At 44.7% G+C, this 218,934-nt stretch overlaps 1 protein-coding gene across 8 annotated transcripts; it reads left to right on the forward strand.

Moving 5' to 3' along the window:
• Positions 1 to 60,699: 60,699 nt before the first annotated feature.
• SLC4A7 (solute carrier family 4 member 7) lies at positions 60,700 to 217,554 on the forward strand. Of its 8 annotated transcripts, XM_075315261.1 has the most exons (28): positions 60,700 to 60,878; positions 121,878 to 121,959; positions 138,165 to 138,308; positions 146,964 to 147,102; positions 150,219 to 150,379; positions 154,083 to 154,271; positions 157,486 to 157,818; positions 161,831 to 161,946; positions 163,846 to 163,908; positions 164,608 to 164,765; positions 167,100 to 167,187; positions 167,327 to 167,473; positions 168,036 to 168,139; positions 173,004 to 173,178; positions 176,083 to 176,216; positions 176,792 to 177,037; positions 180,597 to 180,702; positions 181,917 to 182,078; positions 182,682 to 182,795; positions 190,508 to 190,669; positions 198,081 to 198,332; positions 198,667 to 198,735; positions 199,064 to 199,237; positions 199,320 to 199,451; positions 206,917 to 207,014; positions 210,955 to 211,062; positions 211,518 to 211,546; positions 213,317 to 217,554. In XM_075315261.1, the coding sequence occupies exons 1-28, from the start codon at positions 60,831 to 60,833 to the stop codon at positions 213,337 to 213,339; spliced, it is 3,756 nt and encodes a 1,251-aa protein (XP_075171376.1). In that variant the 5' UTR covers positions 60,700 to 60,830; the 3' UTR covers positions 213,340 to 217,554. The 8 variants fall into 8 exon arrangements, with proteins under 8 accessions (XP_075171376.1, XP_075171374.1, XP_075171377.1 ...); XM_075315259.1 differs by lacking the exon at positions 211,518 to 211,546; XM_075315260.1 differs by lacking the exons at positions 60,700 to 60,878; positions 211,518 to 211,546 and adding an exon at positions 106,026 to 106,139.
• The last annotated feature ends 1,380 nt before the right edge of the window (positions 217,555 to 218,934 follow it).

Genomic DNA, 218,934 nt, shown 5'->3' on the forward strand with positions numbered 1-218,934 from the left:
AGCAGGGACATCCGAAGAAGGGGATATAGGCAACGGGACGGAAGGCTGCAGTCCGTAAACGACATGGAAGGGAGATTTGGAGGACGACTCACTGACGTGGTGGTTATGGGAGAATTCAGCCCAAGGCAGAAGCGTGGACCAGTCGTCGTGATGGGCGTTGACATAGTGACGTAAGAAGGAGGTCAAGATTTGATTGACCCTTTCCACTTGGCCATTAGACTGAGGATGGTAAGCGGAAGAAAAGTCCAGAGTCACTCCCAGATGTTTGCAGAGAGCCCTCCAGAAGCGGGAGGTGAACTGAGTTCCTCTGTCGGACACGATGTGGGAAGGAAAGCCATGCAAGCGGAAGATATGTTGTATATAGGCTTCCGCGAGTTCCTGAGCAGAGGGCAGTCCGGGCATAGGGACGAAGTGAGCCATTTTGGAGAACCGATCCACCACGACCCATATGACTGTGTGTCCGGATGATACTGGCAAGTCCGTAATAAAGTCCATCGCTATGTGTTGCCATGGAACTGAGGGTATCGGCAGAGGCAGAAGACGGCCATAGGGCAGGTGTTTGGGTGTCTTGTTCCTGGCACAAGAGGGGCAGGCAGAGACAAAGGCGGCAACGTCCGTGCGAAGGGATGGCCACCAGTAATGGCGTACAATCGCACCCCATGTTCTCTTCTGGCCTGCATGGCCGGCTGTTTTCGAGGCATGACCCCAGTGTAACACTTTTTGCCTGTCGGTCTCAGAGACATAGGTCTTCCCGGGTGGTATCTGGGCCAGAGTGACAGGAGCCACCGGAACAATCTTGCTAGGAGAGATGATAGGTTGGGTAGTCTCTTCCTCCTGCTCCAGAGGCATGAGAGACCTAGACAAGGCATCAGCGCGTATATTCTTGTCTGCGGGTCGGAAGTGAAGCTGGAAGTCAAACCTGGCAAAGAATAAGGACCACCTGGCTTGTCGTGGGTTCAGTCGCTGAGCGGACCGCAGGTATTCCAGGTTCTTGTGGTCCGTGTAGATAATCACAGGGTACACTGCTCCTTCCAGGAGGTAACGCCACTCCTCCAGAGCCAGTTTGACCGCCAATAGTTCTCGGTCACCGATGGTGTAATTGCGTTCAGGTGCTGAGAAGCTTTTAGAGAAGAAACCGCAAGTCACCATCTTCCCGGAGGAGGATTTTTGCATGAGCACTGCTCCGGCTCCTGAGGAGGAGGCATCCACCTCTAAGGTGAACTGGCGGTTTAACTCCGGTCGGTGGAGTACAGGAGAGGAGGCGAATGCTCGCTTCAGGGAGCAAAACGCGGCGTCGGCCGCAGGTGACCAGTCCTTTGGATTAGCCTCCTTTTTGGTCAGAGCGGAGAGAGGAGCAGTCAGGGCGGAGAAGTGAGGGATAAACTGGCGGTAGTAGTTGGCAAATCCCAGGAACCGTTGGATTGCCTTCAGTCCAGACGGGGGAGGTCAGTGGAGGATGGAGGAGACCTTCTTTGGATCCATCTGCAGCCCAGTACCCGAGATGATGTATCCCAGGAAAGGAAGAGAAGACTGCTCAAAGACGCACTTTTCATATTTGGCGTAGAGACGATTCTCTCTCAGTCTTTGTAGAACCAGCTTTACGTTCTCTCTGTGGGTCTGGAGGTCCGGAGAGAAGACAAGGATGTCATCCAGATACACTACTACACATACGTAGAGGAGGTCCCGGAAAATGTCGTTCACCAGTTCTTGGAATACGGCAGGAGCGTTACACAGACCGAAGGGCATCACGCAGTATTCATAGTGCCCATCGCGAGTATTAAACGCAGTCTTCCATTCGTCTCCAGAGCGGATACGAACTAGGTTGTAGGCACCCCGAAGATCCAGTTTGGTGAACACACGGGCTCCTCTGAGCCGATCGAATAATTCGGGGATGAGCGGTAGGGGGTACTTGTTTTTTATGGTAATCTGATTCAAGCCCCGGTAGTCAATGCATGGGCGTAGGTCACCCTCTTTCTTCTTAACGAAGAAGAAGCCTGCTCCCGCAGGAGAGGAGGATCTCCGGATGAATCCCTTTGCCAGGCTTTCCGTGATGTAGGTGGACATGGCTCTGGTTTCGGCTGGAGACAACGGATATATCCGTCCTCGAGGTGGTGTTGTTCCTGGGAGCAGGTCGATGGCGCAATCGTAGGGACGGTGTGGCGGAAGTACCTCGGACTCCTTCTTGTCAAAAACGTCCGCGAAGGACCAATAGGCCGAGGGCAGACCCGGTAGGTACTCAGGAACCGGAGGTCGTCGGACTGGTTGTATAGACTTTATACATCTTTCATGACAGGCAGAGCCCCAACGGGTGATTTCGCCAGTACCCCAGCTGACTGATGGTTCGTGTGTTCGCAACCAAGGAAGTCCCAGCAGGATTTGATGGGACATGTGTGGAAGGACGTAGAGAGAGATGTTCTCGGTGTGCAGAGCACCGATACGCAGTTCCACCGGCTTGGTGATCCAGGAGATGGTATCAGAGAGGGGTCTCCCATCCACCGAGGCAATCAGTAGGGGCTTCTCGAGTAGAGTAACAGGCAGCTGGTATTTGTCCACCGTGGCCTGCTGGATAAAATTGCCTGCTGCTCCGGAGTCGAGGTATGCCTCAGCCGTGAAGCGCGTCTCTCCTGTTGATACTTGTACCGTCCACATAACTGGGTCTGAGAGAGTCCCAGCACCTAGGGTGGCCTCTCCTACCAACCCTAGGCTTTGGAGTTTCCCGGCCTTTCCGGACAGGAGCGTAGGAGATGTGTGCCCTCTCCGCAGTAAAAGCAGAGGCCCTTGGCGAGCCGCTCTGCTCGACGTTGGTCAGACTGTCGTACTCGGTCAACCTGCATGGGTTCGTGGACAGGAATCCCAGCTGTTGATGACTGTGGCACAGAGGATTTCTGTGGCGGAGAGGAGTGCCGTACCGCACGTCGCTCACGAACCAGCTCTTTGGAGCGCTCCTGAAAACGAATGTCCACTCGAGTGGCTAGGGCAATCAGGGCATCTAGGGTGGAGGGCACGTCACGACCCGCCAACTCATCTTTGATGCGACTCGAAAGTCCTTCCCAGAAGGCGGCTGTCAGGGCCTCATTATTCCACCCGAGTTCAGAAGCCAAAGTGCGGAAACGGATGGCGTATTGGCCCACCGTCAGTGTTCCTTGACGTAGGCGGAGAAGTGATGAAGCAGACGCAGAGGCGCGTCCCGGCTCGTCAAAGGTACTGCGAAAGGCCTGCAGGAACTCTTGAAGATCCTTGGTCATGGGGTCCTCCTTCTCCCACAAGGGGTTCATCCACGCCAGTGCCTCGCCCTCCAGGTGAGACATGATGAAGGCGACCTTGGCTTGGTCGGAGGCAAACAGATGTGGCAGCTGCGTGAAATGAAGGGAACATTGGTTAATGAAGCCCCTGCAGGTCTTGGGATCTCCAGCATAACGAGGTGGTGACGCCAAACGGAGTCGGGAGGCATCCGACGCGGCTGCCACTGGTGCGGGAGCCGTGGATTGCCTAGTGGGGGACCTGGTTGCCGCAGGCGTCATTGATGCTTGTAACGTGTACAGGCGGGTGTCCACGGAGGTCATAAATTGCAGCATGCGGGTCTGGACTTCACGCTGGCGTTGGAGTTCCTCTTGCAGGGCCAATAGTGCTGCAGCGGGATCCATGGCCTGATCTTACTGTCAGGGCCGGGCGGTCGGGCAGACCCAGGAGGTGGATCCACTGGGCCGAACTCTAAGATGGTGGTAGGGAGTCCGGTAGCTGAAGCACTGATGGGCAGCAGAACAGTCCGTGCAAGTGAAGGTAGCGGAGGAGTCCCTGGGACCACGGAGTCACAGATGGCAGTCCGGGTGACGTAGCTCAGGTTCGGAAGCCAAGATGATGTCAGGCGGGGTCCGGAACCTTTGGAGCAAGATGACGGGTCACCGCAGGGATCCGAGATGGTACGGACTGTCAGATGGCAGACGGACAGCGTGCGGGGCTCGGGATTCAGCAGGACTGGATGGCGAGGCGGGATCAGCTCTAGAAGAGAGATACGTAAGTATGGCAGGAAAACACAAGGAGACCTGACTCCTAGCTCAGAAAACACGAAGATCAGGCCCCGCCCCCTTGGACAAGAACCCCCTTTATACCCCGTACCTGTCTAACCTCATTTCCTGTTAATGGGCGCTGGCCCTTTAAGAAAGGGTCAGTGACCGCGCGCGCGCCCTAATGCGCATGCGCGCGGCCCGGGTGCCAGAAGCCAGGGAAGGAGGCTGAGAGGAGGACGCAGGGGAGCCGGCCAGGGCCTGGGAGGCCGTCGGGCGCCGGGATCGGCGGCCAGGGAGCCTAGGAAGGACGGGCACAAGAGACTGGGACGCGGGGAGCGTGGCAGGTGAGCCGGGGAGCGGGACAGGAGACCCGGGAAGGGGAGCCGAGGACCCGGGGAGCGTGACAATATTGTATAGGAGCCACAATTGTGGATATTATACTGTATGGTGGACACGGAGGGGAACATTATACTATATAAGGGCCACTATACAGTATGAGGGTGGAGATTATACTGTATAGAAGCCACAATGAGGAACATTATACTGTAGGGTGGTTACAGAAGGGAACACTAAAAATCCAGAATTGGGAGCATTATTGGTATATGGAGAACAAGATTATGAGACATTATATGGGGGCCATAACTGGGCCTTTAATTACTATATGGGTGCCAAATGGAGAATATTATTAATGTGTGAGTCCAATTGGGGGAAATTATTTCTATATTACAGAAATAATGGGGGACATCATTTCTGTTCCTTATTATGCTGGTTTCTTAAGTGTTCTTATATACTCCTGGTGGTCTCCTAACGTCTTTATTGTTTTTCAACGTGTTACATATAGCTTGATATTAGTTTTTTACTTTTGTACAGTATGTATGTTGTATTGCTATTTCACTATTGTTCACACTAAGTCACCGTCCATAAGTTTACTATATGGTTAGTATTTTACATCAGTATTTGTAAGGCCTCTTTCACACGCCCGTGAAAATCACGCACGTATTTCACGGACGTATCAAAGATGCGTATTGCCATGGTGTGCTGTGTGTATGGGACACATGTGTTCTCCGTGTGTTATCCGTGATAACACACGGAGAACGGGTCGGCAGCAAGTGACAGCAGCAGCAGAGACTGCACGGCTGGAGATTTTTTTTTTTTTTTTAATAGACACATGTCTTTTCTCCGGTGCGTGTCAAACAGAACACATCCGTGTGGTCCGTGTGTGTTACGTGTGACACGTTTGCTTTCCGTTTGACACCCGTGACGCCGGAGAAAAACGGACATGTCGGCATGTGGAGCACACGGGGACACGTAAGTACGGAACGGACACACGTTCCGTGCAAAAACACTTACTTGTGCCCGAAACTATAGGAAAACATATGTCAACGTGTGCCCATGTCTCCGGTACGTGAGAAAACTGTCCATACACGTACCGGAGGCACGGACGTGTGAAAGAGGCCTCAGCCAAATCAGTATTGGAACAATTAGAGGAAAAGGATAATCACATCACGTCTTCTGCATTTTTCACATACACCTGCTTTTGGCTTAAGGCTACTTTACACACTGCGATATCGGTCCCGATATCGCTAGTGTGGGTACCCGCCCCCATCTGTTGCGCGACACGGGCAAATCGCTGCCCGTGCCGCACAACATCGCCCAGACCCGTCACACATACTTACCTGTCCGGCGACGTCGCTGTGACCGGCGAACCACCTCCTTTCTAAGGGGGCGGTCCGTGCGGCGTCACAGCGACGTCACTGAAGCGTCACTGAACCGCCGCCCAATAGCAGCGGAGGGGCGGAGATGAGCGGGACGTAACATCCCGCCCACCTCCTTCCTTCCGCATAGCAGCCGGGAGGCAGGTAAGGAGAGCTTCCTCGTTCCTGCGGTGTCACACGGAGCGATGTGTGCTGCCGCAGGAACGAGGAACAACTTCGTTACTGCTGCAGTAACGATTTTTAAGAATGGACCCCCATGTCGCCGATTAGCGATTTTGCACGTTTTTGCAACGATGCAAAATCGCTTATCGGTGTCACACGCAACGGCATCGCTAATGCGGCCGGATGTGCGTCACAAATTCCGTGACCCCAACGACTCCGCATTAGCGATGTCGCAGCGTGTAAAGCCCCCTTTACAAATACTGAAAGTTTGTTTTGTTCAATTGCATATATATTGTTTTTATTATTCCATATTTACTAGTACTATAGTAACATTATGTAGCTATTATATTTTTATGTGATGAAAACGTACATATTTTGGGGGTCTGATTAGGTATCTAATATGTGCAAATCCTATTGCTACTTCAAGAGTTAATACTTTGTCTGGTATCGACACACGCTTAATGAACTTGCTTGCTTTTTTTGTTGGATGTTCAGATGAATTTCTCAGTTAAGAAAAAGAACTCGGAGACCAGGGTTTAAATGTGTAAAGGGTACTTTACATGCTGCGATATCGCTAATGATTTATCGTCGGGGTCATGGTGTTTGTGACGCACATCCGGCATCGTTAGCGGCATCGCAGCGTGTAACACGTACGAGCAACCTTTAACGATCGCAAAAGAGACAAAAATCGTTGGTTTTGGGGAGGTCGTCCAAACACCAAAAATAGTTGTCTCGTATGTAGCGATGTTGTTCGTCGGTCCTGCGGCATCACACATCGCTTTGTGTGACACCGCAGGAGTGACGAACATCTCCTTACCTACCTCCACCGGCAATGCGGAAGGAAGGAGGTGGGCGGGCTGTTACATCCCGCTCATCTCTGCCCCTCCGCTTCTATTGGCCGGCCGCTTAGTGACGCCGCAGTGATGTCGCTATGACGCCGAACGCACCTCCCGCTTGAGGGAGGGGTTGTTCGGCGGTCACAGCGACGTCACTGACAAGGAATGTGCGTGTGACACTGCCGTAGCGATAATGTTCGCTATGGCAGCGATCACCACATATCGCTGGAACGACAGGGGTGGGTGCTATCGTGCTCGACATCGCTAGTAAAGTACCCCTAACAGTCTGAGCTCATGTTTCTTCTATTATTGCACTGATGGATTTTAATAAAATTGAATATAATCAAGTTTTTAATCTATACTTGAATGAGTGCTGGATACCCCTTTTAATATTTGTTCCAGGACATTATTACTATATGGGGCCACAAGAATGGACTTTATTCATCTGTAGGGCCACAATAGGGGACATGTCCCTCATTGAGGCATCTTACATTACCAATGTCTCTTGTGTGGATTTATACATTATCACAAATTTAAGTAGCCGCAAATTAATAAAAAGTAAGAAAAGTTGGACAATATTATTATATGGGGACAGAACAGGTGTAGGTTTATATTGTATGCATGCCACTGAAGGTGTCATTACTGCTGCAATTGAGCATAAAGACAGACATTACTAGTATATGGGGGCACAAAAAGCAGTTTTACAATGGTATAGGGCTACAAAAAGGGACTTATGCATTAATACTGTACGGGGACTAGAGATGAGCGAACCGGCCGAGTTCGGTTCGTCGAACGGAGGTCTCGTTCGAGTTCAGCTCGGCGAACGTTCGACGAACCGAACTCGAACCAATAGGATATAATGGGAGGCAATCACAAACACATAAAAACGCATTATAAATGTACACATACAGTTAATAAACATTGCCATAACACTTACCGGTCCCCGCGATCCCTCCTGCGCTCTGTCTCCTGCCGCTATTCCATCCGATGATCGCTGAATCCTCCCGGTGACCAGCACTGCCAGCAGTGATGCAGGACCTATCGTGACGTCAAAATAGCCATGTGACCAGTCACATGGCTATTATCTCATTGGCTACAGACTGGTCACATGACTATGATGCGTCATGTAGGACCTGTCATTGCACTCTCCGGTACACGGTGCACATTTGTGTATCGCCGTGTACCGGCGACATGCTCTAGCACACAGTCGACTCCCCGTTCCGTTAGGGACCGGCTGACACAGCCGGTCATTAACGGAGATCACCGTTGCCATAGCAACGCAGTTAGCGGTGACGTCACCGCTAACCGCGGCTCCGGGAGCACCGTTGCTATGGTAACGCGTCTGTCAGCGTTACCGCTGTTACCGCTGACAGCCAGCAGCACTGATCACTCACGGAGTGAAGGCTGCACGCTGCTTCCCGTGCAGCCTTCACGGAGTGAAGGCTGCACGGGAAGCAGCGTCTTCCCCCATGCAGCAGTGATGGAGCAGAGCTGCATTTGTTGAACGAGAAAGACAGAAGACCATGGATCGTGGAGGGCTGACAGGGGGTAATAAAGATGGAGTCTCTAATGTGTCTGTGTGTTTATTTCTATGAAAGTATTTTTTCTCTGTGTGGTGTCTTTTTTTTAACCCTTTATTGGAGATTCTTAATGGCCGGGTCAAACGTGCATGACATTAAGAATCTCTGGCTTAATACTAGCTAGTAAAACAAAGCTAGTATTAACTCATTATTACCCAACAAGCCACCCGGCTTCAGGGCTGTTGGAAGAGTTGGATACAGCGCCATTTTCTGGGGCGGCTGCGGACTGCAATTCGCAGCAGAGGCGCCCAGAAACCTCGGGCTAACCTGTGCTGCGGATTCCAATCCCCAGCTGCCTAGTTGTACCCGGCTGGACACAAAAATGGGGCGAAGCCCACGTCATTTGTTTTTTAATTATTTCATGAAATAAGTGAAATAATTAAAAAAAATGGGCTTCCCTATATTTTTGTTTCCCAGCCGGGTACAAATAGGCAACTGGGGGTTGGAGGCAGCCCGTGGCTGCCTGCTGTACCTGGCTAGCATACAAAAATATGGCAAAGCCCACATAATTTTTTCAGGGGGCAAAAAACTGGTAATCCAATTACGGGGTAATAAATCGGGTTGATACTAGCTGTGAAGTCACCTGAGATCAAGCCCAGCAGTTTGTGATGTCATGGCGTCTATTAGATACCCAACATCATAAACTGTCAGTACTAACAAAAAAAAATCGACAAAAGAAATTTATTTGAAAAAACAGTCCCCAAAACATTTCCTCTTTCACCAATTTATTGAGAGAGTAAGAAAAAAAATAAAGGGCAGCCTCACCTTGGCTGGTAATCCAAAACTGAGGGCACCCCACGCTATTATTTTAAATTAAATAAATAATTAAAAAAAAACACGTAGGGGTCCCCCCAAAATTGGATCACCAGCCAAGGTAAAGCAGACAGCTGGGGTCTGATATTCTCAGACTAGGGAGGTCCATGGTTATTGGACTCTCCCCAGCCTAAAAATAGCAGGCCGCAGCCGCCCCAGAAGTGGCGCATCCATTAGATGTGCCAATCCTGGTGCTTCGCCCCAGCTCATCCCGCGCCCTGGTGCGGTAGCAAATGGGGTAATATATGGGGTTAATACCAGATGTGTAATGTCACCTGGCATAAAGCCCTGGGGTTGGTGAGGTCAGGCGTCTATCAGATACCCGACATCACCAACCCAGTCAGTAATAAAAAAAAATAGACGACAAACACATTTTTATTTGAAAAAACACTCTCCAATACATTCCCTCTTTAACCAATTTATTACAAAGAAAAACAAATCCAGGTCTGGTGTAATCCAAGGGGTTGCCATGACGATCCACACTGTCCCAGTCAATGAAGAGCAGGATGTTCCCCATTGGCTGGGAGAGCAGTGCAGTGACCTGAGCTAACATCAATGGGTTAGCCCAGGTCACTGCAGGGGATGACAAGTGCTGCTGTCAGCGAGGTACATTACCTGCGCTGATCTCCTGCACTGCTGACAGCACCTGTCACTGAGTTCAATGACCGCCACCTTCACAGCCAAGTATCGCGAGCGGCCCGTGACGTCACCGCTAGTCAGTCTCGGGTCGGAAGCGAGAGAAGGTGATGTGACAAGCGGCGGCCATGGAGGACAGTGACAGCGCTGAGGTCGGGACTTCATCACCGCAGGTAAGCCGAGCGGGACCATGTGTGCAGAGTGCAGGTGGGCGGAGCCATGTGTGCTGGCGGTGGAGTGCGAAGTGGGTGGCGCTGAGGACATCAGTGTCGTGGACTGCTTGGCTGGGGACAGGTGAGTGTGAGTGTGTGTGTGTGTGTGTGTACATGCCGCGTGCAGGAGGGGGCGGAGTGAGCTGAGCGGGGAAGTGTGGGCTTCCTGCACGTAACTAGGATAAACATCGGGTTACTAACCAAAGCGCTTTGCTTGGATACCCGATGTTTATCTTGGTTACCAGCTTCTGGCAGGCTGCCAGCGATGGCTCCTGCACACTGTAGCTGTAAAAAGCCCTGCTTTTTGCTGCTAGAACCGTTCTCGAACGTATCTAGAACTATCGAGCTTTAGCAAAAAGCTCGAGTTCTAGTTCGATCTAGAACAGCCCCCAAAATCACTCGAGCCGCGAACTGGAGAACCTCGAACCGCGAACCGCGCTCAACTCTAACGGGGACTATAAAGAGAGACAATTTTACAGTCAGGGACATAACTACTGTTAGGTCCAGAAATATTTGGACTGTGACCGAATCTTCATGATTTGGATTCTGCATGCCACAATTTTTTATTTAAAATGAAACAACTGAGATGCAATTTAAAATTTAGATTTTTAGGTTTAATTAAAGGGTTTGAACAAAAATATCTTGTGAAGCGTTTAGGAATTGCATACTCTACAAAGCCTCCTCATTTCAGGGTCCCAAAAAGTAATTGGGCAAATTAATTTTGCCAATTATACAATGTTCATTTTTAATGCATTAGAGAGAATCCTTTTCAGGCAATGACTCCCGGAAGTCTGGAAGCCATGGCCGTCACCAAATGCTAGGTTTCCTCCTTTTTGATGCTTTTCCATGCCTTTACTGCAGCTGACTTTGGTTGCTGCTTCTTTGTGGGTCTTTCTGCCTTATGTTTTGTCTTAAACATGTGAAATGCATATTCCATGGGGTTGAGATCTGGTGATTGACTCCACCATTGCTGAATATTACATTTCTTTGCCTTTAAAAACTCCTGGATTGTTTTGGCAGTGTGTTTTAATGATGATGTGGTGTGTTTTGGATTTTTAGTCGTTCCAAGCCTTCACCATACCTTCTTCTTCCCATCATTTTGGTACAGGTTAATCTTAGTTTTATCTGTCCAAAGAATGCTTTTACAGAACTGAGCTGCTCTGGCTTCTCTATTTTTAAGGCTGATTAATGGTTTGTATCCTGTGGTGAACCCTCTGTATTTGCTCTCATGAAGTCTTCTCTTTTTAGTAGACCGAATCACCTACTTCATGGGGAGTGTTCTTCACTTGAATTGATGTTGTCAAGCTGGTATTTTTTCACCATGGAAAATATTGTGCAATCATCCACCACTGTTGTCTTCCGTTGATGTCCAGTTCTTTTTGATTTTTCAAGTTCACCAATGTAATTTTTTTTTTTTTGTAGAATTCACAAAATTACTGATTTGGCCACTCCCAAAATTTATGCTGTCTCTCTGATGGATTTCTTCACATTTTTTCAGCCTAGTGATGGTCTGTTTCCCTTCCATTAACAGCTCCTTTGACCACTTGTAGTGTGATCACAGCAATAGCTTTCAGCCATCATGTGCCTCTAACAGCCCCAGGTGGATTAGATATGCCTGCAGTTGTTAACCAGATAAATCTGGCTGTGAGACTCTGACACTGGGTTGAACACGAACTTGCAGGAGGGGGCATCATTCCCTGCTCCCATCTTCACATCCGTTATCTGATCGCTGAGCGCCAAAGGTTTTTCATGACAGCCAGGGGTCAGTTGACTGTGTATGTCATGATGATCCTCCTGTGAACGCCGGCTGCAAGCCGGCATTCATAGGAGATTGTGATTTCTGCTGTACAGAGTTATGGTGATGCCTTGCTCTGTATAGCATAAGCGATCGGACAATTGCAGTTTCAAGTCCTCTAAGGGGACAAATAAATTCAGTAAAATGTAAAAAAAAGTTTAAATCACCCCTTTTTACCCCTTTTTTAATAAAAATTTAAAAAAGTAATAAATTCACATAATCGCTGTTTTCAGAAATCCGATTTATCAAAGTATAAAATAAAATAATCCAATTTGTAAACAGCGTAATGAAGAAAAAAAAACAATAACTCCAGACTACATTTTTTGGTCTCTACAACATTACAATAAAATACAATAAAAGGCAATCAAAAGATTGCATCTACCATCAGTAAAAACGTCAGCTCAGGGTACAAAAAATAGGCCATCATTAACCCCAGATCCCCAAGAATAAAAATATTATGGTTCTTGGAAAATGCTGCCAAAAGCAAAATTTAGTATTTTACAAATTTCAGAATTTTTTTCACCACTTAAAAACCATCTATACATACATGGTATCATACTTGGTATACATACTCATACTGACCTTGTAGAATTTCATGGCACTTGGAATTTTTTCCACATTTTCCACTACACCACAAGGGCTCATGCGCACGTTGCGTAATTGCATGCATTTACGCTGTGTATTGCACTGCAGTGTAAATGCATGCATCCTGCGTCCCCTGCACAATCTATGTAGATTGTGAATGACACGTGCGCACATTGCTTTTATGAACGCAGCGATTTGGGTGCTAAAATTTTGACCCAAATCCGTGCGTTCATAAAAGCAGCATGTCAATTATTTGTGCGTTCTGGAATCAGCTCCCACTCTATCTATGGTGGGAGCAGCATCCCGAGCGCATGAAATCGGCTTTTTTCTACAAAAAAACTGCATCCATTATGCAGTGTTTCTGCAGCGATTTGAAGCGCACATGAGCTGTCAAATCGTTGCAGAATATTCAGCAGTTACGTGCGCATGAGCCCTAAGGTGAAATGAATGGAGTCATTCAAAAGTATAACTTGGTTGGCAAAAAACAAGCTCTCATATAGCTATATTGATAGAAAAATAAAAAAATTATGGCTCTGGGAAGAAGTGGAGGAAAAAACAAAAATGTAAAATGGCCAAGGCATGAAGGAGTTAAATGACTGGGTGAATCCTGGTTACCCATGAGTTTGTGATCAGTTTCTCATAACTGTTTATATTTTGTTAATTTGATGGCAAAATGTCCTTTTTCTGGTTAATCACTAGCTAACATTTTATTTTTTTATTAATATCAGGATGACGAATACGTTGTATTTTTAATATGCATATTATTTCATAAGGGAAATTGGAGCCTTCATTAGGGTTCTGAAAACCCCAGTACGGTCTCAAAACACTATGGCCCATATTCATTAGGACTGGCATTTTCTCCACCAGTCTTAGGCCTAAAACACACATCCGTGAAAACCACATCCGTGTAAAACGGGCCATTTTTCGGGTCCGTTTTCCGTTTTTTAGGTCCGTTTTTATGGTATGTGTGGCCTGCGTATGTTTCCCATATGCTAGCCGTATGTGCGTGTGAAATGTCCGTGTGTGCGTGTGAAACTTAACTGACATCTGTTTGTGTTGTCCGTGAGAAATGTCCGTGTGTGATGCAAAATGTCGTTACTACATGTCGGAAGACAGAGTAGCGGAATGAGAATGAACTCGGGTAAACTTCACCCGACTTCATTGTCATGCCGCGGCTCTGTCTGTGTGCCGTGTACTGATTAGCGGTCACCTGTGAAGGATTCACCGGTGACCGCTAATCCCCCGAGTGACTGAAGTGTCCCCCCCGCTCTCATACTCACCGATCCCCGATCACCGGCGCTGCACGGCGTTCACACTGCTCCGGCGGCTTTTTCTAATTTGAAAAAGCCGGCCGCTCATTAAACAATCTCGTATTCCCTGCTTTCCCCGCCCACCGGTGCCTATGATTGGTTGCAGTGAGATATGCCCCCACGCTGAGTGACAGATGTCTCACTGCACCCAATCACAGCAGCCGGTGGGTGTGTCACTATTGAGTATAGAAATAAATAAATAAATAATTAAAAAAACCAGCGTGCGGTTCCCCCCAAATTTAATACCAGCCAGATAAAGCCATACGGCTCCACGTTATGGGGAGCCCCCCAGCCTAACAATATCAGTCAGCAGCTGCCCAGAATGGCCGCATACATTAGATGCGACTGTTCTGGGACAGTACCCGGCTCTTCCCGATTTGCCCTGGTGCGTTGGCAAATCGGGGTAATAAGGAGTTATTGGCAGCCCATAGCTGCCAATAAATCCTAGATTAATCATGTCAGGCGTCTCCCCGAGATACCTTCCATGATTAATCTGTAAATTACAGTAAATAAACACACACACCTGAAAAATCCTTTATTAGAAATAAAAAACACAAACACGTTCCCTGGTTCACCAATTTAATCAGCCCCAATGTCAGCCCTCTATGTCCGGCGGAATCCAGGATGGTCCAGCATCGCTTCCAGCTCTGCTGCATGAAGGTGACAGGAGCTGCAGAAGACACCGCCGTTCCTGTCAGCTCCACGCAGCAACTGAGGTGAGAAGCGCGATCAGCTGAGCTGTCACTGAGGTTACCTGGATCCAGCGGTGGATGCAGCGGTGGCCGCGAGTAACCTCAGTGACAGCTCAGCTGATCGCGCTATTCCCTTCATTAGCTGCGTGGAGCTGACAGGAGCGGCGGTGAGTAGCGCGATCAGCTGAGCTGTCACTGAGGTTACCCGCGGCCACCGCTGCATCCACCGCTGGTTCCAGGTAACCTCAGTGACAGCTCAGCCAATCACGCGGCTCTCTTCATTTGCTGCGTGGAGGTGACAGGAGCGGCGGTGTCTTCTGCTGCTCCGGTCACCTTCATGCAGCAGAGCTGGAAGCAACGCTGGACCATCCTGGATTCCGCCGGACATGGAGGGCTTTTTGGGGCTGATTAAATTGGTGAACCAGGGAATGTGTTTGTGTTTTTTATTTCTAATAAAGGATTTTTCAGGTGTGTGTGTTTATTTACTGTAATTTACAGATTAATCATGGAAGGTATCTCGGGGAGACGCCTGACATGATTAATCTATGATTTATTGGCAGCTATGGGCTGCCAATAACTCCTTATTACCCCGATTTGCCAACGCACCAGGGCAAATCGGGAAGAGCCGGGTACTGTCCCAGAACAGTCCCATCTAATGTATGCGGCCATTCTGGGCAGCTGCTAACTGATATTGTTAGGCTGGGGGGCTCCCCATAACGTGGAGCTCCCCATCCTGAGAATACCAGCCTTCAGCCGTATGGCTTTATCTGGCTGGTATTAAATTTGGGGGGAACCGCACGCCGTTTTTATTTAATTATTTATTTATTTATTTCTATACTCCATAGTGACACGCCCACCGGCTGCTGTGATTGGGTGCAGTGAGACACCTGTCACTCAGCGTGGGGGTGTGTCTCACTGCAACCAATCATAGGCGCCGGAGGGCGGGGAAAGCAGGGAATACGAGATTGTTTAATGAGCGGCCGGCTTTTTCAAATTAGAAAAAGCCGCCGGAGCAATGTGAACGCCGTGCAGCGCCGGTGATCGGGGATCGGTGAGTATGAGAGCAGGGGCGACACTTTAGTCACTCGGGGGATTAGCGGTCACCGGTGAATCCTTCACAGGTGACCGCTAATCAGTACACGGCACACAGACAAAGCCGCGGCATGACAATGAAGTCGGGTGACGTTCACCCGAGTTCATTCTCATCCCGCTACTCTGTCTTCCGACATGTAGTAACAACATTTTGCATCACACACGGACATTTCTCACGGACAACATAACCACACATCCGTGCAAGGAACGTTTTATTTGGACTCCCATAGGCTAACATTATGTCCGTGTGTGCGTGCTCCGTCCCAAAAACGAACATGCTTCCGTGCCAAACGGAGCAAAAAACGTGGGACGCACACGAACACATGGAAGATCAAATAACACGCACGTGTGTCTTTTACCATAGAACAACATATGTGCACGTTTGGTCGTATCTCTGGTATGTACGGAAACGGACGAAACACGCACGTTTTAAATGGATGTGTGTTGCAGGCCTTAATGATCTACTCCGTTGGAGTAAGATAAACCTAATTCCTCAAGGAACACAAGCCTTTTAATGCCTTCAGTTGACCTTACAACTGGTGTGAGCCTCCGTGCTCCACAGCCAGAAATGTACCCCAGTCATACAATTTTCAAGAATTAGATGGGTGGTCTTCTACTGTAGACTGGTGAAAAAAAAGACAAAAGTTTCAAAATATTCATGTTGCACCCAAATTGTCAATTTTTAAGGTGTTTTACACCAGAATTTGGGAGTTGACACCTTTATAAATTGGGGCCATTGTGTCTAGACCTATAAGTTGTGAACCTTTCTCTTCCAGTTGCTGCTTACCATATATGCCAACTGAATTTTGATATCCGAGAACTACGCAGAGCATTTCTAAATTTTATGAAGTCTGCAAAGGTATTGTGTCTAATATCGATAACATTTTTTATAGTATCAACCTGGTAATCCAGCTGATGCTTGTCTAATCAGATACCCAAAAGAACGAGACACTCTTTGCTGACTCAGTCGAAATTAGAGATGAGCGATCCTGCCAAGGATTGGATCGGTTAAGGTTCGCTAATCCCACATGAGATCGCAATCGGATCAACAATCCAAGCAGATCCGATTGTCAATCCTTGTCGAACCCATTAACTTCAATGGGAGGTAAAAGTAATGTGTGGTAGAATGGTGTAGGGGGGAGGCTGTAAAAGAAAGAAAATAAAAAGAGGTTGAAGCAGTATAAACTTACCACATCCCTGTGGCTGCAGCACTACTTCCGAGTCCAATAATTATCACCAATGCATATTCACTGCTTTCCCCTTCCACTGGCGTCTCTGATTGGCCACCATTGGACCTCGCCCTCACCCTCTGAGACAGCGTCTGTGATTGGTTGGAATCCCACACGCTGTCTGTGTCCCTTATACTGGTGATAAATAAATAAATCAATTGGCATATGGTCCCCCTTTATTGATACCAGCACAGATAAAGCCCATGGTTACAGGCTGCAGCCCCCAGCCTTGTGCTTATCTTGACTATGTATCAAAACAAGAGGAACCGCATGCGGCTTTTTTTTAATTAGTTAAATTAGCTGTGCTCCCTTTGATTAGCAAAATCACTCAGCGTTTCGTTCTTTTTTACAAGAGTTTTATATGAACAAGTCAATATGGAGTATATAGGACTTTAAAAGAGAAAAGCGCTCTTAGGGCAAATATGACAAGAAAATTATGTTTTTATCTACACATCCTTTCCAGACAAGGCTTTAATTGCGAGCTATGACTAGTCTTCATTCATATCTCATTCCAGGAGCGGACACTAGTGCAATCTGTGCAGCCGCACAGGGGCCCGAGAGGTTGGGGGCCCATTTCTACCTCCAAAGAAGGTGCAGTTTTGCATTTTTATGAGCTTTTGAGCTGCAAAGGGCTCATACATTATTTTTGGTCAGGGGCCCATTTCTGTCTGTATCTGCCAGTGCCCCATTCAGATGAGGCCTGGTTTGGCATATGGAGAATGGTGATGGGAACCATCCATATTTAGGAATATTTTGACGTAGTTGGATACCTTTTGTGCTCTCTAATAAAAAAAACAAAGTACCTTATATTTTTCAGGTTTACAGCAATAGTGGAGTTCATATATTCATTAATCGCAATGTACTGAAGCTTAGTGTATGCTTAAGAAAATGATGTTCAACACAGCAAATATACTTTTTTTAATCATTGTACAGTACTTGGATAGGCACAACACAATTGAATGCTTGAAGTGAGCCAGGTTTCTTTGTCATGTTAGCTGATGCGGCTTGATTACTACACTAGATTGGAAAATATGGGTTTATTTTGAAAGGTAAAGAAGGACATCTAAATAGTCGCACTAATACAGACAATGATAGAAGAATAAGCAATCTTTTATTCCTTAAAATTACACATAGTCTAAAACAACGCGTTTTGTAGTTGTCTGCTATTTTCTCAAATGATAAGACTGCATAATGATAGGTCAGAAATGAGGCATTTATTCAAGTAAAAGGCTCGCTTTCAGCACCGGCCATTCCAATAGTAACTATATACAGGTTAAAAGCAATGACACATACTTATAAAACTCTTTTAATTTACATACCAAATATTTCAAAGCTACAAGCCGACAAAAAAAAAAAAGTTTTATCAATGGTATAACATAATTTGTAAATTTGTATTTGATTTGTATGACCTCTGACCACTCACTTTCTTTTCTCCCAATACTCACTACCTCTTCTCTGAATCCCATGTAAGTCAATGGGGACCCCAACTTTTCAGCTCGACTTGAGTGACGAGTATAAAGGAAGTCAATGATTGGGCAGTTTGGCTTTCCACCCACATACATCCAGCAATAAACAGAGCATTAACAGGGGAAAGGAGGGCAGAGTTTTATTTATTTATTTTTTGACGCAACATCTGTAAATGTTGTTTGTACCCCCAGTGAGAGCAATTCAGGGACTGCAAGCGGCTCTCGCTGGGTCAATCACAGAGCATACACGAGCACAGCGACGCTCAATCAAGTGATTAGCATACGAACAGCACCCAAAGTGATATGTATACTGTAAGGCGGGCTTTGCACACTACGACATCGCATGTGCGATGTTGGTGGGGTCAAATTGAAAGTGACGCACATCCGGCATCGCATGCGACATCGTAGTGTGTAAAGCCTAGATGATACGATTAACGAGCGCAAAATCGTCGTAATCGTATCATCGGTGCAGCGTCGGTGTAATCCATAATTACGCTGACGCGACGGTCCGATGTTGTTCCTCGTTCCTGCGGCAGCACACATCGCTGTGTGTGAAGCCGCAGGAGCGAGGAACATCTCCTACCGGCATCACTGCGGCTTCCGTAGGATATGCGGAAGGAAGGAGGTGGGCGGGATGTTTACATCCTGCTCATCTCCGCCCCTCCGCCGCTATTGGCCGTCTGCCGTGTGACGTCGCTATGACGCCGCACGACCCGCCCCCTTAGGAAGGAGGCGGGTCGCCGGCCAGAGCGACGGTCGCAGGTCAGGTGAGTGCATGTGAAGCTGGCGTAGCGATAATTTTCGCTATGCCAGCTATCACACGATATCGCACCTGCAACGGGGGCGGGGACTATCACGTGCGACATCGCAGCATCGGCTTGCGATGTCGCAACGTGCAAAGCCGCCCTAAGAATATACATATAGAAAAAATATCAGTTAATAACAAGCATATGATGATTTAAAGTTACAGATTAGAGTGTACTTTGGAAGTGAAATAATGAGCACCTATCATTTTTAGAAAAAAAAATGGATTCTTGTGAAGTTGGAATGTAGTAGAGGACTATTTGTTCACCACAGTGGGGATGATGACTATAAAGGCAGTAATGCAGAAGCTGAGCCAATGAAGGCGATGCACCTGATGTCACATATGCTTTATTTGAATCCCTCCTGCAATATCTCCTACTCATTATGACATTAATGGGCTACAAGCAAAATAAGGAACAAATAAAAATGGGTATAAAAATGGGTACTTTTATTCAAATTATCCACTTTAAATATTTTCAGAGAACATTTATACCTGTTTAGGAGCTTTTAACCGCAAAGTGTGTTGCGGCACACCTTCTTAAGGCTATGTTCCCACGTTGCAGATTTGGTTGCAGGAATTTCTGCACTATTTCTTTATCTCTTGGCAGGAAAAATGTAGTGGCAAAAACATGTGTTTTGATGCATTATCAATGTGTTTTTATTGTGTTTTTCTAAGCGTTTTTGGATGCGTTTTTTCATTGCTTTAAGGGTGCGTGGCCACGATCAGTGTTTGGAGCATTTTGGATGCAGCATGTTTTCACTAAATCCAAAACACTACATTGTACAGTACAAGTACAGTGGATGGGATTTCTAGAAATCTCATGCCCATTATGCATGTACAGCCCGCAATGAAAACTGCCCTACGATGTGGCTTTCCAAGCCACAAGCATGTAAATTCTTTGCTGCGGAGTCGCAAGCGTTCGCCATACGGAGAACATAAGCGAGAGACCACAGCGCAATGAACCCTGTGGAGGAGACTCACGGCCCTGCAGGTCAGGACCCACCGCATCCATATCGCAGTGGGTCTTGATTGTGGGCATGTACCCTAAAGCGGGCTTTACACGCTACGATATATCAAACGATATGTCGTCAGGCTCACGTCGTTAGTGACGCACATCCGGCCTCGTTTGACATACGTAGCGTGTAACACAAATGAGCGACTGTGAACGAACAAAAATACTCACCTTATCGTTGCTCGTTGACACGTCGCTCATCTTCCAAAAATCGAACGTCCTTCTGTGCTCCGCTTGTTCATCGTTCCCGAGGCAGCACACGTCGCTCCGTGTGACACCCTGGGAACGATGAACTGCAGCTTACCTGCGGCCGCCGGCAATGGGGAAGGAAGGAGGTGGGCGGGATGTTTACGTCCCGCTCATCTCCGCCCCCCCCGCTTCTATTGGCTGGCCGCTTAGTGGCGTCGTGGTGACATCGCTGTGACGCCGAATGTCCCTCACCCTTCAGGAAGTGGATGTTCGCCGCCCACAGCGAGGTCGTTCGGGAGGTAAGTACGTGTGACGGGGGTTACTGACTTTGTGCGACACGGGCAACACATTGCCCGTGCCGCAAAACGATGGGGGCAGGTGCGTTCGCACATGCGATTGCACAAGATATTGACGCGTGTAAAGCAGCCTTTAATGGAGAAAAACACAGCCAAAAACTTAGAAGGAATTAACATGCTGCAGATTATTTTTTAAACCAAATCTGCAAGGAGATGCACAAAACTTCAGGATTCTCATTGACTTTGCTGGCATCAGGATTTGCTTGCATTTTTGTGACAAAACTGCATTAAAGGGCACTAATTACCAGGATTTTTGCATATTGCATATAACCTAAAGCCAGTGCTATACTGGCACTATCAGGCTGATTCTATACATACCTGTAGTGGTCAGCTCGGATGTTTAGGTTTTGAAATCCAAGAAAGTGAAGTTTATAAAATTAGCTGCTTATTGAGTGGCAGTTACACTGGAGCAATAATATATTCATAGTTATCCCCTCGCCCTGTCAGAATTAGCATAAGTATTATACAAACAATTCACTTTGTCTAGTAGAACCTGTGTGAGGTCATATCCATGTGACCAGAAGGGGCGGGGCCTCAGCCACCAAAGCTGATACCAGGTCACATGGGTATCACCTCACATAGGTCCTGCAAGAGACAAAGTGAGTCGTTTGTATAATACTTATGCAAATTCTAACAGGGGGAGGGGATAACTATGAATATATTATCTGCTCCAGTGCAACTGCCACTCAACCAGCTGCTCATTTTACAAACTTCACTTTCTTGGATTTCAAAACCTAAACATCCGAGCTGACCACTACAGGTATGTATAGAATCAGCCTGATAGTGCCAGTATAGCTCTGGCTTTAGGTTATATACGAGAATCCTGGTGATTGGTTCCCTTTAAAAAATGTGGTAAAAACACAATGTGTGCAAACAGCCTTAACTGCCTTTACTTTAATTTGGCTCACCTGGAAATCTAATTATCACAGGTGTTTGAGATTGATGTCAGTGATGCAATGAGACACAATACCATCCATGAGTTTATTTGAAAAAAAAAAAAAAAATTAAATCTTTATGACACTTAAATCCATTTACATAACAATTTGGAATGTGGTATAAATAAATAAGATCAAATACAGTTTCTAAATAAATAAGCAAAACTATGTTTAAAATGTAGCTTTTGGGGAAATTAAGAATAGTTTATATAAGAATTAAACAAAAACATTAATACATAGGAATAGAGACTAAAAAAATGTTTGTTATACTAAAAATGATTTCTCCTACTGGATGATGCATTAGTGTTTTGAAAAAGAATATAAGATTATAGATAAATAAATGAATAAGTAAAGCTACATTTATATTGACATATACAATATGTTATACTAAATATTGATAGATGTATAGGCTAAAGAAGTGTCTGAACTAGTATGCTCATATAGATGTCCACAATCGGGCTATCCAAAAAAATGCAACAAGCCACTTTCATCTGTTATCTACCGGTATCAGGGCTAAGAGATGTCAAAACTGTTCCCCATAGTCAACCATTCAGTTGATCGTCAAGTCAGGGGCGTAACTACCGCGGTCGCAGAGGTCGCGAGTGCGACCGGGCCCGGCAGCTTTTAGGGGCCCGCTCTGCAGATCAGCAAGCAGCTCCTTTCTGTGAGAGGAGCTGCGCTGATCTGGCGCAGACCACGCGGCCGCTGTATGACCCGGTGCCTCCGCCACTGACAGCGGGCCCTCCTGCCCGTTGTCAGCGGCAGCAGCACCAGGCTCCCCTTCCCCGTCATCACGCAGAGCAACAATGAAGGGCGTGGAGTGGCCCGTGCAGCTCCACGCTCCTTCATTCTCCCTCTGTGCCTGCGCGGTGACGTCACTCCTGTGCGTCCGCTGTGCTCAGAGCGCAGGGCGGGAGGACGCCAACCGCAGCTGCAGGGGAGCGGAGGAGAGATGAGGACGGAGCAAGGGGGGAACGAGGACACATGAGGACAGCAGCGGGGGAATGAGGAGAGAGGTAAAAACATGTTTTTTGTGTTCTTTTTTTAAAAATCAGTGCATGGCCGGGGAAGCATGGGGGAGGCTGCCAGCAGTATATAGGGAGCATGGGGGAGGCTGCCAGCAGTATATAGGGAGCATGGGGGAGGCTGCCAGCAGTATATAGGGAGCATGGGGGAGGCTGCCAGCAGTATATAGGGAGCATGGGGGAGGCTGCCAGCAGTATATAGGGAGCATGGGGGAGGCTGCCAGCAGTATATAGGGAGCATGGGGGAGGCTGCCAGCACTATATAGGGAGCATGGGGGAGGCTGCCAGCAGTATATAGGGAGCATGAAGGAGGCTGCCAGCAGTATATAGGGAACATGAGGAGGCTGCCAGCAGTATATATGGAGCATGGGGGAGCTGTCAGCAGTATACAGGGAGCATGGGGGAGCTGCCAGCAGTATACAGGGAGCATGGCGGAGCTGCCAGCAGTAAATAGGGAGCATGGGGGAGGCTGCCAGCAGTATACAGGGAGCATGGAGAGGCTGCCAGCAGTATACATGGAGCATGGGCGGCTGGCTGCATTATATATGGAACATGGGGGGCTGGCTGCATCATACATGGAGGCCTCGGGTGAATTATAATATATGGAGTATTATGGGTTGAATTATAATACATGAACTATGGGAAATGCATTATAATACATGGAGGACTGTGGTGCATTATAATACATGGAGGACTATGGTGCAGTATTATACAGTGCCTACAAGTAGTATTCAACCCCCTGCAGATTTAGCAGGTTTGATAAGATGCAAATAAGTTAGAGCCTGCAAACTTCAAACAAGAGCAGGATTTATTAACAGATGCATAAATCTTACAAACCAACAAGTTATATTGCTCAGTTAAATTTTAATAAATTTTCAACATAAAAGTGTGGGTCAATTATTATTCAACCCCTAGGTTTAATATTTTGTGGAATAACCCTTGTTTGCAATTACAGCTAATAATCGTCTTTTATAAGACCTGATCAGGCCGGCACAGGTCTCTGGAGTTATCTTGGCCCACTCCTCCATGCAGATCTTCTCCAAGTTATCTAGGTTCTTTGGGTGTCTCATGTGGACTTTAATCTTGAGCTCCTTCCACAAGTTTTCAATTGGGTTAAGGTCAGGAGACTGACTAGGCCACTGCAACACCTTGATTTTTTCCCTCTTGAACCAGGCCTTGGTTTTCTTGGCTGTGTGCTTTGGGTCGTTGTCTTGTTGGAAGATGAAATGACGACCCATCTTAAGATCCTTGATGGAGGAGCGAAGGTTCTTGGCCAAAATCTCCAGGTAGGCCGTGCTATCCATCTTCCCATGGATGCAGACCAGATGGCCAGGCCCCTTGGCTGAGAAACAGCCCCACAGCATGATGCTGCCACCACCATGCTTGACTGTAGGGATGGTATTCTTGGAGCCGTATGCAGTGCCATCCAGTCTCCAAACGTCACGTGTGTGGTTGGCACCAAAGATCTCGATCTTGGTCTCATCAGACCAGAGAACCTAGAACCAGTCTGTCTCAGAGTCCTCCAAGTGATCATGAGCAAACTGTAGACGAGCCTTGACATGACGCTTTGAAAGTAAAGGTACCTTACGGGCTCGTCTGGAACGGAGACCATTGCGGTGGAGTACGTTACTTATGGTATTGACTGAAACCAATGTCCGCACTGCCATGAGATCTTCCCGGAGCTCCTTCCTTGTTGTCCTTGGGTTAGCCTTGACTCTTCGGACAAGCCTGGCCTCGGCACGGGTGGAAACTTTCAAAGGCTGTCCAGGCCGTGGAAGGCTAGCAGTAGTTCCATAAGCCTTCCACTTCCGGACGATGCTCCCAACAGTGGAGACAGGTAGGGCCAACTCCTTGGAAAGGGTTTTGTACCCCTTGCCAGCCTTGTGACCCTCCACGATCTTGTCTCTGATGGCCTTGGAATGCTCCTTTGTCTTTCCCATGTTGACCAAGTATGAGTGCTGTTCACAAGTTTGGGGAGGGTCTTAATTAGTCAGAAAAGGCTGGAAAAAGAGATAATTAATCCAAACATGTGAAGCTCATTGTTCTTTGTGCCTGAAATACTTCTTAATACTTTAGGGGAACCAAACAGAATTCTTGTGGTTTGAGGGGTTGAATAATAAATGACCCTCTGAATAAACGTTTCACAATTTAGAAAAAAAAATAAAAAAAGAAATAACATTCTTTTTTGCTGCAGTGCATTTCACACTTCCAGGTTGATCTACAGTCCAAATGTCACAATGCCAAGTTAATTCCAAATGTGTAAACCTGCTAAATCTGCAGGGGGTTGAATACTACTTGTAGGCACTGTATATTGAGGACTATGTGGTGCAGTATAATATATGTAGAACTATGGGAAATGCATTATAATACATGGAGGGCTATGGAGGTGCATTCTAATATATGAAGGGTTATGTGGGACCCTTTATACTATATGGAAGGCTATGTGGGGGCCATTATAGTATTTGGAGAACTTTACACAACAGGGGACAAAGATACAAGCATGGAATGGGAACATTTTGTGCTGAGGGAAAAGGGCTCTTTACCTCACCACCCAGCTTTCCCATGCTCTGCTATACATCTCTCAGCACCCAGCTTTCCCATGCTCTGATGTGCATATAGCAGAGCATGGGGAAGCTGGGTGCCGATGACAAGATGGATATCAGAACATAGGGAAGCTGGGTGCTGAGGGAAAGAGCCAAGTGTCAGCGTCATTATCCCATAACCCAAGTATCGGTGTACGTAGAGGGGGGCCCAGGTCCGAACTTTGCACCGGGGCCCATCAAACTCTAGTTACGCCACTGCGTCTAGTCATACGTATTCCGCTGTGGAATATGATAGCGCTATATAAGCAATGCATAAATAATAATAATAATAATGTAAAGTAACACAAGGGGGATGCAAGTTTCTAATACCTACATACTGGTCATGGGCCAAGCAATATGACCTGTAGCACTAACCCCCTAAGACCAAGTGGGACATTTTCCAGTAGCTGTGATAACATTATGCCAACTAATGATGTATACTATCTGAAATGATGAGTAATTATAGTAATGATTCGGCAGCAATAAATGATTCACATTTTCTGCAGGCATTTTACTGCTTTATACATGAAAACTTTGCACCTGTGCAATCAAATATATAAAAGTTGAGAGTTATTAATTTAATAGATAGCAGGGTAAACAACTTATTATTATATTTATCTACATGTAGCACCTCTAAAATGTGAAATAACCACACCTAATGTTTCAGATTAAGAGAAATCTTCATTTGATAGAATAATTAGGATCACTGTTGTGCAATTTCTTCACTGTGATTGATATGAAATATTTTGTTAGTGTGTGTAATCTAATCTAATGTCAAAATGTTTAACCAATTAAATAATTACGCAAAAGTGTAAACAGGGCAGTGTTAAAATGTTTGCAACATTACATGTTAGTTTCAATGTTCCAGGATCTATTTTGAAGTAATAAATTAGTGAACGAAGGAGTGTTTATTCAAATAAAAAAATTTTTGCCCTGTGTCTGTGTCTTTTTTAACTCAATACTTGCTGAATTAGTAATGGGGGTGTCTGACAATATCCATCACTAATCCCTGGGCTTGATGACAGTTATCAATTCACAGTTGACTTCAACCCCACAAGTATTACCCCGATTGCCAAAGCACCAGGGCAATTGGGATGAGCAGGGTAAAGCGCCAAAATTGGTGCATCTAATGGATGTGCCACTTGGGGGGTGGCTGCAGGCTTCTATTTTTAGATTAGGAAGTGACAAATAACCATGGGCCTCCCTAGCCTGATAATACCAGCCCCCAGCTTTCTGCTTTACCTTGGCTATCAAAATTATCAAAATTAGGGAGGAGCCCACGTCGGTTTTTACAATTTTTTATTTAAATAATTTAAAAAAACAGCTTGGGATCACCTCTATTTTTGATAACCAGCTAAGGTAAAGCAGGCAGCTGAGGGTTACAGCCCATAGCTGTCTGTTTTACCTGTGCTGGTTATAAAAAAAATAGTCTGAAGCCCACATAATTTTTTTTTATTTATTCAATATCCATATGTATACAGGGCAATTACCCCCATTTTGCTTCCATCTGCAGCCCCCTAGCCCTTCCTATGACCATTTTACAGTAATTTGGGGGACCGGGGTCCGTCGTCAAGTTCCGGTCAAGTCTGGGTTCTGAACTGAACTTTTAAGTAATGTCCAACCACACACACACAAATATATATACACGGCTTGAGACCGTGAAGAAGGTGGCATATTGTCTCCGCCGAAACGCGCAGTCTGTTCAGCGTGATGTCTGCACCTTGCTATTGAACTCTGGAAACGTTTTTAATCCATTTGCAATAAATTTTGGATTTTAATTACAATACCTGAAGTCTCCATTCCTGCTGGACCTTTCCACGTTGATTTTCTACATTGTTGGATTTGTTCACAGTCCTGGTCCGTGCAACACAGAGAGAGCAGGTATATATTATCCAGAGTTCGGAGGACAGCTGGTCCACTTTGCATGTTGATATATAAACAGTCATATGAAAAAGTTTGGGCACCCCTATTAATGTTAATCTTTATAACAATTTGGGTTTCTGCAACAGCTATTTCAGTTTCATATATCTAATAACTTTTAATAAATTTTGTTTAAATGCGGATTTCACATTTTCTGTTAGTACAATAAACCTCATTTCAATCCAGAAATATTACTCAATCCATCAGTTATTAGATATATGAAACTGAAATAGCTGTTGAAAAAACCCAAATTGTTATAAAGAAAAAAGGTTAACATTAATAGGGGTGCCCAAACTTTTTCATATGACTGTAATATATATATATATATATCTGCAAAGTCAGTGATTTTTAGGATTATATTCAAGTAACCAAGTACACCAAGGAATAGATGATAATGAATTGTTTGATATAATTGGTTATTTGAACACCTGACTATAATCCTACAAAATCCTTGACTTTGTGCAAATATACCTAGAAATATATATGCTGTTTTCTTTCAAAGCTAAAGATAGTTACAGTAAATGTTGATTTAATATAGAGTTCTGTTGTTCATTAACTTTCCATCTTATTAATTGATTAAAATAAACAATTAACACTACCATTTTTTACCATTTTTTTTAAAGCATTCTTATTTTTGCGCCATTTTTTCTACACCTGCATAAACATTTTGCACATAGCTGTTTACACACTCCTCAAAACTGAATTCCAAGAAGGAAAAGATGTGGCATTATCAAAATTGCAGATCAAGAAACTTTTTAATTATATTGTTAAAGGTAAGGTGTCACGTTATTTTAATTTTGTATTAATAATAGTGATTATGAAATCAGGTATTTTTAATACAAAAATAAATTCACTGTTTCTTAAGTTTTTATTTAATTCTAGTTTTACTGAAGCGCTGGGGGCTGCCATCTTGGATTTACTTTGTGTAACGACAGTTACCTCAATTACGGCAGCGCCCTGGACATAGAAGACCGTTGTCGGGCTCCAACCCCTAAACTTAACACAGAGACTCTGCTTCTGCTGTGAAATGGACCAGCCCCCTGGGCTGTCCAGATCACAGTAGAGGGAGGAGATCAGCATTATCTTTGTGGAGCCCACAGCGTATGCTCTGTGCTGCACTGTACCCCTGTCACCTGCTCGGAATGTATGAGTACTGGCTTCGGGCCGCCGCCACTGTCACACTCTTCCCTCCTGATACTCTTCACCCCTCTGCCGCTGCAGGTGGGCGTGCGGGTGGCAGAGCATTGCTAGTACTGGGTGTGCAGAGTCCTATGTGGGGAGCACTATGAAGCTGTGCTCGGGGACACTTTATACATCAGGATCACTTTGCAGCCACTAACAAAATGGCTCTGCACTGTGATCCTAAACATCATCTTCCCTTCTCATTTTGGAAACACCCAGATTGGGAGGGGGACGCATGACATCACACACAGGAGAGCAGAATACACCCACTTTTACTGCAGTTGTAATGTGAGCTAGTTCCATAGTAGCTCTGCAGAAGGATTTCAGCAGCTGCTCCCCCTAGTTTTTAAGAGTGGAAAATATCAAACTTTTTTAAAAAAAAATATATATTTTGCTCAATTAAAAACAAGATATCAATGAGTTGAAGGTGTCTGTCAGATAGGAGTGGACTTCTCTCTTTACACTTGGGATCCCCATTACTATAGATACTCCAGTCCTTCCCTGACCCACATGTATTGCTGGCTGCAAGCTGTTCTCCTTGGACAGAAGGTGGGGTAGGTGGTGGAAGATGGTGGGTAAATGTAACACATTCTTGTTTGTGATGTTCCACAGTTTCAGCTTGGTTTCATCAGATAAGCTGCTCCACGTCCGGTTGATATCGCGTAAGGCTTGTTTCTTGGATATGGCCCTTTTAATCTCACTAGAACCAGGTTCAGCTCTTGGATCGTTTCAGGTTCTCTTGTTCAGCAGCATGAAGTCGATCCCTGAGGGCCAGGAACTCCCTCTGATAGACATCCACCACATCCCCTTTCTGCCTGCTGAATGCCGTGTAGCAGGACAGGGAGAGAAAGATGCAGAAGCAGAAGGCAAGCAGAGTCAAGAAAGTGCCATTGCGGAGCCTCATCTCCTCCTCCTGCTGCTCCTCAGCCTGGGCGGGGGCGGCTGCATGTCCGGGGGTCGGGGGAGGATGGTGTCCAGTGCAGCCCTCTCTATCCGCGGCATGTAGCAGCTCACAGCTCCCGGGAGCGACGACTGACAGAGGAGACACGGCTGAGCGCAGCACCCTCAACTCATTGATATCTGAATTAAACCAACAAGTGAAGGAAGACTGTGTGATTGTGGTCCTAATTGCTTAGGTTCCCAAATGAGATCCAGTCAGGGCTTCTAGAAGTTATATCTCCATCAATTAAAAACAAATAGTAATATTTAAACAAAACATTAATACTTTACATTTTTCAGTTATTGATTTTTTTAACGACACCTTCCCTTTAATGATATTGCAAATGATCAAAAAATGGAACAAACTTTTCAAAACATATCGATCTATTCAGTATGGAGTATGAGTATCAGGCAAAAATAGAAGCACTTAAATCATTTTCTGAGGAATGTTCTGCCACACTAAATGCACTTGGGTAAATCATTAAGATCCCTGCTGGCAAATCCCATTGCAATTGCCGACCACTAATGTCCCAGATTTGCTTGGTGGGAGAAAAGTCCAAAGATGCTGCAAGCCATGGCAGGAAATTTATAATAGAATGATTAGAGTAACAATATCAACATGTTGCCTAGTACTGTCGTGTGAAAAATGGCTCCAGGGACACTTCACATGCCCTTTTAAAGACTTCTGCATTACATTGATCATGTGTTCTTCAGATCAATCTCCTGCTATTATTGCATTTAAGACAATAGCAGGACTAATAGCTGAAGAGGAAACACTTCCATTCCAGCTTCCATTGCCATCTAGCATTGCACTATAATAACCTCTGATAGTGGTAGCGTAGAGTCAATGGAACACCTGTGGTATTCTGGCGTGTGGCCCTATGTTATGCAAAGGCCTTCTGATAGTTTGTGTACACACTGTTTGATGCAGGAAGCTTGGTATGTGAGGTTTAATTTTACTTCTAGTACAGAATGGATCAATATACACCATTCTTTGAATCTGATGAGACCACAAAAGAATGCCATGAAGAGGTCTTAATGAGGGAACATCACACTGTTCCAATTTCTGGGTTTATGGTATGAAGCTGGCTCCCTCAAGTCTTTATTTCAGGAAAAATTAACAGCTCAGCGATACACTGATTTGGTAGAACATACACATTATATAAGCACTGCTTGCCTTCAAAATAGCATCAACACTTCAATTCTTCTAGGTACATGTGTACACAGTTTTTAAAGGAACGCGACATAACGACTTGTCACCATGGATAGAAAGATTAATTTTAAATCATACCAGCAACTTCTAAAGAAAAATGTCAACAATATCTTTCCATGAGTTGAGTCTCAGGAAAACGAGGGTGACGGAGCAAGACAACAACCATGTAACCTTGAATCATTTCCCTCAGTTACCGACAAAGTCTAATATTTTTTGCTCATTTATTTGATTAGGTTATCTTTATCTACTTTTAGAACTTGTGTGAAAATCTGATGGAGTTTTAGGTGAAATTTATTTAAAAAATATGAAACATTTTGAAGATTCACAAGCTTAAATGCACTACTGTATACTATATGGAACCTATGCGCTGAGAGCTTTATGATTTGTGTTTCTATGAGCAAGCAGTTGCATGGAAGCCTTAAATTACCAAGCTAGATGCCAAGTGTCGACTGAAGTGTTGTAAATCACACTGCCTTTGGACCCTGGAAAGTTGGAAAAGTGTTTTATGTTGGGTGATGAATCATGAATCTCTTTTCAGCTTTACAGGTTTGGCGAATGCCAAAGACCATTTTCTTTCTAAATTCATTGTGGCAACTGTCAAATTTGATGGATGAGGGAAAATGCTACCAGATTACTTTGGGTTGGTGTAGGCCACTTAATTGTAATGAAGGTAAATCTTAAAGTTTCAACATACCAAGATATTTTGGACAATTGTGCGCTTCCAACTTTGTAAGAACAGTTTGAGGAAGGCCCTATTCTTTCCCAGTATGACTATGCTTAGTGCAAAGTAAGGTCCATAAAATGGTTCTGTAGATTTGGTGCAGAACTTTTTTTGCCCTAATCCTGTCAGCCCCATTAAACACCTTTTGGATGAACAAGAATGGAGATTACAAATCGGGCCTGCTAATCCAACATCAGTATTTGACCTTTTTTCGGCAGCAGAGAGAACCTTTTTCTTTCCCATATTGCTTAAACTTGTGGACTCTTGAATAATATGGAATGTCCTTATCAAGTAGTTTACCTTTTAGTTGGGCTCACCTGGAAAAGTATCACAGGGGTTTGATTTCAGTAATCCAAAGAGCTCTGAGACACAATACCATCGATGAGTTCCAAATCCAATTTGCATAATAATTTGGAACAGGGTATAAAGCGGGCTTTACACGCTACGATATTGCTAGCAATTGCTAGCGATATCATAAGCAAAAGCACCCGCCCCCGTCATGCATGCGATTTCGTGTGATCGCTGCCGCAGCAAACATTAACGCTACGGCAGCGTCACACGCACTTACCTGGTCGGCGTCGTCGCTGTGACTGCCGAACAATCCCTTCCTCAAGGGGGAGGGACGTTCGGCATCACTGTGACGTCACCACAACGTCAGTAAGCGGCCAGCCAATCAAAGCAGAGGGGCAGAGATGAGCGGGACGTAACATCCCACCCACCTTCTTCCTTTCACATTGCGGCTGGCGGCAGGTAAGGAGATGTTCCTCGCTCCTGCGGTGTCACACACAGCGATGTGTACTGCCACAGGAGCGACGAACCACATCGATAATAAACCATTACCGATTTTTTGTTTTGGGACGACCTCTCCATGGTGAACGATTTTCACCATTTTTGAGCTCGCTTAAGGTCGCTGGTCAGTGTCACGCTGCGATATCGTTAATGACGCCGGATGTGCGTCGCTAACAACGTGACCCCGACGATAAAACATTAACGATATCGTAGCGTGTAAAGCCCCTTTTACAGTGTGCCATCATGGAGGCGCATCACAGGGACCCGATCACTACCATGGTATCCTGGCGTCATCACCATGATGACCCCGGGTTACTGAGCTACGTATCCCCTCCCAGACCATGCCAGATACATGTTGTCTAAGGCGAACTGTCAGTTATACCTGTGCAGCACTGACAGATCAAATCCACTGCAGTGATTGAGCACTGCAGTGGATTAGATCAGTGATCAAAGTGCTAAAAGGTGATGTCCCATAAAGGAACTACGTAAAAAAGATAAAAAAAGTTATAAAACTTGGTCAAAATATAAAAAAAATATGAAAATAAAGGACAAAAAATATATTCCAATAAATATGTAAATTTATGTAAAAAGCAAACAAAAAAAGTACACAAATTTTATATTGCCGTGTCCGTAACAACCCAATTTATAAAACTGTCACGCTAAGTCACCCCTTCAATGAACACGGTAAAAAAAAAATAGCATAAAGTACATCTTTTTATCATAGAGTTGACAAAAAAGTGTAATAAAACGTGAGCAAAAAGTTATATATAACTAAAAATAGCACCACTGAAAATGTTATCTTTTCCTGCAAAAAGCAGGACATGATACAGCTCCATGAGCAAAAAAATAAAAAAATTATACCTCTCAGAATACAGCAATGCAGATAGGAAGCATCAAGGGAGACCGGTTGTCATCACTTTTCACCACTCCGGAAATGAAAATTAAATAATCCAAATCTTTATTATGAAAGCTGATGAAAGTCAACGCGTTTCTGGGGTCACAGCCCCCTTCTTCAGGACAAAATAGCATTGACAACCATTCTCCCTTGATGTTTCCTATCTGCCTGAATCTCTGGTGCTGCAGCTATCGCCACCATTACATGTACCATCCAGGTGTTGTGACCTCTCACAACCCCTATAGGTGAGTACATCCTTTACCTCCTCTCCTCTTGCTTACCTGGTAAGACTCTATTGCGCCCTTTCTTCCACAGGCTCTTTCTCTTTAATACAGCAATGCAAAAACCTGTTTTTTGTCAATAACCTAGTTTTTAAAGTGTAAAAGTGACAAAACAAAAAAAAACCTATATAAATGTGGTATCACTGTAATCGTACTGACCTAAAGAATAAAACTGTGTTATTATTATTTTTATTATTATTTATTATCATTATTTATTATTATAGCGCCATTAATTCCATGGCACTTTACAAGTGAAAAAGGGTATACATAAAAACTAGTACAACAATCATTAACAATACAAAACAGACTGGTACAGGAAGAGAGAGGACCCTGCTCGCGAGGGCTCACAGTCTACAGGGAATGGGTGACGGTTATCACTTTTATGGCACAGTGAACAGCAAAAAAAAGACCAAAATTATAATACTCCTGAGTTGCTGTTTCTTAATGATTCTGCCTAACAAAAAGCGTAATTGAAAGCAGTCAAAAAATATTAAGTGGCCCAAAAAGGTGCCAATAAAATCTCCAGCTCATCCCACAAAAAACAAGCTTTCACATGACTCTGTCGTCAGAAAAATAAAAATAAAAAACTATAGCCTTCAAAATCTGGTGATGCAAAAAACATTTATCTTTTTAAAAAAGCATTTTTACTGTGATGGTAGCCAAACTTAAAAAAACTATATAAATCTGGTATCGCTGTAATCGTACTGACCTGAAGAATGAAGCCATCTAATCACTTATACCGCAAGGTGAACGGCATAAAAAATAAATAAAGGCAAATCTTCAACCACTATTGATTTGTACATTCTGCCTCTAAAAGATGATAGTACGGCATGGCTCATATTTACCCTGCGCTCTGACCTAAGAACTTAAACTGGGGATTATGTGTAAGTGTGCGTGCCCACAATAAGAAATAGCAGCATTTTGGAAGCAATATGTTTTCACTGTGTTCAAAACGCTGCGTTGTACAGTATAAGCACAGTGAATGGCATTTATTGAAATCCCATGCCTACTGTGCTTTTCTCCACAGCATAAACTGACGTGCAGTGCGGCTTCCCGTCCTGTCAATTTATGCATGAGAGAACGCAAATATTCTCCATGGGGAAAGCAGAGCAAAAGTCCCACAGCGCCCTAAACCCTGATCATGGGCACAGGAAGCTGCGGTCTCCTGCGGAGAACACTTGCGTCTCTGCAGGTGAAGACACGTTGCGACCAGGACACAGCATGTGTGGATCGTGGGCACATACCCTAAATCTCTAAAAAACATGATTTTGACAAAATTCCCAATGGAAAATTCACTGTAATGAGGCAGACACAGTCACTTTGAATGCACATTTGGCTTGTAATCCAGCGGTTTCCATCATTTTACCCCTCTTTTTAAGCATCCGCAAAAATGTGGTCATCAACAGTTTTGTTCACCCTTGAAAAGACGGACAGTGCTATACATGATAGAAGCTGTGTACTGGCTACTATTTCAGATAAGTTTAAATGTGATTGGCAAACTCTGAACACAATCACATCCACATTATTAAGCCCGCTTTACACGCTGCAATGTATCTTACAATGTGTCGGCGGGGTCACGTCGTAAGTGACGCACATCCGGCATCGCAAGGTACATTGTAGTGTGTGACAGGTACGTGCGATTGGGATTGAACGGTAAAACGTTCATCGCATACACATCGTACCTTTCTCTAGAATTGAACGCCAGGTTGTTCACTGTACCCGGGGTAGCGCACATCGCAGTGTGTGACATCCCGGGAACGATGAACAGATCTTACCTACGTCCTGCGGCTCCCGGCCCACAATGCGGAAGGAAGGAGGTGGGCGGGATGTTTACGTCCCGCTCAGCTCCGCCCCTCTGCTTCTATTGGCTGGCTGCCGCGTGACGTCGCTATGACGCCGAACGTCCCTCCCACTCCAGGAAGTGGACGTTCGACGCCCACAGCGAAGTCGTATGGACAGATAAGTACGTGTGACGGGGGTTAATCGTATGTGCGGCACGTTCAACAAATTGAACGTGCCGCACATACGATGGGGGCGTTGCAAATCGCATACGCTATCGTATGCAAAATTGCAACGTGTAAAGCAGGCTATAGAGAATGTAAACACTTACGCAACCAAACTATTTTAATTGTATTTTCCGCTCACAATAATTTCACTTGGTATTTCAATGGATTTATACAGATTATGACATTAAAGGTGTAAAAAGTTCTGAAATTATTTCTTCTTGGTTTGATTTTTTTACTTGCGATAAACCTGTTATTTTAACAGGGGTGTGTATAATTGTTATATCCGCTGTAGTTGTCAGTTGATCGATTGTCCAAAAGCTATCTAATGTGGATGAGGGCTTTAGGTTAAAACTTGAGTAAGACTCCGCTGATTTTCTTTTAAATTTCACAAGACCTATTTAAAGGGTGCCCATTGCCCATAAAAGTTGAAAATTAGAAAGCTTACTAATATATTCCAATTATTATTATTATTATTATTATTATTATTATTATTATTATTAAATGGTCTTCAGTTCGATTTTGAGATATTGACATTTGATGGATGAGTCAGTCCAATCCAATCCAAAAAAGATCAGTCTTGTGCCTAGAATGGCCCACTAGGGTCTTCTCGGCCGTTTTCATGATAGTATCAAGCCCTAGGGTTGCTGGTCTTCTTCGCCGTGTTCCTTTTATTCTTCCTACCATGATGTCCTTCTCCAGTGACTGCTCTCTTTCTATGATGTGTCCAAAGTAGGCAAATCGTAGCTTTGGGATCTTTGTTTCAAGTGACATGTCTGGCTTGATTTGATCCAAAATTGATTTGTTTATTCCTCTTTCCATCCATGGTGTAGATAACATCCATCTCCAGCACCACAATTCCATTACTGATATATAATGTTGCGTTGGTCATTGCCCGACTTCCATGTTCCTAGTGCTGCACTTTTAGTCCTGTACCCTGTGTTGGCGTGTCACCAGGGCAATGAGTGAATAGGTTTGGGGGCTAATAATTTCAACCGCACTCCTCTTTATTTACTGGAAAATAGGGGGGGTCAGTTAAGCTATTGAAATTAGCAGTCAGCCAGCCCCCATAACTCATTGCTTAGGTCTTCTGTCAAGATCGGCAGTGCATCACAAATGCTTGATATTGACAATTAAGAAGGTTTCTTTATTGGATCTAACACACTTTCCTGACTTCAGTGGCAGGATATTTGCAAACATTCTTAAGCCCTGCTTGTTAGGTTTAAATTTTACACAGTTTTGCAATAATTTTCCTGTTTGATGTTGTAACGTCCTGGGAGTGTATCCACGGGACCGAGCACCGGACTCCCCCAGAGAGGCAACCCGGAGCAAACCCCTATACAGGGACTGTCTGATCATCCCTCCAGAGGGCCTAGATGCATGGTAGCCAGAACACTAGGGGTACAGAGTACGTGTCCTTCAGAAGTCTCTACGGGAGATGACTATTAGTCCAACGGGAACCGTAGGCAGGACGGATGACTGGAACCGGGTACAGGTGCCGAATAGTAACAGCAGACGGGGCCCAGATCCAGCGAGACGTGCAGGCTGAGGTATCCAGGTGGAATCCAGGATCAGTGACGGGTTCAGGCTGACGGAAGATGGCGGGATCCACAGCAGACAGTCACCAAGACATCTCCTGGGAAACCGGCAAGCTGGACACAGTCAGGACTGCGGAAGAGACAGGGTTAATCTGGGTACAAAGCACAGAGGGACCTGAACACCTAGCTACAGAGACACGTTGAACAGGCTACGCCCACCTGGAAAAGGAAGTCTTAAATACCCTGTACCTGTAAATAGCCATATCCTGTTCCAGGGGCGCTGGCCCTTTAAGAAGAGGTGAGTGAGCGCGCTCGCACCCTAATGCGCATGCGCGAGGCCCAAGTGCCGGAGACCAGTGCAGGAAGCAGAGAGGAAGGTGGAGGAGATGCAGGGGAGCCAGGCACAGAGTCCTGGCTTGCAGCGGGATGCTGGGACCGGCGGACAGGAGGCATGGAGGATGCACAGGAGGGGAAGTGAGAGGTGCAGCCGCGGGCAGGAGGACCGGGGACCGGGGCGGTGAGTGACAGGCGGCGCCGGGATCCGGGGAGCGTGACAGATGTTCTATTTTTTGGGTTCATGAAGGAAACCATTGAGGCAACACTAGTGCCTGGCATATGATGGATTTGACACTTCTAGTAATTTTATTATACTGCAGAATAACAGAATAAAAATGCTGATGTAGACAGCGCCTTAACAGATCTCTGACAATCATTTATGTAAAGATTTTCAAACTCTAAAACATTTTATCAAATGCTAGCTGTTTTTAATGACAGCCACCAGAAGTGTGATTTTAGTTTTCAGTTATATTTAGAGGAACACTAAGCATAGAATTTTTTTTTTTTCAATCTTGTCTAGGTTTCACTTATTCTTCTCCATTACTTTGATCTTAATTTGTCTTACATCACAGATAAAACTGACAAAAAATATAAAAATGGAATACTTTCTATGTGTCTTAGGAGCCTAACCAAAATGCCTAACCAAGATCCCTGCCACTATATTGTGTGTGGCTGTAAGACAGCTGGCTGTAGTTCTATCTGTAGTTTGACAAAATATTAATAAGTACTGTCTCTTATCTAAGGGGGAATAACTTGCAGAGGGAAAGGGGAGGGTGGATCTTCTAGGAGGCATTGAGGATGACCCATATTACTCTGCAGTGTGGCTCATTCCCAGTTACATTCAGTTCTAGTTCTTTGTGTGAGTTCTGGCCACATACAAGAGGCGCGTGCAGTAAAAAAGAGAAATTGTCCTTACTCACGAATCATCTAGTTTCCAGTTTGTTAGCATAACCGACGCGGTCTCTACAATTGTTTCCCAGGCTTCTTTCAGTGGGTGGCATTCCAGACAAGCTGAGCTGCCAATGCCTCTGTATACTGCAGTCTCATTCATGCCCAGCTTACAGACATTCACGGCTCATTACTTGGGAGATTTCTGATACACCAAGCCAAGCTCCCGCGTCAGCTGTACAGAACAGGTTTTCAGCTTTGATATAACATTTTTATAAAAGTTATTTTAAAAAGCTACATATTTTTCCATTAATATATATAAAAAAGATTAATTGACAATAAACCTGGAAAACACTTTGAGCTCTTGGGTATACTGCTCTTTTGGTCTTGAGGTTCCATTGTCTGTTACTGTCTTTGCCTTTGAGCCATAACTTCTTTTCATTTTTTTTACTGATGTTGCTGACATTTGATGGATTTCTCTGCAGAAATTTTACCAGCAAAACTATTAAAGTGCTGAAACTGAAGTGATTTCCAAGGCTCAATAGTGAAAATTTACAGTCATTAATGCATCTCAACTTTGTCCTGAGTTGCAACTCAAGAAGGAGGCATGTTTTTTTGGAAATGATATGGCTTTGAAAGAACGGCGAGTGGCTTAAGATGCATTATGAGAAAAACGGTATAAAACAAAAAAAAAGAGGTATAAAATTAGGCAAAAGATGCACGAATATGAGCCACAGTGCTATCTTTAGTGCACACTGGATAATTCCTTTCTATAGCAATTTGGTCCATGCAATCATGGGTTTTGACTTCATCTGGACAAACCAGGCTTTAATTGGTGCAATTTGATGATCTATGACAACAAAATGATCTGAGATTCATTATATTCTCATGGATGGATTCACTGTACTAATGAAGCTATAAGCCATTTCCCATGGCAAACTTTATCTGAAAAAAAAAACCCAACTGCTGTATTTCAGCATTAATGATTATCCTAATTATAAAATCTATATCACAGGACAGTCTTACTATCTAAATTTGGTATGGATGCAGCATATGTGTCACATGGAGTTTTACACAAAACTCCCCGACTGTCATGGTGGCATCAGATGCTGTTCACACTGCAGATTCTGACACTTTGCCCGATGGTTTCTCTGGTGTTTCTGATCTACACAGGCAGACTCTGGTGTAGACCAGCTATGTGCTCAGTCATAGTCAGGCTAGCAACAGTTAACCTCTGCTAGCCTGCTTGTTAGGCATCTGGGATCACATGCTGTAAGGAAGTCTATCACATCTGCTCCTCTCATACCTACATTGGAGGAGATCTTTCACCCACACCGACTATTGTTTCTGCTGTGTTGGTCTTTGTGCTGCGGTGTCCCAGATTTGCTTGAGAGTGAGTAGCCTGTGTTTGGTGTTATTGTGGAGTTTACCCATTTGTCTTGTTGTTTCCACCCTGCTCTTGTTTTCCTCCTAAACTCATATTGTCTTGTACCTCTGTGTGTACATGCTGAGTGAAAGAGTTTTCGTTTACCCTGTCTGGCTATTTCTGTGGGTTAAATCACACCTCTGTCCCGGCCCCCTCTGGGGGAGGGGGTATAAGAACATGGCTGGTCAGCAGCAGGGTCAGGAAGGAGACTCAGACATGCCCACCATTAGGGGTACCTCTGAAAATAGGGATAGCACAGGCCCCTCTAGTCTGAGGGTCATCTTAGGGCCCCCATTTCCTACTTACCAAAACCATATAATTTACTGCTTTTTCTAAAGTTTGTAAAAAGAAATAAATCATGTTACTTCTGTTAGTCAACGCTGGTACTTTGATTAACTGCTCTTTCCATACAGTATGATACCCCCAGTCACTATGGCCGCTTACTTTAAGTATGATGTTGCCATAGCCCCCACTCACAGTATGACGTGTTTCATAGCTCTCCATATACAGTATAATGGGCAACTTTACCCCACAAAGTATGATGGTTCCCACAACCCTCGCACACAAAGAATGATGCCCTACATCTCCCACAGACACTATAAAGGCCCAAACATAATGTCGCCAACAGATTTACCCAATCATTGTCTGATAAGTTAAAAAAAAAAAAAAAAAAGAGAGAACTACTAAACTAGCTCTGTTCCCTCCAGTGCCCTGCTCCAGACTGTGCTGTGTGAGGACGGAGGCTCTGCATAGCATGTATGATCTTCTAGTGATGTCATCGCACCTACTGTGATTAGATACAGAGGCACAGATTGCATAGCAGAAGGCAGATTAGACCACTCCTTAAGCTGGTGTCACACTAAGCGACAGCGACAACGACGTCGCTGTTACGTCACCATTTTCGGTGACGTAACAGCGACCTTGTAAGTCGCTGTTATGATCGCTGCTTAGCTGTCAAACACAGCAGAAGCAGCGATCATAACGTCGCTGTGCTACATGTGCAGAGAGCAGGGAGCCGCGCTTAGCGCTGGCTCCTTGCTCTCCTAGGTACAGTACACATCGGGTTAATTAACCCGATGTGTGCTGCAGCTACATCTCACAGTGCAGAGAGCAAGGAGCCGCGCGCACTGCTTAGCGCTGGCTCCTTGCTCTCCTTGCTACAGTATACATCGGGTTAATTACCCGATGCATACTGCAGCCACATGTCACAGTGCAGAGAGCAAGGAGCCGCGCACACTGCTTAGCGCTGGCTCCTTGCTCTCCTAGCTACAGTATGCATAGGGTTAATTACCCGATGCATACTGCAGCCACATGTCACAGTGCAGGAGCCGGCACTGGCAGCAAGAGCGGAGGCTGGTAACCAGCGTAAACATCGGGTAACCAGGGAAAGGTCTTCCCTTGGTTACCCGATGTTTACGCTGGTTACAGCTTACCGCAGCTGCCAGTGCCGGCTCCTGATCGCTTCATTTCGTCGCTCTCTCGCTGTCACACACAGCGATGTGTGTGTCACAGCGGGAGAGTGACGACCAAAAAATGAAGCTGGACATTCAGCAACGACCGGCGACCTCACAGCAGGGGCCAGGTCATTGCTGGATGTCACACACAGCGACAGCGACGGGACGTCGCTGCAACGTCACAGAAAATGGTGACGTAGCAGCGACGTCGTTGTCGTCGTCGTTATGTGTGACACCAGCTTTATTCCATATAGAAAGTCATATGTAAAAAAATTCTGCAAAACACTCAATTGCGTGTTTAAGTGTAGGATCTTTAACAAAATTGCATTAAAAATTGCAGTGTCAAATCGGCAGAAGATTCCATCAAAAAAAGAAAAAGCATTTAAACCCTTAAGGCTACTTTACACACTGCGATATCGGTACCGATATCGCCAGCGTGGGTACCCGCCCCCATCAATTGTGCGACACGGGCAAATCGCCGAACCGCCTCTTTTCTAAGGGGGCAGTTCGTTCAGCGTCACAGCGACGTCACAGCAGCGTCACTGAACCGCCGCCCAATCAAAGCGGAGGGGCGGAGATGAGTGGGACGAACATCCCGCCCACCTCCTTCCTTCCGCATTGTGGCCGGGAGGCAGGTAAGGAGAGCTTCCTCGTTCCTGCGGTGTCACACGGAGCGATGTGTGCTGCTGCAAGAACGAGGAACAACTTCCTTACTGCTGCAGTAACGATATTTGAGAATGGGCCCCCATGTCACCGATGAGCGATTTTGCATGTTTTTGCGACGATGCAAAATCGCTCATAGGTGTCACACGCCACAAATTCCATGACCCCAACGACTTCGCATTAGCGATGTCGCAGCGTGTAAAGCCCACTTTCATGACGGAGCCAATTTTGACCTTAATGACCAGGCCAAATTTTAGTAATCTGACCAGTGTCACTTTATAATGTAATAACTCTGGAATGCTTCAACAGATCCCAGTGATTCTGAGACTGTTTTTGTGTGACATATTGTACTTCATATTAGTAGTAAATTTGGGATGACATTTTTTTGCATTTATTTGTGAAAAACTTTGAAATTTTTCAAAATTTTGCAATTTTTAATCTTTGAGTTTTTATGCCTTAACCCCTTCAGCCCCCAGCCTGTTTTCACCTTAAAGACCCGGCCATTTTTTGCAATTTTGACCAGTGTCACTTTGACAGGTTATAACTCTGGAACACTTCAACGGATCCTGGCGATTCTGAGATTGTTTTTTCGTGACATATTGTACTTCATGTCAGTGGTAAATTTAGGCCGATATGTTTTGCGTTTATTTGTGAAAATTTCGGAAATTTGGCGAAAATTTTGAAAATTTTGCAATTTTCAAAATTTGAAATTTTATGCCCATAAATCTGAGAGATATGTCACACAAAAAAGTTACTAAATAACATTTCCCACATGTCTACTTTACACCAGCGCAATTTTTGAAAAAAAAAAAATTTCCGTTAGGAAGTTAGAAGGGTTCAAAGTTCATCACCAATTTCTCATTTTTCCAACAAAATTTACAAAAAAAAATTTTTTAGGTACCACATCACATTTGGAGTGATTTGAGAAACCTAGGCGACAGAAAATACCCAAAAGTGACCCAATTCTAAAATCTGCACCCCTCACTCTGCTCAAAACCACATCCAAGAAGTTTATTAACCCTTTAGGAGCTTCACAGCAACCAAAGCAATGTAGACGAAAAAATGAAAATTTTACTTTTTTAACACAAAAATGTTACTTCAGCCATAAAAATTAGTATTTTCACAAGGGTATCAGGAAAATTGCATCATAAAATGTATCGTGCATTTTCTCCTGAGTACGCAGATACCCCATATGTGGTGGTAATCAAATGTTTGGGCACACAGCAGGACTCGGAAGGCAAGGAGCGCCATTTGAATTTTTGAGTGCAAAATTAGCTGCACTCATTAGCGGACGCCATGTCGGGTTTGAAGACCCCCTGAGGTGCCTAAACAATGGAGCTCCCCCATAAGTGACCCCATTTTGGAAACTAGAGCCCTCAAATATTTTTTCTAGATGTTTGATGTGCACTTTGAACCCCTGGGGGCTTCACAGAAGTTTATAACGTTGAGCCGTGAAAAGAAAAATTTTTTTTTTTACCACAAAACGGTTGCTTCAACCAGGTAGCTTTTTTTATCACAAGGGTATCAGGAAAAAATGCACCATAAAATGTATTGTGCATTTTCTCCTGAGTACGCAGATACCCCATATGTGGTGGTAATCAAATGTTTGGACACACGGCAGTGCTCGGAAGGCAAGGAGCGCCATTTGAATTTTTGAGTCCAAAATTAGCTGCACTCATTAGCGGACGCCATGTCGGGTTTGAAGACTCCCCGAGGTGCCTAAAAAATGGAGCTCCCCCATAAGTGACCCCATTTTGGAAACTAGAGCCCTTAAATATTTTTTCTAGATGTTTGATGTGCACTTTGAACCCCTGGGGGCTTCACAGAAGTTTATAACGTTGAGCCGTGAAAAGAAACAAAATTTTTTTTTACCACAAAACTGTTGCTTCAACCAGGTAGCTTTTTTTATCACAAGGGTATCAGGAAAAAATGCACCATAAAATGTATTGTGCATTTTCTCCTGAGTACGCAGATACCCCATATGTGGTGGTAATCAAATGTTTGGGCACACAGCAGGACTCGGAAGGCAAGGAGCGCCATTTGAATTTTTGAGTGCAAAATTAGCTGCACTCATTAGCGGACGCCATGTCGGGTTTGAAGACTCCCCGAGGTGACTAAACAATGGAGCTCCCCCATAAGTGACCCCATTTTGGAAACTAGAGCCCTCAAATATTTTTTCTAGATGTTTGATGTGCACTTTGAACCCCTGGGGGCTTCACAGAAGTTTATAACGTTGAGCCGTGAAAAGAAAAAAAATTGTTTTTACCACAAAACTGTTGCTTCAACCAGGTAGCTTTTTTTATCACAAGGGTATCAGGAAAAAATGCACCATAAAATGTATTGTGCATTTTCTCCTGAGTACGCAGATACCTCATATGTGGTGGAAATCAAATGTTTGGGTGCACGGCAGGACTCGGAAGGCAAGGAGTGCCATTTCACAGCAAAATTGGTTGGAATTATTAGCGGACGCCATGTTGCGTTTGGAGACCCCCCTGAAGTGCCTAAACAATGGAGCTCCCCCACAATTGACCCTATTTTGGAAACTAGACCCCTCATGGAATTTATCTAGCTGTTTAGTGAGCACTTTAAACCCCTGGAGGCTTCACAAACGTTTGTAATGTTCAGCCGTGAAAATATTTTATTCTTTTTTTTACCACAAAATTGTTTTTTCAAACAGGTAGCTTTTTTTTCCACAAGGGTATCAGGAAAAAATGCACCATAAAATGTATTGTGCAATTTCTCCTGAGTACGACGATACCTCATATGTGGTGGAAATCAATTGTTTGGGCGTACGGCGGGGCTCAGAAGAGAAGGAGCGCCATTTCACAGTAAAATTGATTGGAATTATTAGCAGACGCCATGTTTCATTTGGAGACCCCCTGAGGTGCCTAAACAATGGAGCTCCCCCACATGTGATCCCATTTTGGAAACTAGACCCCCCCCATTCAAAAAAAATTAGTTTGGCGAAATAAAAAATACAGACATCAGTAAAAAAAAAAAAAAAAGGAGCGCCTGCCACTAAGACCAGTGCCAAACGTGAGAGCAATGCACGAGTCTCGCATCGCATCATCCACTGCAGTCTGTAAGCGAGCAACTGTGCTGGATAATGCGATGCGAGAGGGCGGGGTGGCAGATGAGAAAGGGCGCAGCGGATGGAAGATGGGAAAGGGCGCAGCGGGTGGAGGAGCGGCAGAGGATGGGAAAGGGCGCAGCGGATGGATGATGGGAAATGGCGCAGCGGATGGATGGGAAATGGCGCAGCGGATGGATGGGAAATGGCGCAGCGGATGGAGGAGCGGCAGAGGATGGGGGGGGGAGGTGAGATGGGGATACCTACCTTACAGGATGGATCTAGGCAGCAGGATCACAGCAGACAGAAGAGGCAGCAGATGAAGGAGGCAACAGATCGAGGAGGGTGAGAGGGGGCAGTAGATGGAAAATGGGAGAGAGCAGGCAGCAGATCGGGGAGGGGGGCAGAGTCTGATGGGAGAGAGAGATGGCACATGGAGGAGGGGGGGCCCCCGGGGGGAGGGTGGCTTGCAGCACATGTAGGGGGAGGGTGGCTTGCAGCACATGTGGGGGGAGGGTGGCTTGCAGCACATGTGGGGGGAGGGTGGCTTGCAGCACATGTAGGGGGAGGGTGGCTTGCAGCACATGTGGGGGGAGGGTGGCTTGCAGCACATGTGGGGGGAGGGTGGCTTGCAGCACATGTGGGGGGGAGGGTGGCTTGCAGCACATGTAGGGGGAGGGTGGCTTACAGCACATGTGCTGCAAGCCAGCCACCCTCCCCCCACATGTGCTGCAAGCCAGCCACCCTCCCCCCACATGTGCTGCAAGCCAGCCACCCTCCCCCCACATGTGCTGCAAGCCAGCCACCCTCTCCCCACATGTGCTGCAAGCCACCCTCCCCCCACATGTGCTGCAAGCCAGCCACCCTCCCCCCACATGTGCTGCAAGCCAGCCACCCTCCCCCCCACGTGGGGGGAGGGTGGCTTGCAGCACATGGAGGGATAGGAGGTGTGGCGATGGAGAAGGGGCAGCTGATGAAGGAGGCGGCGGCGGCGGCCGCCGATCGGGAACAGTGGGGGCCGATTTGGGGGCAGCAGCGGCTGAAAAAGGTGGGTGCGACGGCGGCGGGGACAGTGGCGAGCATGGCGGCGGGGACAGCGGTGGATCGGGAGCGGCGGCGGGGACAGCGGTGGATCGGGAGCATGGCGGCGGGGACAGCGGTGGATCGGGAGCGGCGGCGGGGACAGCGGTGGATCGGGAGCGGCGGCGGGGACAGCGGTGGATCGGGAGCGGCGGCAGGGACAGCGGTGGACCGGGAGCATGGCGGCGGGGACAGCGGTGGACCGGGAGCATGGCGCCGGGGACAGCGGTGGACCGGGAGCATGGCGCCGGGGACAGCGGTGGACCGGGAGCATGGCGCCGGGGACAGCGGTGGACCGGGAGCATGGCGCCGGGGACAGCGGTGGACCGGGAGCATGGCGCCGGGGACAGCGGTGGATCGGGAGCATGGCGCCGGGGACAGCGGTGGATCGGGAGCAGCGGCGGGGCGATCGGAGACAGCGGCGGGGACAGCGGTGCATCGGGAGCAGCGGCGGGGACAGCGGTGGAGCGGGAGCAGCGGCGGGGCGATCGGAGACAGCGGCGGGGACAGCGGTGCATCGGGAGCAGCGGCGGGGCGATCGGAGACAGCGGCGGGGACAGCGGTGCATTGGGAGCAGCGGCGGGGACAGCGGTGGAGCGCGTGCAGCGGCGGGGCGATCGGAGACAGCGGCGGGGACAGTGGTGCATCGGGAGCAGCGGCGGGGACAGCGGTGGAGCGCGTGCAGCGGCGGGGCGATCGGAGACAGCGGCGGGGACAGCGGTGCATCGGGAGCAGCGGCGGGGACAGCGGTGGAGCGCGTGCAGCGGCGGGGCGATCGGAGACAGCGGCGGGGACAGCGGTGCATCGGGAGCAGCGGCGGGGACAGCGGTGGAGCGCGTGCAGCGGCGGGGCGATCGGAGACAGCGGCGGTGACAGCGGTGCATCGGGAGCAGCGGCGGGGACAGCGGTGGAGCGGCAGCATGGCGCCGGGGACAACGGTGGAGCGGGAGCATGGCGCCGGGGACAGCGGTGGAGCGGGAGCATGGCGCCGGGGACAGCGGTGGAGCGGGAGCATGGCGCCGGGGACAGCGGTGGAGCGGGAGCATGGCGCCGGGGACAGCGGTGGAGCGGGAGCAGCGGCGGGGCGATCGGACACAGCGGCGGGGACAGCGGTGGATCGGGAGCAGCGGCGGGGCGATCGGGGACAGGGGCGGGCGGCGGGGACAGCAACTTACCGCTCTCCTCGGCTTCCAGGGACGGTCACAGGCCGCAGATCCACATTGATTGGAGAGAGCGGTCACAAGACCGGTCTCTCCAATCAGAGCTGGGGGCGGGTGAAACATCTATCACCCAGCTCCAGCCAATGGCCAGTGCTACAGCAGCACTGATCAGGGCTGGATTTCAATGTTCCAGCCATTTTCAATGGCTGGAACATTACAGTGGCTGTAATTGGCTGAGCGGCGTTCGTCAGCCAATCACAGCCTCTGTAGGTTCGGGGAGGAGGCACCACCCCTCCTGAGGTCAGGCAGAGGTCCCCTCCTTCCCGAATCTACCGTTTAATAAAACAACTTTCACTCCCCGGGGCTCCGGGACCGCGATTTTGCCATGACGTACTGAGTACGTCATGGGTCGTTTAGCACCATGTCACCATGACGTACTCAGTACGTCAAAGGTCGTTAAGGGGTTAAACCCGAGTTCTGTCACAGAAAATGGTTAATAAATAACATTTCCCACTTGTCTACTTTCATTAGCACCATTTTTGAAACATGTTTTTTTTGTCAAGATATTAGAAGGGTTAAAGGTTTATCAGCAATTTCTCATTTTTCCAACAAAATCTATAAAACTATTTTTCAGGGACCACATCACATTTGAAGTTATTTTGAGCGGCCTATGTGCCAGAAAATACCAAAAAGTGACACCATTCTAAAAACTTCACTTCTCAAACTGCTCAAAACCACATTCAAGAAGTTTATTAACCCTTCATGTGCTTCAGAGGAATTAATGCAAAGTAGAATTAATTTTTTTTTACATTTTACTTAAAAATGATGCTTTAGGCGGAATTTATTCACATTTACAATGGATAGTTGTAATGCTCGCTACTGCGAGCGGGGAGTGGCCCCACTGGATCACAACACACAGAAAACCTAGGGGAGCTTGACTATGGAATCTTACCAGGTTTTTTCCGGAGCATCTAAAGGTGAGGATGTTGCACTGCAGGTGAATACTAGGTGCCATTCAGGAAGACTGGAGCTGCAACAGCAGGCCCCACAAGTTTGGACACGGACAGTCACTGATATGGTAGGTGCAGCCGTGATGGTTGAAGTGGCAGGGTCAGCCAATATGGAATGATGTTGCAGCATCTGGTACAGAAGGCTTGACCAATAGAGTACAATGTAACAGCTGCCAATATAGCAGACTTGGCCAAGAGGGTACGATGCAGCAGCGACCAGTATAGCAGATATGGCTGATTGGGTACGATGCAGCAGCAGCCGGTATGACACATTTGGCCAACAGGGTATGATACAGCAGCACCTGGTATAGCAGGCTTAGCCGATAAGGTACAATGCAGCAGCGGCCAGTATGACAGATACTGGAACACAGAACAGTATTAGCAATGTGGAACACAGCACTAAACACCAGCAGTACTTAAGGACCTAGGAACTAACAACACATAGACCACGTTGCCCAGGCACCTCCCTTATGGGGAAGGTGCCTTAAATACCTGATGCCATAGGCTGAGAGGAACTTCCGGGTTAGGGTGTACTGGCCCTTTAAGACAAAGTGCGCGCATGCATGCATGCCCTAAGGGCATTCCTAGGAGGCCAGGTGGTGCCTGGGACCGAGAATGGAGCAGCCACAGCTGAGTGGCCAGGAAAGTGAGAGAGCCGGTGTCCCCGCCGGGGGATGGGAGCAGGACAGTGCGGGGGCGTCAGTTAGAGCATTACAATGTATGACAAAATGGACCACAAAATTTGTTACCCAGTTTCTTTTGTGGTCAGAAACCCGTGTTTGGATAAACAGCCGATATCGGAACAGAAGGAGCAATATTTAAATTTTGAAAAGTAAATTTGGCTGAAACAGATCGCGGGCACCATGTCGCATTTGCAGAGCCGCTAAGGTACCTAAATACTAGAAATTCCCCCACAAGTGACCCCTCAAGGATTGTATCCAGGGTTATAGTGAACATTTTGAACCCACAGGTACTTCCCAGAATTTCATGACATTAGCCCATCATTTTGAAAATTTTTCACAAAAATGTTGCTTTAGCACCAACTTTCTCACTTTTACATGAGGTAACACCAAAAGGTGGACCTGCAGTTTGTTACCCACTTTCTTATAAGTGCGGTGATACCCCACATATAGTAAAAAAGTTCTGTTTGGACAAACGGGAGGACTGAGCATAGAAAGAGCAATATTTGAATTTTGGAAAGCAAATTTGGAATAGATTGAATATTGTCATATTTGCAGAGCCTGTGTGGTTTAAAAAGAACAGAAAACCTTTATAAATGTCTTTTCTTGTACCTGCTAATGTACTTATTTAGGGATGTAGTGAGTAGTTTGATAACACCATTTTTCATGTGGTTGATGCAACAGAAGTTTGAAAAATTAGAATTTGCAGTTTTTCACTCACTTTTATAATTTTTTTTGTACGTTCTAAGGAACACCTCAAATTTTATTGCAAGTTTTCAAGTGTTCAGAAATACATGCAATATGGCACCAATGTGAGTACTGGACCCATGGCTGTGCCTATAATAGATGGTGCTTTGGTTAAGATAAAATTGATGGAATTCCAGGACCAATTCAAAGCTTACAGATACATTGAGCTACCAAACAAAAATATCCTTCCAGGAATTATTTGTCACGTTAGGTACGGGGAAGTACCAAGCAAATAGTGAATGAGAAGGGAAACCCTGTGTTTAGGGAAGGGGAAGATGATGACCCCCTGACCAAGCCTACTGCTGTGCCCTGGGTTTTTTTACTGCCCTAGATAGGTTCCGCACCTATGCACCAAGCTGGATACCTGGCCCAAGGCTGACCCTGTTCTGTTCCCTAGGTAGGGAGCGGATGGGATGAGCTGTTCGTCAACCCCACAAGGTGCTAAAGGACACACAGGAATAACAAACAAGGGAAGACAACAAACAACTAATCTCAAGTTGACTCAGGGAGAGAAATTGCAACAACCACCAAGATTCTCAAGATGTATGCCAGCTGCCTGTTTGCACTGAAGACTTGATAAAGGTATATGAAGCATCACCAGCATCACATAATTGGAAGTGAAGGTACAGTATATAAAGACAAAGGAAGTACCGATGAACAGCAGCTGACAGGCTGAGGAACTCTGCAGGGTCTTAAAGGGAAAGGGATGAAAACCAAGCAGAACTAATAGAAGGTCAGGCAGCAGTTTGCGCAGCCAAATGGTTTCACTTTCTAGAGCTGGACAGTAAAGGACTGTCTGTCACCCGTAAGAAAGAATAGTTTTGTCACACTCGTAAAAAAGTAGACGTGATACAGTAAGTATCTGCACGTGATTTTATTGCAAGGCAAAAAAGTGTACAGAAAAAAATAACCGACATTTCAGCTCATCGAGGCTTTGTCAAGGTAATACTAAAAGGGTATAAGGGCATAAATCATATGCTATATGAACATAACATAGTTGTGAAGTTTGCCTATCATTGCAACTGCTCGATGAGCTGAAACGTCGGTTATTTTTTTCAATCTGCAATAAAGTCACCTGCAGATACTCACTGTATCACTACAACAACAAACATTTGAAAAATATTGTATACAATTTTTTTCAAAAAAGGAGCAAAAAATCCCAAATTATTAAAAATATGATTTTTTATTGAAAACAAATATGAAAACATAAAAAAAAAAAATAAAAGAGATGTATCCAGAGAAGAAAAGAGTAAATAGCGGCATAACAAACAAAATTTTACGTCCCTGCTGTGGATAGTGCTGGTGATGGGAGAGGAGTCGATGCCAGCGGCGCCGGCGGGTGCAGGCTCCGCTCATCCACTGTACTGGGTTTCCTTGGGATCAGCAATACCACTGGCTGACTGTAGGTGGCTTGTGTCTTCCAGCTGAAGTACCATAATTTCTACAACCAATGGGAAGACACCACACCCTTCTTATTTCCCCTCCTGTCTGCTGACCACTGCCAGAGATAGTTCTGATTTCCTGGCTCCTGTTCTGCCCTGTTCTGTTCTGTTTAGTTATTCTGGTGTTCTGACTTCTGCTTGTTTCCTGACTAACTTTCTGCATTCTGTTTATGTACCTCGCTGCTCGATCCGGATTTGACCTCTGCTACGTTTTCTGTTTACGTCCTTGCCTGCCGATTCTGTCCCTGTTCTGCAATTCCTGGTTTGACCCTGCCTGACGACTACTCTCATCGGACTGCAGCCTTCCACAGGTAGTGATCACCTTGAGCCCTGTGTAATTTCAAATCCCTGTATAGGGGTTAAAGGGTTTCAGGGTTCTGGGGGTCCTGCTTTGTGAGTGGCTTCCCTCTAGCCTGTCCAATACAGCCCGTCTGAGTCTGTGGAGCCAGGCAGGCATTACACAACATTGCACATAGTGGTATCCAAAGTACAATGAAACAGTGACTGGTGCGTGAGTTCAATACAGATCCAATTACCTCCCCACATAAATACATTCGCCACGGTATAAAGGCAATAATTATAAAGCGTCCTAGTGCATAAAATTGCAAATGGCCCTTATTAAATAAATAATTAGTATGTACTAATAGGGAATATAAATATAGAAAAATGTATATCCATGTGGGGATAATAATACAAAAAAAAAGAACACACAAATAGTCACAAAAATGTGAATTGGTGTTGTTGATTTACAAATTTCTGTTTTGTATTACAGATTGTTGTTGACTTACTGTATCACGTCTACTTTTTTACAAGTGTGCCGAAACTATTCTTTCTTATTGGACCTTATATTGTTTCTGAGCACCTCACTATCACAGTTAGTGAAGCCAGGCGGACTCTTTTCTTTTGTCTGTCACCTGTGACACACCCATGACATTATTTACAAAGGGAGCCATGCACCTAAAAACACATTTGCCGATTATACTTGATTTTGCTAACAAAACAATTGTCCAGCAAATGCGTATATTTTAGCATGAAGAATAAACTTTACTGGAATAATGGGCAAAATGTTCAAAATGTGGAGGAAAATGCAGCTAAGTATGTGGTAAACCTTAGTTTGTTCCAAAGATGAAAGAACTCCAGCAGGGCTAGAAGTACAGGTTTATCTTTCAAAGACTGGTTGTACAATGTCTGTTTAGCTCCATCAATACCTACAGTGCCTTGCGAAAGTATTCGGCCCCCTTGAATTTTTCAACCTTTTCCCACATTTCAGGCTTCAAACATAAAGATAAAAATTTGAATGTTATGGTAAAGAATCAACAAGTGGGACACAATTGTGAAGTTGAACGAAATTTATTGCTGATTTTAAACTTTTTTTAAAAAATAAATAACTGAAAATTGGGGCGTGCAATATTATTTATCCCCTTTACTTTCAGTGCCGCAAACTCACTCCAGAAGTTCATTGAGGATCTCTGAATGATCCAATGTTGTCTTAAATGACTGATGATGATAAGTATAAGCCACCTGTGTGTAATCTTGTCTCCGTATAAATGCACTTGCTCTGTCATAGTCTCAGTGTTCAGTTTAAAGCACAGATAGCATCACGAAGACCATGGAACACAACAGGCAGGTCCGTGATACTGTTGTGGAGAGGTTTAAAGCTGGATTTTGCTTACAAAAAGATTTCCAAAACTTGAAACATCCCAAGAAGTACAAGTGATCATACTGAAATGGAGCCAAGGGGACCATGATCCCTCTGAATGAACTGCAAAGATCTACAGCTGAGGTGGGAGAGTCTGTCCATAGGACAACAAATGTTTGTTTAAAAGAACTGAGAGCCCTCAGTTTTAAACAAACTTTTTTTAATCTCTACTGGCTAACACGGTACAAAGATATATTTTACCTGTATCAAAACATAGGACAACAATCAGTCGTACACTGCACAAATCTGGCCTTTATGGAAGAGTGGCAAGGAGAAAGCCATTTCTCAAAGATATCCGTAAAAGGTATCGTTTAAAGTTTGCCACAAGCCCCCTGGGAGACACGCCAAACATGTGGAAGAAGGTGCTCTGGTCAGATGAAACCAAAATTTAACTATTTGGGCACAATGCCAAACGATATGTTTGGCGTAAAAGCAACACGGCTCATCACCCTGAACACACCATCCCCACTGTCAAACATGGTGGTGGCAGCATCATGTTTTGGGCCTGCTTTTTTTCAGCAGGGACAGGGAAGATGGTTAAAATTGATGGGAAGATGGTTGGAGCCAAGTAAAGGACCATTCTTGAAGAAAACCTGTTGGAGTCTGCAAAAGACCTGAGACTGGAATGGAGATTTGTCTTCCAACAAGACAATGATCCCAAACAAAATCTACAATGGAATGGTTCACAAATAAACGTATCCAGGTGTTAGAATGGCCAAGTCAAAGTCCAGACCTGAATCCAATCGAGAATCTGTGGAAAGAGCTGAAAACTGCTGTTCACAAACCTTCCAACCTCACTCAGCTCGAGCTGTTTGCAAAGGAAGAATGGGCAAGAATTTCAGTCTCTCGATGTGCAAAACTGACATACCCCAAGCGACTTGCAGCTGTAATTGCAGCAAAAGGTGGCGCTACAAAGTATTAACTTAAAGGGGATGAATAATATTGCACGCCCCAATTTTCAGTTATTTATTTTTTAAAAAAGTTTAAAACAAGCAATAAATTTTATTCAACTTCACAATTGTGTCCCACTTGTTGTTGATTCTTCACCATAACATTAAAATATTTATATTATGTTTGAAGCCTGAAATGTGGGAAAAAGTTGAAAAATTCAAGGGAGCCGAATACTTTCGCAAGGGATGAATATGCCAAGTGGCATGGTACACCATAACATGCTTCTGCTCACCAAGGTAGGAACCACAATGTGAATAGAACAACCAATCCCCTACAGAATTCTGAAAGTATTGTGCGGTACAGGAGGTTCGGCAAGAACCATGTAGTAAAGCCCATAGTGTATGAGATCAGAACAGCCTCATTATTAGAGATCCTACAATAAAATAATCATACCCGTATCACCAGTATAAATATATACGGTAAGGCTATGTGCCCACGTTGCATTCTGTCCCTGCAGAAATTTCTGCAGCGATTTGAATGGCACACATGCGCTTCAAATCGTTGCAAAAACAGAGCGTACTGAAAAGCCAATTTCATGCGCTCTGGATGCAGCCCCTTCCATAGACAGAGCAGGGGCTGCATGCAAAGCGCACGAAAGAAGTGACATGTTACTTCTTAGAACGCAGCGCTTCGGCAGCAGCCGAAGCGCTGCGTTCTAATACGCCACGTGGGCATGGATTAGGCACAATCTTCATAGATTGTGCTGGGGACGCAGGACACATGCAGTTACGCTGCGGTGCAGAACACAGCGTAACTGCATGAAAATACGCTACGTGGGCACATAGCCTAAGTAATATACGGTACATATAAAGAAAAGTTTTATGTAGGAAGACATAGTAGTAAAAAGAAAGGAAAAACGGTTTGCAGCACCTTCCAGGAACATAAACAGAGTAATCAGCTCAAAGGTAGACGCAAGTTAGCCATCCTGGGAGCCTACCTGGAAATAACGATATGCATAGAAGAGATACAGCATCCAGCCATAGGTGAAGTCTAAAAAAATCCTTTTATTCTGTCATTATTACATCAATGTAACGTTTCAATTTGCTGTTGGTCTTTTTCAAGCTTACATAAGTGATATTGTGCAGGTTTAAATAGTGAAGGAACAGGGAGCAGATCTAACCAACAGACGTCCCACAACTTCCTCCTCAAACCAATTTCTAGGTCACAAAATAATACTGTGTGTATATATATATATATATATATAAACAATATAATCGACAATAACTTATCACAGTATAGTACAAAAACGCCATAGTCACCATACAGAAAATCCAATACATATATAATAAATCCATGTGGAACACTGGGAAAGTCACCAGCACTGTAAATAGATGTACCCTGAGCATCATGGTCATCCATTAACATCACGGCATCCTTTGTTGTCCATGGAATAGTTGCAGCCCAAGATCGGGGAGTGTTCCAGGCAGCCAATCCACTGTCAGTATTCACATTGTACTGGTTACCACCAGCCAATCGGGTGAATGTACTTCCCACAATCAAATCATAAAGTTCCGTAGAAGTATATACTATCACTGCGCATACGTGTGCCTCATCCGACACCACATCCGTCCACTTACTTCAGCATTTTAGAGCATCTCAATGTATCTACGTCGTCCCTGTGACACGGTTAATAGACACTCTAAAAACTGTCACATGACCACATCACATGTCTATTATAGCCATTATCACAGCAGTAGCAGTGCAGTAACCCACAGCAACAGGACAGCATTTTGATTACGGGGGCATAATATACAGTATATCAGAAACCCCCAAATCAAATGCATGAATAATTATAAGGCAAAACTGTCATATTTATACAAACAAAGCGAATTAAACAATTTATACAGAAATACCAAACATGCCAAGAGAGTAAACATCAAGTCCCATCAAACACACATAATATTCTCAAAAATATTTTTTTATAAATAGTGAGAAAAAAAAGGGAAAAAAACTCACAGGGAAGAACGTATAGGGAAATAGAGAGGAAGGAGACAGGGAGGCGAAGGCAAGAACACAAGTAATTACCGTCCTCTGAGCTCCTGGATCCAATCTCCAACCCCAAATGTGTGCTGCAAAAGGAAGAAAGGCAAGCAAAATGCATATACCTTTGAAAATGAAGCCATAACAAATGACACTCATCCAAAAAGACTGCTATGTAGATTATACTCCATATTTAGACCCCTGGGCTGCAGGGAATGCAATTCCTGTATCCAACATAGATCTTTCTTCTTTAACCCCTTCAGCCCCCGGGCACTTTCCGTTTTTGCGTTTTTGTTTTTTGCTCCTTTTCTTCCGAGAGCCGTAACTTTTTTATTTTTCTGTCAATCTTGCCATATGAGGGCTTGTTTTTTGCGGGACGAGTTGTACTTTTAAATGAAACCATAGGTTTTACCATATAGTGTACTAGAAAACAGCAAAAAAAATCCAAGTGTGGAAAAACTGCAAAAAAAGTGTGATCGCACAATAGTTTTTGGGATGTTTTATTCACCGTGTTCACTATATGGTAACACTGATGTATCTATGTGATGCCTCAGGTCGCTGCGAGTTTGTAGACACCAAACATGTATAGGTTTACTTGTATCTAAGGGGTTAAAAAAAATTCACAAGTTTGTCCAATAAAAGTGGCGTACGTTTTGCGCCATTTTCCGAAATACGTAGCGTTCTCATTTTTCGGGATCTATGGCTCAGTGACGGCTTATTTTTTGCGTCTCGAGCTAATATTTTTAATGGTGCCATTTTTGCGCAGATGCTACGTTTTGATCGTTTGTTATTGCATTTTGCGTAAAACATGCGGCGACCAAAAAACATAATTTTGGCGTTTGGAATTTTTTTGCTACTACGCCGTTTACCAATTAGATTAATTGATTTTCTATTTTGATAGATCGGGCATTTCTGAACGCAGCGATACCAAATATGTGTATATTTATTTATTTTTTAACCCTTTAATTTTCAATAGGGTGAAAGGGGGGTGATTTGAACTTTTAGGTTTTTTGTTTTTTTTTTATTTTTAAAACTTTTTTTTTTACTTTTATTTTTTTTATTTTACTAGTTCCCCTAGGGGGCTATAGCGATCAGCAATCCGATCGCTCTTATCTATCTGCTGATCACAGCTATACCGCTGTAAACAGCAGATTCAGTCACTTCCGGTTTCCCTCTGCTCCGTGCCGAGGAAAAACGAAAGTGAAACTTCGTAGCTGCAGGCGTCATCACATGACCCTGTGCTACGATGGCAACCACCGAATGTCACGTGATCACTCACGTGACTTCTAGTGGGGGCGGCGGTAAGTAAAAAACATGGCCGCGCGCATATAGATCTCGCTGCCAGACTTTGGCAGCGAAATTTATGGGGTTAAATGTTGCGAGTGGAAGCGATTCCACTCGCAACATGCAGGCACACATGTCAGCTGTTGAAAACAGCTGATATGTGTGCCGACCGCCGCCGCCTGCCTGCGGCAGGGGGCGGGGCTTAACGGGACACGATCCTTGATGGATAGATCCATCCAAGGTCGTGAAGGGGTTAATATACCAAGTCCATCTCGACCCCTCCTTAATCCAGGGACACTGTCAATCACCCTAATTTTAATTAACAGACTGTACCTTTTCTCTAAAATGTTTTGGAATAGGTAGCTCTAAAAGGCCCATCCTGATCATACTCTTATGTTTACTGATCCAAGCCCTGACCTCCACAGTAGTCTTCCTCACAGAAGTGCATATGGGCAGGAGACAACGTAGACAACAAAGCTACTAGCACACGTGTAGCGCTCTCTAATATTGTATTTCCTATCATTATAGGGATGTGAAAAGATGCCACATAGTGCCACAACCAACACATCCCAAATTGGGAAAATTACCCGTCTTGGGGGAATATAAAGTTGTGTGTACTACATTCTTGAGAGGTCCTATATCCGATTTAATCAATCTATCCTTAAGGTTAGAGGTCTGTCTACATGATAACAGAGGGGATATAAAATCCTTAACATCAGGGTGTCCGTTCATCAAAAGTGGCCAATGTTTCCTCAAAACACCCGATAGTCTCCTACTAAGATGGTTCAAAGTGGATACAAATGGAATCCTCTTCACCCTTTCAATACGGTCTTTGTTGAAAAATAAATCCTCCCATAAAAGTGTCAGGGCTTTTCTTTTAAAACTTAACAACCCCTTCTGTGTCAAAAACGTATTGCATATTTTGTCTAAATGACGTTCCGCCCTCATTTCACTGGCCACTTTTTCTTCCTAACGCGCAATAACTATCTCCACTGTAATGAGTCAATCATTCAGCGTGGATGATTGCTATCATCATGGAGAAGACTGTTCCTATCTGTTTTCTTTACAAACAAATCTGTAAAGAAATGATCTCCAACTTTGTACACATAGGTGTCCAAAAACTGCAGTTCAGTGGCAAAACTGGTAAGAGTAAATCTCATCTCATCATATATCAAATAAGGATGATTGAATACCTCAAATATTCGGGTTCGTGAATATTCGACAAATAGGTCGCCGCTATGCGAATATTCAATGGGCAATGTAAGTCTATGGGAAGCCTAAATAGTTGTTATTCAGGTTTCCCATAGACTTACATTGCGCATCGAATATTCACGTATAGTCGAATAGTGGCGACCTATTCGACAAATATTCGCGAAGCCGAATATTTGAGGTATTCGATCATCCCTAATATCAAATTAAGACTATTCTAGAAGGCCAACAAATCACTCATATCACCATCTTAAAAAACGTCATCATGTAGCGCCACCAGCTCCGTATAAGATGCCAAAAGATGGACTTGTGCACATATTCCTCCTCGAAGACTAAATGTAGATGTTAGCATATGTGCGGGCCAAATTGGACCCCATGGCTGTCCCCTGGCGCTGCAGAAAAAAATCATCTCCAAAGAGGAAAAAAGTCCTGTGTAAAATAAACTCAAGCAGCGCCAAGACAGGCAGTGTACATTCTGGTGCAATGTCGGAGCTGCTGAGCACGTCGTTAACAGGAAACAACATTAAATGAGACAAGAATTGTGTTATCATCCACCTTAATATCCATAAGTTTATTCAAAAAGTCTCCTGCTTCCTTGATATAAGATTGCGCCATCAGAGCAAATCTATGTAGGAGTCAATCCAGGAAGGTTGCTACACGAGAGGAAAGCGACCCAGCCCATACACAATAGGACGGCCAGGTGGGTTATCAAGATCTTTGTGTATCTTTGGTACCATATGTAGAATTGGAGCCACTGGATGGGAAACTAATAGGTAGTCAGACAGCTTCTGGTTAATGGGGCCACATTGCAGGGACTCACTGACCAGAAGCAGAATCTCAGTCTGAAACCTCACCATGGGATTAGAGAACAATTTCTCGTATACATTAGTATCTGAAAGCTGGCGCCATGCCTCATCACAATATTTCACCGTGACCATGATTACTATTGTACCCCCTTTATTGGCCTGTTTTATTGTAATAGAGGTGTTGTTACTCAAAGTCTCAACTGCCTTTCTCATTTATAGGCAGGTTAGACCTCTGTCTACCTCAATTCTTTCTCCTGATCCCTGTGATCTCATTTTGGAACAATTTAATTAAAGTTTCTACTATAGGATCTGTACTTAGCGCACTTCTGCTTCATTCAGGATGAGGATCTGCAGAGCCTGGTTCTAGAGCACCCTTCTTCAGATCGCTGGGGGTCCTGGGGTATCAGAATACCAGTGATCAGTACGTCACCCCTTATCATGTGAATAGGGGGAAACGTAATAAATTAGGAAGAAGCTTTTAACCCCTTCACGACCAAAAATGTATATATGCGTCCTTGGCCGTGTCTGCCCCACCTGCCTTATTCCCCGCACATGTCTGATGATCAGCAGACATGTGCAGCTAACAGGCGCAGGTGGATCTCCAATCCACCTGTGCCTGTTAATCACTTAGATTGTGCTGTCAAACTCTGACAGCCCTATCCAACGTGCTCCAGCAGGGATCGTGCTGTTCTCCGTCACCATTGGAAACCCTGTGATGCGATCACGTGGCACCAACGTGTTGCCATGACAGCGTGGAGTCAGCTGATGACCCCTGTTATTGTTATGACTCACAGCAGCGGCACTCACTTGGGAGCAGCATTTCTGCTGATCAGGGGGATGTTGAAGCACTGATCTGAGTAGCAGAAACTATCAGACACTGCAGGCATAAAGTCCACTAAGGAGACTAGTAAAATCAATAAAAAGTAAAAAAAAAAGTTTTTACCACTATTACCCACCCAAAAAAGTTCAAATTACCCTGCTTTTGCAAAATTAAAAATAAAACAATAATAAAGCACAAAAAAAAACAAATACTTGATATCACTGTGTTCAGAAATGCCCAATCTATCAAAATATAAAATCAATTAATCTGATCAATAAACGGTGTGGTAGGAAACAAAATCAAAACGCCAAAATTATGCTTTTTGGTCGCTGCAATATTGAATTAACATGCAATAACAGGCGATCAAAGCATCGCATCTACCCAAAAAAGTATGATTAAAAACGGCAGCTCAAGATGCAAAAAATCAGACATCACTGAGCCCCAGATCCCGAAAACTGAGAACGTTACAGGTCTCGGAAAATGGCGACAAAATCGCTACTTTTTTTTTACAAACTTCTGATTTTTTTTCACCTCCTAGATAAAAGTAAAACTCTACGTTTGGGATCTATAAACTCGTGCCGACCTGGGGAATCATACTGCGGGGTCCGTTTTATCATATAGTGAACGTGGTAAATGAAAGAAAAAAAATAAATATGAATTTATTCCCGTTTTCCAGTATAATATGGGGCAAAATGAGTGGTGTCATTCAAAAGTACAACTTGTCACGCAAAAAAACAAGTTTCATATGGCTATAGTGAAAATAAAAAAGTTATGGAACTTGGAAAAAGTGGAGGAAAAAAACGAAAAATCGCCCGAGGAGAAAGGGTTAAAACCAACTCAGTGTTTTCACTTCAATGTATTGTCCAGAAACCCTATCATCAGAATGTGATCCTTAGATTTCTTATACCGCGCCTGTGGGAAGATATTTGGGGAAGCAGGTTATATCTGCAAATGTAAAACGAATTTGTTGGGTCGCTCACTTGTGCTGACATCTAGTGGCCAAATAAGGTAATTATCTAATGGCCAAACAAAGCCCAATCACAGGCTGCTGTACTGCCAGGCCAAGATAAGCAGCTGGCACAGGATAAAAGCTGCTGTATAGTGCGCCCCCCTCTGGTGGAAAGGAAGGTGGTCTTCTGAGATCCAGAGAGGACACCAGTGCCCCTTTATTAAACGCTTCACAGCTGCACACTGGACACATGTGGCTGCATTCTGTGTACAGCGCTACGGTACATGAGGCGCTATGTAACAGGTGACGGCCCACCATGGAGGAGACATCCCCCAATACCTGGAGAATACACAGTCACCACTGCCAGGAAGATAATGGCTCCCCCCATCATCAGCAATCAGAGCAGACAACCTCAGGGGAAAAAGCACAAAGCAGAGGGGGAAGGGAGGCCGCAGACACTGGAGAGGGAAGAGGAGGGCCCGGCCTATGGGGCAGACAGGAGGCGGCAGGGGGCGGAGGAGGGAGGGCCGAGGCGACGGCACCGCTCCATCCGATAAAGATCCGACAGCAAACCGGGGATTGTGAGGACATCCCATGTGGTGAGCACCGGACGCGCCCGGCGGGGAGACACGTGTACAGCCCGGCCACCATCCCGGGAGCCATGGACGAGGACCGCGCGGCGGAACAGATGAGACCGCTGCTCACCACGGTACCAGACTCCTCTCATTGTCTCTGTGCGATCACTGAGGGCACCACATGCCGGGCACTACTGTAATGTATGAGCACTCCGTGATACGTGGGTACAGCAATCTACTGGCACTGTGTGGTGTATGGGAACTGTCATGTACGACCACTTCGTGGTGCATGGGCATTGTAATGTATGACCACTCTGTGATGCATGGGTACAGTAGTCTATGGGCACTGCATGGCACACAGGTGCAGCAGTGTATGTTGGCAGCGGTGTATGGGCACTGTGTGGCAGACGGGTGCAGCGGTGTATGGGCACTGTGGCAGACGGGCGCAGCGGTGTATGGGCACTGTGTGGCAGACGGGCGCAGCGGTGTATGGGCACTGTGTGGCAGACGGGCGCAGCGGTGTATGGGCACTGTGTGGCAGACGGGCGCAGCGGTGTATGGGCACTGTGGCAGACGGGCGCAGCGGTGTATGGGCACTGTGTGGCAGACGGGCGCAGCGGTGTATGGGCACTGTGTGGCAGACGGGCGCAGCGGTGTATGGGCACTGTGTGGCAGACGGGTACAGCGGTGTATGGGCACTGTGTGGCAGACGGGTACAGCGGTGTATGGGCACTGTGTGGCAGACGGGTGCAGCGGTGTATGGGCACTGTGTGGCAGACGGGTGCAGCGGTGTATGGGCACTGTGTGGCAGACGGGTACAGCGGTGTATGGGCACTGTGTGGCAGACGGGTACAGTGGTGTATGGGCACTGTGTGGCAGACGGGTACAGTGGTGTATGGGCACTGTGTGGCAGACGGGCGCAGCGGTGTATGGGCACTGTGTGGCAGACGGGCGCAGTGGTGTATGGGCACTGTGTGTCACACGGGCGCAGTGGTGTATGGGCACTGTGTGTCACACGGGTGCGGCGGTGTATGGGCACTGTGTGGCACACGGGCGCAGTGGTGTATGGGCACTGTGTCACACGGGCGCGGCGGTGTATGGGCACTGTGTGGCACACGGGCGCAGCGGTGTATGGGCACTGTGTGATGTATGGGTACTGTAGTGTATGGGAACTGTCATGTACGACCACTTCGTGGTGCATGGGCATTGTAATGTATGACCACTCTGTGATGCATGGGTACAGTAGTGTATGGGCACTGCATGGCACACAGGTGTAGCAGTGTATGCTGGCAGCGGTGTATGGGCACTGCGTGGCACACGGGCGCAGCGGTGTATGGGCACTGCGTGGCACACGGGCGCAGCGGTGTATGGGCACTGCGTGGCACACGGGCGCAGCGGTGTATGGGCACTGCGTGGCACACGGGCGCAGCGGTGTATGGGCACTGCGTGGCACACGGGCGCAGCGGTGTACGGGCACTGCGTGGCACACGGGCGCAGCGGTGTACGGGCACTGCGTGGCACACGGGCGCAGCGGTGTACGGGCACTGCGTGGCACACGGGCGCAGCGGTGTACGGGCACTGCGTGGCACACGGGCGCAGCGGTGTATGGTGGCAGTAGTCTACGGGCACTGCGTGACAGGTGCAGCAATATACGGGCACTGTGTGGTATGGGTGCAGCAGTTTATGGACTCTGCGTGGCACACGGGGGCAGCAGTGTATGGTGGCAGTAGTCTACGGGCACTGTGTGGTATGGGTGCAGCAGTTTATGGACTCTGCGTGGCACACGGGGGCAGCAGTGTATAGGTGCAGCAGTGTATGGGCACTGCGTGGCACACGGGTGTAGCAGTGTATGGGTGCAGCAGTGTATGGGCACTGCGTGGCACATGGGGGGGGCGAGCAGTGTATGGGCATTGCGTGGCACACGGGTGCAGCAGTGTATGGGCATTGCGTGGCACACGGGTGCAGCAGTGTATGGGCATTGCGTGGCACACGGGTGCAGCAGTGTATGGGCACTGCGTGGCACACGGGTGCAGCAGTGTATGGTGGCAGTAGTCTACGGGCACTGCGTGACAGGTGCAGCATTATACGGGCACTGTGTGGTATGGGTGCAGCAGTTTATGGACTCTGCGTGGCACACGGGGCAGCAGTGTATGGTGGCAGTAGTCTACGGGCACTGTGTGGTATGGGTGCAGCAGTTTATGGACTCTGCGTGGCACACGGGGGCAGCAGTGTATAGGTGCAGCAGTGTATGGGCACTGCGTGGCACACGGGTGTAGCAGTGTATGGGTGCAGCAGTGTATGGGCACTGCGTGGCACATGGGTGCAGCAGTGTATGGGCATTGCGTGGCACACGGGTGCAGCAGTGTATGGGCATTGCGTGGCACACGGGTGCAGCAGTGTATGGGCATTGCGTGGCACACGGGTGCAGCAGTGTATGGGCACTGCGTGGCACACGGGTGCAGCAGTGTATGGGCACTGCGTGGCACACGGGTGCAGCAGTGTATGGGCACTGCGTGGCACACGGGTGCAGCAGTGTATGGGCACAGCAATGTACTGGCACTGCGTGGCACACGGGTGCAGCAGTGTATGGGCTCTTCAGTACAATAGTGCTATCCAGTAGATGAACACTAAATACTGGCACATAGGCACTGTATGGTATGCGCACACTAATATACAGGCATTATATGGTACATGCACTATATACGGTAGATATAACATGCTGGCACCTGGCATGGTACCCTTGTATACATGGACAGTGATGTGCGGACAGGATGACCAGGTAGCATGGCGCGCAGTGGTGCACGGTAGTAGGCACAGCTGTATGGGCGGGCACAGTAACCTTATGCCTCTGCACTACAGTGCCCCAGTACCGAGTGTATATGTGGCGTCCTGTACAGTGTCTGCATCCAGATGCCGCGTAACGCATGCCCCCTCATGTGGAGGTGCCCGTGGGTGATTTGTGGGCGCTCGTCACGGCGGCGTGTCACCGGCTGCAGGGGGCGGCGAGGAGCACGTGTGCGCGGGGTTTCCACATCACCGGTGACTCCAGCTCTGAGGAAATGAGTCACACGGAAGAGGCGCCCCGCCCGGCCCCCCGGTGTGTGGTGTGCCGGCCCCCCCTGCATTAGTGTGTGCCGGGACCCTGAGCAGACCCTGGTACAGAGGAGTCCGTGCATCGCGTGGTTCTTTAGTGTCACATGAAGCACAGTCTGCTCGGGGGACGTTTGGGATCCAGCAAATAGATGGCATTAGTGGCGCGCCGCCAGTGTCGCAGGTCACTAGACCGATACCATTGAAAGCACTGATGAGAGAGTGAGCGGCGCCTCCTCCCTCACCATTCTCCCGCTGTGTCTGCCTATGACATCTCAGCACAGAGGAGCGCGATGACGTCACTACTGCGCGCTGTGGTGAGATGTGCTGAGCGGTGGACACAAACTGCGGAGACCAGAGCAGCAGGGAATGAATATTTATGTATTTAATCACTATGGTCAGACTATGGCGGTTGTATGCTATGATATGGCGGAATATGGGGACGCCTAATGCTACATGGATGCTACATACTATATGGGGTGAATTATAATACATGGCGGACTATGGGGGTGCATTAAAGGGAATGTTTCGTCAGGGGAAAAAAAAAAATCAATAACTGAAAAAATGTAAAGTAGTAATGTTTTGTTTAAATATTTTTTTTTTTTTTTTTTTATTGCGCAAAATATATATATATAAAAAAAAAAAAAATTTGATAGTTTCCACTGTTAAACACTAGGGAGAGCAGCTTCTGAAATCCTACAGAAATCCCACTGTAGAAAAAGCTCACATTACAGCTGCAGTAAAGTGGGTGGAGTCTGCTCCCCTGTGTGTGATGGCACGCCTCCCCCCTCCCAATTTGAGTGTTGATAACAGAGAATGACATGTAGGGACATTGTGCAGAGCCATTCTGTTGGTGACCAGAAATGTCTAAAGTGTCACCAAGGACAGCAGGAGTATCACACAGGATAGGATTAGATACACGGCTCAGCAGTTTCACACAGGAGGATTAGATACACAACCCCCTGCAGTCAGTATCACCGGTACACACACAAGCCGACAGGTGGCAGGCGGAAGGGGGGGGGGGCGGGATGTTGAACGGGGGGTATTTTTGGAGACAGTAGCAGCAGTGGTACTCACATGCAGACGCACGCACTCGCGCGTGCGTAGAGCGGAGGGGGGGGGGTGTCATTAGAGACGGTAACTTGCAGGGGCTGGGGAGAGCGGAAGGAGGGAGGGGATGTCATCGGAGACGGTAACGGGGGGACACCCCGTACTCACACATCCTGGCAGGTGACAAGTGTAAAGTGGCGCAAACAGCATACGCTGTGAGCTCCACAATGATGGCGCTGATCTCCTCCCTCTGCTGTGATCTGGACAGCCCAGATCACAGCAGACGCCCACTGTAACGTTACTGAAGGGGTCGGATCCCGACCACTGTTCTCTATGCACAGGGGCTGCCATAAAGGAGTGAGTAACTGTCGTTTCACGCAGCAAATCCAGCATTGCAGCCCCCAGTGCCTCCAGTAAAATTAGAATTACATAAAAACTAAATAAGCTGCGATTTTCATTTTGTATTAGGTAAAATATATCTTTGGACCGTGTTAACCAGTAGAGATAAAAAAATTTTAGGAAGAGACCTGAGTAGTCTCGAAAGCTTGCTATTATTACCATCTTTTCAGTTAGCCATTAAAAGGTATCAACCACTGAGGACTTCAGTTCTTTTAAACATTTTGTATTAAAAATACTTGATTTAATAATCACTATTTATAATACAAAAATAAAAAACCGCGATATCTTCCCTTTAAACTGTTTGAAGGACTATGGGGGTGTATTATAATATATGGGGAGTGCATTATATGAGATAAAGGACTATGGGGAATGCATCGGGACCCATCGAACTCAAGTTACGCCACTGATGCCACAGTCACTGCAGCAGTGCAGTTTTGCCTTTTGATGGGTCACAGATGCCTGTGGGATTTTGCCAACCCCTAGTACATCACAAACCATTAATAGTGCCATTTAGTTGTGGTGAAATGACTGTTCAGTGACATATCAAGAGTCCGATGGGCCCCCACCTGCATGTTGTTCAGATGCATCTACATCCTAAAGACTTGTGTGTTCACTCCCCCATGCAATAATGTCCTCCGTCCTGGTGCACTTCTGTAAACATGTCCCCCGTCATGGGCTCCTTCCTGTAATAAGGTCCATCCTGGCCAGCATTCTATAAGAACTGTCCCCTATTCTTGGCCCCTTCCTATAAGAAATGTGTCTAACTTGTGGTCCCTTACTATTATAATGCCCCCTATTCCTCACCACGTAGCTGCAGAACAGATCTTGGCAGAATGATCTTATGGCCTCCCCTATCACGCCCTGACCCTGTGTGACAGCGTGTCTGACTGCTTTTAATCAGAGGCGCTGTGTGCGTCCCTACATAGGTGTAAAAATAAATAGCAGGCGTGGGGGGCTGGTATTCTCAGGCTGGGGAACCCATGCTTATTGGGTCCCCTTCCTAAAAATAGCAGCCTGCAGCCGCCCAAGATTGTCACATCCATCAGATGCGACAATTCCAGAACTTTACCCAGCTCATCCCGATTGCCCTGGTGTGGTGGCAATCGGGATAATAAGGGGTTAATAAGCTCACATCTGCCACCAAACCCTGGATTAGTAATTCGAGGCATCTGAGACTACCCCCCCCCCCCCCACCCCATTAATAATGTGTAAATAAAAAGAAATAAAGGATTTTTTTGGTGTGTGTGTTTATTTCACACCTTTTATTAACTCCCCAAAACACCCAGGTTCGACGTAATCCACACTAGGTCCCATGACAATTCTAACTCTACTACATTACTGAAGGCACAGCACACTGGCATAGAAAATAACCGCTTGCTGTGAGCTTCAGGCAGAGACTCCGCCGTAGTGATGTCACTCAGGTTATTTGCAGTCACAGCTGGAGGTTACCACGGTCCTCTACCTATGACCACAAGCATCCTAACCTCAGGGGACCTCACCTTAGGTGAGGACACTCAGTTCACAGAAACAAATTATATGAAGGAGCCGTCTTACCCTTGTATCAGCTGCTGGATTCAGTTTTCAACTGGCGGGACCCGCTCATGATTTAGGAGGAAGCAATCCAAGAAAGCTTAAAGTAGAAAAAGGCAGACGCAAATCCAGCGGTGTTCCTCAATGACCAGAAGATGAAAGTAAAATCATATAGTCTTTATTGGAAAAATATAAAAAATCCAGCCAGAGTGGCAGTGACAAAACGGGAGATTAGTCAGAGACTAGTTTCGGCATACAAGCCTTCGTCCTGGAGCCTTGTATGCCGAAACTAGCCTCTGACTAATCTCCCGTTTTGTCACTGCTTCTCTGGCTGGATTTTTTATATTTTTCCAATAAAGACTATATGATTTTACTTACATCTTCTGTTCATTGAGGAACACCGCTGGATTTGCCTCTGCCTTTTTCTACTTTAAACTCAGTTCAGACCTGCATCTCCACACAGAAAACCACAATTGTTTTGCCAAGAGATGTAGATTTGTTGCTGAAATATCTACACCATATTCCTGCACCCAATCTATACTTCCTGGCAAAAAAACCCAATCAAAACACCATACGGTTTTGATGCTATAGGGATGCAATTTTTTTTATTTTTTTTTTTATTTTTTGTCAGGAGGTTAGACTGTGTAAAATATTTGAGCTCAAAATATGCATCTCTTGGCGAAAAAATGCCTAAAAACCCTCTAGTTTTGCGGTTTTCTGCCAGGAGGTGAAAATTTGGTGCTGAAATGTCTGCACCATATTTCAGCAACATATGTGCACCTCCAAGCAGAAAACTGCACCAAAACGGCGTCAAATCCGTTTATGTGCATTTCTTTTTTTTTTTTTTTTTGGCGAATTGATGCAGAGTTGGTGCTGGATTTTTTTTTTTACACCATATTCATGCACCCAATCTACACCTGGCAATAAAAATCTCATCAAAACCACATGGTGTTTTGATGCATGTGTTTTTTTTTTTTTTTTTGTCTAGACGTGTAAATTGGGTGCATGGATATGGTGTAGACATTTCGGCACCAAATCTGCATCTCTTGGCAAAAAAAATATATGCAATTTTCTGTCAGGTGATGCAGGTCTGTGAACTGAGTGTCCTCACCTGAGGTGAGGCCACTCAGTTCAATGAGGTCAGGTTACATGCGGTCACAGGTGGAGGTCTAGGGGCACCTCCAGTTGTGAGGGCAAATAACTTGAGTGATGTCACTGTTCATCACTGCGGCTCATTCTCTCCCTGAAGCTCGCAGTGGGCGGTCATGTTCTATACCTGTGCGCTGTGGCTTCAGTAATGTAGCAAAGCCGGAATCATCGTGGGACCTCATGTGGATTATGTCGGACCTGGGTGTTTGGGTGGGGTGGGGGGGTTAATAAAGGGGTGAAAGAGGGTGGGTTTTTATTGTATTTTATTTTAAATAGAGGATTTTTTTTCGATGTTTTCCTTTTTCATTTACAGATTAGTAATAGAGGAGTGATCTTAGACTCCTCCCATTACTAATCTAGGGCTCAGTGACACATGGGAGTTATTAACCCCTCATTACCCCAATTGCCACTGCACCTGGGCAATCGGGATGAGCTGGGTAAAGTTCTGGGATTGCGCATCTAATGCATGTGACAATCCCTGGCGGCTGCAGGCTTCTAGTTTAGGCTGGGGGGCCCAATAAGCATGGGTCTCACCAGCCTTAGAATACCAGGCCCCAGCTGTTGGCTTTATCATGGCTAGGTGTCAAAATTGGGGTGGAGGCACCAAACGCAGTTTTATTTTTTTATTTAAATAATTTAAAAATAAAAGCTGCATGCGGTCCCTCTTATTTTCATACACAGCCAAGATAAGCGCAAGGCTTTGGGTTGCAACCTGTATTCATAAGCTTTATCTGTGCTGGGTATCATAATATGGGGGGACTCTACACCTATTTACTTATTTTTACAGCAATATAGACACACACAGTGTGTGATTGAAAGCCGTCACACAAGGTGGGGGCTTTGACTACAACCAATCAGAGATACGGCGACTGCCGGTGGGTGGGGGAAGCAGTCCATATGCATAGGGATAATGGGTGACCCCGGAAGTGGGGTTAGAGCCTCACGTCGACTTGTAAGTACCCGTATTTTTCGCTTTATAAGACGCACTTTTGTTCCCCCAAATTTTGGAGGAAAGTAGGGGGTGCGTCTTATAAGCCGAATATAGGGGGTGTGTGTGTGTGTGTGTGTGTGTGTATATATATATATATAATATGTATATATATGTGTATGTGTATGTGTATGTATGTATGTATGTACACTGCAGCGTCCAGGGGAGGTGGGGGAGCTGCTGGGTGCAGGTGAACGCTGCGGGCTGCAGCCTTTGATCTCCTGCACCCGCTCATATAATATGCACAGCCGCTGTCCATCTCCAATGGTGCTGAAATCGCACGCAGTGAGGGGCTGGGGCAGCAGTGCATATTATATGAGCCTGCGTCCCAGTGTGATCGCACATGCCCACCCCTGTGTTAGATTTGGCCCCCAGGCTGCTGCTCATTCTAAAATAAAAAATCTTTACTTACCCCTGCAGCGTTTCTCCCCGTGTCCCTGCTTCCACTGTGATCAGGCAGAGAGCTCAGGCTGCTGTGCCGATCACATGACCGCACTGAGAACCAGGAAGTGGAAGAACAGAAGCACGGAGCCAGACAGGAGGGAGCTCAGCGCTGGAGGAGGTAAGGAAAGAGGGTTTTATTTTACTTTGGGCAGCAGCCTAGGGGCCATATCTGACACAGGGGGACTTGTGCGATCTATAGGGGCCATGGGCAGCACTATGGGGGCCATATCTGACACAGGGGGACTTGTGCGATCTATAGGGACTATGGGGGCGATATCTGACACAGGGGGACTTGTGCGATCTATAGGGGCCATGGGCAGCACTATGGGGGCGATATCTGACACAGGGGGACTTGTGCGATCTATATAGGGGCCATGGGCAGCACTATGGGGGCGATATCTGACACAGGGGGACTTGTGTGATCTATATAGGGGCCATGGGCAGCACTATGGGGGAGATATCTAACACAGGGGGACTTGTGTGATCTATATAGGGGCCATGGGCAGCACTATGGGGGCGATATCTAACACAGGGGGACTTGTGCGATCTATAGGGGCCATGGGCAGCACTATGGGGGCGATATCTAACACAGGGGGACTTGTAGATCTATAGGGGCCATGGGCAGCAGCATGGGGGCGTTATCTAACACGGGAACGTGTGCAATCCATAGGGGACCATAGGCAGCACAGGGGAAAGTGTGCCATCACAAGGGGGCTATATTCAATATAAGGGGGCATATCCAGATTAAGGGGGCTAATTTTAGGATGGGGGGCTATGAGGGACATATACCCTATATGATTTGTTAGAGGGACACTGGCATTATAAGATGGACCCCATTTAACATTAAAAAAAAAAAATTCTCTTTTCCTTCACCAAATTTGGGGGTGCGTCTTATAATCAGGTGCGTCTTATAATGCGAAAAATACGGTATATAGCGCCTGATTTAATCCCCCTATCCTTTCTCCTATTATTTTTAAGCTCCTATTTCTGGTCCCTATAGACTTCTATGGGGATTGGCATCTGGCCGGATATCTGGGATCCATTTCGGGCCCAAACCAATTTTTTTCTTTAAAAACCAAACCCACTTGGACCTGCCGAACCAGGCTATCTTGTAGTCCGCCCACCACTATTGGGGACATGTCAGTGTCTGAGGATGCCTTTTTGGGAGGCTATTGACTACAAAGCTTTTTGTAAGTGGGTAACATTTTTATTTATTTTGGCAAATGGCCAAGCCCGTTCTTTTAAGCCACAACTGTTCAGTAATAGAGCGTTCCGGTGCTCGTGTGATAGAAACCTTCTTGAAGCGCTGATTCCAGGTTTCAGGTCTTTGGTGTGACAGAGGATTGTCCGCACCTTGGATATAACAAGGATTGGCTCAAAAACGTTCAGGCCACTTGCACAGCTTCCTAGATGCCACCCATGCCTACCAGTTATAATGATGTGCGGTACGTAGCTGTGTGGTGCCTCCATGGTCAGTGATGCGCGTTGATCTTTGGTGTGTGATCCACAGTGGCCTTGTTTAACCATGAGACAATTTTTACATCTAAAAATAATGTCACAAAGAAGTTAAGAAGGATCCTCTTATGTGGATTGGGATTACCGTGTTTGTTGGGCAGGTTAGGATATTGTTACTGACTTTTACCGTTTAAATGGATTACCTGGCTGTTTAGTGACATTTGACTTGAAACATTGGAAAGGTCAGCACCCGGTGTGTGTATTTATGCAGCCTACCATGATATTTTCTCTCTGTATTCCTAGTTTAGGTAGCATCTTTTCTTTAGTCTGCGAGAGCTCATTACACAGGTTTAGAGGGCATATCCATAGAAATAAAAATGGGGCAATGCACAAATATTAAAGGAAACCTGTCGCAACCAGAAATGCGGTTTACATGCAGGTAAAGTGTTTAAACGGAACCAGTCACCAGGATTTTCGTATATAAGCTAAAGCTGGCTGATTCTATACAGCTCGGATGTTTAGGTTTGAAATCCAAGAAAGTAAAGTTTATAAAATGAGCTTATTGTTGAGTGACAGTTGCACTTGAGCAGATAATATATTCATAGTTATCCCCTCCCTCTGTTAGAATTAGCATAAGTATTCTACAAATGACTCACTTTGTCTCTTGCAGGACCTGTGTGAGGTCGTACCAATGTGACCTGGTATCAGCTTGGATGGCTGAGGCCCTGCCCCTTCTGGTCACATGGGTATGACCTCACACAGGTCCTGCAACAGACAAAGTGAATCGTTTGTATAATGCTTATGCTAATTCTAACAGGAGGAGGGGATAACTATGAATATATTATCTGCTTCATTGCAACTGCCACTCAACAACCAGCTAATTTTATAAACTTTTTTTTGGATTTCAAAACCTAAACATCCGAGCTGACCACTACAAGTATGTATAGAATCCGCCTGATAGTGCCAGTATAGCACTGGATTTAGGATATATACGAAATTCCTGGTGATTGGTTCCCTTTAAAAGGGAACCAATCACCAGGATTTTTATATATAACCTAGTGCCAGTATAGCACTGGCTTTATTAGGCTGAGTCTATACATACCAAATACCTGGTCAGCTCGGATCTTTAGGTTTTGAAATCCAAGAAACTAAAGTTTATAAAATCAGCAGCTTCTTGAGTGACAGCAGCTGAGGAGCAGATAATATCTGTGGGGGAATTCATAGTTATCCCCTCCCCCTGTTAGAATAAGTATAACATCAATGTAACTTTTCTCTTCCAAGGCCTGTATTGAGGTCATAACCATGTGACCAGAAGGGGTGGGGCCTCAGCCAACTAAGCAGTTGTCAGGAAGCAACAAGCAACATTTTCCTATTGGCTGAGGCCCCGCCTCTTTTAGGCACATGAGTATGACCTCACCACAGGTCCTGGAAGTGAAAAATTACATCGATGGTATACTTATGGTTATTCTAACAGGGAAAAGGGATAACTATGAATACCCCCCCCCCCCCCAGATATCTGATCCTCAGCTGCTGCCACTCAAGCAGCTGCCAATTTTATAAACTTTACTTTCTTGATTTCAAAATCTATACATCCGATCTGTTCACTAAAGGTATGTAGAGAATCAGCCTGATAGTGGCAGTACAGCACTGGCTTTAGGTTATATATAAATATCCTGGTTATTGGTTCCCTTCTAAGGCTGAGTGCCCACAATGAATGTTTCAGAGAGTATTTGACACTGCGCATTTTCACTACATCAAAAACGCTGCGTCTTACAGTTCCAGCAGAGTGGAAGGGATTTGAAGAAATATCCTGCCCCCTGTGCTTCTTTTTTACTTGGCATATACCTGCGGTGTGTTTCCAATCCGAAACCTGTCAATCTCCATATAGTGTAGTAGAAAAGGGGTAAACAGATTCCCAAGTGCGTTTTGAAATTGTAATAAAAAAGTGGAATTCAACAATTGTTTTTTTTTGTTTTTTTTTTTTCCTAGTTATGTTGTTTACTGATTGGATTAATTTAGCTTCTGTTAAACAGATCCGTGCATCAGCATCGCTCTGTACAGCACAAATCGCAATCTCTTTTATGAATGCCGGCTGGCAGCACACGAGGTCATCAGCTGACCCCACTATCATGACTACCCATCGGCGCTTTGCGATTATGTCATGGGTGTGCTGATGGGCGATGGAAGCAGGTAATGGCGCTCTCCACCGGCATGTGTTAACCCCTTCAGCCCCCAAGCCTGTTTTTACCTTCATGACCAGGCAAATTTTTTTTCAATTTTGTCACTTCATGAGAACTCCGGAATGCTTCAAAGAATCCCAATGATTCTGAGTATCTTGTGTTTGTGTGGTTTTTTTTTTTTGGTTTTTTTTTGTTTTTTTTTTTTTGTTTGCCTCCCCTCAAAAAATAGCTGATAAATAAATAACATTTCCCACATCTACTTTATATCAGCACGATTTTTAAACTTTTTTTTTTGTTAGAATCGTTAAAACCTTTATCAGCAACTTACAACAAAATTTACAAAACAATTTTTTTTTTTTTTTTTTTTTTTTCTGTGAAGACTCCCTGGGTCACAGAAAATACCCTAGTGACACCATTCTAAAAACTGTGTCCCTCAAAGTGCCAATCTTGGTGATCGTAGTTGTATTGCTGGTGAAACCACTCCTGTTGACTAGTCCTATTTGGCTTTCTGTCAGAAACGGCAGGCACCTTCATGCGATCCCCGTCACTGCAGTCACGATGGCCGCATGATTTTTTTTTTCCACACATTACAAAGACACACTGATAGGGGTCCACAATCTAAATTCCCTATGCGGACAGTGTTGCTGATGTATGTGAAGTGTTATGGAATTAATAGCACTATATAAGTGAGTAAATATTATTAATAGAAATAATAATTGACATTCTATTTAGGGAGAAGGGGCGGAGCTCTGCATCCAACGCCTCCCTCTGTCTCTAGTTGCTCCCTACTCCCATTGTCGTAGACTCCTCAGTAACAGCTCCCTAGTACATTGTTAAACTGCTCTATAAACCTCTGCTGTAAAGCGGGTTGTCAGAGTAACCAGGGAGTGATTACAGCTGGATTCGCTGTGTAGTGTTGTCTGTTCCCGCCCCTGCACCACCCTGATGATTGTAAACTAGTGGCTGCAGGGAGAACACAACTTAATTTTTCCCGCTGTTGCAGTAAGGGTTTGTGCCTAAAGTTTTAGTAACATTTTTGCTGTGTAAAAAAAACAAAAACAAAAAAAACCCCACAACATTTTACAGTACGAGTAAAGTGGATGGGATTACTAGAAATGTCATGTCTAGTGTGTATATTATATATAGATATCGTGGGTGTGTGTGTGGTTTTTTTTTTTTTTTTGTTTCCCTCCAATTCGCAGCATGTTAATTTCTCCTGCAGGTACGCTGAGTTTTCTGTGCTGAATTATTTCCCATAGTCTTGCATTAGATGCGGAAATTCTGCAGATAAAATGCCCACATGCACTTTTGGTGCGTTTTTTGATTAGTTTTCGAAGCGTAAAACACATGTAATCCACATCTAATGACTTCAATATCTGGTATCTTAAAAAACAAAACTGCTTTATTTAAAGGGAACATGTGTGGTCCCCTATTCCCTCCAATCCAGCAGCAGTCATACCTGTATCTCCAAATTCTCTCCCTAACCAGCCCTGTATGATGTTATTCACTAAAATCAATGCTTTAAAAAAAGGATTTATAAAATCTGCTCTTCCTCTGCTAATTAGGACCTTGACTAGTCAAAGTGTGTTGTTTCCCTGACTAGTCGGCCCTCTTTCCTTGTTATGACACCCCTGTGAATGTGATAACATGATTCCCATGAGCTGGTGTCACTGCCAGCTCCTGAAAATCTCCTGCACGTGCGCCGCTTTGTTCACTCACATTGCGCATGTGAAGTCGGGAGTACGCGGAAACTGTCTTTCCGATCATGCGCGGTGCTCCTTGTTGAACCCGGGACGCGTACAGCTGGCTTCAGAAGCTCGATGATGTGAGAACAAAGCCATGTGCATGTGAGAGCTTTATATAACGCTGGTGATGACACCGACTCTCGGAAATCATGTTATAACATCCACAGGGGGGTGATAACATGCTAGGTGGGCTGGGGAACTAACGCCCCATCAAATAGTCAAGGGGGGGGGGGGCATTCGAATATCATAAATGGACTTTAGAAATACTGTTTATAAAGATGATGTGTTTGTGTGCAATGTAATAAGGGGACTGTAAGGCAGGGAATTTGGATAGGTACACACAGCTGCTGATGCTTCTGGGGGCACCTGACAGGTTCCCTTTTTAAGACCCCACTCTGGACATACTTAGAGATGCACAAATGCATTTCAACATTTTCATACACTTTTTCACTAAACCCCCCCCCCCCCCAAATAACCCACCCCCCCAAAAGAAACCCCAAAACACTGTAAACTACAGCAAAGCTGACAACACCAAGGCCCTACATGAGATTCCAGCTCCCCTCTTCCCAATATGTACCCTCCCATGCCCCTTCTTGTGGCTGATGTAGATGGTCGGGATGCTTTAAAGCCTTTGTCCTCTACTGAACAACCCCTTATTAATTGGCTGCAGTTTCATGTGAGCTGCCAGACTTTGATCCCAGCAGACTGGCAGAGGCCGCATCGCTGATTACAGTGGAGTGGTGCCAATCTGGGTGGGGACCATCACATATATTTTTTTTTTTTAATTTTTATTTTTTTTTTCTTCTCATATCCTTGTGACATGAGAAGATTTGTAGATTTGATATATCCACAGGATATTCTAAATTATCTGAGGTGCGGTCCCAAAGGAAAACATTATCACAAGAAAGGAGCCTTGCCAAGCATTCTGTGAAGGCAGAGGTAGCCCATTTGTAGGGGAGTTCAGAAAATAAATGCATTTTTATTTTTTTATTTTTTTTTAGATGTTTCCATTGTGCCATTTTGTTTATATTTTTTTAATTCTCAATAAGATATCATACTTTAGTGATGAGTGAGCACTCCCACGCTCGGGTGCATAGTACACATAACTAGGGATGAGTGAGCACTCCCATGCTCGGGTGCATAGTACACATAACTAGGGATGAGTGAGCACTCCCATGCTCGGGTGCATAGTACAAGTAACTAGTGATGAGTGAGCACTCCCATACTCGGGTGCATAGTACACATAACTAGTGATGAGTGAGCACTCCCATGCCCGGGTGCATAGTAGACATAACTAGTGACGAGTGAGCACTCCCATGCGCGGGTGCATAGTACACATAACTAGTGACGAGTGAGCACTCCCATACTCGGGTGCATAGTACACATAACTAGTGATGAGTGAGCACTCCCATGCTCGGGTGCATAGTACACATAACTAGTGATGAGTGAGCACTCCCATGCTCTGGTGCATAGTACACATAACTAGTTATGAGTGAGCACTCCCACGCTCGGGTGCATAGTACACGTAATGAGAAGCTGGATGGGTGCAAATCGAGTACTGAGTATAGTTGGAGTCAATGGGGAACTCTTCCTTGAAAAAAAAATGCTTGGGTTCCCGATTGACTTCCATTATACACGAGTTGCGAGCATCCAACTGCATGTTACAAGTACCGAGCATTCACGCATGGTAGTGCTGGCTCATCACTAGTATTGTCTACATACTACATACTGTGATTTTTGGTCTGTTTATAAAAGTCCACGAAATGGAAACCAGACTGACACCATATAATAAATAGTGGTCTTCTACTTCAGTTTGTATCCATTTAGTAAAGGATCTACATTAATTAACAGAGAAAATGCACGCCAAGCACAGGTGTGAACAGAGTCTGAGCAGTAAAACCGGTGTCACAAAACCTAAAAAAAAATTCGGATGCAGGGAACATACCGTACTTCCTTTTCCAGCAGGCATGTTTGATTTGCAGTTAAAAATTTTATAATCTATGAAAATTCTGCACCTAATATCTAAGGCTGGGTTTACACATATTCCTGATGCAGGTTTTACTGTGATTTTTCAAAAACAAACAAAAAAAGCTGAATTTTAATTTCCCTTTTGGAACATCACTGCAAAAACTGCATTGAGATCACACCATGTGAGCATGGTCTAAAGGAAACTTGGGTTCATCCCAAAAACAAACTGCGAAGATGGGCAAAGCTTTTTGAATTCTATATTTCATCTTTAGGCCTCGGTTCCACTTGCGTTTTGCACAGACGAGTGCAATCCGATCTCTAATGCAAAACTATGGGGCAGTGTCCATCTCTGATTTCTCATGCCATAGCGGCATGCAGAATGGATCACTGCATGCTGCATTTGGCAGGGATTCTCGGCTCACGCACCCCCATACAAGTCTATGGGAGCGTGTGACACATCGCACTGCACTCGCATGTAACTCGAGTGCAGTGCATTGTATGCGGAGACAGACAGCGGAGGAGATGGGGAGAAAGTGTTCCCCGCCCCCCTATTCTCCGCAGTTGTGATAAGATCACATCACATTCGCATGACGCTCGCAGCAGAGGGTCATTAGCATATCGCTTCCTATGCCCTCGCATCGGAAGCTGTACGCAAGTGGAACTGTACCGTTAGGCTTTCTCTCTTAATTTGCTGGTTCATGAAAATGTAGCATGGAGATAAAAGTTGCTGATCCACGAGGATCCGTGCAGAGCGACATCTAAATTCCATAATCGGTGCTTAACTTGTGGCTTTGAAGTGTGTGGGATGGCGGGGGATTCTGACTTTGCTGTTCGGCAGATTGCTGAGCCACCTTTTGCATTGAGAGCTTTTGTATATAAGGATTAGCTTTCCAAAGGTGAAGCAAATCCATCAGTGATCCATCCACTCATTAGTCAGGAGGCTGTGGCAGATAGGGGTGTACTTTTTAAACAAAATAAAAAGTCCATGAACACCTAGATTTTGGGCTCCTATGACCTAAGTGGCTTCTGTAAAGCATAAATCAAAATGTTAACACTTTAAGATGGATCCTCCCACCACTCATAATCACACACAAAAAAATAGAAGAAAAATGATTAAAAAGATCAGGATTTACAATAAGAAACACGGCACCACGTCTGTATTTATCAACCACTCCTGGTTTTAGCTACAAATACTGAGGTAAAAACTCACAAAATACCCTGTGTGCACATGGCCTAAATCGGAGGTCTTAAACATGCGGCCCGCAGACACCTAGACCCTGTGACTATTGCGCCCGGTACATATATGGAGCCGCCACCGTCAGCACTTTACTTCCGGCGAATATAATTTGCAGCACCGCGCAGAGAAGCATGCCTCTACACAGCTTTACTAATGTCAGTTGCCGCCGGCCAATCAGAGGCCAGCAGCTAACGTGGGTGTATTTTGATTGGCCGGCGTGGCTACCATTAGTAAAGATGAGAAAAGCAGGAGTACCACAAATCGCTCCCCAATAGGAAAACGTTGATGGCGGCAGCCTCGTGTACCAGACAGTGATCGTCGTGGCCCTCTCATTGTCTAGGTGCCTGCGGCTGCAAGACACCAAGGAAACGGAGGAATGGTGAGATATTTTTTTTTTTTTTTTTTTTTAAATGTGAACAACGTCATATCTGGATACTACAGGGCACATTACTACAAGGGTACAATATGGGCATATTACTACAAAGGTGCAATATGGGCACATTACGACAGGGCACAATATGGGCACATTACGACAGGGCACAATATGGGCACATTACCACACGGGGCGACAATATGGGCACATTACCACAGGATGGGGACATTATTAAAAGATGCGGACCAGGATAGAAATAGGACTACAAAATGTTGGGCAAAATTACTATATTGGGGTAATTGTAAAATTATATTGCTTACAAGAAGGGGAGCAAATAAAAAAAAAGTGTTTTTTGTTTTCTTTTTTTTTCACCATAAGTATTTTTAACATATAAACTGAAATAAGATGATCTTTCTGTGAATGTTGAATTCTTGTTGGTCCTTTTGAACAGACCATTAAGTCACCACCGATTGATTGTCTTGTATCTGCTAGTCTGTATGGGTCCTTAATCGCTGCAGTGTTTCACAGTAAAACATGAATGCCTGGTTACAAGGGTGTTAGGCTACATGCGCACGCTGCTTCTTTTTCGTGTTCACAAACTGCAGCCAAAACTGCACCTTGTCAGAGAGAGCCTGGAAATGTCACAAAAAATGTAGGTGCTTTTTTGGTGCGTTTTTGGCTGCAGTTTTGTCAACAATTGTTTCATGTATTATTCAGTTCAAACAAGCCCATATGCTTGTTGAACTGAAAAAAAAAAAAATTAGAAATAAATAAATAATTAAAAAAAACTGGCGTGCGGTCCCCCCCCCCCCAATTTTAATGCCAGCCAGATAAAGCCATACGGCTGAAGGCTGGTATTCTCAGGATGGTGAGCTCCACGTTATGGGGAGCCCCCCAGCCTAACAATATCAGTCAGCAGCCGCCCAGAATGGCCGCATCCATTAGATGCGACTGTTCTGGGACAGTACCTGGCTCTACCCGATTTGCCCTGGTGCGTTGGCAAATCGGGGTAATAAGGAGTTATTGGCAGCCCATAGCTGCCAATAAGTCCTAGATTAATCATGTCAGGCGTCTCCCTGAGATTCCTCCCATGATTAATCTGTAAGTTACAGTAAATAAACACCCACCTGAGAAAATCCTTTATTAGAAATAAAAAACACTAACAAATTCCCTCGTTCTCCCATTTAATAAGCCCCAAAAAGCCCTCTATGTCCGGCGTAATCCAGGATGCTCCAGCGTCTCTTCCAGCTCTGCTGCATGGAGGTGACCGGAGAAGCAGCAGACACCGCCGCTCCTGTCAGCTCCACGCAGCAACTGAAGAGAGCCGCGCGATCAGCTGAGCTGTCACTGAGGTTACCCGCGGCCACCGCTGAATCCAGCGGTGGCCGCGGGTAACCTCAGTGACAGCTCAGCTGATCGCGCTACTGCGTGGAGCTGACGGGAGCGTGGAGGACGGGACTATCAGCGGCGGTGGTGGCAGCGAGAGGGGTCCATCATCTCCCCTGTGCGTGCACGCTGGGGACAGCGGTACTTCGGGGAACACTTGAAGGACGGGACTATCGGCGGCAGCGAGAGGGAAAAAATCAATGTTTTCAGCTGCCAATGTCCATCCCCCTCTCGCTGCCGCCGCTGATAGTCCCGTCCTTCACTTGTTCCCCGAAGTACTGCTGTCCCCAGCGTGCACGCACAGGGGAGATGATGTGGAGGACGGGGACGATCAGCGGCGGCAGCGAGAGGGGGATGGACATTGGCAGCTGAAAACATTGATTTTTTTTTTCCCTCTCGCTGCCACCGCCGCTGATAGTCCCGTCCTCCACATCATCTCCCCTGGGGACAGCGGTACTTCGGGGAACACGTGGAGGACGGGACGGGACCACTTGCCTGTTACCTCACTTCCTGACAAATCACCTGCGTTTTTGGTACCAAAAACGCAGGTAAAAGGCAGGTAAAATGCACCACTTTTGATTAGCATGCATTTTTCCTGCGTTTTTGATGCCCTCATTGATTTCAATGGGTGACAAATGTTGACAAAAACGCAGGAAGAATGAACATGCTGCATTTTTTTTGTCACAAACTTTTGACAAAAAAAACGCTGACAAATAAACTGCAATGTGCGCATAGCAAATCTGACTTCTCATAGACTTTGCTGGGAAGTCAGATGTCAGAAAGTTCAGCTGACAAAACTGCAGCAAAAAAGCCGGAAAAAAAAAAAAGCAGCGTGCGCATGTAGCCTAATGTTGCAAATACACTGGCAGCAGGCTTCTGGTGACTGGTCTTTTTGAGGTGTGGATGCCATGGCTTCTGTACATCTCTGATTATGCCTTCGTGGTCTCATAAACGTGTGTGTGTGTGTGTGTGTGTGTGTGTGTGTGTGTGTGTGTGTGTGTGTGTGTGTGTTTTTTCCTGTATAACGTTACAATTTCATTGTCCTGTCCATGTGAAGTGACAATCCGTGATAACTTTAATATGTTCGAGTAGCAACAACTTGATGATAGCTAAAGTGGTGTAAGTAATGAAGTCCTCTGTGACGCCCCCACTTCTGTGTCCGGACTCTGTTTCTCCCGCTCTGTTCTCTGATTACTTGCTTATGATCTCAGTGTTGCTTTTTGCCTAGAGCACATGAGAACCTTTGATGTGTCTGAGCCTGTTACTCATCTGACTTTATTATTCCAAGGCACTATGTACACTGAAGGCGGGGGTCACACAAGCGTATGAGTCGGATAAGTGCCATTTGATAAATCGGTTTGCACTTGGCCCAATGTTAATCAATGATACAGGTCAGATCTGTACGTTTTTTCCTCAGCTGTAATCTGGCTGAGCATGGCCGCGTCTCTCTGCTCACGTGTGCCCATATAAGTCTATGGGTGTGTGTGACACATTGGACTGTCCTGATGTCATCCCACTGCAGTGCGATATACGCAGAGACACACCGGAGAACATGGAGAGATTACGGTAATCTCTTCTTCTTTGCACCTGTGAGCTGATTCTCGCATGCAGAAGAATCTGAGTGCAGTGAATGACTCTTGGCCCACGCTCGCAGCAGAGTCTGAGCCGAGGGTCATTACCTTATAGCATCAGATGCTATACACTCGTCTGACCCCGACCTAATGGACAGACTTTTCTTTTTCTCCTAGGGTCATACTGACATAACTAGGACTATGTTCACACTAGTATTTTGCCTTGGTATATAACGGCAGCCCCAATTTTCTGTTGGAAGAGTCACTACGGTAGACTAATACCCTTAAGGCCCCGTTACACATAGCGATCTCATTAGCGAGATCGCTGAAGCGTCACAGGTTTTGTGACACAACAGCGATCTCGCTACGTGTGACAGAGCAGCGACCGGCCCCCCACTGCGATATCACCGATCGTACCTGAACCTCTTGGTTCATTTTTTGATATTGGTGTCCTGCTGGGCAGCATGTATCGCCATAACAATGACGAGCGACCTCGTTGGCATGCCTGGGTGGAAACACTACACCTCTATCGAGGTCTGAGTCGTCAGAATAGGTCCTGTGTGACAGGGTCCCAACAACCGCCGAGGTCATTATATGGATCGCTGTATCGTTGCTGCGTCGTTAATTAGATCTGCCTGGTTGCCATCTCGCTAGCGACCATATAGCAATGTACCAGCGATCCTGACCAAGTCCTATCGTTGTCGGGATCGCTGGAACGTCGCTATGTGTATCGGGACCCTTAGTTCCTGACTGACCTCATTTGACTTGTGAAGGGTCCAATGTGGTGTTTCTGGTTTGATCCAATGAATGGCTCTAAATAATCCATTCCGTCAAATCTGCTGACCAAGTCTTGATGGCCGTTTCTACAGAGGTAATATGGGCTTTATTTCTTGATGAAAATAAGACCAAGCCCAATACCACCAACACAGCTAAGCGTAGAGATATGGCTGATAATGGGTACCTAAGGGCCCTTTTTTTTTTTTTTTTTGTTTTTCCTGGCCATTTGCTCCTTTTTTCTATATAACGGACCCATCCATCTCTATGCATAGCTGTGTTGGTGGTATTATTTTGATTAGGATTATGTAAGTCTCTTGAATGTGGTGTAATACCCAAGATTTGCTTGATAATTTTGAGATTTATTTATTGTATGTGCTTTCATGTATTCATGCGAATATACTCAGCATTTTTGCACATTGTTTCCATACCACAGCAGTCAGGTTGTGTCCTTACACCTCCTATTATGTACCTATTTGGGCTGTATGATTTAATTGGCCATGTTATCTTTTTTTAATAATTTGTAGATCTTCTTTTTGTGTCTGCATCTCTTGTACCTTGTTCTTGAAGCTTGCGTTCCTGTGCCGCGGTTTCGTGTAGAATGGCTTCTTTGTGCACCCATGTTTAGGTTTGTTGACCGTAGGTGGAGACTGCCTGCTGGTTCCTTCACATTTCTGGATCCTGTGTTTTTATTCCGTTTCTGGGAATTTCTGCATTTCATTTGCTTTTAAGGGAATGTTGTGGCTTTATTACATGCAGCCACCTCGCTGTGAACTCATTACCAGGGAGATCATAAACAAAACTGTAAGCCCAGAACCCTTCACTGGAGGAGTCCTGCTAAATATAGCAGTGTAGAATAGCAAAGTATTTCTCCATCTCTACAGATGCCACTTTCTATATGTTTCTCTATTGTGGGGTACAAGAACGGAGGAAGATAAGTTGTCGTTTCTGTAACCTTCAGCTCTTTATTTCCCATGTTTATTCCAGTGTGGAGGCAGACGAGGTGTCGTACAGCGGCTCTTCTCCTTAGATCCAGCATGCCTGCTCCTTCTCTGACATCTTCTGTCAGAAGCTCCATCTTTATACATCAGCAGACACTGACCTTACTGTAGACTACATTCACGAGGCAGTATTAGGCTGCTTTCACACATCCGGTTTTAGCAGTGCGGCTAAATCCTTCTCGAAAACCTATGCAACGGATGCGGCGAAAAAAACGGATCCTTTTCATAAGTTTTTACATGCGGCCCGTCCGTTTTTTGCCGGTTGTGGCACGCTACTGAGCATGTGCAGTGCAAAAAACCGCATGCAGCGGCCGGATGCGTTTTTTTTTTGCCGCATCCGGCGTCCATAGGCATGCATTGGAAAAAGCGCCGCATCGGCCGGATCCGGCGCGATGCAGTTTTTTGTTTTTTTTGGGGGGGGGGGGGGGGGGTTTGCCGGACCAAAAAAAGTGCCAGGCAACGTTCCATCCGGCCGCCGCATGGGCTAAATATGCCGCATCCGGCAAAAACCGGACCGAACGCAAGGCCATGCGGCACAATCTGGCACTAATGAAAGTCTATGCGGAAAAAGCGCAATCGGTGGCAAAAAAAAAACTGTTGCGTTTTTTTTCTGCAAAGAGCCGGATTGTGCTGCACAGCAAAAACCGGATGTGTGAAAGCAGCCTTAGCCTATGCATATATGGAGGATCAGTCACCTTCTTTGGGCTTAGGGTATCATCCATTTTAATGGACAAAGCTCCTGACGTGTCTGGTGAAATAATCCCGTACTGTGGCAACCGTCATAAGACTGTTACAGCTTTGTACGGAGCTGTTATTTCTGTGTATGTAATGGCGTAGTCTAGTGTGCTGTGCTAGGACACCTTTTGGCCTGCGTCTGGGTAATGTAACCATACGGACATGTTTAGCAAGTTTGTCAGGAGCTTTCTAAGCTCATAGGTAGGCGGTAGCAGGGGCAGACATACAATACATGGGCTCTTTGCTGTCCAATAATTCATTGTAATGCACCTATCTATGTGCTTCTTTCTAGGTGGTGTTTGCCCCCTTATCTTAGGGCCCCTGTGTAACTGCACCAATATTATGTCTGCCCCTCTACCGGTAGATTGTATCTAATGATTGATTTTTTTTTTTAAGCCAGTTTATAGATTAGTGCATTTCTTTAAGTAGACTGTCATCAGGTTTTTGGACTCGGCAATGTCACTGAATGGGATGCCTGCTGTATTTTTTTTTTTTTTTTTTTTTTTTTTTTTTATTAAACAATGTGTTATCAACCCGAGCTTGCTACATGGAGGACTAGCAAACCTGCAGGTATGTAGTCCTCAATGTTCAAGATCTCCAGCTATCCTCCCATCACTAGTACTGATTGACAGCCTTCAGTGTACACTGTGTAGAAAGCTGCCAATCAGTGGTGTGGGCGTGGTTATACTCAGCTCCACATTCAGGGAACTGGTAGCTGCGCAGTAGATAAAACCATGATTTTATCAAGACTACAGCAAGTAGCCCAGTAAGTGATGCATCTCCTAAAACAGCTTGTTGGAATCTGATGGTGCAGAAAAAACTTGATGACAGATCGGCTTTAACTCTTGTATCCCCTCGTGTGCTCTTCACTTCATATGTCATTCTCCTGAAGAGGCTTGTGTTCGATTGTAGCCCAGTATTACATAAACCTGTTTGGGATGTCGCCTGCACTATTCCTTCCTACTAAGGCTTCATTAGTGTTCCTCTGAACATGCTTGTAGTCATGAAGGAAGCTCTGAGGATTCCCTGTGCACCTGCGCTCCTTAGGAACCTGCGTCATCCTATGCTGGTTCATGTTGGGTTTTATTAGTCTGGTAAGCGACATAATCTGTCTTCGGTGTCCACCAGAGAAGGTCCAGAATATCAAAGTTGATCATTTTATGTTCTGAAGAATTCTACTCTTGAGCATTTGTGCTCCTGGCACCTCCTGTGTATACAAGCACGGAGCACAAGAATGTAAATGAGGCTGTTTACATGTGATACTTTGTATATATTTTGTACAGTGTAGGAAATAACATCTGCAACAATGTTTCCTTCATTGCCTATGGTGTCCGAGGGCCTGAATGATGCATCCTGGGAGTTAGACGGCTCTTGCTCTGTAGAGATTCATTGTATACCAATAGATGCTCCTAAGGGGAAATGTTCTGTTTTTCCTCTTCTCTAATTTCCTTTATGGAAAGTAACAAGTTAAAGAATGAAGAAACCTCATTAACTCCTGAGCACAGTATGTACTGGCTACTTATTAGGACTTGGGCGCTTGTTCAGTCTGTCTGGATAACTTGGTGCTGGGGTTCGTTTATAAAGTACGTGTACCTAGGTGTGAGCTTGCACTTTGGCATCTTCGGGTTTTTAATAATTTCGGCTCACTTGTAGGACCTTTTTGGGGTGTTTAAAGCTGACACGTGGGTGGTTTTAGGCCTTGAATATAGATAGCCATGTCCTTCTGAAACTTGTAGGCCAGTGGCACTTTGGGATTTTAAATTCATATGAAATGACCTGGGTGTCTTACCACCATTTATTCCTGCTTTATTGCATACTTGTAGCATCGCTGTTCACCAGTGGGGGCAGCACATCTCTTTTTACAAGTAAGCAAGAGAGCCCATATGTGCTTTTTGTGAAATTTTGGGTCTAACACGAAATGTTTCTCATTGTGGGGAGTGCCAAGCCATTGTAAGTTGACTTGTAGGGCATGCAATGCTCCTCTGGGAATTTTAAATATCCAAATAGCCTCTTCAGAAGGAAGAGAACTTGATCTCTAGAGCCACTTATTGGAATTAATAATCCTAACAGTCAGTATTGACCCTTTTTTAGAGAACATTGCCACATGACGTAAGAAGTCAAACCAGAAACTCCATGTGCAAACACGTGTTTCTGGATGTTTGCCCCTTCTCAGTGCAAAGCACAAGGTCTGAGTTTGTGAAATGGAAACAGATTTACAGTAAAAGTTAAAAATAAGATTCTGCAGATCTAAGTTTTTGCATATCTCTGTGATTTCCTGTTTTTGTCTGCTGTTGTGTGAGAATGAGATTGTTCTGTATTTCAGCCACTTCTTCTTCCTTCTACCATGTACAGATTACAACTATGATTAGTAGATTGGCTTTATCTATCTTCATTGCTACAGTCATACACAAAGTAAGGAACCCGTGACCTATAGGGAAAACTGAATGGCCCTATAGCAATACTACAGACTAACAATTCAGACCGGTCAAAAAAAATACTTTTATTAATTACAATTAAAACCACAATGTTAAAAGCTATGTAGCATGATAACAACCATAGTCATAATACAGACCAATGTCATGTGAGGTGATGCAAAAAGACTAACAAATTGATACCCTACTCTCCAGTCCCTATCTGTGCAGGGCTAGCAAGGGGACTAACTGCTCCCTCCTTTTCTCCTACCTACCGTATCAACGAAGGTACACCATACTTTTTTTGTGTTTTCCCCACTCCGTCTCGGCTGCCCTTAACCTGTCCCTATTTAACCTATTGTTGCCAACAAAGTGGCACCCATCACCAGAACAAGTGCAAAAAAAAAATGCCAAACTGTCTGAAGTCAAATATATGAGTGCAATGTGTGGATGGATTGTGCATAATCTTCATACATTGTGCTGGGGACGCATGCGTTTACGCTGCAGTGCAAAACGCAGCTTAATCGCATGAAGTTAAGCAACATGCGCACATAGCCTAAGGCTAGTTTCCCACTTGCGTTGTGCAGCATCCGTCGCATCGTGTTGTGTGAAGGATTTAACGGATGCGTTGCATATAGTGGCACAACTGATGCGACTGATGCTGCAAAACAACGGAATCCATTGTAGCTTTTTTTTTTTTTTTTTTCTACAATTACTCAAGTGAGCATGCACAGTTGTGTAAAAATGGATGTGTCACAGGAATCCGTCAAATGACGTATTCCGCCACCATAGGCTTCCATTATAAAAATGACTGACGCCGATGGAATCCAGCACATTTGCGTTTTTTTTGACGTTAAGGGAAGCACAGAAAATGCTACATGCTCCATTCTTTCTGCCCGGCGGATGCAGCGCAGCGTTGGCCGGCGGATGCAACGCAGGACCATCAGTTGCAATGCGTCGTCCATACAAGTCTATGGGAAACAGCGGAATCTGTTAACGGATTCCGCTGTTTTCCAAAACGGATTGCGACTGAAGGGAAAAAACACGTGTGAAACTGGCCTAAGGCTAAGTTCACACTTCCGTTGTTTTGCATCAGTCACAATCCGCGTAGCCTTGAGGAATTACGGTATCCTGCAAAATATTTTGCAGGAATCCTGTTTTTTCCCATAGGCTTGCATTAGTGATGGATTGTGACTGATGATGCTGCGTTGCATCCGCTGCGTCGCGGTCAGTCGTTTTTTTAACTGACCGCCGGGCGGGAGCAACGCAGCATGTAACGTTTTTTTGAGCAGTGCGATCCGTAGGATTTCGCTGCGCATGCGCTCTCTGGCTCCCCGCCCCCGTAACCAGGATAAACATCGGGTAACCAAGTAATGCGCTTTGGTTAGTTACCCGATATTTACAGTGGTTATGGGTGCAGGGAGCTAAGCTGGTATCCAAGATAAATATCGGGTAACCAACCAAAAAGTGCTTTGCTTTTACCCGATATTTACACTGGATACAGTGTGCAAGGAGGCCGACACTTCACCACTCGGCTCCGCCCCTCCCGCACTCCGCATGTGTACACACACACTCACTTGTCCCCAGCCCTGCAGTCTCCGCGGCACTGACGTCCTCAGCTCCACGGCTCTGCTCGGCTCTGCCCCCTCACGCTCCGACCCCTCCCGCACTCCGCATGTACACACACACACACACACACACACACACACACACACACACACACACACACACACACACACACACACACACACACACACACACACTCACCTGTCCCCAGCCATGCAGACCGCGGCACTGACGTCCTCAGCTCCGCCCCCCGAACACAACGGAGTCCGACAAAGAAATTCTTTGTTGTCACCGTTGTACAACTCATCAGTCACATGCGTCAAGCAATGCATGTGACTGATGCAAAACAACGGAAGTGTGAACTTGGCCTAACTCTGTCAGAAGACCATGCTGTACACCACCCAGGGTTGCGTAGCCTTGGATTGGTTCCAGGAACATAAATGTGTTTCCCTTCCTTTCCAAGTATTATCCCTATAGATCAGTTCTGGGAAGACGTGGAACAGGCTGTTTCAACCATGTCACTGCTGTCAGCTATGAGAATCTGTCCTGTCCACATGGGCCTGTGTTCATATGGTTTTATTTCACCATCTAGTGGAATCCATGCCATGATGAGTGCTGTGGTCCAATGTGCTATTAGATGGGTGCCTGAACTTTGTTTTCCGTCCCTTTTTACAAGACACCTGTAACATATTTTTCTTCTGTGTTTGGGCATTTTACTTGTTTATCAGTGATAAGTTTGGCTGTTTTCTTTACATTTTCATACTTTACATGGTTATAAATACTGATGCGTTTGATGACTTTGAAGACGGTGACCCAGGACGAGTCTCGGATTCGTTCTGCTCAGCGTGTTCTTGCATGAAAGTACAGAGTGAAAGCACAAGGGTGTCCAGCAGATTCATCTGGCAGATAATAGGCTATGCAATCCGAAAAACTTCTCATCCGCCTGTTTTCCTTGTGGCAATAGCAGTTCCTGATGGCCGTATTGATTAAGTGCAGTGTGTAACTAAATATAACATGGCGAGGAGCCGGAGTGCGGAGAGGCTCTGCTAGGAAGAATGTGGTACGTCAGAAGTAGCGATTGTGCCTCCTCCCCGTTTGTTTCCAAGGAAAATGTCATCTGGTATAGTTCATGTCTTGCTTAGTTTGTACAAGTAAATGGAGAAGTTTAGCCATAAACTGTTTTTCTATGAATATTTTCATTCTTTCTTACAAATGTCATAAGGACGTTTAGTCTTTATGGGGTTTGTCTGTTTTTTAGGCAATTGTAGGAGCTTTTCAGGAGGGTCTGGGGACGTAGGGTTGGAACTATATACCGGCCTTTCTCCGCCGTTTCTTATATTGGGGTCCCTAATAAAAGTACATCCGTACCACATGGCAAAAATCGGTTGTAGATTTTGATGTCTTTATGTGTGAACTTCATCACAGACTTCAAAGAGTAAAATGCGCAAGGTGTTAATGGCAAGCCTTTCCAGTATATATGTGATAGAAGGTAAAATTACATCCTGTTGGCTCTACTGTAATACGCTACAGATTTAACCCTTACAAACCCAGGCAGTGAATCAGCAGCATTTTCACTACATGGGAATGTACCTGAATTCCTGGGTTTACAGGGACTAACCAGTGTTATCCGCCATTGAGGAATCCTGGTTCGGCATGTAGCCTCTACTGTAAAGAGCTGAGAGTCAGAGTAGTAAACACGGCAGGAGGAGGGGAAGGTGTGCGAGAGTGTGGCAAGTATAACGGGGGATAGTCACACCGGACTATGCGTTTCAGCGTTTCCTCACACCTTCCTCATGGTCTTTTGTTGGATTGAGTGTCTGGCTCCCATCCTTCTCCATGCGGACAGATTCTAACAGACCACATTCCTCTACATCTACTAATACCGTTATATATGTCACATACGCACTTTCACTCTCTAATCCCCTGATGAAGACAGCAATCAGCTGTTGAAACGCGTAGTGGCCGTTAAGAGGGTTTTAATAAATGGTTTGTTTTAAATTCTAACCTATCTAGTCCTCCTGCTTCCTAGCGCTCCTATCTGACCGCTACCTTACCATCTCCATTTGCACTATCCCGTTTGAGGGATCAATGGCAGGAGCAGCTCTGGGAGCAGAGAGACCCTTATTATTCACTAGGACCTATGGTTGCTGGGTTACCGGGCTTGCTCTGGCTGGCACAGGACCTGTAGTGACGCACTTCCGGTCACTCGCGATCACGTGACTCACCCGGAAGAAGTCCTTCCACGCTGTTCCCCAGGACCTTCAGACTGCTTCAGTCACCAGCGTTCTCCCCTGGATCCCTTACTGCTTCAACCAGGGTTGTGCAAGAGTGCGCAAACTCATTAGCTGAGCAGCCTCCGGGCAATACTTAATTCCACTTTCACCCCCAGGTGTCACACAGCACATCTCTTCCTTTTTCTTCTGTTACATAATGAGCAAATGTGACACAGTAGTTTGGTAGTGAAGGTTGCATACAGTGGGTGGTTTGTGGCAATGGAGAGCAGGAGACAGAAAGCAAGATGGCATGAATCTCAAGTGTGTCCAGAGACACAGGGTGTAAATAGCGTTGTAACTAGAGACCTATCCTCTAACAGTGTGGTCCCAGACTGCAGTAGCCGGCAGACTGAACCCTACCAGCCATGCTCCTAAAACTGGCAAGGTACTAGTGACTTCTAGTGATCTGGCCTCTTTAACCATAAGGAATCGGGTTAACCTCTACTGACGTGATGTAGTCAACCAACCAAGCAGTTTCCCGCTAGACGTCCCGGACTGCAGGGCTTTACTCTGGTCAATATGGGACCATAAGGAGACTGGCCATGGGACTGCAGGCAAGGAAGCTGACTATCAGTGTGTGCTATAACGCTGGACTGGGTTGTGCTGGGACCCACCGGTCCAGTTAGATAAGACACAATCCTGAGGGAAGTTGAACTGTGTCTGATAATGCTGAGTGAACCTATAATGTGCTGGAACATACTGTATGTGCCCGCTATCTGGAACATAAAACTGGATGAGAATGAACTGTACAGTGAAGAGGTGTGCTTTAAAGTGAACAGTTGGTCTCCTCCTGAGTGAATCGTTATCGGGTCCTGGCCAGCCGACATCAGCGGCAGTATGTGCCCTGCTTGGGTTCCCAGCTCGAACGGCTGACGTCAATACACCCAGCTGGGACCAGGTATTTCACTTAGCATGTTAGGGCATCCTGCAATCCCTCAACCATGACTACCGCCCCGCACTACTCTACACCGCCAATAGCAGAAGAGCAAATTACTGTCGCCCTTTAGTCTACTTGGGTCACCTTCTCCACCACTTTAGTATGGTAGTGTTGATCTGCTTTTTGTTTTTTTTCAGCATTTTGCAAAAATGGCAATAGGCAAAAAGGAATGATGGGTCCACCTAACTTTTAACCATGAATATCCATGCTAAATAATGTTGTATAAAAGCAGCTATAGGCTCAATTTTGCAGCATCTAAATCAAACTGGGTGGCTCAGTGGTTAGCACTTAAGTCTTGTGCTGGGGTCCTGAGTTCATGTCCCACGAAGGACAACATCTGGAAGGAGTTTGTATGTTCTCCCCTGTTTGCATGGGTTTCCTCCCACACGCCAAAGACAGATGGGGACAGTGTTGGCAATCTAAATTCCCTATCGGGGCTCACAATGTATATAAAGTGCTGGGGAATCAATAGTGCTATATAAGTGAATAAATAATTTATTATAATAATAATAATTTGTACTACTTCTAGTAGTAATTGACTATTTTACTCAACACTGTTAACGCTTAATGTCCCGTGTCATGCTATTGCAAAATTTAAAGGGACCTCGTCATTAGTCATGCTGGTTAGACCACAGTTGGCATGAATCTGAGCCTGGCTGTGTGATTGCATCCGAGGGCCATAGATAGCCCTGACTAGTCAGGTGTGGCCCCGGCCTGCTCCTCACCACGACACTCAAGTTGATTGACAGATTAGTTGAAGTAGTGATCTCCACTTTTTTACTGTGTATTCTCGCCTTGTCTTAGAGCTGGGCTAACACATTGTCAGACAGTGAGATCAGTCGTCTATTTACACCTACAGAATATATACAGGGAAATCTTTCTGTTGAGTTGGTACCAAGAATCAGACCCCCCGTAACTTGCAGTGTATATGACTGGTGCGCTGCTCATTTCCTTCTGGAGATTAGCAGAAGCTTGCAGTGTATATGAGTGGTGCGCTGCTCATTTCCTTCTGGAGATTAGCAGTAGCTTGCAGTGTATGAGTGGTGCGCTGCTCATTTCCTTCCGGAGATTAGCAGTAGCTTGCAGTGTATGAGTGGTGCGCTGCTCATTTCCTTCTGGAGATTAGCAGTAGCTTGCAGTGTATATGAGTGGTGCGCTGCTCATTTCCTTCTGGAGATTAGCAGTAGCTTGCAGTGTATATGAGTGGTGCGCTGCTCATTTCCTTCTGGAGATTAGCAGTAGCTTGCAGTGTATATGAGTGGTGCGCTGCTCATTTCCTTCTGGAGATTAGCAGTAGCTTGCAGTGTATATGAGTGGTGCGCTGCTCATTTCCTTCTGGAGATTAGCAGTAGCTTGCAGTGTATATGAGTGGTGCGCTGCTCATTTCCTTCCGGAGATTAGCAGTCGTATAAAGACTGATACTTGGCACCGGCTGTTTTCTCCTTTTCTTTATGGTGGGTCTCCAGATGTTCACATACTTGAGGTTTTTAATCTTCCATGATTTCTTTTGCAGCCGCAGCGTTATGTCCATGTCACATGGGCTGGGGACACCCGGAGACGCTGGAGGCAGCTCTTATAACATGAACTTCATAAAATCTCCTAAAATAACATGTTCCAAAGAAGACAGACATACAGCAAGTGCTGCCAGTATAGCTGATGATTCCAGCCCATAGTATTTATTTTCTTGCTTGCGGGTTGGATTTAGCTTGTGTTTATGGATGTCCAAAATCCTCTTTATCTACGTTCCCAAATGCAAAAATGGTGCATGTTGTTGTTGTTGTTGTTGTTGTTGTTGTTGTTTCAGAGCGTGTCTACCTCAAATAAGCCTGCTCTGATTATTACATTTATTTTTTTTTTGATGCACTGTTTTGGGGTTTTTCTCCCAGTAGTTCTGAAATTCTTGAATTTATTTATATAGCGTCATCATATTCCGCAGCATTTTATAGACTTCATTGACACTGTCTAAATTTAAAGATTGTGAGGGAGGATCCCAGAGCATTCGGAGGAAACCCACACATACACGGGGAGAATATGAGGATACCAGAGCGCCCGGAGGAAACCCACACATACACGGGGAGAATATGAGGATACCGGAGCACCCGGAGGAAACCCACACATACACAAGGAGAATGAGGATACCGGAGGACACCCACACATACTGGGAGAATATAAGGATACCAGTGCGCCCGGAGGAAACCCACACATACACTGGGAGAATGAGGATACCAGAGCGCCCGGAGGAAACCCACACATGCAGGGGGAGAATATGAGGATACCAGAGCACCCGGAGGAAACCCACACATGCACAGAGAATATGAGGATACCAGAGCACCCGGAGGAAACCCACACATGCACAGAGAATATGAGGATACCAGAGCGCCCGGAGGAAACCCACACATACAGGGGGAGAATATGAGGATACCAGAGCGCCCGGAGGAAACCCACACATACAGGGGGAGAATATGAGGATACCAGAGCGCCCGGAGGAAACCCACACATGCACTGGGAGAATATGAGGATACCAGAGCACCCGGAGGAAACCCACACATACAGGGGGAGAATATGAGGATACCAGAGCACCCGGAGGAAACCCACACATACAGGGGGAGAATATGAGGATACCAGAGCACCCGGAGGAAACCCACACATACAGGGGGAGAATATGAGGATACCAGAGCACCCGGAGGAAACCCACACATACAGGGGGAGAATATGAGGATACCAGAGCGCCCGGAGGAAACCCACACATACACGGGGAGAATATGAGGATACCAGAGCACCCGGAGGAAACCCACGCATGCACAGAGCGAATATGAGGATACCGGAGCGCCCGGAGGAAACCCACACATAGGGAGAATATACAAACATTTTGCAGATGGCTTTCATTGATGGGATTTGAACCCAGGACTCCAGGCTGTAAATCTATATAGCTGACCATAAGCCACCAACTCTGCACTTAGAATGCAATAGCATTTTTACTTGCATTTTTTTAGGATCCCAAAAACGGTTATAGAAGGCAGGTAAAAAAAAAAAGGGGGCAGTTCAACAGCATCTTAACACACTGTGGATGTGAGTTTTCATGAAATGACGTCCACTTTCTTTGAGCTGTTAAACGAGTTTTCTGGGACTTCTACATTAATGGCCTATTTTTAAGGTAGGTCATCAATATCTAATCGGTGAGGATGTACGTATCGGACTCCACCAATTAGCGGTGCTTGCTGCGGCTGGAAGAGGTACGTTTTGTAGCTGCATGGCACAATAACATGGCCAGGTACTGCACATCCTCACCCCTATTTGAATCATTTAGGGGAGAATGTGCCGCACCTACGTGTGGCCACTATGCAGTTGACAGATTTTCTGTGCACCAGGTCAGAAACGGCTGATCTGCAGTTGTGCTGCACCCCCACAGATCATCAATATCTGATAGCTCTTAGAGAGCCTGTCAGCAGGATTTTGCTATGTAAAGTACAGACATGGCACTATAATACCAATGTAAAATGATACCTGCAGTGAACAAATCCGTTGTGTTTTTTGCATAATCAATATTTGAAGTTTTCCTGTAATCACAATTCAGTGCATCGGCGCGGCCCTCTTGTTTTCTCTGGCCCCTCTATCTGTCTCTGGCACTGATCTGTCGGTGCTTCCTATTTTAAATATCGTGCCAGGGCAGTCATTTTTGGTCTCTGAAAAAACCTTGCCGCCAGTATGTCGCTGCACAACTCTCAATTTTACTGGAGCCCTAATGGCTTTTTCGGACACCACAAAAATTTAGGTGTCCAGTAAAATGGAAATGGCGGCGCAGTTGCATTTGCAAGTCATTGCACTAAGTTAAGTGATACAAACACAGGTAGAGAACAGTCGCGGACACTTTCATTTTACTGCAGAACTAATTTTTGTAGTCTCTGAAAAGCCCATTATGTCTCTAATAAAAGGTGCCTTCGGTGGTGCATGTGCCACTGCATCTACAAGGTCTCAAAGCGACACTTGCACAGATTGAGAAGAGAGGTGACTTATAGATGTGTCACTGACTGCCATTTTAATATATTAATAAATAAATTATATATATATATATATATATATATATATATATATATATATATATATTATATATAATATATTTTTTTTTTTTTTTCCATAAAACTACTGCCCCGACGCAATATTTAAAATAGGAAGCAGAACAGTGACGGATCAGTGCTGTCATTGAAACACAGGAGGCACATGGAGGGGCTGGAGCACCAAGAAAAGACCCTGCTGCAGGCCAGTCCTCATACACCACCTATGATTACAGGAAAACTTCCCACAGTGATTACACGAAAACAGCTTTCTTCACTGACCAATATGGCCCTGTCTGTACTTAGCAAAATCCTGTTGCCAGGTTCTCTATAGGAATAAGCCTCCAATGTAAAGGTCCCAAATGACCCCTTTAAATACAGCAGATTTTTGTCACAAAATAAATGCATCAAATAAATCCTTCCTGTAGCCGCAGTCCCCTGTTGAAGCCACTCGAGGTGAAACATTTTGGGGATGCTAGTAGCTGAATCTTTTTAATAATGGGATGCAGGGTAGGAATGATTGAACTATGCGGGTGGATAGGGATCAATCAGTCTATGGCTATTTAATATTCTAACTTAAACCCCTGTGAGACATCCCATCCCATAGTGTAACATTAATGACCGAGCCTATATGATAATACACCGCTCTGCTACCTGTGCTTTTTATATATAGACTTTTGGTCATGTATTAATTGACTAAAATAAAAGTTATTATTTATCGGCCTTTAGTCAGGGTACCTCTTGTTGCCTTTGGCAAAATGTCTTAGTAAAAACCTCAGCAAATGCTCATCGTGGGAACATAACCTGAGCTGTAGTTCCGCTCGCAGCCAGCAGAGGTCAGTGTTGGCGTTTCCTGCCTGTGATAGGTGTAATCCTGAATGTACAAGCCGTGCTCCTGGGCATCACCGATGATTAGGAAGAAACTGGAAAATCTGCTGCAATTGTGTCCAATCTCCTAATGTCCACTCAACCTGTCTTGACAAGGCCGTTCCTGGATCTCAGGCTAGTCCATGGATGTCATCCCTTGTAGTGAAGCTGATGGTCTTTTAACTGCTCAATATAGTCTTTGGGTTGTTAATATTGCTGTAGAAACATCCCAAAATGGACAATTTTCAGCATTCTTCAAGGTCATATGGTAATGATGGGATCACGCACTCATACATGCCTAGGACAGCAAGTCTATTTAAAGAGGACCAGTCAGGGACTAGGTTGTGCTCATATTTTATTCCTTTTGCAGCATGGAGTATTTGTTTTATTATTTTTTTTTTTTATTGTTTTTGTTCCTTATAAATTTGCCATATGGTTCCATAGAGATCGGCCTTCTCTATTTTTTTAAGCTGATTGGTCTGGTCTTGATTCTCTTGAAATCTGATTTTCGGCTGCTCAGCAGCTTTACCTAGAGCCATGGTCCCTTGTATAGGCCATAAAGAGCAGCAGTGTATGAGCAGGTCCATATCGCTGGGGAAACTCGATATGGAAAACTCCCAGGAGCACCCGGAAATAAAACTGCAAAAAATGGCCACTAGTGACAGGTCCTCTAAGGCTACATGCGCACGCTGCGTTTTGTCGCGTTTTTTTGTTGCAGTTTTGTCAGAACTTTTTGACATTTGACTTCCCAGCAAATTCTATGAGAATTCAGATTTGCTATATGCACCTTGCACTTTAATGTCAGCGTTTTTGTGTTTTGTTTTTTTTGTCAAAAGTTTGTGACAAAAAAAGTTGCAGCATGTTCATTCTTCAAGCGTTTTTGTCAACATTTGTCACAAAAAATGCATCAAAAACGCATGCTGTCAATTTGGTGCGTCTTTCATTCGTGTTTGGTGCATTTGTCACAAAAATGCATAAAAAATGCACCTACGTTACAAGCGTTTTTTTTGGACATTCCCAGGCTCTCTGACGAGGTGCAGTTTTGGTTGCAGTTTGTGTGCAGAAAAAACTGCCGCGTGCGCATGTAGCCTTAGGCTATGTGCGCATGTTGCGTTTTTTCATGCGTTTCCAGGATAGGGAGCATCCACTGATGGGTATTTGTGTGTGCTCCGCGCTCGGAGACCACCTTCGCTCATCCTATGTATCTACACTGGTTGTGACTTTAGTTCTTGTAGTCGATGGGGTTGTGTGCATCCACCGGACTCCAGGGCCAAGTCTAAACTGGAACTTAAATGTATGATTTCCTACATCTGTAAATAGTTTGAAGGAATCTGTCACTTATAGCATTTTTTAGATGCCTAAGGCTATGTGTCCACGGTAGAATGTTGCTGCGGATTTTTCTGCATGAAAATCCGCGACTTTCCCGGCAAATTCGCACCTTTTCAATGGTGCGGATTTGCCGCGGAATTGCCGCGGATTTTGGTGCAGAATTTTTTTTTTTTTTTTCTCCCAATTCTATAGCCAAAATCCGCAACAATAATTGACATGTTGCAGATTTTTCCGGATCAAAATCCGCGGCAAATCCGCCGCGGAAAAAAATCCGCAGCATGGGCACAGCATTTCCAAAATGCCATAGAAATGGCTGGGAAGTGCCGCTGCTGCAGATTTTCGGAAAATCCGCGGCTTTTCCACGAGAAATCCGCGGCAAAATCCGCATTTTCCGCAGCGTGGACACATGGCCTTAGGAAAAACCAGGTTGGCAGGTATTCCTGCACCCACAGAGCCCTTTACTATATATGATGCTGTGGTTGGTGTGAGTGGAATCCGCAGGCTTTGCCCACCTCTTCTGCCCAGTGCAGAGCCCCCGCATTATCCCTGAGAAGGTGGCACTATGGCAGATGCCGACCTGGGTGGCTTGCTTTAAAACATTGGACTCTGTGCATATTGTTTTTGACTTTAGTTGAACAATTTAAGTTTATTATTAAATGCGTGGTTTTTTTTTTTTTTTTTTTTATGACTCAACTATTGAGAGATTACATGGCTACATGGCTGAAAAATGTTTCTAGACCTGAAATACAGCCAGAGTCGTGGAAACCTTCTTCTGAGCCTTGTATTCATATCCTGGTTTGTCTCTTACCTCATAGATGTTTTTAAGATCAGTCATCGCTTCCTTCCTGTAATCAGTAAATTACTGAGAATCTGCCGATGATACCAGAAGTGCTACGTCTAATGGAGGGCGCTCAGTCCTGTCAGGCAACTCTAGCAGGGACCTGGAGGAGCTTTCAGGAAAAAGCCTCTTCTGTAGGTTGTGTTCACTCAGACAATCATTATAATGGTAATATAACAGGAGGAGTAGAAGTCCAGGGCCCTAATATGCAATTTTTTTGACTAGTATGAGGATTTAATTATAGTGTATGACAGGGTGAGCCCAACAGTGCCGCCACACAAGGCTCTTAGGCTGCTTTCACACATCCGGTTTTTGCAGTGCGGCTCAATCTGGCTCAAAAACCTATGCAACGGATGCGGCGAAAAAAACGGATCCGTTGCATAAGTTGTTTTTTTTTCCATGCAACCTTTCCGATTTTTTATTTATTTATTTATTTTTTTTTGACGGCTGCGGCTTGATACTGAGCATGCGCAGTGCAAAAAAACGCATCTGGCGGCAGGATGCATTTTTTTTTTTTTTTTGCCGCAGGACACCGCATCCAGCATCCATAGGCTTGCATTGTAAATCGCGCCAGATCCGGCGCGATGCGTTTTTTTTCGCCGCACAAAACAACGTGCCAGGCAACGTTTCATCCGGCCACCGCATGGGCTAAATATGCCGCATCCGGCAAAAACCGGCACAATATGGCGCTAATGCAAGTCTATGCAGAAAAAACGCAACCGGCGGCAAAAAAAGTTACGTTTTTTTCTGCGAAGCGCTGTATTGTGCCGCACTGCAAAAAACTGGATGTGTGAAAGCAACCTAACTCAACATGAGTACCCTCACACCCTGCTCCTCCACAAATGGAGGTACATGGAGTGTCCCAGCAACACTAAAATGAGAAGAAAGAGAGAGATGGACAAAAAAGCATGAACGATGTTCAGACGAGGTGTTCCTGATCCCTATACCTGCCTGGCTGACCCATCAATTTGCTGCAGATGGCAATCTCATCCAAATCTTTTAAAACACAGTAGTATTAAAGGGAACCAGTCACGTGGATTCTCGTATATAACCTAAAGCCAGTGCTATACTGGCACTATCAGGCTGATTCTACACATACCTGTAGTGGGCAGCTCGGATGTTTAGGTTTTGAAATCCTAGAAAGTGAAGTTTATAAAATCAGCAGCTTCTTGAGTGACAGCAGCTGAGGATCAGATAATATCTGGGGGGTATTCATAGTTATCCCCTCCCCCTGTTAGAATTCGCATAAGTATTAAACAATCAATTTTACTTTTTCACTAGCAGAATGTGTGAGGTTATACCCATGTGACCAGAGGGGGCGGGGCCTCAGCCAACAAAAAATGTTGCTTCTTGGTATCAGCTTTGTTGGCTAAGGCCCTGTCGCTTCTGGTCACATGGGTATGAACTCGCAGGTCCTGCTAGTGAAAAACTAAATTGATTGTATAATACTTATGCTAATTCTAACAGGGGGAGGGGATAACTTTGAATACCCCCAGATATTATCTGATCCTCAGCTGCTGTCACTCAAGAAGCTGCCGATTTTATATAAACTTGGAATTCAAAACCTAAACATCCGAGCTGACCACTAAAGGTATGTATAGAATCAGTTGGATAGTGCCAGTATAGCACTGGCTTTAGCTTATATATGAAAATCCTGGTGATTGGTTCCCTTTAACCCCTTCACGACGGACGGATATATGCGTCATGGAGCGTGTCCTGTTAAGCCCCCCCCCCCGCCGCGGGCAGGCGGCGGTCTGCACACATCAGCTGTTTTCAACAGCTGACGTGTGCCTGCATGTTGCGAGTGGAATCGCTTCCACTCGCAACATTTGACCCCTTAAATCATGGCCGCGCGCATATAGATCTCGCTGCCAGACTTTGGCAGCGAGATCTATATGCGCGCGGCCATGATTTTTACTTACCGCCGCCCCCACCAGAAGTCACGTGCGTGATCACGTGACTTTTGGTGGTTGCCATCGTAGCATAGGGTGATGTGATGACGCCTGCAGCTATGAAGTTTCACTTTCGTTTTCCCTCGGCCGAGAGCAGAGAGAAACAGTAAGTGACTGAATCTGCTGTTTACAGCTGTATAGCTGTGATCAGCAGATAGATAAGAGCGATAGGATTGCTGATCGCTATAGCCCCCTAGGCGGACTAGTAAAATAAAAAAAATAAAAAAATTTTAAAAAATAAAAAAACCTAAGTTCAAATCACCCCCTTTCCCCCCCATTGAAAATTAAAGGGTTAAAAAATAAATAAATATACACATTTGGTATCGCCGAGTTCAGAAATGCCCGATCTATCAAAATATAACATCAATTAATCTGATTAGAATTTTTTTGCCACTACACCGTTTACCAAACGCCAAAATTACGTTTTTTATGGTCGCCGCAAGTTTTACGCAAAATGCAATAACAGGCGATCAAAACGTAGCATCTGCGCAAAAATGGTACCATTAGAAACGACAGCTCGAGACGCAAAAAATAAGCAGTCACTGAGGCATAGATCCAGAAAAATGTGAACGCTATGTGTTTTGGAAAATGGCGCAAAACGTGCGCCACTTTTATTGGACAAGCTTGTGAATTTTTTTTAACCCCTTAGATACAAGTAAACCTATACATGTTTGGTGTCTACAAACTCGCACCGCCCTCAGGCATCATACCCACACATCAGTGTTACCATATAGTGAACACCGTGAATAAAACATCCCAAAAACTATTGTACCATCACACTTTTTTTTTGCAGTCTTTCCACACTTGGAATTTTTTTGCTGTTTTCCAGTACAATATATGGTAAAACCTATGGTTTCATTTTTAAAAGTACAACTTGTCCCTCAAAAAACAAGCCCTCATATGGCAAGATTGACGGAAAAATAAAAAAGTTACGGCTCTCGGAAGAAGGGGAGCAAAAATGGAAAGTGCCCCGGGGCTGAAGGGGTTAAGCTGACTAGTATTTTAAAGGGGTTGTCCAAAACTTATCAATGAAAGTAATACTCAATATCTAAATAAATAATTTTAAATGCAAATCACTATTTTAGTGTACATCAATTCAAAATTCCCTACCATTCCCAGTGTATGTAAAGGGTTTATCCACTACTAGGACAACCCCTTCTGATTCCACGTTTCCTCCAGGTAATGTAATAAAGCCTGTACTCTTCTCCCTTACTGGAACCCTTCCGGTGTCTGGGCTTGCAGCAGTGTCGGAGGTTAACATGGGGTTGTGACATCATGCCAGCCCCACATCCAATCAGCGCTGGCTTCAGTCTACCCGCCTTCAGACTAAACAAAAAATCAGCAGGAAGTGAGTGCAGCCATAGTGCGCACTTCTTGTTGATTTAACTTGATTGGTCCAAAGGCGGGGAGACTGAAGCCAATGTTGATTGAATGTGGGGCTGGCATGATGTCACAACCCCACATAAGCCCCAACACTGCTGGAACAGCATCGGCACAGAAGGGGAGTATAGGCTTTATTATTTTACTGGTGGAAACAGAAGGGGTTGTCCTAGTAGTGGACAAACCCTTTAAAATTCCTTTGTGGCCTTTCCTCCCCAGTCACTTCCCATGATGTGCCATATGAGTTTCCCAGCATGCATTGGGGACTCACAAACAAAACGTTATTGTGGGGGAACCTGGTCCGCTATCGCTTGCTCAATATTTTTTTTCACCTTTTGGCACGGGACGTCATTAGGGGGGCTGCCGCCGCAGTTACTCCCCACATTTGGTGCCACCACCCTGAAATGTGTTATCATCAATACTGTAAATTTTCATGAGCATGTGCCGATTATCGATTCTGACGTCTACTTTACCTGCCTGCTACATTCTTCCATTGGTTTATGCAGAGCAAGCTGTACTTTTGAACTACATCATTCATTTTATTATGTGATGCACTGGAACACAGGAAAAAATTGCAAGTGTGTTGGAATAGCAAAAAAGTGCAATATACAATGTTTATTTACCATGTACACTACAGTTAAACTGACCTGGCAATATGATTTTCCAGGAGAGTATGATTTATGTAAATGTCAAATGTGTGTAGTTTGTGGGGGGTTTTTTGTGCAGGAAAATTCGTAAAGGTGGGGGGGGGAAGGGGTGGGAATTGCTTGTTGCTATTTTACCGAGACCAGCAATGCTTTTAAATTTGAGATATGGAGCTGTGTGAGGGCTTTATTCTTTGCGCGCTGAGCTGATTTTACTGATATCTTTTTGGAGTAAATGCAATGGTTTGACTGCATTTTATTGCAATGTTGTGCGGCCTCTTTAATAATAAATTAAAAATTCTGGGGTGTTTTTTTTTTTTTTTTTTTTTCCCCTCCCCCACGCCATTTACTGATTTTGGATTAATTTATTTCTTATTTGTGATAAATTGGTATTTTACGCATGCAGCGATACCAGTTGTGTAGTGTGGTTGTATTTTCTGTTTTGTCTACCCTGTGTTTTTTTTTTTTTTTTTTTTTAAAAAAAAAAACCTTTTTTCACTAGATTTGCTAGTTCCCTTTACAGGACTTTATACCTGGACGTGCAACTGCACTGCTATGTATAGTTAAAAGCACGATCTCCTATGAATGCCAGCTAAACACTGGCTTTCACGAGAGTATTGTAATGACAGACATGGTAGTCTTCAGCAGACCCCTGGCTGTCATGTGACATTGGTGACGCACAATCATGTTTTGGGTGCACTGATGAGCATATGCAATGTTGCGCCTTCCCGTCCCCCTCGAGCTGGCGCATTTTAAATGCCACTGTCAAAGATTGAAAGCGTTTAACAGCTGTGAGCGGAGGTCCACTCCAACCACGCTCAGCCATCATTTGCCGTGCAAGCCCACGTCATAGTTGATGTATATGTATGTCAAAGTTCGTGAAGGGGTGTATGTGCCCTGCCACTGTGTTCCTTTGCTTGGCACTGCCAAGGCACACTGTAGAGGGAGATCCACAGCGTGGAATTGACAACTGGCACATGCTCAGTAGAATGAGATTAGCAGTCCTGGAGGCGGGGGGCCAATGATTACGTCCAGTTTCAGGGCGGTGACAGCAGTGGTGGGAATAACTGCAGGCCCCCCCCACCGACGTCACATTTCAGGATCTTTACCAATATCCTTGAGCGTTCAAATTTGACTCAATATTAATATATGGAGTCTTCCAAGCTCTGAGGAAAAATGCATGCTAGCGTCTTAGTGTCAAATATTCAACTAAAGCTGTGTTAAGACAATGGAGCTATAGATTCTGCCAAATCCTGCAACTCTCTGAAGTCTAAAGATTGCGTGAGAGCGGAGCATGTAAGACAGCCTAAATGGGAGACAAATTATTATTCATACAATGTTAAATGAGAGAAGTAAAAGGAACCTGTCAGGTGCAATATGTACCCAGAACCACGAGCAGTTCTGGGTGTATACTGCTAATCCCTGCCTAACCGTCCATGTATACACTAGCATAGATAAAGGGACCTTTTAGAAAAAGTATTTTGTAAAGATCTTTTATGCTAATGAGCACAGGGACTAGTCCCAGGGGCGTTATATCCCCTGACTAGTCCGCCCTCTTAGCACGCCACTGTGGACACACTAACATGATAACATGCAATTCAGCATCACCAGCAGTGCCGAGCGTACCTGTGACAGCGCTTCTGAATGTTTGGCACTTCCGGTCATGCGCAGTATGAAGCCGGGTGAACGCATTCTGGTTTCAGAGAGGTCTACTGCGAATGATGACGTGCCAGGCATTCAGAAGTGCTGTCACAGGTACTCTCGGCACTGCTGGTGATGCTGAATTGAATTGCATGTTAGTACACCCCTGTGGGCGTGCTAACATGCTAAGAGGGCGGCTAGTCTAGGGATATAACGCCCTTGCGACTAGTCCCTGGCCTCATTAGCATAAGATAAAGATCTTTAGGAAAAGTATTTCTAAAGATCTTTTATCTTATGCTAGCGTATACAGGGACGGTTAGGCACCACTGCTCTTGGTGCTGGGTGCATATTTCACCTGACAGGTTAGGTTCCCTTTAAACCAATGTGACTCTTGTAAATACAGATGGCAGAGTGCGGCAGTCTCATCCCCTGGAGGGGAGTACAGTGTAGAGAGCCAAGAGGAGGTAAGTGGCTCTGAGCTGCAGCACACATGCACTACTAACCTAGAGAGAGGGTAGGATCCGGTGCAGCCATGTCCCTGCCCTTTAAATGTGTTCTTACAGTTTGAAGCTCCATGGAGTCTGTTGCTGCACCTGCCACACAGCATAGTGCGTTCCTCTTAGCAGGTTTTCTCTGTTGCCGCCTGTTGTCAGCAACGACATAGCAGAACAGCTGATTGCACCTAAGTGTGCAAAACCATTTAAAGAACAGTGAAGCGTGAAAGGTCACACAGATTTCCTCTATAGCTCCGGCATACGCTTGTCTTCTGTCACATCTATTTGTTTTATTACAATTGTTTATATAGTACTAACATATGTATATTCTGCAGCACTTTACAGATGTTGTCATCACTGTCTGCATTGGGCCACAATCTAAATTCACTATCAATATACCTTTTGAGAGTGTGGGAAGATACCAGAAAGGGTGTTCCTGGTGAGATTTGAGCCCAGTTCCCCAGTAATAGTATGAAGTGCTGAGCCACCATGCTGCCTACATCTGTATACTGTAGATGATAGTGGAGCAGGTCCATGCATAGACCTCATCCAGACTATAGTAACTCGCCCTATTGTTAAGGCGAAAGGTGTGGCACAGTTGGCAGTTTCCACATACAGAGGAAGGGCACAAAGTAGTTCTTTGTCACATACTGTGTCTGATGACATTTGTGACGCTGGTGATAGCCTATACTAGTGCACTGTTAAAGGGGCACTTATCAGCACAGGATGACTGTTCACACCAAGTACAGGCGCTCGTGCATAATCATTGCGGGGCTTATTTACGGTATATACACCTTACCACCTGCTTTGTTTTCTAGGTACCTCATCCCTTCTCTGGCTCTATGAAGTCAGAGTTGTCAGTCACAGAAGTGGAGGGTGGAGATTGAGAAAAAACCAGCAGGAAGGAAGGTTAATTTAAATGAAAAGCCCCGCCATGATGCTCGAGCGCCTGTACTTGGTGTGAACAGTCACCCTGTGCTGATGTCCCTTTTTTAAAGAGGTTGTCCGGGCATATGATGATATTATCTATCCAGATTGGTGGGGGTTAATCACCCGGAACCCCCAACAGATCATCTGTTATTTGCTCCAGTGGCTGAATGTAAACCCCTAACCGAGCAGAACAACCCGCCACCTCAGTGTGTAGCAGCCGCTGCCAAGTACTGCAGATCAGCTCTTATTCTGTTAACTAGTAGCTGATCTTCAGTGCCCAATGATGGCAGCTACACATTACCCAGAGCTGAGCTGCTCGGATTATCCTGCCACTAGTGGAGCTAATAACTGATCGGTGGAGGTGCCGGCTGTCTGACCCCACAGAGATGGCCATATGGATGAGTCCTCTTCGGATCAGGTCATCGGTATTCCATGCCTGGACTATCCCTTCTGATGCATTATTCACCACGTAGACTTTTCCCTTAGTGCTATAAATCATTTTTTCCATCTGGGTGCGTATAACAGATGTCACTATTATATTTGGAAGCCGCCTAGACAAGCGCACTTCTGCGTTTTCTCATGAAATGGCTTTTCTGCTGTATTTGAGATTTGCCCTCAGTTTTCAGACTCTCCAAAAAATGAAACCATCTGGGAAAATTCCTGTGATAATGAAGGAGCCAACATCCTTCGTTTCCAGGGTATGCTATAACTAGGGAGGGGGGCGATTCCTTTTTTTTTTCTTTTTTGCTATTTTCAGAAGTAAAAAGTTGAAAGTCTGCCATGTTCCCCAAATGTAGAGTAGTGTGTGATGCAGGAGGAGTGCCTGCCCTCTGTGCGGATTGGATGGGGCGGCAGTGTCTGTGTGACGGCACTGTTATAAAGCAGTCACGTACTCTGCACAGATCAGCCCGGGCTGGATTACATTACACAGCTTCAAGCCGAGGACATGCTCTACAATTAGGAAGGCAGCATGGAGCGAAGCCGTGCCCGGAAGGACATGATAGCTGTAAGTTTCACCCGACTGTCCAGGCTTTATATGGCATGCCTTCCTTTATGGTCGTACTGCGCAATCTTCGGCATCTTTCACGTCTTTCTGTTCCACATTATTGATTCTTGTCTGATTCTACTATGTCTAAGGAAACGAGGCGAGGATTGTGCTCCTTAGAGCCGATGTGTTATGGTCTGGCTGAATGGAAGTCGTAGTAGTAGTAGTAGTATGGCGGTAATGCTACGATGTGTCGCCATTGGTGCGAAAGTGCACAAGAACTTGTACATCTAGATTAATACAACATTTAGAATCCTATTGTCATTACTGTCTCTTACAATGAGGCTTAAAATGTATGAAATTTTTTAATAAGAAGCACAGAACGCAATAAACTGTCACCGTCATCTAAATGTGCTGCACAATGACACTGATCCGCTTTAGGTTTAGGATAAGCTGATTTCATGCCTGAAGCTAATCAGTTTACAGCTACATGTCTGTCTTTCTGGGGGCTGTGAGCCACTGAACGCTCCTCTTTACATGCTTTTTATCTAAATGTGACCCATACAATACTGCTGAGAGAAAACACTAGTTTTTGGCAACACTTAGAGAAAATCCAGATCCTGTCTGTGTCAAAATTTGGCATGTGCGTCATAAAAAAAAAAAAAGTACAAAGAGCACGTCACTGCCAGCGTGCTGAACATTTAGGACTGCGGATGTGTGCACAGGTCTGTTCATATACCTAAGGCAGCAGAGATCACTAAACAATGGAGGGATTTTCACATTTTACTGCTTGTTGTTTACGTTCCAGCCACTGCTGCAGTCCATCAGTGGTAGAGCAGCGCTTACAAGCTTGCCTATAAAGCTCGTAAGCACTTCAATGATTCTCCAAAGAAAAGCAGTCAACGTGGCCGTATCGATGGTACAGACCGAAAATCAGGTGAGCAACCCCCCCCCCCATATCTCCTCCTATCCAACAAGCAGGAAATTGGAAGGCAAAGGAAGCGGGGCATCTTGAGGATAGCACATACGACCGACATTAAGGACATATGCATGGCTATTTTGAGGTCTAGTGTATCAAAAAGGGCTGTGTTTTTAAATGCCTCCTTTGAGATTTGCATATGATTCATGGTTCTAGTTATCAATGGATTGTCCCACAATCACATCTGATCATCTACGTGGGATAATTAAATGTTGGATCGCAGTGAGACCCCCTCTGAGGACCTCTCCTCTTTTTTTTTTTTTTTTCTTTTTTTCTTTTACTGGAGCTGCCGTATCTTCTTTTCTTTGGCTATGAGACTGACAAAGATGCCAGTGCTGTTCTGTTATCTCTGCCAGACCCATAGACCGTGAATGGAGCGTCAGCATGTCTGTGTGACCACCGCTCTATTGGACAGCGGACAAAGAACCCTTTCTATTGTGATTTTTGGGATGCAAATTAAACAAAGCACATTGCCATTCCCTTCCCTCTTCCCCAGTGTATATCATACACAGTATAGATACATTGTCTTATTGTTCTTGTCATTGTGCCGTGGTCTGACATGTCTCTATGATGTGAAGTCATAGCAGTTTTCATGTACTGAACCCATAAAGATCTGCCGATCACTGTGGGAACCTTCCTTTGAGCACGGTTTGTCTTGAATGGGACAAATCCTGGAAAACTCCTGTCCTGAGCCTTTACTGTGAGTGTAATTCAATATGTGTTAATGCAAATGTTAGTGTTTGCAATAGTGCGTCAATAATATATCACCCTGTGATCCGTTATTACTGCTAATCCAAAATAAATGTAAATTAGTAGAAACACAGACAAATCAGACTTGGTTTTTCATTACAGCGCTTTCTTAGTGGTTACTTAGAAGCATCGCAGTGAGGTCTTTTGCACCATATACCGAGGCATCTTCAGGCTCATGCATAGGCCAAGTGGTGTGTGCCAAAGAGAGGAAAGGCTTTTACACAAGGAGGCACGCAACCTGTTTAATACATCATGTTATGTGCTTTAACTACAGAATAGACACTACCAGGGACACCATCAGGGCATTACTGGTGTTGTGGGGGCCTGGACTGAGTGAGACTGCATGGCCAACGGCTTGGTTGACTACGTGGCACACTGGGACCCAGGGTAATTACTCTTCTTTTCTTTCTTAACACTAGAAGTCCCAGAGAGGTGTCATTTAACATTTCTACCATTGGAACCCTATGGAGCTCGAAATTCCTGGGACTTCTAGTGTTAAGCCTCGGAGCCCCAGTCACGGCCACTGCTACTTTCATTGTATGGCCGTATCTGACATCAGTGACGTCAGACACTGCCGGGGGGACAGGAAGCTCGACAGATATACAAGGATGGGCCACGTATTTACCAGGATAGGGGTCATATACACCAGAATGGTGGACATAAATATCTGGAAGGAGCCCAGGATGGGGGACAAAATGCTAAAAAAAAAATATAGAGGTAAAGTGCAAAAAATATCATGTGCCAACAATGCCCATAAATGCTAAACTTCCCAAAATTACATTTAAGAACATGAAGAAAAAAAAAGTGTTGTAAAGAGTGACCATAGAAGACCTAGCATGGCAAATGATTATTGGCAAATATATTTGCTAAAAAAATCCCAGGGTGTATTACTGTGAAAATGTTGGCTCCTTCAGGTGTATAGGTAGCACGGCGGATTCAACCATTATACCGATTCTGACGCCTCTGCACCCAGGACCAGAAGACCATTGTGTGAATGACCATCTGTCTGGGGTCCAGTTAATTTTTGCGTCTGGCGGGTCTACTTCAGGTTTTGGGACTTTAGTTTTGGCGACTGTCACACCAATGGTTTCCTCCTCTCACCTCTGAGATGTGCTAAACTGTTTTTCTTCAGTTTCACCAGCAATCTGAGTGTCCAATGATGGTAGGCTTTATGACGGAGATGTTACTTTAAACATTTTTGGCTTGCATGTTACTAAAAGAACATATTTTGAAGTAACATACGTGTTCAAAGTTCTTTGTATAGTGACTGTATGGAGCAGTACCTTATCCTAGTACAAACGGTCAAGAAAAGGCCACACAAGTTCTCAGTAGGGTTTAGGCTAGGTGAGATTTGTAAGTATACTGTAATCGTTTAGGCCTTTACTGTTTAGCCAAGTAGTGGGCTACTTTAATGCATGTCCTGTGTAGAAACCATGGTGGCTTTGTTTTAGTTTTGTTTTGTTTTTCTCCCTGCACCACTACTTGAAGAAATGGTCTTCTAAAAAGTGTTTTTGGTAGGATTGGAAGTTGACTTTGAGTACATTTTCATCATGAAAAGGTCCAGCAAGCTAATCTCGAGTCAAAATGGATGTCTGTGTCTGACATAAACTAGCCACTGGGCCATCAAGCGTCCCTCTCATCTCATCAGTCCATAAAACCTTTGAATAATCTGTTTCAGATATTTCATGGCCCAGTCTTGACATTTCAGATTATGTATTGTTCAGTGGTGGTCTGTTTCAGCCTTCCTCACCTTGGCCATGTCTCTGAGGTCTGAACACCTTGTACTTCTGGGCTCTCCAGGGAGTTCTGGAATATGATGCCACTGCAGGATAATGGGTTGTTTTTTCTTGTGATGCAGTTTTGGAGAAGCTGTACTGTAAGGACTCTCTCACACTAGCGTATAACTTGGATGAGGGCTATTTGAAGGTTTTTTTTGTTTTTTTTTTTTTTTATCAGAGAGCACTCGCTCCAATCAACACTTTTCTTATGTGGACTCGGCATGAGAAAACAATTTCTGCATGCTGCTTTTGGCAGCGTATATCAGACAATGCGCACCAATACTAGTCTATGGGTGCATGCAAAACATCGGACTGCACTGATGTCATCTGAGCTCAGTCTGATTTACGCAGACAGACGATGAAGAAGATGGAGAATTTAATCTCTCCATCTTCTCGCCTGTGCTTCTCACACATGAGAGAATCTGATCACCGTGCATGACACTCGGTGCAAACAGTTTGATCGTAATATGATTTGCATTATGCATCCGATCCCCTCATTGCTAGTGTGAGTGACCCCTGAATAAATTACTCAGGAGGCCTTCAAGGGAAACGTGAAGGTTGAAATTGGTTGACGACAAATGTCTTTTAAACAAAATAAAATTAAAAATCTGCCTTTTCAGACATTCCAGTTCTCCTGGAACATCAGATTATATATCTAGAGAGATATAATGGTTTCCGTACAATAAATAATAATGCATCTGAAAAAAAATCAGGCATCACCGGTTACCTATGAAGAAGAGTCTGGGTGCATTTCATATAAGGTAATGGAGCTTGTTCACCGGTATTCTAAAAAGCGGGAAGTTCTTTTCTCGGAGGGAAGGGGGCTTGAAAGAACTGTTTGAAAAAATGTTTCTTTTTTGAATACAAGTGAATATGGTCTTCTGCCTTGTTGTAGCTATGAAATGACCTCAAAACCAGTGATGCTAGATTTATTTATTTAATTAAATTTATTGTGATCTGGGCTGTCAGAAGCCTCGGTCACTTGTGGAAGTATCCATGGACATAGTTGTCTTGCTATTAATATATTATGGTAGATTTTAATACTTGTGTCTATATTTTAAGTGTCAATCACCTGTGCAGAAAAAAAACCTCCCCTCCCCTAAACAGTGACATCTGTCAGGGGCGTTCTCCAGTTCACCAGATAGTATAGTCTTGCATTTTCGACATCTGTGTTTATTTTTCCTATTTGTGTTCGGTCTATGAGATGATCATAGTTACATTTCTAGCATAGACGGCCTTGTGTCCTACTGGTAAGGATTAGAGACTCCTCTGGATCTTGGCTCGCACAGCGCCCAGGGCTGTAGGTGTAAAGCTTCTGCATGAAAGAGCTGCCTATGTGTCTTCACTTTTACACTCCATGAGGTCTCACCGTACGTCATGTAATTCTACCTGTCCAAGGAAAGATTACGAAACCGAAATGCACCTAACAATAAAAAAGGATTCAGTAAGTTGTGAACTGTCGGATCGTAATCCCTGTGTCAATAAATCCTGTCCCACCCTTTTAAATCGGTTGTTCTGGTGTAGCACGTTTTTATACCTCGTTGTAGTGGGTTTCTTGTTTTGTGTTTTTTGGGGTGTGTTTTTTTTTTGTTTTTTTTTTCTTTTTACATTTTGCTGTCAATTTTTGGCTCAGATGGGTCAATTTGTAAGTCATTGTTGCCCGTTGATCCCCTTTGAGGGGGCAATTTTCATGTATATAATGGCCATTTATGCCTAAATGCTGTAAATTTTAAGTAACACACTCATTGGATCACTGTAACTAGAAGGCCTCAGTCTCCTGATGTCCTCTTCTGAACCACTCAATTCTTGACATGGGTTACATGCATTGGCTGTACCTTCTAGCCGAATTAGAAGAACCAGTCTTCTCATGTTGCTCTAATTACGGGAAATGTGAGGGTTTTTTTTTCCCACTTTTACACAGGCCAAGTGAGACCTTTTAAAACAACTGCCAATTGCTCCATGCAAGCCTATGAAGCGCACGTTTAATGGCCTGTTTAGAGTGGCTGACCACTTTACCGTGCGTACAGCATAATCGTTAATCTGATCAGTCTGTGTACATAGATAATGTTAGACACCAAGTCATTTTAGCACAGGCCGATGCGTGTTTAGAGGGGCCAGAACTAGGCAAACGAGCCTTCTTAGGAATACTTGTTCCCCCAATTATTGACCTGTCTACATAGGCCATACTGATGGTCTACCCCATTACAAATAATGGTTTAACCTCACGCTGAGACGTGTCCACAGTATGGTTCATCTCCGGCTTCACTCAGTTGTGTTTTCGACTTTCTCCTCATATGTTCCTTTTTATTTTATCTGACATGCTCCACCAGTCGGCATAATTATTTGTATTGGAAGAACCTGTTCCTCATTTGTGATGTCTGTGCATACTGCACCCCACTAAGGCCCTGTGCCCACGGGAGCTTGTTTCTGCGGATTTTACCGCAGAAAACCTGCGGATTTATCTGGATTTTCCAGATAAATCCGCAGGTTTCAGCATGTACAGACACTCCCCATGTTATCCTAAGAGACATGGGGAGTGCTGTGTCCATGTTGCGGAATATACTGCGGATATCCCTCAGCCGCACATAGCTACATGTCAATTATTCCTGCTGCATTACCTGCGGAAATCCCCTTCCTTGGTCCCATACTTACCTGCCTTGATAGCAGACACCCGGTCATTTTTCCTCGGTGCACAGGAGCAGGAAGGAGGAGGTGGGCGGGGCCTGCACGAGCTCCGGTCATGTGACAGCCGGAGCTAGTTCAGGCCCGCCCACCTTCTCCTTCACCGTGCAAACACGGCCACCGGAGAGAAGTGCTGCGTGATGGAGGGAAGTATGAACGCCCCGATCACTCAGCACTTGTTCATGCAGGGCCGAAGCCATGGTACTGTATCCTTAATGCAGAATGCCCGCACCATATCCGCAGGACATACCGCAATAAAACCGCAGCATGGAAACAGACAAAATTGTGCTGCGATTTTCTGGGAGCTCCTGCGGAATGTCCTGCAGATATAACCACAGGACACTTTCCCCCGTGGGCACATAGCCTTAGGCTATGTTCACACTACTTTTTATTGTATTGAGGATAGTTTGGCGTAGGTCCGCTCCAAAACCCATCTGAAAAAGTGCTAACCGCTCAAAACAATGAACATAGTGAATTCAGTGTAAAAATGATTTGAGTTTTTCAGCATCTTTTAACAGATTCAGATTTCTGGCGACAGATTGGGTAAAAGAAGTGAGCGGGCCTTCCTTTATGCGTCTTGCACGCTCTGTACTTTACAGCTCAAAAAATGCCTGACGTTTTTGCATATTTTGTCAGCGATTTTGTGTCGAAAGCAGCAAGTAGTTTCTTCATTGTTGAATAGAATTAAAATCATGATATTAAGATAGTCTGAAGGGGTTTTCCTAAAATCCAGATTTATCACCTACCCATAGTACAAGCCAGAAATGTCTGGTCACAGACAACCACCACTTGTGTATCGGTAGTGAATGTTTATTATGGGGAAACCCCCCTTCTGCAATAATGGAATATCAAGTACGATGTGAAATTCATCCCGTTTGCAGGAGATAAGCCCTGCGTCTCTGCTGGGTCTCACTCAGGTTATCCTTGTGTTGCCAGCAAAGACTGATGCAATTATGTAGTTTATTATTGCACTTTGGATGTCCTCATGTACTCGTTATGAATGGTCTCATTCTCCACGTCGAGAGATACTCTGTGATTGCCAGCGGTTTATTCCTGGATCGTCTCCTGCGTTCCATTTAGTTAACTGCAATATAATGTGACCTGGAGATTTACAAGGGCATGCCCGTCTGTAACACTATCCCAACAGACATGAAGCACCCACGTGAATCGGGGTCTGTGCCTGGAACTGAACAGAGCCTGGCAAAAAAATAATAAATATATATCTCTGTGTGTGTGTGCGCGTGTGTGTGTGTGCGCGTGTGTGTGTGTGCGCGTGTGTGTGTGTGCGCGTGTGTGTGTGTGCGCGTGTGTGTGTGTGTGTGTGTGTGTGTGTGCGTGTGTGTGTGTGTGCGTGTGTGTGCGCGTGTGTGTGTGTGTGTGTGTGTGTTTTGCAGGTTTTTTTTACATGTATGCAAAGTACTTATATTTTAGGAAAAGCATTTCTTGCAGGAGTCTTGTCTCTACGTGTAATTTTTTATATATGAGCTATAACTAAATCGTTTTCCCAACTTCTTTACAACTTTTTTTACAACCCAACCTACAATAGCCCTCAGCCCAGTAGACCACTGCGCAACCAGCTCTGTCCTCACCTATTGTACCATCACCCATTCAATGTAGACTGTGAGCCCTCGCAGGCAGGGTCCTCTCTCCTCCTATACCAGTCTGTCTTGTACTGTTAATGATTGTTGTATGTATACCCTCTTTCACTTGTAAAGCGCCATGGAATAAATGGCGCTATAATAATAATAATAATAATAATAATAATAATAACCCAACCCCCTTGTCACTTCTTGGCTAGGTAGAGATTAAGCCCAATGAATTTCTAACCCCTACAGTGTGGTCCTGGTGCATTCCCTGTTTATTATGTAACCTGCTGAGACTACAAGTCCCACAATGCCTTGCATGCTACGCACAGGTTGTTTGAGTCTTTTGATACATCACCAGTGTAAACTGAGAGGGCGGGGGAACTACACACCGCAGTAACACCCAATATACTAGACTGGAACCATCCACTCTTGGTTCTTGTGATCGGTATATGTGATGTCACTAGAGTCTGGAGGAAATGAAGTCACCGGTCATGTTCAGCCGATACGCCGTGTACTTTCCTATTTGCTAGTTATGAGTGAGATTTTCACACTTCTCATCCACACTGAGTAAACTTTTCTGTGTGGAAATTGACAATTTTGGAAGAATGTTCAGTGGGTTTTACCCATTGCCATGCGTAGGGGGAAATCTATGCCAAATCCCCCAGTCTATTGATATATTATGGCAGATCCACAGTAGAATCTGCATCGGAGTTTTCCCTTCCCTGTCGTGTGTGAATGAAGCCAAATAGCCATCATGCCTCTACTTTAGGATGAGGTGCAGTAAATGGAGAGTTTCCGTGTAATTAGAAATTGTGTAACGAAGCCTCTGATAAGTTAGAAGCGTCTGTTTCACCAGATGACAAAGTTTCCCAATAACCTGTGATGCTGGGTTCCCTCCGCCGCTGTCTACCATAACCGGTGCTTGACATTGCTGCATATTTGTGACTGTCCACTGAGGGGGGAAGCTGTCCTCCACGGAAAAAGCCTGCGGCATTCATGTCTGTCGCTCATTAGCAGGAAGTATCTGCTGATCAGATGGTGGTTTTGGTTTCTAGTCATATGCTGCTGCGTGTGAAATGGCTTGGTGATCATAAAAAGATCTCATTGGATGGAGCTGGGGGAAGTGAAAACTGATGAGCCCGCACTGATAATCTAAGTTTTCTACCACCACGAGGAAACACCATGTGTTGTCTAATTCTGAAATATTCCGGAAATGAGTGTCCATGTATAATTGTAGTTTGCCAGTCCTCTGCTCTGTGAATGTGATCTGACATGACTGAGGGTTTCTTCCCACAGTTGTAGCCACTTATACTGTTCAGTTTATTGGGTGTTTCCAGGACCACATGACAGCACCACAGGAGTTGCTTCCTCCGCCCTCTACAGGGACAGGAACACAAGAGGTTAAAAACCCCTCCCAACCTCTCCAGTGTTTTTCCTGCCCCTGTACAGGACGGATGCAGGAACTTACCGGGATGTACGGGGTCCAGGTGGATCGGGGGGGGGGAGGGGGCCCTGCTCTCTCTCCTTCCGGCTTGTCAAGATGCCCCAGGCCGACACCTTGCAGCGCGAGGTTCCTCAGCCGCGCCGGTCGAGCAGCAGCTCCCGGCGCCTGCCGCTTCCCTCCGAGGGGAGGGCTCTCTGCCTCCTGCCACCAGCCACGCGATACTTCCGGGAGGCACGGTGTGGAGAACGCCGGCGCATGCGCAGACGCCACACTTCCTGTTTCTGGGTTAGTGCGGCCCGGGAGTTTGGCGCGAATTTCAAATCGGGAATTCGAACGGCAGGACGGTGACCGGGCACCTTCACTCAGGTAATAAAACCTGGAAGGGTAGGGGGGGGGGGGGTGGATTGATTTTTGCTAGGCTCTGCATGTCAGCGCTGTGATGGAAGACAGTGAACGTTCAGACACCAAAGCCCCTAAGGATGCCCAGGTCTCTGTAAGTGTCAGTCCTTCAGGGTTTCATTGCCCTGTAAGCCAGGAGACTTGTCTGAGCCTTGTTCTTTTTTGCAGGGTGGAGGTTCTTCTGTGGGTTCTGGCACCATCCCCAAAAAACAAATGTACCACCATGTGATTCTCATAGCCCCGTTTTGGCCCAAACGGATCTGATTCTCTTTACTCAGAAACCTGTCAGTTGCAGATCTGGTCCTCCTTCCCCTGACGGGCGATCTCCTCAGCCAGGGTCCAGTGCTTCACCCGGACCTGGATCACCTTCAGCTGTCGGCCTGGATCTTGAAGGGAGGTTCCTGAGACGTAAAAGCTTGTCGCTTGATGTCATCTCTACACTCCAGGCAAGTCGTAAGCAGATTACCCGGACCATCTACGGGAAGATCTGGAAGAAATTCTGCTCCTTTCTGGGTGAAGAACCTGCTGACAGCTCTCTGCCTAATATTCCAAAAAATCTTGGATTTCCTGCAACTGGGATTCCTCAAGGGTCTTACGCCTAGCACTTTCAAGGTCCAAATATCAGCGCTCAGCGTCTTCTTTGACATGCCACTGGCGTCTAATCCCTGGATTTCCAGATTCGTGAAGGGGATTCAGCGCCTTCTCCCTACAATTCGGGCCTACAATTCGGCCCACAGTGCCTCCCTGGGATCTGACCTTGGTGCTCAATGGCCTTTGTGATTCTCCGTTTGAGCCCTTGTCTACCATTTCGATGGAACATTTGTCCTTTAAGACGGTGTTTTTAGTGGCCATCACCACAGCTAAGCGGATTGGTGAATTACAGGCTTTGTCTATCAGGGAGCCATATCTTCAGGTGCTGGATGACAGGATTGTGCTGAAACTTGATCCAATGTTTCGCCCCAAGGTGGTCTCCTCTGCTAATCTAGAACAGGAAGTAGTTTTGCCATCCTTTTGCCACAACTACACGAACCAAAAAGAACAGCGGCTGCATTCCTTGGATGTGAAGCGAACAGTACTGAGCTATTTGCAGGCCACCCGGAACTGGAGATTGGACTCCTCCTTATTCCTTCAGTTTAGGGGAACAAAATCGAGGCAAATCGGCATCTAAGGCTGTCCTGTCTCGATAGGTTGAGGATATTGTGGACCTAACCCATCACTTGGCGGGGAAGACCCCGCCAGATCACCTTAGAGCCCACTCCGCCAGATCACTAACTACCACATGGGCAGAAAGGGCAGGGGCTTCTCTGGACCAGATTTGCAGAACTGCCACTTGGTCAGGTCCCAACACTTTTTGTAGACAATAACACAACACAGGTCACTACCTATAATAGGACACTCCAAACATTAGTTATTATGCACATGGGAGGAAAATACCATTTTTTTTTTTTTACCCCCCTTCCAAACAGGAGTACACACAAGTCCAAAATAATCAATTGTATTTTTATCAGTATCAAAAAATTGTAAACAACCAACACCACATAATTATAAAAATAGTTGCAGCACTCAATTAATAATCTGGACAGCGCAGCATACAATTGCACATGAGAAAAAATACATAAAGTGACTATGTGCTAAGATATTATATAAATAACAGAGATTAAATTTATCATGAACGTAGTATGTTCAGGGCTATAAAGAATACAAGTGCAAATTGCACATAGCACCCTCAATACATAATATTACAAATTCATGTACTCCATGATCATTGATAAAGAATAGCACCATCTAGCCAATGAATGTAACAACCAGGTCGCCGTTTGGAGCTCTGCTGCAGCCTAATAATTGTATCCCCTCAAGTACACGGAGCCGACCTACTGAATGCCCGCGGTCATGCAGCATTCGGCTCACCGAATAACAATATATTAAAGACCGGCAGAGAGAGCTACAAACAACATATATTACCTGGGTAAATAGTGCAATGTGGCCGCTGACGTTCGATTCCCCGACGTACGTTTCGCCGCCTGGCTTCTACAGGTGCTACATTGGCTAGATGGTGCTATTCTTTATCAATGATCATGGAGGACATGAATTTGTAATATTATGTATTGAGGGTGCTATGTGCAATTTGCACTTGTATTCTTTATAGCCCTGAACATACTACGTTCATGATAAATTTAATCTGTTATTTATATAATATCTTAGCACATAGTCACTTTATGTATTTTTTCTCATGTGCAATTGTATGCTGCGCTGTCCAGATTATTAATTGAGTGCTGCAACTATTTTTATAATTATGTGGTGTTGGTTGTTTACAATTTTTTGATACTAATAAAAATACAATTGATTATTTTGGACTTGTGTGTACTCCTGTTTGGAAGGGGGGTAAAAAAATGGTATTTTCCTCCCATGTGCATAATAACTTTTTGTAGACACTACAAGTTGGATATTCTGTCCTCCCACCAGACCTCGTTCGGTAGGAAGGTGCTCCAGGCAGTAATCCGTCTCTTTCCCCCCCCCCTACCGGTAAGGTTTCCAGGATCCACCATGACAGCACCCTTATTTCCCTCCCTTTTTTCTACTGCGTGCGCATTTACATTGTATGTAGCTCTCAAGCATGAATAAACGTGGTGTTAAGGTGGTGTCACACACAGCGACGACGACGTCGCTGCTACGTCACCATTTTCTGTGACGTTGCAGTGACGTCCCGTCGCGGTCGCTGTGTGTGACATCCAGCAACGAGCTGGCCCCTGCTGTGAGGTCGTTGCTCGTTGCTGAATGTCCTTCATTTTTTTTTTGTCGTCGCTCTCCCGCTGTGAAGCACACATCGCTGTGTGTGACAGCGAGAGAGCGACGAAATGAAACGAGCAGGGAGCAGGAGCCGGCGTCTGGCAGCTGCGGAAAGCTGTAACCACTGTAAACATCGGGTAACCAAGGGAAGACCTTTCCCTGGTTACCCGATATTTACCTTCGTTACCAGCCTCCGCCGCTCTCGCTGCTAGTGCCGGCTCCTGCTCTGTGCACATGTAGCTGCAGTACGCATCGGGTAATTATCTCTATGTGTACTGTAGCTAGGAGAGCAAGGAGCCAGCGCTAATCAGTGTACGCGGCTCCTTGCTCTCTGCACATGTAGCGATGTTATGATCGCTGCTGCATCGCTGTGTTTGACAGCTAAGCAGCGATCATAACAGCGACTTACAAGGTCGCTGTTACGTCACAGAAAATGGTGACGTAACAGCGATGTCGCTATGTGTGAACCCAGCTTTATACCCATCCTGGTGTGGTACTTGAAAAGCCACTGGAGAGGTTGGGAGGGGGAGGGGGTTTTAACCTCTCCTGTGGTGCTGTCATGATGGCTCCTGGAAACATCATTACCGGTAGGTAGTAATTCCTATTTTTCCAGTAAATGAGGCGACATGCCTACTGCATGGGGACCTAGATTAAAAATAGGAAGAAATGGACATAATGCACACTGCTGGCAATCCAAAGATATCAAACAGGCACAAAGTGGATGACATGCAGGTCATTAGTCTACGTGTTTCGAAACAGTCAGGTCTATTAATGATGTGGTTTTCATTCTGATGGAGAAGCCAATTTGTGTGCCTCTTATCACTCCCAGAGCTTCACATCTTGACTTCTCCCATGAGACGCGAGCAGAAGTTGCTGCTCTGGGAACTAATGGAATAAAGCATCAGATCCTGGTGTACAATTTTCTGTAGGCACAAATGACTTTTTTATTTCTAATGCCTTCACCCTGGATTCATATCCTCCTGGTATCATTGAGATTTGTATAGAACATGCACTGTTACTTTACTACAGTTTATTGTTAAAGGAAATCCTGTGTTTGGATTCGGGCAGCATCAATCCGAGCCTGGCTGCATGGCTGATGAGTCTCTCCAATGTATGCATATGGGCAATCAACTGGGAGAAAACGGCCGAGGCCGTGCCAGACTAGTCGGGTCTCTATGTATATACATTAAGTAAAAAGAGCTCACTAAAGTCCATTACTCGTATTCTTAAAAGGATATATACTTTACTGAAACATCGAGTGTGCATCCCTTTTCCTTTTCTTTTATATCCCCACCTACCTTCTCCTTAATGTTTCAATATAGTATACTTTTATGAATGTGGCAATGGGCTATTACTGTCCATATCTATACATGAGACAAATTCTATATTGTACCATTGTTTAGAACATACATAGACATGTGCTATTTTCTCCAGCTTTAAATACACTGTGTATACTATATGGGCCATCTGGATGGGTTGGTTTGGATTTGTGTCCAAAAGCACCGCATTTTTATGACCTGCATTATAGAGGATTATAGAGCAAACTGCTCAAAGCCAATGTGGAGGGGAGCATTGGTCATCGATGACAGAAGCTGGCCAGCAATTTATTGTGAGCAAGCAACATGTTTAATGTGGTGGTGGCATTACAGGGTTTGGACAAGGGGTGTGTGTGTGTGTGTGTGTGTGTGTGTGTGTGTGTGTGTGTGTGTGTGTGTGTGTGTCTTTGTACTGACCGCAATTGGTTTCTAACAATGTAACTTACAGGGGCTTTCTAGTACAAAAAAAATGTGCTAATGGTTTATCAGTAAGATTAGTCACTTATTAATGTACTGTCCTGTACCTGGAAAAAGTTACGTAAACCAGTCTCTTCTGCAGTTTATCTTCTGTGAAGTGGTTTAGGCCAGGTTCACCGTCCGCTTACGGAACACCGTTTCCAGACCGGCTGCCGATGTTCTGACCCAACTCTATAGCCTTGTAGACTTAGTTAAGGTTGTTGTGTTTGGGTCAGGAGACCTGCGCCTGACCCATAAATTGTGGTCCGTACACATGCAGTGAGAGGTAATTGAGCTTGGTCAGTCTGTTAGGACATCTTATGGACACACTGACATTTAGCATCCGATGCGAGAGCATTCAATGTGATGTGGTAATGACCCCCCGGCTCCCGCTCTGCTGCGAGCGTGAACCAAGTGCCTTTATACTGGGATGCGATCCCGCAATCTGAGCACAGCTGCGGAGGAGCGGGAGGTACTAATCTCCCCTACGCCTACATTATCAGCTGATGTGTATATTGCACTGCACTTTGGTGTAAAGCGAGTGCAGTGTGATGTTTCTCTCGCACCCATAGACTTGTATGGGTGTGAGCGAATACAGATCAGAGTACACCTGCTAATACTGCAATTTTGTTTTCTGTCTGATTTTAGGCTTGAGAAAAAAAATTGGACATGGGAGCCACCCCATAGTTACATTGGTCCAAGTGGAATGTGTTTTTTAATTTATTTATTATTTTTTTTTTTTTTTTTTTTTTATTATCGCATTCTACCCACGCCTTTTTACTCACCGCGTGTTCACTGCTCCCTTCTTCCTCTCACTCTTCCCTCTCTGGCATGTGTAAACTATCCCTCCAATCAGTAGATTATGAAAAAGGGGGAAAGGATAGAACCTGGTCAGTATCAGAAATGTGGTGTTTCGAAGACTGTTTCCATGCACCTTGTAATTAGAAGGGCATAATGCACCTTTGGGGAGAGGAATCGTGTGAACTGTAGTTATCTGCATAGATTTAATATCCCCAACGAGTCCTGGCGACATAAAAACAAAGGTGCAGCACAGAGCTGGGCAAGATGATTAAAAATGGTCACTTCTAATCTCGGGGGGCATAACCTGGTGGGCGCTCAGTCTACAGTGCCTCTCTGAGGTCTCTATAAACTCCAGGATAATTCCGCAATTGGTTTTCTTTGAGCTCTGTGCTGACTATATGTGTATGTACGGTAACCAGTGGCTATTTAAGAGCTCATAGAATAGGATTTCCTCCAGCTTATTACTTTAAAAGCATTTCTGCAGTTTTACAATTTGGTATATGAATATATGTACTATTAATATAATCGGTGAGGTGCTACCACCAAGCTTCAGCCTTGAACCAGGACCTTCATTAAACGTGATATGTAGACAAGTTGGCAATTTTAAAGCTCTCCCCTCTGCTTTGGTATGGTTTCATTTTAATGACCTCACAAGTTTTGATTATTTGGATGAACATTATTTATTTTTAATTTTTTTTTTTTTGGTTTTTTTTTTTGTGTTTTTGCAAGCGCAGACATATGTTCTTTTTTAAAATGTTCTTTATTTTTTTTTTTTCTTAAGGGTAATGATGAAGAAGCGGTCGTTGATTTGGGGAAAACCAGCTCTTCTGTCAACACAAACTTTGAGAAGGAAGAACTGGAAAGTAAGTGTCCTTGTGTGCCGCTGGTTTCTTTAGTGTTCGACGTAGACGGGATCTAATCCTTTAAAATCATGTTCTGTATAAACTGTGGGGCTTATTCAACATTGAGAGAACACAGGCGCCGGATTTTTTTTTTTTTTTTGTAAAGCTGCTTAACAACCAGTGTAATATGAATTGTCCTCTGTCTTGATGCCGTACCCTTGCACGTGTGCTGGATCTTGGCCGGCCCTGTGATTAGTCGCTTTAGATCTGCTAGGAGACACGTTCTGTTCGTTCATTTGATGGAATACTTATTGTTACATTATATTTAATCCAAGAAAGAATAGCTGCAAAGATGTTCAAAACCTTGAGTATGCTACAATGAAGTAGTAACTACTGTGTATGTTATAGTGAATATAGGGCGAGAAAATGCTTTGGATTGCATGTCTTAAAATATCATAACCCTCATTGCTGTTGTTGAGCAGCTGCATATGTGCCCAATGGTAATGTACCATAGAAAGTGCGATCTATGCGTGACACACGGAGACCAGGTGTGCAGCTCCTTGTAGTCGTGTGTGTGTGTGTGTGTGTCCCTGTAGATCAATTTCTAGTTAGTTTTTGCGACTTCCAAAATCGCCTGAAAAATGTTTCTTGGCCTATCAGGTCGTCACAAGGGTGCCGTGCAATCTGCCCTTCTGCATGGTACCCGCTCCTCCTTGGTTACAAGTCCTGTCAATTTGGTGTTGCTACCAACAGGTGTACACAAATCCTGAGGAACACTCTGCACCACACCCACCAACCACCCATTGGGCAGCCTGAGGGGAATAGGGCCACCCAGATGGCGGGGGTGGAAGAGGGAGGGCAGAGATGTCAGTTGTTGAGTAGAGTTGAGCAGTGAGACAGCGTTGACAGGACAGGTCACGCTGTGGAGCTGGGCTCCTGTACCCGTCCCAGGTGCCAGACGTTGGCCTGGCCAAAAGGAGCTGGAACCCGGTCGCAGGGGGTAGTGACAGGGGGCACGGTGCTGCTACAGAGAGCAGGCCGGCTGCCTTATGCTACAGGGGCCAGGGCACGGCGGGGTACGCGGACCCTAGTCTGGAAAGTAGCTTCACGCAGCCCAGTAATTCACCCGACTGGAACGGAATCTTCAGGAATCATTCCCCACCCGCACCAGAATCTAGATACTAGCGCAATGAGGGGGATAGGACTTCCCAAAATCGTCCAGAAAGTCCCAAGCGTGAACCCCGAGAGCAGGCTCACCTTGCTAGCCACGCAGGTGAGCGGGACTTGAGTAGTCTTAGGCGAAAGGGATCCACCAGAGCATTTCAGGAGTTTGGTTTACCTGCTGTCAGCGTCAGTGACTTTGGACTGTGTGAGTACCCGATATCCCTTCACCCCAACGGGTTCCCCACTCCATCCCATCACCGGGCCCCGGGACACCAAACCCCCTACCCACGGAGGGGTCAAAACATCCTGCTGCTTCACATAGACACCGGGCTCCCCAACAGCAGCGGTGGTCTCTCACATTACCACGCACCGTGAGTGGCGTCACGAACATTAACCCATTCACCACCCCAAAACACCAAGCCCCCCCCCCCCTTTTTTAACTAGGTACTGTCCAGTAGTATGTTTATAAACCTCATAAAAAGTTGAAGTATTTAATGGCGTTAAAGACTACACATTTCCATCCCACAGGGAGTAGTAAAAAAAAAATATATATACTATGTATAATCGTGCCAATTAGTTCATTTTCATTAACTATGGTAGTCTATAGGTGATGAGTGCCACTGTTAGTTTAAACAGTAGTTTGGACGGAGGACTGAGTCTTTTACCCCCTAATTAAAGTTATATAGGGAACTATAGAACCAAATTAATGTAAGCCGCATATTACATTTTTATTACTTTTTAAAATTCCTTTAATGCCGTATGTATTGGAGGGGCTGTGGTGCATCCTTAGCTTGGCCTAGAGCTCCGTGCACCATTACACCACCTTCGGTTTGTTCCTCCTTTCTGATTGACGGCACTAGCTTGGCCAGTGTCTGGACCCCACCGACAGCGCTGAGTGTGCACACTGACTATGTAGGAGTCGGCACTACACGGGGGGTGGGGAGGCTCCTTTTTCATCATTGCCTCCAGATTGGAGCCACAAGTCGCTTTACTCTGAAGTGTTCTTAGGCTATGTGCGCACTAGAAAAGTGATTTTTCTCAAGAAAATTTCTTGAGAAACTTCTGGGAGTTGAAGATTACCGCACCTGCGGTAAAAACCCGCACCAAATCCGCGGGAAAAACGTATGCGTTTTTGCCGTGGTTTTGCCGCGGTTTTTCCGCAGGTTGGTTCCTGCGTTTTGTTTTTTTTATGCTGAACAGAAATAAATAATATAGATAATAGATAGATAGATGAGAAAGACCTATATAATGTCCCACCCCCCTGCATATTCTAAGCTGGCACCCTTTAGTGACTTTCATGTGGCACTAAAGGGTGCCTAGCCTTGTATTTAGCCAAAAAATAAATAAATAATTAAAAAAAATGACGTGGGGTTCCCCCTATTTTTGTAGCCAGCTAGAGTAAAGCAGACGGCTGCAGCCTGCAAACCACAGCTGGCAGCTTCACCTTGGCTGGTAATCCAAAACAGAGGGCACCCCACGCTGTTATTTTACATTAAATAAATAATTTAAAACAAAAAACGTGGGGTCCCCCCAAAATTGGATCACCAGCCAAGGTAAAGCGGACAGCTGAGGTCTGATATTCTCAGACTAGGGAGGTCCACTGTTATTGGACACTCCCCAGCCTAAAAATAGCAGGCTGCAGCTGCCCCAGAAGTGGCGCATCCATTAGACGTGCCAATCCTGGCGCTTCGCCCCAACTCATCCCGTTGCCCTGGTGCGGTGGCAAACTGGGTAATATATGGGGTTAATGCCAGATGTGTAATGTCACCTGGCATCAAGCCCTGGGGTTAGTGATGTCAGGCGTCTATCAGATACCTGACATCACCAACCCAGTCAGTAAGAAATATAAAATAAACAACAAAAAAAGTTTTATTTGAAAAAAACAAACCACTCCCCACATTCCCTCTTTCACCAATTTTATTGACAAGAACAATCAAATCCTGGTCCGGCGTAATCCAATAAGGGGGGGGGGTCCCACGGCAATCCATACCATAGTCCATGTCCATACCATAGTCCATGCTCATGTCCCAGTCCATGAAGAACAGAATGTTCTCCATTGGCTGGGAGAGCAATGCAGTGACCTGAGCTAACCTCATTGGGTCAGCCCAGGTCACTGCAGGGCATGACAAGTGCTGCTGTCAGGAGGTTATATGAGATCATTACCTGCTGTGATGATCTCCTGCAGTCCTGCCATCAGCGCTGTCACTGCCTTCTATGCCCGCCGCGTTGTCAGCAGTATCGTGGGAGCCCGTGACGTCACCGCTAGTGACAGTCTCGGGCCGCTCGCGAGATGGGCATAGACAGCAGTGACCGCGGTGACGGCAGGAGATCGTCACAGCAGGTAATGATCTCATCTCACCTCCTGACAGCAGTGCTCGGCATCCCCGCGGCTGCACGCACTGCTGTGTGTCAGTGTCTGCCTGCGCTGCAGCGTGACAAGCTGCTGATACTGCGGGCAGACACTGATACACTGCAGGGCAGACAGCCGCGGGACACAGACTACACGGGCACCCGGAGGTCACACGGAAGTGCTTCTGTGCGGCGTCCAGGGAGTGTGACGTCTGTGTTAACTCTGCTCCGCTTCCTCTTCTGTCATAATGACATCACTCCCTGCAAAACCGCAGGCAGTGATGTACATTACCGCAGGTAAATCGCGGTTATACCGGGGGTATACCGCACATCATTTGCTACCTGCGGTATACCCCCGGAATTTCGCGATTACATTACAGTGAATGGAGTGAAATACCGGGGGTATACCGCAGGTACCTGCGGAAAAGAAGTGACATGCACATTTTCTCGAGAAATTTTCTCAAAATCTTCACAAAGAATTTTCTTGAGGAAAAAAACGCAGCGTGCGCACAGCTATTCTTTTTCCCCATAGGTTTTGCTGGGAAATGTCTACAGAAAGATTTCAAAGATTTCTCAAGAAATTTCCACAGCAAAACCGCGGGTAAATCCGTGGGTAAAACGGCCTAGTGCGCACATAGCCTTAGCGGCTTCATAGAGGCGGAGAGTATCGGATACGTGTTCCTCCCATGTTCAGCAGGTCACATTGTCTATCACCGCTGACATGTTCTGTGTTGCATTGAAGTGTGTGTGTGTGTACCTGATCCTCTCTGAAGCCACTCACTTCACTTCTGGGAGTATCATTGTAGCGAGCAGTGGCCACTGACAGGAGGCAAAGATTAAAGGGGGACTAAGCTTTTGGCCATGCTAGGGTGTACTGAAGCCCCCTCATTTGCATATGAGATAAAACTAGTTTTTAAAATCCTTACAGCAATGAAATTTATATTGCTTGTCTGATTTTCAGATGGGCCAAGTCCTTTTATATAACTCTCTAAGGCTAAGTTCACATTTCCGCTAAAATGTATCAGTCACAATCCGCTGCACTTGTAAACAACGGAATCCGTTTAGCGGATTCCGTTGCTCCCATAGACTTGTATGAGCAGCGGATTGTGACTGATGATGCTGCGTTGCACCTTCCGCCCGACTGATCAGTTGTGGAACGACTGACCGCCGGGCGGGAGGAACGCAGCATGTAATGTTTTTTGAGCAGCGCGATCCGTCGGATTTCGCTGCGCATGCTCTCTGGCTCCCTGCACACGTCACCAGCTTTGGTTGGTTACCTGATATTTACCCTGGTTACGGTGCAAGGAGCCAGCGCTAAGCGGTGTAGGCCCGTAACCAAGGTAAATATCGGGTAACCAAGGTAAACATCGGGTGCTTTGCTGTTACCCGATATTTAGTCTGGTTACGTGTGCAGGGAGGCCGACACTTCTCCGCTCGGCCCCGCCCCCTCCCGCACTCCGCACATGTATGTACACACACACACACACACACACACACACGCCTGTCCCCAGCCATGCAGACAAGCACTGCCACTGACACCCTAGTTTGGCCCCGCCCCCCGCTCGGCTCCACCCCCTCCCGCACTCCGCATGTACACACACTCACTCACACACTCACACATTCACTCACCTGTCCCCAGCCATGCAGACCGCAGCACTGCCACTGACATCCTCAGCGCCTGGCCCCGCCCCCCCACTCGGCTCCGCCCCCAGCATGTGTATACACACACACTCTCACTCTCACACTCTCTCTCACACTCTCTCTCACACTCTCTCACACTCTCTCTCACACTCTCTCTCACACTCTCTCTCACACTCTCTCTCACACTCTCTCTCACACTCTCTCTCACACTCTCTCACACACTCTCTCACACACTCTCTCACACACTCTCTCACACTCTCTCTCACACTCTCTCTCACACTCTCTCTCACACTCTCTCTCACACTCTCTCTCACACTCTCTCTCACACTCTCTCTCACACTCTCTCTCACACTCTCTCTCACACTCTCTCTCACACTCTCTCTCACACTCTCTCTCACACTCTCTCTCACACTCTCTCTCACACTCTCTCTCACACTCTCTCTCACACTCTCTCTCACACTCTCTCTCACACTCTCTCACACACTCTCTCACACACTCTCTCACACACTCTCTCACACACTCTCTCACACACTCTCACACGTCCTGCAGTCCCTGTGGCACTGACGTCCTCAGTGCCACGGCCCCGCTCGGCTCCCCCGCACACAACGGAATCCGACAAAGAATTCTGTTCTTTGTCATCCGTTGTACAGCGCATCAGTCACATGCGTCAAGCGACGCATGTGACTGATACAAAACAACGGAAATGTGAACTTAGCCTTACTAGACTAGTTTAATTTGCATTTTGGGGTGATAGACTTACATTAATTTGTATCTCAAGCATTTCCGGCTGAGAAACTGGCTCTAAAATGTGGTGTGAACATGTCCTGTAACTGGCAGAACTGTTCTCCGAGTGGGGAAACTTTTCTGCTACAGACTTCTATTGCTTTTGAAAACCAATGTGAAGTTGACGGCGGCTGCAAAAAAAAAAAAAAAATAACGCATGACATCACTCGCGTTTATATATCAAACTGTTCGTGTATTGCAAGACTTTCTTTCACTGCATATGACTGGGCTTGTGTACACACCTTTTAGTGTAGTTTGTATATTTGTGGATACATTTTTCACCCTATTCCTATGGCCGGACATACAGAACAATGTGACTGAAGCTCAGCATAGACTTGAACCTCATTAGCACTCTAGCACTGAAAATATTTATTTTAAAGGATAAAAGAAATGCATTAGGCCGCTTTCACACATCCGGTTTTTGCTGAGCGGCACAATACAGCGCTTTGCAGAAAAAACGCATTTTTTTTTTTTTTTTTTTTTTTTTTTCTGCCGCCGGTTGCGTTTTTTCTGCATAGACATGCATTAGCGCCGTATTGTGCCGCTTGGCCTTGCGTTGCGTCCGTTTTTTGCCGGATGCGGCATATTTAGCCCATGCGGTGGCTGGATGGAACGTTGCCTGGCATGTTTTTTGTGCGGCGAAAAAAACGCATCGCGCCGCATTTATAATGCAATCCTATGGACGCCAGATGCGGCGTCCTGTGGCAAAAACCGCATCCGGCCGCCGGATACGGTTTTTTTTTTTTTTTGCACTGCTCATTATCAAGCCGCATCCGTCAAACAGACGGGCGGCATGGAAAAACGTATGCAATGGATCCGTTTTTTTCGCCGCATCCATTGCATAGGTTTTTGAGCCGGATTGAGCCGCACTGCAAAAACCGGATGTGTGAAAGCAGCCTTAGGGAATGTGACATGAGTGGGTATTTGCATGAGTTTTATTGGATATTTGGTTACACTTCTTTTTTTTTTTTTTTTTTTTTTGTTTCCTAGTATTTTATTTGTGGACATGTTACTCTGTTGTGCATGAAGAACTAATAGAGCAGAGTCTGATTATTTTTGGCACCGGGTAGAAATCTGATACTGCACAGGACCCTGGGATTAGGGCAGCATTACAACAACGTGTTCTTGTTATAAGTGTCGTCGACCATGATATGATTGTTTTACCTTATCTGGAAAAGTGGTTACATAATTTCCTATAGGAAAGAAATAATAGCGAGAATACGTGCAACAGTCAGAAAAGAAGGAAGTCAAGTGCCTGATGTGCTGTTTTGGTATTGCAAGACAGATTACAATGGAAGGATTGATCCCTTGTATTAATTGGGAGAGTCCCGGGTGTGGTGTCGGGCTTCGGGTGCGGTGCGGTGTCGGGCTTCGGGTGCGGTGTCGGGCTTCGGGTGCGGTGTCGGGCTTCAGGTGCGGTGTCGGGCTTCAGGTGCGGTGTCGGGCTTCAGGTGCGGTGTCGGGCTTCAGGTGCGGTGTCGGGCTTCGGGTGCTGTCGTGTTTGTTACCTGAAGCTCCATAAAAGACAAATGGCAAAGCCAAGAATCGGTCATGACTGCATCGGGAAAGCTAGAAGAGCTCCATGAACAAAAAATAAGTAACACTGTCCTAAAGGATTTGATACTGATCAGCAGTGGTGGACACAGACCGAGTGCCCCTGTGCAGGAAAAATACATGGGGCCCATTTTTAATCTAATGGGTCTTCATAATGCACAATTCCAACTGCTTTGGAGGTATTCGTGGGCCCCCTTACCTCCTGTGCCCCTGAATAAATTGCACCAATCGTATGTCCACCCCATGATCAGGACTATTGTACAAGATATGAAAGTACCGGTGTACTTAAATAATGTAATTTTCTTTAAAAGTAAAAAAGAATACCTCTGTAAGAGAAACTTCTTAATCTGTCTCACTGGTTCCTTCAGAAGACGTGCCTACCAATATTCAATTGATTCAGAGAAAAAGCATGAAAAGTAGCCCATATAATAATTGACCCGTGCTAATATATGGAATGTTGATAGGGTAAAGAGACATATAGCGTGTGTGTGTTGTTGTTGTTGTTGTTGTTGTTGTTGTTGTTGTTAATATTATTATTATTAAATTATTTTATTATATATTTTGAATTTATTTTATATTCCTTCATATTCTTCCTGGATTTTGTACATATTTAAAAGGAACCTGCCAGGTGCAATATGAAGCCAGAACCACGAGCAGTTCTAGATGCATATTGCTAATCCCTGCCTAGCAGTCCCTGTATACACTAGCATAGATAGAGATCTTTAGAAAAAATATTTTTAAAGATTGTATATTATATGCTAATGAGCGCAGAGACTAGTCCCGAGGGCGTTTGTTCCTTAGCTAGTCGGCCCACATAGCATGGTTGCATGCCCCTGTGGGCGTACTAACATGCAAATGAATACGCAGCGATGCCGCACATACCTCACTGTCCATGGCGGCCGACGGAGGATGGATGCACAGTGCCCATGATCCGGAGTCCCCGAGGCTTCCGATCATGTGCACTAAATTTTGATGCGGGTGTAAGCTTCCCAGCTTAGTGAGGTACAGTGCGCATAACCAGAAGTGCTGAGGACTCCAGATCAATTGCAGTGCGCATCCATCCTCCGCCGGCCGCCAAGAACAGTGAGGAATGTATGGCATCGCTGCCCATTCATTAGCATGCTAGTACACCCACAGGAGCGTGCTACCATGCTATGTGGGCTGACTAGCCAAGGGGAGTAATGCTCTTGTGACTAGTCCCTGCACTCATTAGCATATAAGAAACTATCTTTACAAATACTTTTTCTAAAGGTATCTCTTTTTGTCTATGCCTCTAGACACATGGACGGTTTGGCAGGGATTAGCAATATGTACCCAGAACTGCTAGTGGTTCTGGGTGCAGATTGCACCTGACAGGTTCCCTTTAATGGAGCGATCGGGGCATGGCAAAGATTAACAGCGAAACAATGACCTAACTCTTGTCCACAAGAAAATCCAAATGTTCTAGCTAGTCTATAGCAGACTGTGTCATCAGAAAATTCATTGCAGTTTTCTTTTGTTTTTGTTTTTTGTTTTTTTTGTTTTTTGTTTTTTTGTTTTTTTTTTAATATAAAGAAGAATGACCTAAAAGTAAAGCCCCATTTATTATGGGGGGGTGGGGATCAAATGTTATTTTAATATCCAAATGAGTTGCGTGGCGTGTGTAAGGCTATGTGCGCACGTTGCGTATTGACATGCAGTTACGCTGCGATCTGTACCGCAGCGTAACTGCCTGCGTCCCCCAGCATAATCTATGAAGATTATGCAGGAGCCGTGCGCACATGGCGTATTGGAGCGCAGCGATTCGGCTGCTGCCCGAAGCGCGCGTTCTAAGAAGAGACATGTCACTTCTTTTGTGCGTATTGGTTCGGTCTATCGGTCTCTGTGTCTCCCGGTCGGTCGGTCTCTCTCTCTCTCTCTCTCTCTCTCTCTCTGTCTCTCTGTCTCTCTGTCGGTCTATCCCTCTCTCCCCTCTCTCCCCTCTCTCATACTCACCGATCAGCTGCTCGGCTGTCAGACTGCTCTGGCGGCTTCTCTTGCTTTTGAAAATGCCGGCCGCCCATTATTCAATCTCGTATTCCCTGCTTCCCCCCCGCCCACCGGCGCCTATGATTGGTTGCAGTCAGACACGCCCCCATGCTGAGTGACAGCTGTCTCACTGCAACCAATCACAGCCGCCGGTGGGCAGGTCTATGTAGTGCAGTAAAATAAATAAATAAATTAAAAACAAAACGGCGTGCGGTCCCCCCCAATTTTGATACCAGTCAGGGTAAAGCCACACGGCTGAAGGCTGGTATTCTCAGGATGGGGAGCCCCACGTTATGGGGAGCCCCCCATGTCAATTGTTTTTGCCATTTGGGTTTTGCACTGCAAAGCTGAGTTTTTGACCAAAGTTCTGCAACAAAAAGGCTGCAGTTTGAACTGCATAGTGCGGACAAGAAACCCAAATTCCCATAGACTTTGCTTGAAAAGCAGAACACAACCATTTTGGCATTAAATGCTGCAGTTGAAAAAGCAGTAAAAAAGCAGGTATAAAGCAGGTAAAAAGCAACGTGCGGACATAGCCTAAGGCCCGGGCTTACATTGTGTTTTACCCTGTCAGTGGCTCCTTTGGGGCTTACATGTGAAGCCCTGGAAGATAGGATTCAGGCTTGTGCATTGGCGGAACCACCTACTGTAATGATACAGATTGTCACTTTGTGCTCTGTTGGACATCATCTTTGGCCGTATCCACCCGTTCGATATGGGCTCCAAGACGCCGTCAGCCAGGTCTTGGAGCCAGCCTCAAATGGAACGGCTGAAATTTATATTTGATAGAACACAGTAAATCCATCTGCATCAATACAGTAAGTGGTCCGCCAGTGCATACGCCTCAATCCTGTTTTCTAGGGCTTCAGATGTAAGCCCCATGGAGCCACAGATGTGAGGGCAAAACACAATGTGAACATGGCTTTAAGGAACAAACTGATACATTTAACTATAAACTGGTTCATCCATTTCACTTATGTGTTTTATCTTCCACTCAGGCTGTAAATTTAACCTGAATCAGTTTCATAGATTAACCATATCCCAGATCCACAACACTCTCCTTAATCACCTACTGGGCTCTGGGCTAATAATCGTCCACACACAGACACAGACAGACACACACACACACACACACACACACACACACACACACACACACACACACCCACCTCCCCCTCCAGGAGTCAAAGGGTTAAGCATAATGGCATTTCTCAAAGACTAAATTATTACAATATCAGCTGTAAGGCTATGTGCCCACGCTGCGGAAAATGCGCGGATTTTGCCGCAGATTTTTCAGAAATCTGCAGCACAACTACTCCCCAGCCATTTCTATGGCATTTGGGAAATGCTGTGCCTACGCTGCGGATTTTTCCGCAGTGGAAATCGTGCGGATTTTCGTGCGGAAAAATCTGCAGCATGTCAATTATTGTTGCGGATTTTCGTGCGGATTTTGCCTATTCAATTGAATGAAAAAAAAAAATCACAAAATCCGCGTCAAATCCGCACCTATGAAAAGGTGCGGATTCCGGGGGAAAGCTGCGGATTTTGATGCAGAAAAATCCGCAGATAGTTCCGTGGGCACATAGCCTTATAGAGAAGATTACAGCACTTGCAAAAACCTAAGATTGCATAAAACACGAGCAAATTATATTAAGAGAGAATAAATTTAAATACAATTTTTAGTTTCTAGTGCTCCCTCAGAGGTTGGACACATACTGCATTGCTCACACCTAGAGGCTTATTGGCCACGCTGTGTGTATGTCTAAGGATATGTGCCCATGATCATGGCCCATACATCCTGGACCCGGCGGGTCCTAACCTGCAGAGCTGCGAGTCTCCTCCGCAGGAGACTGCAGATGCTCATGCCCGTGATCCGGGCTTGGGGAGTTGCGGCCTCTCGCTGTGTTCTCCCTATCGAAAACGCTTGTCTCCGCAGCAAAGAATTGACGTGGTGCAGCTCGGGAAACTGCACCGCAGGTCATTTTTCATTGCGGGAAAACCAAGCACAATGGGCATGGGATTTCTAGAAAACCCATCCACTGTGCTTGTACTGTACGACACAGCTGATGCCATTTTGGTGAGCTTTTGACTCAGTATTCTTCCAGTGATTGTTTTTTTCATCACACGTTGCACTTCTTCGTGTTAGTGGTAAAGTTTGGTCAATATGATTTGTGTTTATGAAAAAATCAAATTTTGACAAAAAATTGAAATTTTGCAATTTTCAAACTGTATTTTTATGCTTTTAAATGAAATAATTATCACACAAAATAGTTAATATCAGTTGCCACGTGTCTACTTTACATCAGCACCATTTTCGAAACCAAATTTCTTCACAGTATTTTATAAAGTTGAGCCGTGAAAAAAAGAAATACTGTTACTTTAGGCCCAAATTTTGCATTTTTTCAAGTGTAGCAGGAGAAAATAAATCCTATAATTTTTTTTTTTTCTGTGCAATTTCTCATAAGAACGCCAGTACCCCATATGTGGTGGAAACCTACGGTTTGGGCGCATGTAAGGGAGGAAGTGTCATTTGTCTTTAGGAACGCAAAATTGGCTGACCCCCATTTTGGAATTTACACCCCTCTGGGAATTTATCTACAGGTGTAGTGAAGATTTTGACTCCCATGGGCGTTTTCCAGAAATAAGTAGCAATGAATGTTGCTGAGTGAAAATTCCAAATCTGCCATTTCAGTGCCCAGTACATTTTAGTGCCCAGTTCATTATAGTGCCCATAAATTATGCCCAACTTCTGCTTCTAGAGACACGTGCCTGGTAATTTAAGCATGCTTGCCTCACTATAGTAATGCCAAACATGAACGTTAAATGTGGATTAGGCACACTGTAGGGCACAGGAGGGGGGCATTTGGCATTTTGAGCCCAGGTTTCACTGTTTGTTGTTTTTTTTTTTTGTTTTTTGTTTTTTTTTTGGGGGGGGGGGGGGGAGTTTGTGTGCAGCCATAGCGCTTTTCCAGAGTCTTTTTTTTTTTTTTTTTTTTTTTCTGTTATCAGTAACATGAAAACACCCTATATTTCCATTGACAAATAATGGCCCAGAGTGGGGACTTGTGATTATTTTTTTTTTTTTTATTTTTTTTTGGGGGGGGGGATTGAGTTGAAGCATGTATTGGGAACATTTTACATAAAATTTTGGATCATATTTAGACCTCATTAGCATGTCAGTATTTTTAATTCAATTTTCGTATGCCAAAGCCAGGAGTAAAGCTTAGAGATTTACTATAATTTAAAGACTGACATCCATTCTAAGATTTGGAGAGTCTCCTCCTTTTGGCATACAAATACTGATGTGTGAATGAGGTCTTATCCTGTGCTCTACATTGAGCACTTACATCAAGGTTTACATCGAAGGCTGCCCTGACACAGCCATAAATTCTCTCTCGCAAGCGAATCGGGCCTGTTTATCAGAGCCACTCACTACATGCTGCGATTTTCTCAATGACGAATTGTCATGAGAAAGTGTAACAAAAAAGTAGTAGCAGTTCTGTGCTGCTCCATAGTATTACATTGGTCCGAGTGGTATGTGATAAAACATCGGATAGCACTCGGTCGTGTTATATGCTCGTGTGAACAAGCCCAAAATATCCGAATGACTTTGATTGATGACACCCCATGGGATCCATTCGCTATAAAGTGGCAGCAGCGTTATATCTGGACTCCATCTGGACTCTGTCCTGCCGTGTCTGCTTTCTGAAGTGCACACACCTGTGTTCGTTCACGCTTTTATGCACCACTGAAAAGGTGGACACCGCCAGATCATAGGACACACTGAGTCCAAAGGGAGTCCCTCTGCCTGATTCTAGTTAGTTCTGTCGGGGCGTTGTCGGAATTGCACATTTCAGAGATTTATATGGAAACTCCAATTTTAGCGTAGAGCGCAGGATAAATGTGAGCTGAGCTTTACTGCGGTCTTTGGGAGTAAGAATTGAACGTTCAGGTCAAGAATGGGTTTTATTTTATTTATTTATTTTTTACGTCATTCATCGTGCGGTATAAGTGATTGGACAGTTTTATTCTTCAGGTTGGTGCGATTAGTGATACCAGGTTTGTATAGTTTTTTTATGTTTGGTTACTATCACACTGCAAACTGTTTTTATTATAAAAAAAAAATTGGCATCACCGTATTTTGAGAGCGAAAATATCTTTGTCAGCAGTCTTGTGAGGACTTTTTGACTTTGACTTTGGACACATAAGATTTTCTTTTTAATTTTGTATTGCTCTCCATTTTGAGTCTTGAGTCTGAATATGAAACTGCAGTTCAGGAAAAGGTTTTTACACAATAAAACATTTTTTTTTTTAATAGAAAAAAAATACAAATACTTGCATTGCTATATTCTAATAGCTATATATTTTTTTTTTTTTTTTTTTTTAATTTTTTATTTTATGTTTTGCTGACAGCGTTGAATGCGGGCTTTTTTTTTTGCAAAACAAGATGACCTTCTCAGTGATACCATTTTTTTTAATTTTCGTACCACTTTTTGATCAAGTTTTGTTCCGCTTTTGTGTGTGTGTGTGTGTGTGTGTGTGTGTGTGTGGTTTTTTTTTTTTTTTTGTTTTTCATTTTAGTGTTCACTGAAGGGGTTAAATAGTGTGACCGTTTTAGAGATTGGATCGGATCCAGCAGGGAAGCTTATCTGCTCGTCGTCCTCACCGGGGGCTCCACCTAACTGCAGTTCGTCGTTGTGGGCTGTGGAGTCGGTAAGCCAAACCTTCGACTCCGACTCCGACTCCTCAAATTCTCTTGCACCGACTCCGACTCCGGCTCCGACTCCGACTCCTACATATATTGCTTATAGTTAGGTGAAAAATTTATTGTAGTACATGAATATGTGTATGTGAACATTAGACATTTAATAATTTTTATGATACAATAATCAAGATATTTGGATAGAACATAAAATATATTTATTGGATACAACTTTAGAACACAAAAAACTGTAATAAATTGTAAATATGTAATACACTATGTAATATACAGTAGATTACATATATATCTTGTGTGTGTATATACACTGTGTATATATATATAATATTACATATTTACAATTTATTAGTTTTTTGTGTTCTAAAGTTGTATCCAATAAATATTTTATGTTCTATCCAAATATCTTGATTATTGTATCATAAAAACAATTAAATGTCTGATGTTCACATTATACTACAATAAATTTTTCACTTAAATATAAGCATTATACTAAATGTTATTATTTAGTAAAATATTCAGCACATTCTGCATTGCACTCCTGTCCCCAATTTATTATATATTTTAGGAGTCGGAGTCGGTGCATTTTATACCGACTCCAACTCCGACTCCGACTCCACCAAAATGAGCTCCGACTCCGACTCCGACTCCACGACTCCGACTCCGACTCCACAGCCCTGGTTGTAACCGAAGTGAGTGTGCAAATCCTCATTCTATGGCGTCTGATACGTTGGAGAGCTGTTCTCTTCACGGATGAATCCCGGTTTTCACTGTACAGGGCAGATCGCAGACAGTCTGTATGGCGTTGTGTGGGTGAGCGGTTTGCTGATGTCAACATTGTGAATCAAGTGGCCCATGGTGGCAGTGAGATTATGGTATTGGCGAGCGTATGTTATGGACAACAAACACGTGCATTTTATTGATGCTATTTTGAATGCGCAGATACTGTGACGAGATCTTGAGAACCACTGTTGTGCCATTCATCCACAATCATCACCTCATGTTACACTATGATAATGCATGGCCTCATGTTACAAGGATCCGAACACAATTTCTGAAAGCTGAAAACATCCCAGTTCTTGCATGACCAGAACACTCACCGGACACATAATCTATAAAGCATATGTTTGGATTGGTGTATACGACAGCATGTTCAAGTTCCTGCCAATATCCACCATCTTCGTACAGACATTGAAGAGGTTTATTGTGGCCAGCCTAAGGCACACCTGTGCAATAATCATGCTGTCGCATCAGCACCTTGATATGCCACACCTGTGTGGTGGATGGATTATCTCAGCAAGGCCGGTGTCCCACTTGCGATTGCCTCAAGCGTATATTGCGTGAGTTTCGCGGTGCATCACCAGTCAAGGACTCACACTCTGCTCACAGGAGCGTCTCAGCTGCATAGAGATGCATGCAACCGACCCACTCCTGTTAGTCCGTGATGGGTGATGCACTGCAAAACTCACGCAATATAGATGCCTGTGGGACACCGGCCCAAAGGAGAACAGCTCACTTACAGATTGGGACAAATTTGTAAACCATGTTTGAGAGAAAAAAAGTCTTTTGAGATGAGCTGATGAAAAATGGGAGCAAAAAATAAGTGATGCATTTTATATTTTTGTTCAGTGTGTATATCATGATTGCTGATGTTTTTTATACGCTGCACTATGAGATTTTTACTTACTGCTGCAGGACAAGATCTGACTCCTCATTTTCATTTCTTCCGTTTGGTTGTTAATTGCTGCCACTAGAGCTAAGCGATCAATGAATTGTTGGCATTTTATGGGTTAATAAAAGCATATACTGTCCACTATAACCCGTGATGTATAATTGCAAGGAAGTGCCATTTGTTTTATTGTGGTCATGCCGTGATCTAAACCTTTATGCCCCCTTTTGGGGACAAAAGTTATAAATGTTGCCTAGAGACTCCTTTTCGAGGCAGTAGCGTTCATTCTAAATGTCGTCTTTCATTTTATTGAGCTAATTTTCATTTAATTTTCCCTTCTAGGTCACAGAGCAGTTTATATTGGAGTTCATGTACCGCTAGGGAGGCAGAGCCGTAGACGTCATAAACATCGCGGGCACAGACATCACAGAAGAAGAAGAGAAAAAGAAAACGACAAAGATGATGGACGAGAATCTCCAAACCATGGTAACCCCGAATTTCTGACAGATCCATTTTCCTTTACTTTTAATTTTCCCAACCTTAAGAGTGTATTCATGTGGCTTTTTGTTTTTGGCAAAACCTTTTTGATGAATTTGGGTTTAAGGCCTCGATTCATTAAAGGGTATCTGTCATTAGTGTTTGCCACCTAATTTGAGAGCAGTATAATGTAGGGGCAGAGATCCTGATTCCAGCGATGTGGCACTTACCAGTCTGCTTAGTGTAGTTTTGATAATCTACTGCTGATTAAATCAGCAGTAGATTATCATTAGAGGACTACTTGGCCAGCTGCCAGGTAGTCCATCATATTCATAAGCTCTGTATAACTGCGAGATCTGCAGCAGAAAAAAACATTAATTTATCAAAATTACAGCAAACAGCTCAGTAATTGACACATCACTGGAATCAAGGTCTCTGTCTCTACATTATGCTGCTCTCAGATGGGGGAGCAAAACCCTGGTGACAGATTCCCTTTAAAGGGAACCAATCACCAGGATTTTCGTGTATAACCTAAAGCCAGTGCTATACTGATATCAGACTGATTCTATACATACCTGTAGTGGTCAGCTCTGATGTATAGGTTTTGAAATCCAAGAAAGTAAAGTTTACAAAATAATCAGCTTGTTGAGTGGCAGCAGCTGAGGATCAGATAATATCTGGGGGGTATTAATAGTTATTCCCCTCCCCCTGTTAGAATTAGCATAAGTATTATACAATTGATTTAATTTTTGACTTGCAGGACCTGTGAGGTCATGCCCATGTGACCAGAAGAGGCGGGGTCTCAGCCAACAGAAAAATGTTGCTTCCTAGTATCAGCTTTGTTGGCTGAGGCCTCGCCCCTTCTGGTCACATGGGTATGACCTCAGCACAGGTCCTGCTAGTCAGAAATTAAAATAGATTGTATAATACTTATGCTAATTCAACCAGGGCATGACTATGAATATCCCCCCCACCGCTATTATCTGATCATCCGCTGCTGTGATTCAAGAAGCTGCCGATTTTATAAACTTTCTTGGATTTCAAAACCTAAACATCCGAGCTGACCACTACAGGTATGTATAGACTCAGCCTGATAGTGCCAGTATAGCACTGGCTTTAGGTTATATACGAAAATCCTGGTGATTGGTGCGCTTTAACACTGGTGTTTCGGATAGTGCAGGGATAATATACACCAAATTTATTAGGAACACTTGCCACTGGTGTAAGAAATACCTCTACTCTTGATGAATTGGGCCGATCTAGTCATGCTCCATCCGGCTCCTCGCAGCTCTACGTACATTATTTATTTTTTGGTTTTTTTGCAGTGCTGCTGGAATCTTGTACAAAAGCAACAAAAGTTAAAAAAAAAAAAAAAAAGTTTTAATACTTTGAAAAGTAGCAATTTTCTTTGGCACAATGCAAAGCGTTTTAATGGCCGTTTTCTGGTGTAATCACTTTCATGAATTGAGCCCCACATACCCTAACATGAGGGTAGATTTCTAAGATCCCAACTGATTCTGAGACTAAAGAGGGTGCAACATGTCAAAGTGGATTACCGACTTGTTGGTTTTTCTTTTTAGTACAAACACAACTTTGCGCTTTATCGGCATTTTATTTGATAATATAGGACAGACTGTCGGAATGACTGGTCCAGTATATTACTGGAGACTAGATAGGCAGGATTATACCATGGGAGAAAAAAGCAAATCTAAAAAAATAGAACACTTGTGATCTTCCATTTCGATTTGCTTTTAATTTTTTAAACCTCATTGTAAAATATGACTTTACCAATGAATATTGTGCACATTGTTATACCAAATAAAGCCACGTTATTTCAGCTGCATTGATCCCTCTGCGCTCTCCTGATCTAGCTATTTCTAGACTGCAATGAGACACTTGCCCCTTGACATGCGACCCATTATGTCTGATGGAAACTAGTTCACTTGGGTATCTGCAGTGATTTACTACATGTCTGTGCTGTGTGAAGCAATAGACACTGGCCTTTAATACTTTTTTTTCTTGCTTCATTGGAACAGAAGCTGGAACTTTCACATTTTAGTTGTGACTTTTGTCTGTATACACTACGTTTTGTGAGGAGTTTTTGGCGCAGATACTGAGGGTAAACTCACCAAATCCTTTCAAAAATAACTTGTAGGTTCTGCACTGAAAACAACAAAAAGACTTTGTATGGACATAACCCAACCAAGTTTACAAGACCGAATCCAGCTGTTCTAGACTCCACCAATGATGGTTTAATGTTATTTTCTGATATCTGCATCTGTCAAGCCCTGGGATATGTTAGGCACCAAGTGAACAGTTATTATGAAGAAAAGTGATATCCAGCTGCAACCAATACATGTACTCCTCTAAAACCATTACTTTATTGATATGCTCTAAAAATAGAAATAAATAAAATAGAAACTATTGGTTTTGCATTTCAAGCGTTAAAAACCTAGTTATAGGTGCTTGAAACGCACAGACAGCTGTTTTCTATTTTGGAGCATATCCATAAAATAATGCTGTTTGTAGATGACTGCAGTTTTTGCCAGTAGCTGGATACCGGTCTCGTTCATATTAGTTGTTTTGCTTGGGAACGAGACCTAGGATTTTTCCCTGCACTGCATCCATCGAGGATAATGGCCCGCAGTCTTGAGTTGATGGGAACATCCTTGTTTTTTAGTACCAAGTGAACAGTCACGTCTTGAAGTTGGCGTTTGAATATAGAAATGCAGGCAAGTATAAGGAGTATGTTGAGCAAGCTTCTTGATACTTGATCGATCATCGGGGTGCTCAGGTACTCGCAGTGGTAGGCGGAGTATCGCGGGTGCTCGGATGTGTCATCCATGAAACAATGACCGCAAAGCACAGGCTTGCTTCACTTCATAATGTGAGCAATCACCCCAGGAGAGCCAGTCGCAGTCTCTGAATGGCTCTCACAACATTTTCGGATATAGCGTGTCAAAAGAAACAAAAAAAAACACCCACCCTCCCCCTGAAATGCTCTGTATATATCTGGCTGTATGTGAGCGGAGTGCCCGGACTGCCCAGTCAGTGACTTTCCATAATGGTCATTACTCCAGTTGAGCCCTTCCAGAACATCTGACCTGCTCGACTCGCGTACCACGAGCATCGGGCATTTCAGTGTTCACTCATCACTAATAAGGACATGTGTGACTTTTAAAAGGTCTGATTGTGACCGTTCAGAGCATCTCCAAAATGACAAGGTTGCACACAGTGGTTGGAGTTACGAAAACCGTACGGCACCAGTCATAGTGTTGGGCTGTTTACTGAGCCCCGTTTCCGGTTTGTGGTTCTTGGTCACACTTGTCTCAGCCTTTTATTAGCGAGTTGGAATAACTCTTGCTTTTTATGATGGAGCGATGTCAGACCACACAGGACACTGTAGCTTGCGGTATGTGGGTCAGAGCGTTCATGCTGACCCCTGTCTATCATTGTATCCACAAGGAAAACGTCAGATAAATGTTTATGAAAATGCAAATAACCGATGACTGTATGAAGACTTGCAGTTTCACACCCTCCTTATCCTCTACATGTGATACAGCCCTAGGCTATGTTCTCACTCTCTGCAGTAAACATGCTGGGTTTTTTTGTGATACAGATTACGTGTGTAATCTGTCTACAGTGCGGCCTGCATTCATCAAGCCCAGCAAGAAAAATTTCTCTTGATGAGGGGGCGCGGTGGAGTCAGACGCTGCTGATTCATGGTGCACGCCTGTTTGAGACTGGAGCGTCTCACAAGTAGCGTTTAGGCTGAGGAGTGGGAACGCCACAGCTTGTCATGAGTTAAAGGGAACCTGTCAGGTGTAATATGCACCCAGAACCACAAGCGGCTCTGAGTGCATACTGCTAATCCCTGTCTAACCGTCCCTGTATCTAGTAGAATAGATAAAGAGATCTTTAGAAAAAGTATTTCTAAAGAACCTATATGATATACTAATGAGCGCAGGAACTAGTTGTAAAGGCATTACGTCCTGCGCTCATTCCACCCTCTTAGCATGTTAGCACGCCCACAGGAGCATGCTAACATGCTATTCAATACCCATTGCCAGCATCATCACCAGCAATGACGCGTGTACCAGTGTTCATTGATCCAGTATCGGACGCCAGGCAGTGCGCATGATCAGAAGTCTCCGGCACTTCCAGTTATGCACACTAGACCTCTCTGAAGCTGTAACAGTCCACAAATGAATAAAATCTATAGCACCCATTGCAGAGGTGTATCTAGGCTTTCTGGCACCCAGGGCAAGACTTCAGTTTGGCGTCCCCCATTGTTACCAATCATTGATATGTGATTTGCACAGTCACTGGATCATGAGCTGCGCTTAATAATTTAATTCTCTCAATTTTCAAAGAGAAACTTAAGAAGAGAAGTCAGTTATCACATGCAAGTATGAAAATCACATATGAGTGGTGTGGCCATATGATGACTACTGGAACCAGAAGCAGAGCTGAATCCTGACAGGGAGTATATTACATGCTGTTATAATTGGGCTACAGTGCTTAATTTTAATAAGTAATGGGGTTGTCCAGGTTTGAGATGAAAATCTGCAGTCACTAGGTGACTGCAGACTTCTGAATTCTCAGTGTGCGCACACTGCCCGCTGTCGAGATTCTCTGGTGCCGGCGGTGAGAGTGGGAGGTCAGGAAACTGCAAGTATGTGATTTACATATATGTGGTCACGTGCCGACAAGACATGCGTGGCCTCACTCAAAATAAATTTTTAGTGAGGCTGGACACGTCAAATCAGAATGTGGCCAGAAATATAAAAATCTCATACTTGTGCTCACATGACCATCCACTCTCGTTACTGGCACCGGAGAATCCTAAAAGTGTGGAGAACATGCATTGTGAGAATTCAGAAGCCTGCAGTCAACTAGAGTCACTGCAGAATTTAATCTCAAACTTTGACAAGCCCTTTACTTGTATAATTAAGTAGTGTATCCCAATTCTAAGTAAACGGGTTGTCCAATCTTACAATTTATGAATTACTTGTGTACAGGATCAGAACTAATAACAGCACCAGAACCAGCAGAGGTACTGAAATACAGAATTATAACACCCAACCGTACAGAAACACAGCATCACAACCACCAGAAGTACAGAAATTCATTATCAGAACTACCAGCAGCACAGAAATACATCCACATAACCCCATCAGTTCAGAAACACCGCATCAAAACCCTCATCGGTACAGAAATACATAATCGGAACCACAAGCAGTACATCGTACATAAATTGTAATGTCAGGTCAGACCCATACACATTGGTATTGCATGAACCTACAACTTCCAGTACATTTAGGGCCGGCTCCAGGTTTTTGTGGACCCCGGGCGAAATTCTGTCGGCCCCATACACACATAGAAACGCATATATAAATATTTAAAGACAAATTCACTAGAATACATCTAAATTGACAAATCTATATACAGTCATATACACTGACCTACATAGATACACATAATGCGCGCGCACACACACACACACACACACACACACACACACACACACACACACACACACACACACACACACACACATTAGAAGTATGAATATGGGGAAACCAGCAGTAGCCTCACTCACCTCCCCCCCCCCCCCCCCCCCCTTGTCTCCCATCTGCCTCCTCCTGGGCATGTGGCTGTGCCTCTCTTTTTGGTGGCCATGGCTAACACATGGCCGCACACAGTGCACGCTGACACTGCTATATACATCATAGGAGAGGCTGGAGACCTACAGCAATGGGGGCATACAGCTCTGAAGTGGTACACAGCACTGGGGTGGTGGGGACAAACTGTTCTGGGTATATACAGCACTGGGTTGGGGGAAGACAGTTCTGGAGTATACAGCACTGGGGTGGTGGGGACAGACAGTACTGGGGGGCATACAGCACTAGGGTGGGGGTATACAGCACTGGGAAGGTGGGGACAAAGTTCTGGGGCTATACAGCTGTGGGGGGGGGGGATATTCAGCTCGGCGGGATGTTGATACTTCGGCTCATCTTCATCTGTGGGTTAATCCTAGAATGTATGGGCTCCTTCCAGGTTAGTGGGTGTGACCAGCTTCAAGTTTTACCTGAAGGAACCTGTGCATTCTAGCATTTACCTTCTTCTGTGGGACGGAAGCGCAGTGCACAATGCGTGCTAGCTCCCCCAACAGATGAAATTAGACCCTGCATGCAGCAGTGACTGCTGCGTGCAGGTGTGGAAGAGCCAGCAATCTGAGAAGTGTGGCTGCCGGCATGAGCGCTGCGGTGCCCAGAACTCTGTCCAGGGGCCGCAGCATACATCACCGCACTTGCTGACAGGTGTTGACTCAGAGTGCTGCATCAGTCGGCCCGACAGCGCCCACCCTGACACTGCGTCCAGGGCACGTGCCCCGCCAGCCCCCCCTAGATGCGCCTGTGACCATTGTCACAACTCTGAGATTAGTGCCCATGCCTAGATCTGGGATGGATATATTATAAACACAGAGCTTGCTCTGTGCATTGATCAGTCAGGGTTGTTGTGGGGTTTTTTATCTTGTTTTTCTTTTATAACATTCCTAAAGAAACCCCAATGAGCGATGTAGTTTCATGCTTGTTTATACCATTGTACATATAACTTCAGGCAAGTGCCTTGTTTAGTTTATATCTTATGATCCCAACTTCTTACCTGTCAACTCAGGCAATGAGGACAACTGAAAAATCCCATAATGGGGGGAAAAACTAATTTTTTTTTAATTTAATCCTATATGAAGAAAAAAAAAAGCTTGAAAATGTTCCTCAAATGTGCATTTATCATATCCCACACACCGACTCCTCCCTTCACAATCCCAGTGAGGAAGAGTTTGCCAGGGGCTGCAGTGGAGTATGTGTCGGCCCCTGCTTTCATGGTTCATGGACTGGACTCAGACGGCTCGGGGCAGAGCTGTACCCTCATTCTAGTGATGTGTGGGGGTACGAGCTGTCACACATTCACCAGCAAAAATGGGTCAGCGGTTTCCATCAACCTTATATCCGCTTGCTTCATATGGAGGGCGGGTCGTCCATATCAGATTTGGTGTGGGTCTGACACCTAAGGCCTCCATGGGTCAGCTGTTACCGGCTCCAGAACTGCACAGCTCCGATAACTGTATAGTGGTTCTTGTTGAGAAGCTGCTCAGGGCCTATTTACCTCACTGCTGTTGGATCAACACTAACCTGTTAATGAGGACTTATACTAAGAGTAGTTCATATAAATACTAAAGTAATGGATAACGCCTTTAAACTCTTTATTTTTGTTGTGCAGGCACTAGGGCTGAGTCACTGATGTCACACGATTTTTCCACTGTAAACTAGGAAGGGGACATGCCATTTGGCTGTGATCTGTGGGGCGACTGCTAGAAATACATAAAAAAGTGTTTATCCATAACCTATAGTCACATAGTAAGAACCTCATACATATAGTGATGTACAAATAACAATTAAAAGGGTTGTCCATGACTTATGACCTTTCTATAGGATAGGTTTCTATTGTGAGTGTGGTGGGGTCTGACACATCACATCTTGTGATCGGCTGAACACTGTTCACACAGCGGCCCGAACTCCGCAATGTGCGGTGCAGGACACAACATACACTGCTTATACAGTTTTTAGCTGATCATTGGGGGCGCTGGGTGTCAAGGCCTCACCTGACTAACCTTTGTGACCGGTCATACAGTTAGCTCATCAATGTCAGTCCAGGACAATCCCTATTTCAATGGGGGAGGGGGGGGAGATCAAGCTTTCCGAAACAATGAAAATTGTAGCCAATCATGCTGCTTGAGACCCGAGCATGGGCATTAGACACTTTCCTTTTACGCTGAATGTATATTACCACCAACTGCCGACAGTTTGTCTGTTCCACGCCAGTCCTGTTTCTATATATGATTATCCTAAAGTTATTGGCGGAGAGGAAGATCCTTTTAAAAACTAAAATGTTTTGTTTTTTTTCTTTACGCTATAGCTATTTTTTTTTTTTTTTTTTTATTTTACACAAATTTTAGAATGGGCTTAACTAAGCACCAAAGCATTAGAGAATGTTATACATCACCGTTTCACACCATGTTTCCTGATTGTAGCTATCTGGGGCCGATTCATCACATCCCCAAAACTGGTGACTATAGAGGAGACTGGACTAGTCTGATGACCCACTCAGTAGACTTCCTTTGCTCCGCACTATTTAGTATGTACATGGAGAGAGATCTGTCAATCACCTGGAGGGTAAAGGCGGCATCGGACTAGTCTGGTCTCTCCAGTCCGGCTTTTCATACATTTTTCTCTGAAGCGCCAGAGCATTTCCAAGAAAAACGTCCAAGACTGGGATTAATGCTGCCAATAGTTCAGACAACATGGATCTATTGACGGATTCTCTTTAAGAGGTGCACGCCTCCTTATGAGTTTGGTGCATATTTCTCCAGGAAGAGTAAGAAATATATATTTTTTCCATTCTGAAGTTTGGTTTGGGTGGAAAAGGGTGAAAACACCCCATGGTCAAATAAAGGGTTAAAAGTAAACTGCAAACAAATATGGTACCTTGTTAAACACGGGAGTTTCCTTTTTTTTTTTTTTTTTTTTTTTTTTTTTTAGGTGAGGACTTTATTTGTAATCCTATTCTAAGCTGTCACTCTGTTGCTTTGACCTTGTGCAGACACCCCATCACAACGTGTTCAGTTTATTCTGGGCACCGAGGACGATGATGAAGAACACATCCCACATGACCTCTTCACAGAAATGGATGAGCTCTGCTTTCGGGATGGAGAGGAATGTGAATGGAAGGAGACTGCAAGGTGAGGGGAGTCTTCTGTATCTTCGGAGTATATTCCACCAGCGCTCTTCATTGTAGGCGGCATACAGCAGAGTTATACACGTTGTGACACCTGGAGATCCACATTTCCTGGTATGGATGTGGGACATTCTTGCAAAGGCTTGCATGCTCCCAGATATAACCGCAAAAAGGCATCCCATAATTCTGTTCTCACTATAAATAGTCTCCACTGGAAACAGTCTACGGATAGAACCGTAGTATAAAGTAACCTAAAGGAAAGCTAAATGTATAGAATAAAAAAAAATGCTGTATGATTACAAAGATAGAAGGCGTAAAATGTTTGAAGACAAAATTAAAGAAAAACTTTAGAATATAGTTGTCCTAGAAAGCTGCTAATGAGTGGTGACAGGCCAGAGACTGGTATCGTGACCTTTGAAACTAGACCCCTCCTCAGATACTCATAGCATAGACCGCTTTTCAGTTCATTAGTCTTGTCTTGCTTGTTAACCCTATGTATAACCAGTTGTCCCCTGTATATGTGAAGGCTGAGGACTGTTCCAGAGTTGAAGACTACTGCTTCTAAACTGAGGAGCTTCCAATCCTCTGCAGCTCTACAAAGGTTTCTAGCAAAATAAATCTAACACCACATCCTATGGTCCTAAAAGTATGTATACACCGCATCTAAATCAGGCATATTCTGGCCGAAAAACTCCCCATCAGGTGAACATGGAGCCCAACAATGTCAAAACAACATTGCTCTGCCGATGGTTCCATCTTATGTCACTTCTTTTTACTGCTTCAAGGGTCGGAAACACTGAAGTGGTTAATAGACGTGACTTGCTCATTTCTTAGGCAGCGTCCACTAGGATTATCGTGTGCTATACTTCGCACTATAAGGTGAAAACTTCCACAAGAACGATGGCAAAGCTGCTGGCGGCGGGGCTTCAGGAAAATGACTGCCAGTGTTTTCTTCAAGCCGCTTTGCCTGGGAAAACTTGGCGGCTCTGCGGCATCCAATTTATGCCATGTGCACATGGTCTAAGGGAGGGTTTAGCACAGGATTTTTTTGTTTGTTTTTTTAGGTGTATTCTGGTCTAAAACCTACATACAAAACACTCCTAAAATAAGTTTCCTGTTGATTTAAAAGGAAGTGTTTGTCCATTTTGTTGTGTTTTTTTTTTTTTTTACATTCAAAAAGTCTTCAAGTGAATTCTTGGTGTGTTTTCAGTAAGTAATAGTCACCAGATTTGCCCACTACATCAAATGAACTAAAAACAAAAAACACCATAAAAACCACAAAGAAGCCTCGAAAGTAGGTGAAGACACCTACTTGATAAGATATAAACAGTAAAACTCTTGTCTGTTAAGTGACATGATTATTAAGTTGGCTGAAAAAAAAAATGCTCTTTCTCGGCAGCACATTATCCTGTTTGTACACAGCAGCACATGTTGCTCAGTGTGTGCAGTGACAGTCTATATACACAGAACAATCTATTACTGATCGTTCTGTACATGTCCACACAGTCGGCATGTGTGACAGGCCTGTTAATCGACCTCCAATCAACAAATGCGTAAATGCTGCCTGACATTTTCTGACGAAACCCGCATAGTGTAAACCATTTTATAGTTTCCGGGAAGCAAAGTAATGTTTGTATAGTGCTTGACTGTTGCGTTGGGCTGATATGGCTTTTTATAAAGATACTGTACCCTCATTTACCTTGTTGAACTAGTTAGTCTTAAAAAGAGCCTGACCGCTGAAACATGCTAGCCGTTCCATGGGCTGCATATATCAGACCCTGGCTGTAAGATGTGGTTGACTCAAATAGCAGCAGTGTTTCAGAGAGAAACCTACTTTGAGAGGCACATGGGAGACTAGACAGACAGGCTGTTCCCTGGCAGCTTCTCCCTGCCCATTTGGAGTGCCAGATCTTTCCCTACATTCATGTATAGAGACTTGTCTGTTACTGACACTGGGTGGGGAGAAGCTGCCAGAGACCTGCCCATCCAACTAGAGTCCTGTTAAAAGTTAAAGCGTGTCACGGGGTCCTTCTCCGATATCACATAATCAACAGAGCAAGAGATGAGTGAACAATCCAAAGAACATTTTATTTCATGCAATCCAGAAGGTCCATAAAATAATCCACCACACTGAGGGTAAAATAGTCCAAGAACAAGGATACAGTCCAGTAAGCAATAAATGTCCAGGTCTTTCTGGGGAGCCTCCGCTTCTCCCACAGAGGATGAGTCTTCTTGCTTCTCTCTTCTCCTTCTGAGCCAGACTGAATAATCCCCCAGGTAAACAGAGTTTGGGTGGAATCCAGGCCACCTTCCCCCACAGCTAAAGACAGAAGCACTGCAGGGGGTTATTAACCTGCAGACAGGACAAATAATACATAGAATGGACAGAGCAACACGCCTAAAATACGAACCTACACAAAATGATAAAAACCCACAATCACAAAGTGGTATTCCCATCTTCAAGATACTATCCCAATATGTAGTAGATGTAATATTAGCAAATACTTCCAGTTAGAAATGTAGTCTAGTTCTCCTGATGTAGCCATGTCTGATACCTCATGTGCAGGGCACTGCAGCTTAGGTATCCATGGTTAGATCCACTAATATAGTGCCATTGCTTGTGGCCGTAACTATGGATACCTCAGGTACAATGCCCTGCACATGAGGTAAGTGACATAGCCAATCAGGAGAAGTAGTCTACATTTCTAATTTGAGGTATTTACTAATAATAATAAATATAGTTAATAATTATTAATAATAATTATTATTATTACACCTACAGCATATTGGGATAAAATCTTGGAGATGAGAATACCCCTTTAAACATGTATGGCTGTAATCATTCAGCAAGTATCTGTTCTTGGGGTCCCTTTAAGCTACTGGGTGTACGCTGAGCCAAAGGCATCTGCATGTCCCTTGGCGCTGTAGAGCTCGATGTCCATCATGTGACAGTGTGGCGCTATATATGAGGATGTTTTAGTGAATTGGAAGCAGATATTGGCTTTTATTAGTGTAAATTGTATAGGATTATTCATGACGCTTTAATTCTTTTTTCTTTTTATTTTTTTTGTATTTGTGAAATGTTGTTTTTTTTAATTGCTATTTCTTCTTTTAATAAAGGTGGCTAAAGTTTGAGGAGGATGTTGAAGATGGTGGGGACAGGTGGAGTAAGCCCTACGTGGCCACCCTTTCTCTACACAGCCTCTTTGAGCTGCGGAGCTGCATACTGAATGGCACTGTGATGTTGGATATGCGAGCCGGCACTATCGAGGAGATAGCAGGTAACTGCAGATCGTATATTTCTGGGGTTTTTTGTGCACAGCTAAACAAAAACTGTGAAAAATTGATAATATTCAATGGGTCACTAGTAATCTGCATCTGAAGTGCATCCGCATTTTGGTCTTTCCATCGGATCAAATGGCGCCTTGCAGACCAGTGCTCTTATCCCGACTTGTGCAGACATTCCCACATAAGTGTATCTTCACACATGGTGAATTTGGAGAAGATTTTTATTTTTTGCAACAAAAAACAGTGATGGCAGAAAAAGCACAGCATACAGTGTACGTGTTCACAGCCTTTTTTACTTTTTTCTTTTTGTGAATTTAAATGGGTAAACACCGCTGACAGAATCTTTCTGCTGCAGAATATGTGAAAATAAACGCTTAAGGCTACTTTCACACTTGCATTTTTTTCCCTTCAGTCGCAATCCGCCGTTTTGGAAAACAACGGAATCCGTTAAGGGATTCTACTGCTTTCCATAGACTTGTATGGACGACGGATTGCGACTGATGGACCTGTGTTGCTTCCGCCGGGCGGAAGGAACGCAGCATGTAACGTTTTTTGAGCAGCGGAATCCTTAGGATTTCACTGCGCATGCTCTCTCTTGCTCCCTGCACACGTAACCAGGGTACACATCGGGTTACTAAGCAAAGTGCTTTGCTTAGTTACCCGATATTTACCCTGGCTACGTGTGCAAGGAGCCCGACACTTCCCTGCTTGGCTCCACCCCCTCCCACACTCCACGCCGCATGTACACAGGCACACACACAGACGCACGCACGCTCACTCACTCACCTGTCCCCAACCATGCAGTGCCCGGCACTGACGTCCTCAGCGCCATGGCCCCGCTCGGCTCCACCCACCCCGCACTCATTCTCTGCTGTTGAACGATCAGCTGATCATTAGGCGGCCGGCTGCTGTGAGCGATCAGCTGATCACCCGGCAGCTGGCTGCTGTGAGCAATCAACTGATCACCCGGCAGCCGGGTGATCAGCTGATCGTTCACAATAGTCTGCCGCTGGTAACACTGTAAAGAAAAAAAAAAAAAGCAGATTCCGTTGTTTTGTACACTCCGTTGCATCCTTTGTGCTACTATATGCAACACATCCGTTGCATCCGTCACACAACGCAATGGAACGGATGCCATTCAACGCAAGTGTGAAACTAGCCTTATTTATAAGGGGGAGGGGAGCTGCAAGTGTAGAAGATCAGAAATCTCATTCATTTTGCTGGTACTGTAAAACGCCTATTTATTGCACCAAATATACTGAATAAATTACACAGCAATAATGCAGCAGTGACCCCCTGTGTGAACAGACCCTTATTAGGCAGACTTTTCAGCACTAGTATTCTAACCCTACAATGCTTGTATGCACTGGATCTTCTCATACACAGGCTAATGAAGCTTAATGCTAGATTTTATTCATTCATTCATTCATTCATTTATTTATTTTAATGTTCTCTCTTTCTTGAGTGGCAGAAATCAATGTGAAGGCTCCATCTGCCTGGTTATCCAAGCAAAGTGATGCCTAATGAGTTGATGAATTCCATTTACATAGCTATTTTCACTATTGTTTCCCTCTCACCAAACTGTATAGGCTTTTCTTCTCTTTGAGCACCGATTTGGCTATAAACCAGTCCTTTGGCGCTAATTTACTCAGGCCGGCGCACAGTGTGCTCATTCTGTCCCCATGTAGCAGCACATCCTCTGTCATTAACCATGATTTACCCAATGAATGAGCATTTTGCGTGTTCGTTGGGTGATCACCGACAGGTCTATATAGGTCAATAATCGCCCACACCTGCCACAATTGACTCCCTGGCTTATAGGGCTGTTTGTACCACCATGGTCGGATCACCGTATTGTAGATGTTCTGTTTGTGGTTTTTGGGGATGCTTAAGGTTTCTTTCTAGAAACTTCAGTAGAGGTTAGTGTTGGGTCATTCATTAGTCAGGTGTTGCCAAACACGTACCTTCACCCATAACTTTTATACCTGGGTGTAACCTTCTGGCCCAGTGTGCAGTCCAGGGCCGTAACCATCACTTTGTGATTTTATTTGGCGTCATCACACACAAGCACAGTCTCTTTCTGACACTTAGGGTGATGGAAGGTATTTTGCAATTATTCAGTATGTGTCTGGAAAGTCTAGTATGATGAAAAGCCTCGGGCAACTGAAACCAATAAACAGCGTGAAGATACGAGATGGCCTACATTGTACTACAAGAGCTAATGACACTGTAGGTCATAACAATGTTTTAACTGCTTTCCTTTTAATAATAAGTTGTGTAGATTTTATTAAACGGGTGTTGACAACATTGGATGTAGTTATTAGAGACTTCCCTGATGTCTTTGTAGACCTCGGCTTGAAAGATGAACGTACGGAAACTGTAAACAGATGAAACATTCACAATTTCTGTGCCTGGACTGGCAGACTGTCTCACTATAGGTGCCCATGCAGCTTGGATAACTTAAAGGGGTTGTCCAAGCATAGATATTTGATGACTTCTCTTCAGGTTAGGTCATCAATGGCAGATCAGTGAGGGTCTGACAACCACAACCCACACCAATCACCTTTTTTTTTCTTTTCCTCCATTGCTTAACCTTTTGCTCATTGCATAGCGGACGCTGCTGACTTTTGCTGGCTGCTGCACAGCTCCTGTGCTTTTGAATAGCCTCCTTACTGCTGTAGCTGGCAGCGGCTGCTAGCCTTTCTATAGAACTGCACTCAGCGGTGCATCGGACCACAACCGGAGCAAAAAAAGCTAGTTTGTGGAGCTGCCGTGTGTCTGACTCCCATCTGCTGATGACATCCTTTAGATAGGTCATCAAATACCTATACCCCCTTTAAGCCGACAGCTATCTCTCCACACCCCCCTGTTCACATGCATGCTTGGCTGGACATTCATATGTTTTCCATGAAGAGACTGGCTTAGACCTCTCCCAGACTCCTCCAGCACCTGCCTACAGGACCAAAGGATCAGGCACATAAATACAAATTGTCCAGCTTTGGCGGCTCCACATACACACTAGATGGTTGGCTGATCTCCCAAATCATCAGGCTCCGCCGATTTACTTAATGTGTATGAGGACATTAAACCAAATAGTCAGTGGCCTGTGCCCATTGATGCCACACACATTATCATTGAAGGGCCTTCTTTATACTGTTAGGATTAGGAAAGTGTGGAGTTTTCAAGTTAATAGCACAGTTATCTGGGAACCTGCAAGTTGGCATAAAATGGGTTAAAGGTGATCGGATGAACAACTTATTCCACATGTTCTATTAGTGGCTGCCACAGTGGGACTGTGCAACTGCCCTTCGGTTTCTTGCTCTTAATGGTAGTTTGTTGGTAGTTTTCAGCAGGACATCAACCGATCCACTAAAGCAATTGCTCTGATTTGGACAATCCATTAGTAAAACAGGGCTTTATTTCTAAAACTGTGCCATGCCACACTAGCGTCGTCCACACTAGCTTCAGGAGAAAGCTGACAAAGCTGGCCGAAAAAGGAGGCACAGGACCCGGAGAACGGAGACTCCCATCCGACCAGTCTGCTCCGCACTGAGCTTTAGGTAAGTATTATGAAAATCCGGTGACAGGTTCCGTTTAATGCAACTTCTGTGGCACCTCAGGAAATTGACAATTCTCGTATGTGTTTTAGAAAGTTTTCGTTTAGTGAACTTAATGTCTGTTATGTGTTCTCGGCAGATATGGTGCTGGATAACATGACGGCGTCCGGCCAGATGGATGATTCCATGAGGGAGCTGGTCAGAGAAGCTCTCTTGAAGAGACATCACCACCAGAACGAGAAGAAGCTGAGTAACCGTATCCCTCTGGTGCGGTCCTTCGCTGACATAGGCAAGAAACATTCTGATCCTCACTTGCTTGAACGAAACGGTGAGATAAGTTGTCACAAGCAGCTTATTCTAACCTATTTCGCTACTTCTTTTCCCTCGTAAAGCAGCAGCCCAGGTCTCAATCTGCCATTTCGCCTGCGCTATAATTTGCACAGTCGCTTGCTAAATTAACTCTCCAGCCACTGTCACTCCATCTGTCATACACAGAGCAAATTACAAAGTGGGAGGTTTTTTGTTTTTTCTTTTGCAAAATATGTAGTGTTTTGGGGTTTCCAATTTCTCTGCATCATACTGCCTGTCTCATATTGGCTATTGCTTTACTCTTACCTTTTTGCCTTTTCTCTACTTGTGTTTTGTTTTGTTTTCTGTTTGCTTTTGTTTTTTCTTAAATGCAATTTTTTTTAATTTAGTTACCAATTTAAAAAGAAATGTATTAAGGAGAATGATTGTGTCATTCCAAGCACCAGTTGACAAATGAGATGTATATTATGGTGCTCTATAGGTATATCCCACCATCTGAAAGCTGGCCATAGACATTTTATGCATGGAGCTTCTCAATTGTGTGACCACATGCCAAAAAATATCCATGTGTACCATAAATTTCAGATTTATTCAGTATGGCAGTATTTGTTCAAAACTCAATAGAGCGGTATCTAGATGGTATAATAGCAGGATAGAACATTGATTGTGGGGTTCTCATTCATTGCTATGGCTTCTAGAGGCCTAATAATGGCTACTGGAGGCCTAGTAATGGCTTCTGGGTCTGCCAGTGACAGAAGCCTATAAACGCTGCCTTTGGCACAGCCCAATAGATTGCCTGTTGGTGGAATTTTGATATTCAGATGTAATAGACTGCTCAACATTAGTATGTAATTTTTTTGTTTTTCTTTCCTGCATTAGTCACACAAGGGGACTTGAACATACATTTTTAAAATATTTTAAAAATGTAAAACGAAAAAAAAAACTTTTTAAACAAAATCACCTTTTTGCATCATGTCGTGCTTTATTATATAATGCATGGTAACCGTTGTAATAAGAAACTGACCAAACAAAGTTAGTATAGCTGTTTTTGTGTATTCTACGTTCCTAAAAAAACGGAATAAAAAAAAAAAAAAAAAAATGTGATGAGCTATGTTCCAAAAAATGATTGCTTATTATTATTAATAGTTAAAGGGAACTTGTCAGCAGATTTGGGGCCTATAAGCTTTGGCCACCACTAGTGGGCTCTTATATACAGCATTCTAACATGCTGTATATAAGAGTCCAGGCCACTCTAGAACGTAAATATCACTTTAATATACTTACCCTAAACGGTCGCTGCTGTTGAGTTGGGCCATATGGGCGTCTCCGTTCTATGATGCTGGCGCCTATTCTTTCGGCCATCTTCATCCTCCTTCTGAAGCCTGTGTGCATGACGCATCCTACATAATACACATTCGCCGTTTCTGTGCAGGCGCACTACAATACTTTGATCTTACCTGCTCAGGGCAGATCAAAGTGCGCCTGCGCAGGACCTCAATGGCGGCGAGTGTGTATGACGTAGGATGCATCATGCACCCCGGCTTCAGAAAAAGGAGGACAAAGATGGCCAAAAGAGGAGGTGCCAGCACTGGAGAACGGAGACTCCCATATGACCCAACCCCAACCCAGCGTCTGTTTAGATAAGTATTATAAAGGGATTTTTATATTCTATCCAGTGGCCTGGGCTCTTATATACAGCATTCTAACATGCTGTATATGAGCCCGGTGGTGGTGGCCGCAGCTTATAGACCCCAAATCTGGTGACAGGTTCCCTTTAACTGCCTTCAGCTTGATCTCGAGCCATAGCGACTTGAGGCATAAACGCTCTGTAGAAGGATCGATCTTGTGCAGCCTAGATAGGGTCCACCAGGGCCTTCTCTGCTGTTATCTTGACAGTATCAATCAATCAGGTTTCTGGTCTTCCACTTCGCTTTTTTTCTTTTATTCTTTTGACCATGATATCCTTCTCCAGTGATTGCTCTGGAAAATATGTTTTGCCTCGCTGTAAACAAGCTACCATGTTGCACGGTCAACAAAGAAATTAAAAAAAAAAAAAAAAAAAGTTATGGCTCTCAGAATATGACCACACACACAAATTTTAAGATCGCTTTTGTGCAAAAGTAGTTAAAAAAAAACATATAACAGGATTGATTTTATTTTAGGTAAAAACAAAAGCAAAACACCCTTTTATACGCAGTTTTAATTAAGTTTATATTTTTAAGTTGTAACTGAAAAATACAATTTTTGTCCTGCACAAAAAAAGCAGAAAAGCAAAATAAAGTTTTGACTTTCCGAAAATGATGACGAAAGAGAAAAAAAATATCACTGTGTACTTGAGGCCCAAAATAGCACGGTCCTAAAGGAGATAAATAATGGATTGTTCCAGTGCCCAGCTACTGACGTCCTGACCTAGGGAGCAATGTCTGCTCTCTGACGTCATAGAGATGGATTTAGGATAATTGTCCGTCAGCAATAATGAGCTGTACAAATGCATTGTGTGACTCTGGTCATTTGTTTGACGCGCTGTTCTCCTTCCAGTAAGTGAGCTGTGACTTATAGACTTTAGATGCAATGAAATGTTGTGGAATCCTGACTGAGAAGAGGTATGACTGTATAGAGGTGAGCACTAGTCCTACTGCACCTAGTGCCACGTTGGGGTCTCCTGGTGTTGCTGGAAGGTGTCGGCCGTAGACTGTGTTTGTATCAGAGTATAAAATGATGACGGATGAAGGACCTTCATAGTAGACCTTTTACAGCTGGTCCATGATCGAGCCTACAGCAGCAGGCAGTTGTGACTACCATGGTGGTCCTTTTCTGAACTAAATAACCCTCCTTAGGGGCTATACAGCAGAGTGAAAGATGGTCCCTTACCGGAGGCGGCTGAAATTGAATGTGAGCCTCGTTTTGTTTCGATCAGTGTGTATATATAATATTTCAGACCTTTTTTTTTTTTTTCACTTGAGGGCCTATGGTCATAGAGCAGGGAGTTACTTTTATCCTTTGCTTTAGTCATCAAGTCATGTGCGAAACTTTTCACCTTGACACTCATATCAACCAATGAGAGTTTAGCTTTAATATTACACTAAAGGATAAACCTTAGGCTTTGATTGGCTTCTCCAGGTACAGAACACATATCTGTTACATATTTGTTGAGTTGTGAAGTGTGTAAATGAGTGAATTTTGTAAGACCAAGCACAAACCTTCTGTATTTCTTTTCTCTTGTTTTACCTCAGGGGAAGGCCTTTCAGCCTCCCGTCTCTCACTGCGAGCAGAATCTCGCCTTTCCCTGCTCCTCAATTACCTTCTTCCACCCTCAAGAGTTGGAACCCCAGCTGGCTCCAGGCAGACAACCCCTGTACCAAGCCCCCAAAACACACCACCCTCCAGCCCTAAATTCAGTCGGCTGGAGTCGTCAAGTTCTCAGCGGAGTGAGCGCTGGGTCCCCGAGATACCGCATTTTACTGGCGAGCTCATTCCTACCGTAATAGTTCATCCGCCAGAGGAAGATGGTGAAAATCATGATGTCTGTGGCATAAAGAAGGAGGAACGCGGTGATTTCTATCCAGGCAACTATTGTTCCCATAGCTGTGTGGTGCACCTTGCCGCTGAAACTCACACTGGATTGAATGTGTTTGATCACATTGATTGCACGTACTGGCTGCATACATTTACAACTTACAAGGTTGCTTCCGTGTGCATGCATGTTTTATTCTTCTGCCGTGCGTTTTTCACATCCTGAATTAATCATGAGTACCTGTAATGGATGATATACAGTGACCACAGTACTTTTATCCTTTTAGTGCGCACTAGTATTATGCCCAGGAAATTACTCATACCATTACGCAGCCTCCACATGTAAACTACATCAAAAACTGAAAATTTATTTTAAAAATATTTTTGCGGCTTTTTTTTCTTCTTCAGTGCATTCAACACTAATTACCTCTTGAAAGTGAGACATGCAGATCTCCAAGCTTTTGGTCAGATCCATGTTTGTTACATACACTTGTTGTAGGTTTTATATCAGCGTTTCACTATTACTCATGGTCTACAAGACTGAGGATCACAAGGTAAATACATTTTTTTTTTTTTTTTTTCTTTTGTTGAATTTCAATAAATTAGAATATCATCAAAATGTTAATTTATTTCACTAGTTCAGTACAAAAAGGGAAATGCATATATTAGATTATGTAGAGTCATTGTACACAGAGTGATCTATTTCAAGTGTTTTTCTGTTAATGTTGATTTAATACGGCTTACAGCCAATGAAAACCCAAAAGTCGTCATCTCAGAAAACGAAAATAATTACCACAACATACCTGTAAAGACTTCCTAAGCATTTTAAATGGTCCCATAGTCTGGTTCAGTAGGCTACACAATCATGGGGAAGACTGCTGACTTGACTGATGTCTAGAAGACAGTCATTGACTCACTCCACTTTTGGGTTTTCATTGGCTGTAAGCCATAATCATCAACATTAACAGGAATGAACACTTGAAATAGATCATTCTGTGTGTTATGACTCTATATAATGTGTTTCCCTTTTTGAATTGAATTACTGAAATACATTAACTTTCTGATGATATTCTAATTTATTGAGATGTACTAGTATGTTCCCTAAGCACATTATCCGGAGAACCTGGTGGTTTCCTACCAGTGTTTCCATGTGATTTATAGCTTCAGCCGTGTGACACAGTAATGGGATGCCAGTGATGTGTTACCTGGCTGTCTGCATAAGATATCAGCTTTAATTTGGTCAGGCCTGCAATGGGTGATGGCAAACATCATCAAATGGATGACTGATATCTAAGTAGTCATCCATTCCCTATATTGGGCATTAAAATTGATGTAAAATAATGAAGGTGACCCATTACTGGAGAGAAGGTGCATTCTGAAAGGCTAGTGTAGTCTTGTAGGGCAGAAGAAAAGCTACATTTTCAGTTGAAGGGGAAGAAATCGACTCATGTTGGATTTTCTCCCTCCTCATTTTGCCACAAATCCAAATTTAAATCCAGGAGTTAACGCTACTAAATTGAAAGTGAGATCATCCTAACACAACCTAATGTTTAAAGCATGGTTTTATTATAAATCGCCATCTGTATTAAAGGATGGAAATCTTGCAATTATCACACAGGTCACTGGGGCTGTTTTAGTCTCTAAACTTCCTATTTTTCAGGAAACAACATATGCACATAGTTAACGTGGTCAGTCCATCACCCCTATCTTTTGTATTGAAATGTTTAGTGAGCCTGAGGAAAGGTGATAGTGAGAGAGCGGATCAGGGTCGGCTGTGACATCTTATTGTGTGTGGTGCATCCGGAGTTACCAGCAGTGTATAGAGCAGTCATTATCACCCTGCCTCTACTGATAAGTAAACTGCTGCAAAGCCTTCCTGAAAGGACAAAGTACAAGCCCTGAAAAAGCCACGGTGGCCAGTGTAAAAACGGAAGATTATGAATTTTAATTTTGCAATAAAGTTTGTGATTAAAATTTAAAAAAGTTTTTTTTTTAATACATATAATACAAAAAAAACTGAAAAGAGCACATCACTTTCTGATGATGGGTTCCCTTTAACATCTAAGGTCCATTTCAATGTACATTTCTGCTCATAGTCCGCTGCAGATTGTGCCAGCTCAGTCCCGCAGGTAAAATCCACATCTTTGTAACATAACCACTATGGAAAACAGCCATGGTATTGTCGACAGCAGCTCTGATAGGTCTGTGGGGCTTGTTAGATTATTTAAAGGTCTATCCCCATCTCCAAGATCCTATCCCAATATGTCATAGGTGTAGTAATATTAGCAAATACCTCCAATTAGAATTGTAGTATAGCCATGTCACTTTAATTTTCCTCACCCATGAGAAGCTGGAAATGTCAGATAAAAACACTTGAACATGGAAATGTAAAGTATCTACAAATTCCCGGTTCCCCATTATAATGCTGGTCAGTCTGATGCAGGCACTGCAGGCTCATATTTGCTGGCACAGGATGTTCTCTATATCCCGGCTAATGTTGGATTGGATGTGTGGTTTCTCTGCTTGCTGTCCTAACCACATTGCATCTGTGTGGAGATGTCACTGGGCTATCATCACAGGTCATGCCGTAGATAGTATGTGCTCCTCTCAGGTAATGCTGAGGAATACTGCTGCCGGACATGTTGTATACATGCTGAACCTGTCCAAAAATGTGGTACAGCGAACTCTGGATAACTTTCTAATGTTACCGATGTAACGTATGTAATCTATTCGCCCTTGACATGCGACCTCCACCCATGACACATACTTTACAGTGCACTGGATTTATCGGGGAGTGATCCTACAGCATTTATCTACTTGAGAGGACCACTGGTTATAATGCAGCACTTGCTTTTGGTGTCCACAGTGATATGCATGTTATTAATGCTCATAATGTTAAATATCAAATTCATTTGTGCAACTAGCAAACCATGGCGGTGACCATGCAGGAGCATAATGTGACTTCTACCCCGTGAGTTCCTTAGAAGTTACACCATGTATTGTGGGAGGAAATGTATATGTCTCTTGCAGTGTATCACATCTGTTCATACTCACTAGGCTCATAAATAGCTGCCATGGAGATCCTACTTGTGGCCTTTAGGATATAGGACTGTGGAGCAAGATGAGCGCATGCCAAGGGGGACAAATCTAGAAGAAACTTTTTATAAATATATAAATTTTATTTTTTTTCTTCCGCTTGAGGGACACTGTCGGCATGATTTCTCCCTTCAACATATTTTTATATGTGCCTGTGTAGCTCTTCCAGACACAAGTCCAGTAATACCTTTTTATATGGTCAGTCCATTCCTCCATTACCTAGAAATCTGTGTTTTTAAATTAATATGCAAATGAGTTTGTAGATCTGAAACCTTTGTCAATCCAGCTCTATTCCCCACCCAGCACCACAACCTTTACTTGACTGATGTGGCTCCTTTGCCTGAAGTCATACGTTAAGGCTAAGTCTATCAATCAAGTAGGAGGAGGCAGCACTGGATGGGGAATAGAGCTGGAGTGACGGAGACTTCAGATTTCTAGCCACATTTACATACCAACTCACACTGATTTCTCAGTACCTGAGGAACAGACCAGCAGTTTTCAATCTTTTACTCCTACGCTTTATTCTAGGTATATGCACAGAATGTAACTTTTATGTAAAGATGATCTTTAGTAAATAGAATAATGGGATAATTTCCTGCACATCTATACTTGGATATATTATGCTTTTGTTAGAAAAGTGTTTCTATCCTGAATATATGCAGCAATTTGATTGGCCACCTTTAAAAGACCAGATTATTTTATGAGGCCACTTCAGGGCTATTGCAGCTGTTGCTTAATTCCTTTTGAGATTTTTCTGTGTTTTTTGGAAGTATTCTTGCAAATATAAAGAGCTGGTGTGAGCATAGAAAACGGTCTCCATGTTGTTTCTAGTAGTTGGCTCGGCATTCACTTTGACTACTAATGATCAATCTTTTCTTGTGTAACATCCATGAAGGCCACCCTACGTACTTCCCTCGGGAAAGGAGACCATTGAGCTGAGCCCCAATCTAACAACGTGTTTGCTCTTAGGGCTGCTATCTTCACCACAGTCAACGCCAGGAAACTTAGATGTTACCAAATTGGGAGAACTGAAACGGAACGGGACAGGGGGCAGTCAGGAGAACACCACTGTGGACTTTAGCAAGGTATGGTACTTTTTATTATTCTCTTCCTAATATGTCTAGGTTGATTGGGCCATACATGGTTAAAAATTTGTGATTGTGGGATGGATTGGGTGATGGACTGGCTGTCAGTTTATAAAGTCAGTGTGTAACACATCAGTGTATTACACTGGTAATCTAAGGCATAGGATAAAGGCAGTGACGCTTCCATAAAGAAATGATAGCGTGTCCATCTTGTTAAATAAAAAGATGAGTAATGTAGGACATATTTTGCATTATTGGATTATAGCTGCATTCACAGATTTGTTGCTTTTAGAAATGCTTGTGTTTTGGGAATAGTATGTTGGCTTCTTATTTCTTAAGTGCGATTTACATTGAACTCCCTGAGGATGGTCTTCATCATGATCTCTTTTGAGGCTCTTAAATTACTTTTTCTAGTGTAAAAAAAAAAACAACAAACCAACGTGTAAACTTTGAAACAGTAAAGATCGGATTTTGTCACTGCAAAGAGGAACAAGGCTTTGTAATGGAGAAGAGCAAAAAAATTCCAACTACCTCCAGTCTTGTCATCTATGCGCTGCTGGATCAGTCACTAGTCCTCACTTAATTTCATGACGTACGTCACAGGGGACTTCAGAGAAGCCCAGAATGGTGGCCTGAGGATCTCCATCCTAGCCATGAACACTGACCACAACAGGCTGCCACGGAAGACCAAACTGGATGCCTGACAAGGGTAGTTTGAATCTTTTTGCTCATGTCTAATTTGTGGCAGTCTAGGTCTTTAGACCCCCACCAATTACTAAACCGCAGAGCACTCCACTGAAACTAAAGAAAGACTCCACAGATTTTCTTTTGAGCTTGTCTTCAGTCTTTTGAGGGACCACCATTCAACTTCTGACCTTTTCAAAAGTTTTCTCAAAATGTAACTACAAACTGTATACACATTCTACATATATTTTCATACATCAATACGAAGTGTCTATCTCTAGGAGTGAGTAGTAGTAATTCATAAAATTGTTGGCATTAGTCCAACAAGCCTGATGCATAGTTGTTATATTGTATCGATCAGATGATGGCATACAAATGAAGCTAAGCCTCACACAAATTCTCCAATACTTTTTGATTGAGCCCTGATGATTAGGGTCTGATCAGAAGTATTGTAGCTGTCATTTCTACACAACCAGATGGCTGCTTCGTATAATACATTCATGTACATAAGGCTCTTATATTCCTATATAATATAGGCACTCCTGAAAGTCATAGGTGCTCGGATAGGATCCACTCCGTATCACAATGTAGAAGAGAATCCGGCACTCCAAAAATATGTTGCGCACAGCCCCCATAGTGACAGATCACATTTCCACAAGCGCCATTCTCTGTGCGTTCACTCAGCCGCGGTTCACCTCTGTGTATGTTTTATTACTGTCTCTGACCGAAACGTCACACGTTTCTAGACTTTTCAAATCATTGTTAAAAAAACCCTTTATCTGCAACATATTTTTGAGTGCCGGATTCTCTTGTGCATATGCGTTGAATAGGCCCAAGCTTCCATTTTCCTGGTGTACGCGTAACAATACTGGACTGTTCCTTGATACCATATTTGTGATCCTATACAATAAAGAAGTTAAGTCATGAAATGGTTACAGATCCTACTGGTGTTGTGTGCAATCATCTCCACCCTGAAGCTGAAATCAATGCAGTCTGATGACTAATGAGCGACAAGACCATGGCTCGCTGCCTGTGGAGGATGGCACTGTGATTGGCACTGGAGGGATAATTGGAGATTTGTACTACCGTAGTTTGACGTATGTAAAAATTCACCTTTTCAGTTTTAGGGTTGGCTTACTGTATTGTCCTTGACAATACTTTTTATAATAGTGTTGCTTTATTTTGCTTGGCCCTTTCTTTCTTCCCCTCTACAAGCTGAATTATGACTCCTGGCACTGTAATTGTGGCACCTTTGTAATGGGACGCAAGAGGTCTGCTGTAAGTTTCTGCAGAAAACCATGTCAGTGATTTCTAGTCTACAGTGCAAATCATGTCACATTGTCCGCTGGTGAAGACTCATTTGTGCTGTAGCCCTGTTATTATACACATATGACAACCCCACTTATCCAATTTGTATAGTATCCATTGTTTTTTTTTTTTTTCTTTTTTTTTTTTTTTTTCAACAAACTTGAACCATAAAATTAAACAATCTGTTGAACCACGTTCTTGTGTGGCAAATTCTAAATATTGGTATGCGTATTGTGTATAATACCAACACTGTTTTATTTCTCAGATATTATAATTTAAGTATTCGATTTCATGTATCGTAAGTGTATTTTTCCATATGTGATCGGTGAGTATGTCTGTCACTGTCTGCTTTCTAGTCATCGGCACTATAACTGTGCGACGCTTGCCCAATCTTCATCGAGCACAGAATTTCCTTAAGTTTTTATCCATTTCTAAAGTATTAAATATACCCAGATAATTACAAATTTCACTGCTGTAAAACCTCTAAAATATTTGGGCAAGATTTACAGTTGACAGATTTTCTCACTTTGGAAATTTTTTACTTTTCATCCCAAATTCACATGGTTGTTATGTATTGCGTTAGATCTGTGATGTCTTCCTCCCTCCACAGGTAATCGGTGTTTAGAATTGAGTCCTATACTAATCACGTTTATATTTTATTACGTTCAGGTTGACATGAACTTCATGAGGAAAATTCCTCCCGGTGCCGAGGCATCAAATGTCTTGGTGGGAGAAGTAGATTCTCTGGATCGGCCGATTATTGCCTTTGTCAGGTTAAGTCCAGCTGTTCTCCTCTCCGGTCTAACAGAAGTACCGATCCCAACAAGGTAACCCATATTCACTTTACATTTATGTACATACTGCTTGAAAATAAATGCATCAACCTTTTGTGTTTTTCTGTTAATTTAGTACATAGACTAAGGTTTCCCAACACACACCTTTACCCTCTGTGCCCTCCACTGTAGAACAAAAATACACACTGTGCGCCCCTACTGTATAAAAAAAAAATACACTGTATAAAACCTGTATTAAGAGAGCGAGTTTATGATGCAATGGTAAATGAATAAATGGACAAGCAGCAGGATATCTCAAACTGCTTCCGGTCTAGCACCCTGGACTTTGGGTGACATTTTTAGCCGCTCGTAGGAGGTTTTAAGGGCACCCTGGATTGAAAAACACGGATATAGACTATTGCCTCCACTAACATACAAAGGAGACTTTTGTTTTATCCACTATAAGCCACAGAGGCTTGTGTCCCAGCACTTCTCAAGCCTGGTGGGCACCACTTTTTTCCTGGCCCACTTGTCAAGACCACAGTTCAAGAAAATAGTCAGCTCCACCCTCTGTTGGTTGATCTTAAGATTCATTAGGCGTTCGTGTTTTATGTATGTGTTCTAGCTGGGGTTTTCTCGCGACTTACAGCAAGATGGAATTGCAGCTGTATATTGCTCAGGCCAAAAGACTACTACTGCTCCAGCAGGATACAGCTAAACCCCCACTAGGTGGAGGCAACACAGGTACAGGTGGATCCATTCACACTCACTTCCAAATATGGAGGAGGTGATGGCTGGATGGTAAAACTGCACACTGGTGGCTTGCATAGAGCACTGTTCACACTAGCAGACGCACAGTCACAAACCCGCAGCCTATTAGGTGACGCCCATACTATTAGATCAGGCGGGCTGCCAAGCCGTACCCCCACTGCGCGCTACGTAGGGACAGAAACTCTGATAGCAAGGCCTAACAAAAAGGGGCCTGGCTGTATCCTGTACAAAAAAGTTTGAGGTTTTTTGTTAGCGTTATGGCCATAAGACGTAAGCCTACAACCCTCGTCACGGGAACCTCACGCTTGTAGGTCCCTACACTATATATAATATAAAAAAAGCAAAAAAGTTTTTTCGCGACTAGAATACATACCTAGTGAAAATGATGGATGAGACACTGATGGTAAAACCTGACACACAGACTACATACTGGTGAACCTTGGATCTAAAACGCTGATGACACTTGTACCATTTTATTTTTTGTGCGTACGTAAGCAGACACTGAAGTCTGAATGAGGCCTTAGGTTGAGAGGAACTTTTCCTATGTTTCCTGTGGGTATAACATTGGACACTTCTGCTCCATCGCTGCAGGAATCCAGCGTTCATGTGATGTAAAATCAATTGAGCATTTCCCCTTTCTATTCTGCGCCTTCCCAGTCAAGTGGACGTTATCAGCAGCTGTAATCCATAAATCAATATTTCACAGCCTTTTGTCTATGCAGAATGTCCAAGCAATGAACTAATTAAATCAGAAGCAGTTTGGGTTCTGCTCATGTCCCCGGTACAATAGGACAGACTTCCATTTCAGACATTCGCTGAGTCGTACTGAATTCCCGTTTTGGAGCCGCATTGTTTGTTTAGTGAGAATATACAAGTCCTGTGAAGGCAAAGTAACTTGCAATCCTTTTGTTGCCGATGGTACGATGATGAACTTCCCATTGTCACTATTTTAATCACCACATGTCCTTTCTACTACAATTAGCTGATGTGGACTTACATGCAGACTGATCCTCATCTGCAAGGTTTATTCCATCAGGACAATTGCTAAAAAACATATCTTTGCTGATATGGATGTTCATAGAACACAAACATGAGTCCTTTTTCTTTCGCTGTCCAGTTTAGGGTTTTGGGCTCCACCAGGTTGGTGCAGTTGTGCCTTTTTGGTTTAGTTTAAGAAGTATTAAAAGCTTCTTCCCATTTTAAGATGAGTAAATTTGCAAAGAACCTATGAGAACAAGCACTTTTTAAATGAAATTAATATAGTTTTGGCATGTTCTCCCCAAATCCATTTTTTTTTTTTATTTTTGTTTACTGCTCATTGCACAAGCACTGCTGCCAAGGCATGGTGGCTGAACATGCCCTGTGTCTTCATGCCCTTTAACAGTAAACTTAGAAGCACTGTCCTGTGGCTAGTCTGGATCACCAGAGTGCACTGTTGACAGGAGCGCCATGTTTAGCAGCGTGACAATGTTCCTGGCCTGAACAGCCATTAAATCTGGCTCAGTTTAATACTGAAAAATATGGCACCAGCCCTTTTAAATCAATTTATAATGGATTGGCTAATTGTTAAGCACCAACTGTTTTACAGTTTATTTATTTTATTTTTTTTTTAATCAGGTTCCTGTTTGTATTATTGGGTCCAACTGGAAAGGCTGCACAATACCACGAAATAGGAAGATCCATTGCTACATTAATGACAGATGAAGTAAGGGATTTTTGTTTTTTTCAGAGCAAAATCTGTTAGTCGCCCTTATTAAAGGGTTGTATTTTTCCTTTTAGCCCTATGCACATAGTCTGCTCCAGTTATCCCTTTTAGTGAGATCATCTGTTTACTTCCATTACAGATATTTCATGATGTAGCATACAAGGCAAAAGATAGAAATGATCTTCTTGCAGGGATAGATGAATTTTTAGACCAAGTTACAGTCCTACCTCCAGGAGAGTGGGATCCATCCATTCGTATTGAGCCGCCAAAAAGTGTTCCTTCTCAGGTAAGCTTTCATTAGCCAGCCAAGTTGTCATCAGTGGGTAGAAGTGTCTATACTACAGCGGGTTTTACACGCTGCGACATCGCTGGCGATGTCGCGAGCGATAGCACCTGCCCACGTCTGTGGCGCGTCACGGGGTGATCGCTGCCATAGCGAACCATATCGTTACGGCAGCGTCACTTGCAATTACCTGTTCACCGACGTCGCTGTGGCCGCCGAACAAGCTCTCCTTTAAGGGGGAGGTGCGTTCGGCATCACAGCGGCGTCACTAAACGGCCACCCAATAGAAGCGGAGGGGCGGAGATGAGCGGCTGAAACATCCCGCCCACCGCCTTCCTTCCTCATTGCTGGCGTCTGCAGGTACGATGTTGTTCCTCATTCCTGCGGTGTCACACATAGCAATGTGTGCTTCAGGAATTACAAACAACCTGCGTTCCAAACGAACGATTTGTTTAAAAATGAACGCCGTGTACACGACAAACGATTTGACACCTTTTTGCGATCGTTACTGATACTCCATATTTTTGCTATATTGCCCAGCTAAAATATTTCTCTACTCCAACAGGAGAAGCGCAAAATCCCAACTATACCAAATGGGTCCACCCCAACAGGTGAGACGATAAAGGAGGAGCAGCATCATGCTGGCCCCGAGCTCCAGAGAACTGGAAGGTGTGTACCTACAACTTGCTCCTTTTTTTTAGTTTTATACAATTGCTATAGAATTTATTTTTTTCTAGTGTGAGGAGTAAAACTTTAAGGATTTCTCAAATAAGTGCTGATGAATCTGAGCCTTTTCTTTGATGGCAGCCTTCATTGAGAAACCCTATAGGATGTTTCTATTGCAGTAGTTATAATGGTGTGAAGTGTGTATAATCTAAATCTCTTTATAGTAATGTTATTAGGAAAATATATTAAAAAAAAAAAAAAAAAGTCATGAAACTATTACAACAAAATGCAATATACAAAAAGTCTATACAAAAAGTGCCTGCTATTTAAGGGATGGCTCTGTTTAATTCAGAACTAAATTTTAAGGACCGTAGATTATTTGTATATGCAGATGTTCTACTTTCTTCTTTTCTGATTTGTCTGATTTGTCAGCAGATAGGTCTTGCAGCGTTGTAATAATTGTGGTCTAACTTCAAGACTCTTTTAAGATAGAAGCCGATAGATTCCCTTTAATTGAAGGATGCCATCATCAGGTTTTTGCTCCCCCCCCCCCCCATCTGAGAGCAGTATAATGTAGAGACCTAATTCCAGTGATGTGTCACTGAGCTGTTTGCTGTCTTGTTGATAATATCAATGTTTTGTCTGCTGCAGATCTAGCAGTTATACAGATCTTATGAGTATGCTGACTACCTGGCAGCACACCAAGTAGTCCTGTAATGATAATCTACTGCTGATTAATCAGTGAATTTTATCAAAACTACACTAAGCAGCCCAGTAAGTGACACATTGCTGGAATCAGGTGGGTAAAAACCTTGTGACAGATTCCTTTTAATTAAAGGGCAATTCCCCATGAATAGTATAAGTCACTCAAGTATTGGCATTAAGGTGGTGGCTTAATTTTTTATAACAAGATCGTACTTCCTTCACTCATGTATGGGAGTAGCAGAAGGGTGGAAAAGACATGGTGAGGCTTAAGCGGGCTTTACACGCTGCGACATCGCTAGCCGATGCTAGCGATGTCGAGCGTGATAGCACCCGCCCCCATCGTACGGCCGATATGTGGTGATCGCTGCCGTAGAGAACATTATCGTTACGGCAGCGTCACGCGTAGTGACGTCGCTGTGACCGGCGAACTGCCTCCTTTCTAAGGGGGCGGTTCGTTCAGCGTCACAGCGACGTCACATCAGCGTCTCTGAACCGCCGCCCAATATAAGCGGAGGGGCGGAGATGAGCGGCAGGAACATGCCGCCCACCTCCTTCCTTCCTCCTTTTCCGGTGGACGCAGGTAAGGAGATGCTTGTCGTTCCAGCGGCGTCACACACAGCGATGTGTGCTGCCGCAGGAACAACAAACAACATCGTTACTGCAGCAGCAATGATAATTAGGAAGAGGGGGGCATGTCACCGATGAGCGATTTTGAACATTTTTGCGATGATTCAAAATCGCTCATAGGTGTCACACACCACGACATCGCTAAAGCGGCCGGATGTGCGTCACAAATTCCGTGACCCCAACGAGATCGCTTTAGCGATCTCGTAGCGTGTAAAGCCACCTTTACTGTTGTAATAAAAAAAAAAACTAAACCCAATAATAATTATTATTTTTATTCTTGGGGTTGGGCGGGTACACACTAAGCTGCCTCTAAATGCCACACTTTAATACCCAACATCTGACCATATGAGAGCATGAAAAGATGCAGCACTTTAGACAAAGAAGTAACTTAAAAAACGAAACTGTTTTGTAGGTAGTTGACAGTTATAGATTGATGGGTGTTCTCATAAGTGATATCGAAATCTAAAAAAAAAAAAAACTAACACCCCTTGTTTTTCGGTGACATCTGTATATTAGACAAAGGATCACTTCATATATTTCTTCAATTTGCCCTTTCATTTTTTCAACTTTTGATCTAGCTCGGTGTTTTTAGTTTTTTTTTCTTTCTCAGCTATGGAAACAAGGTTGTCAGATGAAGCTGGGCATATTCTGATTACCAAATAATGTTACTGGAAAAACGTCATGGGTGGTTTTTAAAGCTTGCTTAAAATTGTAGTCTCAGAAAACAACATACATGGTATGGAGTATAGGTGATAATTTTTGATCGATGATAGGTCTGACCACTGGGACCCCAAGCAGTCGAAAGAATGGTGGATTTTTTCCGGATCCCCATTAGAATGGAGTCTCAGTGCGCATGCCCAACTGCCGCTCCATTTATTACCTATGTAGCTGCTGAGTGCTGCACTCAGCTTATTCCGGCAGCCCCATGGAGAATGAAGGGAGAGGCGGTTGAGCATCTGTACGGTCAGCTTTATTCAAAAGGGTATTATGGCGCCCCATTAAACAGCTTATTTTAAGTTCCATTATTAACTTTTACTCACAAGCATCAAGTGTTTACTACTCATTGTCTGATAGATTATTTAATAAGTTGGTCACGATTTTTACTGAAGCTTTAAATCAGAATATTGTATCGTCTGGTACAGCAGAAGATATAACAATTTCCGTATATAACGTTATTATTAGAATTGCTCCTAAAGACAAGAAGTCCAGTAGTTACATATTATCCGAAAATAAGTCCTATGTAAACGGCACGCATGAGCTCATATGATTAGTTTCTTTATACACTCCTCAACTTTGAAATTGAACCAAGAAGAAAATGTTGTGGAGTTATGGAAATCAATAGATATGTTTATGATATGTAAATTATGAAAAATTGCCAATACAATTGACAAAATATCTTTATTTGATCAGTATAGAGTATGATCCCAACATGCAGAAATACTGCCACTTGCACTTTTTAGCTGCTATCCGTGAGGTAACTACTAGTTGTCTGAGGAATGTTCTGACATGCTGAATGCACTTGGGCAAATCATCAAGAGCCACTACTGGCAGCTCCTTTTGCAATTACCGACAAATTACCTCCCAGATGTGCTCAATGGGAGACAAGATGGAGATGCTACAGGCTATGGTAAACTGTTTAGGCCATGCAGTCTGCTCACAATACAACTAGCAACATGTGACCTGGTATTGTCGTATTGGAAAATTGCTCCTGGGACACTTTGAATAAATGACCAATGGTTGGACAAATGGCCGTACCACTGGTCCCTCCAACTAATCCATATAATGGTGAGCTGCTAGTGTACCTGGAATGAAGAACTGAAGGGTCCAGCTACCTGCAGAGGGAGTAGTATGAAGATCCCACTGGAAGGCCTCTTCATACCATTGCCCGTATAATCTCCAGCTGGAAACCGGAGACTCGGTGCAATGCGGCAACACCATAACAAAACCTTCACAAAGGGACGCCCCCCCCCTACTCCCGAGATCTTTGTGTGGGATGGCGTGTAGTGCAGTAGCCGTAACACCTCTGGTCTTTAATCCAGGTACACTAACCGCTTAGCCTCATATGTATTTGGTGGAAGGACCAGTGGTATAGACACTTGTCCAAAGTGTCAAAGGAGGCATTTTTCAACACCACAATGTCAGGCCACATGTTGCTCCTACTACTGTGAGCAGCCTGTATGCCCTACATGTGCCACCATGGTCATAGCACAGAGACTGCCAACAACGGATCCTTGATTTGCATGTCCAAGTGCATTTAGTGTGGCAGAAGATTTCTCAGCCATTAAGGCTATGTACCCGAGATCAGTATTTTTGAGGTTTTATACCCTGCCAGATTTGTGTATCATTTCTATATCTTTAATTTACCTGCATTTTTATTGTGTTTTTTGTGTGTATTTTTGACGCTATTTTGTTTTTTGAGGGGTTTTTTTGTATCTCATTTTTGGCAATGCATTTTTTTTGTCTCTGGTGTCTCATGCTTTAAATAAAGCTGCTTTGTTTTTGTAACTTCCTCGTATTGACATTCTTGGGTGCGGATTGTGCTGTTGAAATACATCTCTTCTGCTTGGCTCAAAATGTTAAACGCTGTGTATTTGATGCTGCCAAAAATACTCCTCGTATACATATCCTTATTACCTTATTGATAGCAGCCAAAACGTGTCAGTGAGGGGATTTCTCCATGTTGTGCTCATATTCGATATGGGATAAATTGCGACATTTTGAAAATTCTATTTCCATTCTTGCGTTATGTGCCCATCATTACCATGTCTCTTGATCCTGGGATTTCCACACCTCCTTTTACTTTATGGTGTTACAATTTTGATTTTGAAGAGTGTAATTTAAACTAAAATATGATTTCTGCTTTGACTTTTCATTACATTTTAACATCACATTTATATGCTTTTGTTGCATTTTGTTACTAAATAGCTTTCATGACGCTCCTTTCATAACTATGGCATGTTTTCTGATACTGTATAATTTTCATGTTGTGTATATACTTTCCTTTTTGCAGTCAGTATAGTAAATTGTGGGAACACAGTGGCTTTTGCCCAATGTAAATTCAGTGGCATCCCAAAAATAATATAAACTAATGGTTTCTATTGAGGAAAACAAGCAAGACATCTGGAGAGGTGTACCCATATTAAAGAAGACATTGCCGGCCCCTGGGAGAGAAATGATCTCCTTGAAAGTGTGAACTGTTGAGGCTTACGATGACTGGGATCTTCACTCAGGTTATACTCTGTTCTTGTCCTTACTTCGTCTCCTTCCCTGGTGCAGGACACATTGAGCATGGCTTTGGGTGCACTGTTTGGATGGTAGCCATAAGCCATGAAATTCATACACAAGATTGAGTATCTCCTGAACTGAAGATGTTCAGAACTTCCGAACCTTATTGATATTTGTCTTCAAAGTGCCGTTAATATCTTTTAATATGGGTAGATATCTCTTGTATTACTAAGGAAAGCAGAACAATAACTAAACAAGTAGTTAGACTCCTGCAGTGTACAGTTTGACAAGTTTCATCTCACCTATTTAGGCTTTTTGGTGGTTTGATGCTTGACATCAAAAGGAAAGCTCCTTTTTTCTTGAGTGACTTCAAGGATGCATTAAGCCTGCAGTGCCTGGCCTCCGTTCTTTTCCTATACTGTGCCTGTATGTCTCCTGTAATCACTTTTGGAGGTCTTCTGGGAGAAGCCACACAAAACAGAATAGTGAGTACAAAAAGATTGGTAGTGCCCAGGCTTTTATTAGACCTTCTCAGGAAGGTGTCCTTGTGCATTTGTCTCACGTGTTCATGCTTGATCCAAAGAGTCTACCCCACAGTATTTGACCTTCCCCCTGATCACAGCTCTGACAGTTTGGGGGAGACCAAGTGAACAGAAGATGCAAGGTTTAAGGTAAAAGTCTTTTCCCTGACGTAAGAGAGCCCATTAACAAGAAATGGGGCCACAGCGATCTGCAGAGAGTACTACACCAGGCAAACTTTTTACTGGTATATTCATTTACAACAAGGTCTTGTATGATATTTGGTTTGTGTCATTGATTTTTAGCCATTTCTGTTCTAACTTCTAAGCTAACTTGCATAAGTATTTTCCCACACAGCTTTTTATTTCAGGTGCAAATTATAACAGTGTACATGGTGCTGTACATATGGCCATAATTCAGCCTAATTTTAGCATCCATATCACAACTGCAATGTCAGATTACTTACATGAATTTTCTTTCGGTCACTATGGAAGCTGTGATTACACAAGCTGAGTTATCTGTTATGGTCGAAATAGGGGTGCTATGTTTTGGCAGTATTATGGCTGAGTGAAAGTGACTTGCTCTTAAAAAAAAATTTATTAAATACTTTGCAAACATCCCCAGATTTTTACTAAATGTTGTTGTTTTTATTTTTTTTGGGGGGAGGGGTTCTTTTTTTTTTTTGTTTTTGCTCTGCGTCACTAAATTGCAGAGAATTTAACATTTGTTTCATCTGCTGCACACTATGTGAAATCTCTGCTTGCAGTCCAACTGCAAGAGATTTCTCTGGGGTGTATGTGCTTTCACCCTTCTAAGACACTGCCTATCAGAGATCAGCTACTGAGCTGTGATTTGCAGTGTCTGTGAGGGAGGAATGAAGGCTCCTGCGCCCAGGGAAGACTCTGAAGAAATGCCCAATTGGCTGCAAATTAGAGATACCACATACTGAGCTCCAATAGAAATAAACGAGGAATATCTTTACAATAGAGATGTGCAACAGAAAATTGCAGAAACCAGAGTTCATAAATGTTTACAAGGTATTTGAACTTATTTTTTTCGAGCAAGTGATTTAGGTTTAATTTAATCAGTATTTCCACCTAAAAAATGCAGTTTATGCACTTAGATTAAAGGGAACCTGTCACCAGGTTTTTCCCTTATGAGCTGCGGCCACCACCAGTCAACCCTTATATATACCCAGGACGCTCTGTAGAATTTAAAAAAAAAAAAAAAAAACACCTTTTATAATACTCACTTGGGGTCCGGTCCGATGATGTCGCTGCTCTTGGTTCAGTACCTCCTCCATCTTGTGCAATCGTCATCCTCCTGCATCCGAGGCCCGTGTGCATGACACTTCCTACGTCATCCACACAGGCTGGCATTGCGGTCCTGCGCAGGTGCACTTTCATCTGCCCTGCCTGTACTGCGCATTCGCGGGGGCAGCCTTTGACCTTTCCTTGCGCCTGCGCATTTCAATACTTTGAGTTGCCCTGCTGAGGACAGATTAAAGTGCGCCTGCGCAGGACTGCAATGCCGGCCTGTGTGGATGATGTAGGAAGTGTCAACCACACAGGGCTCAGAAGAAGGCGGACTGTGATCACAGCAGAGAGGAGGCACTGGATCCACGAGCAGCGACACTCATCAGACTGGACCGCCACCAACATGAATACTTTTATAAAGGTGTTTTTTACGTTCTATTGAGCAGCCTGGGCACTTATACAGTATTTTGGAATGCTGTGTGTATATATAAGGGCTCACTTGTGGTAGCTGCTGCATATAAAGGAAACCTGTAACCAGTTGTTAAACTTCCATTAGAAGTTTCTTTGCTATAGCTTCCCCCCCCCCCCCCAACCCCAATCTGTTTATCCAAAGAAACTATCGGAAATGGCTTTCCTTCATAATGGTAAATGCCAAGGTTTCCAAATTTTTATAGTGGTAAACTTCTAATTCATACTAGACATGCTATAGAAACTGGGCCTGTCTGTCTATGAAACCTTGGTGACGTGACACATCAAGGCAGCCATTAACGATAACTTTTTTCCAATCAGGGATGATGGCAGAGACTAGAGGGTTAAGGGGATATGCCCAAAACACAAGTCCTCACCTATTCACAGCCTTGCTAATCGCTGGGTCCCACACCTTTTAACATGAATTGGCGTCAAATGGAGTTGTGAAGCATTGGCCTACCATGCACTCCACCACCTTTTTCAAAGGTTTTTGAACTCCGACTAGCACAATACACTGCTACCTCAATCCGTCCATAGAGTTGCAACCTCAAATTGAATGATTGACTGACTGTGAGGACCATGTTTTTAGTGATCTGTGGGGGCCCAGCAGTTAGCAATATGTAGCCTATTCTATAGATAATTTATTTTATTTTTTTGTGGAAATGCTTTTTACTTCTTAATAATAACGCAACCACTCTATCACTATACACTGATGTAATAAGACGATTAGCATTACTTCATGCAAGATATATTTGAGGTTAGTGCTTGGTAAACTCAGATTTGTTCAGCAAAATGGCCTATACGATTGCTGACAATTTGTAATCAGTTGTATGTTGAGTCCAGGGGTACAGATGTAAAAAGATGAACCACATGTTCTAAAAACATTTTGTTGGTCTGATAAGAGATAATATTGCGCTTTAAACACCGTTCTTTCCATATTACAAAAAAAAGTTGTGGTTTTTCTGTTTTTTGCTTTTTTTTTATTTTTGTGATTCTTTTTTTTTTTTTTTTTCTTTGATTTGTAGTTCACAAATAATTTGTTTTCAGGTTGCTAAATATTTTCATTTTTTCTATGTTGCGTTTGTGTTATGCTTTTACTATACACACAGCATAATTTTTTTCTATATATTTTTTTTTTTTTCTCAGAGTGCAATAGAGTCGCTTTTTGGAGCATCGTTGACAGGCATTGCCTATTCTCTCTTTGCTGGACAGCCTCTGACGATATTGGGAAGCACAGGACCCGTCTTAGTGTTTGAAAAGATCTTGTTTAAATTCTGCAAGTAAGTATGAATCGGCCTTCTTGGATGTGTCCTTCACCAACCAGTTTTGCTGCATTTTTTCTTCTATTTTTTTTTTTTCTTTTCTTTAAATTTGTAAAGTTAAGCAAATTACCTTTTTGAATTCAGGTTTTGCAGGAAATTCTCAATTGATGGTTTACAATACGATGACGTGTCACACAATACCTAAATAAGCAAGAGCATCGAATTTGTAGAATTCTCTGTGTGCACGGTTTGAGGAAAAAAAAAAAAGTAATCTAAACTAACAGAAGTAAAAATGCAAACCCTTTCATCAAACATGTAAAACTAAAGGGGTATTTTCAAAAACCTTTATTGCATTGGTGCAGATTACGGAACAACATAGTGCCTATTCGGCACTATGTTGGGCACTTCTTCCTCAATATTACCATGACATTGCCGTAAATGAGGAAAATATAAAACTTTGGACTGTTATCGTCTTTTTTGTTTTTTGTTTTTTTTGGCCTTCTCCCTTTGTCTGTTGGAACTGAGTCTATAGTTTTACGTTTTGAAGTCAATGGTCGTGTATGTACCTGTTTTTTTTATGTTTTCTTTTATAGGGACTATAAGCTGTCCTATCTGTCTTTACGCACCAGCATTGGTCTATGGACGGCCTTCCTGTGTTTATTGTTGGTGGCCACAGATGCAAGTAGTCTTGTCTGCTACATCACACGGTTTACAGAAGAAGCATTTGCTGCTCTCATTTGTATTATATTTATTTATGAAGCGTTGGAGAAACTCTACCACCTTGGGGAAAAGTACAAGTTCAACATGCACAACGACCTTGATTTGCTGACAAAGTACTCGTAAGTATTCTACCCTAACAATGGAGGTGAAATGCGTTCCTTGGAAAAGTGCCTCTACAAGCGGTTTGTTTATGCTCTGAGCCAGAATTGGGTTCAAAATAAGAGATGTAAAAGAATTACTTCGCGATCCTGCTAGATTCATTTCTTGCATTGGCTTGGCAAAAAAAGGTCAATGGCATTTTTCCAAAAATTGCTGTGTGTGAAACAGTCCTTAAGATGACACCTGTGATCATGCGAGAAGCTTTCCTCACTTCATTCCATAGATGTGTGAAGTCTTTTACACGTTCTTGTGCTTTTAATGAGCACACTGCCTCCGGCCACACTGCGGATTTAATGTACAGATGGCAAAAATGAAACACACCCAGAAGCAGGATTTCCTGTTAGAAGACCTGCTAATATTTTGTACTTTTTACTCTATCGGCACCGTGCACATTTACAGTCCTGGCTGCACCAGATCATTTGTATATTATTGCTGATAAATGAATTATCAAGCTGTACTGACTTCATATTGGGAGGATCATTAAAGGCATTATCCACTTACTGGCAAAATTGTGAAAATGTCAAATTATATATGAAATTCCTCCATACTTGCCACAGGCAGGATTTGGGTTGTGGCTCTGTCAAGTTTTTGGAAACTAATTTCACCCAACAATGTTTTTTTTTTTTTTTTTAGACCTTGCTTCATGCATTACAGCACACTCCTCCTGGAACAAATAAAACTTCCCCCAAACTGTTCCCAAAAAGATACAAGACATTATTCCTCCTCCACCAAATGTCATAATTGGCACAATGCAGTCAGGCAGGTAACATTTGCCAAACCCAGATTCTTTCATTAGACTGCCAGACATGATCCATCACTCCACAGAATCACGTTTGCACTATTCTAGAGTCCAGTGGTTTCTTGCTTTACACTGCTCCCTCCAATACCTGGCATTGTGCTTGATGATGAGGCTTGCTTTCAGTTGAGTCAGCAGAGCCTTGGTGTTCTCTATGCACTATTGGCCACCCCACTCTATAACATTATGTGAGCTCCAATTTTTGCTGTAAGTCCTAAACACTTTTACTTTTCAATAATGATCAGTTGTGGATGTGAACTACACTGTGTGCAGAATTATTAGGGAAGTTGTATTTTAGAGGATTTTTTTTTTTTATTATTCATCAACAACTATGTTCTCAATCAACCCAAAAGAGTCATAAATATCAAAGATTAATATTTTTGAAAGTTGGAGTGGGTTGTTTTTGTTTTGTTTTTTAGATTTGGCTATCTTAGGAGGATATCTGTTTGTGTAGGTAACTATTACTGTGCAGAATTATTACGCAACTTAATAAAAAACAACCCCCTCCCAAAAAAAATAGTGACCAATATAGCCACCTTTCTTTATGATGACACTCAACAGCCTACCATCCATAGATTCTGTCAGTTGCTTGATCTGTTTATGATCAACATTGCGTGCAGTAGCCACCACAGCCTCCAGACACTGTTCCGAGAGGTGTACAGTTTTCCCTCCCTGTAGATCTTACATTTTATGAGGGACCACATGTTCTCTATCGGGTTCAGATCAGGTGAACAAGGGGGCCATGTCATTATTGTTTCATCTTTTAGACCTTTACTGGCCAGCCACACTGGAATAGTTGGATGCATGACATGGAGCATTGTCCTGCATGAAAATCATGTGTTTCTTGAACGATACCGACTTCTTCCTGTACCACTGCTTGAAGTTGTCTTCCAGAAAAACTGGCAGTAGGTCTGGGAGTTGAGCTTTACTCCATCCTCAACCCGAAAAGGTCCCACAATTTCATCTTTGATGATACCAGCCCATACCAGTACCCCACCTCCACCTTGCTGGCGTCTGAGTCAGAGTGGAGCTCTCTGCCCTTTACTGATCCAGCCTCTGGCCCATCCATCTGGCCCATCAAGAGTCACTCTCATTTCATCAGTCCATAAAACCTTTGAAAAATCAGTCTTTAGATATTTCTTGGCCCAGTCTTGACGCTTTATCTTAGGTTTTTTGTTCAAAAGTGGTCATTTTTCAGCCTTTTTTACCTTGGCCATGTCCCTGAGTACGGCACACCATGTGCTGTTTGATACTCCAGTAACGTTGCAGCTCTTAAATATGGCCAAACTGGTGGCAAATGGCATCTTGGCAGCTTTACGCTTGATTTTCCTCAATTCATGGGCAGTTATTTTGTGCCTTTTTTGCCCAACACTCTTCTTGCGACCCTGTTGGCTATTTGCCATGAAACGCTTGATTTGTTTTGAAATCACGCTTCAAAAGTTTGAATTACAGGACCGCACGCAGTTTTTTTTTTTTTTTTTTTTATTTATTTTACTGCACGATATAGACCCGCCCACTGGCAGCTGTGATTGGTTGCAGTGAGACAGCCACTCAGCGTGGGGGCGGGTCTGACTGCAACCACTTATGGGCGCCGGTGGGCGGGGAAAGCAGTGAATACAAGATGGATTAATGAGAGGCCGGCATTTTTCAAAAGAGGAAAAGGGCCGCCTGAGCTTTGTGACAGCTGTGCAGCGCCGCGCCAGTGATCGGTGAGTATAAGAGATGGGGGAGAGAGACCAGGAGTGATTTTAAACGATTTAGATCGTTCTGCTGGACATGCTGAGCATGCTCAGTAGAACGTGACTGGAACAGTCAGCGGATTCCGCAGCTTAGCGCATTATGGCGGAATCCGCCGCCATAGACAATCATTACACACCTTGGCGGATACTAGCGGAATCCGTCAAGGTGCGATATTTTAACGACACAAAACGCTACATGCAGCGTTCCTTCCGCCCGACACAGCGTCAAAATAACGACGCTGCATCGTGGAGCGGATGCAACGCAGACACTTGCGTTACAGTGCGTCATCCATATAAGTATAGAGAATAGCGCAGTGCGTTAACGGACTGCGCTATTCTCCATAGCGGCGGATTGCGCTGAACGCAGGTGTGAAACCGGCCTTAGACAGACTATTGAACATGCTAGAGTTCCCCATTGGCTTCCCATTTACTCGATACACAGGTTGAGCCCATCTAAGCATCCGACTGCTCGTTACTAGTGATGAGTGAATACGGTCTATTCGTGTTTGGATTATTCATAACGAATCCCAAATTACTGTTCGCTATTCGTCACGATAATGAATCTAATGCAAGTCATTAGGGAACACGAGCATTTTCCTGGGAAATCTTCAAGAAAAATGTTCTTTTTCCCCATTAACTTGCAGTAGGTTTGTTATTCGTGACCAATACCACAATAATCGTTTGGGATTTGTTCCGAATAATCCAAACACGAGTAGTTAATATTCGCCGATCACTACATGTTAGGAGTACCGATCACCCGAGCATGGTAGTGCTCACTCCTCACTAGTAATGACGTTAATAGGAACGTGTTTTTAGAGGTGGGGATGACTCTGGAGTGTTTCTTCCATCCTAATAGTGTTTTTTTTTGTTTTTTTTAGTCTAATGTATTAATATATCCAATATTGATGTTAATAGTTGAATATTAAAAAAAGCCATTACTTTGCCTCTATATGTTACTAACATTTGTTAACATTTGCTCTCTAGATGTGTGTGTGCGGAGCCAGCCTCTCCCAGCAATCAGACTCTGTCTGCATGGACGGAAAAGAATATCACTGCCAGCGAAGTCCCCTGGAGTAATCTCACCGTCTCTGTAAGTGGCAATACGAATGTGCTGTGATGTCAGTACTATTCTCATTACACTGCACTACAGGTTACAAGCTACTCATTACTTGCTGATATTGTCCAAAATTCACCAGAACCAATTATTTTAATGGAAATTTGCCAGCAGGATTTCATCCCCTAAACCAGTGGTCCCCAACTTTTCTGGCCTTGAAAGCCACTTTCAGCTATCCGAGACGGTTGCAAGCCACATTTAGTGACACCGAGCCCCCATTACCAGTATATTGACAGACAATCTTTTTCCATAGAAATCACTACACTGAGGCAGTATACCAAGATCCAGGGGTTCCTACCTCCATTCAGATCTGCTTTTCTGTGTGGGGCTACTCACAAATTCCACCATCTGGAGACATGTTCTTCATAGCTGTTTGCTAGACCTGGTGTTAATGTAGCTGGTAGACAGCCGTGAGCCACATGTGGCTCCCAAGCCACAGGTTGGAGACCCCTGCTCTTAAACGATCAACACGCATATGTTTCAATGTATATGCAAATGGCTATGGTAGCTCTGAAGCCTTTGTCACGCCAGCTCTAGTCCCTGCCTGGCTCTACCTCCTCCTACTTGACTGAAGGCTCCTTTGCCTGAAGTCGCACATTATAGATGCTGTCAGTCAAGCAGCAGGAGGAAGTGGCAGTGGACAGGGAATAGAGCTGGAGTGACAGAGGATTTAGTGATGCCAAAGCCATTTACGTATCTTTTCAAATGCGGATTTCTTTGTAACAGGGAACGGACTGGCCTTGTAAAATATTGCTGGTCTTGTGTTTTAACAATTACATTTGCAAGTTTAATAGTTTGGGGTGTACAATCCTGATTGACAATTTCCTGCATTAAAGGGAATTGGTAAATTGTAAATTACTGTCCACCCTGCTCTGAATATAAAGGGGCTGAAGCGTACCGTCTGATATAAATTCTGTTATTCACCATTTGTAATATCTCTACTTAGTCAGTGAAAAGATATGTTCAGATCATGTACAGCTGAATAGTAAAGGAACAGTGACTGCTTTAGTGTCAGTCATACGTAGCTTCTTGCGTGTAAATACGACTCCGTTCTCGGACAGTAAGTCGGTCTTATAGGAGGTTGCAGAACTTTCCATTCTATAGTCATTACGCTTTATTTTTGCATGAGTTTTGAAAACCAAAATGTGATTATTTAACAAACTTTAAAAATTATTTCTATTCTCTCCTAGCAATGTATCGACCATCATGGCTCGTTTGATGGTCCAGCTTGCAGTCACCATGGTCCATACATACCAGATGTTTTCTTCTGGTGTGTGATATTGTTTTTTACAACTTTCTTCCTTTCATCCTTCCTGAAGCAATTCAAGTTTAAGAATTATTTTCCTACCAAGGTATGAACAAATTTTATTTTTAAACAAATTAAATGTATACTTATAGTTGCAAACAACAAGGACAAGCTGCAGATTCTTTGATCCACACTTAGACCTTTCTCAAACCCCTGATTTTGCTAGACTTTACTCACTTTTGCACTGCCAAAGTTTCTTTTATATATATATATATATATATATAATTAGTCATTACACAAGTTTGCTAATAAGCTGGTTATTAACCTCAATAATCATACTATAATTGGGAAACCAGGAACTTTATTATATTTATTATGTTGTCACTGTCTGTGGTTCTATACTGTCATATACACAAGGCTAGGTTCACATCTCCGTATAGAGGTGCTGTCACAAATTCTGTCATTTCAACTTAAACAAATAGTGCAGCTTTTCTAGTCAAATGACGGGCAACTTAACGGAAACGTGAATGACCCCATTATAAGGTAATATAATCAGTCTGGTGCACATGGCTCCCGTCATATGAGTGGTCTATCCTGTTACAGAACAGAAATAACCGCACTCTGATTACCCGGCCTGACTATAACAACAAACAGTCTCTGGGCTTACAATCTAACAAAGCTTTGTTTAAAGCAACTTTATCTCTTCTAGGTACGTTCTACAATTAGTGATTTTGGCGTCTTTTTGACTATTGTCATTATGGTCCTCATTGACTATCTTGTGGGTGTCCCATCACCAAAGCTCCACGTTCCTGAAAAGTTTGAGGTAAAGACGCCTAATTTTACATTTTACTGTAACAATCCCTATTTTGGAAACTAGGATTTTTAATGACTACTAAGGTCAGACCAAAATGTATCTAATTATAGTGTGTGTGTGTGTGTGTGTGTGTGTGTGTGTGTATCTATCTATCTATCTATCTATCTATCTATCATACATTACATACATACATTACATACATACATACATACATACATACATACATCTGGTCAAAAAAGTATTGAACACTTCAACAATTTTCTAAGTAAATATATTTGCTATTGACAGGAAATTCCCACCAGATGTTGGTATCAACCCATCCAATCCACACAGACTAAAGAAAGCAAACTATGGATATCCATAAATTTAGTGATGTGCAGTAATGAGAAATTACACAGGGAAAAATAATCGAACATGCTTACTAAAATTTAATTAACACTTCATACAAAAGCCTTTTTTGGTGATGACCGCTTCAAGATGCTTCCTTATGGAGAAACTTGTCGCATGCAATGCTCAAGTGTGAGTTTGGCTCATTCTTCCACACAAACGCTTGTCCTGATGGCCCTCTGGGCTCCTATGAACGATGCGCTTCAGTTCCTTCCAAAAATTTTCTATTGGATTCAGGTCTGGTGGTTCGATGAGCCATTTTAGCAGCTTTAGTTTCTTTCTCCGAAACTGAGTATTTCCTTTGCTCTGTGTTTGGGATCATTGTCTTGTAGAAATGTTCACCCTCGTTTCATCTTCATCATTATGGTAGATGGCAACAGATTTTTATCCAAAATGTCTCAGTACGTTTTTCCATTCACCCTTCCTTCAATCATATGAAGTTTTCCAGTGCTGTTTTCTGAAAAACAGCCACAGACCTCCAAACGTCACTTTCTTTATCGTTCCTTATGGGAGACCCAAACCATGGGTGTATAGCTACTGCCTCCGGAGGACACACAAAGTACTACACTAAAAGTGTAGCTCCTCCCTCCGAGCATATACACTCCCCGGATGACAAATCCAACCAGTTTCATGCTTTGTGTTCAGGAGGTCACACACACACATGCATCCTCTTTTGATTTTTCATTTTTTCTAAAGATTTGGAAGAAAAGCGGGTCCACTGGACTCCCGGTATGTCCCTTCTCACCCCCCTGTGCGGCGGTGCTGTTAAGGTTGACTTCAGGGCAGGAGCCCTTCATGCCGCGCTCCTTCACCATCCCTTAGGGGCTCTGGCTTGAAGTTAGAGCCAACACTGTTCTCACTGCCTTGCAGGAGACCGGCCTCCATCCGCAGCCCTTTTGCAGGACCCTGCTGGACGGAGCACTGAACCCCCACCCCACCCAGGGACTGGGCCCGGCGTCTCAAAGCTAAGTATAGAGACGTTATTCAGAGGGTCCTTCTGCAATGTGGGGCACTTTTATTGGGGGGGACAGTGATTTACTTTAATAATGCTGCTTTTTACTGTGTTTCCGGCCGGTTCCACGGTTTTTACTGAGAACCGCGCCGATGATGCCTGATTGTCGGCCACATGCATAACTCTAGGCCCCGGCTTCAGCCGCGGCCTAGTTTCGTTTCATCCCCCTGCATGTCAGTCATGCAGGGGGACACTGCAGCGCCGCCCACCGGCCGCTCTGCACAGGGGAGGACACTCCTCTCTGAGGAGATGATTCCCTCCCCTGTACATCTCCTTAGCCCTCCGATTCCCGCTCCTGGCTTAACCCCCGCCCCCCCCCTCACTCTGGCGCCATTTTCTCAGCGTTCTTAGTACACTGGTCGGCGCTGGCTGCTCTGCAGAAGGAGTGAATATCTGGCTGGGTGTCCAGGCTTGGAATCCGGAGGGCACACATAATAGCGGTCTGATAAGTCACAACCTCTGGTTGTGCACTTTTATACACTCTCAGGGCATTCTGAAGGAGTTAATTCTTTATTATAGAACCTCCTCCTCAGCAGCATGTCTCACACTAGGAGCAAGGCTCCAAGGCTGTACACTATATGCACTGCATGCAAGCTCGTATTGCCTGAACCGAGCACAGACCCACACTGTAATGCCTGTTCTAATGTGGTGGTGCCTCAGCCTGGAGTCTCCCCAGGCTGAACCCCCGGCTTGGGTAGCATCTTTTTCCAATGCTATTTCCCAGTCCTTTGCAGACTCCATTGGACAGTTGTCTCGGACGCTGCTAAGCATGCATCAGCCCCCTTCAGGGTGCCTCTGCTGCTCCAGCTCGCTCTGCAGAGCTCACAGAGTCTGTTTCATCTAATCCCAGACCCCGTCCTCCTAAACGGAGACGCAGGGACTTTTCTCCTTCCTCGTCCCCCGGCTCTGCCTCACGGGCCGAGTCACAAGGCGAGGAGGATGCCCTTACTGTGGGCTCAGACGCTTCGTCTATGTACCCCATTGATACCGATGGTGATGCAGATGTTAGCGATTTGATAGCGTCCATTAACTCCGTTCTGGACCTTAACCCTCCAGTGTCAGAAGAACAGGCCTCTTTGGTAGAAAAACACCAGTTTATCTCACCTAAGAGAGCAAAGAGTACGTTTTTTTTAACCACTCCAGCTTTCAGGCCACTGTGACTAAACCCAGAGCCGGTCCTGACAAACGCTTTCTTAAGCGTACTTCTGACTTACTGGGGGCTCGGACGCTCTCCATGTACCCTATTGATCTGTCCGAAAGTGACGCAGATGCTAATGATTTGATTGCGTCCATTATATTTGTACTGGACCTCAATCCGCCTGTATCAGGGGAGCACCCCTCTTTGGCAGAAAAGCATCAGTATACCTTGCCTAAGAGAACAAGGAGTGTGTTCCTTATCCACTCCAGCATTCAGGTCACTGTGACCAAGCCCAGAGCCTGTCCTGACAGACGCTTCCCAGAGCGTGGTTCTGATGACTGTTTCCCCCTTCCACCAATGGTGGTCAAGGAGTGGGCTCATTCACCAAGGGTGGACCCTCCGGGGTCTAGACTTTCAGCCCGGACAGTTGTATCAGTGGCTGACGGCTCCTCTCTGAGGATCCCACTGTCCGCCAGGTTGTCCTTCTGGCCAAATCTATATATAAGGCGGCAGGGGCCTCGTTCTCCCCATCTTTTGCAGCAGTGCGGGCTCTCAAAGCCATCTCTGCTTCTCGGGAGGAGATGCATTCCCTCACCAGGGCCTTTATGCCCGAATTGGTTGCCTTAACTTCCAGGCTTCAGTCTTTTCATCCTATAGCTGGAGACTGTCACCGCACTGCGGTGGCCTCGGCTACTTCCCTCGCTATCCGCAGGTTCCTGTGGCTTCGAGAGTGGAAGGCAGATGCTTCTTAAGAAGTTCCTTGCTGGACTCCCTTTTGCTGGGACCAGTCTATTCGGTGAACAACTGGATGAAATTATTAAGGAAGCTTTTGGCAGGAAGAGTACTTCCATGCCACAACCCAGGAAACCTTCCAGGGCAGGAACCAGTCGAGGTTTCGTTCCTTTCATTTTCTCTAACTGGTCGTCCTCTAAGCCCTCGGCCTCGTCCACTAACTCAGCCAAGGTCCGTAAACCAACTGGCGCATGAAGCCGCGTCCTAAGTCGGCAGGAGCTGCTGCCACCAGGGCAGCCTCCTCTTGATTATCTGGCCGCGCCAGTAACGTCCTTGGTCGGTGGCAGGCTCTCCCTCTTGGGCGACGTGTGGTTGCAACACGTCTTCGATCAGTGGGTGTGGGTTACCCTCTCCCACGGCTACAGAACAGAATTCTATCCAGCCGCCAAACAGATTTTTTTCTGACAACTCCCCCCTGCTCCAAGGCCGCCGCCTTCTCACAGGCCGTGGCATTCTTGCAGGCCAATGGAGTAATTGTACCAGTTCCCGACTGGGAACGGTTCTGAGATTTCTACTCAAATCTCTTCCTAGTCCCCGAAAAGGACGGTGCTTTCCGACCTGGATCTCAAGCTTCTCAACAAGCATGTTCAGGTGCGGCAATTTTGCTTGCAATCTCTGCGATCAGTCAATGACCCAAGGAGATTTCTTAGCATCCATCGACATCAGAGATGTCTCTCTGCATGTGCCATTCGCAGTTTCACACCAGCGTTGGCTACGTTTTGTAATCGGAGAGGAACATTTCCAATCGTGGCTCTCCCCTTGGGTTAGCCACGGCCCCTCGTGTATTCACCAGTTGCGGTTCTGCTCCTCCAGGGGTTGGTAGTGATTCCTTACCTGGACGCCCTTCTAGTCAGGGCTTCATCCAGTGCAGACTGTCAGCGGAGTGTCTCGCTCACTCTCGCCACGCTTGCAAGTCCACTCTGACCCCGACCCAGGAACTTACGTACCTAGGGATGCAATTCGAGACTCTGCTGGCACTTGTGAAGCTGCCCTTAGTCAAACAGCAGTCTCTTCATCTGGCGGTTCGCTCTCTGCTGAGGCTCTGCCGTCATTCCATCAGGCACCTCATGCAGGTGCTGGGTCAGATGGTGGCGTCAATAGAAGCGGTTCCCCTTGCCAGTTCCATCTGCGTCCCCTGCAGCTGGACATTTTCCGCTGTTGGGGCAAGGGACTTCTTCCTTGCACAGACTGGTGGCTCTGTCGCCACAGACCAGGAGCTCTCTTTAAGTGGTGGCTTCGGCCCCTCTCTCTGTACCAGGGACGCTCCTTTCTGGCCCCGTCATGGGTGATTCTCACCACGGATGCCAGTCTATCCGGCTGGGGAGCAGTGTTTCTCCACCACCGAGCACAGGGCACTTGGACTCCGTCCGAATCAGCCCTCTCGATCAATGTGCTAGAAATCAGGGCTGTAGTCCTTGGACTCGCAGCCGCCTAGCAATGTTGGAAGTTCAACATATCCTTCAGTGGACGGAGGACTCCGAGTCCACCATATCCGCAGTCCACATCCCAGGCACAGAAAACTGGGAGGCAGATTATCTCAGCCGTCAAACCGTGGACAGCGGCGGGTGAGCCCTGCATCCGGCAGTGTTCCGGTCAATTTAGCAGGCGGGGCACTCCGGAAGTGGATCTAATGGCATCCCGGCACAACAACAAGGTCCCGGTTTACGTGGCTCGCTCCCACGATCCTCAGGCCTTGGCAGCGGACGCGCTGGTTCCAGATTGGTCCCAGTTCCGTCTGGCCTACGTGTTTCCCCCTCTAGCTCTCTTGCCCAGAGTCCTGCGCAAGATCAAAATGGAGGGCCGTCGGGTCGTACTCATCGCCCCAGGCCCAGGCGAGCTTGGTTCCCAGACCTGCTCCGTCTGTTCGTAGAGGTGCTGTGGCATCTCCCGGACCGGCCAGACGTTCTCTCAGAGGGTCCGTTTTCCACAACAATTCTGCGGCTCTCAGATTGACGGCGTGGCTCTTGAGCCCTGAATCCTTACGGCTTCAGGCATTCCTTCCGAGGTCATCTTCACTATGACTCAGGCTCGGAAGTCTTCCTCGGCCAGGATTTACCTCAGGACTTGGAGAATTTTCCTGTCCTGGTGTCGTTCTTCCGGCCATGCTCCTTGGCCGTTTTTTCCTTGCCGAACATCCTGTCCTTTCTACAGTCCGGCCTGCAGCTAGGTCTGTCCCTCATTCCCTCAAGGGACAGGTCTCTGCTCTGTCAGCATTGTTCCAGCGGCATATCGCCCGACTGGCCCAGGTGCGCACCTTCATGCAGGGCGCATCTCACATCATTCCGCCTTACCGGCGGTCTCTGGATCCCTGAGACCTTACTCTGGTCCTCATGGCCTTACAGAAACCCCCCTTTGAGCCTCTTAGGGAGGTTTCGTTTAGTCTTTCACAGAAAGTGGTCTTTCTGGTGGCCATAATTTCTCTCAGGAGAGTCTCTTATTTGACTGTGCTCTCTTCGGAGTCACCCTTTTTGGTTTTTTTCACCAAGACAAGGTGGTTCTCCGTCCAACTCCGGGCCTTCTCCCTAAGGTGGTGTCTCCTTTCCACATTAACCAGGACATTTCATTGTCTTCCCTTTGTTCGGCCCCTGTGCATCGCTTTGAGAAAGCGTTGCATGCTTTAGATTTGGTGCGGACGCTCCGGATCTATGTGTCACGCACCGCTGTTTCTTAGGCGGTGCACCTCTCTTTGTGTGCTGACCACACGTCAGCGCAAGGGTCTCTCTGCTTCTAAACCGACCCTAGCTCATTGGATAGGTCGGCCATATCCGATGCCTACCAATGTTCTCAGATGCCTCCCCCGCCGGGGATTAAGGCGCACTCGACCAGAGCTGTCGGTGCCTCTTGGGCTACGGCTCAGCAGGTCTGTCAGGCTGCCACTTGGTCTAGTCTGCACACCCTTTCGAAGCACTACCAAGTGCATGCTCATGCTTCGGCAGATGCGAGCTTGGGCAGACGCATCCTTCGGACGGCTGTCGCCCATTTGTGAAGTTAGGTTTCGGCTACTTCTCAGTTTCTGTTTATTTCCCACCCATGGACTGCTTTGAGACGTCCCATGGTTTGGGTCTCCCATAAGGAACGATAAAGAAAAAGAGAATTTTGTTTACTTACCGTAAATTATTTTTCTTATAGTTCCGACATGGGAGACCCAGCACCCTCCCTGTTGCCTTTTGGCAGCTTTCTTGTTCCGTGTGTTTTCACCGGCTGTTGTTGTAGACAGAAGTTCCGGTTGTTCCAGGTTTTACTCTATCTCTACTTATGGGTGGATGTCCTCCTTCAGCTTTGGCACTAAACTGGTTGGATTTGTCATCCGGGGAGTGTATATGCTCGGAGGGAGGAGCTACACTTTTAGTGTAGTACTTTGTGTGTCCTCCGGAGGCAGTAGCTATACACCCATGGTTTGGGTCTCCCATGTCGGAACTATAAGAAAAAGAATTTACGGTAAGTAAACAAAATTCTCTTTATTGGAATGGTGCTAATTGGCTCCAAACATGGTGTGTATTATGGCATCCAAAGAGGGATCAATTTTGATCTCATCTGACTCTTCTAAAGTCCCCCAGTATTTCACAGCCTTGTTTAAATGCGGTTGAGCAAACTTTTAAACTTGCTTGAACATGCTTTATGTTCAGCAGTTAAGTCTTCCTTGGTGAGTGTACATACAGGTCATGGAGGTTGAGTGTATTGCTTATTGTTTTCTTTGAAACAATGGTACCTGCGGATTCCCAGGTCTTGACGTAGCTCTCCACAGGTGGTCATGGGCTCTTGAACAACTCTACTGATGATTTTTTTTTTCACTCTTCTGTCTGAAATCTTGCACAGAGCACCTGGTCATGGGCAGTTTATGGTTAAATGTTGCCAAGGTATTGAAACCGTTCACTGGTTTTACTCATTATGAACTGTTTCTTGTGTGGCACCTTGTTAATAAGACACCTTTTTAGAAGACATCAGTTGAACTACCTGATATTTCACACAAACAGGACTGCTTTCTAAATATTGATAAATTTCAGCTGGTGTCATGACTTTGCTTGACTTTTTGGACCTCTTTCTGCATGTGTTCAGTACTTTTTTTTTTTTTTTTTTTTTTCCCCTGTGTCATTTGTCACTATTACACATAACTTTTAAACCATAGATGTCCATAAATTGATCTTTACCTGTGTCAATTGGATGGGTTGTTACTGACATCTGGTGAGAATTACATGCCAATGGCACCTTTAGAAATATATTTACTTAGTAAATTCGTGACATGTTCAATATCTATTTCACTCTCTGTGTATGTGTATTAATTAGTGTGTGAATTTTTTGTATGTGTTATTTGTATCTATGAATGTTGTACTATCCTTAACTTTTGTAACCCTGATTAAGTATATGAAATCTGTTTTTTATTTTCCTTTTAAGCCAACTTTGAAAGATAGAGGATGGATCATAGATCCTCTTGGGCCTAATCCTTGGTGGACGTTACTTGCCGCTGCCATCCCAGCCTTGCTGTGCACTATTCTTATCTTCATGGATCAACAAATTACTGCTGTGATCATTAACCGGAAGGAACACAAGCTAAAGGTAATGATGTTCTCGTTGCAAATTCTTCAAAACAGATTTGCCCTTTAGACATTACGCAGGCCCATAGGATGCTTAATTATTGTAATCTTGTTGTGTGGCATAGTGTAGTGGTACAACTCTAGATAAACATTTATCACTTCCACTATCCATAGGTTAGAGGACAAAGGTCTAACTGTTTTGGGCCCCACCAATTATTAGGTTCGGCTCCTGAGCCCACTATTGCTCCTCACTGCACAATGTTTAATTCAATGAGGAATGGGCTGATAAAACATCCTCGCCCTCTACTTGGCAGTCTTTTAGTGTCATAGGTGTGTATTGAGTGGCTGAGAGCATTTGTGGTACACAAGTGAGGAAGGATGGGGCGTTTCAGGCACCTGTTCTGGTAATCCCGGGGTTCCAGCGATCAGGCCTTTATTACCTTGTTTGTGAATAGGTAAGAAATGTCTAATGTGGGGAAATTCAGGTTTACACTGACACATGTGAGAAAGAAACGCCACCTCCTATGGCCCATAACCTGTATAAAAATTGTTGGGATATCCCCTTCATCTTTCTGGTTTGTTGTTCCTATGAAGAAAATCTCTTGTGGAGCTTTTTAGCTTCAGCTAGGTTGGGCCTAGGGGCTTCCTACATACTCTGGATTGTGGGTGCAGTGGTCTTGGGAGCTCCTGCAGCATAGGTGACCCCCCCTAACTCGCCAATTATTAAAATATATGAAAGGGCTGAACTTATAACCCTGTCTTCCCCCAATTCCAGTCCAAAAAAGCCACCAACAGATCACATATTCTGGATTTTCTTCATATTATCAGGTGATCATTCCATCACATATGCAAAACTAGGAAAATTCTGAAAACTTGATCTGTTGATGGCTCTTGGACTGCAATTGGGGATCATCACACACCGTATGATCATCTGTTTTGGGTAGCTTTACTTATCTTTGAAGGATAATGTTTCATTTTTCATATCAAAGCAGAATTTCATTAATTTAATTAGTGTACATCAGAATATTTTCAACAACACTTAAACTGGCACAAAGCCCTTCATAAATTGCTTTTCTTTGTCGCTCCATTGGGAGACCCAGACAATTGGGTGTATAGCTATGCCTCCGGAGGCCACACAAAGTATTACACTAAAAGTGTAAAGCCCCTCCCCTTCTGCCTATACACCCCCCGTGCTCACGGGCTCCTCAGTTTTTATGCTTTGTGCGAAGGAGGCAGACATCCACGCATAGCTCCACAGCTTGGTCGGCAGCAGCTGCTGACCAGGTCGGATGGAAGAAAAGAGGGCCCATAACAGGGCCCCCAGCATGCTCCCTTCTCACCACACTTTGTCGGCAGTGTTGTTAAGGTTGAGGTACCCATTGCGGGTACACAGGCAGGAGCCACATGCTGTTTTCCTTCCCCATCCCTTAGGGCTTTGGGTGAAGTGGGATCCAGGATCGGTCTCTAGGCACTGGGACCGTGCTCCCTCCGCAGCCCTTGGGAATCTGCAGGATAGGAGCTGAGTATCGTCAGGGACAAGGCCCTGCTACTATGAGGTACTCTGTGTCCCCATGGGGACCGCGCATGGAGCGCTGGTGCCAGACACATAACAGCACTGCTGGGTGTGTTAGTGCGCCGGACATGGAGCGCTTGTGCCAGACACTTTCCAGCACGGCTGGGTGTGTTAGTGCGCCGAACATGCAGCGCCTGGGCCAGACACTTTCCAGCACTGCTGGGTGTGTTAGTGCGCCGGACATGGAGCGCTTGTGCCAGACACTTTCCAGCACGGCTCGGTGTGTTAGTGCGCCGGACATGGAGCGCTTGTGCCAGACACCTTCCAGCACTGCTGGGTGTGTTTGTGCGCCGGGGGACTACCGCGCGGCCGCGCTTATTGCCGGCCGCGCTTATAACTCTAGTCCCCGGCTTCTGCGGCCTAGTGTCGTTTATTCCCGCCCACAGGCCTGCCAGTCAGGGAAGGGGCGGGACGCTGCACGGATCGTCAGCGGAGGGCTGGAGAATACATTAGTATCCTCCTCCCTCCTCACTCAGTACAGTGGGGCACTGGATTCCCGCACTTTTCTTGGGCACGCCCACGATCTCCTCCTCCCCACAGAACGCCGGCAGCCATTCCTGTCAGCGATTCAGATGCTGGAGAGGAGAGACAACACAGGGAGACCCAGGCAGGGAATCCGGTGACCACACAACTGCTTTGAGCGGTCGGTAAGCAGCACCTATGGTGCTGGCCCCACTGAGTACCGAAGTGTGTATATATATATATATATATATATATAGGCTATACATTGCACTGTACGGTCGCTCTGTTGATTTTTGGCTATATACCCTCCTGGTTGTTCTCAGAGGAGACAACATGTCATCTGCAAAAAGCAAGGGTGCCAAAGCACAGGCGTACTTTGCAACTTGTACCTCATGTACAGCTGTACTACCGGCAGGTTCCACTGACCCTCATTGTGTGCAATGCTCGGCCCCTGTGGCACTTACTCAGCCGGAGCCTCTGCGACTGGTGGCCCAGGTGGATCCACCTGCTACCACTGTCCAGGTGACAGGGACGGAGTTTGCAGCCTTTGCTGACAAACTGTCTGAGACTATGGATAAATGGTCTGCTAAAATACTGGAAGCATTGCAGTCCAGACCGGTGATTCAGGCCCCGGGCTCTATCCAGTCCTTGACCCCTGGTCCCCCTCAATTGGAACAGCAAAGTGCCCCTGGGGTATCCCATAGGTCCCAGGGTGAGGTCTCTGACACGGACCGCAGTCCCAGGCCGACCAAGCGGGGTCGCTGGGAAATTCCCTCCACCTCATCACACTGTTCAGGGTCCCAGCAGGGGGACTCTCTGGAGGATGAAGCGGAGGTATCAGATCAGGATTCTGATCCTGAAGCCGCTCTCAACCTAGATACGCCTGAAGGTGACGCAGTAGTGAATGACCTTATAGCGACCATCAATCAGGTGTTGGATATTTCTCCCCCAGCTCCTATAATTGAGGAGTCTGCTTCTCAGGAGAAATTCCGTTTCAGGTTTCCAAAGCGTACATTAAATATGTTTCTGGATCACTCTGACTTCAGAGAGGCAATCCAGAAAAACCGAGACTGTCCAGACAAGCGTTTTTCCAAGCGTCTTAAGGACACACGTTATCCCTTCCCCCCCCGAGGTTGTCAAGGGCTGGACTCAGTGTCCTAAGGTGGATCCTCCAATCTCCAGACTGGCGGCTAGATCCATAGTTGCAGTGGAAGATGGGGCTTCACTCAAAGATGCCACTGACAGACAGATGGAACTATGGTTGAAATCCATCTATGAAGCTATAGGCGCGTCTTTTGCCCCAGCATTCGCTGCCGTATGGGCACTCCAAGCTCTCAGCTTGTCAGGCGCAGATTAATGCAGTAACACGTACATCTGCCCCGCAAGTGGTGTCCTTAACCAATCAGGCGTCGGCGTTTGCGTCCTACGCCATTAATGCTATCCTGGACTCTGCGAGCCGTACGGCGGTGGCATCCGCCAACTCGGTGGTACTCCGCAGGGCCATGTGGCTACGTGAATGGAAGGCAGACTCTGCTTCCAAAAAGTTCTTAACCGGTTTGCCATTGGCTGGCGACCGCTTGTTTGGTGAGCGATTGGATGAAATCATTAAACAATCCAAGGGAAAGGATTCATCCTTACCCCAGTCCAAACCAAACAGACCTCAACCACGGAAGGTACAATCGAGGTTTCGGTCCTTTCGGACCGCGGGCAGATCTCAATTTTCCTCGTCCAAAAGGCCTCAGAAGGATCAGAGGAACTCCGATGCATGGCGGTCTAAGTCACGTCCTAAGAAAACCGCCGGAGGAACCGCTCCCAAAGCGGCCTCCTCATGACTTTCGGCCCCCTCAAACCGCATCCTCGGTCGGTGGCAGGCTCTCCCGCTTTTGCGACGCCTGGCTGCCACAAGTAAAAGACCGATGGGTGAGAGACATTCTATCTCATGGTTACAGGATAGAGTTCAACTCTCGTCCTCCGACTCGTTTCTTCAGAACATCTCCACCCCCCGACAGAGCCGAGGCTCTTATGCAGGTGGTGGGCACCCTGAAGGAGGAAGGAGTGGTGATCCCGGTTCCTCTTCAGCAACGGGGTCACGGTTTTTACTCCAACTTGTTCGTGGTGCCAAAAAAGGACGGATCCTTCCGTCCCGTTCTGGACCTAAAGCTGCTCAACAAGCATGTGAAAACCAGGCGGTTCCGGATGGAATCGCTCCGCTCCGTCATCGCCTCAATGTCCCAAGGAGATTTCCTGGCATCAATAGACATCAAAGATGCTTATCTCCACGTACCGATTGCGCCAGAGCATCAGCGCTTCCTGCGCTTCGCCATAGGGGACGAACACCTTCAGTTCGTGGCACTACCTTTTGGCCTGGCAACAGCCCCACGGGTCTTCACCAAGGTCATGGCAACAGTGGTGGCAATCTTACACTCTCAGGGACACTCGGTGATCCCTTACTTAGACGATCTACTTGTCAAGGCACCCTCTCAAGGGGCATGCCAACACAGCCTGAACATTGCTCTGGAAACTCTCCAGAGTTTCGGGTGGATCATCAATTTTCCAAAGTCAAATTTGACACCGGCCCAATCACTGACATATCTTGGCATGGAGTTTCATACTCTCTCAGCGATAGTGAAGCTTCCGCTGAACAAACAGCGTTCACTACAGACAGGGGTGCAATCTCTCCTTCATGGTCAGTCACACCCCCTGAGGCGCCTCATGCACTTCCTAGGGAAGATGGTGGCAGCAATGGAGGCAGTTCCTTTTGCGCAGTTTCATCTGCGCCCACTTCAATGGGACATTCTCCGCAAATGGGACAGGAAGTCGACGTCCCTCGACAGGAACGTCTCCCTTTCCCGGGCAGCCAAAGCTTCCCTTCAGTGGTGGCTTCTTCCCACTTCTCTGTCGGAGGGGAAATCCTTCCTGCCCCCATCCTGGGCTGTGGTCACGACGGACGCGAGCCTGTCAGGGTGGGGAGCGGTCTTTCTCCACCACAGGGCTCAGGGGACTTGGACTCAGACAGAGTCCTCCCTTCAGATCAATGTTCTGGAGATAAGGGCAGTGTATCTTGCCCTAAAAGCGTTCCAGCCGTGGCTGGAAGGCAAACAGATCCGAATTCAGTCGGACAACTCCACAGCGGTGGCATACATCAACCACCAAGGCGGGACACGCAGTCGGTAAGCCTTCCAGGAAGTTCGGCGGATTCTGCTGTGGGTGGAAGCCACAGCCTCGACCATATCCGCAGTTCACATCCCGGGCGTAGAAAACTGGGAAGCAGACTTTCTCAGTCGCCAGGGCATGGATGAGGGGAATGGTCCCTTCACCCGGACGTGTGTCAGGAGATCTGTTGCCGCTGGGGCATGCCGGATGTCGACCTAATGGCGTCCCGGCACAACAACAAGGTCCCGACGTTCATGGCACGGTCTCAAGATCACAGAGCTCTGGCGGCAGACGCCTTAGTTCAGGATTGGTCGCAGTTTCAACTCCCTTATGTGTTTCCTCCTCTGGCACTGTTGCCCAGAGTGTTACGCAAGATCAGGGCCGACTGCCGCCGCGCCATCCTCGTCGCTCCAGACTGGCCGAGGAGGTCGTGGTACCCGGATCTGTGGCATCTCACGGTCGGCCAACCGTGGGTACTACCAGACCGACCAGACTTGCTGTCTCAAGGGTCGTTTTTCCATCTGAATTCTGCGGCCCTGAACCTGACTGTGTGGCCATTGAGTCCTGGATCCTAGCGTCTTCAGGATTATCTCAAGAGGTCATTGCCACCATGAGACAGGCTAGGAAACCAACGTCCGCCAAGATCTGCCACAGGACGTGGAAAATATTCCTGTCGTGGTGCTCTGCTCAGGGTGTTTCTCCCTGGCCGTTTACCTTGCCCACTTTTCTGTCCTTCCTTCAATCCGGATTAGAAAAGGGTTTGTCACTAGGCTCCCTTAAGGGACAAGTCTCTGCGCTCTCTGTCTTTTTTCAGAAGCGCCTAGCCAGACTTCCACAGGTTCGCACGTTCCTGCAGGGGGTTTGTCACATCGTACCTCCTTACAAGCGCCCGTTAGAACCCTGGGATCTGAACAGGGTGCTGATGGTTCTTCAGAAACCACCCTTCGAGCCAATGAAGGATATCTCTCTCTCACGCCTTTCGCAGAAAGTGGTTTTCCTAGTAGCAGTCACTTCGCTTCGGAGAGTGTCTGAGCTAGCAGCGCTGTCATGCAGAGCCCCCTTCCTGGTGTTTCACCAGGACAAGGTGGTGCTGCATCCGGTTCCGGAATTTCTCCCTAAGGTGGTATCCCCCTTTCATCTGAATCAGGATATCTCCTTACCCTCTTTTTGTCCTCATCCAGTTCACCAATGTGAAAAGGATTTGCACTTGTTAGATCTGGTGAGAGCACTCAGATTCTACATTTCTCGTACGGCGCCTCTGCGCCGCTCGGATGCACTCTTTGTCCTTGTCGCTGGCCAGCGTAAAGGGACACAAGCTTCCAAGTCAACCCTGGCTCGGTGGATCAAGGAACCAATTCTCGAGGCTTATCGTTCCTCCGGGCTTCCGGTTCCCTCAGGGCTGAATGCCCATTCTACCAGGGCCGTGGGAGCGTCCTGGGCTTTGCGGCACCAGGCTACGGCTCAGCAGGTGTGTCAGGCGGCTACCTGGTCGAGCCTGCACACTTTCACGAAACACTATCAGGTGCATACCTATGCTTCGGCAGATGCCAGCCTAGGTAGGAGAGTCCTTCAGGCGGCGGTTGCCCACCTGTAGGACGGAGCCGGTTACGGCTCTATTATGAGGTATTATTTACCCACCCAGGGACTGCTTTTGGACGTCCCAATTGTCTGGGTCTCCCAATGGAGCGACAAAGAAGAAGGGAATTTTGTTTACTTACCGTAAATTCCTTTTCTTCTAGCTCCAATTGGGAGACCTAGCACCCGCCCCTGTTTTTTGTGTACACATGTTGTTCATGTTGAATGGTTTCAGTTCTCCGATATTCCTTCGGATTGAAGTTACTTTAAACCAATTATAATTTTTTCCTCCTTCTTGCTTTTGCACCAAAACTGAGGAGCCCGTGAGCACGGGGGGTGTATAGGCAGAAGGGGAGGGGCTTTACACTTTTAGTGTAATACTTTGTGTGGCCTCCGGAGGCATAGCTATACACCCAATTGTCTGGGTCTCCCAATTGGAGCTAGAAGAAAAGGAATTTACGGTAAGTTAAACAAAATTCCCTTCTTTTTATGGGTATTTATTATCCAGTAATGGGATAGTTACCATTTTATAAGAAAGTGAGACCTTAAAAGCTGTAGGCATTTATGGGAACCCTTTATGATGAATACAGATAATATACATATCACATTGTATTTTTATCCCTTGGTAGTAATGTGTCTGATGGCTTGTATGCTTTGTTTGGCTCTCCAGAAGGGTTGCGGCTATCATCTTGACTTGTTCATGGTCTCTGTTATGCTGGGGATTTGTTCCATTATGGGCTTACCGTGGTTCGTAGCTGCAACTGTTCTATCCATCAGCCATGTTAACAGCTTAAAGGTGGAATCTGAATGTTCTGCTCCAGGAGAACAGCCAAAATTTCTGGGCATCAGAGAACAGCGAGTGACGGGTCTTCTGATCTTTGTTCTGATGGGACTGTCTGTATTTATGACCTCTGTATTGAAGGTAAGGTGAACAGCACAATTCTTGACAACTTGAATGTATAGGATGTCCTTATAGCCAAGCCTAGCAGAGGGTAGCACATTTGATACTATTACATCTGTTCTTTTTGTTATTTTGGCTGGAGGTACCAGATGTCTATGTAAAAGTCAATATTCAGAGAAGACCAATGAAAAACATGTAAAACGTAGTTGGGAAATTTTTATAAGGTTCTGTGGATTTCTGGGGCTCTGAATTTGTCCGGTTTTGTCTTTTACAGTGATGCATTTAAAAAAAAAAAAAAAAAAAAAACCAATAAGCATATAAAACAACTAATACACTGATGTGCATTTATTTCCAGTTTATTCCAATGCCAGTTCTGTATGGTGTGTTCCTGTATATGGGCGCATCGTCATTGAAGGGTATTCAGGTTAGTCCTCCTTCTTTACATACATTTATTGGACAACTGCTTCTTAACTGGTTAAAGTGCCCCAGATTTGAAAAAGAAAAAAATACTCCTCCCAGAGTTGCACAGTTCTTGCCATGTTGGCCCTGTGTTTTCCAGTGGTCACATACATAATTGCCACGTAAGTGATGCAGCCAAAGATGCCTCTGTTCAGTTCACATACATGCTCATCTAAGCCATGCATGCTTAGTAATTGTCAAACAAACGTTTGACCAACAGCCATCCAATTGTGTAGCCATCTTAAGTCTTGTTCTTGTAGACTCCAAGTTAATCTTTGACCTATGCCTTACAGTTTTTTGACCGTATCAAGTTGTTTGGAATGCCTGCTAAACATCAGCCAGACCTGATCTATCTACGTTATGTTCCTCTCTGGAAAGTCCACGTGTTCACGGTCATACAGCTGACTTGTCTTGTGCTGTTATGGGTGATCAAGGCATCTGCAGCGGCTGTTGTGTTCCCAATGATGGTAAATGTTCGTTTTAATCATTATTAAGGTGCTTTTATTGAAGATGATTTGTAACTGTCCTCAATGTATCTTTGCTTTTAAGGTTCTGGCACTTGTATTCATCCGCAAACTTTTAGATTTTGGTTTTACCAAGCGTGAGTTGAGCTGGCTGGATGATCTGATGCCTGAAAGTAAGAAAAAGAAAGAAGATGATAAAAAGAAAAAAGAGAAGGAGGTATGCGTAAAATATGTAACTATTGAAGCATTGAGTGGTGCGCCACATACTTGTATAGGTTACATGTACTGTGTGTTGATGTATGTCCTTTACTATGAAGATCTAAGATTGTGGCTTGTTTTAATCATCTAGGCAAGTTAACGATACAATTATTTTTATTCTTCCATCCACGGTCTTACAGCAGCTCCAGGTAGATGGCCAAAACAAGATGCCAAACGGGACCAGTAATTCCACTGCCCCTGTACCAGGCGGTACCCATGGTCTCCCAACTTTTGGTTGGCCCACGGCTTTTGTATCTCCTGCTGCTATGGTCACACCCTTTGTTCATCCATACGACGGATAACACAACCGTAGCACATACAGCCACCCCCACCAGTGTCCTAGGCCCTTCCCTGTCCCCTCCCACGTGTTTGAGCACGGCCGCAGGGGAATTTTTCCCTCCCCATGCACCAAAGCTAACTGTACTGGAAAAGTTATTTTCCCGAGCAGAGCCCCTCACCTGGGACTAAATGTGAGACCCCTTGTGGTGAAGGCTCCATTATCCTCAACATAATGGGACCAGTAGCAGGGAGAACAATGGCTTAATTTATGCCCCTGTAACATCAAGAGTAATGGAATGATTGCTTTTCTCTAATTACCAATCTCTTGCCTGGCCTTCCTCGTACCTTTAACGTGACAAGCAAAAAAAATCTAATAAAACACAACAATGAGAACAATGAGTTCGCCATAACCAGCGCTCAGTGCTGGAAAAGGTGCACATCCCTTAAAGCTGTGGACTGAGCTTAATGTCAATTGGTCTAATAGCTTTTAGTCCGCAGCTAGCTTCTCACATGTACATATGTAACATATGTATTGCAGGCCTATATTAGGAGCTTTTGTAAAGGAGAGATTTGGATTTGACCTTCCTCTCCCTCTCTCCTTTGCAAAACGAGAAGATGGGCAATAAATCACCTGCAATATGTCATATAGGCCATGTGCAGTGTGAGGATTGCTGGCATATTCTGAAAATTGTAAGTATTTTATATAAGTACAGTTCAGTACTTTGTAAAGGTGCTTTGAAAATATTTTGGGACAATGTTGTATTTCCTGCATAGACAATATTACTCTTTTCTTTGTCGCTCCTAATTGGGAGACCCAGACAATTGGGTGTATAGGCTATGCCTCCGGAGGCCGCACAAAGTATTACACTAAAAAGTGTAAAGCCCCTCCCCTTCTGCCTATACACCCCCCGTGCTCCCACGGGCTGCTCAGTTTTTTTGCTTTGTGCGAAGGAGGCAGACATGCACGCACAGCTCCACAGATTGGTCAGCAGCAGCTGCTGACTATGTCGGATGGAAGAAAAGTGGGCTCATATAGAGCCCCCAGCATGCTCCCTTCTCACCCCACTTTTGTCGGCGGTGTGGTTAAGGTTGAGGTATCCATTGCGGGTACGGAGGCTGGAGCCCACATGCTGTTTTCCTTCCCCATCCCCCTCAGGGCTCTGGGTGAAGTGGGATCCTTTCGGTCTCCAGGCACAGGAGACCGTGCTTCATCCACAACTCCTGTGGAGCCTGCTGGAGAGGAGCCGGGTACCGTTCAGGGACATGGCCCTGCTACGTGGAGGTACTCTGTATCCCTGTGGGGACGTGCACAGCAACACTTCAGCTTGGCTGGGTGTGCTAGTGCACCGGGGACCGCGGCGCTGACCGGGTTAAAATGTGCCTTTACACACTCAGCGTTGCTGAGTGTGTTTATGTATAGGGACTGCCGCGCTGACCGCCGCTGCCGCGGAAACACTGCGGCGCGGCTGGGACTTGTAGTGCGCCGGGGACTTCCGCGCTGGCCGCGCTTATACGGCGGCCGCGCTTATTACTAGAGTCCCCGGCTTTTTGCGGCCTAGTCTCTTTTCCTCCCGCCCTCAGCCCTGACAGGCAGGGGAAGGGCGGGAAGCTGCACAGAACGAGCAGCACTGAGGGCTGGAGCATGCTTAGCATACTCCACCCCTCTCACTGTGCACAGTGCGGCTCCAGTTCCCGCACTTTCTGGGCCACACCCACGACTCCCTCCTCTCCTCAGGACGCTGGCAGCCATTCCTGTCAGCTCCTCGGACGCAGCAGAGGGGGACAAAGTCTGGGAGACCCAGGCAGGGACTTGGGTGGCCTCACAACCGCTTTCAGCGGGTGGTAAGCAGCACCTGTGGTGCTAGCTCCATTATGCAGTAGTGTAAATATACAGTATATGTTTATGGTATATACTTTACTCTGTATGGTGCACAGTTGATTTCTGGCTATATACCCTATTGTGTTGCTCAGGGAAGATAATAGCATGGCGCCCACAAAGGCAGGGGTGCCAAAACACAGGCGACCCCGCTACCGGCAGGTTCCACTGACCCTCATTGTGTACAGTGCTCGGGCCCTGTGACACTTACTCAGCCAGAGCCTCTGCTAAGAGGGGCCCAGGGGGAGCCACCTGCTGACAATGTCCAGGTGACGGGGACAGAGTTTGCAAAACTCTGAGACTATGGCTAAGATACTAGAAGCCTTGCAGTCCAGGCCGATATCTCAGCACAGGGACTCTGTTGAATCTTTGTTCCCTGCCCCCCTCAGTTGGACCAACAATGTCCTCCCGGGGTATCTCATAGATCCCAGGCTGAGGGTTCTGACACAGACCCCAGCCCCAGACCGACTAAGCGAGCTCGCTTAGATTTTCCCTCGACATCATCATATTGTTCAGGGTCTCAGCGAGGGGAATCTCGGGTTGATGAAGCGGAAACAGTTGATCAGGATTCTGATCCTGAGGGCGCTCTCAATCTTAATACTCCAGACGGGGACGCCATAGTGAACGATCTTATTGCGTCCAGCAATCAAATGCTGGATATTTCTCCCTCAGCTCCTCCGGCTGAGGAGTCGGCTTCTCAGCAGGAGAAATTCCGTTTCAGGTTCCCCAAGCGTACACCGAGTATGTTTCTGGACCACTCTGATTTCAGAGAGGCAGTCCAGAATCACCATGCTTGTCCATATAAGCGTTTTTTCTAAGCGTCTTAAGGATGCACGTTATCCTTTTCCCCCTGACGTGGTTAAAAGTTGGACTCAGTGTCCCAAAGTGGATCCTCCAATCTCCAGACTGGCGGCTAGATCCATACTTGCAGTGGAAGATGGGGCTTCACTCAAAGATGCCACTGACAGGCAGATGGAGCTCTGGTTGAAATCCATCTATGAAGCTATCGGCGCTTCTTTTGCCCCAGCATTCGCAGCTGTATGGGTGCTACAAGCTATCTCAGCAGGTCAAGCGCAAATTGAAGCAGCCACATGCACGTCCGCGCCACATGTGGCGTCCATTACCACTCAGACCTCGGCATTTGCGTCTTACGCTATTAATGCTGTCCTGGACTCTGCGAGCCGGACGGCGGTTGCAGCCGCCAATTCGGTGGTACTCCGCAGGGCCTTGTGGCTACGGGAATGGAAGGCAGATTCTGCTTCCAAAAAGCGCTTAACCAGTTTGCCAATTTCTGGTGATAGATTGTTTGGCGAGCGTTTGGATGAAATCATCAAACAATCCAAGGGAAAGGATACATCCTTACCCCAGCCCAAACCGAACATACCCCAACAGAGGAGAGGGCAGTCGAGGTTTCGGTCCTTTCGGGGCGCGGGCAAGTCTCAATTCTCCTCGTCCAAAAGGCCTCAGAAAAATCAGAGTAACTCCGACTCATGGCGGTCTAACTCACGTCCTAAACAGACCGCCGGAGGTGCCGCTACCAAGGCGGCTTCCTCATGACTTGCGGCCACTTCACACCGCATCCTCGGTCGGTGGCAGGCTCTCCCGCTTTTGCGACATCTGGCTGCCACAGGTACAAGACCGTTGGGTGAGAGACATTCTGTCTCACGGTTACAGGATAGAGTTCAGCTCTCGTCCTCCGACTCGATTCTTCAAAACATCTCCGCCTCCCGAGCGAGCCGATGCTCTTCTGCAGGCGGTAGGCACTCTAAAGGCGGAAGGAGTGGTGGTCCCTGTGCCTCTTCAGCAACAGGGTCACGGTTTTTACTCCAACCTGTTTGTGGTCCCAAAGAAAGACGGGTCTTTCCGTCCTGTCCTGGACCTGAAACTGCTCAACAAACACGTAAAGACCAGGCGGTTCCGGATGGAATCCCTCCGCTCCGTCATCGCCTCAATGTCCCAAGGAGATTTCCTCGCATCGATCGATATCAAAGATGCTTATCTCCACGTTCCGATTGCTGCAGAGCATCAGCGCTTCCTGCGCTTCGCCATAGGACACGAACACCTTCAGTTCGTGGCTCTGCCGTTCGGCCTGGCGACAGCCCCACGGGTTTTCACCAAGGTCATGGCTTCAGTAGGAGCGGTACTCCACTCTCGGGGTCACTCAGTGATTCCTTACTTGGACGATCTGCTGGTCAAGGCACCCTCTCAAGAGGCATGCCAACACAGCCTCAACGCTACTCTAGAAACTCTCCAGAGTTTCGGGTGGATTATCAATTTTCCAAAGTCAAATCTGACACCGGCCCAATCGCTAACATATCTTGGCATGGAGTTTCATACTCTAGCAGCGATAGTGAAGCTCACGCTGAACAAACAGCGTTCACTACAGACATGAGTGCAATCTCTCCTGCAGGGCCAGTCGCACTCCCTGAGGCGCCTCATGCACTTCCTAGGGAAGATGGTAGCAGCAATGGAGGCAGTTCCTTTTGCGCAGTTTCATCTGCGTCCTCTTCAATGGGACATCCTACGCAAATGGGACAGGAATCTGACGTCCCTCGACAGAAACGTCTCTCTTTCTCAGGCAACCAAAGCTTCTCTTCGGTGGTGGCTTCTTCCCACTTCACTATCGAAGGGGAAATCCTTCCTACCCCCATCCTGGGCGGTGGTCACGACGGACGCGAGTCTGTCAGGGTGGGGAGCAGTTTTTTCTCCACCACAGGGCCCAGGGTACGTGGACTCAGCAAGAGTCCTCACTCCAGATCAATGTCCTGGAGATCAGGGCAGTGTATCTTGCCCTGAAGGCGTTCCAGCAGTGGCTGGAAGGCAAGCAGATCCGAATTCAATCGGACAACTCCACAGCGGTGGCTTACATCAACCACCAAGGCGGGACACGCAGTCGGCAAGCCTTCCAGGAAGTCCGACGGATTTTGATGTGGGTGGAAGCCACGGCCTCCACCATCTCCGCAGTTCACATCCAGGGCGTGGAAAACTGGGAAGCAGACTTTCTCAGTCGCCAGGGCATGGACGCAGGCGAATGGTCCCTTCACCCGGACGTGTTTCAGGAGATCTGTTGCCGCTGGGGGATGCCGGACGTCGACCTAATGGCGTCCCGGCACAACAACAAGGTCACGGCATTCATGGCGCGATCTCACGATCACAGAGCTCTGGCGGCAGACGCCTTAGTTCAGGATTGGTCGCAGTTTCAACTCCCTTATGTGTTTCCTCCTCTGGCACTGTTGCCCAGAGTGTTACGCAAGATCAGAGCCGACTGCCGCCGCGCCATCCTCGTCGCTCCAGACTGGCCGAGGAGGTCGTGGTACCCGGATCTGTGGCATCTCACGGTCGGCCAACTGTGGGCACTACCAGAACGACCAGACTTACTGTCTCAAGGGCCGTTTTTCCATCTGAATTCTGCGGCCCTGAACCTGACTGTGTGGCCATTGAGTCCTGGATCTTGGCGTCCTCAGGATTATCTCAGGAGGTCATTGCCACTATGAGACAGGCTAGGAAACCAACGTCCGCCAGGATCTACCACAGGACGTGGAAAATATTCCTGTCATGGTGCTCTGCTGGGAGTTTTTCTCCCTGGCCATTTGCCTTGCCCATTTTCCTGTCTTTTCTTCAGTCCGGATTAGAAAAGGGTTTGTCACTCTGCTCCCTTAAGGGACAAGTCTCTGCGCTCTCTGTGTTTTTTCAGAAGCGCCTGGCCAGGCTTCCACAGGTACGCACGTTCCTGCAGGGGGTTTGTCACATCGTTCCTTCTTACAAACGTCCGTTGGAACCCTGGGATCTGAACAGGGTGCTGCTGGTTCTTCAGAAACCACCGTTTGAGCCAATGAAAGATATTTCTCTCGCACGCCTTTCGCAGAAAGTGGTTTTCCTAGTAGCAATCACTTCACTTCGGAGAGTGTCGGAGCTCGCAGCTCTGTCATGCAAAGCCCCTTTCCTGGTGTTTCACCAGGACAAGGTGGTTCTGCGTCCGGTTCCGGAATTTCTCCCTAACGTGGTATCCCCCTTTCATCTGAATCAGGATATCTCCTTACCCTCTTTTTGTCCTCATCCAGTTCACCAATGTGAAAAGGATTTGCACTTGTTAGATCTGGTGAGAGCACTCAGATACTACATTTCTCGTACGGCGCCGCTGCGCCGCTCAGATGCACTCTTTGTCCTTGTCGCTGGCCAGCGTAAAGGGTCACAGGCTTCCAAATCAACCCTGGCTCGGTGGATCAAGGAACCAATTCTCGAAGCTTACCGTTCTGCGGGGCTTCCGGTTCCCTCACGGCTGAAAGCCCATTCTACCAGAGCCGTGGGTGCGTCCTGGGCTTTGAGGCACCAGGCTACGGCTCAGCAGGTGTGTCAGGCGGCTACCTGGTCGAGCCTGCACACTTTCACGAAACACTATCAGGTGCATACCTATGCTTCGGCAGATGACAGCCTAGGTAGGCGAGTCCTTCAGGCGGCGGTTAGCCACCTGTAGGCCAGAGCCGTTACGGCTCTATTATGAGGTATTATTTACCCACCCAGGGACTGCTTTTGGACGTCCCAATTGTCTGGGTCTCCCAATTAGGAGCGACAAAGAAGAAGGGAATTTTGTTTACTTACCGTAAATTCCTTTTCTTCTAGCTCCAATTGGGAGACCCAGCACCCGCCCCTGTTTTTTTGTGTACACATGTTGTTCATGTGGAATGGTTTCAGTTCTCCGATATTCCTTCGGATTGAGCTTACTTTAACCAGTTTATAATTGTTTTTCCTCCTTCTTGCTTTTGCACCAAAACTGAGCAGCCCGTGGGAGCACGGGGGGTGTATAGGCAGAAGGGGAGGGGCTTTACACTTTTTAGTGTAATACTTTGTGCGGCCTCCGGAGGCATAGCCTATACACCCAATTGTCTGGGTCTCCCAATTGGAGCTAGAAGAAAAGGAATTTACGGTAAGTAAACAAAATTCCCTTCTTTCATGATCTTACAAAGCCTGACATTTTTTCCGATGCACACATTGGGTTTTTAATGTACTACATAGGAGTAAGCAAGTATGGAAAATGAACAGAAAATGTACTGGTTGTGACTTGCAGTTCACAGCCCCAATTTATAAGAAAGCGTGGCAGAGGGGCTTGACGAATGGTGCTCAGACTCTCTCCATGTAGTTACACTTGGAATATATAGGTTAAATCTGGTTATTGTTCTAGTGTGTGTGTGTGTGTGTGTGTGTGTGTGTGTGTGTTTGTTATTATTATTCCAGAGAAACCTATGTTAAGTTTCATGTCCTTGGTTTTCAGGAAGCTGAACGAATGCTTGAAGCTGAGGATAGTGACGTGCAGCTTGCCTATGAGGGTAGAAACCTTCTCCAGATTCCTGTAAAGAGCCTGAAATACAGGTATACAGAGTCAGGTGGCTTTTGTGGCAGTATATTTCATGACAAATGATACCAGTTGGTTTTACTGTCATATTCCCTATTCATGCACATCTGAAATAGTTGTACTATACTGGCTCAACTTTATTTTTAATTTGACAAAGCATCAAATATATATATATAATACACACACAGTGCCTACAAGTAGTATTCAACCCCCTGCAGGTTTACACATTCGGAATTAACTTGGCATTGTGACATTTGGACTGTAGATCAGCCTGGAAGTGTGAAATGCACTGCAGCAAAAAAGAATGTTATTTCTTTTCTTATTTTTTTTTTTTTTTTTTTTTTTTTTTTTTTTAAAATTGTGAAAAGTTTATTCAGAGGGTCATTTATTATTCAACCCCTCAAACCACCAGAATTCTGTTTGGTTCCCCTAAAGTATTAAGAAGTATTTCAGGCACAAAAAACAATGAGCTTCACATGTTTGGATTAATTATCTCTTTTTCCAGCCTTTTCTGACTAATTAAGACCCTCCCCAAACTTGTGGACAGCACTCATACTTGGTCAACATGGGAAAAACAAAGGAGCATTCCAAGGCCATCAGAGACAAAATTGTGGAGGGTCACAAGGCTGGCAAGGGGTACAAAACCCTTTCCAAGGAGTTGGGCCTACCTGTCTCCACTGTTGGGAGCATCATCTGGAAGTGGAAGGCTTATGGAACTACTGTTAGCCTTCCACGGCCTGGACAGCCTTTGAAAGTTTCCACCCGTGCCGAGGCCAGGCTTGTCCGAAGAGTCAAGGCTAACCCAAGGACAGCAAGGAAGGAGCTCCGGGAAGATCTCATGGCAGTGGGGACATTGGTTTCAGTCAATACCATAAGTAACGTACTCCACCGCAAAGGTCTCCGTTCCAGACGAGCCCGTAAGGTACCTTTTACTTTCAAAGCGTCATGTCAAGGCTCGTCTACAGTTTGCTCATGATCACTTGGAGGACTCTGAGACAGACTGGTTCAAGGTTCTCTGGTCTGATTGAGACCAAGATCGAGATCTTTGGTGCCAACCACACACGTGACGTTTGGAGACTGGATGGCACTGCATACGACCCCAAGAATACCATCCCTACAGTCAAGCATGGTGGTGGCAGCATCATACTGTGGGGCTGTTTCTCAGCCAAGGGGCCTGGCCATCTGGTCCGCATCCATGGGAAGATGGATAGCATGGCCTACCTGGAGATTTTGGCCAAGAACCTCCGCTCCTCCATCAAGGATCTTAAGATGGGTCGTCATTTCATCTTCCAACAAGACAACGACCCAAAGCACACAGCCAAGAAAACCAAGGCCTGGATCAAGAGGGAAAAAATCAAGGTGTTGCAGTGGCCTAGTCAGTCTCCTGACCTTAACCCAATTGAAAACTTGTGGAAGGAGCTCAAGATTAAAGTCCACATGAGACACCCAAAGAACCTAGATAACTTGGAGAAGATCTGCATGGAGGAGTGGGCCAAGATAACTCCGGAGACCTGTGGCGGCCTGATCAGGTCTTATAAAAGACGATTATTAGCTGTAATTGGAAACAAGGGTTATTCCACAAAATATTAAACCTAGGGGTTGAATAATAATTGACCCACACTTTTATGTTGAAAATTTATTAAAATTTAACTGAGCAACATAACTTGTTGGTTTGTAAGATTTATGCATCTGTTAATAAATCCTGCTCTTGTTTGCTCTAACTTATTTGCATCTTATCAAACCTGCTAAATCTGCAGGGGGTTGAATACTACCTGTAGGCACTGTGTATATGTATATGTATATATATGTATGTATGTATGTATGTATATATCTATCTATCTATCTATCTATATTATAATATTTTTATTTTATTTTTTTGCATATACTGGACATCTATAGTTTTGTGATTTCTTTCTGTCTTTCAGGTATCATGTTATTATAGATGCCTTACATGACCCATAGGCATCTATGTTCACCAATTGGCTTATATGGATGTATTTGTACATCCATGCTGGGGTCTGCAGGTGTGGAGCGAACTCGGGAGCTGAGCCTGATCCAGACACTGCAGATACTGGCTTTGCTATACAGCTGGCATCTGCCTGTAACTGGAGCAATCTCCAATTACTGCTGTTTAACCTTTTAGATAATACTGTCAATCACTGACGGTGACCGTTAAATATAATGATCACCGATACGTACACTAATTATTGTGGGCTGCTGATCTTTCAACATGGTAGTAAGGGAGGGAGGATGGCTTTTGAAACCCCATGATTTTGACCTTTTGTACTCCTGTGAAGCCCAGTCATATGCATAGTATTTCAGTGTATGAAACAAACAATTAAAAGATCAAAGGTTCAAGTCTCTAGAAACTAAAAAAATAAAGTAAAATAAAAAACTAAAATTTCAACGTGCATCCTGTTTTTCTCCCAGTTTCAAAATCTAGAATAAAAAAGATATATCTTGTATTGTTGAATCTGATAGTCCAATCAATCAAAATATAGAAGCAGTTAACCCAAACAGTAAAGAGATACTACAATTGAGGTTTTTCTGTCACCACATGCTTTAATAAGCGATCAAAACGTCATATTTACACCAGTGGTATCTGTAAAAACCACAGCTAGCACATATAAAAAGACAGCTCCATTGCAGGAAAAAAATGACAGGTCTCAGAAAATGGCGATAAAAGACCATTTTTATTTTTTTTTAATATAAAGTACATAGTTTTATAACCACTAAAATAATAAAACTATTCAAGTTTGGTATTGTTGTAGTTCTAACCCAGAGTTATCGCACGGATAGGTCATTTGAATGCCATAAAAACAAATCAAGATGGACACATCCATGAAAACATATTCCCAGTGATTATTCTGCATTAACAAACTTTTCTACTGCTTTGCACTGATGTGGAGCAAAAAGCACGAAACGCGTCTGCAAATGGAGCTTCTGGTTTGGCTTCTTAGGGCTGATGCGCACGTTGCATAACTGCATGCATTTACGCTGCGTATTGCATTACAGCGTAAATGCATGCGTCCTGCGTCCCTTGCACAGTCTATGAAGGTTATGCATGAGACGTGCGCACGGTGCTTTTATGAACGCAGTGATTTGGGTGGAAAAATTTTGACCCAAATCCGTGCGTTCATAAAAATGAGCATGTCAATTATTCCGTGCACTATGGATGCAGCTCCCACTCTGTCTATGGTGGGGGCAGCAGGCATAGCGCATGAAAACTGCATCCTTATGCAGTGTTTCTGCAGAGATTTGAAGCGGACATGTGCTGTCAAATCGCTGCAGAATATTCAGCAGTTGCGTGCGCATGAGTTCTTATACTAATGTGGCAAAAGCTCATAAAAGGGTTATTGACGTCTGCTATTCCTCCCAAAAGGAAATTTGCATATTTAAAGAGGACTTGTCACCAGGTCAAGTAAACCTTTCCATGCAAGGAAGCATGGAGCTTTTATTAACAAGCAAGTGGATTTCAGTACACGTCAATTAATGGATACAATGACTTAACTGGTTAGCAACATTTGCATTTCTCTTTTCTCTAAATACACAATATGGGCTACAAGGGTTATTCTGGAGTCACAAGTAAGATTTTGTTTGTTTTCTCTTCCTATGCGGAAAAAAAAGTGACAGGTTTTTGTCCATTTGTGTTTTGCTTGTCTTCCATTTTCATAGACATTGTCATTTCACATGCAAGAAAAATCGAACATTTGAGTGAGGTCTTATTGTAATTGCTGCGTACATTCAGGGGGACTATTACTGAGCATTTGTTCCATTTTTAATATTCTGTTGATGGCAGTTGCCTGAACTTTGCCGCAAACCTTTCTAATTTTCTCTTTGCTTCTTTGTAAGTAGAAGAGAAAAGAAACTTTGCGCTTCCAAATAAGATCAGCCATATAACTATATTAATGCTTGTGCAGAAGCCGCTACTAACCACAACCTGTGTTTATTCTCCAGCCTTGATCCATCAGTTGTAAACATATCAGATGAGATGGCAAAAACTGCACAGTGGAAGGTTCTCGCAATGAACCCTGAAAATGCCAAAGTAACCAAGTGTAACCAGAGGTAGCTATCTCCAGCTCACTTATCCATTGTCTAATGGCACGCCTGTACTGGATAGAATTGTTTTCCACTGATTTTTACATTATGTAGAATCCCATGGTATTCTGCGGTGTATGTCCATTTACATAGTTGACCAGTTTGGTTTCTATTAACATCCACTTAAAGTAATTTGAATTAATGACCTTTTTAATTTTTAATTTATTTTTATTGTTTAAGAAGTGAAAAATGGACCATGTTGTGTGGTGTTTTTTTTTTGGGTTTTTTTTATATATATATATATATATATATATAATACTGTGCTGGACCTATTTTTTGGGCCATGTCCGTTTTTACAACTCTTGCTGCATCCTTTTTTCACGCATGAAAATGGGAAGAAAATATTTTTTTTCCTGCACATTAAACAGTGTGACACAGAGCGCACACGGATGACATCCATGTGCTATCCATTTCTTTTTCAGGGGTCCTGGCGAGTTTGATCCAGATCAAAGTAGGACATGTCTCTGTTTTTGTTTAATGGACCATTTTGTCCTTTAAAAAAAAAGTGAAGTGTCATATTTATTGTAATGGGTCAGTGTGCTATTTGTAAAAATAATGGCTAATGCATATACCAAAAATGACTTAAATCAGCTTTAAGCAGCAATCCATGGAAATAATCTTTACAGGGGTTGTTCCACAATCAACTTAACATAAGTGATAATGTTTGATCATTGAGATACGCACCAGTGAGACCCTCACTGATCACAATTGAGGGGTTTCTTGGATTCCATATATATGGTACAAAACAATCAGGAGGATTTCATCACCAAAACAATTTTTGCATGTAGCTGTTTCAAAGACAAGTTTCGCAATACCTTTTACATGGCCAGTTTGTTTCTCTGTGGCACTGTAAAATTGGCATTTGAATTTGGTAGATCAGCACCATTTTCTGCCAAGTGCTGCGTGCTCCTGCTTGACTGACCGCTCCTAAGCTTTGTGACTTCAGGCAAGTGTCAGGCAAGGCGACTGTCCGTTAAGCAGGAAGAGGCTGCACTGGAGAAGGGAGGTTAGAGCTGGAGTGACAGAGGTTTCAAATCTACTATTGTCTTCTTTCAGACTCATTAGCATATCAATTGAAATGCTGACTTCTCAGTACTGGAGGAAAATCCTGGCAATGTGAAGGTATTGCTGGACTTGTCTATGAAAGAGCTACATGTACATATAGTTTGGGCTGTGAAATGTTGCTGATAGATTTCCTTTTAAATGAAGGAAAGCCATGAAAGCTACCACTCTCCTTTTCTTTTTTTTTTTTTTTTTTTTTTTTTTCTTCTTCTTCTCCAAAGTCTGTGTTACTGACCTATATGTATCTGATCACTTATCTTATATGAGGGTTACAAGACTTCTGGGGACAACGTAATGAGTTGCCCTTGTGAGATGACCCTTTTCAATGCTTATCTAACCTTTAAAGTTCCAAAACATACTGCAGGCATCTACATGACAGGACAGCTCATTCTGACGTTAGCTGTAGGACATCAATTGAAATGGGATCTATGATCCCTGGTGTCATCCATAAATTTAATATAAGGAAATGCAATAGTTTAGTGCTCTGTGAGATCAACACACTAGTCCAATACAGCATGTTGTAATGTGAGATTCAGTACACCCAGTTACATCTCCCGCAGTGTCATGCATTCTACAAACAGTTGCTCTTCACATGTGGAATTCTGGCATGTGCTTTCTTGGGCCATTCAGCCGTGTTTCACTATGTTTGTAAAATTTGCATGATTGTTAGTCTACCATGTATAAAGAACAAAATGTGTAGACTGTATCCTAATTTGCATGACAAGTATGTTTCCACAGCCAAGGAGCCTCTAACATTGTCATGTGTGCTCGTTATTAGTGTAATTAGTGTGTGTGTGTATGTATGTATATATATATATATATATATATATATGTGTATTTATGTATATGTATATATATGTATGTATATATGTGTGTGTGTGTGTATATATATATGTATACACATATAATATATATTATAAATTGAAAACATTTTTCGTTAATCTGTAAAAGTATTGAACAACCACAAAGATCTTCTGAAATGTGTATGGGTATAGGATGTTGTTTGTTCTTCATATGACATGATCAATATTTGCGTTGTGCTCTATGTAGTGTACGGTGTTTCATGCTTAGTTTGTAGACTATGGTTGCACTGGGGATTTTTTTATTATATTAATATATACTGTATATTTGAATAATTATTTTCTTCTTTTCTCTTCAGTCCCGACAAACCAGTTAGTGTGAAAATCACCCTAGAAGATGAAAGTTTCCGAAAATACGTGGATGCCGAAACCTCCCTATAGAGGCGTGTCAAAAAGAAGCGTGTGCAAAGGAGCGTGTGCGAGAGTGTATGTGACGTGTGTGAATGTACCACACGTGGATATCAGGCCATCAGCGCGTGAAAACATTTCCAGAATACTGTATGTGCACCTCATAAATTATTAGCACTGTAAATACTGTATAGGATCTGAAGCGGGCTGTCTCAATTGTAATGTGGCACAGGATGATTACTCTGCAATTATTTATTCAATAGGAATTTTTTATAGACATCTTTTTAATTGATTGATTTTTATTGTATATTTAATAACCTGTCATCAAGCGATAGTGTTAGAACCAAACCATCAGACATCCTTTACTTGTCATTCCCATACGTTCCATAAGGTAACCCCATTTTACCATGATGATTTGTAATGCAAATCTGTCTGCTTTTTATTAAGTCGTTCTTTTCCTGGATTAAATACATTTAGCCAAAATTACAACTAGGGTCATCATAATAGGAAACGGTAATTTTTTTTTTTTTTTTTAACTGACAACAGATTGTTAAAACAATGTTCATGCTGTACTAGTGCCATAAGAAGTATTTGTTACATTCTGCTATTTCCCATTCACTAGTTTTCTGCCTTTTTGTTAAAATGTAATTCAGCAACTATCTAATAAGCAGCCTGTCATTCTTACTGTATGGGTGATACAGGTAGTGGTCAGACAGGCGCACTGATCTCCCATTGTTTGACACGTGTCAGTAACTCAGGATGTTTGTGCAATAAGTCACATCAGTGCGTCACGGGTCCTATTTTATGACCTAATATGTGGCAATTTTACTTTTAGCTGCATACGTGTAATGCTATCACAGGCTGCGGAAATTATCTACATTGTGTAGTGTCCAGGAAGCAATCCTTTTTTTTTTTTTTTTTGGTAGTAAAATTGTGAAACTATGGTATCGTTCCATTTGAGTCATTTTAGTTGAATTCTTATACACTACACCTTGTGATGGACATAGGTTTTTGTTTTTCAGGGTTACAGAAACCATTATGAAATCATAAATATGTTGGCTCTTTAATGGATAAGAACAGTTTGAAGGGAGCGTATAATCAGAAAATGACCTAATGTTTTTAACTTAGAGGGAATCTGACACTCTTTTTCCATTTTTTTTTCTTTTTTTAAGCTATTAATATGGGCATACAGGTGGCATAAAGGTGAAATTGGCCAAACGTGTATGCCTCCTGGATGAGGGTTGTTTGGGCAAAAATCCTTTTTATATCTTCTGGGCTATGTGGCGTATGCTGCCTAGAAGATGAGCCTGCCTCCGGTCTTCATTATACAGGGTTCTTCCTCCCATTCTCTTAATTTTTTTGTGACGTCAGGTGCACAACCAGAAATCCCGCGCCTGTGCCTTCTGCCTGCCATCTCTCCACTGCACTGTAAAGCAGCAGTGACTCCTCGGCACCTGCACAGCAAAACTGTAGCTTGTGCCTACGGTGTAGACCAGTGCAAGGAGGGACGGCAGGCAGAATGTGTAGGTGCGAGATTTCTGGCCACACCTGATATTACAGGGACACCAGGGAGAGGAGTCCTGTATAATAAAGACCAGAGGCAAGTTTATCTTCCAGGCAGCACATGCCCCATAACCTGGAAGATAGACATAAAAAGATTTTTGCCATTTGACCCATCACCCAGGAGGTATACAGGTATGGCTAAATTAATCTTTCTGCCACCGTTATAGTCTTATTAATGACTAACTAAAAAAAATCAAAAGGGTAAGAGATTTCCATTAAATGTTCTTTTGGCTTGCTTTTAATTTTTATTCCCGCCCCCACCCCTTCAATGCTCCGTTATGTTTAAAAAGTGTCAATATAGGCCTCTTCCAGGTAGGATGGCCAAGCCGCAAAGAAGATCCCTGAACAGCTGTTAACAGAGTAAGCCAAGATGACAACCCCCATAATAATGTGCAGAAAATAGAAAGAAAAAATCCACAATCAGAAAATAAAGGCAGATTAGAAAAATGTTATCAAAAATCTGGTTTTACTCGAATTATGTAAACCATTTTTGATAAAAAATATTCCTGTCAAAAACCAGACCTCTAATGGAATAGTGGCAAAGGACTATCTCTATTCTCTCTTACTTACCAAAAAAACATATAAAAAGAGAAAATACTGAAATTGAATATCTAGAATGATACTCTATCACACAAACTGAAATTTACTTTGTTTTTCAGCAACTAAAAGCAAAACCAATCCTTTATGTGGCTATTATCTTACAATATAGTCTGTAGTGGAAGAATTGTAGGCGATAGTGAAAGGTGCAAAATAATGGTCCTAATGTTGCGGAGACTTTTATATAGAAGAACCTACCCCAGTTGCTTAAAAGGATAATTTATATGGGACAGTATGACGGGGACTTGGTGTGTCGGGCATTTATGCATTTCTATCCCATTTCTCACTGCTGTACTACCGTAGTAGCGGGTCCTGGTGAAGTGACAAACTGTATTGCTGTAAATTCAAGGAAACCAAGCTCTCCCGTCCCCTGCACTGCCGCCACGATCTGGTGTTTATTCAGATGGAGTAACATGATTACATTTACAATCCTTACAATCTGCATGATATTTTTTTTTTTTCTCCATTTTAAATGTGTGTAATGACTTATCCATAACTTGATCATTTACAGTTCATTTCCTCGGTCATAAAATGTGCTATGTTCTTTAAGGAAAAAAAGGCAGATTTGCATATTTTTATTATTTTGTAGGCTTTTTTTCTGATATTTTATGTTCCCTTTTGATTTTTGAGACCTTTTAAACTACCGTACCTAAACTTATGCTCACTTTTTGCTTTTAATTTGTTCTTTGTGAGGCTGCTATTTCTCCTATGGTAAACTGAGACCTTGATCTAATATGTTGAGTCCCTATGGCCCACTAACAAAAATATATCCCATTCAGTTTTTAGATGGAGATTTTGTTTTGCAACATTGTAGATGAAATATAATACACAAAGGCTGTTGACTTGCGTCCCTGCATGTGTCGAAGTATTTCACTTCATGTTCCTATATTCAGATATCTATTATAAAAGTAATAACCCCTTATGATTCCGTAAAGTAGGCGAGAGGCTGCCTGTTTGGAATATTAGTACATTTTTTTTTTTTATTAGAATTATTTAATTTTGCAAAGTTATGAATCGTTGCAAACATTTTGCTTTTTTTTCCCTTTCAAACACTTGGATGAAAGTGCTGTTTTAGCTGCTTTTTCTTACTATTGTTTAGAGCACTTTACAAACAATCGCTCTCCGAGCAGTTGAGGGAGGCAGAAAAGCTCGCACATAAAGATCACTTGTCAATAGTGTCTGTGTATGAGTTTTTGCTAGATCTCCCAGTCAAAGCAGTTTGTAAAAATATGAACTAGGCAGGTAAAACGGCACCTTCAGCATTGTGTTGGCGAAAAGGAAGCAAAATAGGATGATGCAATTTAAAGTAATGGAGTACAATATAGATTTCTCTCAATAAATAATGATCAATAATTAAGTTAAAAAAGGTTTTAGTTACTCTTTTTTTAATCTGTTGGTATGTTTACACTTCATTGCTCCCTTTTGTAGTATGTTAATGGGCTAAATGTTTAATTTAGTTTTTTTTAATTCAAGTATTTTAGCATACAGATTAAATAGGTGACGCAAGTTTTGTTTTTTTTCTCTTTTGTGCATAAATTACATTCTGAACTTGAAATATGGAAGAATTAATTTGCATTTTCTCATAAAAATAAGATAATGTCTTCTTTTCGCCTACATTTTCTCTTTAGTATCTTTTATGTATGACCGTGTTGTCTTCCATTGTTTGGTTACCTTACATGAATCTAGCCAGGCATTTAGTATTTATTATACTGATGAACTTCATTAAAACACAGCAAAATATACCGTATATATTATTTTTTTTTAAATAACTTTTTTTTTTTTGTTTTGTATTGAAAAGTGTTTTTGTTTTTCCTCTTTTGTAACAAAATCCAAAGTAAGTTCCAAAACCATAAATTATATTTTGTTAGTTTTTATGACAAATGTGACTTTCTTGTTATAACTGAGATGTGAAAACACTGCCTTTATAATCTGTTGGGAAATTTAGAATAAATGCAAACTATATTTTGTAATGTTAAAAAGAGAAACAAAGTTCATTGGAAAGCAATAAAGTCTACTGAAATTTCTTTAAGTGGTGTTTGTTTATTTGATTTTAGTTCTAGCAGAAAAGCACAATAGATTTATTGTGGATAGGGTCACACTTTATACACAATCATGACGTGGAGAGGCTTGTGAGGAAAATATCAAATTAAAAACAAACTAGAGCACATTAGCAGAAAGCAAATATCCATTGAGTAAGGCTATGTGCGCACGTTGCGTACAGTCACTGCAGAAATTTCTGCAGCGATCTGAAGAGCACATGTGCGCTTTAAATCGCTGCAGAAATGTCCGTAGTGAAAAAAAAAAAAAGCAGATTCCATGCGCTCTGCCTGCAGCTCCTGCCATAGACAGAGCAGGAGCTGCCGGCAAAGCGCACGGAAGAAGTGACATGTCACTTCTTAGAACGCAGCGCTTCGGCAGAAGCCGAAGCGCTGCACTCTAAAATGCCACGTGCGCACGGCCCCTGCACAATCTCCATAGACTGTGCAGGGGACGCAGGACGCATGCAGTTACGCTGCGCTACAAAGCGCAGCGTAACTGCATGTATTTACGCAACGTGCGCACATAGCCTTAGGGTAGGAGGTTACAGAAAATGTTTTATTCCTGAGCTCAAAGCATCATCTATATTGAATAGGTTCAATCTAGTGGTTACATTTTACAAACAAAAAAAAAAAAAAAAGAGTTCGAGTTTGGTGCTCAGATGTTATGTATGTTGACTACTCGTGCGAGCGCTCAGGTACGCTCGCTGCTCAGCCCAGTGCAAGTGACTTGCAGTGTTAGGATCACACTGGAGTAACAGCGTGATCGGATGTAGTGTGCACTAAACTAAAACAAAATAAATGGAAAAAACCTGCCTAACCCCCACCCCCACCCTCTTACCTCACAGAAGTGCTCTGTTTATGGCTAGCTATATGTGAGCAAAGACCTGAACTGCTCAATTAGTGACTTCCATTGGGGTTCAGGTCACGTCCGGGTTCCAAACCAAACTTTTGATAAAGTCCGGCTTAGCCAGCCAAACCAAACTTCAACGTGTTCGCTCATCACTATTGATGAACCATTGGCATCAAAACCTGACTGAGCCCTATTTTCAAATCGTTGTGGTAATAAATATGAAATGCTTCTACAAATCCAATATGCCTCTTCAGAGGGCAAGAGGACTTGCACTCGAGACACCTATTCGAAGTAGCAATCCTAAAAAGTCAATATTGACCCTTTAAAGAACCTTGTCATATGATTTAGTTTCAAAGTAAACAAGACTCTTAAATTTGAAGAGTGTTTTGCAGTGTTGCCCCTCATCCCAATCAGAACACGCTCATACAGCCAAATCAGATCTCACACTTTCTACTGATGAAGGGTACTATCCCAAAACACGTGTCTGCAAATTGATTCTGATTTGGCTTTTATCCCAAGT

The sequence above is a fragment of the Anomaloglossus baeobatrachus genome, chromosome 6 (assembly GCF_048569485.1).
Source record: "Anomaloglossus baeobatrachus isolate aAnoBae1 chromosome 6, aAnoBae1.hap1, whole genome shotgun sequence".
Classification (NCBI taxonomy): domain Eukaryota; kingdom Metazoa; phylum Chordata; class Amphibia; order Anura; family Aromobatidae; genus Anomaloglossus; species Anomaloglossus baeobatrachus.

Bases quoted from the DNA above. Each gene is read 5' to 3' on its own strand.
- SLC4A7 (XM_075315259.1), top strand. From the start codon at position 60,831: ATGGACGAGGACCGCGCGGCGGAACAGATGAGACCGCTGCTCACCACG. The intron at 173,179-176,082 runs GTGAGTACAAAA...TTTTTTTCTCAG, and splicing joins AAGCCACACAAAACAGAATA to AGTGCAATAGAGTCGCTTTT. The intron at 177,038-180,596 runs GTAAGTATTCTA...TTTGCTCTCTAG, and splicing joins GATTTGCTGACAAAGTACTC to ATGTGTGTGTGCGGAGCCAG.